This window comes from Lissotriton vulgaris, chromosome 2_2 (genome assembly GCF_964263255.1).
Source record: "Lissotriton vulgaris chromosome 2_2, aLisVul1.2, whole genome shotgun sequence".
NCBI lineage: Eukaryota > Metazoa > Chordata > Amphibia > Caudata > Salamandridae > Lissotriton > Lissotriton vulgaris.
The window spans coordinates 219,396,906-219,685,263 of NC_141688.1; the positions used below are offsets into that span (position 1 = coordinate 219,396,906).

General features: G+C 45.3%; 1 protein-coding gene across 1 annotated transcript; it reads right to left on the minus strand.

Annotated features, from left to right (window-relative positions):
- Positions 1–79,038: 79,038 nt before the first annotated feature.
- On the minus strand, positions 79,039–224,570 carry FBXO3 (F-box protein 3). The gene is made up of 11 exons (XM_086959575.1): positions 224,031–224,570; positions 175,261–175,350; positions 136,092–136,255; positions 123,142–123,256; positions 121,881–122,085; positions 112,366–112,411; positions 107,745–107,829; positions 102,474–102,596; positions 100,941–101,056; positions 87,129–87,319; positions 79,039–80,046 (listed from the first exon to the last, which is right to left on the minus strand). The coding sequence occupies exons 1-11, from the start codon at positions 224,120–224,122 to the stop codon at positions 79,921–79,923; spliced, it is 1,353 nt and encodes a 450-aa protein (XP_086815701.1). The 5' UTR covers positions 224,123–224,570; the 3' UTR covers positions 79,039–79,920.
- Between the last annotated feature and the right edge of the window lie 63,788 nt (positions 224,571–288,358).

The window sequence follows — 288,358 nt, forward strand, 5'->3', positions numbered from 1 at the left end:
TGCTCTACATAGTGTCCCCGTTCATCAGGCCCAAGCCGCTGAAGCTGCCTGGGGCGCACATAGTGGTACATGCTACGAGTCCACTACCGCCTCACAGTGAGTAAGGTAGGTGCGATCCTGCTTATACTTAAAGGGGTTGGGGATACTCAGGCTGATCCAGTCACCGCTCAGCTTCTAAGGTCACGAGGAGCCCTGCAGTGGGTGAAAGGTAGCGGCGCGAGTACCCCCAAATACCATTAATGCCATGTTGCCCATATCGCCGTGCTTGTACCACGTTTTTGGATTGGTATTCACGCCAGGGTTAACTCACGACTCAGTCTGCACAGTTCCAAAAAAAGGTGCAGCAAAAAAATTGTAGTGCTGTCTGCGCCTCTGAGTCACTCGTGTTTGAACTTTTTTACCTCCACTGTGCTCTCCTTTCAAAATCTTCCATCAGTGACATAAAGACGGACTGCCTATTGCTTTCTATCCAACTATTCATCCAAGAGGTTTGCAGATAGGTGGTGTGCTCCTCTGCAGGATGCACTGAACGTGTTGACTTTGCCTGCTTAGGGAGTTACTCCTGTGATGTCGTTTTGCAGTTGTATTCCATTTGTAAGCAGCCTCAGAGGCGTGTTGTTTTTCCTGTGCCATTCTTCCCTAGTTTTGACCTTCTTTCGTCTGCTGTCCTTTCAGTGCTCTTCTTTAACTCTCACTGTCTTGCCTCAGGCCTTTATCCCTGATGTGTAGTCCTTTCACAAAATGTAGTTTCACTTTTGGCTTAAACATTAGCAAAGCCAATAGATCTGCCTAAACACTTATACGGTCCCAAAGACCAGTTGGCTATGCCATTGCTTGTTTATTTCTATATGCAGGCTTTCCGCAAGCCCAATTGTCCTCAGGAGACAACTTTGCTTCCACCAAAAACATTTGCATGACTTCAGTTGCATTTTTTAATTCTTTTTTTCTCTGTGGTAATATATTTTTCCGCATGGAGAATGCCTTTATCCTGCATTCACACCAATCATAGGGATGTTGCCTGCACATATCCACCAATGAAAGAATTTACTCGGCTGTTTCTGGAGAAAATCAGTATCCATTCCCATTTTGTGAACTGAATGTTTGGGGGCGTTCTCACACTATCAGGGCACTCCGCCCTGAGAATGCCCATTCTTCTCCCTCAGGCAGGAGCATTGCAAGGCTATGGAGTGCTTCCCTCACTGACACACAAAAAGGTAAGCTAGAGAGGAAAGGTGGGGCAACAAAAGATCAAGCTTTTAACATTAAACCAGTGCTTAATTTGAGATGGTGGTTTCCGGTGCTCAGCACCGGCACCTAATTGTCAACACCAGGGCTTGTACCAGTCTGCCACAGGGTGGCACTGCTATTAATGACTATTGGCTGCAGCTCAAGCCATTATTACAGCTTTGGGTGCCTAGAGTAGGCTCAATTGTCACACTTGTAAGAGTGAAATGATTAGTAATTGTGTTGGTACTGCCATTGGAAGCTGCAATGTGTGGTGCAAGGTGCAGTGGCCTCCTAAAGAGAGCCTGGGCACTTATTTTCTTACAAATTAATCACTGATTAAACCTACAACTGTATCGACTTGAAAGTATCTACTTCCACAGTGCTGTCAGGGTGCATAAATGTGTAGTTATAAATGTAAATGTATACTTTTTTATTCTTTTTGGAGTTTTATATAGCGCAACTCGACCGAAGGTAACAGGGTTCTTTACATTAGCACCAGGTGTATTACAGACAAACACGTTCATTTGGTGGTAAATGAATTACCCATGATGATTTACCCATGATCACAGGATGTTGAGCGTCCCTGCGTCCATGCCGAGGCTCGAACCAAGTACCCCATCATCGAGGTCAACGGCTCTAGCCTTTAGGCGGCATCTTCTTACATATGGTTATACTGATGATATGATTGTACTTCGTATACACACACGCACACACACACCCACACACACCAACACACACACACACTGCAAGAACAGTAGTGTCAAAGGCTAGTCAAACTTCACACTCATACAGACACCCCAGGCATAACACAGACAGCAGTAGTGCAAGATTACAAAAACCCACACAACAACTACACCATGTAAAGCAGCAGTGACAATCTCACATAGCACAAACACTCCAGCAGAGTCAATACTTGTTCAACTGTTTATCCTCTCATCAATCTCCCAGACTGACAATAGGCAGAGCACAGTGATGCAAAGTTGCCACCATGTTAATGGAAAGTTGTAGACGTTGTGAGATCTAGAACGTTGCAACATTGAAACAATACAATATTTTGACACCAGGTCGGCGAGGTTGCAGCAGGGCGCCCTACAGCAGTAAAAAAATGTAGGCCCTGGCAAGGTGCGAGGGCTGAGACTGACATATGAAAAGAGCCCTGACAAGGTGTATTTCTCCATATGACTTTACGTCCACTCTGATCTGGGGTGTGTAACAGGAGCTGCACCCGAGGTCAGCGCGTCCTGAGCAAAGATAGCAATTACCTCTTATTTTAAGGTCCCAAGTGCCTCTCTCAACCAGAACCTCCGAGTTATGCTAAGACACCAGCCCCAGATTTACATTTTAAAATGCACCATCTCTGGACAAAACGTTTAGCATTACAAGTGCTTGTTTACAGGTCACAATGACTCTTCATCTGTGTCTATTTTAACATTTGTTTTCGAATGGATTTAGTAATAGTGGACACCCACTTTTACCAACTACATTTGTATTTTGTGAACCAACCAATGTTCTAATGCGGTGGTACACAAAATATGCAATCTTGGTGGGTTGCAATTCGACCTACCTCATAACCGTTAATGAGGTAAGTTGCAAAATGTCTCCCACTATGATTCGCTGATGGCTCGGTGGGGTCGGTACTTCCCAGAGCTCCTTCAGCATGCAGCGACGCCACTCTGATGTCAGCAGTGCTTGTTCCTACTAGGTTCCAGTGCTGATAAGTGCAGGTACTCTCCCTTTTAAAATAAAGAAGTGCAGGTACTCACTATTTAGAGTACCTGCTTGTTCCAGATAAGTACTTGTACTCTCCCATAAATGTATTGCAGCAGTGCTGATAAGTGCAGGTACTCTCCCTTACAAATTAAATAAGTGCAGGTACTCTCCCTTACAAATTAAATAAGTGCAGGTACTCTCCCTTACAAATTAAATAAGTGCAGGTACTCACTATTTAGAGTACCTGCGTGTTACTGCTAAGTATCATACTGTCCCAATAAATGTATTGCAGCCGTGTTGAGAGGTGCCGCTACTCTCCCATTAAAGGTAGCGCAGCACTGCTGATGAGAGCTCCCTTATACAAATTAAAGAAGTACAGGCTCTCTTTACTAGATAGTACCTCCGTTTAAAGTACTGGATGTCAGTGCATCAGAAATAAAAGGAAAACGACTTAGCACTAGAGCTTTAAGTGGGCTGGGTCCTGCCGGTGCTTAGTGCTGGCAGTTCTAAAATAAACAGGTGCTGAGACGGGTCCCTATCGGGCTCTCCATTTTTGCCCTTACCCTTAGTGAAAAAAATGAAATTCTGCAGCAGTACCCCCTCCCCCCCCCCTTCACTGCCTTTGATGTAACTTCAAGAAGACTGCTATAGTTCGTGCAGTCTCCTCATTTCAGAACAGTAGCATTTTCAGTATGATACACAAAGAGTCTTGGTGTTACTTTTATTATATACCTGCATGCAATGACAGTAGCAGCAAAATACCAGTAGGGCTGTAGACTATTCTAAGCACAGATTTTTAGCCTATGTGTTTTAAAACCACACTCGTAAATACATCGGCCACGCCCCTTTGAGAGACCCCGCCCCACCCCAGTTTATTCATCCCACAGAAAGCCCTGCTGAGCGCACAGCCCTGCCGGCCGCGAGCCGCTCTGAGAGGCGATGCACCCGCAGCAGGCATCATTCATAACACCGACAGCAGGCACGCCTGTGCAGGGCCGCCCTCGCCTGCCAGCTCCCATGCCTACTCTCACACAGCACATCCTGCCTGCTGACGAATCACGGGCAGCCCCCAGGTGGCACCGCTAGGGCACCCGCTTCTGCTCGCCAACTTGGAAGGAGGGCATCATTATTTTGTGCACCAGCTCAAACAGAGACGAATCGAATTTAAAATACAATAACATCCCTCCAACTTGTCAGCAACACTGCATTTTTCACGCACACCCACAGCAGTGGTTGTTCCACTCGGCAATGAAGTAATATGAGAAAAAGAAATCACTGCGGGCCGCGTGCTTCCCCAAAGCCCCCAAGTAAAGCACAATTCTCGCGAATACATTTTGTTCAAGGGACCGCAAATTGAATTTGGAAGCGGCAGACAATGCGGAGACAATATTTACTCGCATCCCCTGCCCTCCCCGGGGCAGGCCCTGATCGGTCCCAGCAGAGTGGGGTTAACGCCGCGGCCAAGTGACCCTTTCCCCAGTTAACATGGAAGTGCGCCTGTAAACACCAGGCGGGGGCGGGGTGGGGAGGGGGGCGAGTGACTTTTCCCGTGAACTTTCTATTTTAGAATTCGGGAGAAACAGAAAAACAAGTATTTCGCGAAGGCTCGTCTGAGTCACTGTCTGATTCTCATCACGTTTTTATCGCAGAACATCTGTCTCGCGACCACAAATATGCTAATTAGAACTAGACCCAAGATGCAGCTGACAGTCAACTCACCCGCGGGCTGCCGTAGTAAAACTCACTGTTAAATGTGTGTTAGGGTGACCAACTGGCATGGGTGCACATTCAGGACGGTAAGTGTAAAAATTCAGGACAGAGGGTCAAAAAGGACAAAAATTCAGGAAGGAAAGGTAAAAATTCAGGTAAAAATGTAAACTTTACACACTCATCAGAGGAAGTTGTGCTTTAGTATACAAGTAAGCAGGCGAGCAACTAGAGCCAAATTTCGGGGGGGGCGGGGGCTGAAAAATATTTTGGGGGGGGCTAATTCTTCCAACCACAGACAGAGTGGCTGTAAGAATGGGTGACAACACAACAAAAGCCTCATTTACAATTAATGGTTTTTTAAAGACCTGATAAGTACTCGGGTGTGGCTGCAATTAAGATGCTCGCCAGCCACGAAGACGTGTCAGCCCGGGCTGACACACACGACAAGGAGAGGGGGGGGGGGGGTGCTGAAGCCCTGTCAGCCCAACGGGTGTTGCATGCCTGCACGTAAGTAAATAGACAACCAGGGGGCATATTATCAAGGGGCCACGATAAAATGAGCGCCGCTTTGCGTCCGTTTTCGAGCAAAAAGCGGCGATAATTTTATTGCATTATGTATATGGACGCGCTTCCTTGACTCAGCTCCCATTTTACACACGCCTCGCCTCGCATTCATATTGAGATGCAAAGTATGTGTGGCTGTGAAAACAACATGGAAAAATATCGCGAAGGCAGATTCGCGATATTACCAACGAGGCATAGCGATAATTTAAATCACGCCAACTCTGCCTTAACTCAGGAATTTAACGCCTGTTAAATTCCTGACTAAGGTATACCTAACATGGGGGTGGATGGTGGCTTATCATCAAGCTAATCGCCGTTTTCCATGGAACATCGCTGGAAAACCAGCGATGTTCCATGGAAAACCCCACTATCGCTGAAATATTTATCGCCATAGCGCTAAGCGTTGATAATACAGCGCTAGCTTGGCGATATATTCCAGCGATAGCCGGCAATAATTAAAAGCGCGCTCAGCGATAATTATCGCTGGGGCTTGACAACATGCCCCCACGTAAGTAGAAGCCAAAATAAGCTTAATATTAGGTTGAGACAATCATGCACTTCACTGTTTTTTGGTATGCGAGCAACCGTACAGGTCTTTTTGTGGTATTTCATATGATAATAATCTGTTTATATGGTTACTGTACTGGGTTGTCGGTCTGATAATTTGTTTACAACTCATGGCCTTGTGCAGTCAGTTTTGGTGAGAAGTGGTCAGGAAGATCTGCTCGGATAGACTTTGTTACTAACATCTCACATATGAGGTCCAATGTGAGATGTAAAGCGGCACGCATAGGTGAACTAAAGAGAGGATTGCTGTGATGAACCCACTATAGGGAACGCATTATGGGAATAGTAACACATAGGCAAGGGAGTAGCCAGAAAATGTAAACACCTCCCACTTTGAACTAAAGATCCTATGGCATCAAGATAGCAACATTACAGACTTCGGTTGCTGTTTGGCGTGGGAGTAGATCGCCACTTGTTTATTTTCCACCAACAACCCCCCTGTACTGGAAACTGCTCGCCGGACCCGATTCGCAGGTCCCGCATCGCAGTAGAAGGAGGGTGCTTATCTGCATTTGGGGCAGAGCGTGAGGGGAATTGAACAAACTGCGGCAGGGCTGCGAGCTGAGCAGCAGGGACTCCGTTTCCCAGGAGTCCCTGCTCTGACCATTGACCACACCTGGTCCGCTCTCCCTGCTGGCCACGTCCCCCGCCCCCGCGAGGAGAAAACCAGCGCTTCCCTGAGCCTTCGTGGGAAATTACAGACTTCGGTTGCTGTTTGGCCTAGGAGTAGATCGCCACTTGTTTCTTTTCCACCAACAACCCCCCTGGACTGGAAACTGCTCGCCGGACCCGCTTCGCGGGTCCCACATTGCAGTAGAAGGAGGGTGCTTATCTGCATTTGGGGCAGAGCGTGAAGGGCATTGAACAAACTGCGGCAGGGCTGCGAGCTGAGCAGCAGGGACTCTGTTTCCCGGGAGTCCCTGCTCTGACCATTGACCACACCTGGTCCGCTCTCCCTGCTGGCCACGCCCCCGCCCTTTCCCTACCCCTTCATAACACGAACAGGACACCGCTGCGCGGGATCGTCCTGGGAGAAGCCCGGGACAAGGGCGGGACCGTCTGTGGCTGTCAGAGGCCAAAGGAGACTGGGCTGGGCCCGGTCCCTAATATCTATACCTCGCCTACTGCTGTGCTCAGGTTAGTTAGCTTTCGGGATACCTTATATGTTTGGGTCTTCCCCAGTTATATCTAGCTCATTACCTTCCTGTGTTGGAGTTTCGATCCTTGGGCCACTCGATAAATATTTTGAGAAGGCAAACAAGGAAATAGACAAAGAACCCTTACTAGCAGAGAAACGTGCTGAGCGTCGTCGCTCTATACAACAACAACTTAAAAATAAACCATGACTCCCCAACCTGACTTAAATAATACACTAGATTTGGGCAGTAATGGTAGGCTGGACAGAGACATTGATCTATTCAGTACTGATCAAATCCCTAGTATTTTTCGCGCGCATAACACACCTTTTGCTCACTCTGCCATAAATAGTGAAGGCAATTTAAACAGCCCTCCTATTGCTTCCAATAGCCTTATAGACTTAAACACCCCTGCTGCCCCGATTATAGCCCCACAACTCCATTCAACTCTCACTAATCATTCAATTGATAGTGTAGCTCCAATAGAGGAAATTCCGCTATACACCAAGAGTGATTCCGGAATTAAGCCCATGAATCTACGTAGGGTTGTTTATTCCCGGCCAAGGAAAAAAAGGAAAAAGGGTGGTGTTAAAAGAAAAGGCCCTAACCATCAGGGCTTCTCACCCCCTCTAGCTACCCCAATACCAAATCAAATGATTTTCCCGTGAGGGAGGATTCATCAGGTACCCACTTTCTACCTTCCCTCCCTGAGGAAATTCCACTCATGTTTAAAAAAGAGCATATTGAACTCTTCGATAAACTCTTAAAATCATATATGCTCCCATTAATGGAGAGAGTCAGGATCCTGGGGGAAAAAATGGATAGCCTCTTAGATTCAGCCGTTCCAACTTCAATTCCCCACTCAACGAACTCTAAGGTCCAGTCCCAACCGAAAGGTCAGTCTAGTACCACCACTATGATCTCAAGTAAACCTCAAAAGAAAAACGGAAACATAGTTTCTAACAACTCTAATGCCCCCCAAACCTCAACTAAAAGGATGTCAGTACCCAAGTCTGTTAAAGAGAAGCCAGTGACAGCTCCAAATAAATTAATTCCCCCTATAAACAAGGCAACTATGTGCCCTGGGGTAGACAAAACAAAAACCACAAACCAAAGAGCATCATTAAACCGTAGAAACACAGTGGACTTACCCCCTGACTCGGCAAACTTTGTGATTCTTTTAACCGGTGTCCCCCCGATCACAAATGGCAACCTGGAACACAATGAAAACCTGAAAAATAAAGTCATCTTTTGGCTGAGAGCAAATAGACCTCTCCCTGCTCACTTAAATGGAGAAATTATCTCGGTAAGAAGATGCAATTGGGTGGGTCTTCGTCCGAAAGATATAGATGGAGACATTGTGATCATTAACTTTAAAGACCACAGAGTTGTTTCACATATAAGTGATTGGTACTCAGGAAATAAGGATGGAGGTATTTCTACTTGAAATCTAAGCTATTTTTACCCAGAGGCTTTGCTTAGACCCCCTGTTTACCCCAGACCTATTAGAAACGCCCACCCACTGAATTTGGCTAACCATACATCCCTCTTTTTTCCGCCCTGTCAATAATCCCATCACTCCCTTTCCCCTCCCCCCGTTGTCACCTCCCTAGCCACTTTTCCATACCAAACAACCGTACTAACTATACCAATTACAACGAGTACTGGAACATCCCGTTGCATAATTTGTATGATCCCCTCTCGGGGCTGGACTATAATGATTGACTTGTTTTTCCACTTACAGACTCAGATGCTAATTTAGATTGTACGGGTATCCTCACTACCCTAGATATTGTTATTCCTCATGCTGAAGCATTAAAGGATAAGCCATCGCACTGTGAAAATGGGAAGCCTGACCTTCTGGGTGGGGCCTGGGGTATGAAATTGGAAACAAATGTCGAGGTTCAGGCTGTAGTGACTCCAGAGGTTGACGACAAGGTGACTGGCCTTAATGGAGAGTTCCTTATTGGTTGCCGGGACCCTGTGCTGGTAGTTTACGGTGCGGCTGGAGTAGATAGAATGGATATAAGGAGTGATATTGTACCCATACAGGATGCATCAAGTTATAGGGGGTCGTTTGATGATAATGCAGCTCCTCTATCACATGATGTAACATCCTCCTACCTTAAGGCCAAAACCACTGACCAGGCGGTCTAAAGTGGCATAAAAGTTTGGTGGTTGGAATATAGCTGGGCTTGAGTCCCGTATGTGTATTCCGAACTGGGTGAACTTTATACAGCAAGGTGATGTATGGTCATTCCAAGAAACCTGGGCACACTCACTGGTGTTCTTTGTTGGCTATTTAAACTTCAGTAAACCAGCAATTAAAGGTCACAGAGGGCGTGCAATGGGAGGTTCGACTACCTGGGTACGCCAGTACGAAGGTGTAAGAGTGGAGGAGGTATCAATAGATAGCCCCGATATATTAATAGTTAGTGTAAAAACTACTAAAGGCCTTAACATTCTTCTGATCAATATCTATGCTAGGGGCATCTCGGGCGGAAGGGTCTCTCCAACCCTCCGCCTTTTGGATGATTTCCTATCAGGTGCACTTGCAGAAGGGCTAACGATTGTGACGGGGGACTTCAATTCCTGCTTTGAACCCCTGAGTACAGATGATGCCTCACTTACTGAGGCTGAAGATATGACCTGATGGGATTCCCCAGCTCGAGTTACCCCCAATTGGGAAATGGACACAATCTGCTATATTCATTAAAGGGTTGTGCCTGGACCAGAGCTTGCGAGCACTAAATGGTAGAGTGCGTTCAGACAGGACGGGTAGACATACCTTTAGCAACGGCAGACACAGTGGTCGCATTGACTATATTTTAGTCGATGTTAAGCTATGGGCTGCAGTTGAGGATATGGTGGTCATGACCCGCCCGGAAAGTGATCATGACCCGCTGGTAGTGGAACTAAGGGACCACAGCTTTCTTGGGTCAGAAAGTCGTAGCCCAAATGCCGTTCAGGACGTGGCAGTAAGAAAAAGTAAAAAATGACTAACTGTGCACCCATTCAAATTGGGCAGGTGAACATGGAGCCATTTTTCCAACGGCCTTTACTCACCAGGGCCGTCTGAAAAGTTTGGCGATGGTGGAGAGAGTACTCTCTGGTATGGCCAAACTGAAGGTCTACCTGTATTTAAAATGAGTGAGTGGATCTAGATATGGGATATACTAGAACGCCATTGTGATGGAGTACATATACCGCCAAAATAACAATTGTGCACTGTTTCCTGATCAAGAGTGATCGAAATATTTAAAACCTATATATATCCGATTCTACTGATTAGATTTTTGTCATTTTGGTCTTGGTTTATTTATTAAAAATCGCTCTATTTTGCTAAGCTGGTGTGGGTTCTTTTTTGCATGGTGTTTTTCTCTTTATTTCAGTTTGAAGTCTTGCACAAATACCTTACACAATTCATCTAAGTTAAGCCTGCTTGCTCTGTTTCATGCAACCAAAGAGTTGAACAAAGGTTAATTATGGGTTAGCTTTTGCCTTACCCTGACAAAAATTGCTGTTACTGCTTGACCAGAGCTCGCACCCCAATCGACCAACAACCCAATTTCTTACAATAAGTCACCACTAAGTAGGACTTATGACTTATAAGAGAGAGTGTGTGGTATTTAAAAGTCGAACAACATGTAGAAAGTTAATGTTAACATCCCCCTACAGTGATTATCACCTAAAAGCAATTTTCACTGTAGGTAGTCTGCCTGTTCTATAGGGACCAACTGGGATGCACTATTACATTTTGTAATGCTATCTATGGCTAGGAAACACATATAAGGGTCAGTCTTGAACTCTTTGCTATATGTATTAAAATCCTAATTCACTGCTGAATTCAAAGTTTTTATAACTGTTAAAGAAAGGGAACTTTTAAAAGGTTACCATTTCCTTTACTAAAGCCTCTGAAGGCTAATTTTCATTAGCATCCAACTGCAGCCCTCTGAGTCCCCAAGCTCTGAATGAGGTGTTAAAACTACTCCCTGGGCAGAGACAGATAATAAAATGCATACAAAATTATAAAATGACAGGGACAATCTTTGTGGATTAATGATGTTGCCAGTTTATTGATTATACTGGTTGGTATCGCTTACAGGTGATCCAGGTGTTGACGACAAGTTCCTTGTACAGCCTAGCACCCATCAGAGAAAGCTAGAGCTGTATTATTGGTGTTTTCAGAACCAACAGACTTAGATTCTTCACAGCTTATTAATTCCAGTGGATTGCTACCACCTTTTTACTTTGCGTTATGCTCATGAAAAGTCAGAGCAGGATTCCTGCCAGTCTCTACAGTTGCGTTACAAAAGGGGGTGGTAATGGACGGAGCATCTGAACCAATCAAACACTCACACCCAGTCAAAAGATCTGGGTTTAATCCATCACCGTTCTTTAGCCCACTCTGCCACCCCAGTTCAGACATGGCTATATGCAAATCAGTCTGACCCTGTGCCTCATGGGAACAGTCCAGCCCGAACTGCCAAGCCATGCCTTCCCTAGACCGGAAAAAAGCTTCAGAGGACCGGTTTCTGGCATTCCAGCTGTCTTCAGCCCAGCTTGCTTGAATCCAGTGGCAAAGTGAGCAAGGGACTCACGTCTGAGCATACCCTGCCACACTTATGGCGGCCAAAAGCGTTACAAAAGGGGGTGGTAATGGACATAGCATCTGAACCAATCAAAAACTCACACCCAGTCAAAAGATCTGGGTTTAATCCATCAACGTTCTTTAGCCCACTCTGCCACCCCGGTACAGACATGGCTATATGCAAATCAGTCTGACCCTGTGCCTCATGGGAACAGTCCAGCCCGAACTGCCAAGCCATGCCTTCCCTAGACCGGAACCAAGCTTCAGAGGACCGGTTTCTGGCATTCCAGCCATCTTCAGCCCAGCTTACTTGAATCCAGTGGCAAAGTGAGCATGGGACTCACGTCTGAGCATACCCTGCCACACTTATGGTGGCCAAAAGCGTTACAAAATGGGGTGGTAATGGACGGAGCATCTGAACCAATCAAACACTCACACCCAGTCAAAAGATCTGGGTTTAATCCATCACCGTTCTTTAGCCCACTCTGCCACCCCAGTTCAGACATGGCTATATGCAAATCAGTCTGACCCTGTGCCTCATGGGAACAGTCCAGCCCGAACTTCCAAGCCATGCCTTCCCTAGACCGGAAACAAGCTACCGAGGACCGGTTTCTGGCATTCCAGCAGTCTTCCGCCCAGCTTGCTTGAATCCAGTGGCAAAGTGAGCAAGGGACTCACGTCTGAGCATACCATGCCACACTTATGGCGGCCAAAAGCGTTACAAAAGGGGGTGGTAATGGACCGAGCATCTAAACCAATCAAATACTCACACCCAGTCAAAAGATCTGGGTTTAATCCATCACCGTTCTTTAGGCCACTCTGCCACCCCAGTTCAGACATGGCTATATGCAAATCAGTCTGACCCTGTGCCTCATGGGAACAGTCCAGCCGAACTGCCAAGCCATGCCTTCCCTAGACCGTAATCAAGCTTCCGAAGACTGGTTTCTGGCATTCCAGCCGTATTCAGCCCAGCTTGCTTGAATCCAGTGGCAAAGTGAGCTAGGGACTCACGTCTGAGCATACCCTGCCACATTTATGGCGGCCAAAAGCGTTACAAAAGGGGGTGGTAATGGACGGAGCATCTGAACCAAACAAACACTCAAACCCAGTCAAAAGTTCTGGGTTTAATCCATCACTGTTCTTTAACCCACTCTGCCAGCCCAGTTCAGACATGGCTATATGCAAATCAGTCTGACCCTGTGCCTCATGAGAACAGACCAGCCCGAACTGCCAAGCCATGCCTTCCCTAGACCGGATACAAGCTTCCGAGGACCGGTTTCTGGCATTCCAGCCGTCTTCAGCCCAGCTTGCTTGAATCCAGTGGCAAAGTGAGCAAGGAACTCACGTCTGAGCATACCCTGCCACACTTATGGCGGCCAAAAGCGTTACAAAAGGGGGTGGTAATGGACGGAGCATCTGAACCAATCAAACACTCACATCATGAGTGTTTGATTGGTTAATGACATGCAAAGTGGGCGTACCCAAACTGTTAGCGACTAAAAACAGTTGCTAACATCGCTATCGCCTATTAGCAAGGCAGGCGTAGCGAATGAAATATTCGCGCTAAGCGCGAATATCTCCAAAAACTAACGCCTGCTCAGACCAGTTCTTAACCATTATATTAAATGGGAGGTGGATACAATGGCTAAGACTCTGTTACCGATAATGTGTGAATATCGCTGTATTCTCAGCAATATTCATGGATTTCGCCGCTATCGCCAGAAATGTTATCGCTTTTGGGATAAACGTTGCTAATAGCACATTATCTCAGCGATAAAATCTGGCGATGCTTGGTGATAGGAAAAGTGTCGCTAAGCCTATTTAGCGATAATTTTCGCTCGTTGTTGGTAATATGCCCCTACATTTTATATGCTTTTACCACGCATACATTTACAAAAAAATTCGTTGTAAATGCATGAATGGTAAAATATGTTCTTTTTTTTACTGTTTGGATAAGGTAAGTATGGGTATAGGGGAATATGTTTTGGGGTACTGAGGTATATGTTTCGGCGTGTTTGGGTATTTTAAGGGTTCAGATATAATTTTGGGTTATGGGGTACAGGGGTATTTTAAGGTACATGGGTAGGTTTGGGTTTTGGGGTACAGGGGTGTTTTTAGGGTTCAGGGCTAGGTTTGGGTTTTGGGGTACAGGGGTATTTTTAGGGTTCAGGGGTAAGTTTGGGTTTTGAGGTACAGGGGTATTTATAGGGTTCAGGGCTAGATTTGGGTTTTGGGGTATAGCGGTATTTTTAGGGTTTAGGGATTAGTTTATAGAGTTAAGATGGGTTAGTGTTTAAGGGTGTTGGGGTATTTTAAGGAGTAAGGGTTAGTTATGATTATGGGGTGCATGGGTATTTAAAGGGAGCAGGGTGTACATCTGGAGCTGGGAAGAAAAAACAATGAAATATTGGGCACAACGCTCACTTTCTTTTCCCTAATCCCGCGACCCGCACACTCCCACACCCCCAGCACACGCCCATAGCACACGATATGAGAAATGGCATGAAGGGCGGAACATACCACTCAACCCCAGCTTTTGTCATGCCCCTAGCAGACGCCCACAGCACGACGCAGACACGCCCACAAGGGACTACTTTGCTGGCACAGTTCTTTTACCTTTTAAATGTATATGGTGGGCGTCTGCATAGCCTATGTCCTTCTGCTGCAACTGCCCTTTCCAACGCTGTATTGAGTGTTGTGATTGGTGCTGTGGTTCCTGAGATTACCCGCCTCAAAGGTTTGGGCTCTCTCTTTATTATATTAGTATAGATATATATATAGTCCGCCATGATCGACCAGTAGGAGTGAGAGGATCGAGGTATTATACTTCAGGAGGGCGATTTGTCTCGCATTTGACAGCCCCCGCTCATCCACCAACCAAGCACATCTGGCAGCTGCCAGTACACAAGGGGACACAGAAAGGACTCATCTTATTTCAAACGGCTCCATGACCCGCCCAACTCACCTGAAGCCTGCACTGACAATATTGAACACTCACTCCTCCACGCCACCATCTCAGGATACCAATATGAGGCATGCTGGGATTTGGAGTTCATCTTCATCACACACGAACTCTGATTGGTGCGCAGACAGTGTAAGGAGGAGGGGAATTAGTGCTGGTGATTATTTTAAACAGGATGAGACCATCAGGGACGCGATCTTTACAGCTCAAGAAGGCCAACCGCCGAAATGCATCCGCCAGAGCTGGGACCTCGAGAAATAAAGCTGTGTCCACCCTGTTCTCCCCTTGTGGCCTCCTTTCTTTTTCGTCGAAAAGGATTCCTGGGAGGGTGGGTGGTTACGTTGATCGACAGAGAGGACGGACCCTAGGAGATTCCCCTTATGAGATTTCTTGACCTTACTTCTCCCCTCCTGACACCCAGGGCAATAAATAGTGGTGTGACCAGCCTTCTCCACCTAGTGTGGCCCCGTGGGCTTGGCTATCAGCCTAGCAGGGGACAACACTAGGATGCTGTCCCCTCTATATCACCCTGCATGAGATGTGGCCAGCTGCACTCTGCGGAGAGTCTGTTTTACAGACAACAAATTACTGCTCATCGCCGCTTATCACCTCTTACCTTGCCAGCGGATACTCGTAGGCTTGGCTTTTTTCCGGTGTCTTCAATTTTGTAACAAACGTGGCATTTTTTTACCATTACTTTTTGCGTCTTTGTTTACTTTAATTATTAGTCAGAGTTCATTAACACAGCTCTAGAACATATTCAAATTGGTTTTGTATTCATATTTCTCATTAAGAATTGTTCTAGAGCTGTGTTAGTGATCCCTGACTAATAGTTAAAGTAAACACAGGCTGACTGTTCAAGTTACACAGGCTAACAGGGATATTATAAGCCATTGCATACCAATGACTGGTATTTATTTTCTCTTGGATTGGAGGTTAACTTAACAGATGATTACATATTTTTTTCTGCATTTGTTTTCCTTAAGTATTGTTCGAGGCTCATTAAAGCAGCTCTAGAACACACCTAAAGGGACTTTCCCATTATATTTCTATTTAAAGTTCTAGGTCTACGTTATTACTCCCTGACTCATAATTAAAGTACACACAGACACAAAGCTAATATTCAAATGAATTGAGACGATTTTGTATACAATCCTATTTAAATATTGTCTGGGCCTTTGCAAAGAAATGTCCCATATTCTTCCCCCAGGAGGTTGAGAAACCTTTGTGTTAACTGTCTCCTTCCCTTGTAACTGTTTTTTTTAATATCCCCAGTTCTACTGAAACGTTGGTTTGTCACCTTTATCAAGGGAATAAAGACCAGCCATCTGGTTATGTTTTAGGAGTACGTAAAGGCCTAGAAGTAATCCTTAAGCATGACTTTATATTAAAACAAGCATTTGCAATGCAGTAGGTCTCACATTTGTAAAGGTTACAGCTACTGCTGTTGTAAATAATATTGTTTTTTACTAGAGGAGTATAGCGCACTAACAATGAGGTATTACCACTGGAAAGTGAGACACAGCTACATCACTGCCTAGAGGACTGAGAATGAGGAATTAACGACGGGACCAGAAAAGCAGCTTCCTGTCATCATACATTGTCTGAGTCAAAAATTTGCTAGCATTCGCGACAAGAATTTTCAATTCTATTAAGGACACGGAGGCGAGGATTATGCTTCTCAAACTTTACTGCATCAACACAGCAGCCAATGAAAATATATTATTTTCTCAAGTAAACAATAAAATTACTACATTTCCCATGAACACCATGGTTATAGGCACGCCCCCACAGTCCATAAGAACCCCTTGCGTGCACATCACTTCCTCTTTCTTTGAGGCGATAAGTCCATAACGTGAACCAAACAAAACAGTCCATAACATGAACCAAACAAATCTTCCAACGTGGAAGAAGAACTTCAGGTCGTCATCTCGACGTCAGTCGTCTGTCAGTCCGACTTTTTCTCAGCTCCTGAAATAAAGGAAATAACACCACCGTAATCACTGAAATAATTGGGTGGGTAAGCGTTTGATATACAATACAGTACGCCGGGTGGGATAATCCTCGCCTCCGTGTCCTTAATAGAATTGAAAATTCTTGTCGCGAATGCTAGCAAATTTTTGATTCTATTACAGGACCGGAGGCTTCAGATTATGCTTGGTTTAACGCTGAGTAAACACAACAGAAGTAATGTCACCCACTGGCTTATAATAAAAGGTTTTAAATGTCGATTCAGACGACCAATCTGCACAACGCATGATATCCTGAATACTGGAACCTAAACCATATGATTTGGACGCCATCGCGCCTCTCACAGAATGAGCACCAAAAAGTTGCGTATCTACACCAGCTTCTTTCATTACATCTCGAAGCCATCTCGCTATAGTGGCTGCTACCACCGGTTTAAAGGGTTTTCTAACACCAATCAATAACTGAGTACAACCCTGCGGCCGCAAGGCCTTAGTACATTCCTCGTAACATTTTAAGCATTGAACCACACATAATTTTTCATTTGCAGGAAAAGCATTGTATGAAATATGTCTCGATAAAGTTTTTGTGCGACCTGTAATATGAAAAGAAACCCCTTCCGGGGAAAACACTCTACCTGTAACGTCGAGCGCCCTCACATCAGAAGTCCGTCTGCAAGATGATAAGCACAGCAACATAGCTAGCTTAGCCGACAATTGTTTCCTAGAAAGAAGATTATTGACCGGCCATTTGTTGAATAAATCCAGAACTAATGACACATTCCATAACCCAGTATACTTGGGTTTGGGAGAATTGGCTACCCTGACTCCCTTTAGGAGTTTGCATACCAGTGGATGCATACCCACCGGCCTGCCATCAATCTGCCTATGACCCGCTGAAATCGCTGAACGGAAGTTGTTCACCGACCTGTACGCCAGGCCGACTCCCGCCTTTTCGGTTAGAAAATTCAAAATCTGGGACAACTCTGCCCCCACGGGATCCAGGTGTCGTCCCATGCACCAATCCACCCAGCCTTTCCAGGCCGAGGAATAACGCTTCCTTGTGGAAGGCGCCCATGACTGCTGGATAAGCTCGGCAGCCTGTCCCGAAATGCTTGGCAAGTGCCACTGTTGCCGGAAAGCCTCCATGCCATCAGCGACATTCTGCACTCTACCAGTAACGGGTGTTGTTCCTGTTGAGGGCCCTGCAATAACCAACTCGAGTCCGGGAGCATCCTCGGACTGTCGCAGCTCCACTGAAGGAGCTTGGGAAACCACGCTTGTGACGACCACCACGGCGTTACCATGACAATTTCCGCCTTCTGTCTGATCACTTGCGTCATCACCCTGGGGATCAATAAGAACGGGGGAAAGGCATAGTGGGTCCCCCGAGACCAGTCTTGAAGAAAGGCATCCGTCGCCGCTGCCAATGGGTCCGGTCTCCAGCTGAAGAACCGGGGAATCTGAAAGGTCAGTCTGGAGGCAAACAGGTCCGTGTGAAATGGTCCCCATATCTCCTGCAGCCAATGGAAGACACGAGGGAACAGCTTCCAATCGCTGTAATCCCGCAAGTGCCTGGAATTCCAGTCCGCTATCTGGTTCGCCTGGCCCGGAATATACTCCGCTATCACCGATATCTGGTTCTGCAGACAATAGTGCCAAAAAATCCTTGGCTATCTGAACAAGCATGGATGACCTCGTGCCGCCCAACTTGTTGATATACCTCACCGCCGACACATTGTCCAGGCGGAGGAGGATGCAACAGGATGTCTGCTTCGGGGATAACGTGCGGATCGCGAACGACCCCGCCAGCAGTTCCAAACAGTTGATGTGCATCTCGAGCTCTTGAGCCGACCATCTGCCGCCTGTAGAAACCCCTCCACAGCGCGCGCCCCAGCCCCACCGGCTGGCGTCGGACTCGATTACTACCTCCGGCTGGGAGCCAAAGATCGCCCTGCCGTTCCATGCGTCTACGTGACTGAGCCACCACTGTAGTTCCGTCCGGACCTCCTCCGACAAAGGAACCGAATCAGTATAAGAAAGGCCTCTTTGTAGATGTTGGATCTTGAGGCGTTGTAGCGCCCTGTAATGTAACGGCCCCGGAAATATAGTCTGAATGGACGATGCCAGTATACCCACAACTCTGGCCAGCGTCCTGGGGGTCACCACCTGTCTGTCTAGCAACTTCCTTATTTCCTGTTTTAAGTCCCGCAGCTTGGCCTGGGGCAGACGAAGTTGCGAGGTCTGGGAATCGATCATGAATCCCAAGAAGTCTATCATTTGTGTCGGAGACATCACAGATTTCTCCAGATTGATCACAAACCCTAAACTTTGCAGCAAGGCTGTAGTCATGTTCAGATGTCGTGAGAGGCTGATCTGATCTTGTGCCATGATCAAGATGTCGTCGAGATATATAATTAGTCATATGCCTCGTTCCCTGAGGTACGCTACCACCGGCTTCATCACCTTTGTAAAGCACCATGGAGCCAAGGAAAGACCGAAGGGAAGAGCCGAGTACTCGTAACACTGGTTCTCCCACCTGAATTGTAGAAACCTGCGATGAGGTGGAAAAATCGGTATAGATAGATATGCATCCTTGAGGTCTAGGCGTACGAACCAATCTCCTTCTTGGAGCAAGTCTGCCAGGAGGTGAATACCCTCCATCTTGAAATGGTTGTACGTCAAGTACTGGTTGAACTCCCTCAGATTTAGCACAAACCTGTTGCCGCCCCCTTTTTTCTGGACAAGGAAGACGTTGCTGAGGAAAGTACGGGGACCCTGTCTGCAACGAGAGATCGCCCCTTTCCTCAGTAATTCTTCCACCTGCTCGCTTATAAAACTGCGCTCTTGTAGGGAAAAATGGAGAGGTGGAGGGGGAAACGCCTGCGCTGGGCTGGAGTAGAACTCTAGGCGAAACCCCTGAACCGTCTGCAGCACCCACACATCCTGCGTCAAAGTCCGCCACTGCGCCATGCAATGCTGCGTGCGCCCCCCCAATGGAAGAAGGGAAACATCTGAGGCACTCACCGGTATTCTGGTGTGATTTGAAGTTGGCTCTATTGTTTCCCGACTGGAAACGTCCGCGGTTGAACTTCCTCTTGGACGGATAGAAGGTGCCGCCACGGGTGGAGTCCCACTCTCCACGTCCGCGTCCAAAGTCACCGCGTTGGGATCCTTGCTGGTATCCTCGGCCTGACGAGCGACCCCCGCCTCGTCCGGCCCTGGTGAAAACCCCTTGTGTAAGGGCCCTCTTTATCCCACTTTGGGCCTTGTCCAGTGCGGTAAAAGTACCGACGTACTTTGAGACGTCTTTGACAAACCTGTCTCCAAAGAGGAAACCTCCGGCCAGAGGTCCCGGCTCCGCATCAGCCAGCTCCGTCAAATTGCTGTCCATCCGGAGCAATAGTGATTTGCGCCTCTCCGAGGAGATCGCGCAGTTGGCGTTGCCAATCAGGCAAATGGCGCGCTGAGCCCAGCCCGCCAGGATATCCGGGTTCACTGTCCCTTGACCCTCCTTAGCCTTCAGGGCCATCTCCAAGATTTTTGCCAGGGGCCCCACGACGTCCAACATCTTGTCTTGGCAGCCCCGCTAAGCCCTGTCTAGTCCCTTTTGGGGTCCTTGGAGAATTTCCGCAAGAAAGTAAGCATACTTGCGTCGATTTCGGGAGTGTCTGCCACGCCGTCTGGAAGTTCAGGGCGTGGGCATTCCGACCGCAAGCGGGTCCGAACTTCTCTACTGAAGCCCTTCCGGAGATTTTCGTGCAAGTACTCACAGACCGCCGGCGGCGGGATCCAATCCGAAGATCGGGGATGGACTATCTCCGTAGGGTCAAAATTGAATGTCTTGATCCTGTCCTCAGCCGGCTTAGGATCCACTTTGGCTTTTTTCGGGGGAGGAGGGAATTCCTCCGACGTATCAGTATCGGTCCCCGTGTCCGTGTTAGTAGTGGAAGTGTCAGTGTCCACAGGGATAGGACGTTTAGCCTTGGCCTTGCCACCCACATACTGCGAACTATATGACTCTTTTGGCGGCAGAGAGGCCAATGATTGAGCGTGCGGCCATTGAATGGTGTCAGCTGAGTCCGCCGCGGAAGAAGTGGCTGCCTGCTTCTTCTTTTTATCTCCATAACCGTGTCGTTTCGCAAAACCCTTCAGTTGTTTTCTAATGGGTCGTAGTGCCTCCGCAAGTGCCTACTGCACAGTCTGTGGGACTTTCGTCTCCATTGCCTTATTAACAGAAGCCTGGACCGAGGCATCCAAAGCTTCGACAATATTATCCTCAAGGACAGCCTCCTGCTGCCCATCCATAATTTCCTCCCCATCATTGAATTCCTTATCAGGATATCGAACCCAACCTTCCATTATGAAGGCACACCCACTACAGAGTAGACTAGAAATATAATACTGGGTGAAATGGGGGGTAATGGGGGGGGTCAGCCCAAGCACACTCAGATGTAACAGTCAACGTTTCCCAAACCCCCTCAGCAATGCTGTAATCAGAGGATCAAAGATCCAGGCCCTTCAATTCCCTGGAGCGTGTGCGCACTCTGGGCCAATCGTTTATGCAGCCAGCCGATCAACAGAGCAGGCGCTCACACAGGGGACCTGCCGGAATGCTGAACGCGCGAAAAACGCGTTCAGCGTAAGCCGAAGAGTCGGAGCGAGGCGCGCCGCCCAAACGCTACCAAAATCCTACTAAAAACAAGCCCAAATTGGCATCGTTTGGGCGCGCGCGTCGCCCGAGAGCCACCCGGCGTGTGCGTCAGGGCTGACAAGGGAAGCCTCTGCGCGCCTCACAGGCAGCCGGTACCGGGCTCAAATGAATACACGGCGGGCCCCCCGCCGGTCAAAGACCGTCACAACCAGCGCGCTTGTAGCGCGAGTTCAAGCGGGCGAACCCGATCGGAGGGACTTGGTTCACAACAGCAAAGAGCTAAGTGCTGAAGCGCTCGCAGGTCTCGCCGCTAGCGCGCAAACAATACACCAATAACAAGCTGAAAACATCAAATAATGTACACAATAAACGGAGCAATAGCTCAGCAATTCAATGCCTTAAACAGGACAGTAATCAAGAACAATACCCCCACAGGGAAGAACCCAAACACAAACAGAGTGAGGGGACCCAGGGGAAGGTGCACTTAACTCTGGCTTGAGCAGCAAAGAAAGAGGAAGTGATGTGCACGCAAGGGGTTCTTATGGACTGTGGGGGCGTGCCTATAACCATGGTGTTCATGGGAAATGTAGTAATTTTATTGTTTACTTGAGAAAATAATATATTTTCATTGGCTGCTGTGTTGATGCAGTAAAGTTTGAGAAGCATAATCTGAAGCCTCCGGTCCTGTAATAGAATTCCAACCCTATACCACCTCCTACGATGTCTTGAAAGCGAAGAGCGCATATAGAGTAGCAAACTTGGTTACACAAATGTGTGCATCAGGTACAACGACCCTGGCGCGGCAGTGGTAAATACCAGCGCCAACCAATAAAGGCCCCAGTAAACACGGTCTGACCGCAGCCGGCAGAGAAGGCCACATAAACAATGACTAGAAAAACTGAGGTAAATAGACAACGTTTTTAAGTAGCATCTCTACACCTGACTTTAAATATAAGTAAAATCATTACTGCTGCCGTGATCGAGTGTACTCCTGCACTCCAGGACGCCACGGGATACGGAACTACTCGACAGGAGCACCCTATTATAGGTGCTTGGTGGTCATTGCCACAAACACATTATCAGATTACGGACTGGTGGCGGTTACGTCCACGTAATTGGCTCTTCCTGGAAAACGAAGTGAGGAGCCACACTATAAAATTCCCCACGAGATATACTAGAGCCCGCTTGGATATTTAATTCATTTGTGATTACCAACCTATGACATACCTGACATCAGACAGCCCTGGCCTACTGAGAAGACACCCTTAGGATTCCATCTTTTTTCTATTGAGGACGCTGTCCATTCAGATCTTAAGACTTTGACCTACAATTGGTGATTACTGGACTGATCCTTATAAACGTATCCAACATCGGCAATAGTACAGATATATATTCTTTTGCCCTGACGAAGTTCCTAAAGGCAGATGGAACGAAACGCGTTGGCTGTGCCTATGTCCAATGAACTTTACTAAATAAAGAAGAAAACACATAATACATTATTGCTCTTTGTGACTCTAATTGTGTGCACCTTCCATTTTGTGTGTGTATACTATAGTATTGCAATCTAATAGCAAATACCTCTGCTCCTTGATAAAAACACTGTAATTCATAGTGGCTTACCCTGTTGATTAGAACAGCATATATAGTCTAGCTTCACAATAAGATAAAAAAATTGTATATTTCATTATACCTCCGTATGTTCATAGCCAGAATCGTATCTGTTGGGAATATGAATCAAACCTTAATTTTTCTAATTGGCCAATCTATTAATAAACTTAATCTCAAGGAATGAGCTGGTAATGTTTTACTTCGTATACTTACATCCAGGGTCTTGATTTATCCCTACTGGGATTACATTCTCTGATGGCGGGTTATTTCTCACCATATAAATTATCGACGATCTGGGTAGTTTGAATTTACATCCTGCAATTGGAGAATTACATAATCTCAGGACTCAGGTATTAGTAATTACCTAACTCTAGCTTAAAGAGATTTCACATGAAACACTTTCCATTTAATATAAAATGAATGTCTTTCTTGACACCTCACAATGGCGGCCTTTGGACTTGTATGTGCCGGGAGCTCATTAATTGTCCCAATCTATCTCTTAAATCCACCACTCTGTACACTTTTGTGGGATTTATAGTCCTGTATTGTAAAGATAAAATAAAATAAAATAAAATAAAATCAAGAGACTATTTTAGTTGTCACGTTGATGATTCCTATGTGTTTTTCTTTAATATTATGAATACACTAACCTCTCTTACAGTGCCGAACCTTTTTCCTATTTGACCCTTTTCTCTCTCACTATTGTTTGGTCATCAAACCAATCAATGTACAGTTCATTCATTATACTGAACCCCAATTCTCTATTACTCTTCTCATGTCATATCGATTACAGATTGCACGGCATTGCCTCATCAATCATTCTGGAGCCACTATCTATGTCATCAATCACTATAAGACAGTTTTAGACACCTATCATTGTCATATCTTAATTATCGCGGCGCTAAAGATAAAATAAGAGTGCCCTCCAGCAATCATCTCATTCATCTAACCCACATATTACATTCAAATTAAATGCACCGCTGGCCGCTGACAAATCCTAATCGGCACAGCTTTGTGGGGGTTCGCGTTAACCGCACCCTTTGTTAGTTACACTAGAACCGCTAACCGCGATTTATATTCGCAGTAAAAATATGTATATATTTTCTATGCCTCCCCTCTACACTCTTTAAATGGACACATTTTGTCATATGTTCATTTTCGAGGCGCTAAAGTTAAAATAACAGTGCCCTCCAACAATCGTCTCATTTACCTAACCCACGTATTACATTCAGGTTCAGTGCACCGCTGGCCGCTGACAAATCCTAATCGGCACAGCTTTGTGGGTGTTCACTCTCTAACCGTTCGCATTGTTAATAACTCAACAACCGCTAAACGCGACTTATATTCGCAGTAAAAATATATGTATATTCTATGCCTCACATCTACACTCTTCAGATGGGCGCATTTTTAAGTCGTTAGCTACGAGCGTTATACACACTGTACATTAAACTAACCGCGATTTATATTCGCAGTAAGAATGTATGTATATTTTATGCCTCACATCTACACTCTTCAGATGGGCGCGTTTTAAGGTTTTAACTACGAGCGTTATACACACTGAACATTAAACATTACCCACTAACGGTCCGCGTCAGCCGCCTCAGGGGTTCTGTTGGTTTGAAAATAATTGAACCACCCTGTTAGACGCGGAGTTTATATAATCCCGTGAGACACTGTGTACGTAATTGACGTCCCATACGCCATTTTGACAGTTTGTTAGCCTCATTACTGCCGGTAGTCTCAAGCTATTTCAAAAAACGTTATTGACACACAGCTAATTCCACTACGGTTTTGGTAGTTTAAAAGCCTCATTCCTACTGGTAATGTTAAAAGAACTTTTTTAGTGACAACTAAAAGTAGCTAATTCCACTACGATGTTAACCATATTTCCTATCCAAATTTAAGGGACTATTTACCAAGGTCATTGTCGATTAAGCTCAGACGATTGACCATGTTTCTTATCTCTATATCTCAGACTCAATCATAGAGAGAAGGGGTTACAATAAATGTCCTCAAATCTTACAGCATCCAATAGTATGCACATTCATCCAACATTCATGGGTATATACTATTGTGCTTTAATCAATTTTGCCGAAATTTAATTGCGAGTAAAGTCCTCATAATTTACAGCGCCTAAACGTCAAAGTATTAAGAAAATTTTTAAAATACATTATATTAGTTATATTTTGATGTGGCTTACACTTTAACTCAATTAAATCATATTAAACCGCTTTCTTAAGTACATTTTATCAGTTATATTTTAATATGGCTTATACTCTAACTATATTAGTAACCACGTGCCAGCTATCGTAATAAATGGATATATATCAATCTCTATTCTTACTAATATCATTGATCACTGGATAGAAAAATAGTACCCATCTGTTAGCTGGCCTGTAAGGAAGCCACCCACCTATATATGCAATAAATGTTATTTTGCTATTTCACTCAACGCATTTGTATTTTCATATAAGAGGGAAACTGCTGATCATGGGCTCGGTATTGTCACTACACTCCGTCTACACTGTTTATCTAATCAATTTCTCCCTCTCCTCTCTATTGTTCAAACCTTGGTAGTAACTTTTAAATTTAGACATGATGAATTGCTCTCGCTGTTTTCTTTTTTTATCGATATCACCACCCCTAACAGATATCTTCATTTTTTCCAAAATGAACCACAAAGTCATCATCCTGGTGGCCCTTCTCCACCCAATGTTCAACCAAGGGTGCAATTTTCTTATGATTTTTTTTTTGTAGATCTATGTTCTGTTAATCACAGTCGTACTTCCCGACTTGTTTCCCCTATGTATCCCTTATGACAGGGACAGACAATTAAGTAAATTACACTTTTTTGTCCTACAGTTCACCAGATTTATCCAGTGTGTGATTCCATTTAGTTTAACTTTTTGCTCTTTAATTATAGATTTACAGTGAGTACAGGTACTGCACGGAAAATTACCTTTTAACTACGTGCCATCCTGGATACTCATTTGGCTACTAAATTTAGTTTCCCTAAATGTGTTAACAAGATGATTGCGTATGGTTTTGTTTCTTCTATACCAAATGTAGGTTTGCACAGAGGAGTCAAGCCAGGTTTGTTCAAAAGGGACCGATCCTTATTGATGAGATTTTTCAGTTTATTACTCATTCCATTGAAGTTGGATACCATTACTATTCCTGGTTCTGTGTTAGTGACTTTCTATTTAGTCTCAAACAAACTATTGTGATTACAGTACTTGGCTCTCTTATAAGCCTCGCTTATTAAGCGTTTAGGGTAACCGCGTTGTGCTAATTTTTGTTTTAGAGTCGTAGCATAGACACATGTGTAACTTGTAACATTCAGCTGGGGTTTGTTATCCGAGTTTAGCATATTTGGGATGGACATTGGGATGGCAGTGTGTGGATGGGTTAGTGTTCAGTTATTAACAAGTTGTCAGGGCAATTAAAATGTGCAGCTCTGCTGAAGGGGTCAGGGTCCCAGCTTGAACCCAATAAAAGCCGCCTTTTGCACTCAAATCTAAAGAGAATGGTGTGATGATTTCTCCCAAGGACGGATGTAACCCAGTCAAAAGGATAGTAAAGAAGAAATGCTACAGGGATGGTGCAAACCCAAAACTAGGGGAGAAAGCCAACAAATCTGGAGCATTTAACAGAGACAACAAAGCTATCTAAGAAAAAGCACCGAGCTGGCACAAAGCCCCCTGTGTGATTTTAGTGTTTTTTGGGACAATAGGTCAATGGTAACAGACAATTCTAGCTGCTTGGATAGGAGACTTAATCATGACAGGCAGGGTCGGACTGGGTACCAAATCAACCCTGGCAATTTGACCATCGCCCCTCCCCCCCCCCTTTACCGGATGCAGGGGGTTGCGGTGCATGGAAGTGTAAAGTACTGCTGCTTTTGCTACTGGGGGGGCAATATTGCACCACTGCTGCAAAACGGGCCCCCTGTAAGAAAACCAGCCCCACCACTGGAAACCCGGCGCTCACCCTTTCAGCCTCCCAAGGAAGCGCCCGATGCCCGCTAGGATCAATATGACTCTCATGACAGGTCTTGTCAAGTCCCTAGTTTTGTTGCATCTTGCACATTGCAACAGTCACTATGAAAAGGACAGGGATAGTACAATGAAGTAACAATCAATATTAATTTTGGAATACGATGTTACATTGTTCTGCTACCCTCAGTGGCACCTGTCTATGCATTACATTGATATGTGTAGCTGACATTCTCCCTTAGCATGTCAGACTCATTGATTCCCGAGGCATTCTTTATTTTTGTTCTAAACGGAATTGATTGGCCTCTCTATTTCTGATTTGGTTATACCTGGGTACTTTCTCTTGTCAAGGGATCATCTTTCTTTTTTTTACTTGGTGTTTTTTGGGCTCTTTGTGCTGCTCAGGCATAGTTGATATTTCCATTCTGATACCCAGCTGAGTTTTGTTAGCTGGCCAGTGTTTGGTCGTTTGCATTTTTATTTTGTTTTCTTTTTACACAGGGTGCACCTGTCTCAATCCCCCTTGTGTTCGTTTTCTGCACCCTGTTGGTTCTGGTCAGCCATGTGGATGGCTGCTGCCTGCAGACCCTGCACCTTGTTGTTTTTGATTAATTGTCTCCTTGTATTGTTGCGTCATGTGTCATGTGTCTGCCTCATCAGAATATTCACCTCATAGCCTGCCAGTGGCTGTTCCTGACTTTGTCTCAACTTACTTGCCGTGCATGGGGTGCTGCTACGCCGACATGGCTGTTGCAACTTCTCTCCCTGATGCATGTTCAGTTCCTTTCTGTCACTATGAGGTCTTGGTTGGATGTTGTGGGATGGGTAGCTTTCCATAGAGATGTGGGTCATCTTCTATGCTGCTGTCTTGAGTCACTTGCTGAATTCCCCTTGGATTGCTTCCTTCTTCGGTATTTTCCTTTTTCCTTCTAGCTGTATTTCCTCTTGTTTTTGTACTTTGGAGTCCCAAGGTGAATTGCTTGTCTGTAGGTGGCCTGTCCCGTCTTTCGAACTCTTTCCGGTATATTTCTACCCATTGACTTGTGGTTTTGATGTTATTACCTTCTCCTGGTTCTCCTTCTCTCACTGGACGTACAGGTATCATTTGCACTCACGTTTCTGCTGTTTATTGTCATAGGCTCAGCTTCATCTGGTTGTGGTCGATGGTATGTTAGTAGCTTTGTAGATCTCAGACTCTCGTCATTGCAAAACACCATGGGGTCGCCTTGGTATTGTCAGTTTCATATGTGCCCGTCAATTTTTGCTTCTCTTAATGGCCGCTCTGTTGTGTCTTCTGCTCTCAGTGCTTCATGGTTGTCACTCCTATCCTTCTAGTAGATTTTTCTTTTCTCAGGCTGGGTCGGTTTTTCCACTAAGCATCCTTTTCTTTCCTAGACAGTGGATACCTATGGGCTCTTATTTCTAAGGGTCTGGCATCCTCCTGGGTCTTGCTGGATCTCTGTGTACACAGGAAGGCAGCACAGGTTTTCAGGCATGCCTTGATCTTCTTTGGCCATACACTTGCCTTCTGCTTCCTGGCCTTCACCGGATTTTCTAGTCTTTTGTCCATTGGTACCTTTTCCGGTAACTGTTAGGAGCTATACATCCATTTCAGTCTCAGCCGCACATCTGTCATCTTTGCATGGGTCCCGCCTCTGCATAGATGATTTTTATCATGGTTCTAGCCTTGTTTCTGCATGTAGGTGATTTAGCTGATTTATTGGACCAGATTCCTCTCTTTCTGTTGTTGTATCTCCATCAGACGCTCTTGTGTACTAGTTTCTTATTCAGTCTTCCAGAATTCCTCCAGGTTGCATGTCTGTCTCCAAGACTTCTCATTGGTTCATCCCTGCGGTATAATGTCATTCTTCACTTGTCTGAATGTTTCTAGGGCTCTCTCTCTGCCCCCTGCCTGCTCTTCTTCCTTTAGGCCGCCTGTGCTCTTGGGTGGGACAATTTGCTCTAAACAAGTCAAACACAGCTTAGTAGGTGAGTTAGTAGCTGTGTCTGGGGTGCTGGTTAATGGGATGTCCCATCTCCAATGACTCCTCTCAGATTTTGTTGAGGTTTGCTGCACTTTTATTCACTATTTTATAGCGTATTTGTAGTTGCGACAGTCTCTAAGCGTTATGAATCAGATACAATTATCGAACAGAGAAGTGATCAAATATTTAGATAGAATGTAACTATTGGTCTTGTATTGTGAAAACAGATGGTAAAGGCCTCCTAGATAGTAAAGGCCTCGTAGAGTTAATAAAACGCAATCTAAATAATGATGTAGAATATAGTAGGAGTTAGTACCAGTCATCCAAACTGCATGCCTGGGTGAAATAAGAAGCCTATTATGGCCAGCACAGTTGTAATATGAGGGTTTTTAGGAACTGTTTGAATTTAAGTGATCTTCATGTCAAAGGTCCACTGAAGGGAGTGCTACAGAGATAAACTTTGGCCATGAATGGTCCTTTCCCAAAGTATTCTTGTGGTGGAACAGTCAAATGGATAGGTAAGGTTCAAACAAGAATGCCAGACAGAGAGGTGGCAGGCCATATTATAGTTTGTTGATGATACAAAGGCATTTGCAGGTCATTCCTTCCATTTTAGGAGAGCAGGCGGAGGGACATGAGTACCAGTGCCATATGATTTTATCAGTGAGTCACAAAACAGGGGAACAGAGTGATTCTGGACCCTCCGAAGCTTGATGACTGATGTGTTGGTTAGGCCAATGTATAGTCATTCTCAATAATCATAACAGAAAACCACCATTCTGGAGGAATGCAAAAACTTTTAGGGAGCAAAAAGTGATGACAATCTGATTTGAAACCAGTTTTTATTTGGACAGTTTTGGAAAGTTTACTATTGAACAACACACATACATCTTGAGTTTCTTCAAGGATTCAGACAAAGGGAAAGGGTGAAGGATTGGCCATCCTTAGGAGCAGAATTTCCCTTTTTTTTTACCATTTTGGACATAACTTGTCTTTGTGTTTCCGCGAGTCGATAAACAATGAGAGATGCATGATGTGTGTGGGTTTCCGTTGCGATATTCAAGCTTAATAATTAATATAAAGTACTCGTCATACACATGATGTCCTATATTGCTTTGTCTGGGGTTTTGGTGAGAGTGATCATGTACCGCAGGGAAGCATTGATCACTGAAAGCTACCTTGAGCTACTGCCTAATATGAACAGTTTATTCAGGTACATAAAGGTGACGAAACCTAAACACTACCCCTGAAATATATTTTAGCGAGCGCACAATATCCTGGGCACAAGTCGTAAAAAAAGAAGTGGGGGGACGCTGTCACCGGAAGTGACGTCACAATAGGACATGGCGTCACAAAAGTTGCCGAGCTCCTCGTCCCAGAGAGGCCAAAGAGTAAGGTCCAACTGTTTGGCAGGGGGGGCGGCATCACCCCAGTAAAATAAGTGGGGGGACGCCGTCCACCCGCGTGGTACCCAGACTTGCGCCCTGACAATATCAATAGTGCACAAACTGCAGTGCTAAAGTTTTCCTGTGGGGTACCCAGGCTCAGTTGTCCCTTTGCTCTTGTTTATGAATTACATCTCTGAGGTGAGTGTCACACTGGGAGAGGTAGTCTTATTATCATGCAATGCATGCAATAACATTACTCTGATTTTAAAGTTAAGACCTCCACAACTACCACTATCTGGCTAGTACACTGGCTATTTTGCATCCAAAACAAGCACTATGTACAATAATAATGTATTTGGTAAAGGATATGTAGACTTCATATTTATTTATTTATTGAGAGTTTTTATAGCGCTAGGTAACCTCAAAGGTATCATCGTTCTGTACAAGTAGTGTGCATAGGATAATTTGAGATACATGTGATGTTACGGGTAGGTCAAATATAGTTGGTGGGAGCTAAAACAAAATATAATAAAAAATAGTGAGAAAATCTCAGTCAAAGTACAAAAATACATTAACACTATAACGATGTTACACAATGCAGCATAAAGGTAATGCCATTAGTACCAAAGTGGGACAGACTGGATCAGGTGGCTGCAACGAGAGAGTCTGTGGACTGGGTAAGGTCATTTGAAAAAGTAAATGACTTGTGTGTGAGTTAACGCAATTGTTTCGTAGCAAAGATTTGAGATCTCGTTTAAAGCTGTAGAAAGAACGGTTGCATCTGAGAACTTTGGCGAGTACTTTCCAAATCCTGGGGACATTTCCTAAGAAGTGCGTGTCTGGGTGGATTTCTTTTTTAGCGTACGGAGTATGAGAAGAAGTGCACTGGTGTGTACCATCTTTGGAAAGTTTAGTAACTAGGTATAAGAGTTTTTTTGTTTGAAGGGCTTTCTGGGGGATGCAGGTGGTTTTGAGGATGCATCTTCCTGCTATGGGAAGCCAGGTGAGACTCTTAAGGGCCGGAGAGATGTGGTCAAGCCGCTTCATTCCTGTGAGGAGTCTCCAAGCGCATTGAGCGTGGCTCTTAGGGGTGCAAGATTACTTATTGGAGTTCCAGTGATGATGACGTTGTCACAGTCCAGTATCGAGAGGATGAGCGATTGCACTAGAGTCTTACTGTCATTGCTGGTGATAAAAGGTTTGATTGATTTTTTCTCAGGTGTTTTAGTGTAAGTGGGGCTCCTTTAGCGGAGTTGTTGATGTGCTCCTACATTGACATGTTTCTGTCCAGGGTGACACCTAAGGATTATACGGAGTTGGGAAGTGAAAGAAAGCAGTCTAGTGCGTTCAAGTTCTTGAGCCATTCTTGGATTGCTTTCAGAGCGGTCTTTGAGTAATCATATCTTTACACTTCCGGGGGCAGCTGTTAGCTAATCATGTAACACAAATTAATGTGTGAAAGGATTGCATTAAAAGTTAACCACCCGCTAAGCAAGAAAGGGAGAAAGAAAAAATAGCAGAAAGAGGTCAGAGACGATGAACAAAGAAGAACACAGATGATTAGAGAAATTTAGAAGAAGAAAAAAAAAATAAGAGAGAAAAAAGAAATTAGATAGAAAAAATATAGTCGCAGATAAACAAATAGGAGAAATTAAGTGCTAATGAAAGGAGAGGGACAGATGGAGGGCCTGATTTACAAAGGTAAATTACACTTTCATGTAAGTTTACATATTTTTCGGTATTCACAAACTACAATTAAATAGTGAGGGGGTTACTTACAAGCTGATTGTGCTGCAGATAAAGCTGGCTGTCAGGTTTAGCTTTCACATTAATTGACTATTCAAAAAGACGCGGTAATAGGCAGAGACCGTTGTGTATCTTCACTCCGCTTTCGTTAGCAAAGGGCTGTGATTTGAATTGGATGTCCGTTAGCCGGATCACGCCCACGTAGTGGAATACGCGGAGCCCGAGACGTCTCTACCTCCCTCAGTAGTTCGTGTAAACCGTACAGCCAGCTTTATCAATTAATTTGAATCACAGCCCTTTGCTAACGAAAGCGGAGTGAAGATACACAACGGTCTCTGCCTATTACCTATTACTGCCTATTACCGCGTCTTTTTGAATAGTCAACTAATGTGAAAGCTAAACCGGACAGCCAGCTTTATCAATTAATACGTGATACATTGATGGAGAACGCTTGAGGTTTCCCCCTCTTTTTAAAAGACGATGAAAAGTTGTTGTAGGTAGAAGTAAGATGGAAGCAGTGAACACTGTCTAAGCTGTTATCACATACCGACTCCGGACACTAGAGGAAAGGTGCCTTACTCCCTTCATCAACTTCGAACCTATCTGTTTATAATCTGTTTTAGAAAAAAGTGGCTGAATATCCATTTGTCCTGATGAAGACAAAAGACTTTGTCGAAACGCGTTGACACACAGCCCTATTCTCCATAACCAGAGAATTAAATTTAAAGAAACAGCTCTTTTTTATATATATTGTTATGTCTTCTTAAATTGAAGAAAAGCCACATGAAATATGATGAATTTTTATTGTGTAATCTGTGTATATTGAATTATATGTATCAATTATTCTTTTATATCTATATTAAAACGTATCTTTTTTGATATCATTCCAGTCCATTGCTTTAATTTTATTAAATTGTTCATTTATGTGTATACAAATATGTTTTTCTAAATAGCCAGCATATGTACTAAAAGTCTGCCTGGGTATATACCTCTACATAAAAATTGTTTTCCCTGACCCAGGAGTCCTATCCAAATCAGGGGGTCCTTGATACCTACAAGGTGTCACAGAACAAAGCATACAGCCCCTGATTGTGAGTCAAGCGGCGTAAAATTACCATATCGAATTTTCATCCGCTTGATAACCCCTTGTTTTCCCAGGTGCTACAACACCAGACCTGATTTTAGCAACTATTAATTCTGCCTGGTAAAATCGCATGAAGATTCAACGACAGCAAAGCTTTGTATTCCAATCTCTAAGAAAGGTTTCTTCCAGAAGGAGGGAGCGTACAATGCAATGCCAAAACTATTCTTATCTTTTCCTCAACACCCTCCCATCATCCTTCCCTCACACCCCCGCCCCACCTGCAAGCCACCGTTCAGAGTAGCTTTTAAGTGAGAGTGTTAAACTCCTTAAAATTGGGTAGACTTTGTGCAATGTGGCACAGTTAATCAAGGTATGCTCAGGTATGCCCTATTCTCAGGGTTCTAACTTGTAATAGGTAAAATTGCATGTGGTGATATTAGCCGGTTGTGATAATTCCAACCGTTGGTAATGTTTGCGTGGAATTCCACCTGAATTGTAGTCAGGGCGACCGCTCGAGCCTGTCCCAGGTGAGGTCGCCCCACCTCCGCTGCTCCTGCCCGCCGTGGCCAGGACCCTGCCCTGCTGCCCTGCTGAGTGCCGCGCACTGCCTTCGCACACCCCCGTTCCAGCCGCTGTTTGTCTGCTGCGGCGTGCCTGCTTTCCCCCGGTGTTACTGTGCGCCTGCTGCTTGCACTGTCCACTAGCTCCCCTGGTATTTTTATCCCGGTTCCGCCCGTTCTGTTTTCTTGCCCCACTCGCCTCCTCACCTGCTCCCCCCGCTATATCTCTTGCCTCCCTTGTTCTTCTCCTGTTTCCCCCCGGTCCTTAACCTATCCCCCCTCGCATTTGCTAAACTTGCCACCCCCTTCTCTCCTTCTGTACCCCTTGTGCTGCCCTCCCCCTCCTGTGCGCTCCCTCGAGCCGCCCTCTTTCCCGCCACTGCCCCCCGGCGTCTCCGCCCCCCTCCTGCCCATTGACCGCCCCGCTCCCGCCACCCAACTGACCCGCCCGCCCGGCACCTCACTTATGACGCCCCCCCCAGCGACCGCCCAGCGACCGCGCAGCGGACGCGCGCAGCGGGAGCACCAATTGAGCGCCGAAGGTGCGCCAAAGGTAAGCCCGTCTGCGCCCGTCCGCACCTGGACCGCGCCCAGTGCCAGGACCCCTGGGCCCCGCAGACAACAGCCCACCCACCGGGCTTACGATGCCGCCAACATCAACGCACTCAACACCGGCCGAATCCCGGGATGCTACCGAGCCACCCCGAGACGAACCCACGGACCCTTCAGCTGCCACGCCTGCAAGTTCACCTGCATCCGGACCTGCCCCGCACCAGCACCCGCCAAGCCGAACACCAGCAGCAACCACATGAAGTGCATCCTCCTCAACACCCGCTCCGTCCACAGACACGCCATCGAACTCTGGAACCTCCTCGACACCACAGCTCCTGACGTCGCCTTCCTCACGGAAACCTGGATGAACGACTCCTCAGCGCCCGACATCGCCATCGCCATCCCAGAGGGCTACAAGATTACCCGAAGAGACCGCGACAACCAGACTGGAGGAGGCATCGCCATCATCTACAGGGACACCATCCGCATCAAGACCAACACCGACGACACCCTGACAACCGCCGAACACCTGCACTTCCAGATCCACACGGACCCCAAAACCACCCTCAGAGGCACCCTGATCTACCGACCCCCGGGACCACGCACACAATTCAGCGAGGACATCGCCGACTTCATCAGCCCGCATGCCCTCCCCTCCGCTGACTACATCCTCCTGGGGGACATCAACTTCCACCTGGAGAACAACAACGACCGCAACACCACCACCCTGCTCGACAACCACGCCAACCTCGGCCTCAAGCAGCTGGTGTCCACCCCCACCCACCACCCTGCTCGACAACCACGCCAACCTCGGCCTCAAGCAGCTGGTGTCCACCCCCACCCACCTCGCCGGACACACACTCGACGCCGTCTTATCATCCAGCAAAGACATCGCTTTCAGCCACGCCACCAGACTCCACTGGACGGACCACAGCTGCGTCCACTTCATCTTCAAAAGAACGGCGATCCACCAGCAACAGGTTGCTCGAAGAAGCTGGAACAAGATCACAGCCGACCAGCTCGCCGCTTCCCTAAGCCAGCACCCTCCCGCCAGCTCAGCGAACCCCAACCAGGCCGCCGACAACCTCACGAAGTGGATCAGCAACTGCGCGGACAAACTCGCCCCACTGAGGACCCCGCCCAGCAGACCCGGCAGCAAGAAGGCTCCATGGTTCACCGACGAACTCAAGAGCTCCAAGAAGAACTGCCGAGCCCTCGAGAAAGCCTGGAGAAGGGAACCAACACCGGACAACATGACCACCCTCAAGCTTGCCACCCGGAAGCACCACCAACTGATCCGCGCCACCAAGAAAACTGCATTCAAGGACCGGCTGGACAACAACGCACACAACTGCAAGGAACTCTTCAACATCGTGAAAGAGCACTCCAACCCCAATGCCGGAAACAATGACATCACCCCGTCGCAAGACCTCTGCAACTCCCTCGCCTCCTACTTCCACAACAAGAGCGCGGACATACACAACAGCTTCAGCACTCAACCGACGCACGCCACGACCGAACCACCGCCCCCCACCACCACCCTCCGCGCCTGGACTCCGATCAGCACCGAAGACACCGTCCGCATGATGAACTCCATCCACTCCGGCTCTCCAACCGACCCCTGCCCTCACCACGTCTTCAACAAGGCCGACGCTGTCATCGCACCCCACCTGCGGGACATCATCAACACCTCCTTCGACACCGCCACCTTCCCGGAGAGCTGGAAGCACGCCGAACTCAGCGCCCTACTCAAGAAACCTACAGCGGACCCCACCGAACTCAAGAATTACCGCCCCATCTCGCTCCTCCCGTTTCCAGCCAAAGTCATCGAGGAGACCGTCAACAAACAGCTGGCCGCCTTCCTCGAGACGAATGGATCCCTCGACCGCTCACAGTCTGGCTTCCGAGCCAACCACAGCACCGAGACCGCCCTCACCGCTGCCACCGATGACATCCGAGCCCTGATGGACAACGGAGAAACAGCGGCCCTCATCCTCCTAGACCTCTCCGCGGCATTCGACACTGTCTGCCACCGCACCTGTAATGGCTGGATTTTCTGTTTAGATGGGATCAGCCCCCAGGGGCCCCTGTGACCCAGCCAAAACGTACTCACCTTCCCTTCTTAGATCGTATTTACACTGAGTAGATATAAAGATGAATATACAGGTCGCACCTAAGAATGGGGAATGACAATATACATATATGGATTTTCTACAATATCTTATTCACATCAGTTGGCCTCACGGTCGCCCCGACCCAGACCGTTCTACCCTAGGGCAGATCTGACACACAATCCGGCGTGTCTACACACGGGCCTGCAGAACCCAATGCTCCCTTTTCCAAATCGTTCGCGATCCTGCGAAACATACACGACAGTGTCCCCCCTGTCGCTCTCATTTAGTCTTATACCACAATCCGGTGGCTTTACACGGCAGTATCCCTCCCGCCGCTCTCATTAACGCCGCATATCAACGACGACCACATTCCTATGAAACATTATTGGGATGATATCTCAACAGTCTACTTAGGATAAAACTAAAATAATAACTTTGGATATGGGTTCAGATTGTATAATGTACTCCGTGCTCATAACATCAGAGGTCCACTCACTCCCTCTTTATTTGGCTACCATTCGTCTGATCGGGATTTCTCATCCGTTCGTCTAAACAGTGCTCAACTAGGAGCCTCATTTACCAAGATTGAACATAAGCACCAGGTACACGATAATTCTATATGAATTAGGGTATTTATTAACAATAAACATAAATCACATTACTAAGCAGCATTACATTTGCAAAGAGAATAAAAGATAAAGATTAGGGTGCACGCACTATAAGAATCGGTCGGACATCACCTGGTTAATGGGAAATCGGGACTCGGCAGTCATCTAGGCTCCTGTCTCGTCTCTGGGTCCTGGCTCGCCTTGCAGTCACCCTCAGCCGTCACAAGTACACGTCTGCACCGATAGGCTCAAACTCGTCTGCTCTCCCTCAGGACCTCGGAACCTTGCTGTTAATTAGCTACCGTCTCTCTCTCTCTCTGCATTAGTGCGCTCCGCGCCACTTCTCGTTCAGTCTATTTTCAGAGAGTTTCGGTCTTAAATCTTTCTCCGACTTCAAAGATGGCGACTTGTCCACCATGAAAGTGAATATTGGCAGAGATGCTAACGGCTAGATGCCGCCTACGGACTAACTGACTGAAAGACTAACACCTTCGCTAATATCAAAGCCCGTTCCTTCATGGAAATTCACGGCCAGTAACCTGCCGCCCACCAAATTCTTGTACCTCCCCGTACCAAGGACACTTTCCCAGCCGGCCGGCCTGAAGTTGTGTCTTCGGAGTGGAGAAAAATACATTCCTTCGATAAGGGTCAGCCTGAACCGGTTCTCTCCAAGCGAACAACAGCTTGAAACTAAAACATTACATTTCACCTAGAAAGCCTTCTCGAGCTACCAGGCAGAAAGCAAAATGGAGTCTGTCTCGCTTAAGGCCTACGGAGCCCATAATATGCATAGCTCCATGAGAAACAGATCGGCATGTTAGCAAATGAGTAAATCATGACTAATACTTATATATCTAACCCCTCACTTAAATTCATAAGCCTTACTCTAAGGGAAATGGCACGAAAATGCCCTTATATCTGTAAGACAGGGTCCCTGTCTATCGGCCTAATCCCTATGTTATGGGGGTGATAGGCTGGAGTCACTCTCCATCATTCTTCTTCTCCAGAGAGCTGGCAAAAAGGCAGCCATTACATTACACCCCTTGACTCCAGTCTATTAACCACAAACTAAATGGAACTAACGTCAGTAGACGAATAATATGAAACAAAACTAACTGATCTATGAGCCTTAGTAAGTCTAAAATATTGTAGCAGGGAAGGAATACACTGAATAAAGCAACAAATTGCTATAAGGATACAGACAGCAATAATAACCCCCCCTAAAATTTGTCGCATGAAATGCATGTCAGGGAGCCAATTAAAAAGCCAGTCAAAGAAACCCTGATCTATGTGTTCTCTAATTTCTGCAGTCAAGTCGTGGAGTTTATTAATATGGGATTGGATATCTTTAGAATGGTCAGACAAATTAAAACAGCATAGACCTTCAAATTCAGAGCATTCATGCCCGTGTTTCAGCAACAAATAATCGATAGCGGCACGATTCTGCAAAATAGCTCTACGTTCACCTTGGGAATCTAATAATAAATCGGACAGAACAGTAGAAGTTTGGTTGATCGATTTGACCATCCAGCAGGCCATCTTGCCGATTGTTTTGGCATTATAAACGGCCAATGCAGGAACACCAATAATAGAAAAAGCTAAACTAAGATATTCTGATCTGGAATAAAGATGAACAGAGGAATCACAATCTTCATGCAATAACATGGAATCTCGAACAATACGGGAATGTGAAGGAGGATGTGAAGAAAACATTAGCAAACTTAATCTAGTGATGGCACACGGGCCACCAGAAATATTCGCAGGAATATAGGGCCAAGATGAATTCCCGCATGAAAAGAGCCATCCAGCCGGTAACAACATTGAACGATAATGGCTAGTGGCAACAATTAAACTTTTGCAAGTCATATTGTTCTTCACTGAAAAACATGAATTAGGAAGTCTTTTCATACATAACAAACGCTGGTGAAATGAAAAAGTAGTAGCGGCTTGGAGTTTCAACCGCAAACATTCAGAGATGGCTTTAGGATTGCAGGTCATCATAAAACAAAGGTCACCAGGGGTAATATTAAAAGTAGTGATTCTGGAATTAATAAGGACATCCTGGTCTGGAAGAACAGTACATGAGGGACAATATTCATGGGCCAAGAAGTCGCCCAAAATGACATTAGGTCGGGCACTGGATATATTAAATACATGACGAAGTGTATCAGTAGATGCAGGGACAGCAACCAGACAGGTCGATAAAATGTCAGTGACAGACTTCATGGGGGTAAGGCAAAAATGCGGAGAGTTCGTCACTCGCTTAGCGAGTGTGATCCAGAAATTTGAAGATTTCTGCCACGCAGATCGCGCGGCTCTTGTTATCCCATCACTCGGCGTCGGTAGATCCTCTCCTCTCCCGGCGTAGCAAGCCAAAAGGAGTCCAACGACGACACATCCTGCAGCAGCAGTCCAAAGAATGATCTGAAAGAATACAAACACAGGCCTTAATCATTCTCGTAAGTAACATTTATCAGCTGGGACAGCTTCCCAGCCATCTTGCCCTGGCTTCATCACCAAAACGGTGTTGTCATGACCGGTCGCAATAATATCAGCCTGTTCAGGAGGATTTTTAGGCGATTGCACCCATATTTTAGCTCCAGGAAGATCAGAGGATCCGAAGCCTTTTTGTCCTCGCACAGTTAGCAACGTTGGGGCAGAGCCTTTTTTGATCTCACCACTGAAGACAGGCATAATCAGTAACTGAGCAACACGGTCAGACTTTTTGATAAACAGATCCGTCTCACTGCTATTAAGCAAGAGAACCTTAATCTCTCCCTGATAATCACTGTCGATCACTCCTCCGAGTACTTGAACACCTTTCAGGGCCAGGCCAGATCTAGGGGCAATTAATCCAAAACTACCGGCAGGTATAGAGACACCAATGCCAGTTTCAACAATGATTCGATCTTTTCCTGGGAAGTGTGCATCATTTAATGCATGCAGGTCGAGGCCTGCGGAACCTGGGGTCGCTCTACATGGAGCCATAGCACCGGGGGTAATTTCCCAATATGTGACAGTAGTTCCAACAGAATTAGGTTTCGCATCAACATGTGGAGGAAACAAACGCATCAAAGGAGATTCAGCATGCAACAAAGGACGATTATTCAGTATTAACAAGGCTTGAAGTAAGACATCTCTCCACTGGCTGTAACGGTCATCAGTCAACTTGCGCAACTGTTCTTTCAACAAGCCATTCATTCTCTCAATCAGTCCTGAAGCTTGTGGATAATATGGAATATGAAACACCCAATCGATATTGTTCTCCATACAGAATTCCTGCACCAATCTTCCACGAAAGTGGGATGCATTGTCTGATTGAATTTGGAATGGGACACCATAATACAGAATGATTAGCTCCAGGGTTTTAATTGTATTCACTTGGGTAGCATTCTTGCAAGGGAAAGCGACCAAAAGGCCACTATAAGTATCAACCACTGTACAAATATATTGACAATTTCTGCTCATAGGGAGCGGACCAATATAATCAATCTGCCAAATTTGGGCGGGCAATTTACCTCGATGTAAGTGGCCTCGAACAATTTGAGGCACCTCTTTCTTTCTAGAATGCTGGCAAATGGGACAATGTAGAATGGCATCTTTAATTAAAGAAAAGGGAATATAAATTCCTCTATCAGCAGCCCACCTGTTAGTGGCTTTTTCTCCAAAATGTCCTGCTTTCTGATGGGCCCATTTCGCCAATCCCGCCAAATCAGAATCTTGCATGTCAACCACTGCCTCAGAAATTTTAGACTGTTCATCTGCAATGTTATGGAAAAATTTGTCAAGGGAATCGATTGGAGTATGAGCATCCACGTGAAAGATTGTTACAGTACTCTGCGGAAGCAATTCCCAAATTTCTTGCCACAATTCTTTACCCCACAATTCTTTAGAATGCAATTCCCAATTATGCGAGTGCCATGTAGGCAGCCACACTGCTAGTCCATTTGCAGTGGACCAAGAATCAGTAAAAATATGACATGTACCTGGTAACTCCTGTTTCAAAACTTGGTAAACTGCATAGAGTTCAGCATATTGACTACTCTTACCATCTCCAGTTGTGCTTAATAATTTCTGTGTAATCGGGTTATAGGAGACAGCTTTCCAATGTCTCTTGTCACCAATGAACTTCGCAGAACCATCCGTAAACCACACATGTTTTCTATCCTCCGCGGACAGATCATCAAATGATTTACCCCACTTCACGGGAGACTCCTGCACTACGGGAACCGAACGCTCACTTTCAGTCTCATTGGAGGGCGCCTGCGCCACTCGCTCATGTAAAACCGCCACACCTTTCGGACCCACACGTGCCCTGTCCTGAATGTACCATTTCCATTTAATCACACTAGCCTCCTGAGCATGTCCAATTCGATGGGACTTCGGTGAACTCAAAACCCACTGCATGATGGGAATCTCAGGCCTCAAAATCACAGCATGGCCTAAAGTCAATTGCTCGGTATCCACCAGAGCCCAATAACAAGCAAGCAACTGTTTTTCAAAAGGTGAGTAACGCTCACCAGCCTCTGGTAACTTTTTGGACCAAAAACCTAATGGCACTTTTTGTCTGCCTTGCTTTTGCCACAAACTCCAATTAGCATACAGACCTTCCACGGACACATTCAAATCCACATCACCTTCACTCACGGGCCACAAATCCAACGCATACTGAATAGCTTCTTTAGCCAAATTAAACGCAGTCTGTTGAGGTTCACCCCATTCAAACGCATTCTTTTTACGAGTGACTCGATACAGTGGAGCCAAGATCTGACTTAGATGGGGAATATGCTGACGCCAAAAGCCAAACAAACCAATGAAACATTGAGCCTCTTTCCTGTTTCTGGGAACGGCAAAATCAAGTATTTTCCGTTTAACCTGTGGAATCACCTCTCTGTGACCCTCATGCCAATTAATTCCTAAGAATTTCACAGCTTGGGATGGAGTTTGTAATTTGTCAGGATTAATTTCCCAGCCTTTTGCTCGCAAACAGTCAATGATCTGATCTAAATGAGACTGTACTTGGTCTCGCGTTTCACCTTGAATCAAAATGTCGTCAATATAATGACAAACTTGAACTTGTGGAATCGTGGGCACTTCAGATAAATGTTCCGCCACCAGCCGGTGACAGATCGTAGGACTATGTACATAGCCTTGAGGAAGACTCCGGAACGTCATTTGACGTCCATTCCATGTAAAACTGAATTGTTCTTGGCATTCGGGGGCAATTGGAATCGAAAAGAATGCATTAGCAATATCGATAGAAGCATACCATGTACCTGGATGCTTTTGAATTCTCTCAATCAGTGTAACAATGTCAGGCACTGCAACAGTCAATTTAGGTGTATGTTTGTTCAATTCTCGATAATCAACAGTCATGCGCCAAGAGTTGTCACTTTTGCGCACGGGCCAAACAGGATTATTCCAAGCAGATGTGACCGGAGTAATGACTCCCGCGTCAACCAAATCCTGAATCGTAGCTGTAATTTCTTCATGACCACCTGGGATGCGATATTGTTTCTGAGAAATCACTTTCGTTGCTAAAGGGATCTTAATAGGTGGCATGCGTAAACGGCCAACCCGTACGGGTCTGGTCGAAATGTACTGTCTAGTACCAAATTGATAGTAACCATCATCCAAATGCAAAGTCATACCTTTCAAGATGTCAATTCCAATAATGTATTCCAAAAGTGGCACAACCAACACAGAGTATTCTCTACGAGGAATCCTACCAATTTTAATTTCAAGTGCAGTTTGAACTGCGGGTGTTTCCTTACCACCCAACCCGGTAATTGTGAAAGATTGTCCATGAAATTTTCTTGACTTGCCATGAATTAAAGTGGCCTCCGCCCCAGTATCAACCAACGCTCGGGCCCTTTGGATATTACGATGTTTCCAAAAAATCTCAATATCTACATATGGTCTGTAATCTCTGTGGGCCCACCTGCGTACCGGAGCTTGACCTATTTCCTAGTCATTTTTCCTGCGTTCCGTCAACCAAGACAGATCAGGGTAAATGTTTTCAGTTTTCTTCGGTATCAGAATTTCTTGTTCATATCCGTCTCCAGTACGAAACGGATTAGTGTCAGGCTCAAAAAGTTGTGAATTACGGTCGGAGAGTCTGTTACGATCCTCCCTCCTTCGTACATCAGGGGAAAAACTCCTTGCATCTCTACGTCTGTTAGAACCACGATCATCTCTTCCCCTTTCACGATCATCCTCTCTCCCCCTCCCATCACTACGACGGGGGGAATCACCACGTTCTTGGCGCCGATCATCACGGCGATCAAAATTCACACGTCGTCTCTCATCACCACTGTCATCCGAACCACGATCATAATCATTCTTTCGCACACGACGGGCACCTTCCTTCCGATCCAAACCACGCTTACGAAACATATCCCATAGGATATTATTAGGTTCACCATCGATCTCTTCCCTTTTGACACCATCAGCAATGAGAGCAAGAAACATGTCACGTCTAGAGAACTTATAGTCCCCACCAGTACGACCCTCAGGTCGGGATTGTCTTTCAGGTTTAAACCATTCACCCAGCTCACCAAGCTGACGAACAGACTCAAGCACAGCAGACAAAGGATTGCCAGTTTGGTTAATCAATAATGTCATCATGACCTGCTTGTAAGCAACAGGAGAAGTACGTATAATGCGGTTACGCACGGAAGATGTTAACAAACCATCCAATAACCTGTCAGCAGTACTAAGGAAGATACACGTTTTCATGACTTCTTCCTTTAAACGTTGCGACGCATCGCGCAGAGTGTACCACGGTTTTTCATCAGAGGGCCAATCAGACTCAGTTGGATATTTATGATTACAGCCCTCAGACGCAAGCTGGAGCAGAGAAGTCTGGACATTACCATTAAAATTCCGAAAATGGTCCTGAATAGTAGAATCAGAACTCAAAGAACAAAATCGTAAGCAATCAACAGCATCGAGCATAATACCGGAAGCGCCAAGCTCATACAGACGCACCATCCAAGTAAGCAAGGCCTCACCAGGCCGTTGTTTAAATCGTTGCAGGATGTCACTAATCTCCTGCTGAGTAAAATCTTCAATACAGTCAAGAGCGATACCACCCGGATTACCAGGGGCTTGTTGTAATTTCCGTCGAAAGATCGGGTGAGCAGACACTGCGGGAAGAGCTTCCGAGGAAGCCCGCATCTTAGATTTAACAGAACAATCAGGGCAGGCTACGTCATCCGCACGGGAAGAACGAGCACGGTCACCATCGGTAGTCAAATCAATGCATGAAGCAGATTTACAATCACGTCCGGAGCGAGAAGACTCGCGCTTGTCACCCTCCTCTGCCGAGGAGTCCGAAGTATGAGAATCCCAGATATTACCGTCCCACTCATCGGGGTTCCAATCCATTCCAGCTTTCGCTACAATCATACGCACTTTGCGGGACGACACGCGCCCACGACGATGTTTGTATTTATATCGTGCAATACGGACCGCAGCTCTTTCGGCAATGGTCTGATATGTTTCAAGTTTATCGGCAAGTAGTTTATTTTGACAACGCAAAAGAGTATGCGCATTTTGCAACTCAACACACTGTCCTTCCGTATCTTTAAATTGTTTCTGTAGTTGAACAAACTTCTCATGCAATATTCTGTATGCATTAAGAATAATCCACCCTCTGCGTCCTAGAATAGGAAGTTCATCGCCCTTCACTATTGGCGCTTTCTGTAAGCACGAGATCACATCGGCAGGCTCCGCCTGCTCCAAGCATGAAGACCAATTTTCACTCAAACCAGTAGAATCAGCCCACTCACGGGCTAAAGCCTCATAAGGCGTAGACTCCCAGCCGGGAATCTGAATCGGTAATTTAAAAACCGACGATGATTTTTTCGGAAACATAATCACACACAAAAAATTATATACAAAATTATAAACAAAATCTTATACGTAGAAGCCGAGCGCAAACCAACGAGATGAAAACAACACAATGCACACAGGCTTCGTAAACAGTTCGTGACGCCAGATGTAATGGCTGGATTTTCTGTTTAGATGGGATCAGCCCCCAGGGGCCCCTGTGACCCAGCCAAAACGTACTCACCTTCCCTTCTTAGATCGTATTTACACTGAGTAGATATAAAGATGAATATACAGGTCGCACCTAAGAATGGGGAATGACAATATACATATATGGATTTTCTACAATATCTTATTCACATCAGTTGGCCTCACGGTCGCCCCGACCCAGACCGTTCTACCCTAGGGCAGATCTGACACACAATCCGGCGTGTCTACACACGGGCCTGCAGAACCCAATGCTCCCTTTTCCAAATCGTTCGCGATCCTGCGAAACATACACGACAGTGTCCCCCCTGTCGCTCTCATTTAGTCTTATACCACAATCCGGTGGCTTTACACGGCAGTATCCCTCCCGCCGCTCTCATTAACGCCGCATATCAACGACGACCACATTCCTATGAAACATTATTGGGATGATATCTCAACAGTCTACTTAGGATAAAACTAAAATAATAACTTTGGATATGGGTTCAGATTGTATAATGTACTCCGTGCTCATAACATCAGAGGTCCACTCACTCCCTCTTTATTTGGCTACCATTCGTCTGATCGGGATTTCTCATCCGTTCGTCTAAACAGTGCTCAACTAGGAGCCTCATTTACCAAGATTGAACATAAGCACCAGGTACACGATAATTCTATATGAATTAGGGTATTTATTAACAATAAACATAAATCACATTACTAAGCAGCATTACATTTGCAAAGAGAATAAAAGATAAAGATTAGGGTGCACGCACTATAAGAATCGGTCGGACATCACCTGGTTAATGGGAAATCGGGACTCGGCAGTCATCTAGGCTCCTGTCTCGTCTCTGGGTCCTGGCTCGCCTTGCAGTCACCCTCAGCCGTCACAAGTACACGTCTGCACCGATAGGCTCAAACTCGTCTGCTCTCCCTCAGGACCTCGGAACCTTGCTGTTAATTAGCTACCGTCTCTCTCTCTCTCTGCATTAGTGCGCTCCGCGCCACTTCTCGTTCAGTCTATTTTCAGAGAGTTTCGGTCTTAAATCTTTCTCCGACTTCAAAGATGGCGACTTGTCCACCATGAAAGTGAATAATGGCAGAGATGCTAACGGCTAGATGCCGCCTACGGACTAACTGACTGAAAGACTAACACCTTCGCTAATATCAAAGCCCGTTCCTTCATGGAAATTCACGGCCAGTAACCTGCCGCCCACCAAATTCTTGTACCTCCCCGTACCAAGGACACTTTCCCAGCCGGCCGGCCTGAAGTTGTGTCTTCGGAGTGGAGAAAAATACATTCCTTCGATAAGGGTCAGCCTGAACCGGTTCTCTCCAAGCGAACAACAGCTTGAAACTAAAACATTACATTTCACCTAGAAAGCCTTCTCGAGCTACCAGGCAGAAAGCAAAATGGAGTCTGTCTCGCTTAAGGCCTACGGAGCCCATAATATGCATAGCTCCATGAGAAACAGATCGGCATGTTAGCAAATGAGTAAATCATGACTAATACTTATATATCTAACCCCTCACTTAAATTCATAAGCCTTACTCTAAGGGAAATGGCACGAAAATGCCCTTATATCTGTAAGACAGGGTCCCTGTCTATCGGCCTAATCCCTATGTTATGGGGGTGATAGGCTGGAGTCACTCTCCATCATTCTTCTTCTCCAGAGAGCTGGCAAAAAGGCAGCCATTACAGCACCCTAGTGCAGCGCCTCAGCAACGTCGGAATCCAGGAGAAGGCACTGGAATGGATCATCTCCTTCCTCGACGGAAGAACACAGAGAGTCCGTCTACCACCGTACAAGTCAGAGGCCACCGAAGTCATCTGCGGCGTCCCTCAAGGATCCTCGCTGAGCCCCACCCTCTTCAACGTCTACATGAGCCCCTCGCGGCCATCGCACGCCAACACAACCTCAACATCATCTCCTACGCTGACGACACCCAGCTGATCCTCTCCCTGACCAACGACCCCGCCGCCGCCAGAGCCAACCTTCACGAAGGAATGAAAGACGTAGCCGAGTGGATGACGACCAGCCGCCTGAAACTGAACTCAGACAAGACGGAAGTCCTCATCCTGGGTTCCTCGCCCTCTGCCTGGGACGACTCCTGGTGGCCCCCCGCCCTGGGCAGCGCACCCAAACCGACAGACCACGCACGCAACCTGGGCTTCATCTTGGACTCCTCCCTCACCATGACCAGACAAGTCAACGCCGTCTCCTCGTCATGCTTCAACATCCTGCGCATGCTACGGAAGATCTTCCGGTGGATCCCCACCGAGACCAGGAAGACGGTCACCCAGGCCCTCGTCACCAGCCGACTGGACTACGGCAACGCCCTCTACGCCGGAACCACCGCCAAGCTCCAGAAGAGACTCCAGCGGATCCAGAACGCCTCAGCCAGACTCATCCTCGACATCCCACGACTCAGCCACATCTCCGGACATCTGAGAAACCTGCATTGGCTCCCCGTCAACAAAAGAATCACCTTCCGTCTCCTCACCCACGCACACAAAGCCCTACACGATCAAGGCCCGAGCTACCTCAACAACCGCATCAACTTCTACGCTCCCAAACGCCATCTCCGATCAGTCAGTAACGCCCTCGCCGCCGTCCCCCGCATCCGAAGAACGACAACAGGAAGGAAGGTCCTTCTCCTACCTGGCCGCCAAGACCTGGAACTCCCTCCCGTCCGACCTGCGCCTGACCCAGGACCACCTCTCCTTCAGGAAGAAGCTCAAGACCTGGCTGTTCGAGCAGTAGCAGCACCCCCCCCCCCCCCAAACCGCCTTGAGACCATCCGGGTAAGTAGTGCGCTCTACAAATGTCGTGATTGATTGATTGATTGATTGTTCTGCAGTATTTCCTTAGCAGGTGGACAAATGCATAATCTTAAACCATCTGACAGGCAATTATGAAGTGGGAGCTGGTCAGAGGCAGTCCACATGCTACTGGCACTTCGTGATCATCCTGTTGGAGCCCCCAGTGTTGCCTCTAAACAAGTTTGCAGGTAATCGGCCTGTACGTGAAATTCCACTCCTCTCACGGAGTTTGCAGAGCAGAGTTTTTTCTTTGCTTGTTCTCACCAACATTAATTTGGCAAGCAAGGAATCTCTAACTCCAGACCCCCTCCTGGTGAGATTTCTCAATGTGGGTGGTTGCGGGTGGTCACAACTGTTCACGCTGAGAAACCATCCGTTCGTGGTAAGCAAGCTGCTGTTTGAGTAGAACATCTACTCGAGTGTCAGAAAGAAGTAGCACCCTCTTGCGCTGTGTGTGGTGCTGTTTGCACAGTCTTTCCAGAGCGGGACAAACACCTGGCGCTGCTGAGTCTTTTGGTCACTTTGCAGAGTTCTGTGTACTCCGCCCAGGCCTAGGCCAGATAATGTGGAACAATATGATGTTGATATATCTGGAGAAGACTGGATGTAATTTGATCTAACTGGTATGGTTTTGGAAGAAGGGGGAAAACCAATTGAGCACTGAGCCTAAATGCTGATGAGTCCTGAGTGCTTCAGTGTATCCAGCAGTACTATGTGTTCAGTTGTGACAAGTACCACTGAGAGGTCCACTAGAATCAGGGTCTATGGCATGCCTTAGTTTCTAGTGTTGACTCATTTTTCCTTAATATAGCCTGCTGTAGCGGGCAATACTGGCTATTAAAGGCCTGCTCCAGCGTTAAAGGCCCGAGCTGAAGGCGAGGTACTTTAGCAAGGGAGCTGGACTTTATTAGCTGGTATAGTCCAGCTACGAAGGGCTTTAAGGCTAATAAAACATTCTACCTCTTGACAGAAAAATGTTCCAACAAATAACAGAAAGGCCGCTCAGAGTTCGAGGGGTTTAAATTCCCTCAAGCTCTGAGAGGCTTTTGAAAACAACATTGGAATGTTGCTTTGCTGGCCTTTACCAGCCTGTAAAAGCATGCAGCACTCCATTGTCTTCAATGGAGCTCACAATATTCCTATGTTCTAATGTTTCTTAGTGTTGCTTTTGTGTACTTGTGGGGTGTAAAGCCTATGATTCCAAGTGAGAAGAGAGATGGCGGAAGATGATTGATCAAGTACATTAGATAGACCCTCAGTAATGTTTATGACTAAGAGTTTGATGTTTGGTAATATACAGGGAAATGGGACTGAGCTCTGGGGATTGGGAGGAGGGACTTCAATTGTTATCCAAAGGAAGGGTTCCTGCAGTGGAGCAGGGGAGCGTCGCCCCACTTAACTGCCCCTAGAAAAGCCCTAGAGATGAAAAATAAAATTGAAATGAAGTTAATTCATTACCCTTGTTTTTTGCATCAACCTGTCACTCAGGAAGGGGTGGGCCCTTCTGAGTGACATCAGGGGTGAGCTGCCTCTGTATTGGTTTATAATGCATGTCCTTTTGGACAGCTATCTTGCAATAGTCAGCCTGACATGCGCACTATAAACCTCTCAACCCAGCTGTCTGCTGGGCTGAGAGCCTGAACAGCTCTGTACTATCCTCGGGAATACCGAGAGACACCATTTCCTCTCTTCTTGGCACTGCTTTCATGCTGAAAGCATCTCTAGGATTGATTTAGTAGGTTAGGTGAGTCCTCGGCTTGACATTGGAAAATAAGAGGACCGGAGAAGGGAACACGTATATGCACAAGCAGGTGGAGATTTTATAAATGTGTATTTCATTTTCTGTTGATGTGTAATCATTTTATGTCCCCGCCCATTTGTCCGCCCCTCCAATCAGCGTTGCCAGCCCACTGCCCATCGAAATGTGGCACAATATCCAGCCAAATAATCAGTATGACACAATTGTTTTGTTAATTGAACAAATGCAAATAATAAGATATAAAAAAACACTAGATAGACCAGAGCTTGGTCTATAGTCTGCAAGGCTATCAAGGCCTGCTAATGGCTTTTTCAGGGTGGGAGGAATGATAACATGCATGAGCAGTTGTGGTATGTGCCTGGTTTTTAGGGAGAAATTGGTTGGCAGGTGCTTTCCGGTGCTCAGCATCATCACTTAAATGGTTTCCGGTGCTCGGCACCGGCACCTAACTGTTCTAAGTATGATGTTGACAGTCTACCACATGGTGGCGATGCTCATCTAATTTAGTGATGAGCAGAGCAAAAGTTGTTTGTGAATACAATATACATTTTAAAAAAGTGCTAATACCTGCCTCTCCAGCCATTCCTTTAGCTTTGGGGACCTGGAATCATCAGAACTGTTGCATTTACATGCGAGAGAGGTGGTTAGTAGTTGTTTTGGCAGCGATGACAAGGGATATGTGTGGTGCAAGTGGCAGTGTCCTCCTGATCAGAGCCCTGGCACGTAGCATTTTACAAACTAAGCACTGGTTGGCCAGATAATATGTGGCAGAATGACTAAAGTTGAATATTTAAGCATTGCAAGTGTCCCAGTAAGATGATGAATATTTGAGGAGCTATAACATTTTTCAAACTTCATCTCCATTTTACTTGTAAAGCTCAGAGAGCTGATGAAAAAACTCTCTGCACTAGACAGTACTGGAAGCTACTCTGGTCTGCAACATCCAGCATACATTTGGAGAACTGCTGCTGACAAAATGCTGTAATAAAGTCAAGTATTGTTAAGAGGACTTCCACAAGCTCTATTACAAACGAGTGGATATTGTTTCTTAGGGCCTCAGTTTTGTAAGAAGGATAGGAGGTGATTGTTTGATGAATCTGTAAGACTGATGATTGGTTGAGGGTTTTAATCTGTCTATAGATTCCGAAGGGTTTTCCATTTTTGCGTAATGGGATTGGAAGTATTCTTTTTTGTCTCTTGTGTTTGCTAGTTTACAGCCTCTATACTACAATCTTCAAGCAGATGAATTGGATTGCAATTTAGTTTTGCTCTACCATCTTTGCAGCACTCTTCCTAGATGTATTTGAAGAGAGAGGTTGTCCATGAATGTTGGTCTTCATCGCATTTTTCCTGGCTGTGAGGAGGGGTACCAGACAGGACTGTCCACTGTCCCCCCTGCTATTTGCAATTGCGATGAAACTCCTTGAAGGGTAGCTCAGGGTTTTGCCTGGGCACTTAATATGACAACTATTGGTATTCCTTAGCGATTTGAGCTGATCAGGTGCAGGATGGCTACAAATACTCAGAGTTTTCAGTGACTTCTTCTGTCTACGCATAAAGACTTCCACCGGAGATTTGATCCAAACGGTCTGGTTTTGTGGGAAGATTTTTCCTTTTGGGAATGGGTGTTGTACACACTGGAGAATGTTTCGGGCTGGCAACTCTCCAGACAACCCAATATGACTCTTTTTTACATTAACTTCTTCCAGGAAAGCAACAGATACAAATTGGGTCTGCTATGGCTCAGTCTTTTGGCCTGAACACAAAGGATGAGAATTTTACATCTTTGGAGGACTAGAAGATTGGATAGGACTATTATTGGGTTTGGAGGGCCCAGGCTAGGCAGCCAAAGGGAGCACAGGGAAGTATCACAAAATTTAGGGACAATAGGCCCAATTCATAAGCATAATGCTTGACCGAAGTACTGGGGTGCTTGGTTCCTAGGGACTGAGATTAGGACCTTTTCCACTGAATCTAGAGTCATAATATATTATATGTTCATATATATCGCCCTTGCAAACACCCACTGTATCCATCACAGCCGCAGCTGTGGCTTCTCCTTCTCCTACATCGTAGGCAAGACCTGGAACGACCTTCCCCTTCAGCTCCATGCAGCCCCCAAAAGGCATTAAAGTATAGGTCGAGTGAATAGCCAGTCCCTTGGGTGAGCACTCACTCTCATATTGTAGGCGGAAGAAGATATTGGAATAATGAAAATTGCTTCAAAATATTCAAGACATTATCAATGCATCTACTCTGCAAGCCTTTCAGGTGGCCACTTTTACCATCTCACTGAGTTTTGTCACTCCTCATCTGTCCATGGGATAACCCCTATCTCCCCCCACCGCAGCCCCCCCCCCCGCCCCAGCTCAGAATTCAAAACACTTCAGCTCCCCTGAGCACAGGTAACGGATGCATATGTCTTTCTACCTTAATGCGAAACAGGGATGTTGGACTTGGCCCGTCTGGCAGGTCCACCCCTGAAGTTTTGTGCTTATTATATGTGTCCGGGGGATGGTGATTCCCCTTCTGAGTGTGTGTGTGGTGAGAGAGACCTGCCTCCCATAGGAATGCATGGGGAATGTATGTGGCTCTGGTAGTTCCTAATGCGTGGGGCGTGCCGGGTCGTGTTTGGTATGTATGCACTCGTGAGGTTGAATGCTACAAGATGATGTATGCGGCATGTGTGTGACTAGAAGGGAAGTGCCACTTCTAGACTTTGGTGTGTGTGTGCAGTAGGTGTGCTGGCGCCTGATTGGCTGAAGCCGACCGGGCCTTCCCCCACCAGGCTGGCTCCAACCCCCTGGGGTGCGTCCAGTGTCCCTGGCCTGGCCAGTAACCTGAAATTCCTTATAACCAGTTCTGGCTGGTTCTCTCCCTGCCTGCCCCTTTTGGAGACAAAGGAAGCTCCTGTATAAAAGGAGGGTGGGCCCTCTTCTCTCTCTCTTCTTCTTCCTGCTTGGGACCCTGCCTGGGTCGTGCTGCTGCTTGGGCTCAGGGAAGGGCGTGCCCCCCTGGGCCCTGCTCTGCTCCTGAACTACGGACTCCCTGGACTTCCTATGGCTTCTGCTTTCCATGCCACTAGCCCGTGGGAGCGCTTCCCTGCGGTCCTAGCGCCCTGGGGCGCTTCATCTATGCTCCTAGCGCTCGGGAGCACTCTCTTGCTGGCCTAGCGCCTTGGGGCGCTTCATTCGTGCCCTCGCGCTGGGAGCGCTATATCCAACAAGACCGGTGCCCACCCGGCGTCTGCCTCGTGCTACAGAGGTTCTATAACCCCAGCGAGTGCCTACCTCGCTTTATTTCCTGCCCTGGTGCCTTACGAGGAAGCCTACTCCTCGTCGATTTCCCCCTGAGTTCACCGCCGCCGCCCGGGACCCTGGTGATGTCATCCCCGGGCCGTGCTGGGATTGGCTGCCGGCCCGGGATTCCCCCCTAGCGTCATCCCCCAGGCCGCGCCGTGATTGGCATCCGGCCCGAGAGAAGGAGAGAGGCCGGCCGAGGAAGAACGACGAAGCAGGAGCGGCGGGAGCCCACTCCGTGCTCCTGCAAGACCCCCGCGAAGCTGCTGATCCCCCCCCCCCCGGGGCCCCCGCGAGGGAGAGAGCCCCGGAGCACACGACGAAGGCTGGCGCAGCCAAGGAGACCGGCGCAACAGACCCGGTGAGTGCCGCGGAGGGGAGGGGGCGTCGGGGCACATTGTCAGTGCTCGCCCCGCCCCTCCAACAACCCGCCTGTTGTGCCCCGAGGCCCGAAGGGCCCCCAGTGATGCGGGTCCCCCGAGTGGGGGCCCCGCCTGCCCAGATAATCCCTGAGCCCCCGAGGAGGCTCCACCATGTGTCTCTGGCCCTCCGAGCCCGCGAGGCTCCGCCCAGCGGTCTCGAGCCCTGAGAGGCTCCACCATTGTTCTCGAGCCCTGAGAGGCTCCACCATTGTCCTCGAGCCCCGAGAGGCTCCACCGTTGGCCCCAGTCCCTACGAGCCTGCAAGGCTCCGCCCCTATTCTGTCCTAAGAGCCCCGAGAGGCTCCCACATGGCCCCTTCCTGCTCGAGCCCCGAGTGGCTCCCCCATTGTCCCTTGCCCTCTCAAGCCTGCAAGGCTTCTACGTGATGTCCCCATCATCCCCGGTTGCCCAGCACTTCGTGGGCAGCCGCCACGTTTAGGTTTGCCCTGGGCCCCTTGCAGCCCACTCAGGACATCGAGACTCTAAGGCACCCTCGCCCCAGGAAGGCCATCTGGCCTAGGGGGCGCTACTGACTATTATCAAAGTGATGCTGAGAATTATTATGTGTTGCCCTTGCTGATGGGGGCCTCTGTTGTGTGATGTACCTTGCCAATCCTTCCCTCCTGTATAACCTTGCCTCATGTATGTCTATACTGGTTAGAGTGAGTTCTATTGCTAGTTCTATGAGACCCCGGGGCGTGACGTATTCTAATGCTAAGCTCCTGGTGATTATGTGTTCTAGTCCTAGTCCGAGGAAGCTCCCAGTGGATATGTGTTCTAATGCTAGATCCATCATGTGCATACCCCTGGCAGGGGCCCCTTGGCCCTGCCCTGTACCTTTTCCCTTGTAACCCCTGCCGTGCCTCGAGCCCATTGTAAAGTGTATGTTCCTATGTGTCCTTCGTAATACAAAGACTATTTTCATATATATACTTGGTGTGGAGTTCCTTTTGTGGGAGGCCCGGGATGTTGTGTTGGTGGGTGCGTGCGCAAATGCTTCACACATGTCCTCCGAGATAGGCCTGGCTGCTCGCGCCGCGTTACCTAGATGGGTGAGCAGGGGGTCGACTTTACATAGGAGTGGCGGTCTCTGACTGGCTGGGGTGCAAGTCCTGGCCGGCCGGGAGTCCCATTTCCTACAAGGGACTGAATATATGGAAATGTGTGTATGTCCACAATGTGCAGAGACAAATATTCGTGTTCTTGGTAATCAATGTCTTTTATTATACCGCGCTTGATGAGTGAGTGTCTTACTTCTTTGCGCACACAACCTTGTGTAAACATACAAGCTGGCACGGCTGCCGCAAGTTGGCTGCCTGGTCTGGGGCACACAATGCCATGCAAGTCTAAGGAGCAGATTATAACAAAAAAAAAAAGCATGACACTCCAAAGTACACAATGTGATTTAGGACTATGTAGTGCTACGTGTCCTCTCGCAAGCTATGAGATGACCTGAGAGTACACCGAATGGGGCCTTTTCACCTATAGTTCAGTTAATCAAGACTCGGGAGCTACTCCAGAATCAATACATGGACAACAAGGCGGCTGATGGTAGGTCATATTTCACAGTAATATTTCAAACACATGTGACTACAGGCCATTCCTTGTATTAATTCCAAGCTGATGTGGGAGGGCTTATCGAATATAAGTTGATGAGTGGGGAGCAGAGAGTTCAAGCTAGATTATTATTTATTTATTTATTTTAAATATATTTTTATTGGTATTTACAGGCTACACAATACAGCTACTGACAGACATATTATCCTCACTTCATTAGAGATTGTTTCATGCTAGTATTTATGTTCTAAAACCTAATAAAATATAAACATGCGCGCTCTTAAAAAAGTGGTTCTCCCATCTCCGTCTGCCTAATGGCAGAACAAACTGAACAAACTGGTTCTAGAAAGAAGACAATGAGTTACATATGTAAATCGCTGAAAATAGAGTTTAAATAAGAACTATGCAGTTCTTTCGGATATAGGTTTATGAAAGTGGAGGAGCGATTTAGGGGAGTCGATGATTGCAGCAGAGAAACAGCCCATTTATGTAGAAGGAGTGACAGGGAGGCGCATGTTTAGAGGTGAAAATGTAAGGTTTTAGGATCAAGCTGTACCCACTGCTGGTAAAATGAAGTGTGGGAATAAAGAATGTGCGTCCTTGATTTGTAGGAGCGGGTATCGAATACACTGCTGGTGGCTTGGAGGGCCTGATGGAGGAAACCAAAACTATAGGCCACATGTATGACTATTTATAGCAGTTGCAAATGGAGATTAGGGACGTTTGCGACCGCTAAACAGGGTTGCTGAATCGCAAAATAGGGTTTGCAAGTCACTATTAGGACTGAGCGGGGGCAGAGTCAGCACCAGTTAGGTTACTATCCACACGTGGTTCTGGGCTTACTAAGCGAACTCTCCCGATGTTGCAAGGCGCTTGACTAATACAGAAATTGGACAAACTGTCTAGACCTTTAAAATACAAAACCGATACTGCACAAATAGTGTGAGTATACTTTTTATGTTTTTCTGTAAGTCCTGACGAAAGCTCCATAGACCCCTAGGGCCCAAGGAGCTGAAACATGTCGACGATTTTTCAATAACTTTAATACTTATAGACCTAGTAACTCTGTCTACATTAAGTACCGTGCTTTTTTAAAACTAAGTGGAAACACACCCCTTAATAAATCCTTGGGGTCACTTTCCCCTTTTTTAAATCAATTTATGCACATCACTTTTCCTTTTTCTTTTTCTTCCTTTTTTGCACTGTGTAAGTGGGGAAACCCTCATATCTCTGGACACTGCACCAAATAACCCAGAGGTGCCTCTGGTTGAGGCTGGCAGTTCACGCACAGAAGACATCCCTATGATAACTGCCATAACTACAATGCGGGCGGATGAAACATATATACCGCACTCCAAATTGCATTGAGTTTTTTGAGGGTACTCTTCATCCTTAAACCTAAGGTTGTAAGGTGTAACAAGTGTCCTTTTTCATTTTTGATTAACCTTGTCTAGTACTTAGGGGAAAGAAACGGACACAATTTTTCCTCATCCCTCCATATTGATGAATCTCTATGCTTTTTATTCAGCACCACTTGGCAAGTTTGCTAGACTGGACTACTTTTTAACCTCGCCATGTACACTACAAGAGGCACAAATAGAGATCTTCCCCAGAGTTATGTCCGATCATAACCTGATCGTTTTAGAGGTCTCAGTAAAAGGTATAAGAAAGGAGTAATCTAGATGGACTTTTGAGAGGGCTTTGATTACAGATAAAAAATTCATTGGCTATATGAAGGATTGGATTAGAGAGTTTTTTTTATAACAATAGTGGTAGTACCCTCCAGGTATGGTCTGGGATGCTTTTAAAGAGGCAGTGAGAGGTGAGATCTTGCAAAACTGTTTGAGTGAGCGAAAAAAAAGAGGCAGAACAGATCAAACCGTATTATCAAAAGCTTGCCCGACTCGAAACAGAATTGATTAGTACTGCGTCACGTGGTGGGGAAGTGTCAAAAGTTCTGAGTTCTATTGACATTACTAAAGCCTGCCTGAACGATTTTTATACTGAGAGACTTGCAGGAAAATATTTAGCCAAGAAGCAGGATTGTTATGATTATAGCGAGACAGTGGGCAGATTACAGGCAATCAGGGCTAGACAGCAGGCTTCAGTAGGCTATATAGACCAGATTAGAAATATGTAGGGTAAGGTTGTGACAGAGTCCGCCGAGATCAGAAAGGCTTTTACAGAATTTTATGAAGACCTGTATTCAGCTACATCATGGGAAGGGCACTTATCAAATCTAGTAACGCAAGAGTTTGTACCAATTCGAAGGGTGCCACAGGAGGAGGTTGCCCGGCTTGGGGCAGAAATGACACAGGAAGAGTTCTAAAACGCCTTACAAGCTCTCCCAACAGGTTAGGCATCGGGAACTGACTGCATCTCTATAGAGATTTACAAAGTATTCGTTGGCGAAATGCACCGTCCTATGCTTAGGGTATGTCAGGAGATCAAGGAAGGAGCCACACCACTGGGTTCCTGGCGAATCGCGAACATTGTCGTCTTTCTAAAAAAGGGCAAAGATCCAACAAACTTAGGCTCATAGAGGCCTATCACGCTGCTAAACAGTGATGCTAAGCATTATTCTAAAATGTTTGCCTCATGTCTGAATTCTGTGATGCACCATCTTGTCTCAGTATGGCAGCATGGTTTTTTACAAGGGAGAGGAACCGTAGATCATGTTAGGAGATTAATTACCCTCTTTCATGCTACCGAGATCGCTGCTAAACCTATGGGGGTAGCTTTATTAGACGCGGAGAAGGCCTTCGACAGGGTGTCATGGATTTTTTTCTGGCAGACCCTTAAGGTTTATGGCATAGGGGAACCATTTGTGAAAGCAATACAGGTTTTATATGCTAACCGTGTAGCAAGACTACAAATTATGGGGGTACAGACTGCCCCTTTTTCAATTGGCATGGGAACAATGCAGCGCATCATGACGCAAGGATAAACAGATGCGTGTCGCACCTGTCGGCGTAAGGTTGGCGCAGTGCTGGAGTAGTGTCGCGGACACGACGCAACTCCAGCACTGTTCCAACCTGGCCTATCCACAACATGGTGCATCACGCCTCACGCCTGTTTCAAGCAGGCACAAGGTTTTGACGCAGAGGCGTCGGAAAAATTACTGACTGAAATCTTGTAGATTGCCACATGAAACCCAACGCAGGTTTCATGTGGCGCAGGGCTTTACAACGTGACACATCTCCCTAGATGCGTCACGTTTTAAATAGGGCGCGTCACGTTGTATATAGGGCGCAACGTGGCGCATGGTTTACGCCGCCGCTGTAACGGCGGCGCAAATATGGCACACGGGGCTCGTAATCTTCCACAATAAGTTTTTGCTGTTAAGATCAGTCGTAAAATAATATATAAATGCAAAAACCATAAGCCAGCACAAATCTAATAAAAAAGTTGATAAATTAATCATTTAAGCTTATATTTATGAATCGACGGATTTGCGCTTTATTTGAACTAGTGACTGTTGAGAACCGACCACTGACGTGGAGATTTCATTACTGATGTCACTGCCACTTGCGAGTTCAGCAAGAACGTGTAACCCACCAGTGGATGTTTGAAATTTAAAAATCGAGCGTTTGGATGGACTTTGTTCCATCACTTCACCAGAGCTCGTGTCTACAGAAAAGAAACTACACATATGTAATGGTAGTAGAAATATATCGGAACATGTTTATGGACGCCAACGAGTGGTGTTTGAAATGTGCACTACAGGACCTCAGAAGAACGTTTTATGTATCTCCAGTCACTGATGCATTTAATCCATCTACTTCTATTACTTTGGCTCCCCCTACTGGACATCCTGCAGATATATCGGTAGGAAAAGTGTAGTACTTAAAACTTTATTTACATATTACATATATTTGCTCAGAAATTAAAATGTTTTTGTACATTTTCACAGAAGTTACAAAAGGGTTTATTAATACGATAAAAATAGAGAAGACGACTGAGTACTTGCATCAAGTTTTACCTGTTCACTTTTTTATTTTAAAACGAAAACTATGATATACAACATGTGTGTGAAGTTTTATAGTCTGCATTAACAGAAAATAATGTAGTAGAATCAAATATGCATTACATTTCGGCAGCACACACCATTGAAAAGCATGGCCATTAACATTCCGCCCACCATGGAACAGGTACACCTCTAAAAAGAGAAGCTTCTCTAATGATACCAATAGCACAATGTTCAACAAACCTTTTAATACTGCACACCCCATGAAATAAAAAGAAAGAATTAGAGCCCACCAAGAATGACAAGCATACTTATTTCGCACTGACTCCACAAAACTAGAAGCTCTAAACACATTTAACAAGTAAACGATTGCCGTTATATAAAGTCATCCCTCTTAAACATCCAATTAAATACATAATTTCCAGAATGCTATGGGCATCCTGCTCTCCCTTCTATGTAAAAGTATACACAGGGGTGGAGATGGAAGGGATTATTTGGTGCCCCTAATCCCTCTGACACAGACTCCCAACGAGGACATGAGTGACAAGAGGGTTTACTGATGGCTCATTACAAAGAGGCTCACTGACGCTAGTCAGATTGCGGTCTACATATTGCTCTGATATTTTTTAAATGCAGGGTTGCGCCGTATTCACAAGAATATGGTGCACTCCTGTGTGTCCCCTAGTGCCAACGCAAATAAGAGAGTTTCCTGCACAAAGATAATTATTGGGATTTGCTCTTTCTATGTGTGCTGCACAATCCAGCACACATAGAAAGAGAAGAAAAAAACAAGGAGAAATCACCATTCTTAGACCTGGTATTCCCTGGCATCCGTTTTTGGTGCTTACTCAGTCTTGGAAATCTAGAGCAGCATCAAAAAGCAATGGGTGCTGTGGTGGAATGCCCACTGCAACACCCATAGCACACCACATTGCTGCAGAGAACTGCGGTGGAATGGGGCATATTTACAAGGTGGTGTTAAGCAGCTTTAAGTGGCTTAGCACCACCTTGTAAATAAGGGAAATGACGCTAGGCCGCCGTAGCAGCAGAAAAAGTGATGCTCAGTTGGCAATAGTGGAGTGTACATATGCCACTGTGTTTTTTTCACTAAAACCACAGCATGGTATTCACCATGATGCTCCCCTTTGCAAGTGCATGGCTCACCCTGAAATCCATTCAGGTTCCCCCAGGGAGGCCAAACCCCCAGTTGGAAGAGCTATCACATTAGCGGTTGCTTCTGACACTGGCAGAAAAAGGTGTACAAGCCTAGTTGACCGAGAGTTGAAATCTTTGAACTCGAATAGAACGCTCCTCCTCTGCAGTGGAAAGTGTCAGATTTCTGGAATAAATTCATATGTAGCAGCTGCTTAGGAACTATTGTGTTTCATACATTTCTCTGCTTCTGGTGGCAGGGAATATTTGATCGAATGTTACTTTTATTACAAGAAAACAGGTAAGCATATTCTAATCAATCAATTAGGGAATTGTAGGCGCGCTACTCACCCATGAGGGTCTCAAGGTGCTGAGAGGGGGGAGGTGGTAGAGTCCGCAGACCTGCTTAGCCAAAGAACCAGGTCTTGAGGGTCTTCCTGAAGGTTTCAGGAAGGGGGCACGTCTCATGTATTCCGGTAGCTTGTACCAGGTCTTGAGTGCAGTGTGAGAGAAGGATCTTCCCCCTGCTCTGGCGAGTCGCAGGGTTTCGGCCAGTGCGAGGTTGGAAGATTAGAGGTTTCTTTTGGGTACGTGGAAGTTGAGTCAGTCAGTGAGGTATTTTGGTCTGTTGTGTAGGCATTTGTAGGCATGAGTGAGGATTTTGAACGTGACTCTTTTCTCCACGGGGAGCCAGTGGAGACTTCGTAGGTGTTGGCTGATGTGTTCATGTCGGGGGATGAAGAAGACAAGTCTGGTGGCGGTGTTCTGTATTGACTGAAGTTTGCGGAGGAGGGGCTTATTAATTCCAGCGTAGAGTGTGTTTCCATAGTCCAGTCTGCTGGTGATGAGTGCATGGGTGACTGTCTTCCTTGACTCAGGGGTGATTCACTTGCAGAGGATGCGAAGGGTGTTGTAGCAGCTGGAGATAACAGAGTTGATCTGTCGGTACATGGTGAGTGATGAGTTGAGTACAATGCTGAGGTTCTTGGCGTGGTCTGAGGGGGTAGGTGGGCCTCAGAGGGTGGTCGGCCACCAGGTGCTGTCCCATGCACAAAGGGTGGTACCGAGGATGAGGACTTCTGTCTTCTTGGCGTTGAGCTACAGGCCGCTGTTGGTCATCCGGACTGTGATGTCTTGCATTCCTTTCTGGAAGTTGAGTTTGGCAGTGGTGGGATCTTTGGTGAGAGAGAGGATAAGCTGGGTGTCATTGACGTAGGATACGATTTTGAGGCTGTTTTGACGGACGATAGCTACGAAGGGGGCCATATAGATATAGAAGTCAGTGGGGTTCAGTGATGTGTCTCCACAGTTGATTTTCGTGGGGTCAGAGAGGATGGGTGGGAGTCTGATCCTTTGGCTTTTTCCAATGAGGAATGATCAGATTCAGTCCAGGACAGTTCCTTGTATGCCTGCATTGTGTAGTCTCGAAACTAGTGTGCGGTGGAAGACGGTGTTGAAGGCCGCTGATCGAATGAGTAGGATCGGGGCTGCGGAGTGGCCTTGCTAGAGCTGGGTGCAGATGTCATCTGTGGCCGCGAGTAGGGCGATCTCTGTGCTGTGGTTGCTTCGGAATCCATATTGGGACGGGTCGAGTACGGAGTTTTCTTCAATGAATCGTGTTAGTTTCCTGTTGACTTTTTTCTCTGCAATTCTGGCTGTGAAGGGGAGGAATAAGATGGGCCGATAGTTCTTGAGGTCGATGGGGTCAGCTGTGGGCTTCTTGAAGAGGGGTCTGACTTCTGCATGCTACCAGTCTTCTGGAAAGGTGGCTGTTTTGAAGGTAGTGTTGATGGTGCATTGTAGTACGGGTGAAATGGCAGCAGCGCCTCTGTGGTCGATGTGAGGGGGCAGGGGTCGGTGGGGGCCCCCGAGTGGATGCTTTTCATTGTCAAGGCGGTGTCTTCAGCCGTGATCGGTGTCCAGGTGGAGTTCGTGGGCTGGCTGGTGTTTTTGAGGGGCGGGGACCATCTGTGGCGCCTGCTGACTGGTCGATGAAGTTGTCGTAGAGATTTTTGATCTTGAGGTCGAAATAGGTTCCAACCTTGTTGCAGAGGTCTTGGGATGGGGATGATGTGACTGCTCTGTTCCCGCAAGTGGTCTTGTGAACAGCCCCTAGACTCGGGGCAGCGTTTTGAGGAATACCGGCTCTCCAGCAACTTTCGGCGCCGCTCCCACAAGGCCTGCGAGGCCATAACTCGACAGTATCGGGAGTCATGGTCAGCTCTAGGCAGTAGAGGCACACATTGTGGGATCCGCCACCAACATATTACGGTGGCACGACCCACAAGGCTTAAATAGGGCATCCCACCGTGCCCCTGGAGACAGAGGGAGAGACAAAAGTCTCAAAAAAGTAGTCAAAAAATGACTGAGGTACATGCTGAATCCGGATCTACACTTTCGACGCTGAAAAAGAAAGAACTGACGTCAGCGCGCATGGGTGGCGACTAAGTACACTCCTTGACGTCGTCTCAGCACTGACAACGCCAGTGATGGACGCGGAGCCGCAGGACACCGCCTACTGACGCGCAGGGGTATTACTAAGCAAAACTTTCCGGATCCAGTCTGATGTCTGGGGATATTCTAAGGTAAGGAATCTATCACAAACGTGTCTCTTTCAGATAAACTTGTCCTCTAACAACACAGTTTGTATAAAGCTTTACTCCCTCTCCTGGCCAAAAAACGAAGTGCACAGTCCCTATTATACAAAGTTTAAACAGCTCACAGCAGATCACTGCTGTCTCAGGGGGGAAAGGAAGGGCTGGTTTCACTGACTTGGTAATACAAAATGGTCGCTGGGGGTGCAGTGCTTAACATACAGGTTTTAGCACAGAGCAAAGAAGACATTTAGAGGGAAAAACTTATAGTCACGGGGAAAGAGAGAGAAAAACTACAGAGTTTGGACTGCAATCCCATAATTCAACAGGTTAAATGGAAGCAGTCAAGGCAGGCAAAACCACAAGTTTAAACACAAAAATATGGGATAAATTATGCAATCACTGGCAGGTTACAGCTACAATTTTAAACTGTAACAACCACTGGCAAAGACAGGTAAAGAAATAAGATGATGCAATCACAGGAAGGGGAAATCGTTTTTTAAACTTTTTTAGGAGAGAGATAGCACTAGTCTGCCTCCTTACCACTCCCTGGACTCTGCTCACTGAAACTGGGCAAAGGTAGGCTGCAACTCACAAGATGGGGGAGAATGATTTGGAGTGCACCCGCAAAGCCTTAAGGGGCCTGGGCAGGTGTGAGAGGAGGGCTCAGATTTGGAGCTGGGGAAAACCAATAGCAGTCCTATGTCTGCTGGCCTGGGGGTGGGTGTGGGACAAGGGAGCTGCTTTATTCAGAGATCTCCTATGAGACAGACAGGCTCAACCCACACTTTGGTAAGGCCCTAACAAACTTGTCCTCTGATAACACTATTTGTATAAAGCTGTACTCTCTCTAATGGCCAAAAAACAAAGTGCACAGCCCCTATTAAATGCAGTTTGAACAGCTTACAGCAGAGTACCGCTGTCTCAGGGGAGAAGGGGAGGTTTTGGTTTCACGGACTTGTTAATACAAAATGGTCGCTGGGGGTGCAGTGCTTAACATACAGCTCTTAGCACAGAGCAAAAGAGACATTTGGAGGGAAAAACAGATAGTCCCGGGGAAAGAGAGAAAAACTACAAAGTTTGGACTGCAATCCCATAATTCAACAGGTTAAATGGAAGCAGAAACGGGCAGGCAAAACCACAAGTTTAAACACAAAAATATGGGATAAATTATGAAATCACTGGCAGGTTAAAACTACAATTTTAAACTGTAACAACCACAGGCAAAGACAGGTAAAGAAATAAGATGATGCAATCACAGGAAGGGAAAATCGATTTTTAAACTTTTTTAGGAAAGAGACAGCACTAGTCTGGCTCCCTGCCACTTCCTGGACTCTGCTCACTAAAATCTGGCACAGGTAGGCTGCAACTCACAAGATGGAGGACCCCTGGTTCCACCCTGATGCTAGAATCCCTTATTTAAGACCGGAGGCAGATTTGGACACATTGAATATGGACCCTCTTGCTATTCAGACAGTCTCCACCAACAGCTGGGCCCGGCAAAAACTGGTCATGGTACTGGGATCGCCGGTACCGTATTCCCGAGCTTACTGATTCCGAATAAACAGTGGATCCCCGTTACTGGGGAAAGAATAGTGCAGCAAACTCTTTCTCTGTTCGACATGACCACTATTGGCGACCTACATCTCGAAGGCCAACCTTCTTCCATCTCCGATGGAGATAGATTTATTGAGGCATACCTCATGGATACATTTGTGCTAACTGGTTCTCGCCCCACCCTGAGAGCTAAGATACCTGGCTTTGCAGTCAAACCTGATCCATTAACCCCACTTTCCTCTGTTCTAGATAGTACAAGTGGTGACCATTTGGTTTCCAAACTATATCAAGCCTGTGTTGAGATAATCCCTGCATGTGATGCTAAAATTTGGGCCGGCTGTTCTAGGACACCCTATTACTGATGACCAGTGGGCTGCATATTGCCTACAAACCAAGGTGGTTTCATTAAATAGCGCCATAAACGTATCCATTTTAAATACATGGCCGAATATACATTACCCCTAGGATGACACACAAAATAGACCCAGACAGATCTCACGGTTGTCTAAAATGTAAATACCTGCACGCAGATTTTGCACACCTTACCTGGACCTGTAGTAAAATAAGTAATTATTGGGCCGAAAAATACTGTACTCTTGGGGAAATGATTAGCTTAGACCTCAACCCTACTCCAGAAGTAGCACTACTGGGATACGTAACTAATATCCCAAAATTGGTCCAGAAATTCACTCTTAGGGTTGTTTCGGGCCAAAAGAGAAATCGCACCTAAATGGGGGAGGAAGGTTGCCCCAATGTGCTAGGAATGGCTAAGCAGTCTGGCATATTGCACCAACTATGATTGGTATGCCTCCACTCTGCCTAGTACATCGAGCCCGCGAGACATATGGGGCCCTTTTAAGAGGTGCACGGCAGCAGCACAATCACAGCCTGCCACACAGTTAGAAGGCAGGCTTCTGGCTGCGGTTATTCACTAAAAACTGTACATTAGACGCAAAAATGGGATATTCAAATTAAATGTATGTTTTTCTTTTCATACTGTGGTTGGTTGTGCACTGTTGCGATAAGTACTAGCGGCTGTGATTAGTAAGAGTGCAGATTAAGCAATTAAAATGCTGATAGTCCAGACTGAATAAACTACTGTGGAGATAAATGTCAAGCAACGCACACACCACTGTTTTGAGCACTGTAATGCTACAAATGTAATGGACTTGGAAAACCTATTGTACTACATTCTGAAACTAGTAAATAAAGTTTTTTTTTTTTTAAAGATACGTAGTAATTGTTCATGCCATGAGATCTAGTACTGGCCTGAGAGACCCATCCTTTTTGGGTATGAGAAAATAGTGATTTTTCCCTTACACCCTAGTGATGTGGTGCAAGCTTTAAGTCCTCCTTTGTAGAAGTGCACATACCATATTCTTGGAGGAGATACTCTGCATGAAGATTGTGGCAGCAGAGGGGAATGCTGGGAGGCGTGGCATGCATTTCAAGCCATTAGCCATGTTATAGAATGCCTAGCACACATTTGTCTGAGGCGAATTGTTGCTATTTGAACCTCTGTGTAGTGTAGGTATGGATATTGTTGTTGCTGTCTTTGGTAGGAGTGGCGCTGCTCTAAGAAGATGGACTTGGAACCCCTCATAGGTTAGTATTTTTGAAAGGAACCCCCAAAAGTAGAGGCCTGTAAGGTGGTCATGGATTTTACTGTTTCTGTACCCTGTTTTATTTACAGTTACATCATATCAACCTGTATATCGAAGAGGTGTTCTCCGTCAGGTGCCAGGTTGAGGAGATGTTGCTTCACCTCAGCCTTGAGATATGGAGCCATGTGGCTGTGCCGATTGGTATTAGTATCGACGCCGCAGAGCCATCTAAAATACTGCATGTATTTACAGTTGAAGAACAAAATTACTTACCTTTGGTAATGCCTGATCTGAAATACACTGTTTAACAGCAGATTGCTCAGCTTAGAATATTTCCCAGGCGCAAGACTGTACCTGGAAACTTTTGTTGAGCAGTATCCCTGCACACCAGTGGGTGGCATAGTACGGATCAGCGTGCCATCGTCCACGCAGGTAGTGACGTGCACACTGCCTCTATAGTCGCCATTCCAGTGCACTGACATCCATTTCCTTTTTAATTTTCCATACCAGAAGCACAGAGCCACGGGGTACACTTAGCACAGATATGCAAATCTATGACACTTACATTGATTAATCCTTAACTCTATATTCTGGTCGCATAGCAGGGAGGATGGGTGGGTCGGTAGGGAATTTGCAGCTAGATAGAGTATCTACCAGATAAGGCGTTACCAAAAGTAAGTAACTTGTTCATCTGATAGAGACTTCTAGCCACAGTTTCTTTATCTTAGAAATGATACCCAAGCAATACTTCCCCGTCTGAGGTCTGCGATACGGATTACACTAAGAAGTACTGTAGGGATGAATTGGAAATATGGCCATCTCGCCAGACCTGACTGCCTAGGCAGTAGTACTACGGTAGAATTGTGGAAAGAAGCCCACGTTGCTGCCTGACCGATATCGAAGACAGGAACTCCGTGAGCTACCACAATGGTCACAGCTTTGGCTCTGGTAGAAAGAGTGTGGAAACCTCCAGGGGATTGAGTTTTGGCCAATGCATAACAGATTTTGATGCAGAGAACTATCCATCACAAGATGGTCTGCTTTCTTGGCTACTATAAAGAGTCGATTGTACACCCAGAACTTACGAGTGCGATCAAGGTAGAATGACGAGGATCCTTTTGGTTCCAGTCGGTGGAGTGTCTCCTCTTCTTTAGTGGGATTAATTTATTTATGTTATTTATAATTTTTATATAGTGTGAACCAGACCCCAGAGGGTATCAGAGTGCTTTACATTTAGGATTGTTGCGTTACAGGTTACATCAGTTACAAGAGCATAGTAAGGTACAGTAAACAAAACAATGTTGTGAGAATTCGTAGGAGAGGGAGGAAGGAGCCATAGCAGGGAGACGAGGATGAACTGTGTCCAATGTCCGGCTGGGTAGGTGACGGTCGAGAGGAAAACCAAGGCCAATTTCTTCTATAGCGGTCTAGCAACTCCATCGGGCAGCAGCCATGTTGCTCAGGTTTCGGCGTTCAGGAAAAAGGGATGACCCAAAGAGTAAAAAGTAGGCAGAGTGAAGGAATTCTATGGAACGGAGTTACCACTTTTGGTAAGAAAGATTCCCTAGTTTGAAGAACCAGTCTGAGAAGGTAGAAAAAAAAAAGGTATGGAAGAAGCCTAGGAAGCACCTATTGCTCACTGACCCTCCAGGCAGATGTTATCACCAATAGGAAGGTTGTTTTGATGGTCAGAAGCCTGAGTGACTAGTTATGGAGCGGCTCAAAGAGAGCAAATATCAGGAAAATGAGCACCAGCTTGAGGCCCCTCAGGGGCATAATTAAAGGCATTTGCGGAAACATGTTGGAGACTTTCCAGGAACCTATGGACAATAGGGGACTTGAAAAGGGATGGCTGATTTGGCAACCGCAAAAATGCTAAAATGGCAGACAGTTAACCTTTAAATATGCCCAAAGCAGAGTCCTGCTAGGCTAAGGAAATGATAAACAAAAGAACCTGGTAAAGTGGTGCGAATAGAGGGTCAATATGCTTATCTGCACACCAAGCCACAAACTTGCTCCAATGGCAGGCGCATACCGTCTTGGTAGATATCACAACAAAATTCAGGCAGAAGGTTGAAAGTTGTCAGCTGTCGCTGCTCATTCTCCACACATGAAGGCAAAGCATTTTCTAGTTCGGGTGAAGGAACCCGACTTGCACAGCCTGAAGGGAGGACAAATGGTCATGCTTAACTGCTGGGGACATCAGACATTCAATGCCCAATCCGGAGCCACAATATTGACTTGGGCCGAATCTTTCTTGATCCTTTTGAGTACTCAGGTAGTAGTGGCATTGGCAGAAAGACATTCAGGAGGCCGGAGTTCCACTCGAGACAAAAAGAGTCTCACAGCAAGAGCAGTCTTGGAAATGCCAACACACAAAACTGTTAACATTGTGCGAACAGATCTAACCAAGGTTCTCCCCACTTTTGAAAGAGACCTTGCATCACCTCCAGGTGTAGTAGCCATTCATTATTGGCTAGGCATCGACAGGCGGGTTAGTCCACTCTGGCATTTAGAGAACCCGCCAGATGTTGTACCATCAAGGATATGTCCTGGTATTCCTGCCCTGTTTGTTACAATAAGACATGGCGGTGGTGTTGCCCATGAACAACTGTACCAACCTTCCCCAGACAGAAGGAAGAAATGCTTACAATGCCAACCTCTTCATCTAAAGCTCCAACAGATTGAAATGTAGTCCAAATTCTGCCGGAGACTAGAGTCCTCATCACTTCTCCCAGATGCCTGCTCCAGCCCAGGAGTGATGCATCTATCACTAGTTAGCTCTGATTGAGGAAAGGAGAAGGGTTTGCCACTGCGCCAACTGCGATTTGTTAGCCACCACAGCAGATGTTTTGCAGTTCCCTCTGAGATCTGGACCCTGTCGGAGAGATTCCCTGATGCTACGCTGACTGTAATCTCAGGTCCCACTGCAGAGCCAACATATGCCAGTGAGCATATGTAACAAGCAGGAGGCAGCAGGCTATAAAGCCCAAACATTCTCAGCGTCATTCTCCCTTAAATCCAGGATAGAGGCTGAAAAATGTGTAATATAGCCTGAATATCCTGGACTCATCACTCAGGAGGATGGGCCCGAATCTACACTGTGTTTTGATCGAACTGCTTTTATGTAAGCAAGAATCTTAGAGTTAGGTGTGACTTTGCACAGGAAGTGCAGTAGGTTCACTGTAGTTTGGAAGTGGGAGATGACTGCCTGTGGTGTACCTGCCTTCAACAGGCAATCATCAAGGTAGGTAAGGACTGAAACCCTTAACCTCTGAAGTTGCTCTACAACTCCTGCCATCACCAATTGGCATGCTGGTAAGACCGAAGAGGTGCACGTCAGACTGAAAGTGCTCTTGGCCTACAGTGAAGCGCAGGTAAAGTCTGTGTGCAGGCAGAACGCGGATGTGGAAATACGTGTCCTGCAAGTCCAATGCTACCATACAGTCTCCTTGGTCCAGGGCAGGCAGGGCTTGTGCGAGCATCGTTAATTTAATTGTTTTCAGGAAAGCTTAAGGTAGGACAAAGGCAACCGTCTTTGGGACGTTTTTGAGCACCAGAAAGTAGCTGGAATAGCAACCACTACCTACTTCTAATGCGGGCACACACTCTATAGCTTCCTTATCTAAGTAACAAATGGGACAGAGTAGCCCTTTTGGACAAACTGCTAAATCCAACAGTCTGATATTACTGACCTCCAGTTGTGCAGGTGATGGCGTATCCTGCCCCCTACTGGATGCTCATCATGATCAGAGGGAAAACTTGAATGGTACAAATGCTGCGGCTGCAAGAGTGGTTGGTCGAATGGACAAACTTCTAGCTGCCTGTTCCAGCGCATAGTTTGCCTTCTCACCAAACAGATGGGACCATCAAAGGGTATATCCATGAGCAAACCCTGTACATCCCCGAATAGCCATTACCTAACTAGCAACCAGGCATGGCGCCTAAGGGCCACTGATGATGAAATCCTTTTGCCCAGCGAGTCTATTGTATCAGCTCAAATTGTATGGCGTACTTGGCTACATCCCTCCCAGCAGAGAATGCTTGAGAGAATATGGCTCGGGACACCTCTGATATCAAGGCAGCACATCGATCAATCAATCATGGAATTGTAAGTGCACTACTCACCCGTCTCAAGGTGCTTGGGGGGGGGGGAGACGGGTCCGCAGATCTGTTAAGCCGAAGTGCCTAGTCTTGAGGGTCTTCCTGAAGGTGTTCATGGAGGGTGCGCGTCTGATGTTGAGCGGGAGCTCATGCCAGGTCTTGGCTGCAATGTGAGTGAAGGATCTTCCGCCTGCTCTGGCTCTGTGGATGCGCGAGGTTGGAAGATCGGAGGTTTCTTTTTGGTATGTAGAAGTTGATTCTGTCATTGAGGTATTTGGGTCCATTGTTGTGTAGGCATATGTAGGCGTGAGTGAGGATTTTGAAAGTGACTCTTTTCTCCACAGGGAGCCAGTGAATACTTCATAGGTGTTGACTGCTGTGTTCATGTCCGGGGTTGCAGAGGACAAGTCTGGCAGTAGTGTTCTGTATTGTCTAGAGTTTGCTGGGTGGGAACTTATTGATGCCAGCATAGAGTGCATTTCCATAGTCCAGTCTGCTGGTGAGGAGTACGTGGGTGACTGTCTTCCTTGATTCAGGGGGATCCACTTGGAGGTCATGCGGAGGGTATTGTAGCAGCTGCAGGTGAGGGTGTTGACCTGTCGGTTCATGGTGAGTGATGAGTCTCGTACGATGCCAAAGTTATTGGCGTGGTCTGAGAGGGAGGTGGGCTTCCGAGGGCGGTCGGCCACCAGGTGCTGTCCCATGCAGAAGGGGTGATACTGAGGATGAGGACTTCTGTCTTCTTGGTGTTGAGCTACAGGCAGCTGTTGGTCATCCAGACTGTGACGTCTTGCATGCCTTTCTGGAAGTTGAGTTTGGCAGTGGTGGTGTCTTTGATGAGGGAGAGGATGAGCTGGGTGTCATCAGCGTAGGTTACGATGTTGAGGCAGTGTTGTCCGACGATGGCTGCGAGGGGGGCCATGTAGATGTTGAAGCGGGTGGGGCTCAGGGATGAACCCTGTGGGACTCCGCAGGTGATTTTCGTGGGGTCGGAAAGGAAGGGTGGGAGTCGTATCCTTTGGCTTCTTCTGGTGAGGAATGATCGAATCCAGTCCAGGGCTGTTCCTTTTATGCCTGCGTCGTGTAGTCTGGTGACTAGTGTGCGGTGGGAGACAGTGTTGAATCCTGCTGATAGTTTGAGTAGGAAAAGGGCTGCTGTGGTTGCTTCGGAATACGGATTGGGACAGGTCGAGGATGGCGTTCTCTTCAATGAAACGTGTCAGTTTCCTGCGGACTATTTTCTCTCCAACTTTGGCTGCCAAGGAGAGGAGCGAGATGGGCCGATAGTTCTTGAGGTCGGTGGGGTCAGCTGTGGGCTTCCTGAGCAGGGGTCTGACTTCTGTGACTTCTGTGCACTTCCATTCCTTTGGAAAGGTGCCTGTTTTGAAGGTGGTGTGGAAGGTGCATTGTAGTTTGGATGTGATGGCAGCCGCGGCTCTATGGTAGATGTGAGGGGGCAGGGGTCGATAGGGCCCCCGTGTGGATACTTTTCATGGTCGAGGTGGTGTCTTCGGCCTTGATCGGTGGCCAATTGGAGATGGTGGGCTGGCTGGTGTTTTTTGGGGGCGGGTGGGCAGTCTTTGGCACCTGGTGCATGGTCGATGAAGTTGTCGTAGAGGTTTTTGATCTTGAGGTGGTAATAGGTTCCAAGCTTGTCGCAGAGGTCTTGGGATGTGGCTTTGCTGCGTGGGTTGGTGAATTCTTGAGTTACACTGAAAAGATCCTTGCAGTTGGTCAGGATTTTGTTGTGGATGAAATTCCTCTTGGTAGCTCTGATCTGGTTTTGGTAGTCTGCCATGGCGTCCTTGTAGGTGGCTTCAGTTTCGGTTGTCTTGGTGTTTCTCTAGTTCTTCCCCAGGCATCTGCAGGTGCATCCGGCTTCTTGAAGAGCGGTGGTTAATCAGGCGGCTTTCCTGGGGCATTGCCTGTCGATGTTTTGTAGTGGGGTGAGCTCTTCTGCACAGTTGGAGATCCAGGTGTGGAGTTCTCTTGCTGCGTCTTGTGTCCCGGTGTAGTTGTCTCGGTGAGGGTGGAGTTACGTTGCTTGTCGGTAACCTTGCTCCAGCTTCCTCGTGGTGGGTGTGGGGCTGGTTTGGGTGCCTAGGGTTTGTTGATGGAGAAGTGTACACAGTAGTGGTCGGTCCATGGCGGCTACGTTGTGTGACTGAATTGGACGCTGTTTCCAGCCGCGAAGATGGGGTCGAGCTAGTGTTCTGCTCTGTGGGTCGGTGTGTTGACGAGTTGTTTCAGTCCGATGCTGGCGTGGTTATCACAAAGAATAGTGAAGCTGGGGTCCCTGGGGTTGTCTAGGTGGAAGTTCAGTCCCCAATGAGTATGTAGTTTGTTGAGGCGATGGCGTTGGGTGCGATTAAGTCGGTGATGGTGGTGGCGTAGGGTGTTCGGGTGTCTCTAGACGAGGGTTCCTCGCAGTGTGGCTGTGGGGGTGGTCTGGATCTGGAGGTGTATGTGTTCGGTGGAGGGGAAGGTTTTGCTGGAGGTGGCGAGGCGGAGGGTGCTCTTATGGGACATGGTGAGGTCCCCTCCTGGCTGGTTGGGGGGGTCTTTCTTCTGGATCTTGTATCAGTCTGGGTTGGCCGTGCTGATGTCGGGGGCGGAGGAAGCGTTGGTCCAGGTCTGTGAAGAAGGCTATGTCTGGCAAGAGAGAGAGTCGAGTAGGTTCCATATTTCAATGGCGTGATTGTGTATGGAGCGTACGTTGATCAGGATGCATTTTAGGGTGTCGCCTTTGTTGGCATCGGCGGTGTTGAGGTCGAGGTGGCGGTGAGGGTCTGGCGGCAGTGGAGACAGTAGAACTGGCCGTGGGTCGTGTTCGGCGAGGCCTGTTGGCATTCTCTAAATCTTCCAGGGTTGAGTGCGAGAAGGGTGGTGGTGTCGCAGCTGTGGGTAGTGGGAGGTCCAGGGTTCCTGGCCCTGGCCGCAGTCGGGTCGCGGACGGGATCAGACAGGCTGGTCTATGGTGCGCCTATGGCGCAACCGCGCAGCGGCCGTCATCAAGTATAGGGAGGAAGGAGGGAGGAGAGGCTGGGAATCCTAGGGCGGAATTTCAGAGGGGAATTCCGGGAGGATGGGGCCGCTGGGGCAAAAGACAAGAGGAACAGTCAGGCACGAGAAAATAAAAACAGTGTTAAAATGAGAGCAAGACACAGATGGGCACAATAACAGTGACACAACAGGGAAAAAATTAAGGGAAAAAAAGGCTGAGAAAGGTTTCGGTAGTTGCAGACAGTCTGGTCCCAGTTGAAGTGGGCGCAGGGGCGGGCAGCAGCGTCGAACCTCCCAAGCAGGAGGTCGGGTTCTGGAGGCAAGAAACGGCACAGTAGAGCTGCGGGGAGAGAGTGGACAGAGCAACCGAGTACCAGATCGTATAGGAGTATGGCCCCAAAAGGCATGTGGTGCTCACCGACAGTAGTGCCAGGCTGGTAGAAGAGAACATTCTCTTCCCAGTCTTTTGTATTCCCTATCCGGTTGAGTGGCAGGGAATAAGCTGGGGTTCATTTTGGAAGTGGAGGTCGGGACCACCACCTTCTCTTGGGAAGGACGCTGTGTGATGAAACAGGGGTCCCCTGGGATGGGGTGATGGCAGTAGGCAATTGTCCTATGCACAGGAGCCTCTGTACAGGGCCTAGGCCAGATTCTAAGTAGACGTAAGGGCTTCCTTAAGTGGAATTAATGGTTTTTTGGGTGAAGCTTCTGCCTGAAGTACCTCCTTCCAGATGTTCAACTTGACTGCCACTGAGGGTAGGACAAGGTCCAGGACCTCAGACACCCTGGAAAAGAAGATGTGGCCTAAAGGCTAGGGCGGTCAACCTCAAATCTGGGGAACCGTGTTTGAGTGTCAACAACGACACTCAACATCCTGTGATTCTGGGCAATCACTTAATCTTCCTGTGCTTAATATAACGCAACTGGTGCTCATGTAAAGCGCTAGGATACCCGATATCTTCGGGTCATGTTCACTCTATATAAAACTAGGGGGAGAATAAAAGCAAATTAGTAGCCATGGTATGGGGAATGACCAGACCATTGGCATCCACCAGCTCCTCATACCAGGTATTGTAAGGATATTCAAATGTTTGATAGCCATGAGAGTCTGCAAACTACAACTACTTCTTTTTCTCCTGGGATTTACCAGACTTTCCTGATGACTTGGAATGGGACGATGATTGCCAGGTACGACTTTGTTAACAATCTGTGGACCTTCCTCGCGACCAAGAACTGGACCGGTGCTGAGTCCCACAAGGTAAGGCAGCAGGGTACTTGAGGGACCACTCCTTGGGATACATGGCGCTGCAATACTCGCATGTCTCAACATCCTGGACAACAGATGCTCATCCAAATCCCAGGGCAGATGAACTTATAGATACTTTGATCTCAGCCAAGTTTCTGAGTACATTTGAGCTGGCTACTGGCAAATCAGACTAGCTGAGGATGCCAAGCCAAAAACAGCATTCTCAACCCCATATCGGCATTATCGATTTATTGTGAAGCCCTTTGTTTTGAATAATGCACCTGCCACATTCCAAAGGTTAGTGAATAAAGTTCTCACAGGCCTGGAAGCCTATAGTGCAGCATATTTGGATGATAAAGGGGTTTTTCGCTCCTGGGAGGTTGACCTGGTCCACCTCAAGAATGTTTTGGAGGCTCTGAAGAAAACAGGCCTCACTGTCAAGGCCCCTAAGTGCCTGATAGGGCAGAGCAAGGTTGTAAACAATGAGCGATCTGGTAGGTGGAGACCAGGTTCAACCAGTGCAGTGTGTGGGAGAATAAAGCTAGTTGCACAGTTGCGATGTATTTTAGGTGGTGGTTAATGTGTGGAGCGCTCTGCACCTGTTTCTTCATAGAACACTAGTGTATTTCTATGCGGTATAGGGTCTGGTGCTGGAGGAACCTAGTAGTGATATTTCCTGTGAGTGGCTCAATAAAGAGCATCCAGTTCCTGATGAAGCCACTCCATGACAGGGCCCTTAGTCCCCTTCTCTAAATTAATTAGTGGAGGTTTGCATGGCACAGTGTCCTAGTGCCCTTGGTGTGGATGAGATATCAGAGTAGAATATAGTCTTAGTGCAGACTGTGGCTACATGATTGAGGGAGGTTTAGGTGTGGACTACTGTGTCAGCACTGATTTACATTTCAGAGCCGATGTGCCTTTCGGAGCTATTGGGGCGGCTGGTGCAGGGTGTGGAGCCAATAAAGCTTTTTGAATTTCAAACAGGTGACCAGTAGTCCTGTAGTTTTCAGAGCTAATAAGGGTTTTGGTGTTAGAGCCGATGGATGGATGGGGCCAACCTTGGCAGAGGCTTTTGTGGGTGCTGACCGGACCCTGTCAGGCAGTGGCCCTTGTCCAACTTTATCCTTGCCAACGTGGTCTAGTGAGAGGCAGAGATTGCACACCTGGTGGGACGTGGTCCTCAGGTACTTGGCATGGTATTGTGGAGTGTATTGGAATTGTGACCATTCCATTATCTGTGCCCATTGCTGGATAGGATGCCACATAGAGAAGTGTTTTTGCTTCTCTAAAGGCCTTGGTCCTGATACCCTTGAATGACGACCATTGAGCACAAGTTTAGTGGCTATCGCTTAAGACAAAGAGCTAGAATTGAAATATTGAAAAAGGACACTCTAAGGATCCAACAATACTTTAATGTACTACACAGGAATCTGGAGCCTACAAGGTGCATGTCGGAATTGGAGGGTAGAAAACAAAACGATAAAAAATGAAGTCGGTGCCTATGTGCAATGTTCTTTGAGAAGAGTCGCCGTAATACAACTCGTGACTCGAGAAATTTCTTTGAAGAAAAACAAGTTGTTAACATCTGATTCCAACACTAGATGGCAGAAGTGTGCTAAGCATGTGTATCTACAGCCACACATGCTAGGATGATAAATAAACAGACACACAGAGAGACAGACAAATCTTGTTTGGCATAATTCTGTTTATTTATTCTAACTGTTCTTCAACCTTTATCTGTTGATTTCAAAACGATACCCACATTAAGATTGTTTCTGCATCTTCCTCTGCTCCTCCTGGCTTTGCCTTTGAACCAGTATTTTTTTTATTTAAACAGAAACACAAGCTGAAGTGCTAAATTCACATGAAGTAGATGGTTGTGTATTTACCTATTGTTGTGCACTTCGGTAGTACATATTTTGAGTGTTCTAGAGTCAGTTGAATTCTAAACTTGACAGTATCTATCCGTTACTCTGGAGTGGTGTTCTACCCCTTCTCTCGTATACAGTTTACACTAAGGGCAGACATCCTTTTTATACTGTGAAGTATACCTTATATTTCTTTGTTGAGTGTCATTATAATTCTGTTACAGCTTTTAATCAATATCTTCTAGTATGTTCTGCAATTTTGTAACTGTTTAAATGCCTTCAAGATTTACTACCACCTCATGGAAATAATTAAACAATTTAACAATGGTAGGTAAAATGATTGTTGATATATCATTTATTTTAGTTGTTCTATCATCTATAAGTAAATTCTTTATTCTCTTAACAAAGTTGGTAGTCACAGATTCATGGAATTCAGTGAAGCTTATAGAACACTGGTCAGAAATATCACCAAACCATAGCTGACCACTGCTAAATCAGTGATAATATGAAATGGCAATGAACATAAACAAACTGAAATAATAGAAGATTCTCTTCTAAATAATAGGTTTCGGTTTTCAGCAAAGAGTCAGTGTGTTCAGATACAAAGCCATGAAATTGTATATGCCAAAGTAAGGTGATGGATATTTAGTACGAGGGTATCTCTCTTTAAAATGTTTGCTCTTACGTGTCATTCAGTGTGCCATCCCTGCACTGTTTTATTTCCACTGAACTTTATATTCTTGCCTAAAGGTGTCAGAATATATGTCAATGTTTCTTTCTTCTTTCTGAATGTTCTCCATCTCATGCCTTACCTCAGTCTAGATGCAATCTTGGGTTTTTAGACGTCTCATGAATCCTGGAGGGATGGAGCGCACAAGGCAGGTCTCCAAATTAGATCATGTACATGAAGAAGGGATGGCTATTGCTCAAAGAATGGTTGAGAGATCAGCAGACAGTGCATCTTCCCTTAGTATAGCAGTAGCAGTTGGGACAGTTCGTCCCATGAGATACACAACTTAACTCCCTGGCTGAGTTGCCACGCAGGACTCTGTTGCTCAATATAGTCCTTCATTTCAACTCATCCATTCATAGGAAAGGCGGTTTCTCATTGGCATAGCCCAGGAATACTAGGTTTGGAAGCTCACTTTTAAGATACTCCCCTGCTTCATCTCGAAAACGTTAAGCTTTATAAAATTAAATCAATATTATTACTTTTTACGAGAAATAACCTTTCCATAGAGACATCGAAATAAATGTAAGCTAGTAGTAAGATATCATTGACAGAAAACCAGACATAAAGGTAGCTTTGCAAAATTTGTGTGCATAACAACTCTGTTGACCAAGCCTATCCACTTTTGTGATTGGATAGCATTTAATAATTCATAAATGCGCTGGAAATCAAACAGGCACCTCTCCATTGGCATTTTGTGGATTCAAATTCAATGCCATGTAAGGGATTCAAACAAAATTCATGTCTTTTGAACCCCTTAAAGGTACACACTTACAACCTAATTTGTAAACAATTACAGCATGTTCATCCCTTAATCCAGTGGTGTCTGTTGGTTTAGATAAGACTGCCAACTTCAACCACTAATGTTTCAGATAGAAAGTTTTTAAGAGTGCCCTTGTTCTGCTTTGGACTATCCAGCTCAGATTCTCAGTACTCATACTAACATTTTGCTGCTTGGCTAGAATTAATTTTGTGTTGCATGCTGGTCTTGCCTGTTTATACCTAGTGAAACCTGTACTCAAGATACCAGCTAAAACTAATATATTAGAAACAATACACATTACTCTGAACTCAATTTTCTATGTTCCCAAAAATCCAGAAAATACTAGACAAAACCATAGCTCATCCTGCAGAACTAGTCTCAGGATCCAGCTGAAAGATTTAACCTGGTTGATGACCCTAACCAACTCTCTGAAAACTCAAACTTGGCTCTAACTTATAACACCAGATAGTAGAGGCGAGGGTTCTGCAGAGGTCATGAAGCAGTGAAAAGAGAAGGTGTCAGGACACAGGAGAGGTTGTGGGCTGGCACCGTGAGCATTCTGTACTTCTCTGTACACAGGAGGGAGTCAGAAGTAGGTCAGAGGCTGAAGCAAGACTGCATGTGCAACTCTTGTGATGTTACCGGCTGGATTTTCTAGTTGGTAAACTCTGACCCAAAGTGCCTGCACCCTGGAATTCTGTATGCGGGAACATCAGGCCAGGAGTAGTTGAGCAGAGTCGAAATCACCCAGGAATATCGCTCAGCACTTGAAATAGAGTCAATACCTCCTTACTGGCCTGTACGAAGCGTCATGGCAGCAGAAGCTCTCAAGTAGGCACTTTTGAGTAAAGTCTGGGGGAGATGTGGCTTCAATTACTGACCTTGAAAATCTGCAGACCTGAGTTCTAATACCAGCTTCAGTACTTGAACAAAGTGCTGGTGTTTCTGGGAAAGACACTCTGGTCCATCTTGTAAATATATATATATTGCAAGTATGCAAACAAAAGCAATGTGTGTGAGAGTGATGTCTGTATTGCATGTTGGCACCTCCCAATAACATCCTGGTTTCTGTAATCCAGTCTCAACTAAACCGACATACGCATTGCACTTCTACATACAACACTATGTTCAGTGTTTGTTTCTATGACAATATATTAGTAAGATGTTCTATTGTTCCATGGAGCGGACTCCTTACTAAGCTAAATATCAAGTAAAGAACATATAATTCTAATTTACTTGTCAATTTGCAGACTTCCAATATCATGATCTCATCTTACTTTACAGCGCTTTTTCATTCCAATTGCATGAGCGCAAATATCAGTACTCAGGCTCACCTTTCTATTCTTTACTCACTCTAGCGGTGTACCATTTGGTTATCTTGCATTTTATCTTGAAACCTTCATAATGTAGGTGCTTCGACATGGACTCTGGCAGATGTTCAAGCTATGTGCAAAGAGGTACACTTACCATCCGATGTGCAATGCCATTTTATAAATCCGCTAAAATCGAAAGTCAGGGGCCTGATATACTTCTATAATCTGGTCAAGGAGACAGAAGCATGTGAAGAGGAGGAGAGAGGGCCAGGGTGAGAAAGAGTTGGTGTATGTAGAAAGATTACACTGATAATAAGATTTAATTAATCGGGCATGTAATGGCCAACCCCTTCACACATAAGTAATTACACTGCGTCCCTCAGACACCGACAGAGTCGGTACCAAGGCTATGCGATTGATTTAAAAGGGTTATTGAATGATGTTGCCTAAATCTAATCTAAGCAGAAAAGATGATGCATTCAAGAGACCTCAACTCCTGCCTTTTAAAGACAAGAAAACAGAACAAGAGCACACATATAATCTTTATTCATGAAATGAAAGGCAGCTAAAACACCAGGCAAAACCAAAAATCGGTCTGTATTAAATAAACCTCCCACTTTGGGAACTAAGCTTTAGTTCAAAGGAGCTCAGATTTTCAAGAGGGGGTGGGGGTAGAGGCAGGAAAAGGCAGCATGAGCAGAAAGAGAATCAAGTAAACAAGAAAATAATGTGCAACACACAAAGTAAACCAAAAAAAACTTTTTACTTGTTTGCAGAAATATTCTGTGTCCCCATTATATGCAACCAAGAGCTGAGGAGGTTGATGGTATTGATTTAAAGCATTTTTTTAGAAGTGACTGTGAATAAATTATGAAAGCAACTCAAATGCAGCCCATAAGGATTAGAGACAGGACTCATTTGACTTACATGTAAGGCCTGTAAATGTCAAAATCGGAATATCTGTCACACAAGCTTAAAAACAAGTATTCGTCAGTACACAACTTATTCTCAGGAGTAGAAAATCAGGGTTGAATTATTACCTAGTGCCCGTACCACAGGTACGTTTCAAAGGCTAATTATAAAAAACAATCTTGTTTTTCTAGACATATCAAAAACCAAAGAAACAAAAACAAATTCAATAATATATGCTCCTTAAAAACGAAAAGTAGTAATACAATTATAATACTATTGTCATTCGAAGAAGTCGCATTTGGCAGTGACCTCCGTTGGTAGTACCCGCCAGCCATAGGTCAGATCTAAATACAATACAAGAATTATGTACACTATACAGCATCCCTTTATATTGGTGGCATAGTACGGTCACTCCTATGTAGAAGCCAAAAAAAGTTTTTGCATGGAGTGAAGCATAAAGAGGGATTATCAGGTTATACCATGGCCACTTAGTGTGAAGTCAGGTGTGGCGCGGGCAGCGCATGGTTGGGTCAGGAAGAACCAAGACACGGCGCCGTGGTCGCTCATCGTAGTCTTCATCTCTTGGTTCCTCTCCATACAAGGCATATTCATCTTTGCCACTCTCCTAGAGATCAACAAGAGCCAGGCAAGTCATTTGCATTTCAGTTACGACACAGTACATAAATCATAAAAGCACTCAAGGCCTCCTTTATTTTGAGAATGGGCCAATATGGTTTGCTGCAGTACTCAACAATAACATGTGCAGTACATGGCTCACCTTTCTGTGAAATGCAACAAATTCCATTAAATTAGCATAGACTTCAGATCACTTCCAGGTCATACTTTCTGAAAATTGAGGTGTATACGCTAATATACTTTCAATGATACCTCGAAGAGTAGCTCAAGAGGCACTATATGACAGCACATACCTTTCTGTTTCAAGGCAGGTGTAGTGTGAATGCTGGAGTTGGAAAACAAAAAAGCTGTCTGCTTGATGTTTCTGCATTCACAAGTGCTCTGAAGCAAAACAAACAGATAAGCAACTATCTCCAACTGCTCACTCCAGCTACAAGCATGTAAGCACATGCTTCACAGAGATGCTGCAAAGTCAGTAGAGTTCTCAATTTGTCCTTAATTCAGCTACACAGTCACCCCTAGTTTTTGGCAAGGATCACTGGGAGTTCTGATTCTTGCGGTATAAATTTTATATAGACGAAAAAAACCTGTAGGTACCAGACAGCAAAGTGCTACGCGGAAACAGCTAAGACTGACAACATATACCACCTTTTTTGGGGCAACTTGAGATGTCGGACTAATAATTGGTGATCAGTTTTAAAGGAGATTTGTTGTGCTGTATAAATGCACATACTAGAAAGAAATTCAGGTAAAATCAGATTTTAAAACACTGCTAGCAAATTGGCGTAAATCCATTGAAATCAAGACACCGTGTGCTTTTTCAAATCTTTTGTAAGTGGATTTTGTGCCATTGCTTTTTTTTTCTTACTTTAATTTCAGAAACAAAAATAAAGATTATACTATCTTAGTAGTAGTTTGTATAGTATACATATTTTTTTAAAGTGAAAACTATGGTGTAACATTCTGCACAGGGGTAGGGTCTATGATGATTCTGAATTAATGATCCTTGGGGTGTTATGGATTGGGCTCATGCATTCATAAAAAGATGCAGCACTGATTTCTTGCCTGCACAACCCCCCCACCCCCCCAGAAAACTACTTTCCTACATTAACCGCATCGCTGCGGCGGTTATTTTTCCGCTACGCAGCTTTTTTCTAAAAGCCGCGTTAGATGACGAGCTCAGCTCGTCATTCGCACACGACCACCGTGGCAGATGACGAGCTGAGCTCGTCATCAGCATCGAAGGGGTAAAGAGGAGTCTGCTTTCCTTATAGACTTCTCTGTACACTGTTTATTAAAATGTTCAATAAAACAGACAGCTAAACCACCAAATTAACATGATCTTGTGAGGGGCCATAATTAAGAACAAAGGGTTACATAACTACCAGACATGCTGTTTACTTACCCTTCTACAATATATTGTCAAAATCGTGCGGGGAGGGCCCATTATTAGTGGCGTGGCAAATACTGCTTTAGACCCTTTATGAAAGTCTTAATTACTGCCATTCTGAACTAAGAAACCACTGTGTTTGGTCTTCGCAAACAGTATTAGATCTTGAAGTTTCACTTGCACCAAAGGACATGACAATCATTCCACCACTACTAAAAGAGGTAGACCAATACAACCTTAACTCTTACAGTTTCTTGGCAATAGGTTTCTCTAAAAGTGCCATATCACAAATGTCTATCCTAATGGGTGAAACAGTTTTGTGACGGATCACCTTTAGACACTCAAGTCTTCCGCACATTCCTGGAAGAGATGCACTCCAGCAAATTGCAAGACCTCAGGTGATGGTGAAGGATTTGAGATAGATCTCCATGATATGATTTTCTGGTCTTATTATGAAAAGCAATTGCCTATACTCACCTTGTGAGGCATTATGTATATCTCAGTCACAAAAGACTGCCTTGTCAGTCCAGTACACAGAAGCGTGATTATATACATTAATTACTTCTGCAAATTTCTGATTATTTACTGCATCAGCTGTAATACTTGGGAAAGTGTCAGCAAGTCCCATGTACCAGCACAGCTACAGTGCATTGCTGATGCAACCTTGTGTACAAGTGGATGTGGAATGTTGTCATTTTTTCCTCTCTCTTGTTGCACAAAAACTGACTTTGGGAATGCTTTACTTGCAAACTATCTTCTGTAAGATATCTGGTTCTTGTGTCTAATTGTTTGCATCCAGAATATGATAACTCAATGCAATATTGCCGTTTTCTCTTGGGACATGCATTTCAGTGAGTGTGATACACTATGCAATGGGTCATCACCATTAATAAATTGAGGTAATCTTGTTCATAAACACAAGGATGATGGACGGAGCGCTGAAACCTTTCAGACGCTCACTCCCAGTCACAGATCTGGGTTGAATCCATCATCATTCTTTAGCTCACTTCACCACCCCAGTTCAGACCCAGCTATATGCAAATCAGTCTTGATCCTGTGCCTCATGGGAACAGTCCAGCCCGAACTGCCAAGCCAGGTCTACCCTGAACCAGAAACAAGCATCCTGGGACCGGTTTCTGAGTGACACCCTTCATCAGCCAGGCTAGCTTGAATCCAGTGGCAAAGTGAGTAAGGGACCCACGTCTGAGCATACCCTGCCAACTTAGGGTGAACAAAGCAAATACAAGGAGATGATGGACAGAGTGCTGAAACTTTTCAGACACTCACCCCAGTCACAGATCTGGGTTGAATCCATCATTGTTCTTTTGCTCACTTCGCCACTTCAGTTCTGGTCCTAGGATGCTTGTCCATGGAGGACCATGTCTGGCAGTTCGGGCTGGACTGTTCCCATTGGGCGCAGGGTCAAGACTAATCTGCATATGGCTGTGTTTCAACCTAGAATGACATGGGGAGCAAATAAACAATGGATTTAGGCCCAGATCTCTGTACTGGGGTGAATGTAAGACATTGATCTGTATTCTGTCCATCAATTGTTCTTTTTTGCATTTGTCACCCTGAGTGGGACGGGTATGCCCAAACGTGGGTCCCGTGCTCTCCATGCCACTGGAGTCACCTATCCTGGCTGATGAGGGCTGAAAGCGCAAAACCGGTCCTAGGATGCTTGTTTCCAGTCCAGCGAGGACCTGGCCTGGCAGTTCGGGCTAGACTGTTCCCATTGGGCGAATGGCCAAGACTGATTTGCATATGGCTAGGTCTTAATTAGAATGGCATGGTGAGCAAAAAAACGATGGATTTAGGCCGAGATCTCTGTACTGGGGTAAATGTATGACATTGATCTGCATTCTGTCCATCAATTGTTCTTTTTGCATTGGTCACCTTGTTCGTCCCTACTGCGGTAGTGCTCACAATTCAGCAAGATGGATCAGCGAGTGAAAGATTTGCAGATGGCTACTGCTGTGTTCCAATCACTGAAAGGCATACTCTGCCTTTCATCTGTCTAAGACCAGTAAATTGAGAACTATTTAACGGGGCTATAGTATCATCTGGCATTAGCAAAGCTCAGTGATGGCAAAACAGTGTGATGGTGCACGGTATAAGAAAAATCTATTACTCACTTGTATGCCAGAGGCACCTGAAAAAAACCTAAGAGCTTATCTCACCAGAGCCATTTCCAAAACATGTACCTGTGGATGTTAATCTGTCCAAGCTCACCGATCATGTGCTGTCACATCTAGCATGCGTCCTTGCTCGTGTGAACAATCTGCTTGTGGTCACCTGGGGCTTATTAAGTGTGAAAGTCCTTCCCTCTAGAAGATATCCCCTATTCCATTCAAGGAAAGGATTTGAGCATTATCAGTGTTGCAAACACAAGATCCTACAGCTCTTTTTACTACTGCACTCTAGGCAAACCCTGTAGGGTTCTTGACATTCCACCACAAGGCACTAGGTGGCAGCCATCAATCTAGGCAACTTCATTACTTGCCTCATTGTCAAACACTGTGATGACAGGAAAAGGGCATTGGTATTCTTCAAAGGCTAAGTCAGGTCCTCTGTAAGGCAGATGATTTGAGAGTATTATCGGTTATCTGTTGATGGGGCTAGTAGTGACTACTTTACATGTATTGCGAATATCCACCCAGGCATCACAACAATTGGCTCGTGCTTGTGGTGTCGCTGCCATTTCACGCCATACTTAAGCAAAATGTCTACCCACAGGTAGAGCATGAATGCTCTCCTATAGAGATAATTTACTACTACTAATCTGTATCTTCTTCAACCAGAATTTAAAGCGAACATAATACTGTGACCCGGTAATGATTGGCACAACCAGTTAACCTAATTAATTTCCTGTGCCTCCGGTATACTGATTTGTGTTCATTGTTTCTTTTCAATGTGCGTTCTGACCCACTTGTGTCTGAGATTCTGTATTACTGCTTTTTGGGGTTCAGGGTATGCTTCTTTGCATCTTTCCTTCCATGGGACTGCGTCTAAGCATCCATGTGCTGCCAGACATGTATCTCTTCCTGAAGTATTGACATATTCTCTACTATTGGTCTTTACTAGGCTTCCACCACTACTTTTTCTTGGATAATTTCTTGTAAATGCTGAAGATTAACAGCAGCCTTCCTTAGTCAGTGATGTAGCAGTAGTGTGGTCCACTTTGGCAGTCAAAGTCTGCTTGAGGACAGAAGGAATTTCTTTTCCACTAGTACCCTTTAAATCAACTGAAGGGGTGATCAAGTGTTAACCATGGAAAGTAGTTTGCAGTTGTTGCCATTATGTAACCTTTTTTCTGCCCTGAAGCCCTTACAACGGGTGCAGGGTCAGAATACTGTTAGTGCACATATTGACTTGTAGCCTTCGCTTCCTTCTTCGATTGGTCTGATACCACATCAACCGTGCCAATTACTGAATTTGCATCAACATGCTTTGCATCTGAGCATCTACTCTGGGAAACATCTTGACAGTTATTTCATGTGATTTTCCCAGACAAGCATTGGTGCTTCCCTATCTCACACCGAGGGATGCTTTAATGATTGTATTAGCAGCAACTGAAGTGCTTTAATACTTCCCTGGCATGGATGTGTAGTGAGTGGCCGACTCTGGTAGGCTGTGTGGCTCACTCTGAAAGGCACACTTTACAAATGCTCTCTGTTCGACAGTAATGTGAATAGCTTTTAATATCTCGATGGAGATTCTATGTTATAGATGACAAAGATGTTTTGGATTTCATTGTAAATTTGTTCTTCCCCTTTGGGCATAAAAAGTTAGAAAATGACCTCTGGGTTATTGTCACGTTTGCCTTATTAAGGCATATTTATAGGTCACGCTCACAGGAGTGCACGTACACTTATTTTCTATTCATTTAAAGGTTGTTGGCTTGAAGAGCTTTAGAGATAACTTTTAGATTCCACTATGTGCGAGGCTAAAGCTGGGAATTCTAACAAAGTAACATATTGTGCTCAGGTTTGGGCATCATTTTGATAAAGGAAGCTTAGTGAGCAATTGTGTGGGTTCCAAGGCTTCCTTCTCTGTTTTGGCAACAATGTAGACACCCTTTATTTCAATAAACATTTTTGCTGTGAAGTAACTGAATTTCTAATGAGTCTGATGTCTGAGAATATGATCATAACAGCAACACTGTCAAAGGTGAGTCTCCTTTAAGGGCATGCCAACTGTGTTTTTGTGATTTTGATGTTGAGAATATGCCACTGCTATGCCCTTTGTCGCATTTCTAGTTACCTTCACCTATGGCATGGTAAGAACTTTAACCACATCGCTGCTGTGGTTATTTTTCCCCTGTGCTGGAAATTGCCATTTTGCTGGTGTCATGACGAGCTCAGCTCGTCATCAGCACAGCTCCACTGTGCCTCATGACGAGCTGAGCTCGTCATGAGCATGGAAGGGGTTAAGAAGTCTTTCCCGTGATGCACCATGTTCCCTTTCAGGGAGAGGGGGAGAATGACGGTCTGTGAAATCCATATCGCTGGAAGCCTCCTGGCCCCCCTGTACACCATAATCGCATTTTCTGCTTTCTTGATGGCTTCAGATACTGAAACCAGAAAATGCTACATGGCATATGTTTTTGGCTTAACTTCTCTATACTCAATTATACTGAGGTCATGTCCTTACAAATGACCTTCTACAATCCATGGCACTTCTTACCAGCACTGGAGGAGATGTTTTAACAAAAAGTATTTTGGGGAAAACTCTTGAATCTTGCCAAATTAACACACATGCAATCATTTAGAAAAAAAAGAATATTGTTATCACTAAAATACTGGATAAGAAATGCGTGTTGGTGTTGTTTTGAGAAATAACTTCTCAATGCTCCTTTACATCTCTGCCTCTCTACTCTATCAAATATGACAAACTGCAAAAGAGATGACCCTATTAAACTTATTTTATGAAACTTTACAAGGTGTTCCAAAACACCCTTTACAATTTACCTGAAACATATTGCTATGACACTAAATCAACTCTAGTTGTTATAGTTATTCAACAAGTACCAGTTTGATGCTTCACCTCACCTACAGGCTCCCATCCAATCTAATCCCATCTGCTGATTCTTTGTAAGGATGCATACATTTTATAATTTGCATATTTCTACCTTTTTTCTTATGAGGCTACTTTTAATCTTGTACAGCTGCTTCAGAGGTCATCTACAGTTGCCAAACCACCCACCATTCGTGGACACCTCTTAATTTCTAACCCTCACTATCCAACTTTATATTGTTGTCCCTCCTATTGTGCAAAGCACCGAAACTCAATATTGGCACTCACCTGAAAAATGACCACTAAATAGTCTCCTATTACTGTTGTTCACTAGAGCTCTTGCTGCCCAGAATGTTCACATGCTATTCCTGTTTCAACACATAATGCCCTGCTGCATTCCATTAGCTCACCAGCTGTCTATTTTTTGCTGCAAATCATGATCTGTACGATTTCTCCTCCAGCCTTGCAGCATGTGCTACCATCCAAGTCCGAAGACTGTTTATATTTTAACTTCAACGTACCATAAACAATCAATGACAAAAGAACTTCTGTGATTTTATGGTGCAAGGAACATGCAGAAACACACAGACCATAGCTTTTCAAGGTATGCATGTGGTCCTTGAAAGGTCCACTGGTACATGTAACGCACACGCACTGCAGCTTACCGAGCGTGCCGTGGACACTCTGAAGTTCGGACACACCATGTGAAACCTGGGAATGGTTACGTTAAAGACTTCGTCCTTCTTGCCAAGACGATGGAAGGTGTAGTATCCTTCCATAAATCCTGAGGTGGTAGAGAAGGTGGTGCAGCTGGTGTATTCGTACACTTTCCCTGGCCGAATTTTTGGGTATTCCCCTGAAAATATAATTGTCAAAGTTTGAGACCAAACCGAGGCACTAGGAAAGCAGACTTGGTTTGAATTTGTGATGGGAGCAGAAGCCAGTATACTGTTACTTGTCAGTACTTCATTAACAATCATGATTTTGATTGGTCTAGCAGTGCACTAAATCATGAGTAACTGAAGTACCTTTCCCTAAACCAACAGGCCAATGGGCCCATTTTGGACAAATTAAGTAGTCGGAAACAAAAATTGGTAAAAATAAAATAAAATCACTAAAAGATTAGAGAAAACAAGATCAATTACCTACCTGACTTATGGGAAAGGATATTGCCGTATTTCCCAATTTTACAATTCAAAGATCACGTTTTAGTCCCAAACTTATAAATTGGCTAAAAATGTCTTTTGAAAACACTAATAATGTTGTTTGTGCTACCCCTCAATTCTCATTGCTCAAACTTGCTATTTTGAGATAGGACGAAGCTGCTTAATTGAGAATCACAATCCCTACTAAAGAGAAGGAGATGTGGGCTATTGGTTGAGTTGCAACACGAATCCTGGAAAATTGTATTCTAATCTTAATTTTGGCACCATTTAAATTTTGTGATTCTGGGCAAATTTCCATCACGTTGTGCCTATACTGTTATGAATATGCTACTTACCAGTATGCATCTGTTCTTGGCATAGAGGGCTGCAGAGTGGTACATTTATGAATAGATCGCCATCTGGTGTTGGGCTCGGATGATTGCACTTGTTTTTCTCTTGGGGAAGTCTTTTGTCGTCACGAGACTGGTGACTCCTCCTTTGGTGCTAGTGCGCATGGGCATCGGCTCCATCCTTAGATTGTTTTGCCATAGTAGGGTTAGATGGAGTAGTATGATAGAATACAGATAGAAATGCCCATGTAAGTGTATCTAAATAAGATAGTGTTGGAACAGACACAGGTTTCCGGGGAGGCTGGGAGGGCAAGTACCACTCTGCAGCCCTCTATGCCAAGAACAGATGCATACTGGTAAGTAGCATATTCCGTTCAAGGCATATGGGCTGCAGATGGTACATATATGAATAGACTATACAGCAGTTATCTCCCTAGCGGTGGTCACCAGTGTCTGTTGCAACAGTCTGAAATAAAGTTTTTAGTACAGCTTGTCCCACTCTAGCCTGTTGTGTTGCCTGCACATCTACACAGTAGTGTTTTGTGAAGGTATGCGGTGTAACCCAGGTAGCTGCTTTGCATATGTCATCTAGAGGAATGTTTCCTAAGAATGCCATAGATGCTCCTAGTTTACGTGTAGAGTGAGCTCTGGGAGGGACAGTTAATGTCCTCTTTGCTTTCAAGTAGCATATTTGTATACATTTTACAATCCACCTGGCAATGCCTGCTTTAGAGATAGGATTGTAGGAGAAAAAGCTACAAATAGTTATTTTGTGTTTCTGAAAGTTTGTGTTCTTTCTATGTAGTACAATATCGCCCTTTTGACATCTAATGTTTGTAGGGCCCTTTCTGCTACCGTCTGTGGTTTTGGAAAGAAGACTGGTAGTTCCACTGGCTGATTGATGTGGAATGCTGAAATTACTTTAGGCAAGAATTTTGGGTTTGTTCTCAGAACCACTTTATTTTGGTGTAACTGCAGAAATGGTTCTTGTATTGTAAATGCCTGCAATTCACTTACTCTTCTGAGTGACGTAATAGCTATAAGAAAGGCCACCTTCCATGTGAGGAATTGTATTTCACACCTATGCATAGGTTCGAAAGGTGGTCCCATTAGTCTGGTAAGTACTATGTTGAGATTCCAGACTGGGGAAGGCGGTAGTCTTGGTGGAATGACTCTTTTGAGGCCTTCCATGAAAGCTTTTATTGCTGGTACTTTAAACAGGGAAAGATGTTGTCTGTTTTGTAGGTACGCTGCTATAGCTGCAAGATGTACTCTAATAGAGGTGTAAGCAAGGTTACATTGCTGCAAGTGTAGTAGATAGCAAATATTCTCTTTAGTGGATGCGTCCAGAGGGTTTATGTTGTTACTGTTACAGTATACCGCAAACCTTTTCCTTTTTGCTGCATAGCATGCTCTGGTGGTAGGACGTCTTGCTTGCTTAATGATTTCCATACAGTTTGGAGGTAAATCTAAGTATCCAAATTCTATGACCTCAGGAGCCAGATCGCTAGGTTCAATTGTTTGGGATCCGGGTGCATTATTTCTCCATGGTTCTGTGTAAGGTACATGGGTAATAATCTTCACTTTTGATGTGGCACCTGTGAGAGTTGCAGTAGCGTGGTGAACCACGGCTGTCTTGCCCACGTGAGTGCTACTAGTATCATTGTCATTGAATGTTGTTGCAGTTTCCGAACTAGTAATGGAATTAGTGGGAGAGGGGGAAAAGAGTAAGCAAATTTGTTGGACCAATTTATCCATAGCGCATTGCCCTGGGACAGGTGGTGTGGGTACCTGGATGCGAAGTTTTGGCATTTTGCGTTCTGATGAGTGGCAAAGAGATCTATCTCTGGTTGTCCCCATCTTTGGAAGAATGGCTGCAGTATTTGGTTGTGCAGTTCCCATTCGTGTATTTGTACTGACTCTCTGCTTAGGATGTCTGCTATCTGATTTTGAACTCCTGGTAGGTGTTCGGCTAACAGTTAGTTCTTTTGAGGAATGGCCCATCTCCAAATGTCCTGTGCTAGTCTGGATAATGGAGAGAGTGTGTCTCCCCCCCCCCTGTTTTTGAATAGAATACATTGCAGTCATGTTGTCTGTTCTGATCAGGACTGCTTTGTTGAGGATTTGCATTTGAAAAGCTTTTAATGCTAGAAACACTGCTAGTAGTTCCAGATAATTGATGTGCAGTCTTTTTTGCTGTACACTCCATTTTCCCTGCACTGTATATTTCTCCATATGCGCTCTCCATCCGGTGAGCGATGCATCCGCTGTTAGTATTACTTGTGGAATCGGTTCTAGGAACGACCACCCCTTGGAAATGTTTGTTGTGTTCCACCACTTCAGAGAGCGATGTGTGCGGTTGTCTACCAACACCAGATCTGTAATCTGACCTTGAGCCTGATTCCACTGTGTCGCTAGACATTCTTGCAGTGGACGCATTTGTAGTCTGCATATGGTATTAGCAGTATGCAGGAGGACATCATCCCTAACAGCTGCATGAACAATTTAGCTGTTAGTGAGTGTTGTGGTTGAAATCTTTGGATCAACGTGATCATTGTTTGGATCCTGATTGGATTGGGGTATACTTTGGCTTTTTCTGTGTCTATAGTAGCCCCTAGATATTGTTGAACCTTGTTTGGTTGTAGGTGGGATTTTGTGTAGTTCACCGTAAACCCTAGCTGGTGCAGCAATTGAATGGTCTTCTGTGTGTTTTGAAGACATTCTTCCTGTAACTTGGCTTTTATTAGCCAATCGTCCAAGTACGGGAAGACATGTATTTGTTGTCTTCTTAGGTGTGCTGCAACTACTGCTAGGCATTTTGTGAACACCCTTGGTGCTGTTGTGACCCCAAACGGAAGGACTTTGAACTGATAACGTTGTCCTTCTACTACAAACCTGTGGTATTTTCTGTGGGCTTTGTGAATTGGGATGTGAAAGTAAGCGTTGTTTAAGATCCAGTGTAGAAAGAAAGTCCCCTTTCTTCAGTAAAGGAAGTACTTGTTGGAGCGTGACCATGTGGAAATGTTCCGAGTTTATGTATGCATTGAGAGGTCTGAGGTCTAAAATTGGTCTTAGAGACCCGTCTTTTTTGGGAATTAGGAAGTATAGAGAGTATACTACTGTCCCCTGCTGATGTTTTGGTACCTTCTCTATAGCATGCTTTTGTAGCAGTGATAGTACTTCCTGTTTTAACAATGTCAGATGATTTTGACTCATTGGACGCTGTCTGGGGGGGATGTTTGGTGGGGTAGCTGCGAGTTCTAGGCAATAACCATGTTGGATAATTTGTCTCACCCACCTGTCTGACGTGAAGTTTTCCCAGACAGGTAGGAACTGTGATAGACGTCCCACGACCGGTGTTATATGGTCTGGGGGGAGTTATATTAAGTCACTGTTTTGGGGTTGGGGAGTTGCGGTTGTTAATATTTCCGCGACCTCTACCCTTGTTGTTGTTACCTCTGTAACTGCCTCTTGAATTACCTCTGGGTGATGTTGGTGTAAAAGAGGTAGATTGCTGGCTTGTGCCTGTACTCTTTGACCCCCCTCTATAGGTGGACCTATGAAAGGAACCCCTTTGAGTTAGCTGTTGTAATGCTCCTATTGATTTAGCCGTTGCTGTGTCTTTTTTCATCTTTTCTAAAGGGTCATCTGTACTTGAGCCGAAAAGTGTTTTTTGATCAAAAGGTTGGTTCAATAAAGATGTTTGTACTTCTTGTTTGAACCCTGCGACCCTAAGCCATGCATGTCTTCTTAACATGGTACTGGTGTTGATGGATCTTGCTGCAGTGTCTGCCGCGTCTAAGGCGCACTTAATGGAAGTATTGGTTATTATCTTCCTTTCTTGTATAAGCTGGTCTGCCCTTTTTTGATGTTCCTTAGGGAGATGTGTGATGAGTTTTTCTAACTCGCCATAATGCGCTCTATCATAGCGTGCAAGTAGCGCTTGTGTATTAGCTATGCGCCAGCTGTTTGCTGCTTGGGATGCTACTCTTTTGCCTGATGCATCTATTAGCTTGGACTCCTTATCAGGAGGAGCTTCTCCTGTAGATAATGAGTTTGCTCTTTTACCAGCGTTTGTGACTACAAGCGAGTCCAGAGGTACTTGATAAATATTGGGTCCTTTGGGGCTGCCTTATATTTTTTATGAATTCTTGGGTTTAATACCCTAGCCCTCACAAGGTCTTTGAATATGTCTGCTGTGTGATTGAGAAGACCCTTTAGCATAGGTAGTATTCCTGTTGTTCTTTGTGCAGCAGGTAGCGTTTCTAAAAGGAAATCCTCTATTTGAGGTTCTGCATGTAAATCTACCTTATGGTATTTTGCTGCCCTATTAATCAGCTGTACAAAACCTGTATTATCAGGTGGTGAAGGTTTTGAGGGGTATAATTCTGGGTCGTTATCATCATCTGACCCTGCATTATAATTTTCCCATGGGTCTTCTTCATCTGGGACAGTGTCGTCATCCCCATGAAGTTCTCCCTCCCCTGTATCACTTTCTACATATGTTTGAGGTGTAGAAGGTCTTGGTGTAGAAGGTGGAGGAATAGCTGGCATAGTGTGAGGAAGAGGAGAAGATGGTGTGTCTCTAGGTCGGGGAGAAAGGGGAGGAGTTGTATTTGTCCCCATTGTTCTCTTTTTAGGAGGAAGAGCTTTGTCATCTAGCTGTTCATTCTTCCTCTTCTTCGGTGATTTTGTCACCACTTTGCCAGTCTTTTGTTTTGGATCTGTCTGCTGCTCCTGTGTCCGTACCAAAGTTCTTGGTTCCGAAAGGTGCCTTTGCTTCTGACCGTCAATGTTTTGTGTTTTTGGCACCGAGAATTTGCTTGATTCCGATTTTTTCGGTGTCGAGTAAGTCTTCGACGTCGAAGCATGTTTCGGTTTCGACATGGAATGTTTTGACGCCGCGCTTTCCTTTGTATGGAGCTATTGTGTCGATGTCGACCGTTTCTCGGATCCGACATGGTGGGAGGCCGAGAGTTTCGGTTTCTATTTCGGTTTCGTTGCCGGGCCCGAAGGCGGGGCGTCGGAAACTTTCTTCGGTAGTCTGACCGTGCTCGAAGGCGGGGTCGGTACCACACAGGGTCGGTTTTTTGGTAAGGGGACGTCGTCACTCACGGTTTGTTGAACATCGATTTCTTTGACATCATACTCGTCCACTTCCGACCCCGACTCGTCTTTATGTTCCTCTTCTTCTTCGAGGTGCTGGGCCTCGAACAGCTCCGGGATTGCCTCCGACTGCATTCTCGAAACCTCGTGTCTTCGGGCTCGACGGTTTCTAATCGTCGACTTGGAGGAGAATGCTGCGCAGGCTTCGCAATCCCTGGATTCTTGTTCAGGCGATAGGCCGAGGTTGCACACCTCGTGTAGGTCCTTGTGTGGGAACTTAGCACCACACGTTGGACATCTCTTAAATGGAGTCCTTTCCATGGACTCCGGGCTTGACTACGTCGAGAAAGGCCTCCCGGTCTCGTCGACTTAGAAGAAAATGTTTATTGTTGGAGTCGAAACGCGTCGGAATGGAAATGAAATCGCGTTCGATAATACCGTCGAATTGGAAAGGGAATACACGCCGAAATATCACTTTTTCTCGTAGTCGATCCGGAGCGCTTCGATCCTCATCCGAACCTGATGGCGGAAAAAAACTATTTATTTATTTATTTATTTTATTTTGAAAGTTTTATATAGCGCGAACAAGATCTTCGCAGATATCAGAGCGCTTTACAGCGGAGGGAGCATATATACACAGATACATCAATAGTGTTAAAAGTACAGTGTAGTGATATCATAAACAATCAAGTAATTCAATTTCAAAGTCATACAGAAATGCAAAGGGTTCGAACAGGTAGTACAGATCAGTATCGAGTCTTTGAAGTTGATCCCCAGTAGTGGTTCAGGTGTATTTAGTTATGAGGATCGCTTTTACTTCTTTCTTGAAAAGTGTGATAGAGGGGATGAGCCTGGTTTCAGGGGGGAGTGAGTTCCAAATCCTGGGAGCCATTCCTGAGAAGGAGCGTTTATAGGTTTTTTCCTTGCGGAATCTTTTAGGCTTTAGCAAAAGATTGTTTGTGCCTCTAGTGATTCTGGAGCCTCCAGAAATCGTCAGCTTCTGAGCGAGGTATCTAGGTGAGCTCAGGTGGACAGCCTTGTGCGTCAAACAAGCGATTTTCAGTTGTATTCTGGCTTCAAAAGGCAGCCAGTTCAGGGCTTTGAGGTCAGGGGAAATGTGCGAGTGTTTTTTTGATCCAGTGATGAGTCTCGCTGAGGCGTTTAAGGAGGCTCTTATGGGTGCCGTAGTAGCTAGGGGTAGACCGCAGAGGGCGGTACTGCCGTATTCTATTCGAGGTATGACTAGTGATTGTACCGCGGTTTGGAAGTCTTTGGCTGGAAGGAAGGGTTTAAGTTTCCTAAGGGTGTTGATTTGGTAGTTCGCTCCCTTAGTTGCTTTGTTGATGTGTTCCTGCATGCTGAGATTGGTGTCAAGTGTTATGCCTAAAGATTTTGCTGAGTCCACGATGGTGGGTTGAACATTGAGTGCCGTTAGGTGTTTAAGCCACATTTGTGCGGTAGTGATCTTCGTGGGAGGTGCGATCAGAAGGAACTCTGTTTTAAGGGCATTGAGTTTGAGATGATTCGCAGCCAGCCAGGATTGGGTGCTTCTGATCGTTGAGTTCAATAGCGTGATGTCTTTGGGTGATTGTAGTTTGAGATAAAGTTGGGTGTCATCAGCATACATGTGGAAGTGTACATTGGATTCTTGTAGCAAGGTGGTGAGAGGTTCCATGACTAGGTTGAACAAAGTTGGGGATAGGCAGGATCCTTGTGGTACGCCTAGCGATACAGGTCTTGGCGCAGACATCAAGTTGTTGCTCTTGAATTTCTGCGATCTGTTATGCAGAAAGGACGTGAACCATTTGAGCACAGTTCCAGATAGGCCCATTCTTGTGTTTAATAGTTCGAGTAAATACTCATGTTTGACGGTGTCAAATGCGGAGGAGAGATCAAGGAGGATGGGGAGGCAGGTATCGTTGTGATCTAGGATTTGAAGGGCGTCGTCGATTATGTGAGTCATAGCAGTTTCAGTACTGTGATTTGCTCGGAAGCCTGATTGATGAGAGTTGAGGAGATCAAACTGAGTAATGTGTTCAGTCAATTGTATTTGTGCGCATTTTTCCAACAGTTTGGCAAGAGTCGGAATGTTGGTATTGGGACGGTAGTTGTTTAGGTCAGAGGGGTCGGCTGTCGGTTTCTTTAGCAAAGGTGTGACTTGACCAACTTTGAGGGAGTCAGGAATGGTCCCTTGCTGAAGTGAGCTGTTAATGATTTTAGTCCAGAGTGGAAGGAGCGACGGGGTAAGGACTTTGACAGCGTTAGCAGGAAGGGGGTCCGTGAGGTGATTAGAAGGTTTCAGAGTGCTGAGCAGTCTGCCAATTCCTTCTTCCGTGTAGGTGACAAAGGTTGACCAAGTGGCATTGTTTTTTGGATTAGTGGGTGCTATGCAGTGGGGTTTGGGATAGAGGCTTGCGTCCATGAGGAGATCATTCTTTATGTGGTCAGTTTTTTGGTTAAAGAAAGAGGCGAAGTCTTCGCAGGAGGGAGCTTCGCACATAGTGTTGAGAGGTTGGGGTTGTTCTTTGGATTGTGTTCGGATAAGCTCAAACAGCTTTCTCGGACTATTTTTGGCTTGGTCGAGCTGACGGCTGAAGAAGTCTGATTTAGAGCGTTTTATTTTCCTGAAGTAGGCATTTCTCTTTTTCTTCAAGGTTTTTAGGTTCAGTGCAGAGGGAGCTGATCTCCAGGTGCGCTCTGCCATTCGCATGGCGCGTCTATCGTCATTGAGACTACCGTCGTACCAGGGATTGGAAATTTTTGCGGAGGCTTTTTTTAGCTGCAAGGGTGCGACTGCATTAATTATTGCGGTCATAGTGTTAAGATAGTGATCAGACAAGGATTGGACGTCCTCAACGCCACTAGGAGGAAGCAGTAAGTTACAGCTGTTGGGGGGCAGAGACTTTGAGTTTAGTTTTTTCATGTCTCTTTTCCAGACTTTGGGCCTGGCGGATTGAACAGGGTTAAATTTAACTTTTTCATTGATGAAGAAAGTAATAATATGATGGTCTGACCAGTCACAGGGTTGGATAGATTCGAGATGGATAGAGGCCTCTTTGGAGATGATCAGGTCGAGGATAGAGCCTTTCTTGTGTGTTGGACTGTTGCACATTTGAGTGAGGTCAAGGGCGTTAAGGAAATTCTTCAGACTTTTTACCACCGCATCACTATGATCGTTCCAGTGGAGGTTGAAGTCACCAAGGTATATTTGTGTGAGTTGTCGCCCGGAGTTGGTTGAGATCATATCCATGATTTGTTGGGAGAAGGTAAGGTTGTCGCCGGGTGGGTGGTAAACGCCGTGAAGAGTGCAGATCTGTTTGCCCTCACTGATAATATCGAGGCAAATGTATTCACAGGAAGTTGGGGAGGGTAGGGAAGGGGAAGTTACTTTCAAGACAGAGAGGTTGCTCCTGTATATACATGCGATTCCGCCACCTTTTTTATTGCCAGACCTGTCAAGTCTAGTGATGTGGTAGTTGGGGGGAACCAGAATGTCCATTATAGGTGTAGAAGATTCTGTTAGCCATGTTTCAGTCATGATGATTAAGTCAAGATCCAATTTTTGGATGAGATCGGCGATAGCGAGGGAGTGTCTAGCGGCTGATCTGCAGTTGAGAGTGCATTTGAGACGTGGTGTGTCGAGGGTGGAAGGAGGTTCTAGGGCGAGGGGGACTTTACTCAGGTTACTATGGATAGCGATTCTGTTGTTCAGTGTGGGGGGTCTGAGGGGATTGGAGTGAATCGTAGGAATGGCAGTGAGAGTGTGGGGTGTGATGCTGTGGGAAGCGGAGTCGTAGGAGCGGAGGAGGGTGATTGTGTCGAGGTCCGAGAGAGGGTTGCAGGAACGATGGGGGCGGTTTTCGCGATTGTGAACAGGGATTGAGGTCCAGAGCGGTGAGAGTCGAGTGCGAGAGTTCGCCGCCCGGGTGGAGGACCAGCCGGGAGGGGAGGTGAAGGTGGAGGCGCGTGAGGGGTGTCCGGGGTTTGTGCTGAGAAATTGTTTGATGATGTGAATGTCTTGTTTGATCTGGTGGAGGGTGTTGGGTGAAGGGTGACTGGAGTGTGATAGACAGAGTAGTTGTTGTTTGATGATGTCCATGTCTTCTTGGAGCTGGAGGAGGGAGGCCGTAATGTTGTCCAGTGTGGGAAATGTGTTGGAGGTGGGGATGGGAGGGGCGGGCATGGATGACAGAGGGGAGAGGTTGGTGGTGTGGATGAGAATATTGGTGTTAGGCGGAGAGTGCAGGGTGGAGGATGGGCGCTTGTTAGTGGTGAAGGGGGTGGAGGTTGGGAAGTTGGGGGTGAGACTGGGGGGGGAAGTGGGATTGTAGTTGGTTCTTTTTTGAGGGGGTGGAGTTGAGTTGATGGAGGTGGTGTGTTCTGTGTGATTAGTTAATGGGTGGAAGTGGGGGCTGAGAATGGGAGGGGATAAAGGGTGGGGCTTGCCATTGTGTGTGTCGGTCCGATGCTGATCTAGGTTAGGCGGGGTGCGGGTGGGAGCTGTGGTATCAGGGGAGAGAGGAACGGGGATGAGGGCTGGTGTGTAGGGGGAAGGGGTGAGGTGGTTGGTGTAAGAGGGGGAGTGATCTATGTCTGTGCTTGAGGGGAGTGGGGTAGCTACGGTAGGAGGTTGAATGACTAGGGTGTCAGGAGTAAAGGAGAGGTGCATGTCGTTTTGGGGCTGGGCTAGGCTAGAATGAATGTGGTTTGAGGCTGTGGTGTCAGGGGTGACAGGTGTGGGTGTGGTATGAGAGGAGGACAAGGTGAAGTTGGTGGGGGGGAGGGGGTGCCGCTGGGATGTGTGGGTGAGGGATCTATGTCTGTAAATGAGGAGTGCGAGGTAGCTACATTGGGTGGGTGAATGTCTAAGGTGCCGGGGGTGGAGGGAAGGTGCGTGTCGTTTTGGGGTTGCGCTAGGTTAGAAGGGATGTGTTTGGGGGCTGTGAGTTCACGGGTGGTAGGCCTGAGGGTGTTATGAGTGGGGGTCCGATGATTGGCGAGGTGTTGTTTGAACGTGGGGAACAGGTTGTCTAGTAGTTCCAGGTTCTTGTCTGTGGATTGAATTAGGATAATCCTGTTATTGTATATAGTGATGGTTGTTCTGCCTGGGAAGAGTTGGGATGGTGTGATGGAGAGTTTTAGGCCTAAGGATCTAAGGATGGAGCCGATGCCCATGCGCACTAGCACCCAAAGGAGGTGTCACCAGTCTCGTGATGACAAAAGACTACTCCAAGAGAAAAACAAGTGCAATCATCCGAGCCCAACACCAGATGGCGATCTATTCATAAATGTACCATCTGCAGCCCATATGCCTTGAACATATAGTTAATGCAAATACTTGTGAAAATAAAAAAAAACATGTACAATGTAAAAAATAGAAAAATATGCTGTGGACTGTTCCCATTTTCTCTTCAAATTATCAGCTAGTCTCTCCCCCTCGCCCCCCCCCCCCCCCCCCCAACCAACATACACACTATACTCTATGTGTAGCGGTACAAGTGTCCGACAGTAACGCTGCTATAAAAATATTCTCTTGTGAATCTCTCCGTTTTCTCTTTGGAGATACGTTTGCTCTAAATCAAAAACTCAAAATAAAATATATTTGGAGCAGTTTTTCAAATATACTTTGCCACGAACACAGCTCATTTTTTATGTCCTAAGCACTAAGTTTTATGAAATAAAGTCTGTTAAACTAAGACGATGTACAGTTCTGGAGAGGTTAGTTACAATTAAGAAACATTCTTTTTCCAGCAACATATCATCTATCAATTCACATGTTTTTGTTGTGCTGAATATCCAGACATGTAATGAATACTGCATTGGCCTGGTTAGGTGTCAAGTCCCTGCCGCAGTCTAGTTTAGGGATGACAACAGACAGAAGGCAAATTTGAAAAACAAGGGGCACCCCAGTAACCCTGATTAGAATAATGAGAAAGGAAAAAAGAGTGGACCCTGAAGCGGGCAGGGTACCCTCAGTTTCCACGAAACGCTAGTCAATTAACATCAGTGGGCTGGCTTTACTAGATCACATACATTTGTATTTACATACAAATTATTTATATTATTTATTTAGGCCAAGCTTAAATATTAGGTGTTGCTTCAAAAATATTTTGTTCTGACAAAATGGCTAAAATGCAGTGCAATTGAGCGTTAATTTCAATGAGGCAAAGTATATTAAGAAGCTTTCTTACCAGCCCAGTACAGCTACACAAACAAGAAAAATGTTTTAAACATCTAAGTTCTCTTTTTTAAATCTTTTTATTTCAATGTAAATATAAAAGTACCATTAAAGATTTCATCAGTCAATTCACAAGACAAAATTCTGACAGGCCCAGAGGCCAAAATGACGGTATACTGACTGGATTAAGCAGCAGGAATTAGGAGAGGGTGGGCTGCCAACGTATATCACACCTCGAATCTGGGAAAAGAGCCCACACTAAGGATGCTTTTCAAGACAGGCATCCAATATCCGGAATGCCCTCCCTATAAATGGTCCTACTGCTGTCTGCAAAGAAAGACTTCAAACTTTCATAGTGATTACTATCGGACCACAAGAATGCAGTTTTAGCCTTGATTCAGTACAATGACCTGCTGTTACCCATATAAATCACTCGGCAGCCTTTTTGACTGTGCCCGTGGAAAACATTTTACAGTCTACAGTCCTTGTATCTATGCTACACGACATATGTCATATCTCACTACCTAAACTATTCTCGCACACGAAACACCAACACTTTATACAGATTCCGTTTATAGCCATGTAAATTCGACACACTTCGTATCCTCAAGTTTATGTGTTCTGTGCAATAAAAAAATTTGAAATGTTTGAATCGCGGGAGCCTATATCATGTAAATCTCATGTTTTGCACAGTGATATCAAAATTGCCAGGGTTAGGTCCAATCAACGTAATTATAATAAAATGTATATACTACTGCTGGTGAATATACAAAAGATTGCCATCCAATAATCTGTACCAACAGAGGTACGTCCTACAAAGTGATCAAGGATGCACAGGTCGATTCTCCAAGAAGCCGGTTTTACACTTATAATTCGGATGACCCTGGTCACCACTTATTTGTATTTCAATATGTCTACATCAGAAAAGAATGAGGGTAGCATTGGCCTGACAATGGCAATGCTGCAGAAAGATTGATGAGTTCGGTCATACCTGGCAGACATAACCACTGGAATCATTCACCTTGACAGGGAAACTCCAAGTAGACAAAAAAGGTAATGTTCATACTTTATTTGCCCTATAAACAAAGTCCCTCGTTGCTACTTGAGCACTCCAGCACCTCCCAAATCAGTATGCCAAGCCTCACTATCATGGTGAATAAGAAGGTCGGTCTGCATGATCGTAACTAGACATCTGTTATTGCTAAGCAGTTTGTAAAAACTAGTGGTGCAGATGTTAGACAGAATAAACCAATGGTGTATAATTGTTCGATTTGTTACAGGAAACAGCACTATATGCAGGATTTGTCCAGCAGAAATCTACATATGGACCCTAACGTATGCAAAATAGCCTTTCTGCAATGATCTATCTAAATAAATCTTCCAAGGACAGTATTTTTGAAGGCATAAAGTACACCCAGAAATGTCCCAGTTGCAGCTCCTCTGCAGCAGTTCAATGTCAAGCATATTACACTTGAAGATCATTCTCACTCAATGGAATAGAATCAGGTCTTAGAGTAGTTGCCGCTGAATCAATCTTTCTTCATTCCCCCACACCATATCACTTGCAAATTTTAAAACTTCCAGACCAAGTGTGCTTAGCCCCCAACATCTGGTAATATATTTCTACAAACATGAAATTACAGACTTATTAAGTAGGAAGATTAGATGCTCCATTCCACCTGATCAAACTATACGTACCTACAACTCCTGGCCCCTGAACCTCCTCAACATCGCCTTTGGCATTTGTTATCCTCCAGTATCTACTGTCCAGTTGGCATGACTTCTCGGGAAAGGCATCTTTTGACATCTCAATTCTAAGGAAGCAAATGGTGTATCCACATTAGTACATTCTGATTTTTAGAACTGTTAAGACGACTTAACGCGGTACTACATGTAATGCAAAACTAGTAAAGTGGGTGTGATATGTTTGTCATTTTCACTTATTTAAATGATTACACTTTGCCACTGTGTCATAACCGCTATTATAGCAAACACAAGGAGATGTGTATAGACAGCTATCAAAGAGTAGCAGACATTGCCCATGACCATGTGCTTACACGCACAATACATTTAACATGCTACCTTTTCATCAAACATAACGCTTATATGAAACATTTACAAAACCTTCACCAATGCCAGGCTACTCATATCCCTTTTCCTCAAAAGTTTATTTTCCCACTTATACATACTGTCTACAGTTAAAATGTCAATTTAAAAGCACAACTATCTCTTATCTGTAGCTTTTCCCTTATACCCCAAGATGTCCTGTACCTGTAGCATTCAGCTTCCCGCCAATAAGGTTTCTGTTTCCAATGCAGACTTCATTCAGAGTTTCATCAAACCTAAACCCCGCTAACAGACTACAATGTCTTGCAAGACATCAATACTTCTATAGAAAGATAATAAAATTAAAGTGATGTAGAGCAATAAAACATCACAAAAAGTAGAAAACCGAACTGTCCTGTGCCAGATTACAGTCTCCACTCGTAGCGAAGATGGCGACCCGTCAGAGTACAGGCTAGGTCTTCAAAAAGAAAAGAACAATTCTACCAGGAAGGATTGAGTGACTTGAAGAAAGCAGAGACTGGTATAAACTTAGCACTACAGAAAGCCCTTTCAGATGTTGTGACTTTATTAGTTGTTATAGGCATTTGTAACCAAGTCTTCTTAAAGCATGAACTTGTTCACAGATCTAGTTTGTCAATAATCCTTATGTAAGGAATAGTGGGATGAAAAAGTGGGCATACCACTGTACTAGGAGCCCTCCAACAATGTAAGTAACTACTAGATGGCGTGCAAACAATTGAACAAACACCACTAATGTTTTCCATTCTGCTTGAGGTTGTGCAGACTATAAGCACGCTATCTCTGACAATGCCACAGAAGCAGCTAACTATGGTGACGAACATCTGCATGCCAGCAACAGGACTGAACCCAACAGATCAACTGACAAAGGAAAATGAGAAAAGATGCCGATACCACGTTAAATTAGAAACCAACACTTGATTTTGATTTGTACCAGTGATCCTGCACATGGGCTCACTGGTTAAATCACTGAGCAATTCAGACGACCACCAAATAAAATAAGGGCATGTTTAAAAACAGCAATACCAGTTTCAACGTCCACCTCGAGGTTGGCAATTCAACAGCCATAGTAAGTGGCTCACCAAAAATTAATCAGCAAAACGTCTGAGAACAAGAAAGTGCGTCTAAGTTTCTCTTTATTCTTACCTTATTCTGTATGTGAAGAAGTAATGAGGTGGATGAACAGAACTCAGCTCTGGTAAAAATGATGTTGAGACAGAAACAGAAATGTCTCCAGTTGTAGCAACACATTGTTTGTCATGAACATACCTGTGAAATAGGATACGCGACAGAAAATTACTTTACAGGGTACCTTCAAAGAATTAGATAAAAAATTTGATACATGCCTAAAATAAAATTGAGCAGTGTTTTAGAAAAGAGAATCTTTTTGGGTCACGATCTTCACAACATGGAATTCAATGGTACTTAAGGGACTAAATACAAAACATTAGCTTAGGTTGGCTATCAGAATGCAGCATTATTGTAAATGGTTTGTATACTACATGTTAGGAGATAGGACCGAGAGCTAAAAGCACAAAGAGAGAAGGGAATAATACACATTGGTGTGAAATGCGTATGACAACCTGCTCCAAAATGTACAATTTTGGAAGACGTGGTTTACTGGTGCAGGAGACCTGTGACACATATCTCAGAACTAGAGCTGTACGTAACACCGATTAGCTGCTGGGTTGGTGTTATTCAAGTGATATTCCTCTTAACAACGGTGACTGACTGGTGCTTCACAGTATTAAGGGTTGGATGTAACGCATTATAGCAGTAGGATACAGACTTTTTTTTTTTATCTCAACCCCAGTGGAGAGATTGCCCATCTACCCTCCTTGGAAAATCCTTGTATGTCATTACTGGCAGCCCTCATTTCCTAATTTATTTTAAATGTGCATAAGCATGCTTGGTTACATTCAAGTGACATACGCATGTTGATAACACCTGTGTGTTAGTGCCCCTAAAGCTGTAGTTAGCTTTATAGGGTTAGTGGTGGTTAGAGTGAGCTATCACTCTTTTCAAAGCAGAAAGGGAGGTCTCCTCTCAAATCCAATCCAGGGACGAGGAGTGAAGGGAATAGAAGAAAAACAAGGTGGTCCCTCTTACTGACTCAAAAAAAAAAAAAGGGGATAGCACTTGCTTATATGATGCCACTGTAACTCACGAGATCTTTACAATTTCAAGCCACTCATAACAATTTATACTAAGTTATAACAATCAACAAATTCAAATAAAATATCTTAGTCATTTATTAAAAGAATTTTTTACAATGTTAAACATCAAATAACTGTGCCACAGAAAAGTATTAAAAAAGAGTGTCGGCATCATGCAAAAATGATGTACATCTCTTAGGTATACACAATACACAATTTAAAAACAACAATATTAAAAAAACCAAGTTGTCACTTGACAACTTGGTTTTTTTAATATTGTTGTTTTTAAATTGTGTATTGTGTATACCTAAGAGATGTACATCATTTTTGCATGATGCCGACACTCTTTTTTAATACTTTTCTGTGGCACAGTTATTTGATGTTTAACATTGTAAAAAATTCTTTTAATAAATGACTAAGATATTTTATTTGAATTTGTTGATTGTTATAACTTAGTATAAATTGTTATGAGTGGCTTGAAATTGTAAAGATCTCGTGAGTTACAGTGGCATCATATAAGCAAGTGCTATCCCCTTTTTTTTTTTTTGAGTCAGTAAGAGGGACCACCTTGTTTTTCTTCTATCACTCTTTTCCCCACACACTCAGCTAAATTCAGTACCAACTTTAGACCAGTACTTCCTAAACTTTTTAGAACCACAACACAATTTTTAGAACAAAGTTTCACAATCCATCCAACTGTAATGGATATGAGGCAGCTGATTATTTTTAATGTGTGGTGGCGCACTCCCCTTCACAGAAAGCACATTTTCTGTGGAATTTGCCACTACAGTTGCACAGATATACAGTTTTATAGATAAAACTATATTGCACACAAATGATAATGTGTACCAATCAGGTTTCAGTGAATGTTTATTATTTGTGCATCACAACAACACAATAGGAGTCACAGGGTGGAGAAAAAAGTAAGGCAGCCCCCCACTCACAATATTATAAAACACAGCGGGCCACACCTATACAATACCCAATCCTAAAGGTACGACAATTCAAAGAGTTTTCAATCTTCTTCTCAATTCCGTAGTGTGTGATTAGTTTCACTACTCTAATTGTCACGGTGTATCAATCACTGTTTTAAAACCCATCCGGCTAAGTTCCACCTGTGTAGACGGTTGCAGGTAAGCTGAGTCTTCGCAACCGCTAGGTTTTAGGTGAATCTTTAGTGAAGCTGAGAATTGGAACCCCTATTAGCCCTGAAGAAGTTGCGAGATGGTTTAGCAACGAAACATGTTGGCAATATAGAATTGATTATGGTGTGACGGAAACCATTTTTAATTGGGGAGCCTTGCAGCATCTAATAAAATTGTCAGGCCAGCAGGCTTCACCGGTTTTTAAAGGTGAGAATTATGTTCACTGATTCTCACAGCGGTCCAATGGGCACTTATAAAAATAGTAGGCACTGATGTTTTATTTATATCCAAGTTTTACTATCGCTCTTCACCACATTTTCTTTGAGATTCTTCCCAAATGAGATTACACACTTTTCCTTTTTTGTCTACATAGAGAGAGAGTGTCCTAAGTGGGTAAGCTGGCGAGTACCAGTCAGCAGCCTCCTTGGTGTTACAACCGTGAGGTACTCTCTCTCTTTCCTCACACTTTTTTTACATATTCATTAATTGGAGGTGGAACTTCGCCTGGATGGGTTTTAAAACAGTGATTAATACAGCGGGACAATCAGAGTAGTGAAAGTAATCACTCTGGGGAATTGAGAAGATTGAAAAGCCTTTCAATTGTTGTACTTTTAGGTTAGAGTGTAGTATAGGTGAGTCCAGTTATTTGTGCATCGCCAAGTAAAGTTTCTTGGTTTGTTCTGATCCTATTAAAATATTTGTTTATGTCACACTTCAGTATTACAAAAAAATGAGCCTCACTTTGCTTTTAACTGCTGAATGTGTACAGTTCATTTACAGGTATTTACATTATATATTTTACGTTTATGGGAAAAAATGATCTCCTCCACCTTTTCTTTCACATTTCGTGTACCCCAGCAGGATTGTCACCTAATTCAGTTTATGTTTCTTTGTTCATGAAAACCAGTCTCCCTGTTCACAAATAAGTAGCAGAAGACATTCACCTGCTATTTCACCTTTTTCTTTAAAGTTCAGCAAAGGAAAATCCAAAATTTAAAGGCGTCTTTATTTATTGCCTGACCTTTGGGAAACCACTAAAAAATCAGGTTGTGGCCCATCCACAGTTTGGAAAACTTTGCTGTAGAAACATAAATTAGGTTTTTACATTTTCGAGTTTATTACTCCTAAGCACTTTAAAAGGAAGTAGTCTATCATGTCCTACTAGGGTTGGGTACCTTCATGATGTGGGAGACATTTATTTTTTTATTTATGTATTTATTAGGTTTCTAAAGCGCTATAGCTACCCAAAAAGGGTTTCCCGGCGCTAAAAAGATACTATACCAATGAGCAGATTGTAAAGCTCTGAGGAGAGGCTGGAGCAACCTACTGATTAAAAAGCCATGTTTTTATGGCTCTGCTGAAGTAGATGTTGCGGGTTTCCAAACGTAAGTTCAGTGGGAGAGCATTCCAGAGTTTGGGGCCCAACAGGGAGAAGGAACGTCCTCAGATCTTCGCTCGGCGCACTTTGGGCACACAAAAGAGGACTTGAGATGAGGAACTCAGGCAACGAGCCGGCGTGTAGGAATGCACGAGGGTTTGAAGGTATCTGGGGGCATTTCCCCATTTGATTCTGTGCATGAGGCTCAGTGTCTTAAATTTGACTCTGTTTTCGATTCTCAGCCAGTGGAGTGCCTTAAGATGTCCAGACATTCGTTTCATTCTGTGACACTTGCAGAGTAGTCTTGCAGCGGCATTCTGAATATAAAAATTATTTAACAAGTAATAGCATAGTAAAGATGCCTGCAATGAATCCAAGAATATGAAAGTGACCACCACTAAACTTTGGCCCAGGTGTCATTTTGGAGTAACTATAGCATCCTTAAGCCCTGATATTCCTGCGATGGTGCCAGTTAATTAGAAATCAGGTTAATGGTTTAATCACAATAGCCAAAAGTAAAGATTAAAAGCTAGCTTAACTTCTGAGATGAGAATTTAGACGGTGCTGATCAGAATGTAAGTTCTGTTCCTAGTGCAGCAACTATATGAAAGACAACCGGACTCTAATGTGACGGTGATTGTGAGCATCACCTGAACAAATACCCTGAATAGGGTAGCTCTATTATGATTTATAAAGCTTTTCCGAGACTATATGTGATGTTTCGGAGTTGAATGGTTGGCCTAGTAGCAAGCCTGATGATGGCAGAGATAAACTACCAGGGAAGGCAGTCTAGCCACTCACACATCCTGGGCTATTTTAGTATTCAGAACATGGACAGTAACATTTCTCAACAAGCGCAATTCCAAGCCAAAGTAGATTCTTCAACCTTTTGTGCGGTTGCAGTCTGGATTTATAACTGAAAGCTCTAACATAGTCTCCACATTTATGTTACTGCTAATTTACAATGCAACCTTTTCTGCAACGTGCAGCAAACCAATAATATCAACCATGAAAAAAAAAGAGCTAGAAATGAGAAAAAACTGTTTTAAAGGATACCATCTAACAAATGCAAGCCTATTAGCTACCAACTTTTAATTTTTTTAGGTTTCATGACTGGAATGCAGCAGAAGATATTACATAATTATATTCAAGCTGTGCCATAACTTCCAACTAAATGTCAATAGAAGATTGGCACTAGAAAGGAGTGGGCAGTTTTATGTACATGAACAGCTGAGCCATAAATACCATATATAGACTTGCATCTACAATAATCTGCAAGTATTATCTGTCCTACAGTAGACGATAACAGGGGTACTAAGGGCCTAACTCCCCACACCATTAGCACAACACATGGATTTCTCATTCCCTAGAAAATGTCAAATGATAATTACAGGGGTAACTCTTTAGGACAACCCCTACTATTAGAAATATGCAAAGGTATGTGTACTACAACAGGTTAACATCAACCATTCAACTAAAAATGTAAAAATCCAGATATAAAGCAAACATTGAGTTACTTTAACTTATAACAATCCGTATTCTAGAAGATAAAGCACAGCCACTAAAAGGTAACCAGTGTATTCCTTTTCATAGCTCGAAACTCAGCAACTGCAATTGAAAATCATTATGAAATAGATATTGCCAGATATTATGAAGATGTAATACACTCACTGTCCACTTTCGAAGTACATCACTAGCACTGATTATTGACAATCCTACTGGCTATGTCTCTTATTACCTGAAAATCTGTTCTCGGATGATTGGATAGTTGCCAGTTACCACATTGTGCACGTACGTGGTAAACCAGTCTGAAAACGAGGTGCCTGGAAACAAAGAAAATGCAAAGGGGTTAATGCCAAACAAAACTTGTACCAATGTGCAACCCCTTGCTGCCAGTCGCAGAAGTGTGTTTCAGGTCTGCACATACGTGCATTAAAGGCCTCAATGGTGGGTTTCGTCAGTACAGCAGCACAATATCGATGAGAATAAAGAGTTCTGGTTAAGACACAATTATTTGCAAATGTAGTTTTAAGGAACTTTAGTAGTGGCTCAGAACATCATCAAGGCTTGAGGTAGTGTGTGTTAGGACATTTGGACTAGATAATTCTTTGAAAATGTCTCTATAGGCCTAATATGTCTGGTGACGATGCTTCGCAGACGTGCTTGCTGGCACAAGTCTTCTTCTCTTATCATCCTTGTAGTGACATTATGTGTGTATCTTTCAGCATGCCCAGTCAGCTTCGGATCCAGACAGAAGCAACTGATTTTCTAACTTGTAGCTCACTATTTTCCATTCTTCCGGCTCATTGTTATACTACTTGTCAGCGTTGGTATCTGTCTTCTGTCTTTCAGTTTCAGCCCGTCAAGTTTAGAAGTATAAATACATTATTGTGAAGAAGGTTTTCAAAGAGGATTTCTGTATCCACACTGCTAGTAGGCATTACAGGGATTGTTTTGTTAATTGTGTCGAAGACGCACACGCTTACTTTGTTGAATTGTCTGAATCTGGCTGAGGACAGGGTGATGGGTTGTGCTGTACCTTCCGATAGGAGGAGGGTGATTAGTTAAAGGTCTGACCAAAACTGTGGATGCGATAAGAGTTTTGTAAGTACATCAAATGAGAGAAAACCAGATACATTTTGGGTGTTTGAGCTGGGACAGTCCCCAGCTAGAGCACTTTTCCTATAAGCTCTACAGTCCCTTGACATTAGTTCTGTTCACTTAATGCTCATTGGAATTAATTCTCAACCTCAACCATGAAAATGTCCCCTCTTCCAGTTTTCAGCCTGGAACAGCCTGTGCTGCTCCAGCCTCACTATCATTCATCCCTGAGATCACCTTAGACCAGGTCAACTCTCTGATTGGGACCATTAAGTCAGGCAGCCCAGTAGACCTCGTACCTGCCCGTGTCATGCACCTCATTGGGAGTGTCCTTAGCCCCTTCATTCAGACGGTGATCAATCGCTCCCTGTCTGAGGGACTGGTCCCCCGGGTGTGGAAGGAGGCCATAGTCAAGCCTATCAGGAAGAACACCGCCATCCCTTGGTCAGACATGACCAACCTGAGGCCAATCTCCCTTCTGCCATTCATCGGCAAACTGACGGAGAAGCACGTCAATCACCATCTCTCCACCTTCATTGAGCAGACTGGCAGCTTAGACCATTCTCAGTCCGGGTTCAGGCCTAGGCATAGTACTGAGACCGCCCTCCTCTCCGTTACGGATGCCATACGCATGTCCCTGGACAGAGGGCTGTCTGTGGTGTTGGTGCTGCTGGACTTGTCCGCAGCATTCGACACCATATCCCACGCCATTCTCCTTACCAGATTAAAGGAGACAGGCATCGACAAATCTGCCCTGGCATGGTTTACCAGCTTTCTCTCAGAGCGGACTCAGAAGGTGAATATGGGCTCCTTTAGTTCCACCTCGGCTAACATCATCAGAGGAGTCCCGCAGGGCTCATGTCTTAGCCCTACGTTGTTTAACGTATATGTCTCCTCTCTGGCCAACATGACAAGGTCCTTTGGGTTTATGCCTATCTCCTACGCTGACGACACGCAGCTGCTGTTTACTTTTAAGACCTTTACTCCAGAGATTAGACAAGCTTTCTCTAACGGCATGACTGCAATCGCCAGCTGGATGGCCAAGAACTTTCTACAGTGCAACGTGGGAAAGTCTGAGGTCATGTTATTCGGGGAGGCGAGAATCCTCTGGACCCCAGATTGGTGGCCTTCAAGCTTGGGACAGGCCCCGCTCCCCAAACAGGTAGTAAAGAACCTGGGGGTTCGTCTAGACCAGGACCTCACCCTTTTTCACCATGCCAGCACCACTGCAGGGTCCTGCTTCTACATTATCGGCCTCCTTCGGAAGGTGTTCCCCCTTCTACCCGACGATACCCGGAAGACCCTGGTCCAGGCCCTCGTTTTAAGCCGCCTGGACTATTGTAATGGCTTACTCCTTGCTGCCAATGAGGGAGTGCTCAATAAACTACAGGTGGTGCAGAACACCGCAGCACGGCTGGTGACCAACACCCCCCCCAGAACACCGTTCCTCCCCCTCCTTAAGGCCCTTCATTGGCTTCCTATCCGGAAACGGGTAGAATTCAAGATCAGCTGTGTGATACACAAAAGTTTACACAATCTGGGACCACATTACTTGGCAGACAAATTTGTTTATCACCGTCCATCCCGCATCCTCAGGTCCTCCAACCAACAGTTGCTTCAGGTTCCTAGACATCATAAGACCAGACAGGGAGGCCGTGCCCTCTCCATCATGGGTCCACGTCTATCGAACAACCTCCCCCTCTCCCTTAGAGAATGCCAGAGTCACTCAGCTTTCAGGAAACGCCTAAAGACTGTACTATTCTAGGAGGAGTTCTTCGACCTGCTCACCTCACAGCACCGCGCGGAGATACACCTTCGGGTGTGATGCCGGCGCGTAACAAGCCCATAAATAAATAAATAAATACATACATTCTCAACATTCTTTCTATCGTGAAACCCTTCAATCACTTTAACAATCCCCTTCTCTCCAATTTCCTTAAAGAAATGATAGGGTCCCTAGTTCCACTCTGAACCAAGACTGTTAATGGGTCCCTACTACAAGTTGAGATCCCCGACAGCCTAAAGTCTGGGCTGGTAATCCTATTGTCAAAAAAACCTATGGCTGACCCAGAGGATCTGAATAACTTCCGACCAATCACAAACATCGCTACTCTGGCAAAGCTCCCCTAGAAATGTGTCCATGTACAACTGTGTAACACACAATAAGGAACTGAAGCTGCTGGATATATTCCAATCGGACCCCCATCAATGCCATAGCACGGAAACAACCATCACTCATATACTCGATGACGCTCTTACATTGCTCAACCGCAAAGAATCCTGCCTATGAATCCTACTCGACCTCTCATCAGCTTTTGATACGGTCAAACATGACGGTCTCCTGAGCCTTCTAGAACATAGGTTGGGGCTCTCTGGCTCAGTAATAAAATTGTTTGCCTCTTTTCTCCATAACAGAACACAGAAAATTAAAACCAACCAGTCCCTCTCCAATCCCAGTCCTTGCACACTGGGCCTGACCCAAAGCTCCTCGCTTTCACCCAAACTTTTTAACCTATTCATTGAACCTCTTACTAAAATCCTTAAAGCATCTAACATCCAATATTACATGTTTGCAGACGACACCCAGTTGTATATAAAAATCTCTTCCCCTGACGATATCAAGACACTCAACGGAACCCTGCACAAAACCCTTAACTGGCTAACCTTCAACCATCTCAAACTGAACGCCCTCAAAAAGCAACCCCTCCTGATTTCGGTGCCCAAGCAAGCCACTATCCTGGAAGAATATATGAAAAATCTTTCTGCTCTCAACTGCACACCACATATTCTTCCAGGATTAATATGTCAAACGTTGAAGAAGGGGATGTTGGGGTGACTGTATAGCAGGCAAGTACAAATCAGAGCAAAGAGTAACACTAACCGAGAAATGCTTACCAGCTATTTCTGAAAAAACATTACTGTTAAGCGAACTATCTACTCCATCTTCTTTATAACATCACTTTTCCTCTGGAACTCTATGTCACGGAAAGGAGCACATAATAACAAAGTTACCTATCTGTAGTCAAACCAGGTTACTGTTACTGTTACTTTTCCTACGTTTTTGAATTCAGGTTGCATGAAACAAAGGTGTACATTTGACAAGGGTTTAGAGGCAGCTGAGAAGTCAGAGAGAGTAGTGAAGGTACACCCCTAAATTCCAAATTCAATTTGCCTTGATGAAGCCTCTTCAACGGTAACATGCAAGAGGCATACGGGGAAGGATGAAGTTTCAGATTTTGACAGGAGACCACACGGTTTAGGGGGTTACTAAATTGAGGAAGGGGTCTAAAAGTGGCCAGGTAATGAAGTGGGGACTTGTGAATGTCTCTCCTTCTGGATAGAGAGTAGCATAGGGAGTCAGCATTTTTCAAGGTGGCTTTGGATAGCACTGAATAGGCACTGGCAACGGAGGTAAAAAAAAAAACTGGAGCATAAGAGATCACAGGAGGGTGGGGGGGGCTGGTCAAGCCTAATGATCATGGGAAAGGCGCGCTGAAATTGGACAGGCACAGGTAGCTTGGTGTGGGACAAAGATAGAAGTGCTTGAGTCAGTAATTAAATTGGTATGCCTAAATTACACACACCTTAAATAATTTGATATAGGAAGCAAATATAGCAAGTGCACCTAGAAGTAATTAATGTGCCTTTCAGCATATATATAAAAAAAAAACAACACAATCATTAGCAATAAAAGTAACTCGAGCCTTCTAATGTTCAAAACGTTTGGAAAAATATAAACTGAATTTTACTTTGCTTACCTGTAATGAACATGTCTATTGCAGATGGATTCTGTGCTATTTGATCCTACATACAGAAATGAGAGAATTAAAAATCTTGGATTATAAAATATAATAATATGAATTAAGAATTACTCCTGCAATGTTTCTGACCCACTGATTTCTTTTCTACGATTGATTAATTTGACTTTTGACATTACCCCTTTATTGTACCACCCCAAAACATGGAGCATTTAGTCTTTTCCTTCAGTCTTGTATCATTAGTTTCTTTGAATCTAACATCGCTAGATGTCCCTCATTGGAAACCCCATCTAAAGGATATTTATATGCAAGAGCAGGGTCTCCGCGCAATTAAAAAATAAAATTCCTTAAGAGTATCTCATACCTTGAATGTACGCAGAAGACACAAATGTATATTTTGTAAAACCCAACCATTGGATGTATATCACAAATAAAATAAAAATAGTCACCTGTACTGAGGGCATTAAGGATTTCTCCACTTTGTGTCAGTCAGTCAGTCAGTCAGTCCCGAAATCCCTAGTATTTCTTACTAAATAGACTCATGGACCCATCCCTCAAGCTTCTGCTCATTTGAGGCATCCTACCACTCGTTCTGGGTCACCTCAACCCTTCACCACTGCCCCATGGCTCCATAACTCAACTTCTCATGTACAATGGTGAAAAGGGCATGGATGCTGATAGGGTAAGCCGCCATCTTGCTTGAGGCGCTGGGTTGCGGACTAGTTGTTTCCATCCGCCCGCCCTCTGGCATTTAATCGCGCAATTTCCTGTATCCCCCGATTTGCTGCTAGCGTTCTCCCTGAGGCGGAAGCCGGGGAAGTTTGGCCTAAATCTACGCTTGTTCTTAATACTTTTTGCTGCTATTCGCTACTTTGCACAGAGTCTTTGTTTCTTGCGTTTTAACTGTGTTGCTGAATATTGCTTTTTACTTAGCCTTCTCATCTTGCTCCAGCCTCATTCCCCGCAGCGGATTAGGTGCTGCCATGGGATGCTGATAGGGTAAGCCGCCATCTTGCTTGAGGCGCTGGGTTGCGGACTAGTTGTTTCCATCTGCCCACCCTCTTCCGGCATAAATGGAAGTAATTTTCCGTCCGCGCAGCTGGCGGGCGCAGCGGGCGCGCCGACGGCGCGCCAAAGGCGTGCCTGGCTGTGCCCGTCCGTGCCCAAACGGGCCCAGGGGCCATTCCCGCTGGTCAGGACTCATCAAAAAGACTCACTTACAGGGCTGATCAACTGAAAACACACAGACCTCTAACCAAAAATGACTGTTTTCTTTTTGAACTGTTTAGCGAACTTCCCAGTCCTGCTTGTGCTGCTCACTTTCTCTGGAAGCTCTACAGCTGTGTCGTAGCTGTTCATTTCACACCACGATTTCTCATAAAACTTCTTTTTAGTTTTTTAGCCTGAACTGCCGCTCCTTGCCGAAGCATAGACGTGATATATATGATCTTCTCAGCGAGGAGTCAACTGATGACCTCTTTATCACCGAGTCTTGGCTTCATGACGGTTCTGGACCAGATGTCGCTGAAGCACTACCTTCCAATTACGCCATTGTTAGGCGCGACAGTCGCCAAAATAGGTGGCGGCATTGCTATTATATTCAAGAACATGTACCAATGCCAATTCGATCATATCACCTTACATAATTGTGAGGCAGCGTGCTTTAAACTTGCCCTTCATCCAAAAATAACACTTACAGGCCTTCTAGTCTATCGTCCTCCTGGCCCCGTTAATGCTTGGGCCACGCAATTGTCCGACCTTATTGCCTCCATCCTGACAAATTCCAGTAACTTTCTGGTTGTGGGCGATTTTAATGTACACCTGGATGACCTGGAAAATAACACAGGTAGAACCCTGGTGGCCGATCTAGAGGCCATCTATATCACATTGCACAATTGCGGTCCTACGCACAAGGGTGGTCACTTTCTTGACCCCATGTTTTCTAAGATGCCGCTACTACATTGTCCTCCTGCCACGCCTGTTCTTTGGTCAGACCATTACCTTGTCAGATTAATGTTTACCACCACGGGCATGTCACACCATCATAGTAGCACACGTGTTGCCAGCAGGAGGTACTGGAAAAAATTGGATACCATTTCTCTAAATAATATCCTTGCAACTCACTTACCCACAGAATTATTCACGCAGCCGAGATAATAAATTCCTGGCTTCTAGATGCCATCGACATCTGCCTTCCCTCTTCCCTCAAGAAGGAGAAACCCCATAACACACCAGCCCCTTGGTATAATGATGCGTTAGAAATGTGTGTCATCCTCTGAGGCGGAAGCCGGAGGACTGTGTGTGTGTTTACGTTTTAAAACTGCACTATTTTCTTCTTGTTCGAATTTTAAAACATCACTGGGCTTATCTGCTCTAAAGCGCCGACTTAAACGCGCTATCACCGCCCTCCTCGATCCCCTGACACAGCGACCCCTCGCTCTTTCAGGAACGCCCTAAGCCAATAGCCACGCCCACTGCGAGGCCACGCCCACCCCTGAAAACTACAAATACGCTGATTGGAAGCGCTTGTAGTTGAGTGTGTCATCCTCTGAGGCGGAAGCCGGAGGACTGTGTGTGTGTTTACGTTTTAAAACTGCACTATTTTCTTCTTGTTCGAATTTTAAAACATCACTGGGCTTATCTGCTCTAAAGCGCCGACTTAAACGCGCTATCACCGCCCTCCTCGATCCCCTGACACAGCGACCCCTCGCTCTTTCAGGAACGCCCTAAGCCGATAGCCACGCCCACTGCGAGGCCACGCCCACCCCTGAAAACTACAAATGTGCCGGCCATACCAGCGCAGCGGACGAGCGCAGCGGGAGCGCCGTTTGCGCGCCGAAGGCGCGCCTAAGGCAAGCCCGTCTGCGCCCGTCCGTGCCACGACCGGGCCCAGGGCGCGCCACGCCGCCCAATCTAAGGTATGTACAAACCCAATGCCTACTCTAACGAGAGAAAAAATCCTCTCCTTAAACAACAATTGCAAAAATTGTCACAATGTGATCAATGTCGACAACTGGTTAGGGCCCCTAAGCTGCCACTCATGTAAAATTACTCTCACCCCAGAGAAATTGTCACCCACTACGGAAGACTCGACCCTGGTCCGAGGAGCCCTAATCAACGCTAGGTCAATATGTAAAAATGGAGCTCACATCTATGACCTTATCACAGAAAACGATTTTGACCTACTATTCGTAACCGAAACCTGGCTAAAAGCATGGTGCAACCCTGTTATAGCCCACGCTGTTCCACAGGGATACCTCATTCAACGTGCTGACAGACAGGAACAAAGAGGTGGTGGCCTTGCCATTATCCACCGGGACTCCATAAAATGCTCCACGTTCGAGATATCGGACATTAAGGGAGCAGAAAGCTTAGGTTTCCGCATCCAGATAAATGATGAGAACACCTTTGCCGGTGCCCTCATCTATCGCCCACCAGGACCACAGAACGGTTTTTCACTTAGTTTTGAAGAGGCACTCAGCACTCTCGCCATGAAATACGCCAATTTCACAGTTCTGGGCGACTTAAATTTCCACCTGGACAAAGTTAACGACCCTAACACAATATGGCTCAATGAACTCACCGATATTCTGGGACTGGAAATACTGACCAAGAAGCCCACGCATAAAGCAGGCCACATCCTGGACTGCATTTGCACCAATCTCACTACCCTTACTACAGCAACTCCTCTGCCGCAAACGTGGACTGACCACTGGCTAATCCCCTTCAACCTCGCTCTTAAAAAAAGGACAAACATTCCCAAACCAAGAGTTGACACTCAGGCACAGACAGACTGGAAAAAACTAGCAAACTCCCCCAATCTGCACCTCGTTGCCGAGAAATTAAAACCCCTCCCCACTGGTTGCACTGAAACAGACTACAGTAATTTCTGCACATGGATCACAAATCTCGGCAAACCCCCCAATCCGCAAATAGTGAGAAAAAAGCATAACAAAAAATGTGCCCCATGGTTCTCCCCCCACCTCAAAGACAAGCGCTCAGAGGTTAGAACCCTCGAAAAGAAATGGCGTCGCACCTATAGCGACACTGAACTCCTAGATTACAAAACTGCTAGGAAACATTATCATGAAATGATAAAAACCGCCAAAAAAGAACATTTCCTTGAAGCCATCACTAAGTCTAACAACAATCAAAAGCAAATCTTCAAAATAGTCGATGACTTCATGAATCCCAGAATCCTTAGGCAAGAGATTCCACCCTCTCCCGCCCTGTGCAACTCAATTGCGGACTATTTCGAACAAAAAATTCAAAACCTAATTAAAGACTTTCCAGACCCCCCCGAATCCCTTCTACAGGAAAATCTACCAGCAACAAACAAAAACCCGCAGCTAAGCAATTTTGCCCCGGTCAGCATGGAGGAAACTCGCCAAGCTATCCTCTCTACCAAGTCAGGCTCCCCGTTCGATCCGTGTCCCCCTTTGCTACTCCAAACCATAGTGGACACTGTGAATCCCACTATAAACAATATTATCAATTCTTCCCTTGCTACCGCTGCCATTCCCTCTGAATGGAAACTCGCTGCCGTGAAACCCCTCCAAAAGAAAATCCTTGCCGACCCCACCACACTCTCCAACCTCCGCCCTATATCGCTGCTTCCACTACTGTTTAAACTCACAGAGTCAGCAGTAAACAAACAGTTGACCGCATTTCTGGAGGACAACAACCTACTACATCCTAGCCAAGCAGGTTTCAGAGCAAAACACTCCACGGAGTCAGCCCTCCTACATACGGTAGAGACCCTCAAGACAGCAATGGACCAAGGCAAAAAAGCCGTCCTGATCTTGCTCGACCTGTCGGCGGCCTTTGATACGGTCTCCCATCCCGTATTAATTGGCCGCCTGGCAAACTTGGGAATTGCAGGAACCGCCCTAAACTGGCTAAAAAACTTCCTTAGCCATAGAAAGCAAGTCACTTTACTGGGAAACTATCGATCAGGCGAGAAGGCACTAACCACAGGGGTGCCACAGGGCTCTAGCCTAAGCCCAATTCTTGTTAACTTATATATGACCCCCCTGATAGAGCTCATCAGCTCCTTCAACATCAGCACAATATCGTATGCTGATGACACGCAGCTCATCCTGGTTCAAGACAACACTACCTCAGCTGAAGAAAACCTGAAAGACTGTCTCACCGCCACTTTTGAATGGATGAGAACCCACCACCTTAAGTGTAACTCAGGAAAAACGGAAATCCTCCCCTTCGGTCAAGATAACCTCTTCTGCCCGAAACAGTGGTGGCCCCAAGATGCTGAGGTCCCGCCAAACACAATCAAATCAGCCCGCAACCTCGGGATTAGGTTTGATGAAGCCCTCTCTTTCAAGCAACAAGCAGGTACCGTGGCAGGGTCCTGCTTTAACATCATCAAGGGCTTGAGAAGGTTCTTCGACCTCCTTCCCCTGACGGCCAGGAAGACAATCGCAGTGGCCCTCATCACATCCCGCCTGGATTACTGCAATAGCATCTATGCAGGTTCCAACAAAAGCGTCCTGCACAAATTGCAGATGGTGCAGAATACCGCAGCCCGCCTAGTACTAAGGCTGCCCAGGAGGTCATCTGCTTCAGCAGCACTTAGAACCCTACACTGGCTGCCCATTCATAAGAGAGTACTATTTAAAATCCTGCTTATCACTTTCAGAGCCTACCACCAGTCGGGTCCCTCCTATCTGTCCCAAAGGTTTGGAAAATACACCCCCTCTCGATCACTCAGGTCCTCCAACCTGAACCTACTGGTGGTCCCTAGATTCAGGCTCGCAACCAAAGGTGGCAAATCGCTAGGTTTTTTGGGAGCTAGAGCCTGGAACAAACTTCCCTCCCAGATGCGTCAGATCCCCTCTGAAATCCTATTTCGCAAGGCCCTCAAAACCTGGATTTTTAATGCACCTGACACGTTAGTTCTAAAACTAATCTAACTTAACTCTTTTTAGTTTCAGCACTCCCCCCCCCCCCCTTTTTTTGCCAGCACTTTCCCTCTTTCTTTCCGATGACACTCTTATCACTAGCGCCAAGATGCTCCTTGGAGTGTAAGCCGCGCTTTACAAAAACTATATCATATCATATCATATCATAGAAATGGAGAAGTCAAATTGCAAAATACTTGAACGCATCTGGCGCAAAGATTAGTCCCTGTTAGTAGCTGCTACCTATAAAAATGCCTTAAAGAGCTACCATAAAGCTTGTGCCCTGACCCGGGCCAGCTAAGTCACTAAAACCATAACTACCGCCGCCAACAAATCGAAAGTATTGTATGGCTTGGTTAAAAATCTCGCTGGTTCCCTCACCTCAGCGAGACTTCCTTCCTTGTCTAGTAGTAAGTGCGACGAAATTGCTCAGTTTTTAATCAGTAAAATTGATAAGATTTACCAAGACATTTCCATTCAAAACGGTAGTTTGACTCCTCCAGCTGCTTCTGTTAATCTAGAGGGCATCAACCTTTCTTCTGTCTCCACCCTCGGTTCATTGCTTGTATGGCCTGACTTGCATCCCACTGTCCTTCATGAAATCAAGTGTAAGGTAAAATCTGGCTCCCCTACCGATCCCCTGCCCATCCCTATACTTCGGTTACTGGACTCTTCAGAGCTTTTTCCGATTTGCAGTACTCTCAACCTTTCTCTAAAGACTGCTATTGTTCCTGCCAGTTGGAAGCATGCAATGGTTACGCCTTTGCTGAAAAAGCCCACTGCCGACCCTAAGGTTCTCTCTAATTTCCGCCCCATCTCCTTGTTGCCAGCTTTTTCTAAAGTCCTAGAAAGACACATTCAACACCATCTGTCTCAGTTCATAACTACTAACAATCTACTGCACCCCTCCCAGTAAGGCTTTCGCCCTGGTTTCTCCACAGAAACCACGCTCCTTGGCATTACGGAGAACCTTCGGTCTCTGCTAGACAGAGGTGAGACTGCCGCACTGATATTACTTGACCACAGTGCGGCGTTTGACACTGTCTCGCATAATATTCTTCTTAAATCTCTAGCTGCTATGGGCATTGGAGGATTAGCTCTTGATTGGTTGGCTTCTTTCTTTACTGATCAAACGTTTACATTTTTTTCCCATTCAGTTACCTCCAAAATCTATCCCTCACCTTATGGTGTCCCCCAAGGTTTCATTCTAAGTCCCTTACTTTTCAATCTTTATGTCACTCCCCTGGCTCACATCGCCGACGGCGTCGGATTAACTTTGTTAACCTACGCCGAAGATTTGCAGGTCGTCTTCTACCTCTCACAATCTGACCAGGCCTCTGCTTCCCTCCTTCAGTTTGGATTTGGGGAAATCGCCAGGTGGATGAATCAAAATCTTCTCAAACTGAACGGGTGGAAGACGGAAGTCCTGGTCCTTGGGAATAAGCAAGATCTCTGGACCTCCAGGCACTGGCCTGAGTTAGGTCCGCTTCCGTCTCCATTTGAGCATGTGCGTAACCTAGGGGTGATTATTGACAGTGGTCTGACAATGCATTGTCAGGCCAACAAAGTTCCATCTACCTGCTTTACCATTTTGCATTGCCTGAAGTAGATTTTATGGATGCTGCCTACCGACACCCAGAGGTCTGTAGTGAACGCCTTGGTCACCTCCCGGTTGGACTATGGTAATATACTCTATCTGGGGGCGACCAAGGCAGTTACTAGACGCCTCCAATTAGTGCAGAACACCGCAGCACGTCTGCTCAGTGGTTGTCGTAAAACTGACCATATAACTGGACATCTCCGTGATCTTCACTGGCTGAAGGTGGACAGCCGAGTGAAATTTAAGGCGTTCAGTTATATGCATAAGATCAGGATGAGAACTGCTCCTAGCTATTTGTAAACCCTTGTTAATGTCTACGCCCCTACCCGTCCCCATCGGTCCTCTTCTCAAATTCTTTTTACTGTACCTAAGTTTAGATTGTCCAGAATGGGCGGAAGATCATTTGCTTTTCTAGGGCCCAAGCTATGGAACTCTCTTCCTTTAGACATTCGTTCCGAGAACTGTCATGCTCGTTTCCATAAAGCCGTTAAGACCTGGCTTTTCAACCAATAATTATGCTCTTCTTGTGCTTACTGTTAGTTCTCATTTCTTAGCGGCGGGAAACCCTTTTGGGTAGCTATCGAGCTTTATAAACTCAATAAATAAATAAATAGATTCTTAAGAGGATGGAGATTATGATGGGGGACTCTCCAATATCCCTTCTCGCTGGCAGTGACTCAAAACCATAGCTAGATTTCAAACTAATTCAAACAAAAATGTCATGCCAGCATGACAAGTGCTGTACTGGACACTGACACCAAAACAAAACCAGAATCCATCACAGGCACTACCGAAATGTGGAAGTTTCTTAAATAGTACAGAAAAGCCAGGAAGACACTTTAGACACAAAACCACTCTCTCTACATAGGGCGCCAACCTCTGGCACTGTAAAACAAGACGCATGTTTTCTATTCACTCTTAACTAGAGACACACAACTCAATACCCTTTTGAAATGCGCTAGTTAATTGATGGGAGGAAAATGTAACTTTTACACTTTTTCAAGATTGACTTCTTAATGATCTCTCTTCAATGCCTGCTTACCACATGCAGCCTCTCACTGACATTTGGCTTTCTCTTCTTTTGTCTAGCATGTCTCACTTTGCTGAGCAAATAAGAAGGGGTGGGCAATAAATTCCCCTCTTCTGGCAGAATTTTGGCCACTCAGCGTTATTCATGTAACGTAGAGTTCTGTCTGAATTCCGCAAAGTGCTGTAGGGTAGAGTTTATTCTCATGCGCAGTTTGCCAACAGTAAGTTTTGCCAGCAAGATCTGGCATCCCCTAGTGCGGTTTTCGGTCACTAGGAGGGCACTCAGGGAGATTTCCCCTATACAAGCAGTCACAACCATTCGTGGTCCGAAAGCTGTGCTTGAGTATAAATTCTACTTGAGCAGCAGCAAAATCAACTTGAGTGGCAGCACCCTCTGGTATTTTGCATTGTGCCGTTCACACTGATTTTTTCAGCATGGAATGAGCACCTGGAGCTAAAATCAGCGCGCGCAGCACGATATGCCTAATGCCACCCGTTTGCGGAAATGCACGGAAACTCAAAGCGGTTTCATGTAACTTTGCGGAATTCCGCATGTTCCGCCCACCCCTACAAATAAGTTTACTTTGTCTTTTCACTGTGCTCATACCACATGCAGTATCAATCCACTGCCCAATAAACACAGACGATTTGCATGTGGCCAGCAGAAATTAATCCAATGATTTATGGTTAAATGTACACTTTTTCTCAGATAAGTGTTAGAGATGCATTGCACTTAAATAATGCTACTGCTAATGTTACTCTAACAACTGAAATGGAAAGCAGAATGTATAAAAAGTGACACCAATCAGATAGTGGTCCACGTTGCTCTGGTTGGGTGTAAGGGTTCCAAGCTAAGCATGCAACCCACATTAAATACCAATTCTCAAATGCATTTCGTTCTGACTTTGGAAGCAAAGCACATACATTGCTATATTGGCATTAACTTCTTCGGTAGAAGAGAGCCTTACTGGACATTGGTAGAAAATATCACACTGTTCGCGCCCCTCTACATTCTCTAGTGCCATGTACTGACTCAGGCCGGTGTGAATGCAAAAGGTCAGAGGCAGGCATTGCCGCAGTCCAGGTCTATGCTGGAATCCTCCTGCAGCAGTATCAATATCCAGCAGATCTTCTGAGCGATAGTGATTGGACAGAGCCATGCTCCCCATCAGCCTGAGTGCAAAATAGAAGAGAAAACAGTTACAGTGATGTGCAGCAACACACATAGATTTCCTCTACCTTTGTCACATTGTGGTTTGTAGGCAAGTGGCCCACTTAAGTGCCAACAGAAACTTCAGCGAAAAAAAGGTGCATAAACAATAAAATAAATAGCCATTAAAATAGGGAGCATATTATACTGAATACTAAACTAACAGGTGTTATGTAGACCACAGATCTATTATAGATGAAATTCAAATCAAACTGTAGAAGCAGCACCTGAAAATGTCCAACCTCCCCACACTGCAAGGTCCTTGACGAATGGGTGACAGAAGACTCACAAAAAACAAAGTCTATCCTGCACGTTTTGTAGACACTACTGAAATAGTGACTAATTTATTCAAGCCCTTTATTGCTTGCAATGTCGTTTTTCAAATGTCTGCCGACATGCTCATAAAAGTGCCTTAAAACCAGGAAATTAAGAGTGTGCTTAAACCATCGGTATTACTTTGCACTTGACTCACAAATGGAGCAACTATCTTTTTAACCAGATTTCTATTCACCAACTATACACACACTTGCCAGATTGTGGAGAAGTGTGGCTCAGTGGTTAGAGGTGGCAGACCCAGAAGCTGAGATCGGCCGTGGACCAGGGTTCGATTCCCCGCCTCGGCGGGTCTTGGGCTCAAAAATTCCACGAAGTCGACAATTATTGCTCTGGTGCCTACTCGACTCACGGGGTCACACTCTGCGACTCTGGGCAATAGCTTCCTTAATCTCCACTATGGCCCCTCGCGGCGGGATGCCTGGCTTTCACCTTGTGGATACCCGGCCGTGGTATCTCACAGGGGAATACCAGGACGGGTTCCCTAAGCAAGCGCCTTGAGGCCCCTGGGTTAAAGCGCGCTATATAAATCGAAACACATTTACATTTACACATTTACATTAGATGCAGAGGCTTAGGTGTGCACTCATGTAAGCTAAGTCACAATTAACATATATTTGAAGAAAAGACCAACACTAGTATCTATGTATGACATCTCTCTTTTAGCTCGCTTTTCTACAACTTACCCTGGTACCACAAGCCTCTGCCCGTTGTGAATCCGAAAGGAGCAACGATAGTCGTCTGGTAACTTGCATTTGATCTGGTCTTCCATTGCATTGAGGTCTTGCTCTTGCACTCCATCTGAGAAGAAGATTGCAGTGGTAACTGTACACAATATCCCATCAATGAACATCAGGATCATTAACAGCATTCCTTCTTATGTCAGCATCTGGCACAAGAATTGTGTAGTCCAGTCAGACACAATAGTGATTTTTCATTTGAATTCTTGTCCTTGGTGCTCCCAGTCTTACAATGGCAGCAGATGTCCAGTTCCATTGCAGAACTCAACAGGTAGGTGTTGGCCCTCGTAGAAATCTCAGTTATTAATGACATTCACTTGCATTTTCCCCCCTTTACACCCACTCCTACCCCAAACCCATCCCACCCTAGAGTTCCCTGAGGGAGAGCGCCCCTCTATACCTTGCTGCAGTTGACGTGTCAGCATCACGGAGTAGCGTGTGGAGAGACTTAAGTCGACAACCTCTGAATAAAAAATTCAAACAGTACTATCTTTATGAAGGAAAAGAGCACGAGTAAGCAGCTAATGAAGCCCATTCCTACATCATGCCCACATCATTTTAAATCCTTTCCTTCTATTCCCCCCCCCTCTCACTTCCCCCCCATTTGCAATGTACATTTGACTACTGATTATGTATTTTAGCATTTATTCTAATGATCACCCCCACATCTAAAAAAGAAGAGGAAAAAGGAAAGGAAAAAAAAAAGGAGAAAAAAAGAAAAAAGGATTTGAAGAAACGATAGTGTCTTTTAAAGTCAATAGTCAATTTTTACATGTCCCATTCCAATTTGTTTTTTTTTCCATTTTAAGTACTTACTTTTTTCAGTGCTTGTTCAGCCTCATTTTCTTCCGTAAAGAAGTATACCTGGCCATTTTTGATCACCTTTAGCCTAGCTGGCTCTTGTAAGTATACTGTACATCCGATCGTTTTAAAGGAGTCAATCATCTTGCGTAGCTGTCATCTTTTGTCCATCGTTTCCTTGCTCAGGTCGGACCGAACAAAAAAGGTGATATTGTCCACTGTTACAGGATTGTTTGGCCTTGCTTTTAAAGACACCGCTTGTCTTAACAAATAGTTCCCAAAATGTATCAAGACGGGTCGTGGATATTTACTATCTTTATTTCTTTGAAAGAGTGGCAATCTGTGTACTCGTTGTAATTGGGAGTCCCAATCTCAGTCTGATAAGTCGACGAAAGCTTTCTGAAATAATTTCACAACATAGGACCGGGGGTCTGCACCTTCTGACCCTTCAGGTACCCCAAATAATCTAAGGTTGTGTCTTCTCGCCCTATTCTCTAAATCCTCAACCTTTGCCTCGAGCTTGGCTATTCGTCCAGTATGTAATTATAATATAGATTCAGATCTAGAGGCCCACTCTTCCACCTCCACAGCTCTTTGTTTTAACTCCTCTATTTCCTGCGTGACCCCACCTAGTTTGCTGGGTACTTCCAACATAAAGGTCTGGAGTTTTGTATTGTCCTCACGTAATTGCAAGAAGTGTAGTTGTCCCTCTTGTCGTTGAGCCATGAGAGTCTGCATGATCAAATCCATAGATGAAACATTCAGATTACCAGCCTCCCTGTTTTCATCACTATGTATTTGTGGACTCATTGCCCCGGCTTGCTCGGTCGGTATGTTAAGATCGGTGTCTAAGTCAGAAGTGGGCTGGGAGAGACCCCCAGAAGCGTTTTAGCCGTACTCTTACTACTACTACGACTAATAGTAAATCCTGAGGGGATTTCAGATGTTTTATTAATCATACCTGTGTCCACAGAGCTTTGAACTGAAGCCAATTTATTAGGCTTTTTAATAGTATGCACAATAACTGCATCACTGAAACGGATAGGTTCAGAGCCATTAGTTATAATGGTAGGGCTTGTATCTGAGGATGTTGTATTAGCAATTGATTCACTTATTGCGACAACAGGAATATTAGAGATGCTTGTATTTGACTCCAGCACGGGTGTACTAGAGTTACTAGGTCTCATAGAAATAATTACACCGGTCCTAGAATTAGAGTTGTCCTCAGGGCTCGCTCCTGAAAGTCTTTGGGCCATACTCTTGACCCCTCCCTTCGCCTGCATCCATTTTCTTAAGGGACTCTCGTTTCTATTCGATTTTTTCCCTATATTGTTTGAAGACAAATCCCTAACCAAAGGACTGCTAATAATTTTCTTAAGTTTAGTCTTGGCTTTCATTTTCCCCTTTTTAAAGCCTGGGAGCTTAGAACAGTTTATCTGGTTTCCTGTTGTTCCTTTACCATCCTCATCTGGAATTTCTTCGTACTCCATATTTATTCCCTCTTCAGCTATCTCTACTTCTTCAAAGGGGGAAACCTCATTATCAAACGCCTCGACTATTTCAGATCCAGGTAGATCGATCTCTGTATTACTTAAGTCTATTATTAGACAGTCCATTGATATATCTTCCAGCGTGCATGGAGAACCCTCTTTCTCATCCACTATATTTAGGGAGGCAAGGTCTGTTGAGTTTGCTGGCAAATCAATACTCTTGCTATTTCCTTCTTTGTCGTAATTATTTGTAGCAAACTCTCCTACATCTGTGTAGACTTCCGCATTTTTTTGCCTTGAATTAGTCATAGTAACATCCATTTGTGGACTCAACAATATTGCTCTTTCGCCCGTGGTATCTTTCAAGTGAGTATTTGAGCTAATAATAGCCGATTCAACCCCTCCAATAGCCAGGGCTAGAACGGTCTGTGCATTTTGGTCTCTTTCTTTGCTAGGGGGATCCTCTACTGATGCCAAAGCAGCCTTGTCTCGCCCGCTCTGAGTTAATTGGGTGATTCCAACATCAATCATATCCTTGCCGCTAACTACCCCTGCTGTATTTTTACTATCTTGTGACTTATTAATTTTTAAGTCCGTTACAAAAACAGGAGGTCTAATTAATTGTTTTAGAGCCGGTTGTGCGGTCAATAAAGTCACTGTTGAGGCCCCCGTTATTTTTTGCCCGGCCCCTGCTTCAAACAAATCTCCCGTTACCTTTGAAGCTGTACATGTACTTTCCGCAGGGGAGTCTATCTTTGCAGCTTTATAGCCCGGGTTGATCGAGTGTTTAGCTTAGGGGCCATCCTTCTGTTAGCCTGCCCAGCTTCCAAGCCTTCGTCACACTCCTTTAATTGTGTTATGAATTATAAGTTGATTCTTCAAGAAAAGGTGCTAAAATAAGGATGCGTAAAGTCAGGGCTGCAATCATGGAACTGGGTAGATTGCACAACCTGAAAGATGTTTGGCGTACTAAACATCCTACTATAGCAGGGTTTACGTATTATTCTTCACCCCATAAAGTATGCTCCCGGATAGATATGGTGTGGGCAACAGATAATATCATGGAGAATTGCAATATAGAACTTTGCCCAAGAGTATAATCAGACCATAATCCTATATTGTTAGAATTTAATATTATTGATAGGGAGCAAATACCCAGACAGTTCACATTTCCTAGATATCTATTTATGGATGCTGTGTTTATATCAAATTTAAAAGAACATATAATAGAATTTATAGCATTCAATATTAATTCTTCTACGATCAATTTTGTATGGGACTCTTATAAGTGTAGTATAAGAGGCTTCGTCCAACAATATATTTTAAGAAATAATGCGGAAAATCAGAGGGAAACTAAATCCACCACCTCTAGTATTCTACTAGCCGAACAACATTTGGTAGAGGCCCTCACACAGGGGAAACTAAATGTGGAAAAATTAAGAATTGAATTAGTGACGTTACAGTCAGCATTGAAAAAGACGCTCAGGGAGAGATATAGCGCTAAAATCCATCAATACAATCTGACACAATACGAAGGGGGTGGCAGAATCGGCAAAGTTCTTGCATACAAAGTAGCAGATAAGAAAGCCAAAACAACCATTAAATCAATAAAAGGCTTAGATTCTATTAAGTATGATAAACCGGATCAGATCTTAGATCAGTTTGCTAAATATTACTGCAATCTATATACCCCAGAAAATACACCCCCCCAAGAGAATATCATACAATACTTAGAGAAATATATGCTAATTCAACAAGACAATAAAGCTATTAAACATCTTAGCCCCAAAGTTACAGTTACTGAAATTAAAACTGCTATACAAGCACTACCCTCTGATAAGGCTGCGGGTGAAGATTGTCTACCCACAGAGCTCTACAAAATATGTTATAAAGAACTCCATCTGCTCTTACAACTAGTAATTGACTCTATTGGGGAAACAGAAAGTGTCCCTCCATCCTGGAAAACCGCAATAATAATGTTTTTTCTAATAAAAAGGCAAACCTCCAGAAGAACTTGGGTCATACAGACCCATCTCATTGATCAATACAGACGCTAAAGTCTTTGCCAAAATTTTGGCAAATCGTCTAGCACCTATTATGCCCGAATTAGTTAACTCTCAGCAACATGAATTTGTGATGGGGAGAGACACCACTACCCATATTAATACGGCCATCACTGCATTTGATGTGGCCTCAACTACTCTCACCCCACTCGGAATGGTTATGTTGGATGCAGAAAAAGCATTTGACCGAGTAGGGTGCGAGTTCTTGTGGGCGGTATTGAGGGCTTTTGGTATACAGGGACAATATCTTGGATGGGCCCGCTCCCTATATGAACATCCAACGGCGATAGTAAGTTACGCAGGAATTAATTCGGCAAACTTTCCAATTAAGAGGGGAACTAGGCAGGGCTGTCCGCTGTCCCCCCTGCTTTTTGCCCTATCCTTAGAGCCGTTTTTAAATGCTTTGGTGGCTCAGGATAATATTACTCCGGTACAACATGGTGGGAAGAGTTTAAAAATAAACTGCTTTTGCGGATGATATAGCCCTATTCATCACAGATTTAGTTAAGGCTATTCCGGAGATATTTGAGGAAGCGACAAAATTTAGAGAGGTGTCAGGCTACAAACTAAACGTGAGTAAAACTCAAGTTATTGCTAACTACAAACCCGCTCAACTGATATCAGGACTTTGCCCAAGTGCTATATATTTAGGAATAAGGTTAACGGCCGATGTAGATAAAATATTATCATTGAATTATGAGCCATTGCTTAAGGAAACAACTTCATCTCCTAAAAATTGGCACAAGATACCACTTAGTTTGGTAGAACGTATAAATTTAATAAAAATGAAGATCGTACCTAAATTCTTGTACCTATTTAGATCCATTCCACTGCAACTTAATAATCTTTTTTTTTTTTATTAGAGGGCATCTGTAGCAGCTTCATATGGGGATATAAAAAAGCTCGTAGGTCTATCGCGCTCTTGAAGCTCCCGATTGAAAAAGGAGGTTTAAACTTCCTGGATTTTAAACTATATATTTTTTTAAACTTTCTTTCACCATGTACGTAGCCTCCTGAAAAACGAAAGCCTTTTTTTTCATCAATTTATGTTGGGACTAGATAGCAAGCAATTTTTGTGCTGTGTGCATGATCCAAATTACTTCAAAAGAGTCAAATTTAAGACTGCTAGACACATTAAAAAAATTTGGGACAAATCATGATTTTAGATAAGATTCCCTTTTTCAATGCTGAGCTTCACCTCTGGGGGAACCCAGGACTGCCAGGCATTTTCTCTGACGGAGCTGGGCTTTTGTGAATAAGACATGGCATAATTACCTTAGGGGACTTATATGGCTCAGACGGTCTCCTAAACTTCACTACATTAAAACGTATATATAAACTAAATGATGGTATGTACTTTAAATACATACAGATCAGAGACTTTTTAGTTAATAAAATGAAAATTGAGAGAGCTGATCATTCAGATACTTTAAAATGTCTCTATTCAGGACGAACTAAATCACTCATAAGTGAGAGTTATAGGGGTTTAAGCTCAAGTAGGATAGGAGACTGTGGAAAAATGGCGGATAAATGGTCTAACCGATTAGGAATTAGTATCAGTCCGAATCAGATTTTGGCATCACTTCGACAAATTAATCAGGTAGTTAAATCCTCTAACCTAAGGTTGCAATTCTATAGAACTGTGAGAGAATTGCTCGATGTATACTAGGAAATGTCTCTAGCGAATGAACAAAATGTCCGAAATGTAACTTAGAAGCAGCAGGCAATGAGCATATGCTCTACCAGTGTCCGGAACTTGCCCTATTCTGGAAGCGTATAACAGATGCTTTAAACAGTAAATTAATAATTTCTCCACCACTTTCGGCTCACTTAATATTGCTTGATATCCAGGACATTACTAGCAGTCAAAAAGATCTGATAACTATAATATTTGCTTGTGCTAGGTTAGTCATAGCTAGGTCTTGGATAACCAAGGAATCACCTCATATTATGGAGTGGTGGAATCTCATTAATGAAATTCATACAATAGAGATAGCATTAGCAAAATTAAGAGGTCCCAAGTCACTGAAAGGGAGAGAAAAAATGTGGGGTGCTTTTATTTAATATGTTTGAAATTATTTGAGACGACCAGCTAAATTTGTATTGGTACATGTGTTATGATCGAAACATTTAGAAACGATGTACTGTATTCCTCTGCTTTTACTTCCAGGTGAAAACTTTTATTTTGATGTTTTTCTTCTTGAAATAAATTTTAAAAAAAAGAATTTTTTAAAAAGACATTCACTTGCAAAACATTCCTGGTTGTTTTTGTATTATTTTTATACATTGCTTGGTTGTAACTACCGATTTATTTTTCCCGAGGGATCACAAAGAAGTGAAATTTGGTCAAAACTTGCTTCTATCACTTTTGAGCACATAATTTTACTACGGCTTAATCTAAGGCAACTGTGTTTCTTTATTTCCAGTCTTGAACATCCACACAGTAATGTTTGGTAACTGACTGAATGAGGACCAATTGTAGCCTTATAGGAATCTACTAAAAGTATTACCATATTCCATAAGAAATCTGTAACTACTCCCTGTCTGAGACAAGAATGCAGGAAGTAATACAGTGTTTGCGTAGCTTTAACATAACAAATCTCAATGAATTTGACAATCCATTTTACAATTCCTGCTTTAGATGTAGGATAAGCAAGTGGAAGAGTGGAGACAACAAAGAGTTGTTTCGTTTTTCTGATGCACTAATAAGCTGTACAAGATGATGGCTCTTCTAACACCATTCGGAGGTAGACTGAGGTTTATGGAAAAATGACCGTCAAAAGACTGACAAAGTGGAAAGGAGAAATCACGTATGGTAGTAAAACAAGGACATGGCGCAACATCACACTGCCTTTATACATTTTTATAAACTGCCCCTCAACTGATAGAGCTTAAAGTATAATTAATCAGTGCAGCTCAGTGATGGTAATCAAGAACAAAACAAGCATTGAAAAGAACAAGAATGCAGTGTCTTGAATAGTACTTCCACGACTTTAATATGAACTATATTAAGGTTCTTTCTATGCATTACTTTAGTTGGTGCTACCCTATGAGGCATCATTTTTATAGTGCTTCCATAAAACCTTAACATACTCAGTTACTAAAAACAGATTGGTGTTCTGCTTTGAAAACATGCTGTAACTGCAGTCAAATAAATCCCATTACCAAAACAGCTTTTTACAAATGTAGAACATAGCAAACTATATGCTGTGCGTGGCCATGAGGGGGCCAGTGTATAAAGGTATAGCAGTAGTTGGCAAAATGTTACCAAATAGCAGCATGACCTGTTCAAGTAGGAATCTTTCTAGCTCTCTTTAAAATGTGCTTGATTCGGATCGGTGCGGCAAACAGTCAACTTCCAAGATCTTAGGTGCTACATCACTGGAGTGAGGCCTCAGATTGGGTAGAAGCAATTGCGCTGGATGCTACTGAGCAGATCTGGACATAAAGAGAAAGGGTATCACAGTTGACGTGCTCATCTTGGTGCAATGAAAATGTTGGTTACTGAACACTGCCCTGTTATTTTTGCACCAAATGCAGGGTAGGTATCAGCTGGTGAAAGGGGTATGTCCCAGTTCCTCCATAGCACATTCCCCAAAAGACTAGAAGGGAGAATAACTAGAGGGTAAGAGGCATTTTGCACGAGTCATAAACATGTCTATCGTTGGGTCCTCTGAACGGTGAAAATATGGATATAAATGTGAGATTTGTTCTCCCATTCATGAATCTCCAGATAGTGTTTGCTTAAGGGTCTAGAAAGTAGCACTTCCAGAAGATGCTCTGATAATAAGTATATATCATACTGTAGTGACCAGTGAAAAATCGCTATGAATACATGAGCGCTGTGGTGACTGTGTGCTTTCGTGTTTCTCAATCTAATATATTGTGTTCTAGGCTTTTCATTCTGTAACCACCTAGTTTTTACCCTTGGTGCAAAATGTCCTTAGTGTCAGTTAATCAGCCTACAGACCCAGCACCATTATCAGGTGGAGACTCGTCTGTGGGGACCACTGGCCACGCACTGTGAGGGGTCTCATGTATGCACCTGCTATGTGAGGAATGCATCTGCTGTGATGGTCCCCTGTGTCTGTGGGTGTGAGAAAACTTGCCCGGTGGAAGGCTTCACCTGCTCCACCACATCAATTTGTGCTGAGACGTGGGCTCCAGTAATACAAAAGCTTTCCAGTTCCCAGTCACTTGAGACCTCTGCTCATCTACAGTTTCTTGTAGCTGGAACATACGGAGGGGAGCACTGGGTACCATGCAATGCACTGAGCCATCATTCCCAGCAGTTTTATCATCATTCTCACTCAGAGGATGTGACAAATGTTAAAGGGAAAGGGATATCAAATGCCACGACTCTGTCTTTGCGTAAGCTTTGACTCTGGTTGAATTTAATAGGACAGACATAAATGTATGTACCTGTTGCAGCTGAATGTGCTGACCGTGCACCCTCATCAGCGGAGCAGGGGAACTGTTCCGCATATTAAAAATACAGCGCGAGCCACCCCCTTAACCAGCCAATTGGTGAGATAAGGATACACCTGTATACGGCTGTGACGAAGACTCTCTGCTACCACATTGTGGGACTGAAAAGATGCAGAAGGGAAAGACTTTGCACTTGTATTCTACTAACCACAAAGCTCAGGCAACAGAGATGCACTTGGTGCATTAGGACGTAAGCATTTGTGTGATCAAGTTATGATATGTAAGCCGGCTTTTAGAGGAGGAAAACCTTCTGATGGGAAAGACAGTAGTGGAGTGGAAGAGCTGCCATAGATTGCATTAGGGTAAGGGAGGCAAGCCATCTTTTCTTTGGATTGAGGAAACAGAGTATACTGCTTGGCAGAAAAGCAACCCAAGTGCAACAAAATTGCATATATTGTTAGTGTATAGGAAGATCCTTCATTTAAAAATACGATGTCCAAGAAAATTATATTCAACCCTTTTCTATCTAGGGGTGGCTGAACCACCAGACAGAAGTGCAAGGTCGCTGATGTCTAGGTCAACAATGGGACGAGCTTCAGTTCAATTTGCACCGAAATACACCCATACTGGGTGACGGCAAGGTCCTCCGGCGGGCCAAGACAACACTGTTTGGTAGGGAGAACGCGGTATCGGCAGGCCGCACCACATTTGGACAGCAAAAGTAGTTCTTCGAATAGAAAGACATGATATGCTGAGCCCAACACTAGGTGGCAGAAGTGCGCAGAGCAAGTGATCAACAAAGCAGCACATGCTGTAAACCTGCTCTTACTTACAGTGAATTTGTCCTACCTATCAAGCTATTTGGACAGTCAGACATTAGTGCACTGTTATTGTAAAGCACTGCATGTTACACATTTTTGCCTCACGTAATAGCATTTCTCAAGTGTTGTCATCACACGTTGCAATCACTGTAGAAATGTCGAACATTGTTAACAGATGCCCAAGAAGGTGTTTGAAATGCAAGTTGTGTTACACTGGCTGAAAGGAGGGGCAACTGCTAGGATTTAAAGAGACACCGCCCGACAAAAGGTTCATAGCCTGATGACCATAACGATGAATGCAACCAAGGAGGGCACACCAGTCATAGACTGCCAGTATCATTTAAAAAGTACACCTGAAAGGTTTACTGCTTGACTTAAAATCAAAGCTTAAAGAATCCTGCTGAACTAAATTGCTAGGCAATAGTGAAAATAGTAATGGTGGAATTTTGAATTAATGGCAGCTATAGGTATTACTCATAGCCACGTTCTAGACCATTGTCTTATGCTCACTGTACCACTACAAACAGGGACCAAGCATTACCAAATTATTCTTGCCCCGATTCCTCCTTCAACAAGGGACAGTCATGCTGAACTTCTAGGCTATGTCTCAATCATGGGAACAATAGCAACCCAGAAAGGGTAAGGCCGTATTATACTTTATTGGTGAGGTGCAGCGTGAAAACTACAGCATAGTGAGCTGGTGAACCCATATCTGGACAAAAAAAAGTTGAGTAAAGACAATTATGTTATGGAATGCACCGTAAGTAAATACCTGCTGCTCAAAGTGTTTTCATACTATCACCCTATTGGAGTCAAAGTGAGTCACTTTAATGGTGAAGGTTTAACAGTGGTGGGACCCTTGTTATAGGCACTCAAGGCTGTACTCCACTGACAAAGCGTAACAAAGCTGAAACAGGTTTGGGTTTTTGAGTTCCCATACAGAGGAGATGCGGCCTATCAGTACCTGCTAGATTGTTAACAAGCTCAGGACCAAAACTGATTTGTATATGGTTGTTTATCTTCTAAACAGATACAGAAATACTCACAAAAAAAAAGAATGAATGAATGTTAAAAACGTCCCATTATGGGTCCAGTACTTCTACATAATTTCAAGCCATGTGTGCTTTCCTGTTAAAGTGCTGAACAATTATTTAGTTTACCATAGGACCTGTAATTACTGATGCGTGAATGCTTTGTCTTTGCATCAACTGCTTTCGATCCAATGAGCACCGATCTTGCCCGCGGGAGCAACACTTTTCCTCCTGAGAAATCTTGGCCAGTTTTTTACCGAAAGACATGAGAGAGACTGCACCGACAGATCATTTTCAGTATTTGGCCGTTTTTCCAAGTCTAACTTAGCTTTCCTCATAACTTGTTTTATAAAGACATTTTCGGAGACTTCCAAAAGAATTTATATATTTAAATTGCTTTTGCACAACTATTGTCAGTTTGTTCTTTAATAATTACAATAGCTAGTTGGTAATGAGAAGAGAAGCATTTCCACGATCACTCACACATAGCAAAGTGACCAGAATGCTTTCTGATAAAAACAATGCGCTCAGATCCTGTACTACGCAACTTGCATGACTAATCATTACCTACACTACGGAGGTCAAATAAAAATGTTCAGGCCTGTTACCAACCAACCCTTTGCACTTGAATAACTTACACCCAGACTCAATGGTATGCCTTTTAAGAACCAACACCAGTACCGAGTTCAATGTGGCTCAACGTAGTGTGATTTGTAGTTTCATTAGTGCATTACTTCAAACAGGGGCTGCTCTTTTTAAGTCGAGCCTAGCTCAGTGCGCATGCGCTACTCTAGGAGATGACCTTTTGGAATTGGTCTGGGCTGGACTTTTCCAACACTTGTGCATCTGGTGGCATTAACCTTGCGGGAGAGAGCAGCGGCGCACAGGGGCCATGTGTTTCTAATTAGCGTGGCCGTGCTCACTTGTTTACATTTACCAGTCTCGAAAAAAGCAGTGGCGTGCTTCACTTTCACTCTCTGGCCTCTAGGGCATGGTGAGCACTTTATCTCTTTGCTACCCTTTTAGTCCCCGTCCGCATTGCTCTCCGAGAAGCGGGACACCTCTTTTGTTCTCCCTTGTGACTGCGAATTCAAGACTTGGTTCAGTTCCCGGATTGCTCTGTCGGGGGCAGTAAAGCCCTCCATTTGTGTGTGCTTGTTGCTGATCATGCTCTAAATTGGGGATGGCGCACTCTCCTACCGGCGCTGCTTGAGCAGCCCCTGAGCCTCCCACTGCGAGGTGCGCTCACCCCGTAACATACTAAGTAGACGCGCACCTCAGTGGGAGGGAGATTTATATTAGGGTGTGCAAATAAGGCAACTGCTTTATTGTTTCGGTCCGCAGCAAACCTTCAATTTACTCCTTTTGGCCCCGAGCGGTCCCCAAGGCAGTACACAGAGCACCTTGCCTTTTGGGAAGACAAAGTGGCCTTGTATTTTCAGCAGTCAACTAATAGAGAACATAGGAGGTCTCCCACGCACGCAGTCCGACCATTTTTTCTGCAACTCCTGCAGCTGTGCGGTTGCGCTCGTGGGCAGCTGCACGTGGCTAACTTGCACTTTGGGGATTTTCAGTGACTGTGCAATCCCCCCACCCACCCACTCCACTGTGCTTTGGCCATGCCTTTATAGGCCATACCCTGGTGGATACATGACTGGTAAGGTCTCCACGGAGGCCCTGCATCATCATTTTGAATCAGTAACTACTACAGTCCATGTAGGAGGAGCCCAGAGGCTTCTGCACTCTACATGGCGTATTGGGTACCGCTATGGCCTGTATTTTTATGGTGATATATGCATTATGATTCACGTGTTCTTATTCCCTGTAATGCTGTATTGCATGCCCCGATACTATGACGCATATCGCTTTGATTCCTGTTTATTCAGGATAAAGAGTACCGTTTCCGGACCTGTACCATACTAATAATACATGGTGATTTATATGTTTGTTGCTATAATTATAAATTAGGTAACAAAAATGCTTATAACACATTTTATTATCACTTTGCCACATGCTGCACAACAGTCACACTACTCTACAACATAGCTTAAATATACAGGCAAAGCCAATAGCTCTGACTAAACACTTATAAGATCCAAAAGGCGGGACTTATTGGCTATTCCAATGCTTGCTCATTCAAGTCCCAATTTACTACATATTACAAGGAATTGTTACACACAGTGGGCCTTAAGGCCTTATTTGTACAATGTGGCATATTAATAGAAAAAGACGATCGGCCAGATATTCACATTGCAGCAATACCTTTCAAGGACAGAATCATGCGGGGACATTTTTCTCCCAGGTATCGCTCAAGATCATCCCAGGCTTGCTTTAAGGTGGCGTAGTGCTGAATGTACCGCCCTAGGTCAGCGTAGAGTTCCTTGAAGGTAGCCTTCCAGTTCCGACTCCTTGGTCCCTTCTTATCCCTAGATTGAGGTGAAGAAGCAGGTTACCCAATTAGCGATGGAAGTAGTTCCCATGGTAAATATGCTCTATGGCTACACATTATTGATGTACTTGAACAAATGCACCCTAAAATCTATATAAGAAGCATTATTAAAGCCAATTATTTTGGTATTTGTGTTGTAAACAAGGTATATTACACCACAAGGAAGTGATATTGCGCATGTGGCTACTGTGCTGTCACTACAAATGTTGTGTTTAGCAGTAAAGACCAGCACAGGCTTCTCTCACATACTAAGTCATTAGATCTTGGCCACTATTGGTAAACACAGATGCAAGTATTTTTCTATTAGTACATAGAGGAACATTTCGAACAGAAATGATGTGCATACAGCCAGGTAGACATATGGTATATAGACTAATCAGTGGAAAGGGTGGTGTCACATAAACAAAGAGCATAAAGGGAAATTGAACCTAAGGGGTTGTTTAGAAAGCAGAAACAGCATATGAAATACAGTATTACAGGGTATATACAGTGAGAACATATTTACACAGTGAGGCCCATAAAACAAAATGTGGCCTTCCAACATCGAGGGATGGGTGTTCAGTTTTGATTTAAACTCCTGTATTGTAGGGCAGGCGCTAATGTTTAGTGGGCAAGGATGCAAGTGATTGGGCCCAAGGTAAAAAGATTAGAATCTGGATGAGACGCATGGTGGTTTTGGAGTTGTAAGGGGGTGCAGGTTGGCATATGTTAAATTGAGAGAAGGGATTTTTCGGGAGAGAGTCTCTGATAGGTAGCATGCAGCTGACCCATGTGAGGTAATATGAATTTTCATGGTCAGTTGTGTCCCCTATCGTAGATCCCACCGGCTCCATGTACGTGCTTCAAGTACATGTATGTTCCCTCCACTTTTAGCTATGAAGACGCAAATACATTTGCGTCCAACGTTAACATGTCCTCTTTCAGATCCACCATGAATGGGTCGGATATTCCGTTCCTAAGTGTGCCTTGCCAACGTCTTTATATGGTGCACTTTCATGTTTTTCTAGCTCTGGCGAGTTAGGCCCCGATTCCTGCCATCGAGCCCTTTCTGCCTTCTGTCTCTGAAAGCTGCAGTCTGCTGCTTCCTGACCCTTGACTTACTCCCTGCGCGGCGAGCGGTGCCTGGCTCGACCTGCTTGCCTGCCAAGACTGTATTCAACCTTCAAGTTATCTGCTCCGCTCCTCGAAAATACATTCCTGTCTAGTAGTTTAGGAAAACATCCTTCCCAGCTGCAGAGCAAAGGGCCCGGCCTCACTGTCTCCATGCAAGTAATTCATAGCTTCCGTTACCATGGTAGGCCCATGGCCCCTCGCATCTCATGTAGACACGTAGTCACATATGCACGCACTAGCAGTCAGTCTAGAATAGCTTCTGCCCGAGAGACCTTTCCCTCTAGATAATACAGTTCCTCAAACACAAGATATTAGATATGATTTGGGATTAGGTTGTTCTGACACCCCAGACTTCTGTCTCCTCATGTAGGGCTAAATGTTAAGTCCCCTTCACCCTCCAGTTCCACGTCAATCACACGTCATGCTGCTGCGCGCGCATCTCTGCCACATATTTCTGCTGACACTGCAGGATTCTTCTATGGATCCACCCATCTGTGACACGTTTCAAGTGACGTTGTCTAGCACACACCTCCGTGTACGCCTTCATGCACGCCTTCTGTTACGCACATGTTTCTTATCTCGTTTCTCTCAGCTGTTACGCCTTCTGCATCTGTCACTATTGTAATGCATTGACTATATATATGATGTTCTGTTAATCAAGCATTGTACATGTACATGTCCGTGTCCATTCCCTTCCTGAACCCTTGTGGTGATGGATACATGCTACCTGGTTCGAACCAATTCCTTTTTAAGGAATAAAACCCCTTTTAAAACCTCAAATACCCCGGATTCTGCCTCTTCTTTTTGACTGAGTTATTCTTATTGAACTTTACCGCATAAATTAAGTATAGGTAATTTAAATTTACCACATAATTGGCGCCCGAACAGGGACCCCTCCCCCACCTTACGCGCCGGCGGTGCGTTGCAGGCCCGGTCCCCTGCCACAGCCGGACGGACAACTACGCGTACCCGCAGGATTTCCTGTATCTCCCTCAGGCCAACGGAGGTGACTGAGGCTGCGATCGACACCCAGACGAGGCGGTGAGGAGTGCGGAGGATCCCGACCAGAGCCTAGCTGAGAGAGCAAAGTCCGAGGTATTCAGAGGCCCACCAGGTTCCGAAGTCCCGAAGTATCTACGTCACGAGTCGAGTCGAGTCCAGTCCGGTCCAGTCCAGTGTCGAGTTTCCGAGGCCTTCTGTTCCGTGCTTCCCGGTGAGTACCGTTGCTGGGGACGCATCTAGACGAGCGCATTAATTTGTGCCGGTCAAGACGGGTTTGGGTACACAGACCCGGTCTGCACTGTTTTAGCGGTGTATCTGTACTGTTTAGCAGTATATCCGGTCTGCACTGTTTTAGCGGTGTATCTGTACTGTTTAGCAGTATATCGAGTATGCAGGTAGCTAGTTTTATTCTGGTTATTGTTGTTCGTTTTCAAAATGTTTAAATGTGTTTTAATGTCGTGGTATGAGTGATTGTTCGATCTTCAGTATTGTGTTTATTGTATTAATGCTGTTCAAGTTCGAGTAAGTATCAAGTAGCAAGGTTCAAGATGCCTTTATTTTCTAAACTAAGACAAATAAAAACTAGAAAAGGGATACTAGAGGAAGCTGTTCCCATTCCACCCAGGGACACTCCAGGGTACTTTATGTACCACAAACACGGCCTAGATGCTGTATTATATCTCGATTTATGGGTGGATTACACCAAAGATTTAGCAGAGAATCAGAGATGGCTCGCTGCTGGGACATGGGATGCCGATTGCATCATGAGAGTAGAAGAAGCATTATGGAAAAAGAAAGCCAGACAGTCACAGAAAGATGCCATTCAACTATGGCGTAAAGAATCACACAGACGCACAGAGAAAGCGCTCAGAAAAGCAGAGAAAAGTAAAGAGGATTCAGACAAAGCTCGAGAAAACGTATTAGTTGAGGAAGGTATACGAGTAAAAGCAGAACAAGTAGACAGACAACGAAACACTCTTATGAATGGTATGTATCCTCCTCTGGCCGAGGGTTTACCTAAGGCCACCCCGGAAGTACCAAAAGATCTGCCACCTCCATTGCTTCCGACTAAATTACGCCACAAGACCGCAAAGGACATTTTTCTTTCTTCCTATTTAGACGATGTAGCCCCCGAATATGTTAATGTTCCGCCGCCACGCACACCACCTGCTGACGGCACCCCACCCCGAGATAATCTGCACCCGCTTCCGCAACAACAAACTCCTCCTCCCGTTCCACATCGTCCGCCGATTCCCCCAACCCTTCCCGCACCTATTTTCCCTACCATTCACCCAACAAATCCTTTTGGACCTGGCACCTTAGGAGGTGCGGCAGGAGGTTTTCAAACACCGCCACAAACACATCGATTGACTTATAGGGATTTAGCACAACAACGTACACCTCAAACATCGAGTTACGACATACTTAAAGAGCCTCTTACAGACTGTAGATATGATCCAGTACCCGGTAAAGACCACAGAATGATGCTATCATCAGTACGTCTACGACGAGTTGCAAACTATTTAATGTTACTACCAGGAATGATTGATCATCTAGACAGAATATATCATTTTGTCCAAACAGGGCAAGGTCCTGAAAGCATTGGCGAGGCCATGGCATACCAGAAAGTTAACACTCAAAGAATGATATTACGTTTCTTCATAAACTGCTTGATAAGAAACCAAGATAGGCCTGGTGTAGACCAGGAAGAAATGAAAGCACTTAACAAATGGGGTCAGAATATAGCAGACGGAAAACATGATAAACAGAGTTGTATAGAGAATATGTACCGAAGGATCCGAAAAGCAGTAGAACAAATACATGAAAGAAGACAGCCTGAAAGAGAAATAGATACAGATAAGAATGAATCCTCGGGGGGAGGAGCCAAGATGGCGCTCGTATCAGACGTGTAGTCCCTCGGCTCCGGGAACCGTCTCCGCCTTCGAGCCTCTCCTGCCAGATATCCTGCACCGAAGTGGCTGATTCCGGCAGCGGACGCATTCCGCCGACCCGCCACGAAATCCTGAACCTTTTGCTCCTCGGCAAGTTGATGAAGCGCTTGGACACGGCTGGCGGCCCGCATCGGCATAAAGACCGGGACCTCGCGTGACTGTCGAGGCCGACCTTCAGAGGCGCGCTCCCTGGGCTTGATGACCGTGAGGTTCCTACTGGTCGGGTGTCGTCGGACAGCTGACCCTTCACCCATGCCCTGCTGCACTGCTGACGCTGCGGCGCTACGACTGGGCTACAACTGCTCTGCTATGGGCACTTGCACTGCTGTTCGTGTGCTTATTGCCTACATCTCGTCCCGCTACTGGTGCTGCACCTCCGATCTGCCAGGTACTAGTAGCTAAGCGGGGCGACGCAGGGGACAGACTGGGATATCGTCTTTACCCAGGCACATACTTTTGCCCTCACAGCGCGCCCAGTTGTCCTCCCAGAGAGCGCAGCCTGTCCCGGACCGGGGATTCCCTGCCTGCCGCAATGGTGATCATGTTGTTATGTGACCGGGCGTTTTGGCGGTGATTGGTGCTTCTGGACCAACTGTGTAGTAAGACATGCCTGACACAATGTGTGCTACCTCCCACAGCTATGGGAGTATTCTGGAGGCGATCCTTTCCCTTCGCTCTGAGGCTTTAAGACTCGGTTGCGCCCTGTTGGATAAGATGGAGGCCGTCCTCAGTGCTTCGACTCGCCCCAAGATGGCCGACTTGCAGGGTCCCGACGCCGCTCTTTGTTTCACCTCCGCCTGTGCTACGAGGGCGTCCGCGGAGGTCGGTGGTGCCCTCGTGAACCCAAACTTGCCACCACCATCAGTCGCTGGAGGTTGGCTCCCGAACTTGTGCACCCCTCCGGAGTCTCCGCTACGACGTGAGCTTTCTCTCCTCGCCGAGTTCATGAATCCTCGAGACTTGCCCCGAGAGGTAACGGACGCGGAGATCTTCCTCCCTGCCCCGGCTATACCCGGGAGATTCGAGACGGCGGGCTCTATCCTTTTGTTGAGACTCCTGGACTTCACTGCCCTGTATGCACCGAGTCTCCGGCACCGTGGTTCCCTCCCTGGACTGCCGTCTTCATCTGCATCGACTACACGGACCTGCGGTGGTAAGGAGAAAACGGGACAAGGATAGACATTTCCTTTATCGGACTGGTGGATTTCTGGTGTCTGATTGTGTCGGAGGGGGACATGTTGTCGGCAGACTGTTCACTGGTATTGCCGCAGTGCTCCAATCTGTGCTCTGGAATTGTTTCATGATCATCAGGACGCTAACTCATGTTGTTGTACAGTTCTTGTGGGTGAGACAGCGGGGGACCTAGTCTCCTTGTATGACTTGGAAATGTACCGGTGGTGCCAGAAGACTCTAGTGGGGGTTTACACCTGGTCTGGGTATTGTTGCCTTACATACGCTGTGTGCGGCTGTTGTGACCTTAATTTCTTTACATATTGGATATGCTATTGCTGCTAGGTGACAGACTACTATAGATCCTGCTGGTGTGAGATGGCGGAGCGGGGGGACGGATAGTGGGCTCCTCCCCACCCTTTTTATTTCTGAGAGCTTTAGGATTCTATCCTTTCTTACTCTCTATATTTCGGGACTCCTTTTCTTGGGCGACAGGCACACTGCTAGGGGGGGGACAGGCCGTAGCCAGCTGCAGGGGTGCAGGGTGGGGGGTACTTGGGGGGTGGGGTTGCTTTTTTTTTTTTTTTTTTTTTCTTTTTTGTTCTATGGGCCTTCTATTCTTTTCCCTTTCTTCCTTCCCTGGGGCTTAGACGCGTCTTTCTGGGTGCTGCGCAGCGACTCTGGTGTTCTCTTACGTTGCAAGATTGTCTATCCTGATTGTCCCACACCAGTATTGACTTGCTGTGCTACAATATCCTGTATGCGCCTATCCTACAAGGGAAAACTTTTAAAATTAGACCTCAGTCCTCCTGTAATGAATCCTCTGTACTTATAGTAAGTTGTACTGTATCGTATGTGTGGGCCCTGGGCCCTTGCTGACTTGTACTTGCTTTTTCTATCAATAAAGGTCTTCCAAAAATTAAAAAAAAAAAAAAAAAAGAATGAATCCTCGGAGGAGGAGGAACAACCAGAAACGACAACAGGAGCATTGCAATTACCAGCTAGAGAAATGATAGCATATGTAGGTAAGGGAAGACCCTTTAATAATTCAATACGTCCGGTACGTCCAGAAAGTAAGAGACTTTTTCAAGCTGCCATGTCAAACCCGAAGACGCCAGAACACCTATTTCAGGCTACTGATAAAATACTTCAAGAACGAATGGGGTACCATGTACTCGATTCTATGGATGAACAAGAATTAGCCAGGTCAGCAGTACAATGGGCTGACAGTTCTGATAAATATAGTGATGACGCGTTAGCGCAAACGTTTTTGAATCTTTCTCCAGATGAACAGCGTCTAGCTGGTATGTACATGATACAACACCTCCTTATATTGTATAAAAGCCAACACTCTGATCCAGGTCCCCTACCTGATATATTAATAGAACTACTCGTGAATAAATGGAGAGGTTTAGGTACCGATTTAATTAAAATAATTCTAGAACATCGGCACAGATATAGTGCCTTCCTGTGTTCACAGTTTGATCCAGCTCCACCCGTTGAAAGAAAAACGTACTACATAGACAGACAGAATCCCTTACGAGAGGTGCATCCAGTCAGGAATGATGATAATACTTTTAGACGCGTGTTTGTGTACATGCCCATAACTAAAATAGAACTTTTGGAAATGAAGAAATTAGTGCCCAGCCATGACAAAGATCCAGCAGGTTTTCATCGTGAAATAAAAGACATTTTACTCATGGGTGATTATACCTATCCTGATATCATGAAAATATTAAAAGTATTATTGCCTGCCGGTATTTACGAGAAACTGAAAGAAAAGGAATGGGAGGTGGGAGAGCAAAAGATTGTTTGGGCTGAATTAGAGAACGAAGAAAATACTCGAACCCCAGGCCTAGGGCTTGGGGACAAAACTAAAGCATTACCAGGATTGTTAGTACAAGTATTGCCACGATTGTTAGCAACGAAAAAGGAAGACTGGGGTGCAATCTCAGCCTGCAAACAGAAACCCGATGAAGACACTAGTGATTTTTATTCCCGATTTGAGAAATGTTTTGGTATCAATAGTGGTCTGAAAGCAAGTAGCGAGTCATATCCACATCTTTTTGTAACAAAATTAGTCGAGAATTCCCTGCCCCAGGTTAAAAACAGAGTACTGAAAGTCGAGAGCACATGGCAAGCTAATACCCCTTCACAAATGTTACAAATGTTACAGTACCACCAGAACAGAATTAGAGAAGAACAAGAACACGAACAGAGACGTATGAAAGACACGAAAATGAAAATGCTAGTTGCTCAGTCAGTTCCAGCTGACGGTCAGAAAAAGGGTATGACCCAGTCCAATAATTCAGCAGCTCCTGTTAAAGGGATATGCAACTATTGTAAACAGCCAGGTCACTATATAAACGATTGTGCAGTTTTGAAACACAATATAGCTACAGGTAAAACTAAAGAAAGACCGCGTCCTCCTAGACAGGACCAGGTCCAACAACAAGTACCACAGAATATCCAGCCTATGCAAGCTTCACAGCAGACAGTACAGACCGTAGCAGGTCCACAGCCACAGCCGATTGCCGCAACACAACATGCAACGCAACAGATGTACCAGTATGCACAAAATGATTATCCCGATTATCAGCGATACACATGAAACAGCCTAGAGAGGGAGGTTGGCATGCCTCTTATTGAGGTTCCTGTAGATCAAGAAGGTCCTTATGTACATAGTCAAGTATTAGGGAAAGACAGAAAGTTTTTAATTGATACAGGGGCAAGCAGGACAACTATAAGTCACGACGAGGTTCCAGGGGCACCCCTCTCAGGCTCACAGAATGTTTCCCTTGGATTTTCAGGAAAGCCTATTGTTAATGAAGTATCGCAACCACTTCCCCTTGCAGTTGCTCCATTGACACGTACTACAGATTTGTTATTAACGAAATCATGTCCAGAAAACTTGTTAGGTATAAAGACACTGAAAGCTCTAGGAGCTGTAATTTGCTGTTCTCCGGAAGGAGTAAGACTGTTTTTACGTGACTTTAAGGGTCACTATGTGTTGAGAGATATTGATCCCAGATTACAGAATGTTCCTGCACATTTATGGGCACAAGGCCCCACTGATGTAGGTTGTATGCACATTACACCATATCGAGTTACACTCAGACCTGGAGTGGTATTACCACGAATCCGACAATACAAGTTACCTCCAGATGCTGTAGCGGCTTTACTGAAAATCATTGACGAGCTCATTGCACAAGGAGTGGTTGTTGAAACCGACTCGAATCTATGTAACTCCCCTATCATTCCAATTCTTAAACGTACTGATCCAAATGCACTCCCAGTTTATCGATTAGTTATCGATTTGCGCGAATTAAATAAATGCATTGTACCACAATACCCCGTGGTCCCAGATATCTCGTCTCTATTGACTGCCATTGATTCCGAAGCAACGTTCTTTACTGTAATTGATCTGAAGAACGCCTTCTTTAGTGTTCCAATTGATCCGGAAAGCCAATACCTTTTCGGATTCTGTTTAAATGGACGAAGCTTCAAATTTGCACGCGCACCTCAAGGATTCACAGAAAGCCCCAGCATCTGTAGCCAAGCACTGAAAAGACAACTTGACAGTATACACATGCCTGACAACACTGCCCTGTTACAGTATGTCGATGATCTACTGATCACCGCCCGCAGCGAACCTGATTGTGAGAAAGCGTCACTGACGGTTTTGCATTTCCTGGCTGACAAGGGGCACAAGGTGTCCCCTTCGAAGCTGCAATTCTGTGTTCAGCAAGTTGTGTACCTTGGGCACTTGCTGTCCAAAGGGGGGAGACAGCTCACACCTGATCGTATCCAGTTAATTGTAAACATGTCACCACCGAAAACACAAAAGGAGGTGCGAGCCTTTATAGGCCTCACTTCTTACTGCAGACAATGGATTCCTCAGTACGCATTTCTAGCAAAGCCATTCATACAGTTGACAACCCAGGAGGCAGCGACATCGACTGCCCTCCCTTGGACTCAGGAACATACACAAGCTTTTGACGACTTAAAGAAAGCCTTATGTCAAGCACCAGTTTTAGCGACACCATGTTACAGCAAGCCTTTTACACTTTTTGTCACAGAACGTGAAGGTACCGCATTGTCAGTGCTGACCCAAGAACAAGCAGGTTCACACAAACGTGTGCTTACTTTTCTAGTACATTGGATCCAGTAGCCCAGGCTCTGCCTGCGTGCTTGAAATCAGTAGCAGCAACAGCTCTAGCAATCAGACAAAGTGATTCCATAGTGTTAGGACATCAATTGACAGTACAAGTTCCACACTCCGTGGAAGTTCTTTTAAACCGAACACAGACCCAGCACTTGACGATAGCACGACTGACAGGTTATGAATTGACATTGTTTCAGCCACACATAGAAATCAGACGTTGTAATACATTGAATCCTGCTACACTTTTGCCATTAACTGAAACAGACCCATTGGCACATGATTGTATTGAAGTCATTACCATTACGACGAAACCCAGACAAGACTTGACAGACACCGCATTACAAGATCCAGACCTGACACTTTATGTGGATGGTTCATGCATGAGAACAAGTACAGGAGAATTAGTGGCCGCCTATGCAGTCACGACAGAAACTGAAGTCATAGAAACAAATTGTATTAACACCCTGTCAGCCCAAGCAGCAGAGCTCATCGCTCTGACTCAAGCCTGTATTCAAGCAAAGAACAAGAGAGTTAATATATACACAGATTCCCGTTATGCATTCGGAGTCGTACACGACTTCGGTGTATTATGGCGAGAGAGAGGTTTTTTGACTTCTCACGGTGCCAAAATTCAGCACGGTCCCCTCATTCAAGCTCTGTTAGACGCAATACATCTGCCTACAGCAATATCCATCATGAAGTGCAAAGCACATACAAAGGTCACAGATATAATTTCCCAGGGTAACGACCTGGCAGACCAAACTGCAAAGCATACAGCTCAAACTCAGACTCACGCAACTGACTTGACAAAGACAATAGTCCAGACACCGACACATTGCATGACAGTTAAGGATCCCGCCCTAGATGTAATTGATATACAGACACATGCTACACCAGAAGAAATAAAGAAATGGACTGAACTAGGAGGGGTCCAGACAGATCAAGGATGGATGACGAAGGGAAAATCTACATGGTTTCTCCCCGACTCTATGGTCCAAGTTATCATTAACACAGTACACAGTCCTGCAAATTTAGGAGAAAAAGCCATGTTAGACAGTATTCAAAACCTATGGTTCAATAAACTTTTACGAGCAGCAGCCAAACAGAAAGTGCGTACTTGCATGATTTGTTGTCAGTTCAACCCAGGTAAAAGCATTCCTGTAGAGCAAGGTGGATTTCATCCTCCCGATCACCCTTTTGAAGTCCACCAGATGGATTATATCCAGATGGAACGTTGTCGAGGATTCAAATATGTCCTCGTAGTTGTATGTGCACTCTCCCGTTGGACAGAAGCATATCCAGTCCCAGATTACACTGCTCCGACCACTGCCAAGCAGCTGGTTCGTGAATTTTTCCCCAGATATGGTTTGCCCCGCATCGTATACTCCGATAACGGTCAGCCATTCTCGTCCGAGCTAATGAAGCAGGTATCTCTCCTGCTCGGCTACCAATGGAAGTTCCACTGTGTCCGACATCCCGAGGCAGCAGGCCTCGTGGAACGTCACAATCAGACTCTGAAAATTCGTCTTGCCAAGATCTGTAGAGAGAAAGGAGTCAACTGGATAGTAGCTTTGCCAGTCGCACTCTTTTACATGAGAATGATCGCACATTCTAGAACAGGGCTATCCCCGTACGAGGTGGTCTTTGGTAGACCACCGAATATGTGGGGGACGCCTCTGCCTCGCAAAATTACCGATGTTGACTGTATTATGCTGACAGATTACCTTGCCTCCTTGATGTCTGCACTACAATCTTGTCGTTCACAGGTAGCTGCAGCCTTTCCCGACAACACCGAGGTGAAGCCCCATGAAGTTGTTCCAGGAGATTTCGTCTTCATAAGGAATTTCGACAGGAGAAGTCCGCTGGAGCCCCGTTGGCAGACGCCGAAGCTAGTACTTTTGACCACAAGGACAGCTGTAAAAGTGGAGGGCCGCAAGGGCTGGCTTCACTCGAGTCATATAAAAAAGTTTCATGGACTGCCGCCAGTTGTAGACTCTCAGCCCGGCCCTCCTCCACAGACTGACTCAAAACTCCCCCTGGTCGAGAAAAATTCTTCCCAAGATTATAAATTAAAGCTGAGGTCTAGCAAGTCAGACAGTTTAATTGTTTAAGTCCTCCCCTAGGTGAATCGGTTAGACGAGTTTCTGACATGTATCCCCTAGACCCCAACAGAGAGAGAGATAGACAGAAACATTCAAGAAACGTGAATATTGTAAATCTCTTCGCAGCCACTGCATCGTGACACTATTGATTATGTTTTTTCTGAGCCTTATGATTATTGCTGCAAGTATACTGTTGCATATGTATTACCCTATTTTCAAGCGTGCACATTCTCCCTTCAATGTCACTGCCGAGCATTCTTTCAGTGACCTGCCCCTGCATGAATTGTCTTACCGACTTGCGCTGCGCAACAACACATTCATTAGTATGTTACATCATTCCCATCAGACCAGCAATGCTACCAATTGTTGGATATGTGGCCGACTCCCTCCCTATCAGAAATACAAGGGAGTTCTGCCCCTTTTCCCGTACCCGTTCACACACAATGGTTCCTGTGGTGCATGGTTTAGTTTAATGAACTCACTAGATTCCAATTCAGTAGTTTTCCAGGGCAACTGGGTATGGGGAAATCTGAACACCGTTCTGCATAAAGTATGTTTCCCTGACAAGGAGGGTTTACCAAAAAGGACAGGGACTGATCTAGAAAATGAAGTATATGGATTAGGTAACTTTACACTTAACCTCATGGTTCTGAATGTTGAATCCGAAACTGAACCAGTCTTGCCTGCTATGTCCGTATTACGAGTCAAAGGTGAACTATGTGTCAGAAAGAATGGTTCAGTACACCTGGGTCATAGTAAATGTACTACTGTGATCGAATTCAGTGATAAGGGCAAGTCTACATTTAAAGCTTCTCGTCATTCTTACTTCATTTGTGGTCATACCGCATATATACGCTTACCTCTAGATTGGGATGGCACCTGTTACATTGCATTCCTTCTGCCACCTGTTTTCCTAGCCCCTCCTGATTATCATAGGGACACCCATCTAGTACACAATAGACCACAGAGAGATCTCCCGATTGTCGACTACACTGAAACGGCATGGGAACAATACACAGACTTCAATTAAGGTTTCTTTCCCTACTTAGGTGCTGTTTTTAATAGTAAACTGATACGTAAATTAACCAGAACCCTCGAAGCAGTAGTGAATGAGACTACTTCCGCCCTAGGTAACTTAACTGAGGAGCAGTCTGCTATGCGGATTGTTGTTCTTCAAAATCGTCTCGTCCTTGACGTCATCCTGGCCGATAGGGGCGGAGCCTGTAGAGTCATCGGATCGAGCTGCTGTGTTTTCATTCCAGAAAACGCGCCATCAGTATATAGAGCTATAACTTGTCTTCACAAGATTGCAAGTCTGATACACCAGAATCCAGGCACCTGGACTTGGTCCGGTTGGTTCTGGAGCGTGTTGTCAGCCTGGGGATGGAAGGTCCTATCCTTCCTAGGTATTGCCCTTCTTATAGTATTCAGTTGCTGCCTGTGTCTGCAATGTGGGCCAGCAATTTGCGGCCTGTGCGCCACATCGTGTATTCCTCATTCAAGTCCTCATTCAATACGCCGTAAGAAGAAAGAAGAGCAAATGATGTTACATGAACAGATTGATAGATTAATGAGGATTGATATATCATGTAGGGGACAAGGAGGGAATGAGGTAATATGAATTTTCATGGTCAGTTGTGTCCCCTATCGTAGACCCCACCGGCTCCATGTACGTGCTTCAAGTACATGTATGTTCCCTCCACTTTTAGCTATGAAGACGCAAATACATTTGCGTCCAACGTTAACATGTCCTCTTTCAGATCCACCATGAATGGGTCGGATATTCCGTTCCTAAGTGTGCCTTGCCAACGTCTTTATATGGTGCACTTTCATGTTTTTCTAGCTCTGGCGAGTTAGGCCCTGATTCCTGCCATCGAGCCCTTTCTGCCTTCTGTCTCTGAAAGCTGCAGTCTGCTGCTTCCTGACCCTTGACTTACTCCCTGCGCGGCGAGCGGTGCCTGGCTCGACCTGCTTGCCTGCCAAGACTGTATTCAACCTTCAAGTTATCTGCTCCGCTCCTCGAAAATACATTCCTGTCTAGTAGTTTAGGAAAACATCCTTCCCAGCTGCAGAGCAAAGGGCCCGGCCTCACTGTCTCCATGCAAGTAATTCATAGCTTCCGTTACCATGGTAGGCCCATGGCCCCTCGCATCTCATGTAGACACGTAGTCACATATGCACGCACTAGCAGTCAGTCTAGAATAGCTTCTGCCCGAGAGACCTTTCCCTCTAGATAATACAGTTCCTCAAACACAGGATATTAGATATGATTTGGGATTAGGTTGTTCTGACACCCCAGACTTCTGTCTCCTCATGTAGGGCTAAATGTCAAGTCCCCTTCACCCTCCAGTTCCACGTCAATCACACGTCATGCTGCTGCGCGCGCATCTCTGCCACATATTTCTGCTGACACTGCAGGATTCTTCTATGGACCCACCCATCTGTGACACGTTTCAAGTGACGTTGTCTAGCACACACCTCCATGTACGCCTTCATGCACGCCTTCTGTTACGCACGTTTCTTATCTCGTTTCTCTCAGCTGTTACGCCTTCTGCATCTGTCACTATTGTAATGCATTGACTATATATATGATGTTCTGTTAATCAAGCATTGTACATGTACATGTCCGTGTCCATTCCCTTCCTGAACCCTTGTGGTGATGGATACATGCTACCTGGTTCGAACCAATTCCTTTTTAAGGAATAAAACCCCTTTTAAAACCTCAAATACCCCGGATTCTGCCTCTTCTTTTTGACTGAGTTATTCTTATTGAACTTTACCGCATAAATTAAGTATAGGTAATTTAAATTTACCACACATGTATAGCTCTTAAGATGGGAAAATGAAACGTCCTCTAGTGGCAAAGTGTAGATTTTGTCAGGGGTCGCGAAGCCATGACGAGGAAGGCCCACTGATAAAGGTTATTGCAACGGACAAGCTTGATAATAAACAGTGAGCTAATCAGTACTATTAACAGTACTGAATGGAACATACCTACAGATTATGCATTCAGATAAGATACCCAGATACAAGGGCAGCTGAGGGGAATGAAGCATTGCGACCGCATGGAGAAGCTTAAATGTACGCCCTAGTTTCTGAATGATGAGGTAAAGGGTAGTGTGTTTTGTGGGAAGTAGATGGAGCTGTAAGAGAACATAGTTTTGCAGAAGAGAAAGTAAAGGACCTCCATTTTAGCAGAGGTCAACAGTGATAAATTCAGAAAGGTAGTCCCATATTCGAGGATGCAATTAGGGAGTAGCATGAGAACGAGGAGGTAACATGGGTGTCCTCTGAATGCGGGAATTGATATCACCAAGTGAAGTGGTGTAGAGTGAGAAGTGGGGGGGGTCAGTACATCACGCTTTGGGAGACACTGACTGGTAAAGGGGTGAGATGGACTCTGATGCCTTGCTAGACCAAGGTGGACAATTGAAGGAGTAGCAGATAACGGCAGATTCAGGAATGCCAACGTTTGAAAAGATGGTAAGTAAAGCAGGATGTTTGATGGTATTGAGAGCTAAAGAAAGATCCCAGAGTCTTAGCATCTATAAGAGTTGGTTGTGGTGTGCCATGGTGATGTGGGTAGCTACCAATAAGAGGAAGGTTTTTAAGTTGAGGGTCCAACAAAATCACAGAGAGAGGAATTACTGAGCACAGATTGGGCGGATGTATTAACTGACCCCGCCACTGGTAGAGAACGAGTTCTCTTATCTAGCAGAAGTCTCGATCTCAGCCAATCAGTTCATTCTGATGAGATACCAATTGAATCTGATTCCTTTGATGTTGGTGTATCAGGCCAGAAGATTCAAACAAACAGATTTGCACATGTGTACCTGCGATTCTAAATCACCACAAACCGATCTACATCTGGTACTCTTTTGTAGCATGTATGCCCAGGAAATAAATAAATATATCATCCCTATTCTGCAGAGGAACATACTTCGGCAATGTAGGGTAACTCTGTACGACTTAAAATCATTACCTAACCCAATAGTTGTTTTGCTATGGCAACTGTTACTGAGGGCGTACATACGGAAGAGGAACCGTGTGACCTAGTAACGAAGTTTGGGGTCATTGTTTCCCTCAGTGGTTCTTAATTCTTATCAATCTTTAATTCAATGTATTTTGCACGATTTTGACCATGTAGTACTTGGGAGCCAGTATTCACTAACTTGATAAGGCTGGCCTGACTTGATCTAAATTTCATTCTTAAGTGATGTTATATTGTAGTTTTATGTATTGTAATGTACTTTTATGACCTTTTGAGTATGAGAATGCGCACTAGGTAGGACGTAAGTTTGAAGTGGGCAATTGCAGCTGGACAGAGTCCTGGTGGGAACGTAGAAGGGAGGGAGGCAGAGAAGCATATGATAACTAGGCCTGGGCGGTAAACTACGCTCAGTTCGCGAAGTTTGCAAAGGTTTCCGCACTTTGCAGAGCTCGCAGAGTGCAGAAAACTACGCTTCGCGAAGTGCAGCAGAGTTCTTTCCCAGCTTGCGATCGCGAATGATAAGTTTGCGAACAGGAAGTTCACGAGCGCAAACTGCCGCTCGGGTAGAATTTCTACCCAAGCAGCAGGAATACCAGCACAAACTGCAGTTCGCACTACACTCCACCACTCTCGGTATTTCAAAGAATTTGTTTGTAACTGTGCGGAGTTCCGCGTTGCAAAAATCCGCAAACTACGTCCGGACACACAACTGTCTGCCTAATAATAGTTATTTTTCAAGAGAAGACAGTAGCAAAGTCTGAGACAGATAGATGATGCAAAGCTAGTTTGTTTTAAAGCAGTACAATGAAATTGTTCACTCAGTGTGAATGTCAGAATTAAGTAAAGCAAAAAAAACGTAAAGGTTGGAGAAAAGACCATGCATATATAAGGTTTACTCAGAAACAACAAACTATTTGGAAGATCTGGAAAGAGCAGAATTCCATCGATGGGAGCGGAGGCAAGGGAGGCCTTACAGCGACAGAGAGAGACTTAAGCCAATTACAATAGGAGAACCACGAGGACAACACTTTCGGGGGCAGCATAAGAAAACAAAGTACTTGAATGATGGTGTCTCACAACTTCACTGGTTGTATTGTCCTGGCATTCTTTCACCATTTCGGTTACAATACCTTTGTATCTTTTATACTCTCCTGCGTTTTCCTACCATTATTCCTTGTCAACACAATTTTTCATCAACTGTAGATGCTTGGCAGTTCCTCTTGTTTTCTTAGTGCTTACAAGCCAGGCTTTCTTTTCACGGTACCTCCTGGGGCTGTTTAGAGAGATCATCATCAGAGCATGAGCTCAGACAACAACTCTTAGGAAATGGATAGTGGTGCATGTATGACCCAGACCTGTATTCACAGAGAGATCTATTGTATAGTCCTCTGACATTCTGAAGGGTATAGTTTATAGCCAAAGTATCAGGCATGTGGGAGACAAACCAATAGTGATTCTTTCTTCTTCCATGTACCCAGTTCCTTAATCTCCACTCAGGAGATTGTGTGACAGTGATGAGTCATGCTCTCTACCCTGTTCCTAGTGTCTTCTGAGTGAAGGATTGGAAAATTATTGTTGGAATTTCTGTCATCTTGTACCCAAACCCACTGAAGAATCATGGCAGTGCCAGACATTTGGGGTGAGGGGGGAAAATAGGTGATGAGGTTTTGGAAGCAGGAAGATTTAGTCTAGTAGGTCGTGTGGGTTGTGAGTTCATCTGTATGCATGAAGGTCTTGTCTTGTTCTTGCACCGCTTATAGAGGAGTGTGTGTGTGATAAGCTGGCCCGGTATATGATGTAGACTTATGTAAGGGGATACCCTGCTCTAGTCTAGAGTACCATTTTGGTGATTTAGGAGGTTTAAGACAACCATAGAAAGCTCTCTAAGTGGTAGCTGTAAAAAGCAGCCTTCAGGTTTAGTCCAGAAGGAGTATAAAAGCAGCTTGTTTTACCAGAACACAATCTTATAGTATGTATTAATTGAAAAAGAACCACACAAAGTATTTATAAAAAATATGTATTTATTATATAATACTCTCTAACACGTTTAGGTATCTCCTACCCAGAGATAACCACAATGCACAGAATATTTTGCATAGAAACACAGTAAATAGCACAGAATATACAGTGGACCCCAGGGGGGGACCAAACCATATACCTCGAAAGTGGCACAACTCTGACCAAAACCGGGTCGAGAGGATATAGAAACGCTGGAGACCCAGTGAACCACCCAAAGTGAGTGACTAGGAACCCCACGGAGAGCGTGTGCAGTGGTGAAACAAGACCACGCGCTCCCTACAACTTAACGTGCAAATCGCGGTCGGATTTTTAAAGATTAAGTACCCTTCCTAGTAGACCCTTAAGAAACACTGTGGAAGGCAGAAGGTTGGAGAGCCACCCCACCCGTGGACACCCTGGTACCCACTTTACCTACACCAGGGAAGCCGGATGCATAGGTGCATAGTGGTGTTGGTAACCGCTTGCGCTTCCAATGAATAACTTCAGGAGAGTGCCGCTGATGGAGTAGAAAGTGTCCGGTGGAATCTGAACGTGGATTCTAGTTGAGAGGTACCTGCAACCAGATGGGACAGAGTGTATGTCACCAGGAAATCTGGAAGACAAATTCCCTCCAATGTCAGGAGTTGGAGGAGAGTTGGCGAGGATCTTGACTCTGCAGCTGTGAGGACCAGGTGACGCCGAGGCATACCTGGAGCTGTGCACGAGCAGTCCTACATCGTATGCCGAGGAGTCAGTGTCCAACAAGCCTAGGCAAATGAAACCCACGCAGAAGTCGAAGAAGGTGCAATGACAGGACCAGCAAGGTCTAGGGGACTCACCACAAGCAGGAGAGTCAGGGCAGGCCCAGAGCAATCCGTAGATCCAAATAGAAACAAAAATGACCCTCAATTGGACCCACAGGCCGGAGACACTGGAGTTGCGAGAGGACCTCAATCAGCTCACCAAAAGATGCAGACCACGATGCACACAATGTGGTGTGGCCGAAGATTCTGGCCACTGGAGTAGATTGCGGATGGGCTACTTGGAGCCCGAAGATCTTCATGGAAGGAAGCGTACAAGCCTTTGTAACGACAAGTTGACGCAGTGCACAGGGGTTCAGTTATTGCCCATCCCCCACGAGGGATACTGCCTCAAACTTGGTGAGACGGTAGGGCAGGCCTCGAATGCTATGGCAAACCAACACCTGTGTTGCAGAACCTTTCAGAGTCCGGAGGAGCTCAGGATCAGCAGAAGGGTCAACAGTTGTGGTGTGTGCAAATACAGGGAAGTAACTCCTTCATTTCAAGGGAGATTCCTCCTGACTTACACCAAGCGGACCTAGCTAGCAGACTTAACTTGTCAGGAGATCCAACAGTCGATAACCAACTTTTCATGCAGTGGATTTATACCCTAATGGACCGCTTTGCATCTTCAGGTTCACAAAATAGCTGCCCACCAAAGAAACCTTCTGCCCCATGGTACACCAAGACTTTGAAAGAGTTACAAACTCATTGCATGCTCCTGGAAAGCAGATGGTGACGGAACTATGAGCAGACCGACCTAAACAAATTCAAAACCGCTTTCAAAAATGACCACACCCAGATTAAAATAGCCAAAAAAAGTATTATATGGAAGTGCTTAAAATGGCAAACTCTGATCAAAAAACTATCTTTAGGATAGTCAACGCTTTTACCACCCCAGAGTCACTGCAACAAGAGATTCCATCCACACAGTCTCTCTGCAATTATATAGCAGACTATTTTTAACAGAAGGTCCAAATATTCCAACAAGACTTTACCCTACCTCTCTGCCCCTCTGCCAACAACAACATAGTCTTATGCAAAGACAGACCAACTTTACAAACCGTCAAGCAGATCAGGTAGAACCAATCTCACCAAGCAATCCTTGCTATTAAATCGGGCTCCCCCTTTGAACCCTGTCCCCCCACGATCCTGCATGCCATAATCGATATTGCAAACCCAATCATAAACGAAATAATCAACACCTCCCGGTCAACAGCAACATTTCCTACAGAATGGTAGCTGGCAGTAGTCCAGCCGTTACAAAAGAAACAACTTGCAGATCCTGCTACCCCCAGTAACCTCCGACCTATTTCTTTATTACCATGCATTAAAAAGATCACTGAAAAGCTTAACGCCCAACTCACAACCTATCTCGAAGAAGCAAAGATCCTACACTCTAATCAATCACGGTTCAGATCCCAGCACTCAACAGAATCAGCACTACTGTATACGGCTGAATCCCTCAAAGCTGCCCTTGATTAAGGAAACAATGCGGTCTTGGTTCTATTAGACCTATCGGCCACGTTCGACGTGGTCTCACATGTCATTCTCCTAGACCGGCTAGAATCTTACGGCATTTCCCACACAGCTTTGGCTTGGATTAAAGGGTTTATGCCGAACCGCAGACAAATGATCACCCTTGACCAACACAAGTCAAAAGAAAACCCTTGCTACCCGGTGTCCCTCAGGGCTCCATCCTTAGCCTAATGCTCTTCAATGCCTATATGGCCCCACTGATTAGCTTGATATTGTCATTCAACATAGAGACCATTTCATATGCTGAGGATACGCATTTTACTCTGGTCCTAGACAAAAACAACACACCGGCGGAAGGAAACTTCCGCTCATGTCTTACGACCACTTTTCAGTGGATGAAAATGAACCACCTAACGTGCAACTCTCTAAAGATGAAAATACTTCCTCTAGGACAAGGGAACACCTTCTCCATGAGATTTGATAGCCAGCTCACACTCCCCCGCCTCCAAACACAGTAAAAATGGTTAGAAACCTGGGTATAAAATGTGATGCTGCATTATCCTTCAAACAGCAATCACTGGTAGTCGCTGGAACCTGTTTCCATATCATAAAATCTCACAAAACGTTTTTCGATCTACTTCCCATCTCAGCCGTACAGGCAGTTGCTGTGGCTCTAATCACGTCCAGACTGTACTACTGCAACAGCCTGTATGCAGGGGCCAATAAATCTGTTTTATGCAAACTACAACTGGTACAACACGTGGCAGCACGTCTAGTGCTCAAAGGGCCCAGAAGGTCGACTGCACTGGCGGCCAAGGAAGCATTACACTGGCTCCCTATTCATAAAAGAGTTCTGTTTAAAATCCTAATGATCTCCTTTCAGAATATTTCACTCCTCAGTAACCCACTACCTTCGACCTAGATTTACACATTAGATTCCCTCCCATAGTCTCAGATCATCTAACGCTAAACTGTTAAAACCACCAGCGTTTAGATACGTCTCGAAAGGAGGCAAACTGCTCACAGTGATAGGGACCAAAGCATGGAACCAACTAGCCCACCCAACTCCGTCAGATACAATCTGAAATGCTCTTCAGGAAGGCCCAAAAAACTTGGATGTTTCCATCCTCCAATACACTCTGTAGAACTCTTATCTAACTTATTGCTCCCTTGCAGCTACCTATGTTCTATTCAGGAATCCACATCGTGCCATGATGCTCCTTGGAATGACAGACTGTGCTCTACAAATGTCTGTTTACATTACATTCCTTACGGTGTCTGATCTCCACAGGCCTTGCAAAGTTCCTGTATGGCGCACAGACAATGCAGCACACAGGTAGGGAGACTAAGTCAAGCCCAAAGTGCCCAGACGGTAGAAGAAGTAGTGGTGTATGATCTGAATCTTTTCCCACAACTAATTCAGAGACCCAGCCACATTTAAGCCCTTAAGTACCCCAAGGAAAGGGTTGGGACGATTCAGGGGACCTTCCAGGGAAAAGGTCTGGAAAGTGGGGAGGTTACATGTCCTTTGTCCAGTTTTGCGCCGGAGTGGTCTGAACTGGACTATGCATGGGGACACTAAATGTGCCCCTTATGAATACCGAGTGGTGCTGGCAAGCACACCCACCCTGCCACCATACACTATATCTGGTCTGGGAGGTGGTCACACCTCCATGTGACAGGATGCCTATTGTTCTGCCTTCCCTTGCTCGAGCTTGGCTCAGCAGCAGGAGGGCCTACTAGTACCTCTGGCCGGCAGCAACCATTTTGTGCTGTCCAGGACTAGAAGGCTAGTACTCTAGAAGGCTGGTACTGGGAACACTGAAGGCATAACGTAGGACTCTTCCAGTGCTTGGAATCATACCTCCCACACTGTAAACAGTGTGGGGGTATTGATACCAAACATGAGAGGATTCGTAGTAGCCAGTTTCAAGATGGTCATAGCGTAATTACGCAGTGCCCCCCTATATGGTAAATGGCAGATTCACTTACAACCCGGGTGAATGGACTCTGTAGGCTGTAGATGTGTCCTGCTTATGCAGGACACCATAACAGTTAGAACAAAGCACCCTGCCTTCAGTATTTCAAAAGGCCTGCTACAGGGGTGACTTATAGGTTTCAAGTGCAGTGACCCTATATCCTATATCTTTAGTAAGTGGTGCTAGAACCAGCTTACACAGGCTGCAATGGCAGGCCTGCTACAGTATGCATAGTCTCCCTTGGGTGGCATAATACATGGTACAGCCCATGGAGGACCTCTGGGGCACATACGCCCTGGGTACCTTAGTACCATAAACTAGGGACTGATAAATGTACCCCAGTATCCAATCTGGGATGTACCCAAGTACTGAACAAAACCATTTAAGGGAGAAAGCAGAGAGACTGGGGACCCGATTCGCAGGATCCCAGTCAGACTAGTCAAAAATAGCTTAGCACCAGGCAAAGGGTGAGGGTAACCATACAGTAGAATCCTACATTCCTAAAGTGTGTTTCAGTGTTTTCGAGGAGCAGATATGTAATCTATGGGGGAGATTTCATGTTTTTGGAGAAAATATGAAAAATGTAAAGAAACACCTGGGCACGGTATTGGACAAATTATGCGGGTAAAAAAACTTTAGGACAATGACAATTTAAACAGAGCATACAATTATCACCATAACTGATATCAAAACGTTATTTTTTTTTATTTATCAAAAGGATTTCTTTTCTTTGAATGAATATATTTTTCATATATGATTTTTCTGAATAGTTTAAAAAGGTTTTAGGTTGTCATACTTCTTAGAAAACCCATGAAATACAGTGATATGTAATACATGCTTGTATACAAAACTGGTAATTCATTACACCATGTAATACATAATCCTTGATCAAACATGATATATAATACAAAATTCTAAACGATGTGCAGAGACTGGCAGTTTGTTGTCAAGCTACACGCGTTTCAGCGAAGACTACGTCACAGTAATCACTAAATAGAAAATAAAACGCTTTTTTTTCGCGCCAGATACATTGACTGTAAGACGCGCTCTGGACACGGCTCCAATGTTACATCGCATTATACACGTGAAACCGGTTGTACTATGTGAGAATCCTCCAACACGAGAGCTTCTTAAACTTACATCAGAACGGCCAATTTTCGACACCCTAGAGATTGCCTCTGAAGAACTTTTCTATCACTACACAATTCTTTTGCCCTGAAGAAGCCCATGTTTGGGTGAAACGCGTTGGCTGGCTTCATCATTTGCATACATTGCACAGCTGAAAATTAAAGACGAATAACAGCACTAGAATATGTTGACTCATTGAATGTTTACACTTTGCTTTGTACTTATAGGTTGCCTCTCTTCTACCTAGTTTGAGAATATAAGACAACATAAGAATACTAGAGTGTTACTGCCTTCTATTTTAAAAGATGAAAACTGCTTGTCAAAAGAACAAATAACATAAAAAAGATATAAAATCAAATAGTTGTGTCTCTTGTTGGTAGTGCCAAAACAGTAATAGCAGTCCAAAGACACGAAGAGTGTTGAGATTTGCATGCATCAGTGAGAAGATACCATGAAAGCAAAGAAATATACCAGACATGCAATCAATCTATGAGTACGGGATTTCTTTTGTGGATACAGCAATAAAATGCAGAAATAGATAATAGTGAAGCATGCTTATATCTCCCACAGTGACAAACAAGGCCAGACCTTTATATATGAGATTCTGAATTATGTTTAGGGGTATCTATTGCTTATGCTCAGATAAAAAAAAAAGTCCCACTAATTGAAGCAAAACAGGACCATACCTGTTTCTAATAGTACACTTTTAACTCAACGAGAAAGGATGCAATTTGACTTAGCTCAGAAGGAATGCTACGGAGATAATGGAAAGATACCGGTCCAAAATCCAGAAGGAAAGATTTATATCAGAGTCAAATTTTGAATGCTTCTGTATAGTGATAGAACACGGTATTATCGGTGACGTTAACTTTAGTGGAGAAGTGTGGCTCACTGGTTACAGGAGGCAGACCTGGAAGCAGAAGTCAGCCCGGGACCAGGGTTAAATTCCCGGCTTGGCGGGGTCTTGAGTCCTAAATTGTCCACGGACTCCACAATTCTCGCTCCGGTGCCTACTCGATTCATGGGTTCACACTCTGCGACTCTAGGCAATAGCTTGCTTAATCTCCACAACGGCCCCTCGCGGTGGAATGCTTGGATTTCACCTTGTGGATACCCTGCCGGGGTTGTCTCACAGGGTAATACCAGGACGGGTTCCCTAAGCAAGCGCTTAGATACCGGGTCGGTGATTTGCGCTATATAAATACATTTACATGTACATGTACAACTTTAGGATCTATAAATATATGTTAAAAGTCGATGGCCCACTATCTGAGGAGTGAAATAAGATGAATTAATCTTGAAGACGCTATGGATTAGGAGAGAAAAAAGTTTTTTTGTTAAGGATAATCAATTTCTGTACCTGCGCTACATTTTGATGGAAAGTTCGCTGCGATAGGTTCAATCATTACCTGCCTGGGGAGAGGAAGGTGGATATGACCAAATAGCTGACTGCAAAAGATAATTCTTGATTCTGGACTCAGATGGTATGACCAGCTATTCCCTATAATTAAAGTAAAGGTATCAATAGTAATGTTGCTTGAACCTATGGCCACTGTACCAAGGGAATAATGGTGCCAGTACTAACCTGTACAGTTTTTTCTTTGGGCGATAAATCCAACATCTGTATGATTTCTCCAGAACTTGTGTTGATCACTCATCAGTGCCCCAGCAGCTAGAGCATCTTATAATCAAACCCTATGAGGGGGCTTACAAGGCCATGCAACTGAAAAGATTGAAAGGTTATGGTGTCAATGGTCTGCATGTAAATAGGACCACATGCCTCAAACCATAGATGCCTCGATTTAATAAACTATAGCTCGCATTTAGGATATATATGGCTTTAGCACCCTGTAAATGGTGTGGGCTAACAGTAAGCACAGACGCCAGTTAACAGTTGGGGGCGAGTTGGGCTGGGTGGTAGCAACAGTCGTACCTAATTAAAGCTAATAAATGACTGTTGGTCTTACGATTGTATGTCTGTTTAAAATGTACTGGTCTTTAGAGTCTAGACAAATTGTTTTGATAGAGTGCCCTATTGGTCTTAATACAATGAAAGGGCATCCTAATATTCAATGCTGTACCAATACATGAACTTTTAATTATATTCCATGAGAAACACTCACACCCGTGACTTTAATACCTGCAGAGGACAGGGTGCTAAATGTGACGGTATATTAGGCAGAGATTATCATAACAAGAAGCCATTATGTGGCTCCCTAATATATGGTTAAAAAAGCAAACTTATGTCCATACTTCAGGGCTTGCTCTACAGATTACCCTGTTAATATTCCCATAATTGTACCGTCAGCCAGTAAAGCCCCATATATACCAGTGAGTAGTGCGACCATCTCGCAATACAGGCAAGTGGCAGGTGGCATACGTACAGGGCCCACACAGATATGCCCTTCTTCTTCAAGAACACCCCTGGTACAAAGAGTATAATCTGGCTCCCAAATACACAAACAGTGAAGATACACAGAGTTATGTCCTCATCCTTACAGTCCGTAATTGATGCTTTGCGCCACCCTCCGAAATTGCTGTATGTGTCGGCACTTAGACTGAGCTTTTAAAATGTACCGCATACGCTGACCTCTAGGGGGTGTTTCCTTCTGGTGTCCTCATGGATTCAATGTATAGTGAAAGAGGACTTGACTCGTGAGCGCCATGTTGGAATAGATAGACTTATCTAGCATTAAAGTTTTCGAAATCGGAAGATGCAGGAGCATTATTACTAACTCAGGATTTGGAGAACATGATACTGTTGTAACTTAAGTCTACCTGCTGCTCAGCTAGAAAGTGTGTGATGTGGAATGATGGATGGATGGAATGTTAGATGTCTGTGAGTGTCAGTAGGGTAAGGGCTGAGCAGCAGAGCAGCTGCTCCTGGTGGTAACTCCAATTCATCGCGATGTAGCAACACTTAATCTGATGTAAATTCATGCCTTATTATGCAAATTAAGACCGAATTGAGTGAGAACAAACATCAAAAATGAAAAAGATACTGTAGATAAATCAAGAGGAAAGACTGCACTTAAATGATTCCCATATAACAGGAATTGTAGAAAATTCCCAAAATATGTGCGGGAACCCAAGTGGGTATGGTACAAGGACAGTACTTCTATATGTACATGAGTGGCTATTATGAAATGGACAACCATCATTTTAATACTAGTTGGTATGTACAAGGTGGTTACCAAGAACATACTACAAGTCACAACCCTGTCCAAGTTCACCTGCCCGATTGAATGTAGACACGTGTAGTTCAATAAGTGCAACAGACACATAGCAGTAGTGCAGAGATGCAAGTCTATTCAGATGTTACATTTGATTACTTGATCCCACGGAATCTCCTGGTTCAATCCAACTGTGGGTGTCCCAAGAATAAAGATACACTAGACCTTCCTAAGTTTTCTTACTGCTTCATTGTTAATCCCAGGTTTCAATTCAAGTCCGCTGTGTATGTTGCATTATATACATTGTATTTGTCGGGCGGTGCCCATATTGTACCTATTAAAAAAGAATTAAAAAATGTTGGTGTTCAAATAAAAAATTAAATGTACCTCTGGATAGCATCCGAAGTATGGATCTTTTCAATGTAATGTTGCACTAACTGGGCCTCTGTTCTTTTACTTCTTATAGCTGTTCTATGCTCAATTAGACGCGTATTAATGGCCCTCATTGGAGAGAATACGCAGTTGAGGTAGTCGCAGTCAAAAATAAAGTAGGAGGGCCTTACTGAATGTTGGGGATGATGTGCTATGAAGTATAGGTTGCTGTGCATTTGCCCCAGAAATGCAGGAAGGGCGGTGGCAGAATGGTTTCTTCCAGGCCAGAAGGGGGTAGCGATGGGGTGTGTGCAGATGGGATGGTCACTGATAAGGCAGCAATGGCATAAACAGTGGGAAAGGGGTAAACGGTAGGTAGGGAGTCCGACAGTAGATTAGAGATAATGACTTTGCACCCTTGGGTATGTGTGGATGTGGTAAGTATTAAGTGGACATAAAAAAGAAGAATGAAGCAAGTATGTTGCGGTTGACTGCTGAGGTCTAGGTTAAAGTCTCCTATAACTATGAGGGAACGGTTTGGCGTTATTGATCAAAGGACATTGTCCAGAACTTTACAAACCCAGTACATGGCAGCAGGAGAACGGTAGAGGGTCAGGAAGGTCGTCTGGTAAGCGCCAATGGTCTACGTGAGATGTTACTTATGAGGGGGGAAAGAAGTATGTGTAGAAATGCAGGTCTTGGGGGCTCTTGAGTAGTTTGTCGAGAAGAATGCCTGCTTCTTCACCTTTGAGATTTTATAGGAGTGTAGGAGACAATGACGTGGTGAATGTGAAAAGCAGCAGGAATGGCAGCGTCTTTGGGATCAATCAAGATTACAGTGATGGCACTGAATTTAAGGAGTAGGGGCGTATGAATAAAGTATTTGGTTACGAAAGTGGTCTTCTTTTAATTTGACCAAGCATTTCAAAGGAAAAAAAGGCAGTGTATTTAGCCAGATATGTCTCAGAGATCTTAAATGCTTCTATGGAATTTTGTCTAGGAGAGTAGAATAGAGGATTTTTGATGGATCAGTGGTGTCAGTGATAGGCGACAAAAGAGGTGGTATTGCACACCATGCTATCAACCTGATGTGTGGTAGTGGAATGTGTATGCAACTATGGTGCCCGGGTGACAATAGAGGGATAAGAAGAAGAAGTATGGATAAAGTGAGTGGAAGTGACATGATTCTCCATTTAATTAAGTGGAAGCAATAAGTATGTTATGATTGGTCGATGTGGTTAGAGGAGATGCAGATGTACCATAGGTGGAGGTAGCAGTATAATTGTGCGAAGCAAAATTACAGTGTAGAAAATCACATCGAAGCAAAGCACAGTGTGTTGAGAATTAACATTCATGGAAAGTCTCTAGGAGGATCATAAAAGTATCATCAATTGTATGATAAACATAACAAATCATATACCGGGGAGTGATAGAGGCATATAAGCTGGTACTGACACAGTTCTGCTTGCTTTGCACAATGGTGCAGCTGATGCTGAACACATTATCTGTGTCTGATTTGCCATCATTAGTATACTCCTCTGCTAAGTTATTGTGAAGGAGTTCAGACACTCAAATTGTTTGGACACAAGTTTGATGACCCTTAAGACTTGTGGCTGGTCAGATAAATGTCCGAATAAGTCACAAAACCGAAACATGATGTGATGCTACCAGGAATATGTTGGTACTGATTATGTGATACTACCAGGAATATGTTGATACTGATTTGACCAGGATGTAGATAAAAGGAGAGTGTACCAAGAGGAGTGAATCAAGTGTAATCTTGACATTTTTAGTAGATAGCTTGTAGAAGACTTGGATCTTTAAAGCTAGTTTAAGTAAAGCACTGCAATTTAAGGGAGTGCCATCATCCTAGCTCTTGTGAGCTTTTAGCTGCCAGACGGCGGGTGAGGTGTCTCCCAATTTAGCTTTTACTCTACAGGTAGTGTTGTGATTGGCTGTGGTAACATTGCATGAGTTAGTTAGCATAGACATCTAATTCTTTTTCTTTGGATATAGACCTAAATGCTGAGAAAAAGATAGTACAACCCAAACACTAGTTGCTGTGGTGGTTATTTGTTAGTATGATATCCTTACGGTATCAAGTTTCTGTCAAGGGTATATCCTTCCTTGACAGATGGTTAGCACTGGAGTGATTTGCTTGAGCTCTTGGACATCTGGATCAATAAAACTTGCACCGCTCTGTATAACTGAGTTGGTTTTGTCAGGTGACCCTAAGCTAGACTCTGGCCCTGCATTTTCATTTGCACAGTCCCTTGTGTTAATTTTAGACTTCTTGTTGAATTTTGCAGCTTTCTTGGGGGAACCCTGGTGTCTCATTTTTCTTATCCTAAGAAAAGGTTAAATACAGAAGTGCATTCTGTCTCCGAGTGGCCAAACATTTCAACAAAATGGGAAACATTTCTTCTGTGAAAGAAATGGTGCGGTTGAGAGTTACAGTATGCTCTTAAGGACTAGAAAGCACTGGAAAATAATAAAAGAAAAGCACTCTATACTAAAGGCTATCATTTAGCATGAAAACAGAATCACAAATCAGAAAGTAAATCAAGATCAGAGCTACAAGTGAGTACTAAAAGCATCTGAATACAAAGTAATTTTATTCTCCTGGCAGTATAAGGTTTCCCAATAAGTTAATGTTAACTGATATTCATGGCAAACATCCACGGTAAACTTAAAAACAAGTAAGGGGACTAACAAAAAAAGTCCAAAATACAGCAGCATGTGACCAGAGTCAAACCAGGCAGGAGTTCACACAAACAAGTAATAAAGAATGCTGTATGGTAACAAAGGCTTGGAGATACCAATGAACAACTGCTCACATCTTATAATCTTTTTTTGTTTTTATTTTTTTAGAACCACATTAGGACAAAACGAAATGAAGGGGTCAGTCTGCAGTCAAAACCATGTGTATTGTATGATGTACACATGTGCTAGTAAGAGCAATTTTAAAGATGTCGTAAGAATTTCCAACGATATACTCGGTATTAAACATAGTCGTTCTAGCTTGGGAATTGTGCAAATACATGGGCGTTTCATGCCCTGAATTTAGGTGAATGATTCCAACATTTTAGTTGAACCTCTATTTACAGATTGGTCATTTTATCCTTCTGAAAAGAAAATACAGATAGAGAGCCTTACTGTAATGGGAGCAGACCCTCAGCTCCAGTGAACTATCCTCAGCTCCAGTGCAGCTCTTGGACAGTGATATCTGAACTTCAACATAGTGTATGAACACGACTGCTGGCATCAGGAGTGCGAGTCACAGAATAATGACTAACCTTAGACTGGACAATTCTCGCTCACTAAGAACTTCTTTTGTAATATTAGCAGACGCTGGGCAAAGAGGAGTAGTGCAGATTTAGAACAGAAGATGTAATGTTTTCAGACTATCACTGTAGTCACATAGGAGCATTCCAGGCAGATTTAAAAAATGCTTCAGCACATACTCTCTCAATTTCTGTAATCAATGCCCCCATTTATGATTAGATTGGTAGAAGTAAAATGGAAGGCACAGTCAGTGAACTGAAAGACTCCCATAGTGCTCTTTAAATCACAAAAGCTAAAGAAACAAGCATTTGCAATACAAAAGGTCTTGAATTGGGAAAGTTTGAGCTATTGGTATTGTAAATTACAATTTTTTTATTTATGTGTTGGTTTTGAAAATAGCGAAATTAATAGCTCTGTCATTTACAATGCCAATAGTTTTAACTTTCGCAAATGTGACACCTATAGCATTTGTAATGCAATATGTGAACACCAAGATAAGAGCGTTTTGAGATTTCTCTCTTCCTAATGGGCAGCCAGTGCAGGGACTGCAGCAGGGGACTGGACAGGATACGTCTGGGCGTATTCAGAGCCATTCTTGCGGCAGTATTTTGCAATATCTGGAGCCTAGAGAAAAGTTCTTCATGGTACGTTTTGTTTTGCACCATATACCTATGTATCTACGAAAGGGTGTTTACACTATCATTGACTAGCATTGAACTTTATGTTATTTACCTTGTACATATGTATCTAAGACACTTACCTTGTAAAGTGCTCTTATACCCGCAAGGGTCTTGTTCGGGCTATATAAAACTTTCAAAATAAATGTAGTGATACGGTTGCTAATATGATCCAAACTCATAGTTAACTTTAACATATATCTAAACAGTTCACGCTGAATGGAAAGCCATCCACTCCTGCAATGAAGATGTGAAGTTCATTGGAGAGTTTGTCAGCAGCATATTCAACTTCCTGGCAGTGAAACTTCTCCAGAGTAGACTCTCTGGTCTCACAAAGGCATACATTTTCAGTTGCACTTATTGGCAAGATCCATTACTCTGCAGCACGGCATAATTGTCAATAAAAACGGCAGTTAAGACACGATTCCATCTCTTACTATCTTGTCTATGCTTACTCTCTTCTTCTTTTACCAGGCAGCTTCCATGGCTGTCTCTTGTGTGCCCTTTAGTTTCCACCATCTCATGTTTCCGGCTGTTTCACCTCCCACCATGTGATAGTCGCTCCTCGCCGTGTGAGGGGAGCCAATATAGTGTGACACAGGCTAGTATCATGTGAGTTGGCAGGTCTGCCGTCTCTCTGCACCTTTACTCTATCCTCCTGCTCATAACTGGTGTCTAAAAGGGGGCACAAACAGTTCACACTGTCATTTAAACATTTTATTAGAATAGTCACACCTCCCAGACAACATGAGAGCAGGCAAGAGGAAATGAGAGTGATAGCTCAGTGGGTTGGGAATATGAAGCACAAAGTGGAAACATTTCATGCACATCTCAACCTTTCATCCTTCGAAGGTTGTTGAAAGGAGTGTCACATAGCCAGTTGGATTTCAGTAACTTCTGCCTCAAGAGTCAATCCCCTTTGTTGGATGGGCAATACATTAATATGTTGCGTGCTTACAAAAGGATATTCACACCTTTTGTTTCTGAGCAACAGGGCTACTATTTTAAAGCAACGTTTTCCCTATTTATCTGCACATTTGCAACAGTAGGTACAGTACAACTACCCGTTTAGCACGGCCAGGTAAACGCTTGTTGAAGTCTCAAGTAGGTGGGCCATTACATTTAATCATTAAAAAAATACACAAAGGCAAGTTGAACATCTCCCATGGTTTGAGGCGGTCTGAGCCTGTTCTGGGTTTCTACCATCAAGCACCTTGGGAGCAGTCTCATTATTAGGTCACTACAAGTACCAAATTGCTTTGTGTAACATAAAAACACAACTGCATGTATTCTTTATGACAGGGGTACGGTCGATCGCTAGGACATTCTAAGATCAGACTGGCTAAGCGTACTCCTTACTGGAGATGGGGGGGGTTTTGTTAACCGGTACCTACCAAACACACACAATTATGTTGGGATTTTAAAACCAACGGAATCCCCGCCAAAACCAGCCCTTAAATACGAGGAATATATCGTAATTCACCGTTATGTACAGATCTAGGTCAGTTTTATCATGAGGATATTAAGAGTTTCGTTTTCTTAACCCTGGGTATCATCATGCATGGTAGAGAGGCGCGTGGAGCCCCACAGGCCGCCTTTGGACACCCCAGGCTTGAAGCTACGTGAATGGTTACCAGCAGCAGTATTTCCAACAATGTCGGACATACACCTCAGACTGAAAGCCAAGGTGAATTGCACTCTGGGAGAAACAAATTACACTTCTCAGCAACAAGCGCCAAATCTACAGTGCTATCGGAGCAGCTGTGGTGGGGGCCCCAGAGAGCGGGGCAAAGGGAGCGGAGATAAAGTCACCGGCGTAGGCACAGGATTATATCCATGTTGCTTCCGAGGATCTATCCACAGATCTACCTCAGGGCTCTTTACCTACTAAGACCCCTCTGCCTCTCTATCGCACTCTTTATACGTTCCTGCTTTCTTCTTTGTAACGGGGGTTTGTCTCTCTAATTCCGTCTCTCGGCTCTGCTTTTCCCACCTCTCCCGCTCTCGAGAGAGTCTGTCGAGTTAAAATAAGAGACGGTCTCCAACATAGAGAGCCGGCGACACCCACAAAAACCATCAGCACAAAATATGCAGCAGGCCCCACTTGCAACCACCCCCTCAAATTCTGCCTCATCTAAACCAGAGCGATCCCTGCATGAGAGACAAAAAAAGACGTCCTGTACCAAATCACTTCCTTGCAAAATAAGGCTTGACGAGATTAAATTAACAATGAAAATCACTAACGGGACCTGCGGCTGTACACGGCAGAAAACAGCCAAACGGGTAGGTTTGTTCTGTTTAGCAGAAAACATACATTACCAGACAGATGACTCGGTCCAATCTCAACAAAAAACAAGCGGAGTATCGCTGGCCCGAAACTGAAAGCGCGGTGGGAGCGCACGAGACGTGCACATCAGCTGTCCCGGCACAAGCTGAGGAACGCCGGAGAAGACGCGCCGAGCTCCAAGTCTGAATTGGAGCCTGCTGCCGAGACTGACCCGCTGCGGAGGGAGAGGGACACACGGAAAGAACCCGGTGAGTGGGGGGGGGAAGAGGAAGCGGATGTGTGCGTGTGTGCGCGCGTGTGTGCGCGTGTGTGCGCGCATGTGCGCGTGTGTGCGCGTGCGTGCGTGCGCGTGCACCCGTGTGTGTGCGTGCGCGCATGCGTGCGTGCGCGCGGAGTGCGTGTTCACGCGCGTGACCTGATCCGATTCCGGCATGCTGCGCGTGCCTATCTCTTGTCTTCCTTTTGGCTCCTTGTATGCAGAGCCGACAGCAATAGGTCTCGCCCTGTATCGCAGGTGCGAGACCTTAAAAGACGTCCAATAAGGTGGAAGTAAGTCTATCTTTATTACAGTTCTTCCTTATGTGACCACATTATAAGAGGGACCGCTAGCTTGAAGAAGTGCTATAATGGACCACCTAAATAAGAAAAAGTGCTGGCAGGACTTGATCATAATCTCTTCCACCTACGCATGCCAGAAAATAGGCTCTAATCTATGAAAACTCACAATGTTTCGTTTTCAGACTTATTTCATTTGGATCCCTGCTGTTTGTTGAACCTCCCTAATGGAGTCTCACACATAGTAAGCTTTGTTTAAATTGGAATATGAGCTGCAACTTGTAGCATCTGTCTTAATACTAAATATAGGACTAGCTAACTGTGGACAGCTAAGGTGAAGTGACGTGGGTAGGTTGTGGTAAACAAGGGGCATATTTATAGTGTTCATTGTTTAATACTATAGTTGATCGCAAACACATACGTACAGCTCCTAGCTAGTACTGGTTGCACCGTAAAGCCATGAGTGGACCAAAAATATTGACCACAACTTTCTGTTCTTGACATATGAGCTCCTAAAAGTTGGCATCCCAGGGACTGTCCAGTGATTGTTGGACTGAAATTTGGGAGCTCAGTTAAGTTTAGCCTAGTGGACTAAAAACTCTCGAATTGACTGCACACTCCAGGTACTTATTATCAATTCCCATTTAACAGTAAACTGGAATACAGACTTTGCTCAACAGGAACCAACAACTCTTAAAAGGATTTTGGGTGGTAAACCGACCGAGTTTCTATGATACGTACTACAGATGCGGGAAATCTGAACTGTTTTAGGCTGAATTACAGCAGATGATGCACAAAGCCACTTATTACCACCCATAAAGCTGGGGCTAAGGGGCCCTCAAACACTAAACTGACCTTGAAATATTACAGAAATTGTCCTTGCGACGGTGCCATCCGGTTATGTGGATCACGCAGTTCTGCTTCTAGTGGCTGTACACCGAACAACTCATAAGGCAGGGCCACACACTTGTCGTTCAGTTTCTCAACTATACGATATGATTCAGCAGACTATCGTTGTAAATGCTGGAGGAGCATCTGTTTAGGGCCCATGCAGTAAATTCCATGCTGCTAGAGTAAGACAAGTCACTAAGTCTTACAAACCTTCCTAGCCTCCCACCTGGTATGCATCTGTCAACAAATTCCTTCTTTATAATAGGTAGACATTCTGCCACTATCTGTGTTTTTTCCACCTTTTAATATATTTATTCTGTGCCATCTAAAACACAATATTAGGAGCAGGAGCGTGTTGCGTGAAACACATTTGCGGCTGTTCAGCTGTCTACCTCCTAAAACAGTCAACCTAGTTGTGATTAGCATTATCCCTCCACTCCAAACCTAGAGCTAAACTGCATTAGCGTATGTAGAGGTGCTGCTATCCCTGGAAGGATCTTAGCAGACTTTGAGTGCTGCCAGGCAAGCAGTCTCAGGGTACTCCACCCACAAACATTTTATTTCCTATATCCATCACTAGATGAAAACATAGTTCTCATACACACATTCACTGTGTATTAAAATACATTTATTTATAAAAGGACTTTCTACTTTGAAAAGTAAGGAGATAAAATAATGGCACTCTTTAACTCAGAAGTATCAAGTGACTAAGTAAGTTCAAAAGAGGGAGGGAAAAAAAGATTAGTGAATAGCGTGCTATTTTTTTTTTTTATCACTCAGAGTAATGCTGCTTCACAAGTATAAAAAAATGCACCATATTTCTTTGCTCACCCTTTGGTGACTCCTGTAGGAAAGTAGGATCTACTTCTAGGGTTAACCTCACTTTTTGCCTGGTGCTAATCTTTATTTGACTAATCTGACTGGAATCCCGCTAATCATTACCCCAGTGTATCTATCTGCCTTCTCCCTAAACTGTTGTGTTCTGTACTTCAGTACATCCCAGATTGGATACTTGGGTACCCTTATCAGTCACTAGTATATGGTACTAAGGTACACAGGGTATAGGTAACCCAGAAGTCTCCCATGGGCTGAAGCTTGTATTATGCCGCCCATGAGAGACCATTCAAAATTGAACGACAGGCCCACTATTGCAGCCGGTGTAAGTTGGTGCTTACACCACTCACTAACAAGATCAATTCCCATATCTGGGGTCACTGCACTTAAAACCTATAAGTCACCCCTCTAGCAGGCCTTTGCAATTCTGAAGGCAGGGTGCTTGCTTGTAACAGAGAGTGCCCTTGCATGAGCAGGACACCACTGCAGCCTACGGAGTCCATTTTCCTGGGATGTCAGTGAAGCAGCTACATACTATATCGAACGGCACCGCGTAATTACACAATGACAATCTCAAAAACGGCTGCAACAAATCCTATCATGTTTGGTATCAAACATGTTGGTATCATACCCCCACACCGTAAACCGTGTCGGAGGTCTGATTCTAAGCACTGGAAGAGCCCTCCATTAGGCTTGCAGTGTTCCTTGTACCAGCCTTCTTGACACAGCACAAAATGGTTGCAGCCGACAAGAGACACGATTCTACCCTCCTGCTGCTGAGCCAAGCTCGAGCAGGGAAAGGCAGAACAATAGGCATCCTGTCACAGGAAGGTGTTACCACCTCCCAGACAGGAATTAGTGTATTGGGATGGGGTGGGCGTGCTTCTGAGCACCACTCAGTCTCCACAAGGTGCACATTTGGTGTCCCTGTGCATAGCCCAGTTCAAACCGCTCCTGGGAGCCGTTGGCTCCCACCCTGGCACAAAACTAGACAAAAGACATGGGAGTAACCTCCCCCCTGTCCAGACTTCCCCTGAGAGGGTCCCCTAAATCTTCCCAACTCTTTTCCTAGAGTACTTAAGGGCTTACCTGGGTGTGGGTCACTAGATTCGTCCTGTGATTAGATTCACATCAGACACTACTGCACTTCGACCGCCTGGGCATGCTGTGCTTTGTCTGGGCCAGACTGTCTACCTTCAGGTCTGCTGCATCATCTCTGCCTGTGCATCATACAGGAACCTCCCAAGGCCTATGAAGCATCAAAGACACTTGAAGTGAGTGAAGGCATCATTACTCTGCATTCGCAGGCACCACAACTAAGTCGACCGATCCGCTGATCCTAAGCTCCTCCGGACGGCTCTGCAACACAGGTGGTAGATTTCCACAGTTCCCGAGACCTGCTCTGTCCTCTCTCCAAATATTCCTCGTGAGAGCTGCAATAACTGAACCCCTGTGTACCGTGTCAACTTGGAGTTGCAGAGGCTTGTTGGCTTCTTTCCAAGAAGATTTTCCGCTCCAAGTAGCCCCAACTTCAAGCATCTCCTGTGACCAGTATCTTCAGCCACACTGCGACATGTGCATAGTGTCCTGCATCTATTGGTGGCTGCTACAGGTTCTCTAGCAAATCCTGTGCCTCCAGCCTGTTGGTTCATTTGAGCGTCACCTTTGCTTCTCTTGGGCTCTCCTGTTTGCTTGGGCCAGCCCTGACTCCCCTGCCTTTGGTGAGTCCCCTGGATCTTGCTGGTCCCGACATTGCTCCTTCTTTGATTTCTGCGTGGCTCGCCTTTGCCAAAGCTTGTTGGTGCTCCCGCCGAACACCGACCCCTCAGCACTCAACATCCTTTGTGGGACAGCTTGTGCACGGCTCTAGGTCATCCTCAGCGTCGCATGCGGTTTACAGCTGCAGAGTCAATGTCAACCTCGTCCATCCTGCAACATCCGACATCGGAGGACATTTATTATTATTAATTTATTTAAAACATTTGTATAGCGCGGCTGTCACCTTACAGGCATCCTGGCGCTGAGATATCTCCAGGGGGGGAAGCACGGGGGAGAGCAGCAGTACAGTGGCCAGCAAGTTAACATTTAGGAAACAGCTAGGTTTTTGGCACGTTTCCTGAAAGGACTTGTCATCTGACAAGTCTCCTGGTCGCTCCTGAGTGGCATAGACTGTACCCTCTGCTTGCAGGTACCCGACATAAAGAATCCATCTTCAGATTTCACTGGACACTTTCTCCTTTTCCAGCAGTGGCACTTTCCTGAAGTCCTCCATTGAGTTCATAGGCGGTTGCCAACACCACTTCACACTTATGTACTCAGCTTCCCTGGTGTAGGTAACGTAGGTACTAGGGTATCCACGGGTGGCGTGGCTCTCCAATCCTCTGTCTTCCACAGCGTTTCTTCAGGGTCCACTAGGTAGGGTCCTTAAAAATCCAAACGCGACTTACACGTAGAGTTGTACGGCGCATGCGATCGTGTACTCACACTGCACACACACTGCTGGGTCGCCATCTACTAACCTTGGGTGGTTCAATGGATGCCCAGCACTTCTACATCCTCCCGACACAGTATTGACTTCAGTTGTGGTTATTATACCACTTTCTTAGAAAACGGTTTGGACCCCTCGTGCTATTTAATGTGTTTGTTTGCCAAAGTATTGTGTGTATTGTACATATCTCTGGGTAGAAGCTATTTCTATGTGTGAGAGGGCAATATATAATAAATACATATTTTTATAACTACTTTGTGTGGTTCTTTTTCATTTAATCTACACTATAAGATTGCATTCTGTTAAACGAAGCTACTTTACACTCCTTCTGGACTAAGCCCGACGGCTGCTCTCCAAAGCTACCACTTAAAGAGCTTTCTAAGGTGGTCTAAGACCTCTTAAATTACAATAAGGGTTGTCTGGACTGGCCAAATGCCCACTTACATTAGTGGACATCATACCAGGCCAGCTACTCAAAAGTCCTCACTAGCTAAGACCCAAAACTTGGATATTCTTCATGAGTTGTAGCATAACCTCCAAGGTCCTTTATCTCAGTCAACCATCATGCCTTAAAAATAAACACTTTTGAACACCGTACACTGTAATGCCAAAAGCAAGCATTGTATCATGCTGTTCCTACGGTGAAGATTACTAAGGGCCTCACTTAGAATTAGATGGCTGACAATACTCTAAAACGGCTTAGGCTGCATCGCTGCAGTGCCAGTGGCGCTTGGACGGCCAAATTTAAACTGTACTTATGTCAACGCAGATATTTTCCCCCAGACGTGGCTTCTGCACACATGCAAGGAGCCGCTCTGGGGAAAATTATCCATGACAGCAGTTTCACCGTGCCATGCTGGGATGATGAATCGGTCATCATATGTAATTCCAGAAGACGAACATGTCCATCTTTAGAAAGCACATGCTTAATGTCCCACACGTGCAGCTTTCTCCCACTGCTTGGGTTGCATTTTCTGTACAGCAATGTCATGGTTTACAGGGAGATTCCAAACAGAAAGGATACTGTTCCACTGGGGTTAGCTTTGCTATGAAGGAATTAACCGAGGTAAATCTACTGGTGGCTCTGCAACCACCAGAATGCTGTCTTCCCCTAACTCTAAATCGTGATGATAAATATAGAGGACAGACTAAACGCCTGGCTTTTTCTCGCTGGATGTCTTCTAATTCACGGTCATCTAAATGTTGACGTTAATTCCACTGTCTTCTAGATGATGATTTAAGGCCCTGGGGCAAAATGGAATGTGTTGTACCATGAAGCTGCAAGGTCTTCAGCACTCAACTCTTTCCTACATATATAGACTTCTTCCTTCTCAAGAATGTTATGAGATAATACCTCAGAGAAAAAGGTACGGTTTGGCTTTTTCTTCCAGGATTTTTCACTTGCTATTTGTTTTCAAACTTTGACAAATAGAGAAGTAAAACTTTCTAACGAATTCATAGTTAGACACCCTTACTTTAAACACAAGCCAATAACTAAAAATGCAGAGCAATATCACAGTTATAAAGAAATATATACTTACTCAGACAAAAGCCAATACTTCTTGCAGAACCTTTTCCACAGTGGCTCATGGGCAGAGAGTTGATTCAATCTCCGGTTAACATAGCTGCAGCTATAAACACAAGCATGAAATGAAGTTCAAGTTCGTTTTCTTTACAATGACAAATATGCTCATGTAATGCATTTCAGTGCAGAGAGAAAAGGAACGTCAGGGAAGAAATATGCACCTGTCGGACCACTCACTTAAGTTTAGGACATAGCTAGTTTTTGAAGCGACCCCAAACACTTCCGTTTGCTGGAATGAAATAGGTCATAGACCTACACCGAGAACCTACATACACCATAAATTGGCAAAAACCTCTTTCGTTTCTAGTTTTTTTCAGCATGCATATTTTATGAAACAATACTTCTGTCATTAAATCATTCCTGCTGCCCATGTGCTCATTTGCAGCTGGATGTCTTCTAATTCACAGTCATTCCCATAATCTGCCCTCATGGTTACCTCCCAGACAATCGTCATTCAAATCAAAGTCAAGAGGTTACGCCATCTGTTTGAAAGTTTTGAGTGTGACCAGTCCCCTCGTACTTCGCTCTGCATGTATGTAGTGATCCATCTCTCTAAGATGCCTATTCACTGCGCCCTCTCCTTTTAACTGCTTATTATATTCTGTCTTGCTACCATGAGCCAAGTGGCAACCAGAATTTCTGACATCTATTCCGGTCAATTTCCCCACAGATCTTAATAACAAGGTCAAACACTAATTCAATGAATGAATGAATCAATTACTGAATATTGGATTTGCAAAGCATGTGATTTCCCTCAGGTGGAACCCTTATACTGAATACTACAATGCATCAAGCAACTTTTGGAGGAGGCAAATCATCCAAAATAGATGCACCAGCACAGACCCTCCCCATATATAGGACAACATGTGTTATCCACATAAATGACCCCAAGGTCCCTGGTCTAGTGAAAAGCGCACTCAGAGCTTGCTTTATCAGCACCAAAAAGAGAAAGAGCGGAACACATTGATCTTACATTTCATGAATCACACAGCCAAAAAAAGCATGCAAAAAAGTAACGTAAGCTACCAATAACAAACACTATAAACGGTACTTTTAAAACCACGCAAAGCTTTGGAAAAACCTCCAACGGCAAAACATAACCACAGAATTAACTTCGGTTGGATAGAAGAAGGAAAAAAGTATGGTGCGTACAATTCAACAGTGTTTAGATAAGGAGTCTTTGTGTGTGTGTGTGGGGGGGGGGGGGGGCTTCGGCGAGAACACTGTCCATCTTAATACTTTAAGTCCATCTGGGAACCTCACTTTTCCTCAGCTTCAGCACAAAATATATGAATGGTAAAATGTGGTGACCATCATCTACGTCGATTTCTCCTTTTTAGGTCTCGCCTGGACATCGCATCCGAAGGATGCGTCCAGGCTGGAGACTTATAGTCGTCTGACACGGGGGAATGAGGGACACAAAACTGTGACGAGCGGCTGGATTGAGCTGCGTGCACGCGCGTCAACATTCACGCATGCGCACATCACAGCCACACGCATACACAGCACTCACGCATGCGCACATACACACGCATACACAGGCACACCCCCGTCACCTACACGCATACACAGAGACCCCTCCACACACACCAGCCCCTCTCCTCTCGGCTCCACACACACGCACACGCATTTACACTTACACAGACACGCAGGCACCCAGACAGGCAACCCCCCCCCCCCCGTCACACACACGCATACACACAGACTCCAGGACACATACACATACACACACACATGCACGCTCACACACATACACAGTCCGCCGCCGCGCGCGCGCGCACACAGATGCCCCCCCCCCCCCAACAAGGCGAAGCCCCACTCACCGGCATCCTCAGTGCAGCGGATCCCACCGGCAGCAAGACTCTTCTTCCCTTCTTCGGCACCGGGGCGCAGGGTAGGCTCCTGCCTGCTCCGGTGCGCCAAACAATCGCGGCTCTTCCGTGGGAGGCGGGGTAGGCTCCCGCCCTCCTACTTCCGGTTGTCCCGCCCGGCCTGCCCGACTTCCTGTTCGCAGGCCGGCGGAAAACGAAAGCGGGAGTCCGCCGTAATTGCTTACCTTAGGGCAAAGGAGCGTGTGTGCGCGGCGGTTTCCTTTGCCGCGCGCGTTGATTGGTGAATGCGCAGTGAGTATTTTTTATAAAACTGTAAAATACTTGAATCAAATGCGCATCACGACGTCTGCGCATGTCCGTGACTTGGTATGATACAAGGAGGCAGGAGAGGAGAGTGTGCGAGCGGCCGGTTTCCTTTGCCGTGCATGTTGTTTTGCCAAGCGTGTTGTTCGTTGAGGGTGGAATGCGCAGTGAGTTTTTTATGAGAAAATTATTAGGTACAATTGCACGGACTTGATTCCTGGAGTACACCCTGTCCACGCACAGAGGACTCCTGAGCCGTGGATGGATCTGGTTTCCCAGGCGACCGATGGCCGGGTTGTGTGCCTGGCCCTCTCCATCAAGTCTTCGTCTGATCTGTTTTGATAAGGACGGGTCGGGTGGGTTCGTTGTTATGGGTGATTGATTTTTTTTTTTGTAAGTACATTCCTCCAAGATACAGTGAAGCGTTTAGTACTTTGGTATTGCGGGTACATTTTGTCTCTTACCTCGTAGCTTCTAATCTACGGCCTTGTGCTGTTGCAGGAACATATCATTTTGCCATTTTGTTCAGACATTGACCAAGCTTAGCTCCTCTGACATAAACCAGTGCACGCAGAAGAGGTACCCGTTTTATGCCACAAAAGGAACAGTAATGATGAGTGCAGAGTGAGTGCAGAGTGACAGTGAGTGCAGAGTGCATGCAGTGAGTGCAGAGTGACAGTGAGTGCAGAGTGACAGTGAGTGCAGAGTGACAGTGAGTGCAGAGTGAGTGCAGAGTGACAGTGAGTGCAGAGTGCATGCAGTGAGTGCAGAGTGACAGTGAGTGCAGAGTGCATGCAGAGTGACAGTGAGTGCAGAGTGACAGTGAGTGCAGAGTGACAGTGAGTGCGGAGTGACAGTGAGTGCAGAGTGACAGTGAGTGCAGAGTGACAGTGAGTGCAGAGTGACAGTGAGTGCAGAGTGACAGTGAGTGCAGAGTGCGTGCAGAGTCACAGTGAGTGCAGAGTGAGTGCAGAGTGACAGTGAGTGCAGAGTGACAGTGAGTGCGGAGTGACAGTGAGTGCGGAGTGACAGTGAGTGCGGAGTGACAGTGAGTGCGGAGTGACAGTGAGTGCGGAGTGACAGTGAGTGCGGAGTGACAGTGAGTGCGGAGTGACAGTGAGTGCGGAGTGACAGTGAGTGCGGAGTGACAGTGAGTGCAGAGTGACAGTGAGTGCGGAGTGACAGTGAGTGCGGAGTGACAGTGAGTGCGAAGTGACAGTGAGTGCGAAGTGACAGTGAGTGCAGAGTGACAGTGAGTGCAGAGTGACAGTGAGTGCAGAGTGACAGTGAGTGCAGAGTGACAGTGAGTGCAGAGTGACAGTGAGTGCAGAGTGACAGTGAGTGCAGAGTGACAGTGAGTGCAGAGTGACAGTGAGTGCAGAGTGACAGTGAGTGCGGAGTGACAGTGAGTGCAGAGTGACAGTGAGTGCAGAGTGACAGTGAGTGCAGAGTGACAGTGAGTGCAGAGTGACAGTGAGTGCAGAGTGACAGTGAGTGCAGAGTGCGTGCAGAGTGACAGTGAGTGCAGAGTGACAGTGAGTGCAGAGTGACAGTGAGTGCAGAGTGACAGTGAGTGCAGAGTGAGTGCAGAGTGACAGTGAGTGCAGAGTGAGTGCAGAGTGACAGTGAGTGCAGAGTGACAGTGAGTGCAGAGTGACAGTGAGTGCAGAGTGACAGTGAGTGCAGAGTGCGTGCAGAGTGACAGTGAGTGCAGAGTGACAGTGAGTGCAGAGTGACAGTGAGTGCAGAGTGACAGTGAGTGCAGAGTGACAGTGAGTGCAGAGTGACAGTGAGTGCAGAGTGAGTGCAGAGTGACAGTGAGTGCAGAGTGAGTGCAGAGTGACAGTGAGTGCAGAGTGACAGTGAGTGCAGAGTGACAGTGAGTGCAGAGTGACAGTGAGTGCAGAGTGACAGTGAGTGCAGAGTGCATGCAGAGTGACAGTGAGTGCAGAGTGACAGTGAGTGCAGAGTGACAGTGAGTGCAGAGTGACAGTGAGTGCAGAGTGACAGTGAGTGCAGAGTGACAGTGAGTGCAGAGTGACAGTGAGTGCAGAGTGACAGTGAGTGCAGAGTGACAGTGAGTGCAGAGTGACAGTGAGTGCAGAGTGCGTGCAGAGTCACAGTGAGTGCAGAGTGAGTGCAGAGTGACAGTGAGTGCAGAGTGACAGTGAGTGCGGAGTGACAGTGAGTGCGGAGTGACAGTGAGTGCGGAGTGACAGTGAGTGCGGAGTGACAGTGAGTGCGGAGTGACAGTGAGTGCGGAGTGACAGTGAGTGCGGAGTGACAGTGAGTGCGGAGTGACAGTGAGTGCGGAGTGACAGTGAGTGCGGAGTGACAGTGAGTGCAGAGTGACAGTGAGTGCGGAGTGACAGTGAGTGCGGAGTGACAGTGAGTGCGAAGTGACAGTGAGTGCGAAGTGACAGTGAGTGCAGAGTGACAGTGAGTGCAGAGTGACAGTGAGTGCAGAGTGACAGTGAGTGCAGAGTGACAGTGAGTGCAGAGTGACAGTGAGTGCAGAGTGACAGTGAGTGCAGAGTGACAGTGAGTGCAGAGTGACAGTGAGTGCAGAGTGACAGTGAGTGCGGAGTGACAGTGAGTGCGAAGTGACAGTGAGTGCAGAGTGACAGTGAGTGCAGAGTGACAGTGAGTGCAGAGTGACAGTGAGTGCAGAGTGACAGAGTGCAGAGTGACAGTGAGTGCAGAGTGACAGTGAGTGCAGAGTGACAGTGAGTGCAGAGTGCGTGCAGAGTGACAGTGAGTGCAGAGTGACAGTGAGTGCAGAGTGACAGTGAGTGCAGAGTGACAGTGAGTGCAGAGTGAGTGCAGAGTGACAGTGAGTGCAGAGTGAGTGCAGAGTGACAGTGAGTGCAGAGTGACAGTGAGTGCAGAGTGACAGTGAGTGCAGAGTGACAGTGAGTGCAGAGTGCGTGCAGAGTGACAGTGAGTGCAGAGTGACAGTGAGTGCAGAGTGACAGTGAGTGCAGAGTGACAGTGAGTGCAGAGTGACAGTGAGTGCAGAGTGACAGTGAGTGCAGAGTGAGTGCAGAGTGACAGTGAGTGCAGAGTGAGTGCAGAGTGACAGTGAGTGCAGAGTGACAGTGAGTGCAGAGTGACAGTGAGTGCAGAGTGACAGTGAGTGCAGAGTGACAGTGAGTGCAGAGTGCATGCAGAGTGACAGTGAGTGCAGAGTGACAGTGAGTGCAGAGTGACAGTGAGTGCAGAGTGACAGTGAGTGCAGAGTGACAGTGAGTGCAGAGTGACAGTGAGTGCAGAGTGCGTGCAGAGTGACAGTGCGTGCAGAGTGACAGTGCGTGCAGAGTGACAGTGCGTGCAGAGGGACAGTGAGTGCAGAGTGACAGTGAGTACAGTCACTCAGCACCACCACATTATCAGTCAGAACCACCACAGCATCACTCAGAACCACCACAGCACCACTCAGCACCACCACAGCATCACTCAGCATCACTCAGCACCACCACAGCACCACCATAGCACCACTCAGCACCACCACTGCATCACTCAGCATCACCACAGCCCCATTCAGCACCACCACAGCATCACTCAGCACCACCACAGCACAAATATGTTCTCTCAATGTTTCAAGCTTTATTACAAATGTCACAAAAAGATGTTAATATTTCACTTCTGTTCTTGGATTTTGTTACAATAAAATACACTGAACATAATCTTCACAAAAGGTATTTACAAAAGTTTAAGCTATTGCCATTATAAATTACAATCACTTTTATTAAGTATTAAAAAAAATTAAAAGCCATTGTTATTTGTAATATCAATACATCTAAGTCACGTAAATACAAATGTTGCATTACAAATGCTATAGGTGTCACATTTGCGAAAGTTATAACTATTGGCATTGTAAATGACAAAGCTATTAATTTAGCTATTTTCAAAACCAACACATAAATGAACGTTTGGTGAATTTCCATTAAAATATTTGACTTTTTTACTAAGATATTATTATACTGTTTTATGCAAACAAAATTTAGATACTGCATAAATAACTTTAATAAAACATATTTTATATGAAGCTTTTTATGTAAAAAAAAATATAGCATAAAGCAAAAAACAATTGCCATTTACAATGCTAATAGCTCAAACTTAAATAATGCGAGACCTATTGCATTGCAAATGCTTGTTTATTAAGTGTTATCTTCTGCTACCTTCTTCCTTTACCATTATTAAAACCTGTATCACTCTGGATTGCATCCTTTTTTAATTTTTACTTGTGGCTTGAAAAGCCTCAGGGAGAACAGTATGTATCCATCAAATAGTGGAGGAGTGTGGCTCAATGGTTAGAGCGGCAGACCCTAATGCAGAGTTCTGGCCCGGGGACCAGGGTTCAATTCCCGTCGCGGCAGGGTCTTGGGCTCATTTGTCTGCGGACTCGCTAATTCTCGCCTCGACGCTTACTCTAATCATGGGGTCCCACGCTGCAACTCTGGGCAATAGCTTGCTTAATCTCCACAACGGCCCATACAACACTGGGATGCCTGGCTTCACCTTGGGGGTGCCCAGGAGGGGCATCTCACAGGGAGAGCCAGGAAGGGTTCCACAGCGTTATACAGCACCGGGACGCCCCGGTGATGGGCAGCTGTGCGCTTTACAAGTATCCTACATTTACATAAATAACTCGGGTTTTTGGCTCCTTTAGATACTCAACTTCTAAGCAACCTCACTGCAAACATTAGGAATCAGTACCTCGTTTATTAATTCAACCGTCTGGGATTATGGAATGTCTTGCATGCCAGGATATTACAGCATCGAGTTATGAAGCTGAAGCTTGTGCTCAAAGCAAGTGCCCGAATACGGATACAAGTATCTCGCTTCGAGCACAAACCCTAAACCTCTGGAATATAGGTCTTTCTCTGGTCTCCAGAGACAGCAGAATTACCAACCTTTGCTGATCCATCAAAAGGATGAAGCGGATTGCTAAAGATCTGGGATTGGTACATTAACGGTGCAAAAGATTGTACATCATACTCTGTGAAGGAAGTGCAGCTAAATGTGGCATTTAACACATGAAATCGACTCTCTTTATTATTCAGGACTCAACTGAGCAACAAACTTACCTGAGCGCCTGCTTACTTTTCCAATAGGTGGTGCCTTACTCTATACGAATTATGAAGTGGTTTTAAAATCTAAATTTTCATATTAAAAGGTTCCCTTGGTGTTTTATAGTGTATTGTGAACACCACTTGTGACTGATCAGATTAAAAATGAAAATGAATCTGATAATGTTAAATCTCGGGAAATACTTCTGCTAGTACCTCCTTCCTAGCTGTGAAAGTTCCACTTTGCAAGCCTTTATTTGTTTCCTTCAGCTACAGCTTAAGTGTCTCAATTTTTGCGAACTATTTCAACGAAATTAAAAACTACCGAAGTTTCTACGTGGAAAACCGGTATCTCCAAATTTTCTATAACCTCACAGAGAGCCTTTTTAGTTCACTAGACACTTTATTTGTTCCATAAAATTATTGGCCTACTTGCACATGTCTCAGAGTACGAGAAAGACTGCTGCTGCTGCTAAGCATTATTTTATATTATACTTCGATAACATTTGAATGGAAGAAACAGGGACGTACTAGGTTTAATTATCTGTTATTCCGGGGATATCCAACAGAATTTAAAGTACAGAAAAAAAAGATGTGTTCATTTGTATGACGTTTTAGCAGCAGACTCTGTTCCCATGGCAACTGGAAGTGTGCAGCAATTCTTAGGCTGACCCAGCCTCCTCCTAATTGATCGAGAACTTTAGACCATTCTTCTGTGACAGACACTGGTACTTTTGTAATGATGGAACCGGATACGGTTTCTGCCTTGAGAAATGGCTATTGTTGCCTAAAAAACTGATTTCAATATCTGTTAGTATGATGGCTCTGGGCAGCAGTTGGATGCACTTTTATGCAATTGAGTACCAGGTGCTTGGCACTGCAGCTAAGCACGCATAATGAAAGGCTGGCATCTGGATTTTATTCCATTCTTACTTGGCAATCCAAAGTTCTGCCATTTCCTTCTAAGCGCCTTGCTTCATACATATTAGAAGTCTTCAGAAATCAGAAGTCCAGTTATCTGCTGCAGGAAAGAAAACAAGCATTGGAAATGCAATAGGTCTCGCCTTTGTTTAAGTTAAAGCACTTGCTTTGCTAATGGTATTGTATTTTAGCTATGTCTTATTGAGGGTTTGTATGTGATATGTTGTGCCTTTATGTTGGTTAAATTGTAATTGTTATGTGTGTAGTAGTTAGTAGGAGAAGAGCAGTGTTTAAGATTTGGGACAGGGAGTAAGTAGAAGAACAGCATAAGGGTTAATGAAGTATAGTGAGAGTGGATCCTTTTCAGATCAGCACTGGGTCTGGCCCATTATATTTATTAACATAGCGAGCATGAGGCAGAAGAAATGGGAGTGGGGAGAGTAGTATGAGGGAGAAGGAAGAGAGCGTGGAGGAGATTAGCGTGATTTTGAAGGAAGGAAAGTGTGGAGAGCAGTATGATGCATAAGGAAGGAGAGAGGAGTAAAAGAGCAGTAGGAAGGATATGAAAGGAGTGTGAGAAGTAGAAGAGTAGAGTGAGGTAGCAGTAAGGTAAGATTATTTGCATAGTATTAGGCATAAGGAAGTAGATAGGTGTAGGAGAGCATTGTGAGGGAGATTGCAGGAGCAAGAGGCGGAGAAGAGCAGTGTGATGCAGAAGGACAGAGTGATGAGGATAAGAGCAGTGTTAAGCAGAAGGATGGTGTGTGTTGCGGACAAGAGCAGTGTGTGCTACAAGGTTTGTGAGTGTGGATGCGAGTAGTTTGTGGCATATGGATGCAGTTGTGTTGGTAGTGTTGTGTTTTTGGTGTTGGTGGCACGGCGTTGTTGTTGTTTAGCTAATGGTGGTTGTTGCATTTGTTCAATAAACACAAATTTGGTATCCCCAGTGCCATGGGAGATCTGTAATACTTTTCAATTCCCTGCCCCCCCACTCAGGAGGCTGGCTACTCCTGCCCCTAATGCTCCTTAAGAGACGCTTTTGTTCCTTGTCACCCCCCATTCTCCACAACCTCTTCTCTACAGCCCCATGCGTTGGCTATTCTCTGGGGTTCTGACCCTTTATATCGCCGGCCTTTTCTGACAGGGTCTGTCCCTGCCCACCCTTCTGGGACCTTATACGGTGCAGCGTTCTCAGGGCAAAAAGCCTTACATTCTGGGAAGGGTAGGGAAGTGCAGGCTCGCTACACATTGGCTACCAAGGAAGCATGCGTGGTTGCTAGTCGCATGGGGCTGGCTCCTTGGTATATGCGTAGAGAGAAGCCAGAGTTCCTGGCCACTGGAGCAGGAAGCCGACCCCCACAGTATTTTATACAAAAGAGGGTTGAGGGAGTCCCTGTGGCAAGAAGAAAGCTGACGGATTAGGACAACCACTTGACGAGTAGTTTAGCAGACTCTGCATTGACAGTGAAATTCGTTTTCCGCAATTGCTTTTCTAACGGCCACATTTTAAAAATAATTTCAGGATTCTACACCAAGACTATCTGCTCTTACATGGAAACATGGTTATTAAAATGCATGTAATTAATATATTACTGGCCAGTGTTTCTCGGTTGAACTGTAAATTGTCTTTATAACAAACGTTTTTAGCTGTGCCTGCGGTTTTCTCAAGACGTACTTTGGTACTGTGGTTTCATGCTGGGTCACGGAAAATGGGCGCGATACGAGAACTATGTAACAAAACGTATGCTCATGTTGAAGCGCTCCGATACCTTTGGGTCGAGTTCGCGCTATGTAAAACTATATAAAAAAGGAACAAGTCAAGTCAAGTCAAGGCGCCTGAGGCGGGGGGGGGGGGGGGGGGGGGGGAAATCGCTACTTATCAAATAGCCAAGTTTTGAGTTGTTTTCTGAAGGAGAGGTGGTTCTGTGTGAGGCGGAGGTGGGTGGGGAGAGAATTCCAGGTTTTGGCCGCTAAGTAGGAGAATGTTCTTCCTCCCATGGTGGTTCTTCGGATGCGAGGAATTGCGGCGAGGGCTTGATTAGACGATCGTAGTTGGCGGGTGGGGGTGTAAAAAGTCAAGCGCGTGTTGAGGTATTTGGGTCCTAGGTCGTAGAAGGCTTTGTGAGCGTGGGTGAGGAGGCGGAACGTTATTCTCTTGTTGACGGGGAGCCAGTGAAGGTCTCTCAGGTGACCGGAGATGAGATTGTGGCGGGGTATGTCTAGGATGAGTCGGGCGGAGGCGTTCTGAATGCGTTGGAGTTTTTTCTGTAATTTGGCTGTGGTTCCGGCGTAGAGGGTGTTTCCGTAGTCCAGTCGGCTTGTGACAAGTGCTTGGGTGACCGTCTTTCTTGTTTCAGTGGGGATCCATCTGAAGATCTTTTTGAGCATACGTAAGATGTTAAAGCATGATGATGAGATGGCGTTGACTTGTCTGGTCATCGAGAGGGAGGAGTCTGGAATGAATCTCAGGTTGTGAGCATGGTCCGTTGGTAAGGGTGCGCTGCCCAGGGCCGGTGGCCACCATGAGTCGTCCCATGTAGAGGGGGATGATCCTAGGATTAGGACTTCGGTCTTGTCTGAATTCAGTTTTAAGCGGCTGTTCATCATCCACTCGGCTACGTCTTTCATTCCTCCGTGTAGGTTGGTTTTGGCGGTGTGTGGGTCTTTGGTGAGGGAGAGGATCAGCTGTGTGTCGTCATCATAGAAGATGATGTTGAGGTTGTGCTGGCGTGCGATGGATGCGAGGGGGCTCATGTAGACGTTGAAGAGGGTGGGGCTGAGCGATGATCCTTGTGGTACGCCGTAGATGACTTCGGTGGCCTCTGATCTGAAAGGGGGAGGCGGACTCTCTGGGTTCTTCCGGCGAGGAACGAGATGATCCAATCCAATGCTTTTCCTTGTATCCCAACGTTGCTGAGGCGTTGTACAAGGGTGCTATGACAGACCGTGTCAAACGCTGCGGAGAGGTCCAGGAGGATGAGGGCAGCTGTTTCCCCGTTGTCGAGTAGTGTTCGGATGTCGTCTGTGGCTGCGATGAGGGAAGTCTCGGTGCTGTGTTTGCTCGGAATCCGGACTGTGAGGGGTCGAGGGAGCCGTTAGACTTGAGGAAGGCGGCGAGCTGACTGTTGACGGTCTTCTCTATGACTTTGGCAGGAAAAGGGAGGAGCGAGATGGGGCAGTAGTTCTTAAGTTCGGTGGGGTAATTCCATATGCTACATTTATCTGCTAGTTTATCAGCAGTCCTGCAATATCAGTCCCCAGTAATAAAAGCAGCAGTGCTTCACACTTGCAAAACCCCACTCTTCGGGAGCTGGTGCGACAAAATTGCCAGGGCTTCCCTGGGTTACGAGCCCGGCCCAGACAGCTATACATGCGGCGCCAGTGTACTTTTTTGCTTAGTCCGAGTCACAGGCTGGTCCGCATTTTGTGCTCTTTATCTACAACTGTAAGACTTTCAAACTGATTTGTGCCCAGTGTAGGAAAGTAGGCTCTGCTTTTATGGTTAACCTCACTTTTTGCCTGGTGCTAAGCTGTTTTTGACCAGTCTGAATGGGATAATTCTAATCAGGACACCAGTCTTGCTGCTTTCTCGCCTAAATTGTTATGTTCAGTGCTTAGGTACATCCCAGGTTGGATACTGAGGTATCCTTATCAGTCCCAAATATATGGTACTAAGAAACCCAGGGCATAGAGGTCTCCTATAGGATGAAGCATGCATTGTGCCTGCCATGGGAAACCATTCAAACTGTAACTGCAGGCCTGCCATTGCAGCCTGTGTAGGCTGATGCTAGCACCACTTACAAAAGATATAGGTGTCCTATATCTAGGGTCACTGCTCTTAAAACCTATAATTCACTCCTATAGCAGGCCTTAGAACAAAGCACCCTGTCCTCAGGAACGCTAAGTGGGAGGGTGCCCGTGCACGAGCAGGGCATCCCTACAGCCCAAGGAGTCCATTCTCCCGGGTTGTAAGTGAAGCAGGCATATACAAGGTGTTAGACTTGCCATCTTTTGGCATTTCCCCCCCCCCCGAGTTTGCTTTTGCCCTCTCGGTTTTGACTCTGTTTTTGCTGGTATAACGTTACTGGGCGCTTTTCGCACTGCTGATCAGTGGTAAAGCACTGGTGCTTCTGTGATAAATTGTGTTATGATTGGATGTGTGACTTACTTGTCAGTCCCCAGTATAGGGTACTACGGGTGCCGGGGCTTTGTGAGTCAACCGCTACTCATGGGCCTGCAGCACGGATTGTGTCACTCATGTACGTAGCCCAAAAAAGGTAGCAGTGAATGAAGTTTGGTATGCCTGAACCCAGCATTTAAAGACGCAGCCTTCAGCAAGGGTGCCTTTTCATTCTGAGTCCATAGAGGTCACTTTTAGAACATGGGTATTTTGCTCCGTCACCCCGTGTGCCTCTTGTGGAAGGTGGATTGCCTGTCTGGTTTTTGGAGGATAGATGGCTAGGAAGCAGGGTGGCTCTCGACCACCTAGGTAGGTCAGGAAAGGGCTAAATAGACCTGGGTTACGATGGGGGAAGAGGGAGGAGCTTTCCTTGCACCTCAAAGGGCCTGTTCTGCCTCTGACAAAGCCGTTTCAACCTTCTGCCAGGAATTTATGCCAGAGAAGGCCCAACTGGTTCTGGCTGGACACAGACACCCTCTGCCTAAAAGATCAAAGGATTTTTGTGAACAAATACTGGATCTCAGACCCCTGAACTTTAGAACTCATCTGGATCAAGAAGACTGCACAGAAGAAGAGCCAGAGAAACTGCTAAAAGAAACAACTGTTTTGCTGCGTGGTTTGCTGGGCTGACCTGCAGCGGCTGCTTCTGTCTTGGGCAGTGAAAGGCCTCGACTGGACTTTCCGCAACCGAATAGGTGAGCCTCTCCAAGGGCTTGCGGTAGACCTGCCCCCTATTCGCGAAGTCTCGGGAACAGCAAATTGCAGGTTCTTCAACTTGCAGCACTGGGAACTGTGTGTTTTGTGCTGCAACCCGTAGAACTCCACTCGGCGACGACATCGACGACCCTGCCGAACCCGTGACCTGAAGGCACTGCTGCAACGCCGCAACGAGACCCTGGTCTCACTAACGGCGCCTGCTGATGCCATCACCGACCCGCTCCTCACACCGCAACCTGTTGGCACAGCAATCCGCACCGCCTTGCTTCACGCCGAAGCTTTGGCACCCCTGCCACGCCACGACTATGGTCTCACAGACGACGCCTGCTATCGCCATCACCAAGCCGCTGATCGTACCGCGACCTGTGGGCACGCACTCTGCACCGCCTCACTACACGACCACGCCGTGGTCTTCCTGACACCGCCACTTCCCGCCGAAATCAACGTGCTGCCTGCATCGTGGTTCGGGGGCACCGCTCGTGGGTTTACACGACACACCGCTGTCATCCCACACCGCACAGCCTTGGCCCACCGACGCCAGTGTCATCGACTCTAGTTCGTGAGCCGACGGCAACACTTCAGCAACGACAACGCTGCTGCTTGCACCGTGACCTGCTAGCACCGTAAGGAGCACCGCCTTCATCTCGTACCACGACCCTGGTCTCACCGATGCCACCACCAAGTCGCTGCTCGCACCGCGACCTGGGGGCAAGGCACCACACGCTGCACTGCTGCGCTTCACACAGCAGCACCCAACACCTGTTGGCACCAGCGCTCCGGATCCCATCAAAAAAGGAGCTCGACCTGCAACGCGAGTGACTTCAAGGGCCCCATCGCCCTGCGTCTCTGAAAGGTACTGTTTGCGGGTCTTCCGTACACCGTAGTTGACCTGCGTCCCCACTGTCAGCTAGAACAGTTTCTGGATTTGTGTGTTCACGACGCCATAGAAGCTCGGACGGAGCTATCTGCACAAGGAACTCTTTTTAATCAACGTATTTTGGAACTGTAAACTTTTAAGTATAGTATTGTGGATTTTCATCATTTCTGGTCTGGTTTTAATTATATAAAAATATTGGCTATTTTTCTAAACTGGTGTGGTGTACTTTTGTAGTGCATAACTATATTACTGTGGGTTATCAGCAAATGTTTTACAAACTGCCCTTAGGATAAGCCTAGCTGCTAGGGCCAAGCTACCAAAGGGATGAGCAGGGGTTATTTTAGGAGTTTCACTCCCTTGTCCTGACTAGAGTGGTGGTTTCTGCCTCGCTTTGCACAAGTCTCAGCTAGCCTGAAATCCCATTTCTAACATTGGTGGCAGTGGTGGGAACGGAAATAAGTTTGCACTTGACTTACAGTGATATGTGTGCACTATTGCCATATCGCAGACCATTACAGCCCACATACTACTCAGTAATCTTTCAGGCCGATTTTTGTGATCTTGCCAAGTGAACTTTCTGCTTTATCTTGCCGGAATCAATAGTATTATCCTTTGCATCCATGGACATTACCTTTCAGGAGAATAGGTTGGAGCTCTACACTGTGCGATAATTGAAGCCTGTGTGTAAAAACCTAAAAGTCCAAGTCAGAGGCCTCACTAGGAAGGATGAGCTGCAAAGGCACTGAGGGCCTAGGTAGCCAGAGACGCAAGTGGGCAATGTGGTGACCTTAGTGGAGAGGCGGGAGAGCCTAGTCCTAGGATAGATGTGCTTTTGGGAGGGGGGGAACCCTTCCGGCCAGGCAGCAGTGGCCTGTCCCCAGAGGGACTGGAGAACAGGCGGGAAGCAAAGGATTTCTAGTTGGAAAAACTCAGGATGGAAAGTGAGAGGGAAAATAAAAGAATAGCCATGGAAGAAAGGAGAATGCTGAAAGACCATGAGCGAGGTCTTAAGGAGCTGGAGCTAAGGAGTAGTACCGGGTCAGATGGAAGCAGCAACTCGTCAAGACAGGCAAACAGAATTGTGCACATTCCTAAGAATGTAGGCAAGGAATTTAAGAAGGGGGATGACATACAAGGGTGGTTTCAGGGGTACGAGGCAACAATCCACATGAATGGGGTCCTTGATAAGAATTGGAGAGCAGGATTGTGGCATCTCTACCCAGAAAAAGCGAGGGACACTAGAATAGCTTTGTGTATGGGGTATCACCTCACCTATCCAGACATGAAGGACGCCCTCCTCACCAAGTATGGTCTTATTCCTGAAAAGTACAGGGACCAGTTTAGGTCCAATAAGAAGTCCGATGCCAACACATGGTTGGAGATTGTGGATGTGTTTTGCCGATCGTTGGATGGCTGGGTAAAAGGCTGTAATGTGACAGATTATCAGGGGCTCTACAATTTGATTACATGGGAGCACCTGTCCAGTCTATGTTTTGCAGATCTGCACCAGCTTCTAGTTGATAGTAAGCGGACTGACCCCAGGTAGCTTGCTATGGGAGGCAGACCGATGGGTGAGTACCAGGGTCCACAAGAAAGCGTTTGGGGGAGACTCAGCCAAAGGTGGGCAGGGTCTATAGCAGAAAGGTGGGGGGACAAGGGCCTACTCCTTAGCTCCAGCTCCTTAAGACCTCGCTCATGGTTATCATCATTCTCCTTTCTTCCAAGGGTCTCACTGAACCCATGAGGCGTAAGTGGGACGTCCTATTACCATGCCTGCTGTTTGCGTACAGGGACCTCCACGTACCCAGTAGTCTCTCGGGTTCAGCCCCATTCAGCTTTTGGATTGTCACCCTGTGCGAGGACCATAGGTCTCCTCCAGCTGAAAGTAGGGGGAACTGCCCACACTCCTGGGAGTTCTCCTCATTAAGGCAGAAGAACCGGAACAGGCCATCTGCATTGCAGTGTTCTGTCCGAGGACGGTGTTTCACCGTGTAGGGAGATGGACCACCTCAACAGTTTTGGATTCTCCCCCTCATCGGCATTAACCACCTGAGGGGCCTATGGTCCGTCTGAACCCGAAGTGAATCCCAAACAGGTAAGACCTCAGCTTCTTCAGTGCCCAGACCACAGCAAAAGCTACCCTTTCTGTGGCACTCCACCTTTGCTACCTGGGTAGTAGTCTCCTGCTGAGGAAGACTACCGGCTGATCTAGGCCCTCTACGTCCAGTTGTGAGAGCACCGCTCCTACTCCATGCTATGACGCGTCGGTCTGCACTACAAATTCTTTGGAGAGGTCGTGGCCTTGAGCACAGGGGTCGTGCGCATGGCGGCCTTCAGGGTATCAAACACCCTCTGGCAGGACTCAGTCCAGATCACCTTTTTCAGCTGCTTCTTGTAAGTCAACTCAGTTGTTATGAGTGAATATAGTTTGGTATGCCTGAACTCAGCGTCTAAAGACGCAGCCTTTAGCGAGGGTGCCCCTTTAACTCGAGCTCAAAGAGGCCACTATTAGAAAGTGGGTATTATTTTGCTCGGTCATCCCGTGTGTCTCTGCTGGAATGTGGATTGCCCGTCTGGTTTTTGGACGACAGATGGCTAGAAAGCCGGGTGGCTCCCGACCATCTAGATAGGTCAGGAAAGGGCTAAATAGACCTGGGTTACGATGGGGGAAGAGGGAGGAGCTTTCCTTGCACCACAAAGGGCCTTGTCTGCCTCTGACAAAGCAGCCTACACCTCTTGCCAGTAACTCATGCCAGAGAAGGCCCAACTGGTTCTAGCCGGACACAGACACCCTCTGCCTGGAAAATCAAAGGATTTTTATGTACAAATACAGGGTCCCAAACCCCTGAACTTTAGAACTCATCTGGATCAAGGAGACTGCACAGAAGAAGAGCCGGAAAAACTGCTAAAAGGAACGACCGCTTTGCTATGTGCTTTGCTGGGCTGACCTGCAGTGGCTGCTTCTGTCTTGGGAAGTGAAAGGTCTGGACTGGACTTTCTGCAACCGAATTGGTGAGACTATCCAAGGGCTTGAGTTAGAGCTTGCCCCCTATTCACGAAGTCTCAGGAACAGCAAAAACTTCAGGTTCTTCGACCAGCAACAATGGGGACTGTGTGTTTTGTGCTGCAACCCTAAAAACGCCACACGATTACTTCTACGACGACCCTGCCAAACCCATGTCCTGAATGCACAGCCGCAACGTCGCCCGCGACCCTGGTCTCACCGATGACGCCTGCTGATGCCATCACTGAGCCGCTGCTTGCACTACGACCTGTAGGCACCACACTACGCACCGCCTTGCTTCACATAGATCCATCATCTTCCTGATGCTGCCACTACCCACCGAAATAGAAGCTGCTGCTTGCATCGTGGTTCGGGTTTACCGCTAATAAGTGTACATGACGCACTACCCTCATCCCACACCGCTGCCATGGCCCACCGACGCCAGGGTCATCGACTCTAGTCAGTCAGCCAACGACAGTGCTTCAGCAACGACAACGCCGCTGCTTGCACCGTGACCTGCTAGCACCGTGGCGAGCAACGCCTCCATGTCACACCGCGAACTTGGTCTCATCAACAACGCTATTTGACGCCGCCACCAAGCCGCTGCTCGCACCGCGACTTGGGGGCACCGCACGCCACACCGCTGCACATCACACAGCGGCACCCGACGCCTGTTGGCACCAGTGCTCCGCATTCCATCAGAAAGGAGGTCGACCTGCAACGCAAATTACTACAAGGGCCCCATTTCCCTGCATCTCTGAAAGGTACTGTTTGCGGGTTTTCCCGACACCGTAGTTGGCCTGCGACACCGCGATCAGCCAGAACTGTTTATGGATTTGTGTGCTCACGACACCGTGGGAGCCCGGACGGAGCTATCTACACAAGGAACTCTTTTTAATCAATGCATTTTTGACCTGTGAACATTTAAGTATATTATTGTAGGTTTTCATCGTTTCTGGGGTTGTTTTAATTGTAAAAAATATTGGCTATTTTTCTAAACTGGTGTGGTGTCATATTGTAGTGTGTACACTATATTACTGTGCGTTATGTGCAAATGCTTTACACACTGCCCCTAGGATAAGCCTAGCTGCCCGTGCCAACCTACCAAGGGGGTGAGCAGGGGTTATTTTAGGAGTGTAACTTCCTTGTCCTGACTAGAGTGGTGGTTTCTGCCTCGCTTTTACGCAAGTCTCAGCTAGCCAGAAATCCCATTTCTAACAGAGGGGCACCACGTAATTACACGATGACCATCTCGAAATTGGCATGGAATCAGGAGTGGAATTATACCAAGCACTTAGGGAGCCCTCATTTAGGCTCTTAGTGCTCAGTCTTCTAGACCAGACAGCACAACATGGCTGCTGCCAACCAGAGACACGATTCTGCCCTCCTGCTGCAGAGCCAAGCTCGACAAGGGGTAGTCAGAACAATAGGTATCCTGTCACAGGGAGCTGTGACCACCTCCCAGACGGAATGTGGTGTACTGGGGCCGGGTGGGTGCGCTTGCCAGTGCCACTCAGTCTGAATGAGGTGCACATTTTGTGCCTCCTTGCATGGGCCAGCACTGTGAGCCATTGGCTTCCGCTCTGGCACGAAGCTGGCCAGAAAATATTGGAGTATCCTCCCCCTGTCCAAACCCTCCCCTGGGAGGGTCCCCTGAATCGTCCCAACCCTTTCCTAAGGGTACTTAAGGTTTTACCTGGGTGTAGGTCCCTAGATTTGTTGTGGGACACTATTCAATTCAGACACCCCTTCAGCCTCCACTGTCTGGGCACTCTGTACTTCGTTTGGGCTCGACAGTCTCCCTGCCAGCCTGGTGCATCATACAGTAACCTTCCAATACCTATAGGCATCCAAGACACCTGTAGGAATCTCCATTGGAGGGAAGGAGTCACTTCCCTGCATCTGCAGTCACCGCAACTAAGCTGACTGGTATGCTGATCCTGAGCTCCTACATACTCTGAAAGGTTCAGAAATACAGGTGGTGGCTCTCCATAGCTATCGAAGGTCTGGCCTGCCCTCTCACCATGTTTGAAGCCAGAATCCCTCATAGGAGCCGCAGGAACCGAACCCCTGTGAACTGAGTCGACTTGCTGGTGCAATTGCTTGTTGGCTTCCTTCCATCAAGATATTCGGTCTCCAAGTAGTTCCAACTGCAAGCATCTCCAGTGACCAGAATCTTCATCCACACTGCATTGGTTGCACCATAGCCTGTATCTTTTGGTGAGCTACTCGAGGTCCTCTTGCGACTCGAGTGTCTACTGCCTGTGGGTCCAGTTGATGGTCACCTTTGTTTCTATTAGGCTCTCCTGATTGGTCAGGGCCTGTCCTGACTCCCCTGCTTGTGGTGAGTCCCATGGACCTTTCTCTTCCTGACATTGCACCTTCTAAGACATCCACGTTGTTAGCAGTTGCCAAGCCTTGTTCGTACTCCCGACAGACACCGACCACTCAACTCTCGATATCCGACGTGGGACAGCTTGGTCTTCGACAAAGTAGCCTGGTCCTCTCAGCTGCAGACTCAGTCACCGTCAACTCTCCTGTAACTCCTGCATCCGTCTTCCAGTTCTCTGGGTCACTCCTGAGTGAGAGACTCTGTCCCCTCTGCAGGTACTTCTTATTCTGAATCCACTTACGAATTCCAGCGGACACTTTCTCCTTCCCCAGCAGCAGCATTTTCCTTAAGTCCTCCATTGGGTTCCAGTGCAGTTTCAGACACCACTTCACACCTATGCACCTGGCTTCCTTAAAGTAGGTCACGTTGGTACTAGGGTATCCCACAGATGGGGTGGTTCTCCAGCGTTCTGTCTTCTATAGGCTTTCTTCTGGGTCCACTGGGATGGGTCCTTAATCTCTAAAATTGCACCTGCGACTTACACATTAATTTGTACATAGAAAGCAATCAAGTTCCCACATTGCACACGATCTCCATGGGGGTCCAAGTCACTCACCTCGGGTAGTGCAGTTGGTCCCTGACACTTCTACGCCCTCTGGGCATTGTCCTGACATGAGTTGTGGTTCTTATACCACTTTCCTAGTATATGGATTGGTCTCTCCCACTGTGTATTCTGTGCTTTTTATGTGATTTCTATGCAAAGTATTGTGTGCAGTGAGCATATCTCCAGGTAGGAGATATCCGTTTGCGCTACTGAGTATTATATAATAAATACATATTTTATTAAATACATTGTTTTTCACTTAATCTATACCTATAAGATGGCTTTCTGAAACAACTAGCTGCTTTACACTCCTTCTGGACTAAGCCTGAAGGCTGCCGTCCACAGCTAACACTTAAGGAGCTTTCAAAGGTTGTCTAAAACCTCCTAAATCACCATAAGGGTTGCCTGGACTGGTGCAGGGTGTCAATTTGCATAAGTGTACATCAAATAACAGGCCAGCCTCTCACACTTGGGGGCTCTCTACGAGTATTGCATTCCCAGGGCAGACATTTTTACGAGTGGATCCATGACCATTTAAAAGGATTACTACTCAGGGAATAGCTGCACTCCCACATTAACATTCCACTTAGTAGCTCATTATTGGAAAGGGGGAACAAGTGTGGGACAGGATCTACGTTCCCCAGACAATTTGGAGGACCAAAAAAGTGTCAAGGACACCAAGGACCATTTTTGGTCAAGCAAAAACAGAGACAGACTGGAGCACAAGCCTTACTTTCAAAAGAGGGTTTTCACTCAGTCCTCAACCACCATTTGCTTTTCACACCTCTTAGGAGGTGGAATGGTGTAGTACCCCTTAATCTCCACCTAGGGACCAGTGGTAAAAAACAAGAAAATTATTTATTTTCAAAAATTTAAGGAATTTACAGGCCCTGAGCACCATGATCTTTGTGCAGTCCTAACCAGCTATCCCACACGTGGAAGATCATATCACAGTTTAAATTGACACTAAAAATATAAACCTATGTGCTGGTGCTTTTTAGGTCGAAGCCTCCATTGCAGGGCATGGCCCTGCTGGAGGCAAAGACCTATTGTGAACAGGAGAATTTCAGTACTGCGTGAAACCACGCCCCCTTTTTCCATTGGCAGGCCTCTCGAAACGGAGGCCTGCCATTGGAAAAAGCTCCTGTTTAGCAGATTTGTCTGCTCTGGATCCCTCCTCTCGAGGACTCCATGACCTGCCTTACGGTAGCACGACAATATTTCTTGAAATATTGCCTTGGCAACCATGAGGCAGGTCAGGGAGTCCTGGAGGGGCGGGATTCAGTATCCTGTTCCCGCTCCTTTTTTTTGTGTGCCCAGAGCTTTCACAATCTCCGATGTATCTATTATAGAAGAAAGACACACTGACAGCCTTGTATTAGTCTCGCCACCAAAACTCGTCAGGAAGCGGAAACGAGCTCATATACACACGGGGGCACCAAAAAGAGATCATTCAGAAGTATAACGTCGCCACACAACTTTTATTTTAGAATGGACTACAAATCCCGCCTTCTTCTCAGCCTATTACCAAACTCCGCACTTTGATGAGGGCTCTAATACAGCCTATGAAAATCCGCGTCTTCCTGCCGCCTATGAATGCATACTTTCGCGAGGTCTTCCTAGCTTATCGAGGCTCTCGTACGTGTAGTTCCCGTTATTCCACTTTGGGAGATGTCTGCTCGTCTAGCATTTCCTTTGCTACTCTGTGTGTCCGTCGTCCTATTGCTGACCGTTGCTCAGAGACTCAGCGCCGCAAAACGAAGGACATCCGAGACTACAATGATGCAGACATGGCGCGGTTGCATGAGGAGTGGGAGGTGAGCGGGGAAGAAGAAATGAAAGGGGCTCTGGGGGTAGATGAGAACACAGGTGGTTCTAAGGATTCCGGGGATGCACGGCGCCCCAGACTAGAAGTAATTGTAGAGCTTTAATGATTGCATCAAAGTCACAGATTGTATAGTAATGACAGAAGACTTCAATATCCACGGACGATAAGGGTACGCTTTTAAAATGAAGTTAATGTAGCTTCCTGCGAATTGCCCCCACATCGGAGACTTTTCCGCATAGGTATTTGAGCCCTGCCCTCTCGTTCCTGTGAACCGCAAACCACCTCCGGAGTCGCATGTATCAAGACTTGCCTTTGCTCAGCTAGATTCCAGGCCGAAACCCAGTTTGTCGCCTCCCCACTCTTTCATCACCTTTCAATTAAACATATTTCTCACACCCTTTGCCTGTATTGTTTTGAGGGTGATCCTGTTAAACCAATTTGTTTACTCCCCGAGTTGGGGGATGAACACTTGCTGGTACTCCAGAACAGTATTTAAACACTATTAGTTGTAGTAAGGGTGGAGGTATGTTTCATGGCCTTGATGGAGTGTTCTCCATGCGCGCCTCTGCGTGTCAGCAGGTTCGCTCATGCGAAATGTAGACCCTAAACTATATAATCCATGAGTCCCAGAAGCGATTCCGCCGAGTCAGTGCTCTTCTGATTCACCCTGTGACAAATTATTTACAAAGGGCCTTATGTCCGTTGAATGTATAACTGCTGCACATTGCAAGTTGATCACTTGAATCAACTGTATCACAGCTGATTACGTGCCATAATTCTGTGACTACTGGAGTGAGGTGCAGTTTCTCGAGATTTAAAACTGTTAGCATAATTACCTCTCGGGGGGGAAAAAATGTCTTTGACCAAATGATGAAATTGCAAGAAATAATGTCACACCAAGCTCCGAAGTTGCGGCATATAACGTTGTTACTCTGGTACTCGTAGTTTTTTTTTGTTTCCTTACACAAGAAGCTTCTTTACAAATTTCAGAATGGAAAAAAAACGAACAAGGGGTTCTTTTCATACATGACACGTAACAGTTTTTTAAATCCCTGCATGGCGTGAGCCAAATCTAAGTAAACAGCATTGTGGCAATCACATCAAGTGAATATGCAAGAGCTCTTTTTGATTGGCTAACTTGTATCCTTCCCCTGCTCAGATTTAGGGATCTCATTTATTCTTTAAACACTCCACAGGGTGCTATGTTTTCAGCATCTCTCCATATGCAATTTCCTCCTCACTAAATTGCCAGCCCCGCTCCGTGTTGCCCACCCACGTGCTCTCTGCCCCGTGAGCTACTTTTTTCCATCCATCTTCCATGTTGCTCCTGCCTTACCCACCTGCTTTCTTCTTGTGAGCTGCTTTTTATTCCACTCATGCACTGTGATGCTTCCTCCTCCCTACACCCTATCCATGGCTTCCTCCTTCAGAGCTTTCTTTATATATTCTTCACCCCGGTCGGTTTCTGTCCTTGCCCATTGCACCTGCCACACCCAAGCCCCTTTTTTGATGCTTCTCTCCGACCCTCTCCGTTGCTTCCCTGTCCTTCATGCTGCCATGCTGTGTCACTTTAAAAAAAACACTTCAGCATAGGTAAACATGTTTTTCTATTAAAGAACTGATCCAAGTGGCTTCTGCAAACCTGAATCGCCAAATAAAACAAGCATTGGCATAGCCAATAGGTCTCGCCTTTGGTACCTTATAAGTGTTTAGCCATGCAACACTTGGTGTTGCACCAAGGATATTGTGCTGAATAACTAAACACTTATAAGGTCCCAAAGGCGAGACCTATTGGCTATGCCAATGCTTTTTCGTTAGTTGCATTCACACTAGGAAGTCGATTTTAGGTGAAGGTTTATATGGCAAATGCTGACGTTGACAATAAGCTGCACAATGAATAACTTAATCAGCATCTTTTAATTGTATTTTAACTCAATTGCCTTCTAATAAGGGACCTCAAACTAGTCATGTACCCTGTACTAGAACACTTGAAAATGTGCCTCCATCTGAGTTCAGTCGGCTCCCGCTCAGTTCTAATTTACTGACATTTGCTGGGATGGTTGGGGTAAACATGGGACTGTCCTGGATACCGGCTCACCCTGCACGTTTCCTTCACACAGATCGTACTAAATACATTTTAAAAAGATTTGATATAAAACTATTTTTCACAATAAGTGTGTCACAAATCGCAACGTGCCAGGATTGAAATTGTGCACTAGTGGGGTTCTGTTGTTTATAATAACTCAATGGTCCATTCAACAGACTAGCATGTGTTAAAATGACAAGTCTCATCTCTCTTTCTTTTTCTTTCTCACACTTTTTTTATCTTCTTTCTCTAATTACACTTTCCCCTTATCCCATCCCTCCCTCGCATTCGTCCTTTGTTATTTCTACATCCCTTCCACCCTATTCCTCACTCGCTACTCCCATTCCTTCATTCATTTATTTCTATACTGTCACTCCATCCTTTGCCCCTCACTTTGGCATTCCCCTCTTTTCCTCCTTGCTACCACATTTCATCCGCTTCTTCTTCCTCTCCTTCCCCAACCAGTCCTTCATTCTTTGCATTCTGTTAACGTGTCCTCCCTCTCTTTTTTCACTTCTTTCCTATATTCCTCTGTATTATTTTTCTTTACTTCATCTCCCCTCCTTCTGCCTCATTCCTGCAGCATTTCACTGTCCCTTCTCTTCTATTTACCGCACTGTCCTTCACAGTGCTTAATTTGAGACAGTGGTTTCCGGTGCTCAGCACCGGCACTTAATCATCAACACTGGTGCTTGTAGCGTGAACTCAATCCAATTAGAGCACTTTTCATCAGCACCAGTTAAGGACACACTTAGTTTTGTAGGCACTGGAGATTAAGTGATTTGCCCAGAACCACACAATGTTGAGCCGAAGTTGGCAGCTCTGGCCATTATGCCACTTCCGCTCCCATTCATGGTTAGTAGTAGGTTCTGTTTTAGGTGGAGCTAACAGGAGAAATGGGCTGGTGCAAGCTGCCTCTTGACGTGAGCACTCAGAGACACCACCACATCACCCGGGGGCACCACCGCATCACTCGGGGGCACCACCGCATCACTCGGGGGCACCACCACATCACCCGGGGGCACCACCACATCACCCGGGGGCACCACCGCATCACCCGGGGGCACCACCGCATCACTCGGGGGCACCACCGCATCACTCGGGGGCACCACCGCATCACTCGGGGGCACCACCGCATCACTCGGGGGCACCACCGCATCACTCGGGGGCACCACCGCATCACTCGGGGGCACCACCGCATCACTCGGGGGCACCACCGCATCACTCGGGGGCACCACCGCATCACCCGGGGACACCACCACATCACCCGGGGACACCACCACATCACCCGGGGACACCACCGCATCACTCTGGGACATCACTCGGGGTCACCACCACATTACTCGGGGTCACCACCACATTACTCTGGGACACCACCACATTACTCGGGGTCACCACCACATTACTCGGGGACACCACCACATTACTCTGGGACACCACCACATTACTCGGGGACACCACCACATTACTCGGGGACACCACCACATCACTCGGGGACACCACCACATCACTCGGGGACACTACCACATCACTCAGCCCAACCATATCATCACTCAGCACCAGAACAGCACTGTCCTTGCTTGCTACCAACAAGCTTTGCCATAGGCAATAGGACTCGCATTAGGAAAGTGTAAGCTATTGGCTTTGTGAATAACAATGCTATTAATTTAGATATTTTCAAAGCCAACACATATTAGAAAAAATTGTCATTTACAATACCAATAGCTCACACTTTCCTAATGCGAGACCTATTGCATTGCAAATGCTTGTTGATTTGAGGAAGCTAGTGGTAAATGTTTTGAGGCAGAGAGAGAGACGGAACAATCTAGTGATCTCCACTTATTTACACTGCTCAAGCTTTTCTTACCCAGAATGCTCGCCAATTGGCAAATAATATTTCTAGTGTTTGTACAGAGCTGACGTAGACAAAGGAGCAGTGAAGCGCTTTACAAAGAACATAATTTAAATACAGTTGAAATAAAGACACATAGAAAACCATCACTACAATAAAACTGAAAGATAAATTAGATCAACTAGTGGTACTATTTAATAAGGGAGGATAACAGTGTGATTCACAAAGTATAAATATGTGGATCTTAATATCTTTTCTGAATAAGAGGAGATAGGGTACTATCTAATGGTGTGAAGTTACTTGTAGTCTCAGTGCTAAATAAAAGAATACCTAGTTTGGCCTCTTTATCTCATCATATTTGTGACCGCTGTTGGCAGGCATGCAAGGAACCATATAATCTCCAGGTATTTCTGAAAACAAGAAATCTAGAGGGGCAGGGACTGCATAGATCCCAGAACGTGGTCACCCCATGGGCAATGCTTGCTTACAGACTATTGAGCGAGGTCTCGCTATCCCCCTCAGTTATCACAATATGTCTGTTCACATGACCCCGTTGGCATTACAGTACCCGTGTCAGTACATTTTTCTATCATTATATTGTGTAGCAAATTACCTTTGCCTGCCTTCTTTAGCCCACTCTGCTCCTCTGGCACCTTTGCCCATTACTGCCTCATGCTATCTACTCAATTTACACATATCAGCGCCCCTACTACACGTGTTGCCCAAATCGTATACTCTGTTCAAAACGTTAAAAAAATTGAACACTTTTCTGCATTTTGATGGCTTTGTTTCAACAGTGATCGATGTGAGTGAATATATTTGTGATACTAAGTGTATATGGATTTGATCAGCACAGATGCCTCCCTAGAGCACTGCAAGATCTGGCTTAACACGAACCCCAAGTACTATGTCGTAGTGTACACTGGCACAACTTAGAGTAAGGTAGATCGTAAAACAAATTATGCAATCAACAGTGTCCTCAATGTCGCAATATAATTACCCCTGAAACAAAAACAAACGTATCAAAATTCATACTTCGAAAACAGAAACAGAGCTGTGAACATTTTAGAACTAAAATGTTCAAAGCTACTAGTTGTATGGTAGTTCATCAATTTCTGAAATGAATTGTGAAAGGTGTAATCTCAACAACATTTAAACGTTGTTCCTTTAACGCAGGGTTCTGCAAAATCAGTCCTGAGAGGCCGGATTCAAGCCAGATTTTAGCATATCCCCATTTAGATACAGCTAGTTTTCTTAAACATCTGGCTTGGATCTGGCCCTTTAAGACCGACTTTGGAGAACTCTGCTTTAAAGCAACATAATGAGTAAACAGGATAAACAGTTCTCAAAGAAGGCGTTTGTGCAAACTGCGTTACAATATCTGGCACAGCTGCTGACTGCTCTGCGAGTAACATCACATGGTGGCGAATAGACTGTCTGAGCTAACAGGTATAGCTTAGCCCAAACAACACTTACATAATCCCATTTTAAAACGAATGCCACAACACTGCATTTAAAGGCTTGTGCCAACATATTCCTAAACCAGCAAAAATGCTGCAGCACAAGGAAAACTGTTATTACTGGCTATATACCTGCCCTGTTTTGGGAAGGGTGGGGCTTTTCCATTTATTTTTAATGTGTATAATTACTAATATTAAATTGTTTTGTTACATCAAAAGTGCATACCACAAAATATCTATAATGATACAATAAATTACTTACATAACAGTGGCAAAAAAAAAAAAATTAACTGTCTCCAAAATTTGGAGTTTCTTAGCACTTCATCACTCACTAAACCAATTCGTGCCTCGGCGAATATCAAACCAACAGGCAGTGTCTCATGTATTAAGGCTAATATAATTAAACAATGGGTCCACCATAGTTTGTGCGTTTCTGCAAAAACACCACAATATAAAGGCAAAATGAATCCCCTTCCATTTTCAAATGACATCTAAAATCTGCAGTTGTCTCATTCTGAACATTAAAGTCAATCATATATTGTATATTTGTTTGGAGAGCAATTTTTCATGCTAAAACCACTATGATACATGGATCTAGCTCACATAATCAAGATATCTTCTTTGGCTCCACTGTAAGATCCCGGGCTTATATGTTAAAAGACCAGAAAAATATAGTGAGGACTTAGTGATCCGCTGGCAAAAATCAAAGTGATCAAACATCTTATGGCCGTCATTCCTATCCACGACTTAGGCAGGTCTATTCGACTACTGCATGCCAGGTACAGCCATGGTAAGATGAGGTTAAAGGCAGTTTAGAGATGTAGATGGGTGTTAAATGATGAAGGTAACTTGCCAGAAAATGGGCAAATATACTGTGACAAACTCAAGTAGTACACCAGGGAAATGGGGCATCTTTTATGGTAAGAAATACATACCCATGCTGAACTAACTGTAACTGAAACAGACTCAGGCACAACTGCTTTATATTCCAGACGATTTTGCCTCATCGACTATGTCGAGAATTTTTGTTAGGGGGCCAAGGACGTCTAAGAGCTTGTCCTGGCAGGAACGCCAGGATCTGTCAATGCCTTTCATGGGATTGCACATACATTTCTGTAAAAAGGTCGCCATAAGGGTGTCAATCTCTGGATGAGTTTGACCTTGCCCTCCAAAGAGGGACGCGGGTATTCAGCCTGCAAACCACAACGGTTGGGGCGCAGAAGGGGTAGACCTTTTGGAGGTGACTGCAAGGCAAGGAAGGCCTTCTTAGGGTGCTCAAAGGCGGAAGTATCCAAGCCTGCTTCACGTGGACGTTGGGCTGGTATGGGAGAACCTGTTAAGGCTGCGGGGGTAGTAGTAGGAGGTGGCGGGCCCACCGGAAGATTGAAAAGGCGCCCCAAAGCTTGATCGATGCGCTGCGTAAGGTGGTCCTCTAAGGGGGCCATTGCTTTCCCCATAGCACAGATTGAGGTGTCGACCTCTTCATAAAACTCTTCATCCCACTGGAGGTCGGTCACGGCGTTCTTCCCTCCATATGCATCCTCATCATCATATTCAGACTCGAGGATGAGAAGTATGCCACAGACAGAAGAGGTAAGTAATGACAGGGGTCTGGGTCTCAAACGACTGGAACACACCAGAATTAGCTGGGCTGGTTCTCAGCCGGTAGATGGGCGAGAAACTCTCAGTTTGAATGGAAAAAATAGGGTTTGGAAGCCCCAGGCACCCAAGTCGGGTCAGAAGAAAATATATATACAGCAATTCCTAAATACTGGCCTGGGTAGGTGCCTATACATGTAAAACACGCAATACGGACCCAGCAGGGCGTAAGGGGTTAATAAGGACTTCACTAATTTAGTGTGCCAAGTGGAGCGTGCGCGCAATACAACGAGCGAATGCCTTTGTGAGAAAGATAAATGCAGCGCGCTCGCGTAGCACCTCAGGCCAGAACAACCTGCTCCCGCGGCTCCAGCGAAGTGCGGGCACACGCACAGAAAATAAAGGAAAAATATTGGCCTCAAAGAACGAGGGCTGGCGCAGGGACACCTGCGCTGCCCAGCAGACTGAAGGCTGAGGAATATCAAACGGGCCTCAGCCCTGGCGCCACAACGAGAGAAACACTCTCTGAATACATTAGCACAGGGAAAAACACTGTGGCAAATATTAAGCGCTGCCTAGAGCAAACTGTATAGCGTTAGGAAACTAGACAGCTAGCGATAACAATAGCAAACAATCAATCTGACAGAATAAGTAAGCCTGAGGAAAAAATACTGCTGCTGAGCAGCGAAGAAAGAGGAGAAAGGGCCAGTGAGGGCAGACTATGGGTGCCGGAGTACCCCTATTGGTGGACTATGGACAATATTAATTGGTTGTTTGTTTGACTATATCGTTTTCCCAGGGTTGATATGAAATGTAGTCTGTTGTTTTATAAGGGCTGCTGTGTAATAAAGTGAAGAATGGAAGGAATAATCCTTGCCTCCGGTCCTTAATAGAATTGAAACTTTCTGCTACGGTAGCTAGGACATTTTTCACTCTTCATCTGAATCAGTGAGCGGTGAAGACGAGAACTTACAAGAACTCATGCCTGGCTGTCTCCAAGACGAGCCTCGTTCAGCAGGTACCAGGGATGTGATCTATAGGTAGATTGGCCAAGCTCTTGGAGACCTGGAATGTAAAAGCACCTGTGGGCGATAAAACATTTGCAACCTTACTCCAACCGCTCAATGCTGCTGCAGTACTATGCTGCCTAAGAGATAATTATTTTATTTTGAAAGTTTTATATAGCGCGAACAAGATCTTTGCAGATATCAGAGCGCTTTACAGCAGGAGAATAACAAGTGGGGTAGTTACATGAGGGAGCATCGTCAGTCAGGTACATCAATAATGACAATGGTACAAATAAGTGGGAACATAGACAATCAGGTAAATTGATAATACAAGTATTACACATAAGCACAGGGATCGAACAAGTAGTACATATCGGTGCAGAGTCTTTAACAATCTAAAATAATAGTTCAAGTGTATTTAGCCATGAGGATAGCTTTTACTTCTTTCTTAAAAAGTGTAGTGGATGGGATGAGCCTGGTTTCAGGCGGGAGTGAGTTCCAGATCCTGGGAGCCATTCCTGAGAATGAGCGTTTATAAGTTTTTTCCTTCCGGAATCTTCAAGGCTTCAGCAAAAGATTGTTTGTGCCTCTAGTATTTCTAGAGCCGCCGGAAATTGTCAGCTTCTGAGTGAGGTAGCTGGGTGAACTCAGGTGCACAGCCTTGTGCGTCATGCAGGCGATTTTCAGATGTATTCTAGCTTCAAAAGGTAGCCAGTTCAGGGATTTCAAGTCAGGGGAAATATGTGAGTGTTTTTTTGATCCAGTGATGAGTCTTGCTGCAGCATTTAGAGAAGCTCTTAGGGGTGCAGTCGTAGTTGGGAGAGTCCGCAGAGGGCGATGCTGCCGTATTCTATTCGAGGGATGACTAGTACTTGTACTGCATTTTGGAAGTCTTTTGCTGGGAGGAAGGGTTTAAGTTTCCTCAGGGTATTGATTTGGTAGTTCGCTCCCTTAGTTGCCTTGCTGATATGTTGCTGCATGTTAAGATTGGTGTCGAGTGTTATGCCTAAAGATTTTGCTGAGTCCACGATGGTGGGTTGGACATTGAGTGCCGTTAGTTGTTTAAGTCACATTTGAGTGGTGGAGATCTTCGAGGGAGGTGAGATCAAAAGGAACTCTGTTTTCAGAGCATTGAGTTTAAGATGATTATCGGCAAGCCATGACTGGGTGCTTCTGATCGTTGAGTTCAGGAGCAAAATGTCCTTGGGGGATTGTAGTTTGAGATATAGTTGGGTGTCATCGGCGTACATGTGATAGTGTACATTGGATGCTTGTAACAAGGTGGTGAGAGGTTCCATGACTAGGTTGAACAAAGTTGGGGATAGGGAGGATCCTTGGGGGACACCTAACGATACAGGTATTGGAGAGGACATCAAGTTGTTGCTCTTGAATTTCTGCGACCTGTTGTGTAGAAAGGAAGTGAACCACTTGAGAACAGTCCCAGATAGACCCATTCTTGTGTTCAATAGTTCGAGTAGATTCTCATGTTTAACGGTATCGAATGCTGAAGAGAGATCAAGAAGGATGAGGAGGCAGATGAGATTGTACCGCAACAAAAAAAGCCCATAGATGCCATTGTTGGAAGGAATGTAATGCTCATCATCCATGTATATAGTTGTGGAACCTTTACATCTCACCAACCTTCTATACAGGACAGTCAGTCTCATTTGCTATTTTCCACTTTCAGACCACTTAAAAAGACAGTGGTATTGTGCCCACTACTGATCTACATTTGACACATGATTATGTCATAAATTACGTACTTTACCCCAGTCCAGCCCACAGAATCTGAAGGAGAGGCTCATGAAAAATATTAAAGACGAGACAGGCTTTTGGCTTGTGTAGTGTGCAAGATCTTTTACAATTCACACCGCCCAGAAATACTGTAGGGATCAATTTAATTTTAGCAGTTTCTCTGGCAATACGCTTTTTTTTTATTGATTTTTTAAAACGCAGAAATGTCACAACAATCAATTTGACATTTACATACCATTTACATACCAGTTGTGGACACCTCAATCTACTCATTTGGCATCCACACACTTATGCAAGGCCAGCAGGGTACAGCTATATATCATACATGGTTATTTTATACATCCACATTAAATTCCCATATTTTATTAAACAACGGCCGGAACGATACATTAAAGTGCTAAAATGCTATCCTCCCCACACATGTTCAGAAGGTAAGGGTTTACTGATCAATATTCAGTGCCTTCTTGGGTGGCCAGGTGCGACATAATAGCGAGGAACTACAATTTGCTTTGTGGAATTGGGGTAGCCTATTTGCCATGTTATTGTATTATGTAGTGATCATCCCTTGCGAGTTAGGATTTTGTAGGCGGAGCCAAGAGGTGGAAGGGCCCATGTAGCGTTTGGCTGGGACCCAAATGGCAAGAGTTCCCAGAAGGTGGATAGCTGTTCTTTGCAGTAAGCGACATCCTTCAGCCAAGCTTTAATGCCTGTGAGAATATGGTCTAGAGCAGGTAGAGACAGAGCAGCAGATGGAAATGCGTATTTGAACGTGAGGCAGGTAGCCCACAGCTGACAGTATCGTACGTGTCTCAGGGTGTTATTTGGGGGAACTATGCCAAACTACCCATCTGGGTGAAGTTTGACAACTCACTCCACCGCACCTCTGTCTAATAGCAGGGGGATATGAGGGTTGTTAGCTAGTGGAATGGACAGTGCATATATCCGGCTGAGGTTCGCCCTTTTCCGCAGCCCCTCCCATGCCCATCAAATTGTCCCAACAATGTTAATCTCCCTTCTGGGGTTCTGATAGTCATTGTAAGGGGCAAAGTTTAGTGGGTGAGTGGCAGCCCGGTCCATCTCCATTGCAACATGGGGTTGGAATGGTGTTGAGTGTAGCCAGAAATGTAAAAATTGGGCTCAAGCGCAATACACATACAGTGTACGTTCTGGAGCTCCCAGTTCACCCTGTGCCAGTGTAAGGGTGCGGAGCTCCCAGGATACTGTGGGTTGTTTGCCCGCCCATACCAGACTGATCACAGTAGACTTTAGGCGTTTGAGGAAGTGTACGGTGAGCAGCATCAGAATTTTAGCGAAGAGGTACAGTAGCTTGGGCAGGATTATCCTTTTGTGATCGCAATACACCATGTAAGTGTTAGGGGAAGTTTAATCCATATGCGCTGTTTCTCCTCTACCTATGTCATTACCCTGCCATAATTGGCGCTCCAAAGCTTCAATGTGTCCCTGCTAATCCAAATGCTAGTGTATCTTATCGGTCATCTGCCCATTTTATCGGGTACTCTGAATCAAATTTATGCAAGCCCTCAGTGAGCAGGGTTAAGGTGGATTTGGCACTGTTTATTTGGATCCCTGATAGGCCCCCGAATCGCAACATCTCTCGTGTCACGGGTGCCAAGTTCACCTCAGGGTTGCGGATATAAAGTGTGACATTGTCTGCATACATGGAAACTATTAGCCTCCTCTGGGTGAAACCTAGTCCTCTGTCAGCGTGATGCAGTTGCAAACGTGCAGCCAAAGGCTCCCACTCAATGACAGACGGGAAGGGCGACTGAGGACTTCCCTTATTTGTACCTCAGGAAATGAGGGTGGGGTCTGAAATCTACTCGTTGACTCACACTCTAGCAGTTGGAGCTGTATATAGTAGTTGTGGATATCTTATAAAAGTGGGACTTAGACCCAACCGGGCTAGGAGTGTGAAAAAGAATCCCCTCTCCAGTGAGTCAAATGCTTTTGTGGCATCGACATAGCCGCTATCGCTGGGACATGAGGAGCGAGGTGGTGTGTCAGTACCAAAATAGTGCGTTGGTAACGCAACGTAGAACACCCAGGTACAAGGGGAGTAGCGGCTGTTACTTATTCACCAACAGTTTCGAAAATAATTTATTTTCAGTGTTTATTAGTGACAGTGGGTGATAGGAATCACATAGTATGAGAGATTTGTCCGGTTTTACAAAGATATAATGACAGCTTCTCAAATGGATACTGGTAATTTCCTGGATTTCAACGCCTCCCGGAAGATGAGGGTCGTTTATCGTGGCATATTCTTGTAAATGGCTGTAGTGAGCCCTTCTCGCCCTGGGGCCTTATCCCCTGTTAAACTTTGTATGACCTGAATGCTCTCTTCAGTGGTGAAGGGCTCATCTAAGCAGGACCGGAGTGCGCAGCCCAGCCATAGCAGCTGGAGAGTGTCTAGCTATTCCAGCAATTCAGACTCCTCGTGTTGCGTTGAGGAGGTATATAGCAGAGCATAGAATGCCGTCATTGTGTATAGTAGGGCTGTCAGGGAGCATACCTGTGTGGTTTCTGAGTACTGAAGTTACGTAATGTATGAGGATATTCTTGAGGGCCTAAGCATATTAGCCAGTGTTTTGCTAGCTGATCACCCTCACCATAACGCCGGACATGAGAGTGATGATGTAGGAATCCCACTTCTCTATCTGCCTCCTCCTGGAATTCAGAGAGTTTTTATCTAATATTGGCTAACAGAGTGGGATTCTGAGACCGAAAATACAGACTTTACAGATCCCCCTCTAAGCTGTCAAGAGTGCACCGTATGGCTCTCAGCACTCCAGATTGTGTGGTGATACATACACCGCAATTCATAACCTTAAAAGCCTTCCACAGCGTTATGGGTGTTTCACTGAAGGTGTGATAAACTCAAAGTATTTAATATGTCCTTGCGAGTTTCAGCTCTAAACGGAGCATCTAGTAGTGCCACTAGCAGGAGGCGTCATGTGAAGGAGCGCGGGGTGCAATGCGGGAACTGCAGCATGATCTTGACCGATGTATGATCCGAAAGTGTGCACAGTTGGTGCGTAGAAGCTGTGGCCCATGTATGGATGTCACAAGATGTCAGTCAAAAGTCCAACCTGGACCTGGCCCAATTTTGTGTTGTCACACAGGTGCCCTCTTTTGATGTAGGGTTTGGTTGTCTCAAGGTGTCAATTAAATAGTAATTGTGGTCTCGGGCTCAGAGTGTGGATGACATTTGGGGATGATGGCTGCGGGAGATGCCCACCCTATCCATTTGTTCCTCCATGATAGCATTGAAGTCCCCTCCACAAAGTATCGTGGGGTTGCCTAGAGATTGTATCTTTGATCACGTGGGGATAAGAATTCGGTGTCATCAGGGTTGGGACCGTAAATATTTGCTATAGTGATCTAGTAAGATAAATCTTCCTTCTGGAACTAATAGGACCTGGGCAGTTTTCCATGGAATATTCCTAAAGAGTTGTATTGCCACTTCTCTAGAATAGTTGGAGTACGCAGATACATTGAATTTCCCCAACCAGTACGCGTGCAATCTAGATGTTCAGTTCTCTTTTAGGTGAGTCTACTGTAGGAGGCACACATCGACTTTATGTCTGGCTAGCTATGAATGACCCAGGCGTGCCTTTCTATAATAGTTTAGTCTGCGGACATTCCAAGTTATACATGTCATAGTAGACATGTTAATCATCAGGGAGAGTCATGGTGTGTTTAATAATAAGTGGGGTGTGGACCCATGTTGTGCTAATCAGGCAGTGTGGCCGGAATCATATGCTCCAGCGCCAGCGATATGATGTCGCGTGCGGCCCCTTATGTCTACTAGTGGAGTGTATGTCATTCGTTACTATCTTGGTCGCAGCATGGTACTTTACAAACATCACCAACATCTTCCCATCCCTCCTGCCACCCACATCGAGCCCCCTATTAGGTTGTGTCATAAGCCCGCCGCATTGAAACCTCAACAAGAGATGAGAATCTGAGAGCCCAAGGGCTACAAGGGTATTATCCCTAGGGGACTAGGAGTCACCGGCATACAGCCCTGCCAATTATGACTGGGTGGTAGAGCTCTGTAGTTTATAAAGGCACTCAAAGTAAAATATATCATAGTAGGTGTATAGCACGGACTGCATTAAGGCTGTGCACCTACATCTTATTACCTGAAACAATTAACTAACTGGTGGTAGCAAGAGGGCAATGGGCCTGAAATTGAGTCGCTGTGTTCTTAACATTCTGACTTGTCCCCTTGGCGGCACGTTTAATCATGGTCACTCAGGCCGGCCCCAGCTGGTGCTTGAGATGAGGGGGTCTCCCGTGTGTTAAGCAAACTTGAGAGCAGATTTTGCATCTATAAATAAATGTGGTTTCCCATCGTGGGTAACGCGCAGCTAGGCCGGCTAGAGCAGTACGTAAAGCACACCAGTTTGTTGCAGTAATCCCTTTGCGGGGACAAATTACCTCTGCGCTGCCTAGACGAGCAGGGTGAAGTCCAGATAAAAGGAGATGTTTCTTTGATACTGGATTGAGCCACATACACGAGACTGCTTCAGAATCGTGTCAAGGTCTCTGTAGTTCAGCAGGCGAGCTATGTTAGGACACGTTGTGGCTCCTACTTGAGGTATAGGGCCCAGGGATCAATGGGCATGCTCTACTCTTAATACAGCAGAGAGATCTTTACCAAAGATTTTGCGTAGTGGAGTTTCAACGAAGTCCTCCATTTTAGCTAAGGGAGTGGTTTTGGGTATTCCTGTGATACGGAGTTTACTGCGTCTTGAACTGGCAGCCAAATCTTCATTTTTAGCCTCGATTACATTCAGTATTTTGGCCATCTATAGTAGCTGTTCCTTTGATTTTGTTCGAAGGTCTTCAACTATTTTCAAGAACTTCTGTTTGGGTTTCATGTTTATCCATGTGTTTTACGTGATCCTGGCTCTGGGTAGGCTGTCTAGTTTAGTCTTATTTACTAGCAGGCTGGCTACGACATTTTTCAATATAGTATGAATATCCTCCTCTTACGGCGGAATTTCTACCATGTCTGTTACGACAGAGTCGGCAGCGGAGCTGTTAAAAATGAATAAGCCTTCTGTCAAATGTCAGCTTCACTTGTTTTGTGTTGTGCTTTCCCATGTTAGTACGGTTATGATGATGCTCTGTGTCGGGGCAGCGACCCAATGTTTGGGTGTAGGCACAGCACCATTTGAGAGGAATGGGACCGGTACACAGGGATATCAGCAGCAGCCAGGGCTCGGTTGCTTCCAAGTATTGTGCTGCTGTTTTTAGTAGGGGCGGAGGCAGGGGAAGAACAGCACTGGGCTGGCGCACTCATTTTCTCCATGCCTATTGCGATTTGCAGGGTCCATGCCAGAACCGAGTAGTCCTCCCAGCGGGGTAGGACCCGCCGCCTCCGGCCTTTCACCTTAGATGTTCCCCTTTTTGTGTAGGGATGTTCCCACTTCGCAGATGGCTGCTAAGCAATAGTTCCTTAATGATGGAGTGCTAGAGGACAGGACTCACTGTCACTTACTAGTCCGGCTATTGGGTCTCAGAGCGAGTACATTTGTATTTCTGCCTGCGCCCAAGTGAGTGTTCTTGGTTGCAGAGAGGGGTCGCTGATCTAGGAAGTCGCCCGGTCTTCCAGCGCACAACTCTGGGATTACAGTGCGCCTCTTATGAGCCTGTCTTCGGCCTCCGCTTCTCCCTCTTGAGCGGCGGCCTCAACGAGCACCACGTACGTTGCCTCGGGTCCGACTTGCGCTGTGCTGCGACATCGACCCCAACAGAGCAACAGAGCTGGTACGCCAGCGTGCGCTCCCTTCATGTGGCCGGACCCGGGGGTAGGGGTTAACAGGCCGACCGTCAGATGTTGCGGCGATTCTCGTTGTGTGTTGGTATTGAAGGTACCCCTCGCTACTCTTCTCCAGTCACAGCTCGGACCTGACCAGGCTGCTGTGGGGTTATGAGAGCAGTCGCCGGAACGTACCTGGGCCATCTGCACCTACAAGGTGGCGGCGCCCCTCAGGATCAGCGAGCGTCTCTGTTAGCCCAGGCCTGCGCAGCACTGTCATCGGCTAAAGCAGAGCTGTTGCAGCTGTGTCGTTTCTTCTGTGGGGTGTGCAACATGGTCGAGGCAGGCTACGGGCCGCAGTCAGATTATGCAGCACTTCCACACTTTGAGGCCTCATGGAGCCTCATCCAGTGCGTCAGCTGTATCCGCTCATTCGATTAGACATTAATCCCTGGCAGCTCGGGATCTTCCAGTTGCGCTGGGTACTGTTTTATTTCCTGGAGGGACGCCCCCGGGGCTCACTGCACATTTCTCTGGCCCGCAGTGATGTTGGCTTGTTGACTTTACACCTGTAGACTATCAACAGAGCAGCAACAAGCACTGGCAAGGGCTGCAGGCTTGGCGTATACAAGCCTACAATTTATTTTATATAGCGCAAACCTATCCAAAAGGCAGTGGAACGCTGCAGAAAGTCAAAGATGAGCATAAAGTTAACAAGAAAGGTAGGTGGTTTCTATACTGTTGCATTATGATATATTGTTCTTTAAAAAGGTGCGTTTTCAACTATTTCCTAAATTGGAGCAGCGTTGGGAGTGCACCTGATGGGTATGGAGTTGTTGGTGTAGATCCTAGTGCAAAGATTGAAGCGGTCTGCTGCGTTATTGATTCTTTAAGAAACTCCTCAGACTGCAGTCTGGTGGTGTCCAGGCTGTGAGTGTGCCGAGATCCCCCCAGAGATTGTGAGATTGTCTGCTGGATAAGCAGGTATGCTGGTTTTGAAGGCATTATCATTTACAAATGCTGATATTTATTTCATTTGTAAATGATACCGCTGGTTTTGAATATGGCTGTGGTTGGAAAGAGGAGAAAAACAAGTTTAATCAGGATGGAGACGTGATCATATTTCTTCAGGACCTGGATGGGACACACTGGTGTGTGTAGAATTCTCTTAAGGGGTGCTACTGTGGTGCCTGGAATGCCATGTAGCAGGGCATTGTCATCATACACATGTTAAAGGGCTTGGGCAGCAGTTGTGAAAGAAAAAAATTAACTTTCTTTAGAAGAGAGAACAGTCCATCTTTGTGTTTTCAGCAATGTGTTCCCCAAAGGTGAGGTTTTGCCATATAGACTTAATCCAAGTGACTTGGCATGCAGTGGAAGATGGGCTTTGAAACCATCAGGGTTCATGTCAATAAATTAGTTTTGTACTGTTTCTGAAAAAATAACAGGAATTCTTTCTAGGTAGGCTTGCGCTTCAGTAGGCGCTGAACATACAGGTTTGGATGATGTGCTGGCATTGTTTGAGGTGTGGGATGTCTGAATCGGAGGATACTTTTAAGTACAGTTGTGTATTCAGCCTGCTGGTTAATCTTGATGCTTTTTATTTAAGAGTGAAGCACCAAGCTGCGCCATGTCACATAAATGTAAAAAGCTGGCAATCAGCAACATTCGAAAGACCCTCTCCTGACATATCGCTGACACCTACATGAACATATCACTATGTTAGTGTGAGCTGAAATATGTAAAGTACTGTGGATCAGTACACTACTTTACCAGGCAGACTTTGAAAAACGTATTTTAAATGTATGAAAATACCCACAAAGTTACATGTTGATGGGTGTCATTTATAAATCCCATGACAAGCCAATAAATACACCAACATTAGACGATGGAAAATCCATATTATTTAGTCATAAATAAAACATGGAAATATTTGTGGATCCAGAAGCCCCTTGTTATGCCTACAAGTATGATTATATCGTCCAGTGAATGAAGAGCTAGATATTTGATCGAGTGCTACAATTAATCAAATGCTTTCTCCAAGTCGATAAACCATGGTACATAATTACTCTTAATTAAGGTCTCCACTTTTGCTGCCCTGCTGCACTGATTCTATAGATTAAGAGTCTGCTCCATAACTGCATCACAAACCAAAGAGACTCCTCTTTTGGGCCAGACCTTACCACTCCTGAGGATTTTTTCAACACATACAAAAACTATTCCATAACTCTATATGGGCTAGGAAGAAGCCATGAATACTTGCCAAACATTTAATTGATTTTAATGATAATTCATCTAGCAACGTCAATGATGTTGATAGGCAAACTCCAGGATAAACAAAACAGTATGTATCAGAGTATCAGAATATCTATTATGGCTTACAATGCACTACAGTGGATCACCCTTAATTAAAATAACCACACTCCTTGATTGGATTAAAATTAATTCAGTTGGTGAAGAAATAAACCCACTATGCTGGTATGAACAAAAATTATTGAGGGTATTAAATAGGAGGAACCAGGAGCTTTTTTAACCAGGTCCTGCACAGAGACCTGCGCCTAGAGACCTGTCGGTGATTTGGCGCTATATAAACTCAAGGTAACAATAACAATAACATATACTCCCTAATACAATACGAAAAATGTCAATGTGCAGTTTCTATTTGTGAAGGAGTGTTCAGGTCTGTTATGGATTGCCCTCCCACACCTCAGAGAATGTCATGCTTCATCATTAGGCCTGCTACTCATCGGGCCAGCGCTGCATTGCTCGAATGGCTCCAGCGAAGGGGCTCTTTAGCGGAGATCTTCTTGTTTTTTTGTGGAGATCTTTTTTTGATGATGCTGTTGGGTGTGTGAGGATATGTAGACAGGGTAGTGTAGTGAGTGTGCAGTGTAGTTTAAAATATGTCTAGTACTGCCCTTAGCAATAATTTTATTCTGGGGGTGCGCTAACCTAGCTAAAAACTGTGAGTCCTGCCTGGAGGTAATAGTCCTGCAAGGTCTATCTGGTGCAAGTGGTCGACATGTTTCTTGCCTAAGAAAGCCACTAGCGGGTCCGGTTGCAATTCATCAGGACCTTAGTAAAACAAGCATTTACAATGCAATGGTTTCGCCTTTGGAAAAGTTTGAGCTATTGGCATTGTAAATGACAAAATTTGTATTTATGTGTTGGTTTTGAAAACAGATAAATAAATGGCATTGTCATTTACATTGCCATTAGCTTAATCTCTCGCAAATGTGAGACCTATTGTACCCTACGGACGAGCTCATCAGACAGCAATTACTACACCACACACACACCCAGAGCCAGCCACACACCCAGAGCCAGCCACACACCCACACCCAGAGCCAGAGCCACCCACACACACACACACACACACACCCACCCAGAGCCACACACACACACACCCAGAGCCACACACACACACCCAGAGCCACACACACACACACCCAGAGCCCCCCCCAGAGCCACACACACACACCCAGAGCCCCCCCCACCCACACACACACACCCAGAGCCCCCCACACACACACACACACACCCAGAGCCCCCCACACACACACACACAGAGCCCCACACACACACACACACAGAGCCCCCCACACACACACACACACAGAGCCCCCCACACACACACACCCAGAGCCCCACACACACACACACCCAGAGCCCCACACACACACACACCCAGAGCCCCACACACACACACACACACACACACCCAGAGCCACACACACACACACACACACACACACCAGAGCCACACACACACACACACCCAGAGCCACACACACACACACACACCAGAGCCACACACACACACACACACCCAGAGCCACACACACACACACACCAGAGCCACACACACACACCCAGAGCCACACACACACACCCAGAGCCACACACACACACCCAGAGCCACACACACACACCCAGAGCCACACACACACACACCCAGAGCCACACACACACACACCCAGAGCCACACACACACACACCCAGAGCCACACACACACACACACCCAGAGCCACACACACACACACACCCAGAGCCACACACACATACACACACACACACCCAGAGCCACACACACACACACCCAGAGCCACACACACCCAGAGCCACACACACACACACACCCAGAGCCACACACACACACACACACACCCAGAGCCACACACACACACACACCCAGAGCCACACACACACACACACCCAGAGCCACACACACACACCCAGAGCCACACACACACACCCAGAGCCACACACACACCCAGAGCCACACACACACACACCCCCAGAGCCACAGACACCCAGAGCCACATACACCCAGACCAAAAAACACACCCACCCACGTAGTCTACCCCTTTCTGTCCATGTTATGATTTGTAGTGTAATAGATGACGTATTCCGAGATGAGAGGTGTCTTCATTTGCGTGGAATGAACTAACTAGACTAACACGAGTACTGATGATAGGGATGTGAAGAATGGAAGGCGCGAATCTAAAATAAACATTTCAGGAGAGATGCTGTTGTGCCAGAGTTGCCGAATTTGGAGCTGGGGAACCCAGTTAGAGTCCCGGCATCAGCTCAAGATCCTGTGATTCTGAGCAGATCACTTAATATCCCCGAGTTTACAAAAAAAGTATGGGCTGTAACTGGTTCTCATGTAAAGCGATCCAATACCTTCGTGGAGTTTGCGCCATTTAAACTGCAAAAACGTAACGTTGCATTACGCCACACCTACTACCTACGTGGAAAAAAAACCCAAGATGCCCCGGGAATGCGAGGCCACCCACCCAACGTAAGTGACCAGACCCTTACTAGACACTTGCACCTTGATAATAACCACAGTCCTTCGTTCATACTCGCCCCAACCCTGCCTCCCCCACTGTGCAATCTAGACCCCCGTGCTGCACGCCACCAACCCCCTCCACATACATAGCACCTCACTCACCCCCGGTAGGAGCCCGCTCGGCATCAGCAGCACGTGCAGAACGGTCCGGGCTAGGCGCTGCATGGGGTCTGGCCGGGGCTTTTCTACTCGGCCCTATGAGCGGACAGCTGTTCCCCCACCCTCCTCCTGGCGAGCAGGGCACGGAGAGCCCCCGCCCACACCCTCGAACACCCCGTCCTACAGATAGCAAGCCCCGGGAGTCTCTGACCGCCCACACGGCCACTTATCTGCTGACCTTTCAGCGTCAAGATACCCATCTGGGTGAACGAGCACTTTACACAAATACATGTTATATTTGGAGACCCACCCAACTTTACATCCATTTTAAAGCTCTGGCTGACGTGTAGTATCGTCAGTCAATGTTAGTACTTTTCATATGGGGATTTTTAAATTCATACCCCACTTTATGTACCTTTTTCAACGAAAATCGCCTTCAGGGTGGAAACTAGTAAAAACAAACCTGACTTTAGCCAGCGTCAGATCCCAGTAAAGTGTGGAGGGGGGCGGGGTCGAAATAAAAAAACATCAAATCATGTGTCTCCTATTGTGACTTAGGGCCATATATTCGCCATTAAATACTACACCATGAAAAAGTAATATTACACGTCCTACGTGGACGCTAGCTCACTGATTGACCGGTACGATTGATGCTTGTAAGCGCTACAGCTCAAGTCTAACACTTTCAGCAGAGTTCAGGTTTCCGAAGTTTATTCTTCATGTCTCACTGACATAGATCAGATCCAATTAAAAATCCTTGCAGCTATTCAGCTTTAGAGAGATCTTGTAAACACAACAGTGGTCCCTGGCAGGGAGATGAATGAATGAAAATGAATATAGACTCCGTCAGTTCTATATTAGTGAAGACATACCCAGCCGGGCAGAGGTCTTCAAAGTATATATTTCAATCAAAGTATACAAAACAAAATAACACCTTCAGCAAATCACGGGCGTGGGGCACAAGCCTGTACCCAACCACAACCATACACAGACAAAAACATACACAAAGGGCTTACAAGGCAAAAATCAACAGTCTCTGTAAAGTTCCAATTTCTGGACAGAGAATTACTTATGGGTACCATTACATAGTTTTCTATTCAGAGTTCCACAAGTATATGGTACACAGTAGGTCGACGACGTTTCGGACCCCCTTGCTAAATAATGGGGTCCATCATCAGGACAAAGCAATGGTTGCCTTTTTGGTTATTAGCCTCTTTAGCCAGGACAGCAGTATGCAAGCTCATATAAGAGCGCGCAAGCGGTTGATTAAATCAGGAACAGTTGAATAATTGAGTCCAGGATTTTTCAGTATTTCAATTAGAATTTTTCGAGGGTCCAGGGGCGGGAGAGGATTAGTATCTCGTGTCCGCTTGTACCTTGAAAGCCGGGTAATACCAGGAGGGCCGTGTCGCGCTGGGGTCCTGAAACCAGGGGGGGCCGGATCAGTCGGCAAAGCTTGAGTTCCTGGTTCCTGGAATCTTTAGTCTTTTTGACAGCCTCCAATATGGTGTAAGGCAGCCTGGGCTTGAGGTATGCAAGGAAGGGGTAGCAGCGGCCTCCTCACTAGCAGGCAAGACAAGTTCACTTAGACTCTCCTTTAAAAAGAAAATAGTCCAGCAGCTGCATATTTTTGCCAGATGAAACTGGTACAAGTGTGTTAGCGACCGCCCGGAGAGACAGTTCAGGGAGTAATAACAGAGTACCTTTTTAAGTGCCTGCCGCCCTGTCACTCCTATGTGTGCGCACGAATAGAACTTATTTAATCTCTTCTCCCATTCCTTTTATGGTCATCATTTCTAGAGCTTAACAATTAATGTGCTTTCAGAAACTGGCTTGAATGTATGATTCTATCTTTAGTTTAGTTTTTGGATGAATACACTGTACTGTGTGTTACTGCGAAAAGAGATGGTATTTTGCCAATCTCAGAACGTTATGCTAAGAAGGCGAATATGTGAGCGGGGTGGTGTTTGAGTCTTATTTTATCTGTGTGCGAGTAATTTGTAATTAGGGCTCCCGGTTTTATGGTATTTATTTTTTTGCCATTTCCGTCTGTATTTATCCATATTTATTTTTTGGGCATTATTTCTGTATTTATCCACATTTATTTTTGCCACAAGAAAAAGACACCGCTACAGCTTGTATTTTTCCGCATTTATTTAAATTGACAATGCACACTAGCCCCCTAAATTCAAAAAGCGCAAACATCTTCACCAATCCTTCTCTGGGCAGCAACCAAGATGTGGAATAGCATTCCTCCGTCCTGAGAAAGGTCCCTACAAACAGCACATTCAAGAGGAATGAAAGCGCTCCTAGTTGAACACAAAATTACAGTTACCATATCTCACACCTTGGACATGCCTGGTTCTCAATTGTGGTTCTGGAACATCCCACATAACAATTTCCGTAGTCTTTCATTGTTTCTAGATTAGATCTTAATGTCTAGCATTGAACAGGAACCACTGTAATCTAAGAATGTCTGTTTGCTGCTCTAATCCAGCCTGTTCTCTGGGATTAGAGTACGTGTGGGTAAAATGGCATTTCAAAATATAAAGGGGCAGATTTATGAAGGGCTTGCGCGACATTTACGCCGCCGTTGCGTGACGCAACGGCATGGAAACGTGGCGCATCCCTGCGCCCTATTTACAACGTGACGCATCTAGGAGATGCGTCACGTTGTACAGCACTGCGCCATGAGGAGGCGTTCCTGCGCAGGGGGGGGGCGTTCCTGCGCAGGAACGCCTCCTGAAAGTGGCTGAGTGAAATCTATGAGATTTCACTCAGTCACTTTCAGGGCAATGCTGCGTCAAAACCCTGCGCCTGCTTGAAGCAGGCGTAAGGCTTGAGGCAGCATTGGACAGATAGGGCCCCCCAGAGCATTGCTGGAGCTGCGTCGCGCTTGCGACGCAACTCCAGCAATGCGCCACATTTCTGGCACAGATGCGTCACGCATCTGTGCCGTTTTTGCCCCATGGTGCGCCGCATCATAAATGCGGCGCACCATGGGTGGCGTAGCTGTGGCGCACTGTGGCGCATGTTAACTGGCGCATCCCTGGGGATGCGCCAGTTAACATAAATCTGCCCCATAGTCTTTATGTATGTATGCTCACTAGTTTCTCCTCATTGCATCACTCCAATGCAAAGTTCTCTTAGGTAGCGTGATGTGGTCTGCGCTCCATAAAAACCTTAAATAAATCAATGAACGCTAAAGGCAAAAGCGCGATTGGTGTGAAGCTTCCACCCTCCATACATACACACGTCACTTCCGATTTACTCTCATGTGGATGTGTATTCAAAAACTGTCTCTAAAGTGAGCTGTATCTTAAAACATTTCTCTAGGGGAACATGCACGATAAATGTCTGAGTTTCTTTTACATCCATCAAGAGGTTTGAACGCACACCGAATTTTCACCAAGTTAGTCCATTTGAAGATTTATGTTTAGCAACTGCGTGCTTATCACTGGGTGCGTGCCTTGCCCTATGGCACGCTTTTTCAATGAACATCAAGAGTGTGGGGCGGCATTTCATCCCGCAACCCAGTGGCACTGCGAAATTCTATTCCAAACTCATCTGAACGTTACACAAGTTTACAAAATGTATTCTGCGCTTTTTCTCTCTTGTCATCTTTCTTCAATGAAATCCCACGTGGATGTGGCCCTGCTATTTCACACACTTCCAGTGTTCTGAATGTGCCCATCCGGACCCCGTTTCTTTTACACGATGGTAACAACGTCCTGTGCGACATACAAACTTAAAAATACATTAATTGACCAGACAACCTCGGGCGCCCCCACACCGCCCCCCGCCCCTGGCACTAAGGTATTATAAACATTGGGATCTCTTAAACAGACACCGAGCGCCCAATAAAGGATAGGAAAGCTTCTGGGAGCTATCTAATAAAAGAGGTGCCTCTCAAGTTCGTGTTTTAAAAGCACCCGTGCTTGTGCAATCCTGGGTTGGGCAAGTTCAGAAGGGGGCTGGTAGGTGACTTGTGAGGGGGAGGGGGGGTGGGGTGGGGGCAGTGAGGGCCTGGTGGGGGTACTTCACAACATGAGGTCAGTCGAGGTAGACTGCGAGGCGGGATGATGGAGGAGAGAATCACGGTTGGAGAAATGCGTAAATAAACACAACTCCAAGGCCAGTTCATAGGCAGAGAAACCATACATGCTCACATGCCCCTGGCAGGGAAATCAGTACAGGGGCCCCCAGGGTGATTCAGTCGCTCCTCCACCCGCTGCCCGTGCTTTGAGAGCCGAGGTGATGCCCCCAACTGTGCGGCCCACGCACTTCAAGCAGAGCCGCCACAACAAGCAATTACGATCGTTAGAGACTTATCTTGTGAATAGGAATGGCGGCGGGCTGGCGCAGAGATAAAGCCGACGGTGGCAACAGTAAGGCGCCTTCACACCTGGTGGTCCGTAGTGCAGGGAAACAGTCATCTGTAGTGCAGGCAAACAGGAAGAATAGGCAGGTGAGCCCGGGAAATAAAGGCCAGAGCGCGCAGCAACATTTAGTAGTATTTTGCCGTTTATACATATAAATACAGACAAAGGAAATATCGATTTCCGTCTGTATTTATATGTATAAATCCGTAAAAACGGAAAACCGGGAGCCCTATTTGTAATCTGTGAAAATCTTAAAGTATACCTTTGACGATCGTCATTTTATCAATAGAATGACTGCAAAAAATAATTTTTGACCCTGTCTCCAAGAGTTTCCGTACTTCATGAAACTTTCACCTGGTCCGTACAACTCACCTAGTGTGCGTTTCTTGAATCCTGCTCTGAGTTTTTTAACCCCGCTCTAAAATTCATGTCCCATCGGAGTCGCTCAAGCAGATCCCGAGCCTCCAGCCTTACAGCTGCCCTTCAACCAAATAAGAAGCAAGTCAGGTCCCGGGCCGGCAGCCAATCACAGCGCGGCCTGGGGAATAACGTCATGGGGTTGTCCCGGGCCGGCAGCCAATCACAGCGCAGCCCGGGACACAAGGCAACAAGGGGCAGGACTTAAAAAAAGAGTCAGAAACGCCCCCGAATCGTGTTCACGGGGAAAGCGTGATTGACAGCCAATCTCTTCCAATGGCTAGCCTCCATTTATGGAGCTAGCCAATGGAAGACAGAGCGGGACGAAGCCCCATACTGTAGGATCATAAGATTTCGCCCTTGGCGGAGCACTCGCGCAGGTGCTACGGCCAGAGCGAAACCTAAAAAGAGAAGGTGATATCGACTCTTACACTACTGCAATGCTGGTTCTGAACGTTGCGGTGTAGCAAACGTTGCTATTTTTCAACAGGTCATTTGGTCTGGAGTTCTGTTACCCCTGTACTCTGAGGTCGGAGAAGATAGGAGAGTGCCAACAGAACACTGTGCTGCTCGTACTGTAAGGTGGCGTGGCAACTAGCTATCGTCCTACCTTTGCTCAGGTCCCCGCCCTGAAGAATTGCCACCAGACCGTGGGAATGACTTTAATTCAAAGATAAAAGAGCAAAAAAGAATTAAAAAACGCGTCTCTGGAGAGCACAAGTCTCAATTGGGTAGTTTGAAACAAAAAAAAAATTCAGGTGCATTAGCTCGAGTACCTGGGTTCACCAAACAATGTAAACTACAATCTCCAATCCGTCCATATGAAATAGCGTTCTTAGAGAGAGAGTAGAGGTTGATCTATGGTGGCAAAACGGGGAGTTATTGTTGCTAATCAAGGATAATGATGAAAAATGTTTCTATTTTAGATGATTCATTTTATCAGACTACAGCATTCTTTTAATTTTAGCTAAAACGAAATTCCCTTTGTTTTTAAAATGTAATTGTTTTACCCGTGAAGAGACTATGAAACATGATGGTGAACTGAAATATAATGTTGTAGTATATGCAATATAGAATGTTGTTTTTACAGTGAAATTCATATTTTAAAGTAGTTTTATGACGTTTTGATTTTTAAGGGATGGTCTATTAACTAAATATGATCTTAACTACAATCTACCTACTCTTTTTGTAGCAAGGTAATAATTAATGGAAACAACGTGCGGGTGACTCAAACGCTAGTCCGGACTGCATGAGCTACTGCAGTAAGGCACCCAGTAAGGAGCAGCTACACATGTCAGCGGGCATCTTAAAGGCTAACGTGCCAACAACGCCATTCTTTGCCTGTACGAACAGTTATGCCAAAAACGTAATGACTTACTGAGCTGCTAGGTGACCATGCCCGTGTCCCGTGAGACTTCTTCACCCAGAACCTGCAATTTGCATATTTTCAGGACAAGGTAAAGTTTTAAAATCCCAAAGTAGCAGCTTATGTCAGCTAAAAGCCAAGCATGGCTCCTAGCGTCAAACTTAACACGGGCTACTACTTCTCACCATAGATCATAGAACGTGGAAAGTCCATCAGATGGAGTAGCTGCAGCATAGATCATAGAACGTGGAAAGTCCATCAGCTGAAGTAGCTGCCGCTGTCAAACCCTGCTCACTCTCCACTGCTAACATTGGCCCTATGCACGCTGTGCGACCGTGTCGCTCTTCGTCAACTCCCCTACACCCTACCTGCTCCCCGCCCCCAGGTACCTGGTCAGGTCGCGATAGTCCAGGAAGGACAGGACGAGCAGCAAAGGGTCAGTGGGCAGTGTGTCCAGGCTCAGCACCACGGACGCCGCCATCTTCAGACTGTCCAGGGCTCGCTAGCCCTCATTCGCTCGAAGGAAACTGAAGACGGACTAGCTAACGTACAGGTCGGTTGTCCTGGGTCGGCTCTACGTCAGCCATCTTGTGAAGATGCGGTACTCTGTTGACATCAACCAGCGTCATGTGTAATAATCTAAATATTAAAAAAGCGGACTATACTGCACGTTATATGTATCTAGAAATACTGCTAAATATTTTAAATAGCTAAAGATAATCTGACAATACAATAAACTATATATACATATCCGTAACTCGTCTATAAACGTGTAGAGATTCTTTAAATTACACGACCACCTTGGCAGATTACTCTTCTGGTTAGTAGTCACTTGTACGGGATCACCCTGATCAAAGTCTCTGACCACGTTAGCACTAAATGGTTCTTCATAATCGCAAAGAGAATCCTCTAAAGAAGGGTGGGGAATCGTATGCGCATGCGCTCTTTGGCGTAGGCGGCGCCCACGCTCGTTTGTTATCAAACAGAAACAACTGTTGAAGTTTAGTGGTCTATATCACCTTTGACCTTAAATGGCCAGCACGCCAATGAAGGCAGAGTTTGAGAGGGGTGGGGTAAACTCCACTGACACGTATGGTTCAGTATGGCTGATTAGTGAGGGCACAGCGCACCCCTGAGGATTACAATAGTACAACATGACTGATATTCATGGTGAGTTTAACATTTGCTAACATTCGTGCCAAGAATTTTCAATTCTACTGAGGACAGGAGGCGAGGATTATGCTGTCTCATTTCTTTACTACCAAAAATACAGCAGCCAATCACAATAGTAAAGAAAAAACAATAAACTACATATCCCATGAACCCTTAAGATACCATAGAGTAGGTGAAGTATAAAAGGTATCCAAGAGGACAGTCCTTCCTCTTTATTTGTGTAGAACAGTTCAGTCATAAGTAAAGTCATAAAAGTAACAGTTCCAGGAATCCAACAAGATAAAAGGAAGATAAACACGAAACCCAGCCTCCGGGGAGCAGAACAATGAACCAGAAGAAAGACGGATGGCCAAGGGTCCAGGACGTCCTAAACAGAATGCTGCAACTGGAGAAACCGTCCGAAGAACAGCCACCACTGGCCCGTGGGACACGACCAAATGCAATCATTTAGGATCAGAACCTCAAATGAAAAAATAAATCCGTAATACCCAAAAACTACCAGATGAAGGAAGCATGGATAAAGGATAAGGGAGGGAAAAAATACAACATATGCATAGAATACAAGTGTAAAAGCAATGATAAATACAATGCATACATATAAATAAGGGTGGGATAATGCTCGCCTCCTGTCCTTAATAGAATTGAAAATTCTTGGCACGAATGTTAGCAAATTTTAAATTCTATGTCAGGACGGAGGCTCCGATTATGCTTGTTTAAAGCTGATCCACCACAACAGAAGCAACATGCATAATAGGTTTAAAATAAAACGTTTTAAACACTGACTCTGAAGACCAATCAGCAGCCTTCAAGATGTTTTGGAGGCCGGCACCCAAGGAAAAAGCCTTAGAGGCCATAGCTCCTCTAGCCGAGTGGGCACCAAAAACAGAGACATCAATGCCCGCCTCCTTCATGAGCCAACAAACCCATCTTGCTAAAGTGGCAGGACAAACAGGCTTAAACGGTTTTTGCAAAGCTATAAGCAGTTGACCTTGGAGATTGCTACGAAAAGTAGCAGTACTCACCTCATAATCTCTGATGCATTGCACCACACAGAGTTTGGGATTGTGAGGAAAAGAAGGATATGAGACACAAGAAGTGTTAGATTTAGTACGGCGAGAAATAGTAAAAGAAACCCCTTCTGGGGTGAAAAGACGTCCAGCCAGATCTAAGGCACAAACATCAGATACACGTTTGCAAGAAAGCAAACATAACAACATGGTCAGTTTGGCAGATAACTGTTTGCGAGAGAGCAAAGAATTAGAAGGCCATGAATCCAAGAAACGTAAAACCACTGAAACATCCCATAAGTCGACATACTTTGGGCAAGGAGGTTTTACCATCCCAATACCTCTGAGTAATTTGCAAATAATAGGATGCTCACCAATAGGTTTACCATCAACAGGGACATGACCAGCTGAAATCGCAGACCGAAAGTTGTTAATTGTCCTGTAGGCCAAACCCGAAGAAGCCTGAGAAGCCAGGAAATTGGAAACTAAAGTGACATCTGCAGAAGAGGGATCCACTGACCGTTGTGCACACCAATCACACCATCGTTTCCAAGATGAAGCATAACGCTTGTGTGTGTTGGGAGCCCAAGCTTCCCCGATAAATCGGGCAGCCTCCGAAGAAAGCCCAGGGACTTGCCAACGTCCCCCGAAATCCGCCATGCCACTAACCGAAGCTGATCCGACAAAATGAGAGGGTGGGGATTTCTCAGAGGGTCCAGCAACAGATTCTGCAGGTTGGGAAGCAGAATGGGAGGAGAGCAACTCATCTCCATAAGAATCGGAAACCACGGTTGGGCCCTCCACAGAGGAGTGACCAGAATCAATTCCGACAGAAAGTGCCTCGCGCGGGCCAGAACCCTCGGAATCATTATGAAGGGAGGGAAGGCATAGCATTGAAGAGGAGGCCAGCTCTGAAGGAAAGCGTCCGTAGCCAGAGCCTCGGGATCCGGTCTCCAACTGTAAAATTGAGGAACCTGCGTGTTCAGCAGAGAAGCAAAGAGATCTAGATGACAAGGACCCCAAGTCCAGGACAGGAGCCGAAACACCCGAGGGTGAAGCCTCCAATCGCTGGCATCCCTCAGATGGCGAGAATTCCATTCCGCCACTTGATTTTGGCGACCTGGAAGGTATTCGACAATAACTGTGATCTGACGTAGCAGACACAGGTGCCAAAAGACCTTGGCAATTTCTGCCAGCAGCATGGACTTCGTACCTCCGAGCTTGTTGACATACCTCACAGCCGAAATGTTGTCCATGCGTAGAAGAATGCAACAGTTCGTTGCATGGGGGTAAGACAACGAATCGCAAAAGAGCCCGCAAGAAGCTCTAAGCAATTGATATGGAGGGACAACTACTCTGGAGACCAACGCCCCCCTGTCGTCAGAGAGCCGCACCGAGCTCCCCATCCCCAAAGACTCGCATCTGACTCGATCACAACCTCTAGAGTCTGACCGAAAAGAGCACGTCCGTTCCAGGACTCCATGTGGTCTAACCACCACAGCATTTCCCACTTGGCGTCCTCTGAAAGAGGAACCAAATCGGAATACCGCAAGCCCTTCTGAAGATGACGGATTTTGGGACGCTGAAGGGCCCGATAGTGTAAAGTACCTGGAAAGATTGCTTGAATTGATGAGGACAACAGACCCACAATTCGAGCTACCGATCGCAAGGAAACCATCTGTTTGGACAAAACCAAACGCAATTCCCGTTTGATCACTCTGATCTTCTGTCCCGGGAGCAGAAGTTGACAAGCAACTGAGTCGATTTTGAACCCCAGAAAATCCATGGTTTGAGAAGGACGAAAGTCCGACTTCTGAGGATTCACAAGAAATCCCAGAGATTGTAAAAGATCGATGGACCAATGCAGATGTCGTTGTAAAAGGAGAGGACACTGGGCCATCAAAAGAAAATCGTCCAGGTAAACAATCAATCTGACCCCACGGGCCCGCAAGGACTCTACAACTGGACGCAATAGCTTCGTGAAGCACCACGGAGCGGAAGACAGACCGAACGGAAGGACCGTGTACTCGTACCACTTTCCCAGCCACTGAAACTGGAGAAAGCGACGATGTGGAGCATAGATTGGAACTGAAAGATACGCATCCTTCAAGTCCAGACGAACCATCCAGTCTCCTTCCCGCAAGAGGTCCCTTAGAAGGTGAATACCCTCCATTTTGAAGTGACGGTACACCACTCTGCCGTTGAAGTCCTTGAGGTTGAGGACTAGACGAGAACCCCCTCCTTTCTTTTCCACCAGAAAGACATTGCTGACGAAGCCGTCTGGATGAGGGGAAGAAAGGACAATGGCCCCTTTCGCCAGAAGAGACTCTATCTCTGTGGAGATGAATTCCTGATCTCTTAGGGAAAAAACATGGGGAGTAGGAGGATGGTGTTGGAGAGGGTGAGCGTAAAACTCGAGTTTGTAGCCCTGGACCATCTCCAACACCCAAGCATCGCTGGAGATCAACTGCCAATTTGGAAGGAAATATCTTAACCTGCCCCCCAAAATTACTTCTGAAGATAGAATTAATCTCACCTGAGGAATCCAGGCAACCACCTTGGGCACCTCCGTATCCACCTTTGGAGTACTGACCCCGACCTTTCCTTGAAGGGTAGAACTTCGATTTTCCAGAATTCTAGGACTCCTGTCCGCCTCCTCTGTGGGACTGACCTCCTCTCTGATTAGGTTGGGAAGTTCCACGGCCGGACGAACGCCCCCTTCATCCAGCCCGACCGAAAATCGGACGGAAAGCTCTACGCAGGTTGGCCTGCGCCCTGTCCAAGCCGCTGAAGGTGGCCACAAAACTGGAGAGTTCTTTTAAAAACAGCTGACCAAAGAGTAAACCTTGAGCTAGAGGCCCAGACTCCGAAGGAGCCAGATCAGTGAGCTTAGGATCAAGCTTCATGAGTATTGATCGATGGCGTTCACTATTTAGGGCGCAGTTAGCATTACCAAGCATGCATATAGCCCGCTGAGCCCATCCTACCATCTCCTCCGGATCAATCAGGGCGTCAGAGTTTTTCGCTCGAAATGCCAAATCCAAAATTTTCGTGAGAGGGCCAAGAAGATCTAGCATCTTATCCTGACAGGATCTCCATGACCTGTCGAGACCCTTTTTAGGATCCTTGGAATACTTCCGTAAATAAGTTACCATTGTAGGGTCCACCTCAGGAGTCTCCGCTAACTTGTCGGACAGATCAGGACGGGGACACTCAGATCTTAAACGTGCCCGTACGGTACTGTCAAAAGATCGCCTGATATTAGTCTGAACATAAGCAGCCACCTCAGGGGAAGGCAACCAGGCTGAAGAATTAGGATGCACAATTTCAGTGGGCTCAAAATCTAGCACCGGAGGCTTAGATGGGGCATCAACAAAGTGCTCTTTACGAGCTTTCTTCTTAGGAGGGGGTGCCTCGGAGTCAGAAGATGTAGAGTCAGAGGAGTCAGAAGTGGAAGGGGAGGATTGCAAGACTTTTTAGAGCGTTTCCCCTTCTTAGAGGATTTGGGTGCAGCCAGAGAATGCGCCAGTTTAACAAAGTCCGCCACATGCGGATTCTTGGGAGATCTAGAGGAACGTCCAGAAGACGGCAACCATCCCTGCTTAGATGCATATTCTGCGAGGTGTAACTGGAAAGGTACAAGATTGGAATGGAAAGCTTGTCCCTCATACTCCATATCCATGGAACCAGAAGGTTCCTCTTCACCATGGTAGAAGCCCTCCTCTTCATAATAATCTCCCATCTTTGGTAAACAAAGAATAGTAAATAGCCCACAGAGGAAAGGGCCGAAAATTCACACCCTTAGGGTATTCAGGGGGAGTGCGACCCTAATAACAAGCCTCAGGCAAGAAAACTGACCTGAATGAACAATTTGAATGTGGAGGGAGGGCTTGTAGCACTCTAGGCAAAGCCTACTTTATATTTTACAACCCTCAGTCCTCACTGACAAAAGGGCGTCTGGAGCCTGACAGCCGGCAGGTGGGCAGAGGCTTAGAAAGCCGATTTCAGTGTCTTCTGACAGATTATCGAAGACGCGCTGCTATTCCCTTCCACAAACGCCAGGAATGCATGAAATGCGCAGCACCGACGGTCGCCTGAAGCGCGAGACGAAGGTATTACGCATGCGCGACACAGAAAGACAAAACGCTGGCTGAAAATGAGAGACGCGCGAGGAACGAGCGTCTCTCAGCACCCACTCCCACTCCACAACTGGAAAATCGGGCGCAGAGAGCAAGCCCGCATGCGGGGGGTGACCACACAAGGCAAAACCAGCGCCAAGGCAAGCGCTACAACAAATGCGACAATAGCAATCGGCTAAAACACATACAGTAAGGTAAGCGGAGCAAGCACGCAATAACTGTAGTCAAAATTACCCAAAGCGCAAAGAGTAATGCACAAAGCGCAAGGAATAAAGTCAAAAACGCACTTAACTGGCTGCGGAGCAGCAAAGAAAGAGGAAGGACTGTCCTCTTGGATACCTTTTATACTTCACCTACTCTATGGTATCCTAAGGGTTCATGGGATATGTAGTTTATTGTTTTTTCTTTACTATTGTGATTGGCTGCTGTATTTTTGGTAGTAAAGAAATGAGACAGCATAATCGGAGCCTCCGTCCTGACATAGAATTCATAGTGCACCATTCAGGAAATATGTTTGAAGGTGCACTATCATTATCACTCTCCAATCCCAATGCAATGACAGTGGCACCTAATTGCAGGGTTGTGTACGAGGTTGACCTAAAGAACTATGAGGTACTGTGTTCCTAAAGACAAGATTCAAAACATAATTTCAAAATCTATAAATTTTTATTTTTTATTTATTTTATTTAATGCATTTTTATAAAGCGCGGACTTGACCCGAAGCTGTCAGAGCACTGTACAATAGAACAAGTTATGTTACATGAGAGGACTGTTGCAGGATTAGAACATACAAAAATAGCATGCCATAGAATAGAAGTGACGCAGGCAAAAGGCACAGAATCTCTAGCACGGAATGAACAGATTGTACAAGCAAAAATAAGAATAAATATGACAAATTTTACAATGACTAAAGAACTTCCTGGCGGGGTCTGAGAAGGAGGGAATTAGTTATGAAAGTGTCTTTGGAATAAAAGAGATTTGAGGTCCGCTTTGAAGATCTGTTTTGGAGGGATTGAGAATGAGTTGGTGAGCTAAGATCCAGTTGTGAATAGCGTTGAGAGTAGAGCTGAGTATTGAGAGATCATGAGGGGAAGATACCTTGAGGTAGATTTGGGTGTCATCCGCATAGAGATGGTAGAGGATTCCAGATTTGCGTAGAAGGTTCACTAATGGTTCCAGAAAGCAATTGAACAGAGTGGGAGCAAGGATAGAACCTTGAGGGACTCTTGACCAACCACCAGTGGAGACGAGAGACTATTTGCAATCTTGCTCATTTGTGATCTGTCCGAGAGGAAAGAGGCAAACCATTTGAGTACTGTGCCTACCACGCCCATTCTCTGTTGGAGAATGTTAAGGAGGGTGTTGTGATTAACAGTGTCAAAAGCTGCAGAGAGGTCAAGAAGAATCAGAAGGCACGATTCCCCCGAATTCCCACGAAAGGATTGTCATAAAAAGGGAGTGTGAGATCAATAATTAGGAAAAGAACGCATTTATTAAAATTTAAATGTGTACTGTACTTTAAATATTCATAAGTGTGTTTTTTTCTAATTATTGATAACAAATGAGCGTGCAGATCTGTTTTAGTTGGAAGACTTTCAATTTTTCAAGAAAAAGACGGCTTTTTTTTAGTACTTGCTTTCATGTAAATCTATGGAGGAAATTATCTTACCCCGATTTTTTTGAACTCCCTTCTTTGTAACTTAAAAACGTTGGCAATTATGAATACAGAAAAAAACAACGCAAATGCGGTAGCAATCTGAGTAAATCAATTAAGTTATATGGAATTCAATAATCATTAAGGCTCTCAAATACAGAAATGACATAATAAGGATAAAAACATTAGTTAAATACACTAAGTCTCAAATGTGCAGCAAATCTCTAGAAAATCAGCTAGCATTCCTGGAGTCTTGGGAAAGACTGTGGCACGCCTCCAAATTCAGGGGCTTCTATAGCAATCTTCAGCATGTGAAATCATGGAAACTGCGAAGTAAGCATGCTGTACACATTACTATAGCGGATCACATTTCATATTTCTAAAACATCACATAACCATACCATATTAGCACTAATCAACTACATGAATATTGATTCACGTGCCTACTTATCAAATGTCCTCCATAGGTTTAAGAACAACCTAGTTGAATGAACAACAGAAAACAATTTCAAATGTGTGCAATATAATGTGTAGTAGGAAGAGCCTTGGAGAGTAGCAAAAGGCTTTCTCTAGAAAGTTCTTCAAGAACTGTATGTCTTACAAAATAAACAGTGCACATCTTTCTGTGTAGTATCAAGCGAGAATTATAAACATACAATGGACATCGTAATACGACAGCCAGTTGAACAAAGATGGTGATAACTGAGTCCTAGTTCAGCTTAATCCAGAAAAACACATTAAAACACAGCATAATGATTTTGTTTCAATTGCAGTAGCACCATGTTAATACACGTATATGAATACAAATAGTAAATGACAACTATTTATGCACATATTCATTTATAATGTTGAATAATTACTACAAAATACCCACTCTGATCATTACACAATTTCTAAACCCCATAATATTTGTGATGTATGCATCACTGTTGGATATGGCATGTTCAAGTTGGCAGAGGCGAGCCTCTAGCAGGAAGTACCTACCACTCCCATCCGGGGTGGGTAATTACGCTCACTTTGTAACCTGCAGTCAGTCTTGGGTAGCTTGGCACTGAGCAGTCAGGCATATAACAGAGGCAAAGTGTAAAGCATTGGCACAGCACTGTCACACAATAAATACACTGAACATCACAAAAGAGACATCACATGTAGTATATGTAAATAAAATTTGTATTCAACTCATGCATTAACTAACAAAACATGAACATCAGCTCTTTCTGGGCAAAAATAACATTTGGAATTATCAGTAGCCGTACTCGACCCAAATGTGTTAAAATGGTGATTAGTGGTATGCACACTTGGGAAAGATCCTATTCTAACCCCCCAACCCCATTATGCGGTGCAAAAGATTGTCAGAACGAGGCCCACCCTAGGAATTATTATAATTCAATACCACAACAATATAGGGTGCACCCCAGATCACGATATCAGAAATGTGTACATACAGATAATTACAACACATTTAAACAGCACTGTGGGCCATGGCTGAATGGGTAAAAATGAACGTAAAAATCAGTATTCTGTTGGCAGGGAATCAACGTGTAAAGCAAAACCGCTGTGCAGTGTAATAGCAGTCACTCCCACACACTCAGCACAGATACATGGTGCCACGGATATCAGGCAGGTCCGTATGTAGCACACTCGTATCAATCAATCAATCAGGAGTTTGTTAAAGCGCGACTACTCACCCGTAAGGGTCTCAAGGCGCTAGGGGTGGGGGGATCTGGGGGGTGCAGGTTCCATTCCATGAAGGAGGGGGTCTGTCAAAGAGCCAGGTTTTGAGGTTTCTTGTGAAGATGGGGAGCGATGTTGTCTGTCTGAGGTGGAGAGGAAGGGCATTCCATGCTTTGGCCGCGAGGAAGGAGAAGGAGCGGCCTCCCGATCTGGTCTTTCTGGTGCGGGGGACCACGGCGTAGGAAAGCTGGGCTAATCGTAGAGTCCTTTGGGGTGCGTGGAATTTGAGTCGGCTGTTCAGGTATGCTGGTCCGGTGCAACGGAGGGCCTTGTGTGCGTGGGTGAGCATCTTAAAGGTGATTCTCGCCTCGACGGGGAGCCAGTGGAGTGTGCGCAGGTGCTGGAAGATGTGGCAGTGTTTTGGCAGGTTGAGGACCAGTCTTGCGGCAGCGTTCTAGATGTTCTGTAGCTTGCGGATTAGGTTTTTGTTTATTCCGGTGTAGAGTGCGTTGCCGTAGTGGAGTCTGCTGGTGACCAGGGCGTGAGTGACTGTCTTTCGGTGTTCGAGGGGGATCCATTTGAAGGTCTTACGAAGGAGGCGGAGGGTGTGAAAGCAGGAAGATGAGACGGAGTTGATCTGGCGGTCCATTTTGAGCTCGGAGTCCAGGATGATTCCCAGGTTGCGTGTGTGGTCTGTGTGGGTTGGCGGGTTTCCGAGGGCGGTGGGCCACCAGGTGTCGCTCCAGGCGTCGGGGTATGGGCCCATGATGAGTACTTCTGTTTTGTTGGTGATTAGTTGTAGGCAGTTGTTTTTCATCCATTTGGCGATGGCTTCCATCCCTTCTTGAAAGTTGCGTCTGGCGGTGTTGGGCTCCTTGGATAGGGAGAGGATGAGCTGTGTGTCGTCTGCGTATGACACGATGTTGAGTCCGTAGGTTCTGACGATGGGGGCAAGTGGAGCCATGTAGATGTTGAAGAGCGTCGTACACACACGCACACATCACTGTAATGTGGTGCAGCTGATATTCGGCAGGTCAGTTGATAATACACATGCAGACCTGTGGCCCAAAACCTCCTCCACTATTCAGCTAACCCCGACTACCCTACACTCATGGGCTGGAGAAAAGAAAAACTACCCCCTGATACTGAGGTCTGTGCCTGTCGTAAGGAATATAAGTCAGCCCTGGCCAAACGGAAGGGAGCCCTGAAGGAAGAAGCATTGAAGGAGCTGATTGACTCTAGCACTCTTAGGAACAGCTTGAGGTTCTGTAGTGTTGTGAACAGGCCTGTGTTTGATCAGGAAGGAGCGAGGGGCCTCGATTCACTCATCACAGAGGAGGAGTGGGTACTACACTTTAAATCTATGTTTGACTGCGCTCTTGAGCCTAATCATAGAGAAACCCAGGACAGGAAGGACTCTGTAATAACTTTTGAAAGATCCTGGAAGGTATTATAGGGCTATCCATTAACAAAGCTCCAGGCCCAGATGGGATCCCCCAGACCTATTCAAGTCTGACCCCCCGTTTTGAGCCCCGATACTAGAGTCAGTATTTATTGCTGCAGCAAAGAATGGCTGTCGCCAGTCTTGGGCTTCTTCAACCTTAGTCCCTGTATTCAAAAAAGGCAATAGAAATAGTACCCACTGTTACAGACCAATTTTGCTTATTGACTCAGTGGTTAAAGTGGTAAGACGCGTCCTCTTACAGAGATTATCAACTTGGGCAGAGTGATAGAGCGCGTAGGTCACCCGAGTTACTATTTTACCAATTTCCACGCACTGGGCCCTGGCATGCATATGACGACTGGTTTTTCTTTTCATGACCCGGGTGATCTTCCCACGCTACTATGAGCAATTCAGGGGGTGACTCTCTCACCACTACCATTCATGTACCTGACTTACCACAGGCACATTTCTCCTGATGGATCAGGAGCTAGCAGTGGACAGGTAACAAGATTCCAAAAAAGGAATAGAATTCTTTACACATTCAGTACATTTAATAACACTTATAATATATAATGGCCACAAACACCTGATGGGTTTTCAAAAGTTTTATATAGAGTAAGTTTAGAATGAATATGTCATGAGTATAAGGCAGATAAAAATCAGAACATCAATAATCAAAATTAAAGCCAAAATGTAACTATGGATTAGGGTAAGCACCATAGAGTACCAGGGAACACTACAGAGTATGGGTATTAGGGAACATGCTATTCAATACGAATTTAAAATAAGGCAGGGTGAGTGAGTAGGACCTAATATGTGCACTAATATTCTTATTCTAATTCCTAAACTTTAGGCTATCTTTACTAAATTCACGGCAAACATACTAAAAGGGAATGGAAAAATGGAACAAGCTGAATAAACAGTCAGTTTCAATAATGTCCTATAGGTAGGGAAAGAAGTGGAACATCACTAATAAACAATTGTATAACATTCACTTCCCAAAGGTTATAGGGAAAATATCACAGGCAAGAGTGCTTTATTAAGAAGAGGAAAGGTAAGAGTATAGTTAGACGGACACCCACAAATATATTTACCTAGGACAGAATGAGGACTAGCCTTGGCCACGGGTCAGTTTGGGGATAGGCGAGGACAAGGACCCTCAAGGATTCGGAATGCCAGTAGGCGAACAGGTACAGCTCATGGACAGTCAGGACAGGATACCCCTCAGGATTTTGATCAGGACTGGGCTCATCAAAGGGCACGACCAACACCTGCAGTTTCGGATGCAACGCCTGCGCTACCCCCTCACCGCACGGAATCCGCCAGTAACCTCGATTAGGTTCTCGAATTTCCCAGCAAAGTGCTTCGCCAGCACTTAAGACTATTTCCACCCCTTGGAGATTGTGGAAAGTACGGACAGAATGCTCTGCAGCGCTCTGTATCAATCACCTATAGAGTTCGTAGGGTCAGTGACAGGTCTGCTACTCGGACAAGTCGGACAATTTTCTGTAACTAAACTAGGCTAGTTATACTCTATTTCGACCCCCAGACCACCCACAAATGTTGCAAGTGACAAGGTACCATCTTTCAATTGGTCAAGAGAGGTGGTTAGGTCATTGTCACCTCCTAAATTCTGAGTTCCCATGTTTAATATTCAAATGACAGTACCCACCCCTTACATTCCAGTTCCCAGGGTATACGTGAAGGGAAAACAATAGAGCATACAGTCATAATCACACAAGTTGATACATTTCATACACAATTCAGGTCCTCTCCTAGGCCATGGAGCAGGTTCCCAGGAGCATCTTGCTTCAGAGGCCAGCTGGCTTGTCTCTGCTTCTGCGCAGTTGAGTTTTTCCCTCATCACGTGAGTGGGGATTTACAGGCTTCAAATATGGAGTCAGTTCCCCGTCCCAGGCCCATGGATGCGTAATACATGAAAAGTAAGCGAAAACAAATTAGAAACACAGGAAAAAATGAATACACTGTATACCATGAAAAGCTTCACTGCACCCCTTCCTTTATAATGTCCATAGCATTGAGAGTTAATGCGGGAAAGACAGATATGCAGAAGCAGCATGAGCTAGCAGAGAGCATGGTTAAAGACAAGCGGCCATATTTAGCAGTAATGCGCATGAGCGAAAAACATCCCTCCAAATTGAGAGTGCGTCATATCACGTGGGTATGACCGACGCATGCGCAGACTGGATTTCTGCGAAGCGGCCATTCAGTAGTGCAAGCATTATTACAATTAATAAACACAGATGCGAGCTTCTCTCGGGCACCCGCGTGTACTGAAAAAAGGTGAATTTTAAGACGGACAGGTTTGGTTAATACTTATTAAAGGTTAGACGAGGTTCATGAATGAGAGCAAGTCGCTTTACATGCGAATCCTTGCTCCATCAATCCCCTCTTTGATGATATTTACTATCATCACTATAAATGGAATCAGATGCCAACTTCATTCTTGCATATCATTCATCTCAATATCCACAAACTTGTTGTTGAGCTTTCTTTCTGCTTCCTTATTAGGGTGAAAGCTTTTAGCTCTCTTGTAAATTTCGTTTTTCAATTCTTCCAATTCTAGCTCATCAACATTACGCTTCACTCCTCTTTTATTCACAGTATATTTCTTCGTGCATTTTTGACATTTGCAACAGATAAATATGATCAGTACAGCCACACCTATTCCAGCTATTGGCATCAATATTTTCCATAAAAGATTTTTACCTAAGTTAGAGAACCAACTACCTACAGAGGAGAGACCATCAGTCAGTCTCTTCCAGGCACTATCTAGCTCCAATGGTTTGAGTTCTTTTTCCAACTTAGTTATGTTTCTCACATATTTCTTAATTTCAATGCTTTTATCAGGAATGTAAGTGCAACAATGTTGCACCTTCAACATTCGGCAGACTCCGCCCTCTTTTGCCAATAGGGTGTCAAGAGCAAGGCGATTCTGTAAAACCATTGATCTGATCGCAACCATTTCAGTATTGACCAGCAGGAATCCAGCAGCAGTGTCAGTTGATAACCGATCCACTACTGTAGACAATTTACAGATACGGTGAGTATTCAGAACTACCCCCATTCCAGGTATCAGTGCACTAACTATATCACCTATAATTTCTCCTACACTCTCACGTCTACTACGCACTAAGCCATTAGTATTTTCATCGCTTCCAGCAGCACTGTTCACATGGTATATTTCGGGAAAACAATGCCAAAGTAGCAGCTCCCATACCAGTGATCCGGCAATTTGAAATAAGCCTTGTTTCCACATATATAATAAATTCCGGAAACACAGGTTCTGACCCATTTTTGAAACCCCAACCTCCAATTACTTTATAATTATGTTCACACTCGCTGGAACCAATGAATACATTGTTATAATAACTAGTCTGTTCTCTATGAAGACAGAGTTTCCCTTTCCGCTCAAAGTCCAGTAACAGTGCAGGATTTTCTTCACCCTGTGAGGTGTTTTCCATATTTTCTGCCCATCTAGGGATTCTATCTTTTTCATCATTTGCCTTTTTCTGAAATTTCTCCCTCCTTCTTTCTGCCATTTTCAAGAACATCTTTTCCTGCTCCTGTAAGGAACAGGTCAGATTATCTGTTCTAGCTTCATTTAAGTCTATGTCACCTATGGTCAGGAAATACTCTCCCATATAACGGGTTACCTCGCTTCTAATATGTACAATGTTCAGGTTTCCTCGAACAGGAAGTTCTGAAAAGATTACGTCAGTGTTTGAGTAGTAGTACTGTAACATGCTTCTATAGAATAAGCTGGCTAATATACTACAGGAAATTCCGTAGGTCAGGGGTAAATGGTGATAGGTTACACTTTCAGCTACAGAAGTAGGTAGCTTCATGCAGACATAACAATCTTCTATTTCCATAGCTTCTACATAGTGCACTAAAAGATTTGCGAAGACATTTAACTGTGTTCTGTTTTTCATTTTGTGAAAATGTAGTCCACCCTCATCTGATGCTTCTAAGCCAGGTCGTGTTTATCTCAGTACGGCTGCATTGTCACGTCTTTCTACACTTCGTGGTGTTTCTTCAGTCTGTACAGCTTCTGTGTCTAGAGTCACTGGGTTAGTGGGATACAAGTTAGGGTCTTTACTTATCATAAAAGGTATAAAAACTGTTAGTCCTATCCATATTACTATCAGTATTGCTATACTACAAAAACAGATTTTACAGCAGGTTTTACAACAGCTAAATTTGGATCTTCCATTTACACTTGAATCAGACATTGTGGCTTACAGGTTGCTTTCCAACCCTTTTGTGTTTCTTTACACTGGAGGTTCACTCAGGTTTTCCTCAAGGAGGGTCTTCGTCAGAACTCCGATCAGCAATTGACTCTTCGTCGCTTTTGCCACTGGTTTCAGGTTCGTCAATCTCTTCCAATACCAAGTAAGTCCATTCAGGGCTCCGATACAACTTGTTTTGTCTCTTTACTCGTGAACTTCGTCGATTGGACTGGTCTCGGGCTTCTTTTCTTTCACTGGCAGCCCTTTTTCGGTCTTCTAGTTTTTCTTCAACTGTCTTTATTCTTAGTCTCAGTCTTTTTATGTATCGGGGTTCATTCTTTTTCTTGAGCCTTTTAGTGGTCGAGGAAACCTGGCCTTCCTCATGAACTCTCTTGTTTTCGCTTCGTTGTGGCACTATTGTTTCGGCAGTGTCTATTTCCCTTCCTGTCTGACTAGTTCCAGGTCTTTCATTAGTTTCTTCTGCCTGGTTTCTAAGCTGGCCTTGTTCAGGTCTTATTTGTATTTGATCTTTACTTTCAGGCAATTGAGACCCTGTTTCCTGAACACGTTCGTCTATTTCTATCTGTTCCTGTTCATGCACTTCGACCCCTTGATTTTCTTCCGCATGAACTTCAGCTTTAATCACTATCTGTCCCTTTCCAGTTTCTGGAGTTTCAGGAGGAGTGTCGATGACTTGGTCTGTCCCTACTTGGCCTATTTCCTGATCAGGTTTGTTGTTAGTTTCGATGACCTGACCTTCGTCCTCTAATTCTGTCTCACCTTCACTATCCCACTCCTATCTAGGTAAGAATATTTTCTGGTTCTTATTGGATCAAGAACCTGGTCGTCGGCAGGGAACCATTCGACGTCTTGACTTGAACTCGGTAGTTCGATGTCAGCGTGATCCGGACCCTCTTCTGGAGCCTCCTCATCTGTACTACCTTCAGCTTCAGTCACGTCTTCTCCTGTTACCCGCTTCGTGTGACTGGCATGGATCCACTTCGGTACGCCAGCACACTTCACAGCAGTTGTGGTGACAAGGATCACTTGCCTCGGCTTTCCCCCTTTGGTCCAAGGCAACTCTTCCGGGTGTGTTTCTTTAACACCACCCAATCACCTGGTCTCAGTTTATGTGCTGGAGTTGTAGGCCATTCGACAGCAGTCTCTCCAATCTGGTGAGAGATAGAACGCACTTGGTCACCCAGCTGCTTGCAGTATTCTAGCACTAAATCATCAGAAATACTTAGCAGTTTGTGTTCAGGTACCCATGCCTGTCTCATTACTCTTCCCATTAGTACTTCGTGGGGGCTTAGGCCTGTTTTTCGGTTCGGAACACTTCTCAAACTCATCAGCACAAGGGGCAAAGCTTCTATCCAGTTCATTTTGGTAGAATCACACATTTTCGCCAGTCTGGACTTGATAGTGCCATTCACTTGTTCAACTATTCCATAAGCCTCTGGATGATATGCACAGTGCAGCCTCTGCTCGATCTTAAATGCTTTACAGAGTTCCTTTAGGATTTCGTTGGAAAAATGCCCACCTCTGTCTGTTTCAATCGTCTCTGAATTCCAAATCTAGGTATCAGCTCTCTAAGTAATAATTTGGCTACAGTTATAGCATCATTTTTCTTTGCTGGGTAGGCCTCCACCCATCTGGAAAACAGGCAAATTATGACCAGGACATATCTGTATCCTTTGCACATGGGCAATTGGATAAAGTCCGCCTGCATCCTAACAAAGGGACCTTCTGCCTTTCCAATCGTACTTTGTTCCACTACTGTCTTCTTTCCTGCGTTGAATTGTTGGCACACTAAACACCTCTGGCAAAGTTTATCCGCTATGTTCCTGAACTTTGAGTTATGAAATATTTTTTCAAACATACGGCACATGGCATCTCTCCCAATATGTGTGTCCTCATGTATGATCCTGGCCATTGGGGCTATCAGACTGTCTGGTAATACAGGCACACCAGTTTGGTTAACCACAACACCATCCTCGTCCCTAAGTTTACATTCATCCTTCTCCCATCTGTCCTTTTCTTCCCTGTCTGTTGCCTGTTGTAATTCTCTCAATTCTTCCCATGAAGATACACTCGCAAACACCATAAGTTGACAGCTGCTTCCACCTCCCCATAGTTTTATTTGGAGGGACATTTTGTATCGGGCACAGTATTGGGCGATTTGGTCAGCGTACCTGTTTCCGGCTGTCACATCATCATTTCCAGATCTGTGAGCCGCACACTTGACCACAGCCAATTCTTTGGGCAATTGGATTGCTTCTAGTAAGTTCTGTACCACCTTTCCATTTCTGATAGGGGTACCAGAGGAGGTCATGAATTCTCTTTGTAACCATAGTTGGCCGAAGTCATGAACAACCCCATAACAGTACTGGCTGTCAGTATAAACAGTTACCCTCTTGTTTTTCCCCTGTTTACAAGCTCTTGTCAATGCGATTAGCTCTGCTACTTGTGCAGATTTTATGTCGCACAGGTAAGATTCTTCCAGGGTTGTCTCCAATGTAACTACAGCATAGGCAGCACTCAGACCTCCATCCTCATGTCTTAAACATGAGCCATCCACACACATGATAAGATCCTCATCAAGTAAGGCTGTTTCTTTGATATCAGGACGTGGCTTAGTGCTAAATTCAGTTCAGTCTATGCAGTTATGCTCAACTTCACCCTCTGCTTCTACATCCAGGGGAATGGGCAACAGGGTTGCAGGGTTCAGTACATTACACCGGGAAATGATTACATTCTCAGCACCTATAAGAATTCTCTCGTACTTAGTCAGCCGACTAGGGGTGAGATACTGGGTCTTGGTTCGGGTCAGTAAGATCACAACTGAATGTGGAACATATACAGTGACAGGATGTCCCATGACAATATTTTCACTTTGTTCTAGACTAGCGCAAGTAGCAGCTACTGCTTTCAGGCATCCGGGTAATCCAGCAGCCACTGGATCTAAAGTGGCCGAAAAATAGGCCACGGGACGTCTAGTCAGCCCATGTTCCTGTGTTAGGACTGAGAGCGCGCAATTGTCTCTTGTGTCACAGAACAGTTCGAAGTTCTTGGAATAATCAGGCATTCCCAATGCAGGAGCTGAGCACAGACAATTTCACAATTTTATCCATGCAGTCATACTTTCATCGTCCCAACTAACTGGATCTTCCACTCCTTTCTTTGTCATTTTTATCAAGGGCTTGGCTAGAACTGCAAATCCCACAATCCATTGCCTGCAGTACCCTACAACTCCTAGGAACATTCTCACTTCTTTCTGGGTTCTGGGTATTTCCATATCTCGAAATATTCTGATCCTTTCTGTAGTGACTTTCCGGATCCCTTTCTCTATCTGGTGCCCCAGATATTTCACTGAGTTCTTACAGAACTGTAATTTGTCGGGTGATACTTTATGTCCTCCTTTTCCTAGGTGATTCAGCAAGGCAATGGTATCAGTGACACAGTCGGTTTGACTTTTAGACGCCACCAGAAGGTCGTCTATGTACTGTACCAACACAGACTCCTTTGGCAGTACTAAAGATTCAAGGCATCTTTTTAGGATCTGGTTGAAAATTGAAGGACTTTCGGTGTACCTCTGGGGGACACGATTCCAGACATAGACATGCCTGTTAAATTCAAAACTAAAAAGAAATTTGCTTTCTGGATGCAATGGGATGGAAAAGAATGCATGACATAGGTCAATGACAGTGAACTATTCCGCATTCCAAGGAATCTGATACAGTATCACTGCGGGGTTCGGTACAATGGGGCAGCAAGGCACAACAATTTGGTTTACCTTGCGCAGGTCCTGCACTACCCGGTACCTTCCACTAGGCTTTTTAATTTCAATTATGGGTGAATTACAGGGACTGCTCATTACTTCCTGTATGATGTTGGCTTCGAGCAACCGGTTTACTTCAATTGCGACTCCAGCCTTTACTTCTGCACTCATTTTGTACTGTCTGGTTCTTGGGTAAACAGCATTTGTTTTTATTGCTATTTTAACTGGGTCTACATTTGCCATTAGGCCTACATCTCTTCCAGTGAAATCCCACACTTCAGGTACCACTTTTAGCTGCAGTTCCTCAGGTAAGTCTTTAATGGACAGGAGCTTAATCTCTGTGTCTGGTCTTAGTAACATCAATTTGTACAGGCCATCTTCATCTGGGGTCTGAATTTCGACGCCGTTTGGTGTGCAAAAGATGGTACAATACATTTTGCACAACAAATCTCGTCCTAACAGGTTCACGGGACTGGAGTCACAGACCACAAATCTGTGCATTTCTTTGAAATTCCCTATGGAAATCTCCATCGGTTCAGTTACCGGAGTACTGATTATCTGATTTGAAACACCTACTACTTGGATAGCTTCTCCCGAGAGGGGTAGGTTAGGAACATCCACTGTTCTCACAGTGGAACGGGTAGCACCAGTGTCCAACAAAAAGGTGACGTCTTTTACCTCAACCTTTCCTTCAATGTATGGTCCTGTCTGGTCTACCGGTAAGGAGGTGCCAAGTACGCACTCCTTGTCCTCCCCCCTCAGGCCTCGTCAACATTGATCATCACAGAGGAAGGAATCGTTTAACAAGAACTGTGAAGTTGCTGTATTTCTCTCATTCTCTCCTTCCCACACCTCGGCCCTTTCATTCTGCTGAGCCTGATTCTTATAATTTTGTCTAGGAGCGCGAGGCAACGGAGGCTGCTGCTTTACCTGTGGTTGGTTCTTTCGGGTCCCCTCTTTCTGCACCTGTGGATTTAATCCATTTACGGGGGCATTACCAGCCAGCAAATGCGGACACTCGTCTCTCCAATGCCCTATCTGACCGCACCCGTGACAGGGAAACTTCTTCATAGCCTCTTCTCGACTCATTTTTACCCGGGGTTTCCCTCCTCCCCCAGCAGTGGGATTCTGTGCGTTATTATTATTATTCAATTTACTTAACTGTTTTTCTTGCTGTTCAGCCAATTTCACTTGTGCCCACATAACTTTTTCCTTGAGGGCTTTCTTTTTGTTCTCTATTTCATCCTCGCAGTACTTGGCATATTTCAGGACATCATCTATGGGCTTACCTTGCCAACTTATTTTATTATCTCTAATCCACTGAGATATTTCAGGTCTTAATCCTAACACGAATCGATAACTGAAATGGGTCATATCATTCATGTCCACATTATCGATTCCACTGTAAGTTTTGAACACCTGCAGTAACCTTTCATAAAAGGAGTGGACGGTTTCATCGCGCTCTTGAGTAGTTCTATCTATCCAGGTCCAATCAGTTTCCTTTGCGGGCACCTTTTTCTTCAGGTATTGTATGACTTGATCATACTTCCTCATTACCTCGGGTGAGGGAGCTCCGGTTTTGGAGTCTCTCTCATATTCATCACTGGGCCAATCAATTTCAATTTTGCATTCGGTCCACAAATCTACAGGCACCACAATGTCGAAAAACCCATCCAGGTCTTTCAAAAGACATTTCTGAACCTTTATGAAACGTTCGACCTGTCTATACCAGTCAACTGGTTTCTCCCGTAATTTTGGGAAGTCATTAGTAAATGACACAATATCTTGTCTGGACCAAGGTACATGGACATATTTTCCCCCAGGTACTTCTCTCATGGGAAATAATTTTTCTGCTGGCCCTACTTCTTTCAGTACGTATTCTGAAGCCGTTTGTTTAGCCCTACTATCTTCCTTTTTCTTTGCCCACCGGGTTTTCCATTTTTCTACATCTCCCCATTTCTGTAGGATTTTCAGTAATTCTTTTATTTGGGTTTGTTTCCCTGACACATTCATGTCCTCTAAGTCTTTGTCAGAAAAGTCCGCTCTGTAAGGTTTCTGAAGGACTTTGGAACGACTAACATCAATTCCCATGTCAGCGGCAGTGTCCATTAATCTCTCATGGAGCACTCTGGTGTTCCTGGTAAGGCTTTTGCTGATAAACAGTAATTCTTCCTCACTAAGGGTGTTCAATCTGTCCAATCCCACATTACCGGCCATAAGTTCCTCTATTTCGATCCTTAGTCTATAGATCTCTAAAGGTTTAGGTTGAGGTGTGTCCTTTGGGGTATCCTTTTCTAACTCTTTGGTCCATCTATCCAATTCTTCTGGAGTTACTACAGTGGCACTCCTGACCCCTGAAGTGGTTTCAATCAGGACCTCTTTTGCCCTAGCCTGATTCCTTGCCCTTGGCACACTTGTTCCAGGTTCCCTTATGGGCAGATCCATTAAAGAGATCACAGACTCACATTCACTTTCTTGATCATCGACTATGAGCGGCTCTTTTCTTGGGGGTGGTACAATTGGAGTAATAATAGGAGTTCTTGGACTAGCCGGTCTATCCCCGTAAAGAGGTATAGCGGGACCAATAGTTACTGGGAATGTCAGTGAATTCGGACTGGGATTTATCTGGGCTATGGTCTGAATTAAATCATTTCGCTGTTTAATCAGGGCTTCCTTTTCTCTCCCATGCAAAACCCTTTCTGAGGAATTGTCATGCATCACTTGGGGTACCAATGTGGGGTAAATATTTGGGGCTGTCGGAATGACCAAACTTGGTCGGCCTTCCCCAAAAGGTCGGTAATTTGGGACCGCGGTACTAGGTCTGCAAAACCCATCACTATCACTGGCTTTACTTTCCGTACCAGTTGCATCTGTCTCACTGGCCCTTCGGCATCTAGGATATTTAGAAAACGGGTTTTGTGAACTCAAAGATTCTGACTCTGCTACATAGGGAGGTGGATTTTTCATCAATAAATCTTCTAGGTGTTCATCCTCTGAGTCGCCCATAGCCATGAGGTGTCGGCTTTTCTACGTACACTTCCCTTTCCCTTGTTCGAGTACCCCAAACATTGGAAACAGTCCCTCAACCATCATATTCTGTCTCCACTGTTGCATCTTTTTCTCTTTGGTTTCTTTTTGGACTTTTGGATACCATTTACTCACTCCCTTATCCATTCGGGGTCTGTCTCGTTCTAGAGCTTCAATTTCCCACTCCTCTAATGCTTCGTATTGAGTTAATCTGGGTCGGGGATGCAATTCATTCATTCGGGTTCTTAAGTTAAACAGGATCCTACCATTAAAGGTACCATCAAGGGGAAATGATAAGACCCCATCATCTTCCGTATACCTTACCCAATTTTCCAACCATACACAGGTATGATACCCTTTATCAAACATCATGAAGGAGGCAGGAGTATTTGACGGGGGAATGATCACACCCTCCCTAGTTCATATGGGCTTGTCTTTCTTGAAATAGTTTTTAATCTTGTCAGCAAGGGACAATTTTCTTTTAACTCCGTACATATTGTAAGGTCTACCTCTTAGCATCTGCTCCTTATGAAAACCTAGATTCTGTGGATTAGGCAAGAATTCAGGATACCACATACACCTTTCCAGACTAGCTTCTAACTCGGCTTGATTAATTTTGTTTACTTTTGTGCTTCCAATGCTAGCGCAACTTCTATCTCGCAGTAACCAATCAACACAGTGATTACAAAAATTCTTGTCCAATGGGTGCGCGGCCTTCCACGAGACGTGGTCTCACGCTTCGGCACTCACCCCTCCTTTACAATTTCAGCTTCACTACACACCCGCTGTCTTAACCAATACCAGCGCGGCACGGAGTGACGTCAGGGCAGCCTTCCGACTGACTCCCTCCTTCACAAGGTAACGGAAACTTTGAATTTTTCTTAAAGTGCCAGTGCTTATTTTAGTTAACAATATATAACGTTTGCCGCTGTGTCAGAGTGTCCTAAAAAGAAAGAAAGTTTTTCTCCCGCTACAAGCAAACCACTTCTGTCTGCTTTTCATTCACTTCGGATAGACTTCTCTGCCTAACCTTTCACACGAGCAATATAGAACCTGCTACTCCTCTGACTTATCCACTTCTTTCCGGGATATATACTAAGTCAGGCTTTCACCAGCGGACTACCTTGCTTTACCATTCAAGCTTTGGAGACCCTATTACTCCTTCCTCATGTGACCCTTACTAGGTGATATCACAATGGAAGTTTTACACCAAAGGACTCGTAGCTATCATTTATTCAAAATACAAAAGATCCTAAATAGCGCTTCCAGTTCTACCTAACCACGCACTAATTTTTCCTCCTGACAAGCGACCTCTGAGCGAGATGGATTCCACTCATCATCCGCTATACAATTCCCCGGGGATTTCAGACAACATAAAACACTTACGGACAATTCTGTTAATATTACATATAGCAGCAATGCAAAGAAATCAAAATATTTTTTAAACCTTTTTCAAAAAAAAAAAACTTTTGCGCAATATTTGAAGCAATGTAATCAATATAGCAGCATTGAAATCTAGCAGCACATTTTTATTTTCACGGTTTATTTATTAACTATCTTATCTACCTATCTTAACTAGTCCTAACCATCCTCTGCTACCAGAAAATTACTGATAGAGCGCATAGGTCACCCGAGTCACTATTTTACCAATTTCCACGCACTGGGCCCTGGCGTGCATATGACGACTGGTTTTTCTTTTCATGAACCGGGTGATCTTCCCACGCTACTATGAGCAATTCAGGGGGTGACTCTCTCACCACTACCATTCATGTACCTGACTTACCACAGGCACATTTCTCCTGATGGATCAGGAGCTAGCAGTGGACAGGTAACAAGATTCCAAAAAAGGAATAGAATTCTTTACACATTCAGTACATTTAATAACACTTATAATATATAATGACCACAAACACCTGATGGGTTTTCAAAAGTTTTATATAGAGTAAGTTTAGAATGAATATGTCATGAGTATAAGGCAGATAAAAATCAGAACATCAATAATCAATATTAAAGCCAAAATGTAACTATGGATTGGTGTAAGCACCATAGAGTACCAGGGAACACTACAGAGTATGGGTATTAGGGAACATGCTATTCAATACGAATTTAAACTAAGGCAGGGCGAGTGAGTAGGACCTAATATGTGCACTAATATTCTTATTCTAATTCCTAAACTTTAGGCTATCTTTACTAAATTCATGGCAAACATACTAAAAGGGAAGGGAAAAATGGAACAAGCTGAATAAACAGTCAGTTTCAATAATGTCCTATAGGTAGGGAAAGAAGTGGAACATCACTAATAAACAATTGTATAACATTCACTTCCCAAAGGTTATAGGGAAAATATCACAGGCAAGAGTGCTTTATTAAGAAGAGGAAAGGTAAGAGTATAGTTAGACGGACACCCACAAATATATTTACCTAGGATTGAATGAGGAATAACCCTGGCCACGGGTCAGTTTGGGGATAGGCGAGGACAAGGACCCTCAAGGATTCGGAATGCCAGTAGGCGAACAGGTACAGCTCATGGACTGTCAGGACAGGATACCCCTCAGGATTTTGATCGGGACTGGGCTCATCAAAGGGCACGACCAACACCTGCAGCTTCGGATGCAACGCCTGCGCTACCCCCTCACCACACGGAATCCGCCAGTAACCTTGATTAGGTTCTCGAATTTCCCAGCAAAGTGCTTCGCCAGCACTTAAGACTATTTCCACCCCTTGGAGATTGTGGAAAGTACGGACAGAGTGCTCTGCAGCGCTCTGTATCAATCACCTACAGAGTTCGTAGGGTCAGTGACAGGTCTGCTACTCGGACAATTCGGACAATTTTCTATAACTAAACTAGGCTAGTTATACTCTATTTCGACCCCCAGACCACCCACAAATGTTGCAAGTGACAAGGTCCCATCTTTCAATTGGTCAAGAGAGGTGGTTAGGTCATTGTCACCTCCTAAATTTTGCGTTCCCATGTTTAATATTCAAATGAGAGTACCCACCCCTTACATTCCAGTTCCCAGGGTATACGTGAAGGGAAAACAATAGAGCATACAGTCATAATCACACAAGTTGATACATTTTATACACAATTCGGGTCCTCTCCTAGGCCACGGAGCAGGTTCCCAGGAGCATCTTGCTTCAGAGGCCAGCTGGCTTGTCTCTGCTTCTGCGCAGTTGAGTTTTTCCCTCATCACGTGAGTGGGGATTTACGGGCTTCAAATATGGAGTCAGTTCCCCGTCCCAGGCCCATGGATGCGTAATACATGAAAAGTAAGCGAAAACAAATTAGAAACACAGGAAAAAATGAATACACTGTATACCATGAAAAGCTTCACTGCACCCCTTCCTTTATAATGTCCATAGCATTGAGAGTTAATGCGGGAAAGACAGATATGCAGAAGCGGCATGAGCTAGCAGAGAGCATGGTTAAAGACAAGCGGCCATATTTAGCAGTAATGCGCATGAGCGAAAAACATCCCTCCAAATTGCGAGTGCGTCATATCACGTGGGTATGACCGACGCATGCGCAGACTGGATTTCTGCGAAGCGACCATTCAGTAGTGCAAGCATCATTACAATTAATAAACACAGATGCGAGCTTCTCTCGGGCACCCGCGTGTACTGAAAAAGGTGAATTTTAAGACGGACGGGATTGGTTAATACTTATTAAAGGTTAGACGAGGTTCATGAATGAGAGCAAGTCGCTTTACGTGCGAATCCTTGCTCCATCAAGAGGACCATAAGATCTTGTCAGAATTCCAGTATGGTTTCCGGCCGGGACGCTCCACCGTTGCTCAGTGTCTTAATCTATTTATGATACTGAGCAAATACTGTTGCTCGCCCTGGTACTATCCATCTTGCCTTCATGGACTTGTCATCCATGTTTGAATGTGTATACAGGGACAAACTGTGGCAGTCCATGAGGGCAATGGGGGTGGAGAACAGTATTGTCAATTTTCTCAGGGACATGCATATATCGACTAAAGCTAACGTCAGGTTCTCACAGGATTTGCAGGTCTCAAGGGACTTTGAGATTAAGAAGGGAGTGTGGTAAGACTGCATTCTGGCACCTTTTCTATTTAATTTTTATATAAATGAACTGGATAATGCATTAAGGGCAACTGGAGTTGATTATCCCTGTGTAGGACGGCGTGGTATCCCCGTCCTGTTATTTGCGGACGATGCCGTCCTCATATCCAGGGCCGAATTGGGTTTGCAACCACCTACTCTAGATTCATGACTGATCGGGACTTGGCAATTAATAATTCCAAGTCCTACATCATGAAAGTGGGGCAATAATCGAAAAAGAGCTTTCATTTTAGTGTAAGCGCCGCCAAGATCCCCCGCACAAATGTATTTTCCTATTTAGGGGTCTTTTTTGATGACCAACTTAAATGGGGCCCCCCTAATACTGAGGAAAAAAGGGTATCTGGCTAGGGTAAATTCAGCAATCTTCAATTTTGCATCTAAAATAGGGAAGAAACCAACAGGAGCTATGCTGCAAGTGTATCGAGCCAAAAGCTTTGCCATAGCTACCTATGGTAGTGACATTTTGGGACATATTGCCCTAGAATCCCTCCAGATAGTGGAGAATGACTTTCTGAATCGCTTACTATGTGTTCTGCGTGGAACCTCTAATTTCGCGGTCCACGAGGTACTAGGGGTCCCCTATCTAAATGATGCTTTTGCTTTACAACCCCGGATCTTTTGGCTAAAGTGTTGGTTGAATAAAGATTTAACTCTCAACCACCTGATTCTAAGAGAGTGCGTGTCCCTTGAAAACTTGTTCCGTATCCCCTGGCTTAGATATATTAAAAGAAGTTTTGAAGTGATAGGATGGGGCGATCTATTTTCCAAAGCTGATGTCATCCCCAAGAAGGATGTGGAATTAACCAAGATAGCCTTATTGACTTTAAAGAATACGGAAAGAGAAGCTGAGGAGGTGCTGAAACCTAGTGTTCAGATGTATTTAATGCTTAACACAACCCCAATGACGGAACCTTATCTTATGGGGTCTCTGTCAACATATGAGAAGTTTTGTTAACCAGGTTTCGGATGAACCTCTTCCACCTTTTGCTCGCTAGACCCAAGGGTTTTAACAGAATTCAAGTGCTAGCCCCCTTCCTGTTTTTATGTAGACTATATGAAATTCCTCGTAAGCACTTTCTGGTTCCTATTTTAAAAAGAATGAATTTTAGACAGGTTCGTCCAGCTCTTGTGTTTCTGCAACTCCTGAAAGAGGACTGTATGTTTTTTATAGTAGGGTTTTTAAAAGCTTCTGTGAAATCCAGGATTTGTATGGATGTGTAAAGTTTGTTTCCTCAGGCATGTTTATTTATTTAGCTGATTCTTCTTGCGGTACTGGTCATCTTTTTAAGCTACGTATTAGCATTCAACTGTTTTTATGTATTTGTATCTGTATAACTTTTATGATTTTTTGAACAAAAACCGAATAAAGTTTTTCTGATTGATGGATAGCCCCTGATACAAGGCCGAACACGGACCGGAGTCACACTTAGGGTACCAGGGAAAAAGGTCAGAGTAAGTAGCAGGGCTAATTAGGAAGCAGTTGACAAATGGGGGTTTGGCCACTACTCTGTAAGTTCACCCATGTTATGCGGAGCAGAAGCTGGCTGAGGGCGATTGTCGTTCAATCAAAGGATTCTATACAGTACCTTCGGGCACCAGCCCAGTTCTGCGAAGCATAGGGGATGAGGTCATGCAGCACGCTTGCCCCGGTTCCAGTCTCTCTCTGAAGCGTTCTTTAGACCATTCAATTACTCTCACCACCCAGGCCTGCTCTGGGCAGTACTACCTGGCAACACAAAGTAATCTGGCTGGGTGAGGAGAAGGCAGTTGGTCCACTGCATTGAGGGCACAAAAGGACCAATTGATGAATGGGGGAGAAAGCAGGGGAGCCTTTTGGAAGAAGGATGGACCCGGTCAGACACATGACTATCACCGTAGCACCCAGGTAATCTGGGAACCATGGAACACACATCCCATCCTCCGCACCCCTCTGAAAATTTGGCAGAACGTCTGGTGTGCATAGATACGAGTTGCACCTGACAGTTTTAGTTGCACACAATGAAGAGTCACAAACTAAGTACCTCCTTTGACATGAGGAGCAGTGTCTGGTCCGTGTTGATCTGAGTCGCACCAGACTATTCCGGTTAAACACAATGAAGAATTGCAAATTCCGGCCCTCCTTAGAAATAAGACATAAAGCCTGGTGTGCGTTGATACGCGGCACACCACACAATTCCATTCACAAACACTAGCACAAGTTCAGAAGTGCTGCATGAGGTAGAATGAGGTTCTATTAAAGGTACGCCGTCACCTTCGAGGGTCGCAACTTGTGAATAAAAGTGGACAATGCGTATGCAATCAGCGTGTCGCACAAGAGGGATGCAGCCAATTGACAAAGCGGGCCATGTGGGGTCCCGCGTCCGGTGAATCTACTCACCACCTAGATGCTTATGCTTGTTAAGACCCCACATTGCATGGGCCACACTCCTTAGATGCAGGCAGTACTTTTATGGCACCGCACAAGGTAATCCGGTCTCCAGGCAAAATACAAAATTCCATGCTCTCACCGCGTTACCAGTTGGGATCCAACAAACGATGTGGGCACTGTAAAAGGGCACCACTCTCCAGGTGTCACAAGTAAATGTTGTGGGTCCCTCAAAGAGGGTCTTTGATGTCCCTTATATCTCCTCAAGAGAACATGGGGAAAGCCAACAAGCCCTCGGAGAGCACACTTCAGGGTGCCATTCAGCAGCAGGTAGTCACCCCAGGCCAGCCACTATTCTAGAAGGGTGCACGGTCCCTTCCAATGGCAGTAATCCATCTGGTTAATAACAGATTCCTCTGGCTGTGTACACCACTTTGTTTCACGATCTCCGGTCCCACATCCCCACAAGTCTATCTCTACCCTGCTATGCCATCAGCTACTGCAGTGTGCCTTTAAAGTTGGGAATAGTTCAGAGGGTAACTCTTTGAACTACAGATGTCTCCCCTAAATTTCACTCCTGTCTGCCATGAGGTCGGGGAATGTAGAGCTTAATCTTTCGTGGGGCCGTGTTCTGGCTTCCCATAAGCCAAGTGTCAAAATCTCTCCCTCCAATGTATCCAGCCCGGCCCTCAAATAGCAGAGGTCTGTTGTTCCAGTTGCATGCCCAGTATTTATAGCTGTCTCTGGGGAATACACTGATATACTCCACACAGGAGGCTCCCAGCAACCTATGTGGACTGGAGACAAACTAAAAGGCACAAAAAGAGTTTTAGAATAAAAAAATTCCTACTTTTTAGAAGTGGCATTTCTAAGCTAATAATGGCAAATCCCTCTTTAACCACAGCAGATGGTTTGTCATTGTGGACCCAATTATAGGAAACATTATGAGGCTGCTCCATTGTAAGCCACTATTGAAGCTTGAAGTATTTTGAAACATTCCCCCAAGTTAACCAACAGGAAGAGCAAACGTCATAGGTAGGGGAAACCCACATCGGTATTTTTCACTACCTGGACAGGGAACACACATGTGTGCCTGCACTGCCTTTCACCTACCACTTGCTTCACCCCTTAAGACTTGCCCCAGGCATGTCCAAGTGGTTTTGTAAGGGCCAGTGATTTAAAAAGCCCAACCTGAGCATAAGTGCAATTGTGCACACACAGGCCTGCAATGGCAGGTTTGAGACATGTTGTAAAAGCAACATATGTGCAAGTGCACATACACAGGCCTGCAATGGCAAGCGTGAGACATGTTTATAACATCAGGTAAGCACCACTATTTAACGTATGTAGCAACAGCGTGCATACGTTCACACTGTATTTATAGTGGGAAAGTGCTCAGAGCCCTAAGGCCACTAAAAGAAAATCACCAAAACTCTGTTGTTGTCCCACAGGAAGAACCGACCGCCTAGGAAGGTAATACCCACATGGGGGTACTTCACTACCTGGGCATGGAACACTTGTGTGTACCTGTGATACATTTTACCTACCACTTGTCCCACCCACCAGGGATTACCCTAGGGGTGCTCTAATGTTAGTCGAAGGCCCACTCAGGGTTAGCTAATGAGTTAGAAATGCCAACCTGAGCATAGCCGCAACTGCCTACCCACAGGCCTGCATTGACATGCTTGACACATGCTTGAAAGGCTATTCTGGTGGGTGGTACAATCAGTGTTGCGTCCCACCATTAGCCAGTGAAGTACCCGCCCTGGGCATGAGGTGTACCTTTTTACAGGGCACTCATAGGTACAACACCTAAACCCATCAAGTAAGCACCATTTCCTAGCGTGGATAGGAAGTACAAGCATGGGTAGAAAGTACAAGCATGGGAATCACTTTCACACTGCATACAGTGGGAAGGAGAGCCCAGAGTCCTAAGGCCACGAAAAGAGAATCAGCAAAAACCAGGAGGATAAAAAGCTAAACGTTTTAGGCAACTCCCCTAAGTAGGGCCAAGTCCAACAATCACTTTCTGTTTCTTGCAGCACAATTTTTTTAACATGTTGATGCTATCATAGACTCATTTCTTAAGTCTCCCAACTCAATTATATTGCATTTTCTTCTTAAACGTCTGTGAGACCTTCTTCTTTGGTCTGTAATTTGATCCCATTTTTATAAATATTAGTTCTACACATTTAAGCAAAAGCGGCAGAACAATTGCACAACTTGACACAATGATTTTGGAAGTTAGTATGACATACAGCCTGCCCATACCCAAACTATCAAACCATCCATTAACCCATCCAAAACCATTTCCAATCGCACCAAAGACAAAGAACCAAACGATGCCCACAAAAGCTTTTTTCTTTTCTTTTTTTCAATATATTTTATTCGTTTTTGAGTGTCTTGTTATACATATACATAACATTGTATGAAGAAAGCAGCAATTACTGTTTGTACATTTTGTGGTCATTGTTGAATATATTGCTAGCATTCTGTTACTTAAAGCATGAATTGCGACACTGTTAAAGTAACAACTAAAATACTCCCCCTCCCTCCACATGTAACCTCTTTGTAATTGCAATTAACTTGTATAAAGATACGTCCTATTCTAGCATACTTAAACTATTAGCAACATCCCCGTACCGGAAAGATCTCTTGCATGAAAAATTATCACACCTTGGACACATTCTAGGTATTAATAGTATATGATTATAACAGAGCATTTTAGGACCAGCCCAACTGCCATATCTCCTGTCCAATTATTTTTCTATAAACTCTTCCATTATCGTGTTCCATTCTAATGAGATAGGCTTTTTGCGTAATCCTCTACTTTCTTCCCTTATGAGCTCAGCGCTCTCAGCTCAACTCAAGGTAGTGTGCATAATCACAGCACGGATAGCCATTACCTCCTGAATAATCTTGGTTAGTGCTCCTGTAGTGTTAGAGGCAAGAAATAGACATTCTTCTGATTTCACATCATTCATAGCCACACCAATAGACGGAGTCATAATACCCAATACCTACCCACTTTGTTAAAAATCCATACTAGTTTCAAATTTACATCACTCATTCAATTCACACGGTAAACCTGAGTGAATATCAGAGCGAGATAACATTACCCACCCACTTATGAGGCAAGTTAAAATAGGCAGTCTTACTACACACATATTATATTTCTCTAAATATTGGCGATCCACCAAACAAAAACTCATTATCAATCCACACTCAGTCTTTCCAACAACCTCAATTGCTATTGTCTCTAATTACACTTGCATCTTTCCAATGTCTCAGGACTTTCACCCCTTTCATTACATATCCATGTGGCATTGTTAATATAAGTATTTTATTGGTCTGTCATTTTTATTTTTATTTATTTGTTTATACTTTCCTTGTTGTTGGTTTGTTCTATTTGGAATGTTGATGTTCAAAGAGAAGCTGTGAAGACAGATGCTGGCCTGACAACCTGATGCTTGGAAGTCGATGGGGTTTCTTCTTTCAATAAAGTAGGTATATTGCTTAATCAAATTTCCAGGAGTTACTCTTCATTCACCGGTCTTCACATTGGAAATGATTGGCTTAAGAACCTGCCGGTGCTGAAGGAATATTCAACACGTCCTCAATTATCTATGCATTTATTCAGATTTCTAGGAGCCGCTATCTCCTCATTCACATGTCTCCAGGAGTGATTCTAAGGAACTGTCTTTTGTTTATTATCTCCCCCCCCCCCTACGTAAATCTGCTTAAAGATAACTTGGGGGAGTTCAAGGGTGGACTTTGAAATATGCCTATACTCTTGCTAAATTTGATTCTGCTGCAATCCGGTTTGCCTATGAGTGATGCCTCATTTCCCTGCCTGCATTCATTGATCTCACGCTGGGTGCAAACCTTTGGCTTTGGCTTTGGCTGGGTCTACTGCGGGTTAATCATTGTACTTTGACTTGTGCACTGCTTCAATCTTTTAGCACCAGCTTCGACTTGAGCACTGTCTCGTGCATATCTTTACAGTTCTTCTTGCGCTTTCCTCACTATTCAATGCAAACGTCAAGCAGCTCTTCTAACGTCTCTCACGTCTTCACACAAATATCAATATCGCAGGCTCTTAAAGACATGGTTGTTTAACCAGTAAGAGGTTAGCTGAATCTAGTAGCTCCACAGCGCCGAGACACCTCAGGGTATTTGTTGCGCTATAAAAGTTGCGTAAATAAATAAATAAATAAATAAATAACATTTCTTCCATAACTCCTATATCCTGTGTGTTCTGGTCTTGCATGTGTTTATAGCTATCAGCAACAGACACTTCGCATTATCAGCCTTGTTTCCAATTCATCAGAGCATCTTACCCCTGCAAGGACCTTTCCTTTACTGCCAGGAGCATCAAAAGGGAGCTTAAATACAGTTCTCTTTAAGATTGAAAGCACTTAACCCTTATATTTTCTGATTAACACTTTTGCCCTCAGGAGGATTTAGGGTTACTTAATCGAGTAGCGGTGTGCATTCTTTTTGTTGTTTGTGTTTTGTTTTACACATACTAGTATATATTTTTTATTATTTTCCCCATGCAAAATATTATTCTTACTACATTTTTCTTAATTTCACCAGGTGGAATTCCATGGACAAGTCATCTCGAGGGAAGGGGTTGAACCCAAAGATGACCTGATCAAAACATATCTAATTTACCACAGGCAACTAAGAAATAAGATGTTTAAGATTTTCTTGGGATAGCTGAAATCTATTCTAGGTTCCCAATTTTGCCATTCACTCCTCTGCCAATCGTTTGCTACTCAAAAAGTGGATCCACATTGAATGCAATGAAGATTGTCAAAGGGAATTTACATACCTTGAGTCCAGGTTGTCCTCAGCACAATGCTTGAAACGTTGTGTTCAAGGTTTACCCTGTTGGTTTGCAACAGATGCAAGTGAAAAAGGTCGAGACACTATTTTGATGCAAGACCAGGAAGAGAATTAATTCACTATAGTCTTTGTTTCTAGGTCATTGAAGAGAGCAGCAATAAGGGTTCCTGCCATTGGGGAAAAAGCTCTGGCTGTGTTTTTGGCTATAGAGAAATAAATGCATTGTTTGTGGGGTTTCAAGTTTTTTGTACAATCCGATCACACGCCTCATCAGTAAGTGTTGGGGAATAAAACTTTAGACTTAATTTCCTCTAGAAATTGTGAATAGTTTGTAGCAATGCAAATCTATCACTTTGTTGTTACAAACCTACCTGGCAATGAAAATAAAGTAGCATATTGCCTATGCAGATTCATTGTAGAAGGTGTCCAACAACATAAGGTTGCTTGATGGAAGGAAATGGAGATCAAGGTAAGTGCCATCACTAACTAGTGTGTTTCAGAAAATGAATGGTTGATCAAGATGGAGAAAGATGACACATTGAAGGATTGAAGGAAGTACAAGAAGCTAATATCAAGGGCAAAAAGAAGTTGGTTAGTAATGCTAATGTTTCGGGGTTTGAGAACATTTTGATAAGTTATCTGTCACTAATGATTTTTTACTAAGGGGACGGAAGGTTAGTCAAGCCTTTTGGAATAAGAGATCCCTTAGTGCAGCTTGCTCATGAGGGTCACCAAACTATTAGCAAAACTAAAGAGAGACTAAGAAGGCCATATTGGTGTCTAGGAATGTATGTCCAAGTTGTATGGTTAGTTAGAGATTGTTGTGAAAGCAGTTGAGTGATACATTTCAGAAACTATGAAAACATCCCATGGTATGTTGTGAGAATCCTAGAGAGGTGTGGGATGAAATAGCTTTGGACATTGTGGGACCCCTGAGTATGGGCATTCTATTGGGAATTTGCTGGTGCTTATGGATATGCTATCTCGATGGCCAATGGTGATTGTTATTTGTTAAGTCACCACTTCACCAGTTATCTGATTTTTGACTGACGTGTTCTCTAGAGAGGAAAGCACAAAGTGTATACTCACAGACAATTGGGGTCCAATTAACGCTCAAAGAGATAAATACATATTTAGACGAACGAGATATTATGCATAAGAGTCCTGTATCATTCACAAATAAATGGAATAGTGGAGAGGTTTTACTGAACTTTGATGGAAACTATATAATTGAGTTGTTTAGGAAAAGTTAGCCATGTGCTAAGATGTGCCCTCCTTGATATGGCACTTATTGCAAGTAACCGTAGTGAAAGTTAACTTGCCAAAAAAGTTCTTGTAATTTCTCTAATTTTGATAAACCTTTATAAATATAATCAAATATATTTGTAATGCTGGTAAATAGGATGATGGACATATTAGGAAACTCAACAGAATAGTAGTCAATAATTAAAGTAAATGTATTATGGTATTTTATTGTAACTTAATTCTTTTTGAGTGTTTTTATGTTTTCCTAATCTACTTTTTTCATCTTATCATAGTAAAAGGTATATGGCAATGTTATTATAGGTATTTTAAATGGTTTGTCCTTTTTATGTTTTATACTTTCCTTGTTGGTATGTCCCATTTGTAATGTTGATGTTCATAGGAAAGCTTTGAAGACAGTTGCTGGGCTCTATCCTTGATACTTGGCAGTTGAGGAAGTTTCTCCATTATATTAAAGTAGCTACATGACATTATAAAATTACCAGGTTTCCAGGTTTCATCAGTCTTCACAGTTACTAAACAAACTAATTGTCAAGCTGTCTCCCACTAGGAACCACGCTGCAGGAGCGATGATAGTCCCCTCTCTCTACCCCCGCACAGACTGCAGGCCACGTTATGAATACCAATGCACTCTACAGCCTGGGCCAGGAGAGAGGGAAGGGTAAAGACAAAAACCCCGGGGTAAGGGGGGTGAAGAAGGCTTGTAGACCCAGGAAATCTCCAGACAGCTCTTCTAAACTGTTTTCTTTCCAACTTGTGCTAAACAAGCTCCCCGGATTCCCCGCTTTCCGAAAAACCCGTGGCCACAATGAAAAATAAAGAAAAGCAAAGCATTAGCGAAAAGCTGGTTCGTTTCCTGAACCCAAAAGTCACACACAAGAACGCCGAGGGTCATACAACTCCCGGAAATGATTGCACCGGCTTGAATGCAATGCTCGTGCACAGCCGCGCACCGGAATCCAACTTCCTTTGTTCTTTGTGCAAGTTTACGAGTCACTTGCAATGTCCCAATCCAGATTCCCGAAGAAGTCCTTCAAGGTCAGAACGAAGCCTCGCTCTGACACTCACCAGATCGGTCCCAGGGTGAAAAAGCACGAACTCAGCAACACAATCACAGGTACACGATTCCCAATAGACAACGTTACCGGAATTAAACCAAGCACTGAATGCCCGGTTCCACTGCCTTAAAAACTATCACATGGGCGGAAAGGGGGAGGGGTGTACCTTCCAACATGTGCATAGAGAGAGGACTGGGCGCAGCCCGTCCTAAATCCCAACAGTACCTCCCCGCAAAGGCCTCCCTACAGGACGGGGCTTGGAAGGGTGACGTAAATAAAAAAGTCTCACCAATCTAGGGGCATGAACCCCACTAGCTGCCTCCCAGGTGCGATCCTCCGGGGGATATCCCTTCCAGTCTATCAGATACATAAGTTTCCCATTTCTTCTCCTGGAGTCCAAGATAGCACTAACCTCAAACTCCTCTTCCTCACCTATCATCACAGGGGGAGGAGGGGGCAAAACCTGAGTGGTAACGACATAGGGTTTCAAAAGGGAGATGTGAAAGACGGGATAGATCCCATACTCATCAGGTAACCCCAACTTCATTGCTACAGGATTGACTACCTTGAGTACAGGAAAAGGACCCACAAACCTTGGCTGTAATTTACGTGATCCCCCTAGTCGCAGGTTCTTGGTGTAAAGCCACACCTTATCTCCCACCCGATAGGAAGGAGCAGGGGCCCTATGTTTATCTGCCTGCTTCTTCATGTCAACCTTTGCCTTCTCTAGATGTTCCAACGCCGTATTCCAGATCTGAACCAAAGAGAGACCTAAGGCAGTTACAGCCGGTACCTGGCCTGAAGGCTGAATGGGGATCGCTCGAGGGTGAAACCCCATGGAACAAAAGAAAGGGGTCATTCCCACTGCTGAATGCACACTGTTGTTATAGGCGAATTCAGCCAGCGGGAGAGCCACAACCCAATTACAAGCTAATGAAGTACCCAGACACCTCAAATACTGCTCCATGGTCTGATTGGTGCGCTCCGTCTGACCATCCGACTGAGGATGATATGCGGAGGACAGACATAGATTCATCTTTAAAGCAGCACACAATTCCTTCCAGAAATGAGAGATAAACTGAGCCCCCCTATCGGAAACAATGGCCAGAGGCAATCTATGCAGGCGTACCACTGAAGACAAGAAGATCGTGGCCAATTCTCCTGCAGTAGGCAACTTAGCCAAGGGTATAAAATGTGCCATCTTAGTAAAGGAATCAACTACAACTAATATGGCTGTAAAACCAGACTCCAGAGGTAAGTCCATCACAAAATCCATACTTATTGTTTGCCAGGGAGCCCTAGGGACAGGGAGAGGATGCAACAATCCTGAGGGCTTAGCATGTGTTGGTTTATTCACTGCACACACAGGACAGGCCTTTACATACGACTGCACGTCTCTTGCCACTGACTCCCACCAAAACCACCGCAAACAGAATTCCATGGTCTTGGTGGAACCAGGATGCCCAGCCAGAGAAGAAGAATGACACCATTCCAATACCATATCTTGGAGATCAGGGGGAATAAACAGTTTGTCCTCATGATACAACAACCCAGTTCTTAAGGATATCAAAGGTTGTGACATCCAAGGTGTAAGATCAATCTTTGCCAGTTCTACCCGAACCAATTCATTAAAGTCATCAATGGAAATGCTGCCCACTATTCTCTCAGGAGCTATAAAGGAACACCTCACTTTCTCAACTGACAGGTCAGGGTGTTTCACATGGATACGGGACAACGCATCCGATTTTAACTGCTGCGCCGCAGGCCTGTAAGTAATGATAAAGTCATACTCATTGAAGAATGAGACCCACCTCATCTGACGAGGGGTTAAGGCGCGCGCTGACCGGAAGAACTCCAAGTTTTTATGGTCAGTGAAGATGGTTATCGGATGCCGAGCACCCCATAAATGATGGCGCCACTCCTCAAAAGACAATTTGATTGCCAGCAATTCCCGCTCCGCCACGGTGTAATTCCTCTCAGCGGGCAGCAAGGTCTTAGAGAAAAAGGCGATCAGATGCATATATCCGTTCTCCACGTCTCTCTGAGACAACACCCCCCCCCCCCACACTGCACACAAAGAAGCATCAGCTTCCACAAAAAAAGGCAATGTAGGATCAGGATGAACCAAAACAGGTGCCGTTGTGAACCTCTCGATTAACAGATTCAAAGATGATTGAGCATGATCGGACCACACAAATGGCACCCCTTTACTTAACAACACTGTCATGGGGGCTATGATCTCAGAAAAGTGCGCAATAAACCGCCGATAGAAACCCAAGTAGGACCTGAATCTCTCTCACACAAGTCGGCGACGGCCAAGAAGTGATAGCTTCTATTTTCTTGGGATCCATCATAATCCCCTGCTCGGAAATCACAAATCACAAAAACTCCACCTTAGGCGAGTGAAAGCTACACTTTTCCAACCGGACGTATAACTGATGTTCCTTCAGGCGCTGCAAGACTTGCCCTACATGGACTACGTGTTCCTCAACAGAGGTGGAAAACACAAGGATATCGTCAATGTAGACTATGATGTTCAAATCCAAATATTCCCTCAATACCTCGTTGATGAAAAACTGAAAAGCAGCCGGAGCATTACATAGCCCAAAAGGCATAACGAAATACTCATAAAGGCCGAATTTGGTCCGGAAGGCAGTTTTCCATTCATTGCCTTCACGGACACGAATGAGATGGTAAGCACCCCTGAGATCTAATTTGGTGAAAACCGTCGCATGCTTCAGTTGATCAAGCAACACAGGTATCAAGGGCAGAGGGTACTTGTTCTTAATCGTACCCTTGTTGAGCGCCCTATAGTCTACACACGCCCGAAGTCCACCTTCCTTCTTCGGAATAAAGAAGATAGCCGATGACACTGGCGAGGAAGAGGGACGAATGAACCCTTTCTCCTGCATCTCATCTATATACTCCTTTAAATACTGTTCCTCAGGACCCGACAAGGCATAAACACGACTACAAGGCAACATAGCCCCGGGCATCAGGTCGATCCAGCAATCAAAAGAGCGGTGCGGGGGAAGTTCCCTAGCCTTCCCTTTATCAAATACATCGCTATAAGCCGAATAAGAGTCAGGAACTCCTAACGCTTCCCCCACCCTGCTGGAACTCACTGCACAGGTCAAGGGGGTTATCCAATCGGTAGCAACCTTGTAACAATTCTGCAAACAATGAACGGAATCAAGGGTCACTGTTCTCCTTATCCAATCTATTTTGGGGTTATGTGTTTGCAACCATGGTACACCCAAAACTACACCGAAAGAAGGGGCATCAATCAAATCAAAACCTATCTCCTCTGAATGACCATTATCTCCTATCATACATAGAGGTTCGGTCTGACGTGTGATTGTACCAGATGACAATTCAGTCCCGTCGATAGCCCTTACAGGTTCTGGTTGTTCCTTGTAAACCCAGGGAACTCCGATTCTCTCAGCCAACGTGATGTCCATAAAGTTCCCCGTAGCACCGGAGTCCAATAGAGCCGACACCGGAGCCCTATGGTTGTTTCATATCACCAAACAGACGGTGATGGTAAAATGTCTGGGGACCCTCTTCACTATGCCGGGTATTTGATACGGAGTACAAGGTGCCATAGAGTCCACATGCATGGCGTCCCGATGCACACAAGCCACCGCCTTACGTGATGGTTCCTTAGAAGGCTTCACGGAACAATCCCTTGCATAATGTCCCGCATGGCCACAATACAAACACAGGTTGTTAGATCTACGCCTTTCCTTTTCAACTGAGGTCAGCGGTCCTCTGACACCACCTATCTCCATCGGTTCAGGGGTCTGTTTTATGTCCCCCCCAATTCCACGTGAATCACTCCGAAAAGACAGAGGGCGTGACAGAAAGGGTCTAGTTCTTTCTCCCTTCCTTTCCATTAACCGGTGATTCAACTTCACTACCAAATCAATGAACTCAGTACAATCAGAAGGAGGATTAACCACCTGGGAAACCACATCCTTTAGTTCCTCGCATAACCCCTGATAGAAAATGGAGGTACGTTTATCAACAGGCCAATGAGTTTCAGAAACGAATCTATTGAAGGTAGATACATAAGTAAGTAGATCTTGTTTACCTTGCCGTAACTTCAATAGTTCGGCGTCACTGGCCTGCATAAACGCATGTTTAGCAAACAAGGCATGCATCATTTCCTTGAACGTATCATAATTGTTCAAAACGGGATCATCATTCTCCACCAAAGGCACGGCCCAAGTAGCTGCAGTCCCTGCTAAGTAAGAGATCACAAACGCCACCTTGGCGGAATCATTAGGGAAAGCTGCGGGTCTGCATAAGAAGTGGAGATGGCACTGGTTCATAAAAACAGCGAATTTATTCGAGTCACCCGAAAAGCGTTCAGGAACCGCTAAAGGGACAGGAGTAGGGGTGGTAACATTCACTGTCAAGGAATCGGAGCTAGTACTAGCTCCCCTGTCATATTGAAAAGTGGCCGGGTGTATCACAGGTTTTCCTGCTCCCCCAACTCCCTTGATCACGGGACCTAGCCACATCCAACTCCCTACGCAATCCCTGATTCTCATGTTTTACATCCTGCAATTGTGTTTGTAAAGCAGTGATGGCCCCCATTAACTCCTGCATAGTGGGAACCCTCTCTTCCTGCCCATTATCCTCATTCTTTACCACATCCATCCTCGCTCGGGCAGCGCAACTATTCGTGGGCTTGGTTTTTTGTCAAGCTGTCTCCCACTAGGAACCACGCTGCAGGAGCGATGATAGTCCCCTCTCTCTACCCCCGCACAGACTGCAGGCCACGTTATGAATACCAATGCACTCTACAGCCTGGGCCAGGAGAGAGGGAAGGGTAAAGACAAAAACCCCGGGGGAAGGGGGGTGAAGAAGGCTTGTAGACCCAGGAAATCTCCAGACAGCTCTTCTAAACTTCAAGAGCATGCAAGGGACCCCGCACCCTGCATAGGAAACATAAGCAGATAAGAGCACTTAGGAAAAACACTTCCAATGTCAATCTCTCTATGCACATTTAACTACAGCATTAAACACAACCTCTTCCCTCCTTCTTACCCAATTAGTGCTTCGGCCGGGCAGCATAGGAGACCCCGTTCCTCGGTAGTAGTCCGGAAGCCTTCAAGACTAAACACCCATCCGGGTGTTTTCCTCGCTGTGAATTTCACGTTAGGGGAAAAAGTCCTTGGACCGAAAAAACCCCGTTTTCTTTCCAACTTGTGCTAAACAAGCTCCCCGCATTCCCCGCTTTCCGAAAAACCCGTGGCCACAATGAAAAATAAAGAAAAGAAAAGCATTAGCGAAAAGCTGGTTCGTTTCCTGAACCCAAAAGTCACACACAAGAACGCCGAGGGTCATACAACTCCCGGAAATTATTGCACCGGCTTGAATGCAATGCTCGTGCGCAGCCGCGCACCGGAATCCAACTTCCTTTGTTCTTTGTGCAAGTTTACGAGTCACTTGCAATGTCCCAATCCAGATTCCCGAAGAAGTCCTTCAAGGTCAGAACGAAGCCTCGCTCTGACACTCACCAGATCCGTCCCAGGGTGAAAAAGCACGAACTCAGCAACACAATCACAGGTACACGATTCCCAATAGACAACGTGACCGGAATTAAAACCAAGCACTGAATGCCCGGTTCCACTGCCTTAAAAACGATCACATGGGCGGAAAGGGGGAGGGGTGTACCTTCCAACATGTGCATAGAGAGAGGACTGGGCGCAGCCCCTGCTAAATCCCAACACTAATGCTCCTCTTTACTTAGACTACATATATGCTCAATTTTATCGTTATGAATATTGAAGTAAGTTTGTGCAATCTTTTAAATGTTCAGAATATGTTACAGAATTCATAGAGTCTTCAGATATAGGAAGTTCTACCAGCAAAGTGTTGAAGTTCGAAAGAAATGGCAATACAAATTTTATTATGAAAGGTTGTAATAAAGATTCAGGAGGGTATCAGGATATGAAGTCCACGTTGGTCTGTTCCTTTTCTTTTCGATGATGCAATTTAAAGTAGAATGGCTGTAGAGCTAAGACTCATCGTAATATAGGGGCATTATTACCTTTATTTTGGGACATCCACACTAATGGGTATGATCTGTGTACAAATCGAGCTCTTGCTTTCACAATGTTTTACTAAAGCTTCACCTGCCGACACGTGTTTCGCCCATCATGGCATTTGGACCTGGGCATTCTCAAGTCTCTTAATTTACGTACAAGCATATATGCAACTATTGCTCAACAGTACGACACAAACTGGTTTTAGTTATCATCAAAAGTAACAGTAGTCATTTTTACTATTTCATTTATGATGGGACAATTTGTCTCAAGTGATGTAGAGTCATACGTCCCGGGTCAATCCCTCTTCCGGTCATCTTCCAAATGACCATGATGGGCGAAACACGTGTCAGATGGTGAAGCTTTAGTAAAACATTGTTGAAAAACAAGGATGTTATGATTGCATTGAACCTCACAACGCTCTTTTTTAACAAGGGTTTAAAAATACAAATAAAAAGCATTTTTCCTACAAGGATTTGTGATCTTCTCGTGTCTATCAACAAATAGTAAGAGAAGGTGAGATCTACATCGAAATCATCCCCCATATGGACTGTATCAGTGCCTTGCTACGACAACCAATTGATCATGGATTCTCCATATCATCCAATACTGTATGATTCTTCTATTGATGTGAACCTCTTGTCAGATTACATGACTGCGATTGGCACTACTTAAACTATTGTATTCAACGGACTGTATGAGTATGTGCGATCAAGTGTTTGCCTGATTGTTTGAAAGATTGTGTGTGTGTGGCTTAGGATGGTTGTAGAGTTTGTGGACATTTTTTGTATTTTATGTTTTTTCTACTATGTTAATAAAAAAATCCAAATAAATATGATATCCCTAACTCACAAGTATGTGTATTATAAATGGTAAGGGTTACCTGTTCAGGACTGTTTTGTTGATATCAATGACGTATAGAACTTTATAAAGAAACCTTAGGCAGAGTGCCTCTTTTGATTGCTCTTTCACAAGCTCCTCTTGTTGCCAGAGTTCATGGGCAGTTTTTGTTTTGATCTTGAGATTTTTCTTCAGCAGCCTGGGCAACACAAATTCAAATAAGATTATTTTCCATAGTACCATCTTTGTTGCGAACCTTGAATCTTTGTCAAATTTGTTATCATCCTCTTTAATGTATTGAAGAACCTCAACTGATACTTATATGTGCAAATGACGGACTATACAACAGAACATTTTTTGACACTTTTGCTTAGTATGCCAGCTGTTATATGCAGCTTAGATTGAAGATGTTGCATAGTACAATTGAGTACCATAGTTTTTAATGGCCAGCCCACAGTCAGATAGCTCATCTAAAACAGCAGATGCTGTGTGACTATCTCAAGTCTTGGATACTGCTGATGTGAAAAAAGCATTCCTCCACTCTCCGGTGTGATATATCAAATGACTGTAGGGAGCTGATAATGGTGAAACATGTCCTGTGTAGTGTCAGCTCACAGGAAACGGACCAAATCTTGCAACCTATTTGGTATCCTCCTCCAGAATGCAATATCTCATAATATTTATTTATTCATGTATTTATTTATTTATTTTTTAAAACCTTTATTCAAAAAGTAAGGAGATACATGCACAGGCCCACAACCACCATGGCCGGCCGCAAAGACAGTAAATAGGAACAGGAGAAACGTAGGTCAATCAATAATTAGGATATTTCAAGTTATTCCAGACGTGGCTGTGAGGTTCGCAACACAGGATAGGAGGTTTTCATTTTAAATTTAAGAGAAGAGTAGGGGCTGCAACAACAAGGACACTACACCTTACAGGAGAAATACACAAAGGGGACGAGGGGGGACGTACCCCATTTACAGTCGGAGACAGGCTATGACTACAGCAACTATGAAATCTAGGCAGCCGCGGCGGCCGAATTGGGCAGCAAGCAAAACTACAGAAAGCAACATTACTAAATATCATCCCAGAAAGCCCACCCCCCAAGAACAGAGAAACAGAGGCATGTTGAGATGCCAGCAAAAGAAAAAAAGGTGTAAGACCAAGAGACAGCCAACCCTACTAAAGAGGAAAAGACCCTCCCAAAGCCGGAAAAGAGCGATAGGGACCATAGAACAAAACAAACTAAAATAACAAACCCCCCCACACCCGCCACCCTGCACCCCTGTAATGGCTACGGCCTAACCCACTAACAGCGTGCCTGTCGCCCCGGAACTGCCCCACAGAAGGGAAAAAGTAAAAGAAGTGGAGTAGGAGAGAGACAGACACACTCCCGGGCACCCGGTACCCCCCGCCGGCAGTGACCTCCCCAAGGCACAATCATCATCAATCAAAGCAAACATTCCGCAGGAACACGGGGAGGACAGTCACCAATAAGAAACCCCCCCACCCCACCCCAGGCCAGGTGAGATACTCTGTGCAATCCCGGCAAAAAATGAACTGAGCAATCCCAGAAAAGTAAAAGTCAGCCCTGCAAGGATCACGGGGAGACCTATCGACAGAGTCACAGCAGATGCGATCAAGAAAAGCGTCTCAGGTAGTCCAAAGCAGTGGCGAGGAGCAAGAACAACACAAAGCCGGAATCAGCCCTGACCAGTGCGAATCCTTCCCCTGGCACGCGCCAACCAAGCCACAGCCGACCAGAGGCAGACAAAGCATCCACGGCAGTCCAGATGGGCCAGGACGAAGAAGAATGGCAGTCCACTACGATAGGATCCTGAGACTCGGCGTTGACAATCAGAACCTCCAGCGACGATACTCCATCGGATAGGAAACGTGAGGGGAAGACCAGGCACTGTAACGGGTGAAGGAGAAGTGGGGCAGAAAACTCTCAAATGGGCGAAGTCGGGCTGCCGCTCGGCCACCTTAACATGGCGGGTCAAATCGCTCGACGGGACCACAAAGTGCAGTTCAGATGTCGCAGCGTCAGTGGCCGGCCGGGAGCAAACATCGTCCAGCTTTGCCGCCAGAGAGACATATGTGACGGTGAATTGGGAGCGGAGTGCCCCAATCAATGCCATTACGGATCTCAATGAATGTGCGCTATCCGTCCCCTCCATCCCGGGGCCCAGAGGACGGAGGGGGACACAATCCCCAGACCACATCGCCGGGCTTCGGGCACACATTCAGGCGATCTCGACAACAGGGGCGCCCCGAACTGGCACGCTCAACACAGTCAACAGCCGCGGGTGCAGCACGTCAGCCCAGACCGGGAAACGAGGGTTAGGCACACAGCCCCCAGCCACAGTTCAGGAGGATCATAGCACGTCACGATGTCTCATCTCCGGCACTCTCCAGCAACAAGGTCCCAAATCGAAAGTGCAAAAAATTGTTCGAATCCGGAAGACCGGCCACGACCTTCGTCCCACAGCCGATGTTGACCAGTTCCCACTCGGACAGTTCAGGATTCGAGGTCCCGGCGGCAGCCCTGGAGTAGGCCGAAGATGGGACACAACATAACTCCGTCGCCGAATAAGGTAGGAAGTCTGGGATGGCACCGTTGGCATCGGGCAACCTTCATGCACCCAGGCATAGGGCGTGGGTAGAGGATAGACAACAGGATAGACAAGCCGCCGGCGGAGGTCGACGGAGCCGGGAGCTTATGCGGCCATCTTGGTTCGCACCGTAGCTCCTCCTCCTCATAATATTTATTAATTCATTTTAGCTGTGGGATTTATGTATGTAACATGGAATTGCATCATCCAACCAGCCCCTTAATGATCATACCGGGGACTTGTAAGCTTCACAAGCTCATGAGGATTGCAACCGGTGTCATAATCCGTCATTGCCTGTATTACAAGAAACGTGAGTAGTTCAACAGAATGAGTCATCTTTTATGTGGAGACAGAAACACTCCAGAACTGCTATTTCTTTTCTTGTATGGGCACTTAGTTTAGCATCAATCTGTTTGTTTTTATTCATAAATCCGTAATGTTTTGCACAGCTATCTTATGCTAGTCGCTACTGAAACAGAGTGACAGTTTTCCAGGATATGTAATCCTCTTTTCTATTTTGTCACTCACTGACCCCATTCTGGATCCAGGCATGTTTGGTTTTCTCTCTCCAGACTGCACACGGACATAGCAAAAAAGTGAAACCATATTCTGCATCCGCTTTCTTACTGTATTTGAGGTAGGGATACTCATCCTACTATTGTGCACTAAAATCTTTTCTTTTCTGTGGGTCCGGCTCTGGATTCTTTGGGTGCAGTAATTTAAGATGCTGATAAGGTCCATTTCTAATCAAGAATAATCTTTGCCTTTCAGTCAGCTTTGGTTTTTCTGATCTACAGGGTCATAGCTTACAATGGTTCCTGCTAGTTTATCTGATACAGTGACTAGATAACAAATCCAGAAATAAATTCAATTCGGTGCATAGATTCAAAAGTTCGTGTTACTTTTCCTGGATCTGTGTAGCAAATTGTTTTTCATCTGCACAAGTTGTCAGTACTGAAATGGGCTTTTATTACGCTGCATCCTAATTTGGTTTTATGTTTCATTACAGTACATCGCAAACCTTCTGGTGTTCCTTCTTTTTGCCCAATGAAAAATAGCTCCCATTGGTACTTATTTGAGTTTTTAGCTGCTTGTAGCACAGCACTACTGGTGTTCTTGAGGGACACGGGGTAAATACAGATGTTTGGAGCAGCTTTGCAAGTGTTCCTCTGCGTTCTTGTGAAGATATCTGTGCAGTATCTGGCACCCTATTATTTAGTTCCATATTTGTATCATTCTCATCTGACACTGAATCAGTAATTTCCTTCTGAGACAATGGTGCAGGATGACACCTGGAAAATCGGAGATCTTTCAAGCAGCTTAGAAGATAATATTGTGGACTGTATTTTGGCTGTACATCTGCAAGTGCCAATTGCTGTTGCAGCCTTTAAACAAATTAAAGAGACAATACATTATTATATAAATTACTAGCAAAATTGTAAAACAGAAATAAAAGCATCTTAAAGATTAAATATTACAATCCCAACCACTGTACATTTAATGTTATTTTTTTAGAAAATTAACTTTTCAAATTGTCGCTTTTCTTGGGAAGTTAGCAATTTTATGTGCACATTTGTAATACCAATACGTTTATAAAGTAAACTATAGTTCCCTAGTTGTCTTACCTGGTGAAACTTTTCATTGTGGTGATTTCCTTTAAACTGGAGTTGCAGAGTTAACATGAAGTTTATATCTTCTGACTTTCAGCATCATCTGTGCAGTCCTGTGGTTTATGTAGAAGGATGCAACGTATTTTGTGTCTGGTTGTAGCTGTCTGTATACACTGATAATTCTTCTTATACTATTAATTTCTAGTTTTTATATATATCACAGCACGACATACATACATCAGTCAATTTAATGTTTCACAATTTACCAAACTCAGAGGGATGAAAGGCTGAGTTTGCATGAAATCACCATACAGCTGCGGTTGTATAACGCATGGATACTAGAGAGTGTCATACTCCTAGCCCATGACACAGTAACAAACTGATATTGCACTGCCACATCTGTATGATATAGACTAGTATATATGCACATGCTGCGTTACATTGAGCCATTGTGGCTTTGCAACATGCACTTGCCTTGGATGACTGAAGTGTGTATTTTTAAGAAGATGCTTTAAAGCAGGTCCCAGTTGTGAAAGGTCCAATCAAAATCACATGCCAAACAGTGTACAGGGCATTTGTGCACTGAGTGAAAGGCACACAAGGCAACCCTGTCTCAACCGGTGATCATTAAAGAAAGAGAAGTGTAATTTATAACAAGTCAATGTCAAGCACACAGAAAATAAGGGAGACCACAATGATTTAAAGACAACCAAAAGGAATGAAACCGGTCCACAGCTCATATGAAGCTCATTTGTGCAAAGTGTACTTTTGTATTACCATCAAAAATCAGGTAATGGGGGGAGGAGCCTAACGACGAACGAAGATGGCCGCATAAGCTCTCGGCTCCGATGACCTCCGCCTGTCGCTTGAAGATCCTGAAATATATCCTGCTTTCGCGCCTCACCCCATGCGGGGTAATCTTTGCTGACACTGGCGGTGTGGTCCCGAGAACTTTCCCACTCTGATTGGTGGAGTTGTGTCATGTGAAAGATCTTGGCCTAGAGTCGCCGGTAAGCCGGGACCTCGATTAATGACCCAGCCGGGTTACAGTGCAACAGCGGCGGTTGGGTGCCCCGGACGCGGTCCGGACGATTAACCTGGAGTGTTTCCCAACCCTATATTGGTGAGGTGCCTGCGGTCCTGTACACACTGCGGAGGTGTACGTATCCTGAAGGTGTCTGAGGGGTCGGGGGTCCCCTTCCCGGCGGTTGGCCACCTCGCCGGATTGGTGCCGCCGCCCGAGAGGCCCCATCACTGCTCAGAAGTGCGCCTCCAATCCCCGCCTGCCCGACCCGCACTTCGGTCCCCGGAAGAATCGGGTGCTCTGAATTCAAATGTCTGGAGCTGACTGTGTGGAGGCGGTGCGGGGTAATAAAGAGCCGTCTTTGAGGACCGTGATGGCCGCCATTAGGGAGCTACGATCCTTCATGGCCTCTACCCTCCAGAAGACGATCGCGGATGTCATCGAAACTGCCCGATCGCGCAAGGACCCTGACCTGCCTGGTGCCCCTAAGCTGGCTGTTTTGACTACGCTATTCCCGGTACCTACGAATCGAGACTCCCTTCATGTCACAGCCTCGCAATTGTCCCCTGGAACACAATGTGCTAGTGGACCCGTTGTCCCGGAGAGACGCCCGCCATTATCGGCGCATCCGTCCACGGACGTGTTTCTGATTTTCTCTTCTCCTGAGCCTACGGCTAATACGACCCGGCGGATGCTGCGAACATTACTCGATTGTTTTGACTTTGCCCAGAGTTTGAGATTGACATGGTCGTATTTTGGCTGGAAGACGGTAAGTGTCATGGCGGCGGTGGATCGTGACGGACTGAGGTGCTTGATCGGACCCCTTATGCAGGTTCACAGACTGGCTGGGACTTTGATTTTTCCGGGATACGTGCTGGTGCAGTTGGCTGAACTCACTGTGAACATTCGAAGGGGTCAAGGGTGAGACTGCTGTAGATCTCGACTGTAGGGGTGTGTGAAGTTCGGGGGATCCGCCATTATGTTGCTTACGGGTGGTGGGGCGGTGTCGGACGCCTTCCCTGGGTTTTATTTTCAATAACTTGCTTATATAATTGCTAAGTTTAGGACTGGGGCTGTGCGTCGCAGGGGGGGGGGTAAGGGGACCGAGGGAAAATGTGATTTTTCTCCTCCTCCGTCTTTTTTCCTTTTCTTATTTTTTCCTTTTTCTATCTTTATATAATTCCCTTTTCTTGCTATATTTCGGGTTTTGGAAGCTGGGCGATAGGCACGCTGCTAGGGGGGTAGGCCATAGCCATCTGCAGGGGTGCAGGGTGGGGGGGGGTGGGGTATTATTGTTTGTTTCTTGTTCCTATGGCCTTTTTTTCTTCATTAGTTTAACTGGATAGTCTGCTCCTTTTCCTTCTTTCTGGGTTCTGGGATCGGTACAGTAACTTACCTGATTTTGAATTCTCGACATTGGACCGTGGGTTTCGCTTATAAGTGTTCCTCGTTATGCCTCTCCATGTACGGGCAATAGCCTGGTGTGCTTAGTGTTTGCTTGCATGCGTATACTGATTGCCCGCCTCAAAGATGCCGATAGATATGTTGGATTTGCTTGCTCACACGCCCGATTGTTTTCTATGATCTAGATTCTGTGACTGATCCCTCCTTTCTTTCTCGTTTTCTGCTCTTTTTTGTTATTATATTGCAATTCATTCCTTCTAACGGTAAATATACTGTTATAAAATTTAAAATTAACCTCATTCATCCTGTGCAAAGATTTGTGTGTACTGAAACAGTTCTGGTCTCTAATCCTGCTGCCGTGCCTCCGGGATGTTCGGCTGAATAGCTGTGTGCACCCTGTTTATAAATAAAGGTTTTCAAAAATTAAAAAAAAAAAAATCAGGTAATGTAGTGCTGATACAACTACTTTTACCTTAATAAAATACCGACCATTCCTATTGGTTCTCTTTAAACCATTACGGTCTCACTTATTTTCTGTGTGCTTGACGTTGGCTTGTTATACATTATACTTGTCTTTCTTAAATGATCACTGGTTGAAACAGTGTTGCCTTATATAACATATTTATCCGGCACTTGTGCCCAGTCCTGTCTATAGTGGACTGGTAAATTGCATAGCCGGGTTTTCATCTTTTTGCGGAATTACAAGAAGAAAGGAGAAGGTCTATGATGTGGAGTGAGAGGCTGTCCCACGCTTTAGGAGTGATGTAAGAGATCATCCTTTCCCCTGATCTGGTGCTGTATGTGTGTGGGATGTGTGTGCAGTATGGAGGTGTCCAAATGGTTGGTGGAAGGACATGCGACTATTCAGCTAGGTGTTGTATAGTGACGTGAAAGTGTGTGTGAGGATTTTGAATTGAGCACATTTTTGTTTGGGAGCCAGTCTAGTTCCCTTAAGTGTGCTGTGGGTTTGGCATAGAGGTTTGAGTATGAGTCTGGCTGCTGAGTTCTGGATGGTTGATGGCAGGTCAGTGAGCTTGTAGCACGCAACACCGTGGGGGAGTAATTGGTTGAAAGCGTGATGGACTACAGTGTGGCCTGATGGGAAGCATTTTGGTGTGTGTGTGAGTGCCTGGAGTGGTCTCTTTCCATCCTTATCTTAGGGCGCTGCATCTTGGTATGTTATGGTGGAAGAGAAGTGAGGGTTAAAGCGCATATTTATTATTTTCTTTTCTTGTTGTGCTGAATTTAGTGGGTCTCTAGACTACAGTATCTGTGGTCTGTGCTAATGTAATAAGTGCTGCTTTAAAGGTAAGTATATTAAAGCACATCTTAGTCCTCGCAGTCCCTGGTTTTCTTTATCAGGGACCGATGCTTTGCAGTTTGGTGGATAGTGCTGCAGGCACAAGTTCTGGGGCTGACCGTGACAAGACACTCAGAAGAGCTGCCTACCTAGCAATATGGTGACTCTCGAGGGATTCTCTTGGAGACCACACAGGAGAGATCACGGAAACCCTGTGAAGTCCTCTGTTTTGATTCAGGTGAGCGGGAGTAGAAGGCACCTTCTGAAGAGATCTGTGTCCCCCAAGAGTTTCTGTGATACAATACCAGTGAGATAACTCTGATGGCTAATGCACTTGATGGAGAGACCTGTATGCAGTCTAGTCATAGCGTTGACTCATCATGAAATAGCATAGAGGGTTAATGTGTTCCTGCAAACACAGCATGTAACAGACAAGTCCAGAGGCATATTTTATGTAGCTAGCTCGGTGGGTTGCTACGTCTGTTATAGAAATCCTTGTATGACCCATGTAGCTCACAAAATACACTCCTGCGAGTATAAACTGGCATCAGTGAGATGCTTGCAAACTGCATAGCGTATGTTTAGAATCTTAGCTTTTTTTAATCATTTTTTCTTTATTCTAATGTTGCTTAAAAGGGTCCCTTTGGGTAGCTCAAAAAGACTTGTAGTTGGTGCTACATACATGGTTAATTACTTATGTAGACATCTGGCCCTGAAATTCTTGCAGTGCATGCATGTTTCTAATATACGAATCCTAGAACACTGAAAAAACCTGCCCTGAAATCATGGTACTTGAGCACTTGTGTTGTGACTAGCTGGTGTTTGTACCTCAATGATATTAGCATAAAGGTAAGTAAGCTCCTGTTCGCCACCTGACGGTATGAGACGATATCAAAAGCAGTGTGGATGGTTCTTTAAGTGAGGCATATGTGTTGGGTGAGCTGTAACTGAAAGTGTGTGTCATGGTACACCGGTGCTGCTGAGTGTGTCCTGCGATCAGCACGTTTCACTGAGGCCGGTGCGGATCCCAGATGTGGCGCAGTAGTAGCTGCCCGATCGGGGATCCGGCTGAATCCCACTCATTTCCAGCACTGCCATCTTCAGCTGTTGGTTAACAGAGCATCGAAAAACAGGGAGCGACAGGCAGCAGTCTGACAGTTTGCAATTTATTTTAAATCTCAGATGCTCATCAGTTGTCTTGAGCCCTTCTGGTACCTCCATGGTTTGCTGCTCCTACTTACAAGGTGAACGCAAACCCTCCAAAAACAGTAATATGCTCATATGCGACAACCATGTGTGATGCAACTCCCTAGATATATGGTTGTGTTGCACCCCATAGCCCCCTGCTGATACACCTATGATTATAAAGTATAGACTGATTGTGTTATGAACAGAGAGAGAAAACTAAAATAATTTATTGAAGAACGGTAGAGCGGCAACTGTCAACACACATTAAAACACCTCGGCCTAATTCACAAAGGGCCTCAGCACTCGTGGTGGAGGCCCTGCAGTCATGGTGGAATCTCCGCACTCGTGGTGGAGGCCCTGCAGTCATGGTGGAATCTACGAGATCGTGGTGGAGGCCCTACAGTCATGGTGGAATCTCCGCACTCGTGGTGGAGGCCCTGCAGTCATGGTGGAATCTCCGCACTCTTGGTGCAGACCCTGCAGTCATGGTGGAATCTCCGCACTCGTGGTGGAGGCCCTGCAGTCATGGTGGAATCTACGAGCTCGTGGTGGAGGCCCTACAGTCATGGTGGAATCTCCACACTCGTGGTGGAGGCCCTGCAGTCATGGTGGAATCTCCGCACTCGTGGTGGAGACCCTGCAGTCATGGTGGAATCTCCGTACTAGTGGCAAAGGACCCGCAGTCGTGGGAAAGACTCAGCACTCGTGGCAGAAGCCCTCAGTCGTGGGTGAGTCTCCTCAATTGTGGCGGGGGCCCGCAATCATGGTGGAGTCTCCGCACTCGTAGTGGAGGCCCCGCAGTTGTGGGGAAGACACCGCACTTGTGGCGGAAGCCCTCAGTCGTGGGTGAGTCTCCTCACTTGTGGCGGAGGCCCGCAGTCATGGTGGAGTCTCTGCACTCGTGCCGGAGGCCCCGCAGTCGTGGGGGAGTCTCTGCACTCATGGCGGAAGCCCTCAGTCGTGGGGGAGTCTCCTCACTCGTGGCGGAGGCCTGCAGTCATGGTGGAGTTTCCATACTCATGGTGAAAGCCTCGCAGTTGTGGTGGAGTCTCCTCACTCATGGCAGAGGCCCTGCAGTCGTGTTGGAGTCTCCGCACTCGTGGAGGAGGCCCTGCAGCCATGGGGGAGTAGCTACACTCGGAATGGCATCTCTGCAGTGAGAATTCTTATTGACATGAATCCACCCTAAGTGGAGAGACAGCCCCACGACTGCGGGGCCTCTGCCATGAGTGCAGAGACTCCACCACTACTGCGGAAAGTCCACAACGAGTGTGGAGGCCCTTTGTGAATCAAACCCCAAGTGTTCACACTATATTAAAAAAAACAATATTTAATTATGAATACTAATGCTGCCCCCATGCAGGGGCATAACACAGGCATCTGGAGTCCCTGCAGGGCAAAATGGCCCTTACTCTCGAGGGGGCCCCCTTTCCACTCAAGTCCTATGAATATCAGTGTAATATGGGAGTGTCAGGGGCCCGTCATGACATTCTGCAGGAAAGCCCATCATTTTGTGTTACACAATTATTAATGTATCTGTGGCCGACAAAATCCATACTATAAACATACCATAGTCATTTGTATAAGCAGGCACATGTGACTCGACCTTTCGGGGCTCTGTCATTGGAGACAATGGCCACCATTGCCTCTGGATATGCATGATCACACCAGTTGAGGTACCTGGTCGTTCCCATGCAACTACCCATTGGTTTTCATGTACATTTTTTCTATAAACACTGGTTGACACGGATTTTCACCAAAAATGTATGCCTCCTCGAGACAGGTGTAACAATAGAGAAGAGGGATTTTTCTAATCAAAACATTTCTAGTTTTATATGTTTGCTGTACTGTACAGCACACATACACTGTTAGAAAAGTTTTAAACTATATTAAAGCATAGTAGTTCGTACTGGAAGGACCCCATTTAAGTATAAAACGTATGCATGACAACACGCACACCCTTGCTTTATAGTGCCAAAGCATGTGTATTGGCACTAAGTAGTAAAAGTGCAACAGCTTGGGGGGAGTGCAGAAGAGTTCAACACAATATAGTGCGCCAACTCTGGTTCCTGTGCTGTAGTGCGTGAAATCTTTGTAAATTGAGCCCCTCATTTTTTTCACCTTGGTGGCAACACTGAACTATGCACTCAGTCTTAATGCTCTAAGTATGCACTTCAAGGGACCCAGAGATATGGTGGTGAATGCGCCGTGATTAACAAATACTCTACTCCCAAAACAGGAGAATTGTGCCGTGATTTTACGGATTAAGTAGAAAGAACTACAGGGATCTGCATATGTTTAAACTTCGTCGCGAGCGGTCTGCTCTTTTAACACTTTGCTGTGTTTTCTGTTCTGATTGCTAGACTGAAAACAAGCCACTTACCTGCACAATAAAAATAATATCTCTTCACCCGCTGTTCGAGCGAGATCAAAAACACTCCACACTTTGGCTGCGCCATCTTGGGTGAGGGAGGGTCAGGCACTCGGCCATTAGTCGGCGCCATTTTGAGAGGCGCACTAATGGCTGGGCAGGGCTTTCAGGCCAGCACATTTAAACAGGGAAGTGCGAGCGCGCGGCCCAAGACAGGAGAATTGTGCCAAATTTTTCAGATTAAGGAGAAAGAACTGCAGGTATCTGCATTGTTTTAAACTTCGTCGCGAGCGGTCTGCTCTTTTAATAATTTGCTATGTTTTTGTGTTCTGATTGCTAAACTGAAAACAGCCACTTACCCGCACTATAACAATAATATCTCTACACCCGCTGTTCGAGCGGGATCAAAAACACTCCACACTTTGACTGCGCCATCTTGGGTGAGGGAGGGTCAGACACTTGGCCAGTCGGCGCCATTTTGGGAGGCGTTCTAGTGGCTGGGCAGGGCTCTCAGGCCAGCATACTTAAACAGGGAAAAGCAAGCGCGCAGCTTGCGCGCCCAATGGCGCCCAGGAGGCAACCAAAGGCGGTTGACCTACAGTAGGAAACAACTAATAAGCTTTGATAAGACAAACGGTAAAGCCCTCTACCCAATGGCGCTGGAGAAGATGTCGGAAAAGACCCATACATGCGGACTGATTAACAGTCGGTCACTCGTTAAGCACTATGCTGAGGCATCTAGTATAATCAAAGATATGGGACTGGGCGTACTGTTCCTAACAGAAACCCGGACCTCCGCTGATCGGTGGTAGAGCTAGGCCTCGCATGCCCCAATGGATATAAAATCCTACATAAGCCGAGAAGTACAGGCAGAGGTGGAGGAGTGGGTGTAATCTTCAGGGAGGAGCTAAACATAAGGCTCTTAGGGATAGATGAAGTAGAGGGGATAGAACTCGTGGGCTCCTCGCTTCAGGCACTCAGAGGCAGTCTATTCACAGGACTGCTATGCTATAGGCCCCTAGGTGGTGCCACACAATACCAAAAGCTCTTTGACATCATCATTAATCTTTCCCTGACACACACCAGAAAGATAATTCTAAGAGATTTCAATCTTAGGGAGGATGGGAGTTCTAGTATCTACATGAGAAATCTGAGACTCACCTGCTCAAATCTTAATCTTTCACAGTTGGTGGAACAGCCTACTCATCAAGGGGGCCATACTCCTGACCTACTGTTCTCTAGTCAACTGATAACCAAGGTACTAAACAAAATACCTCAGAACTGGACTTACCATCATCTGATACACTTTGGGCTTAGGCTGCCTGCGTAAAGGATGGAACCAGCCTGAATAATAACGACAGGAAAGGCAGGGATTGGGCAAAATTAGATAAGCTTGGTATCTATATGCCTGCCCCAGAGGACAAATGAGTTCACACCCACGGTGACGGTCGAGGAAAATTACAAAATGTACACGAGGTATTTAATAGACATTCTGGATCAGGTAATTCCAATAAAGAAGATAAAAATAGGAACAAAATCATGGCTCCCTGGTATAATGAAGATCTGAAACAGTTACGCTTGCTATGTAAGAAAGCGGAAAGGAAATGGAGAAAGGGCTATAATGTGGAAGACAAAAAAGATTTAAGAACAGTATAACTCAAATATAAAGAGCGTATCCTCAGGGCCAAGGCAGATTACTACGCGTCCTCTATTATTCAAGCGCCAAACGGGAAAAAAGCTCTTTTTAAAATCGTCAAGGAGCTCTCCTCCCCTGCCTGTCTGAATAACAAGGTAGCAGCATCACAAAAATTATGTGATGAGACCTCTTTCTACTTCCAGGATAAGATTCACAAAATTGTTGGTACCCTTCATTCTAATAACAACGATGGGCAAGACAATTTAGAACAACCATCGGTGGAAGATCTTCCCCATCTAACGACCCTGGACTATTTTCCGCCCCTCACTGTTGCTGCTTTTAATAATCTAGCCCTCAGTGTGACTTTAGGCTCTCCTCTTGACCCCTTACCTCATACAATTTGGAAAACATTTGGTTGAGAAACCCTCCCCTGGTTGAGTCAGATCTGTAATCAATCATTAGAAGTAGGAATCGTCCCAGAATGCTGGAAACAGGCAGTGGTGACTCCACTCATTAAAAAACCCTCCCTGGGCCCGTCTACTCCGGCAAGCTTCAGGCCCGTCTCTCTCCTGCCATTTCCGGTTAAAATCCCGGAAAAAGTAGTCAGTAGCACACTATCGTGCTTCCTGGAGGATAACCACTTGCCTGACAAAGATCAATTTGGGTTTCGTCCAGGCCACGGGACAGAGACGGCTTTGGTCAACATGATGGACAATCTGCGCATGAGGGCCGACAACGGGAAAGCCTCAGTTTGGGTGCTTCTCGATATGTCGGCCGCATTCGACATGGTGAGCCACTCCATCCTGTTAGAGAGGCTTACGAAGTTAGGAGTGAAAGGAAGGGCACTGCAATGGTTCCAGTCCTATCTAGTAGCAAGACAGCAGGTAGTTACTCTGGCACCATTTTCCGCTAGCAAATCCCCGGTAGTATATGGGGTGCCACAGGGTTCTGCGATTAGTCCCATGCTTTTTAATATATATCTGCAGCCCCTGCTCCCCATTATCAAGTCCTTCGGATTCAGCCTAGTCAATTCTGCCGACGATAGGTGGGGGCGTGGCCAACAGCCGAAGGGAATGGTCGCCTGCTAGAGCGGCTCCCGGCCCTCGCCCGAGAAATCCGCCAATCGGATCTGTTTCCTGATGTGGGACCCCCCTACAATCAAGAGGTCCCCTCCGTCTACTGATGGTCCGCATTCTGGTGGCGACGACGGAGGATTGGGTGTAAGAAGTGAGAGAAACTAGCTCGGAAAAGTGCGCTTCCCAGCGGGCTGATAAGATGGCGGCGTCTACGGTACCTCGACTCGGAGCCTAGAGGCAGACTACGTGGCTACCAAGCCTGCTTCCCTGCTTGAGCTCCCCCGCATTTGCCGAACCCGCCTGGGGTGTCCCTACTGCCTGCCCAGAGGTTTGGTCGGGTAACAACACAAATAATTTACAACTGTTATTCAATGCAATCAAAGAAAAGAACAGAACCCCTCTGAAAAACACAAAACCAGGCTCTTACATTAAATGGAAAGAAGACCTGTGCGTGATTTGTTGTACTTTGTATTTATCTGAAATAAATTCATTTAAATTGATTTTTCATACAATAAATACGACTGTCAAAATAATATTTAAAGTGCAAAAGAGTGACAATAGTGAATAGTGATCACGTGATAAAACGATATGTACAGTGATGATACATTCCAATACAATCGATATATACAAATATATACAAGTGTTTCTTTTTCTAAAGGCCATCTGCTGATACGATTTTCCAGAATCCTATTTATTTCTTTAAATTTGATAGAATTCTAGAATTGCTGGGCCTGTGAAGAATGTCGACGTTTCGACCCTTCAGCACCCGTGCCTAAGGTCGCGGCGGGTCTTTCTCAAGACGGATATGCAAGGCACGACAGTCCTAGGGTCCAGGTTGGTCTGAATCGCCTGAACAGGGAGGGCACAGAGGCCTCAAATCCGGATTTGTGCAAGAATCGCGCTGCTAGTCTATGGCACGGCTACTGATCTGACGGCTGCTTTTGTATGGCTTTGTGCGCCCTAAATTGGCAGGGTATGCTCAGACGTGAGTCCCTTGCTCACTTGGCCACTGGATTCAAGATAGCCTGGCTGATGAGGATTATGAATCCGAAACCGGTCCCAGGATGCTTGTTTCCGGTCCAGGGAAGACATGGCTTGGCAGTTTGGGCTGGACTGTTCCCATGAGGCACAGGGTCAGACGGTATTCACCTGTTACAACGCATTTTTTACTCCGCACTACCACTACAACGCAGGCATTACAACGCATACCGTTACAACGCATTGCGCTGGAGGGCGCTCTAGGATAAGAGGTAAGTTTAATTTACTATCCAACACCTTCCCTAGGGTCCACGGGGACTGGAGTTAGAATAGTAAATTATACTTACCACTATCCAGCACCCCAAAGCGCTATGCATTGTAGCGGTATGCGTTGTAAATACCGCGTTGTAATGGTACGCGGAGTAAAAGTATGCGTTGTAACGACATACATCCGAATTTTTCCTGTAGGGGCACTGGACCCAACTCATGCACCGCTCTGAATACCAGACAGTGGGATTTGTAGTGGACCCTTTCCTTAATGGGCAGCCAGTGTAGCTCCCTAAGCGCCAAGGTGGTGGATGCGCGTCACTGCCCATTAAGCGCTAGTTTTGCTACTGCGGCTGGACCCCCTGCAAACCCTGAATGATGTATTGTGGGGCCCCCAGGTACAGAGAGTTGCAGTAGTCAAGTCTGCTTAACACTGTGCTTTTTACCACCAAAGAGCGTGACTCATAGGTAGAAGTGGAAGAATTTTCCTTAATGCACGCATTAGGGAGAAACACACATTGGCGGTCTTACCCGCCTGTGACTCCATCTGAAGGTTGTCATCAATCAGGACCCCTAGGTTGCGTACCCTACTAACTGGCACTAATGGTTCCTCCTCAGGGGAGAATTTAAAACTCAAATGGTAATGGTTTGGGTACCCAGGCCGCGGAGCAGTACACCACCTCGGTTTTCCCGCTGGTAAATTGTAGGGAATTTCTCCTCAGCCAGTCGGCTGTCTGCCGCATTCCCTGCTTCAATGTGTCCAGTAAGATTGCGTGTTCACCTTCTACGGAGAAGGCCAGCTGTGTATCGTCTGCATAATTATTTAAAAAATATATATTTTATTGAACAAAAGCAGAGTGATTGATCAGTTGGCAGTCATTGTAGTACAAAATTACATAGAAAGTGATACAAAAGGGGATGATGGATGGAGCGTTTGAACAAATCAAACACTCACCCCCAGTCAACTGATCTGGGTTTAATCCATCACCATTCTTTAGCTCACTCAGCCACCCCAGTTCAGACATGGCCATATGCAAATCAGTCTGACCCTGTGCCTCATGGGAACAGTCCAGCTCGAACTGCCAAGCCATGTCTTCCCTGGACTGGAAACAAGCATCCTGGGACCGGTTTCGGTTCATAATACTCATCAGCCAGGCTATCTTGAATCCAGTGGCCAAGTGAGCAAGGGACTCACGTCAGAGCATACCCTGCCAACTTAGGGCGAACAAAGCGATACAAAAGGGGATGATGACGGAGCATTTGAGCAAATCAAACACTCACCCCCAGTCAACTGATCTAGGTTTAATCCATCACCATTCTTTAGCTCACTCAGCCACCCCAGTTCAGACATGGCCATAGGCAAATCAGTCTGACCGGATGTATGTCGTTACAACGTCGTCGTCGTCGTCATGGTACCAGCCTACGAGACAGCTTCGCTCTTTGAGCGCCGCCTTTCTGAAGGTCCCCAGCGTTAAACGTTCCAAGTCAGGAGGGAGGGCTTTCAACATGGCTGGAGCCCGCCTGTGGAATGAACTACCTCTGAACCTCAGACAAGCTGACTCTTTGCTAGAAATTCGTAGGAGCTTAAAACGTGTCTCTTTCCTAAGGTTTAACCTCTGATCTCCCTCCTTCCCGCCCTGACCTATTGCACTCTGGTCCACTCTTCTCTGAAGCGCCAGGATACCCGTAGGGTGATAGCATGTGCTATATAAGCATTAAAATCAATCAATCAATCAATCTACTTACCTCGAAAGATGACTGGATTTACCAGTACTCTACTTACTTTGGAAAGATGACCGGATTTACCAGTACTCTACTTATCTTCAAAAGACGACCGGATTTACCAGTATTCCACTTACCTTCGGAAGACGACTGGATTTACCTGTACTCTACTTACCTTCGAAAGACGACCAGATTTACCAGTATTCTACTTACCTTCGAAAGACCACTGGATTTACCAGTACTCTACTTACCTTCGAAAGACGACCAGATTTACCAGTACTCTACTTACCTTGGAAAGATGACCGGATTTACCAGTACTCTACTTATCTTCAAAAGACGACCGGATTTACCAGTATTCCACTTACCTTCAGAAGACGACTGAATTTACCAGTACTCTACTTACCTTCGAAAGACGACCAGATTTACCAGTATTCTACTTACCTCGAAAGACCACTGGATTTACCAGTACTCTACTTACCTTCGAAAGACGACCAGATTTACCAGTACTCTACCTACCTTCTAAAGACGACCGGATTTACCAGTACTCTACCTCCCTTCTAAAGATGACCGGATTTACCAGTACTCTACATACGTTCGAAAGACGACCGGATTTACCAGTACTCTAGTTACCTTTAAAAGATGACCGGATTTACGAGTACTCTACTTACCTTCGAAAGACGCCCAGATTTACCAGGATTTGAACATAGAACCTTTTATCATGTTATGGTTCATTAAATTCATGTGTTACAAACAGACCTAGTTTATGGGCCTTAATGGTGATTGTTTATTCGACCTCGTTACTTGGCGGAGTTCGAAATTTGCGTCATTTGCTTTCGTATAATTACGTGACATTTTCAGGACAATTACACAAACTGGCATGTAATTACATGAGAGGAAAATCAATAACTACAGGTCTAAGTGCTTGGGACTGTGGTCTAAGGATTGTGCTGCAGAGCACTGCTGGGCATGCTGTGGGCTGCAGGGAACAGTGAGGCCAGAGCTGGCTGCAGGAACCCGAGAGTTCAGCTACTGGCTGCAGGGGATGCTGTAGCGAGGTCCAAATTTTTACCCTCTTTGGGGTTAGATCTAGGGCTGCGGCCAGGACAGGTAGTAAAACCCATTGACCATGTACACACTTCACCAGGTAAAATAATGTCAGGAGACTAGGGAATGTGGCCTAACCAAGGCCAGCTGGAATTATTTGGCAGAGGAGGACAAAACTATGCGGCAGGGTAGAACAAATTGTGCGGCAAGGAAAGGTGGATTATGGGACATAATGTAGCAGATTTTATAATGGTATCACTAAACTAGTTTGTCATTGTCACATCTGGTAATAGTGTCTGGGAATAGAGTGCAACTTTCTAGTTACAATTCAACACCCAAACACAGCAATAAGCAATTTAAAGATGACCAGTTAAAGTTAGCAAAACGTGTTCCGGTGCGCAGGAATTCAAGTCGCAATATTTTTTGTAACTTTGGATCCTTTTGAGCTAGTAACTATGTTTTTTGTTAAAATCTGAAGATTTAGCCATGTCTGAACTGGGGTGGCAGAGTGGGCTAAAGAACGGTGATGGATTAAACCCAGATCTTTTGACTGGGTATGAGTGTTTGATTGGTTCAGATGCTCCATTCATTACCACCCTCTTTTGTACCGCTTTTGGCCGCCTTAAGTGTGGCAGGGTATGCTCAGACGTGAGTCCCTTGCTCACTTTGCCACTGGATTCAAGCAAGCCGGGCTGAAGACGGCTGGAATGCCAGAAACCGGTTCTCGGAAGCTTGTTTCCGGTCCAGGGAAGGCATGGCTTGGCAGTTCGAGCTGGACTGTTCCAATGAGGCACAGGGTCAGACTGATTTGCATATAGCCATGTCTGAACTGGGGAGGCAGAGTGGGCTAAAGAACGGTGATGGATTAAACCCAGATCTTTTGACTGGGTGTGAGTGTTTGATTGGTTCAGATGCTCCATTCTTTATCACCCCCTTTTGTACCGCTTTTGGCCGCCATAAGTGTGGCAGGGTATGCTCAGACGTGAGCCCCTTGCTCACTTTGCTACTGGATTCAAGCAAGCCGGGCTGAAGACGGCTGGAATGCCAGAAACCGGTCCTCGGAAGCTTGTTTCAGGTCCAGGGAAAGCATGGCTTGGCAGTTCGGGCTGGACTGTGCCAATGAGGCACAGGGTCAGACTGTTTTGCATAAAGCCATGTATGAACTGGGGTGGCAGAGTGGGCTAAAGAACGGTTTTGGCTTAAACCCAGATCTTTTGACTGGGTGTGAGTGTTTGATTGGTTCAGATACTACGTTCATTACCACCCCCTTTTGTACCAAAATCTGAAGATTATGCAGCAGATGATGGATTACGAGGCAAATGCAGCAAATACATAAACATGCAAAAATCGCTCTCGCTCTGTCGCAAAATCGCATAATTCTAGTGCATTGTCTATGGCTGAACTGCACAGCTAGCATCAGGATACTTGTGGGGTACCCAGGAGTGGACGCCTCACAAGGAAAGCCAGGATGGGTTTCACAGTGGTATTCCTACAAGCGCCTTGAGACCCTTGCGGATGAGTAGTGCGCTATACAAGTGTCAATTTTCTAATCTCATCAAATCATTGTGTCGTGGAGACATCATTTAGTTGTCCTTGTATGCATTTGTTTTCTACCATTAATGGTATTGGATCGTCATTTCTAGTGTTTATTTGGCTAGATTATTCTCAGGTTCTGAGAGAGTAATAAGGGATGGGAGAAAACAGGGTTTGTTTATTTGTGATAGTGACATATTATTTTTATGCTTAAAGTGCTACATATTTGGGTGAGATTTATGTATTTTATTTCTGCTCACATCAAATTAGAAATTACCGACTTGGCATCAGCAGATCTGAGTTTTAATGCGAGCGCCCCACTCAATCTAATTGTGTGATCCTGTGCACATCACTATGACTCCCTGTGCCTCTGTTTCTTATGCAGCAGCATTTAAAGCTCCATGAGTTTGCATCGATATACAAGCACATTCATTGAGAGTGCTACCACACAGCAAACAGCTGACAAAAGAAAACATGAAAGAAGGAAGCAAATAGAACATATCAGTGAAAGGATTACAGTTGCCTTGTGGCACTGAAAACATTTTTGGATGAGTTTAATGTTTGTTGCCTCATCATTTTCAGGTAATAAGAAAACTAGAGATAGCATCGCTTGTGTATTTGTAACAATTAGATTTTTATAGCATGTCACATACTATTGGTACTTTTAAAGCACCACATACCTGGGGGTGATTTTATGATTTTTATTTCCCCTCTCATTAAAGCTGAAATTCCTGCTTTACCATTAGGAGACATGGATCATAATGTTCACTCCCCACACTAGATTGTGTGTTCCTGTGTTAATCGCGGCTGTAGGTTTGTTTCGTCTTGGGGTATTAGATACCTATTTGCAAACAGGCAGCTTTTCAAGGTATATTTTTCGCCCAAGTAGTCCTCGTGTATATAAACGTCTAACCCACGGACTTTGTCAGCGCCTTTTTATGCGGACAGATGTGCTCTGTTTCCAGGTGTTAATCATCATGGCTGCTGATGAGGCTGCGCCAGGTGTTCAGCGAGGCCGGGTAATACCCGCCCCCTCTCATCCGTCTTCAGGACACGGGAAGCGAAGGGAGGGGAGGGGCCGGGGGGGGCCAGGGGGCGGCAGGTTGGGTACCGCCGTTCTCTCCTCAGCTTCTCGAACCTCCGCCTAATGAGCCGCATAAAAACAATGTAAAACATGAAAAATGGAGGCATCCTGGACCGGACAAAAATAATAAAATAATGAGTTAATAACTACAGTTTCCTGAAGAAAAAGAAAGCACAGCTGTTGTTATACAACACATGCAAAAACAACAGTTGATGGACAGAATGCAGAACAATGTCATACATTCACCCCAGTACAGAGATCTGGGCCTAAATCCATCGTTTTTTTGCTCACCACACCACCCCAGTTCAGACATGGCCATATGCAAATCAGCCTTGACCATGTGCCTCATGGGAACAGTCCAGTCCGTACTGCCAAGCCATGTCTTTCCTGGACCGGAATCAAGCATCCTAGGACCGGTTTCTGGTTATTGGCCGTCTTCATGCAGGATAGCTTGACTCCAGTGGTGTGGAGAGCATGGGACACACCTCTGAGCATACCCAGCCCACTCGGGGTGACAAATGCAAAAACAACAGTTGATGGACAGAATGCAGAACAATGTCATAGATTCACCCCAGTACAGAGATCTGGGCCTAAATCCATCGTTTTTTTGCACTCCACACCACCCCAGTTCAGACATGGCCATATGTAAATCAGCCTTGACCCTGTGCCTCATGGGAACAGTCCAGCCCGAACGCAAAAACATCAGTTGATGGACAGAATGCAGAACAATGTCATACATTCACCCCAGTACAGAGATCTGGGCCTAAATCCATCGTTTTTTTGCACTCCACACCACCCCAGTTCAGACATGGCCATATGTAAATCAGCCTTGACCCTGTGCCTCATGGGAACAGTCCAGCCCGAACGCAAAAACATCAGTTGATGGACAGAATGCAGAACAATGTCATACATTCACCCCAGTACAGAGATCTGGGCCTAAATCCATCGTTTTGTTTGCACTCCACACCACCCCAGTTCAGACATGACCAAATGCAAATCAGCCTTGACCCTGTGCCTCATGGGAACAGTCCAGCCCGAACTGCCAAGCCATGTCTTCCCTGGACCGGACCGGTTTCTGGCTATCAGCCGTCATCAGCCAAGATAGCTTGACTCCAGTGTTGTGGAGAGCATGGGACTCACGTCTGAGCATACCCGTCCCACTCCGGGTGACAAATGTAAAAACAACAGTTG

What these genes read in the sequence shown, in the direction of transcription:
- FBXO3 (XM_086959575.1), bottom strand. Translation starts at nt 224,122, where the DNA reads ATGGCGGCGTCCGTGGTGCTGAGCCTGGACACACTGCCCACTGACCCT. An exon ending in CATGATTCTGTCCTTGAAAG is followed by an intron (nt 123,257 to 136,091) that starts GTATTGCTGCAA and finishes TCTTCTTCTCAG; the next exon opens with ATGGAGTGCAAGAGCAAGAC. An exon ending in GAGTGTCCACGGCACGCTCG is followed by an intron (nt 80,047 to 87,128) that starts GTAAGCTGCAGT and finishes GTTGATCTCTAG; the next exon opens with GAGAGTGGCAAAGATGAATA.